This window comes from Chaetodon auriga, chromosome 16, assembly GCF_051107435.1.
Source record: "Chaetodon auriga isolate fChaAug3 chromosome 16, fChaAug3.hap1, whole genome shotgun sequence".
NCBI lineage: Eukaryota > Metazoa > Chordata > Actinopteri > Chaetodontiformes > Chaetodontidae > Chaetodon > Chaetodon auriga.
This window is the reverse complement of record NC_135089.1, coordinates 15590434-15807874: the sequence shown is the minus strand read 5'-3', so window position 1 is coordinate 15807874 and position 217441 is coordinate 15590434. Positions and strand designations below refer to the sequence as shown.

At 43.4% G+C, this 217441-nt stretch overlaps 14 protein-coding genes across 23 annotated transcripts in view; 4 read left to right on the top strand and 10 right to left on the bottom strand.

Moving 5' to 3' along the window:
• Nucleotides 1-5564: 5564 nt before the first annotated feature.
• Nucleotides 5565-13174, bottom strand: znf598 (zinc finger protein 598). Its single transcript, XM_076753349.1, has 12 exons — nt 12892-13174; nt 11738-11850; nt 10985-11114; nt 9847-10058; nt 9496-9713; nt 9302-9398; nt 8701-8888; nt 8521-8590; nt 7541-8424; nt 6877-7042; nt 6613-6760; nt 5565-6466 (listed from the first exon to the last, which is right to left on the bottom strand). Exons 1-12 carry the CDS (start codon nt 13063-13065, stop codon nt 6092-6094), a joined length of 2775 nt encoding a protein of 924 aa, XP_076609464.1. The 5' UTR covers nt 13066-13174; the 3' UTR covers nt 5565-6091.
• Nucleotides 13175-14152: 978 nt separating this feature from the next.
• slc25a17 (solute carrier family 25 member 17) lies at nt 14153-18351 on the bottom strand. Its single transcript, XM_076752746.1, has 9 exons — nt 18138-18351; nt 17642-17702; nt 17479-17545; nt 17022-17173; nt 16829-16945; nt 16540-16688; nt 15516-15611; nt 15292-15377; nt 14153-14702 (listed from the first exon to the last, which is right to left on the bottom strand). The coding sequence occupies exons 1-9, from the start codon at nt 18192-18194 to the stop codon at nt 14549-14551; spliced, it is 939 nt and encodes a 312-aa protein (XP_076608861.1). The 5' UTR covers nt 18195-18351; the 3' UTR covers nt 14153-14548.
• Nucleotides 18352-19541: 1190 nt separating this feature from the next.
• rpusd1 (RNA pseudouridine synthase domain containing 1) lies at nt 19542-23080 on the bottom strand. 2 transcript variants are annotated; one of them, XM_076751503.1, is made up of 7 exons: nt 22994-23052; nt 22246-22323; nt 21802-22025; nt 21596-21719; nt 21371-21473; nt 20860-20961; nt 19542-20641 (listed from the first exon to the last, which is right to left on the bottom strand). In XM_076751503.1, exons 3-7 carry the CDS (start codon nt 21990-21992, stop codon nt 20229-20231), a joined length of 933 nt encoding a protein of 310 aa, XP_076607618.1. In that variant the 5' UTR covers nt 21993-22025; nt 22246-22323; nt 22994-23052; the 3' UTR covers nt 19542-20228. The 2 variants fall into 2 exon arrangements, with proteins under 2 accessions (XP_076607618.1, XP_076607619.1); XM_076751504.1 differs by lacking the exon at nt 22246-22323 and having other exon boundaries at nt 22994-23080.
• Nucleotides 23081-27726: 4646 nt separating this feature from the next.
• Nucleotides 27727-56902, bottom strand: arhgdig (Rho GDP dissociation inhibitor (GDI) gamma). Of its 3 annotated transcripts, none has more exons than XM_076752139.1 (6): nt 56851-56902; nt 40952-41125; nt 40282-40365; nt 33515-33591; nt 31454-31517; nt 27727-30226 (listed from the first exon to the last, which is right to left on the bottom strand). In XM_076752139.1, the coding sequence occupies exons 2-6, from the start codon at nt 41118-41120 to the stop codon at nt 30027-30029; spliced, it is 594 nt and encodes a 197-aa protein (XP_076608254.1). In that variant the 5' UTR covers nt 41121-41125; nt 56851-56902; the 3' UTR covers nt 27727-30026. The 3 variants fall into 3 exon arrangements, with proteins under 3 accessions (XP_076608254.1, XP_076608252.1, XP_076608253.1); XM_076752137.1 differs by lacking the exon at nt 56851-56902 and adding an exon at nt 51089-51773; XM_076752138.1 differs by lacking the exon at nt 56851-56902 and adding an exon at nt 51089-51725 and having other exon boundaries at nt 27727-30223.
• Nucleotides 56903-58929: 2027 nt separating this feature from the next.
• Nucleotides 58930-73134, bottom strand: clcn7 (chloride channel 7). 2 transcript variants are annotated; one of them, XM_076752133.1, is made up of 25 exons: nt 72917-73134; nt 71754-71831; nt 70205-70270; nt 69649-69714; nt 69351-69483; nt 68860-68969; nt 68200-68280; nt 67990-68052; nt 67691-67774; nt 67498-67591; nt 66786-66850; nt 66516-66632; nt 66372-66426; nt 66112-66172; nt 64525-64666; nt 63172-63265; nt 62820-62992; nt 62439-62490; nt 62189-62316; nt 61861-61946; nt 61492-61624; nt 61297-61356; nt 61027-61203; nt 60745-60825; nt 58930-60577 (listed from the first exon to the last, which is right to left on the bottom strand). In XM_076752133.1, exons 1-25 carry the CDS (start codon nt 73028-73030, stop codon nt 60491-60493), a joined length of 2400 nt encoding a protein of 799 aa, XP_076608248.1. In that variant the 5' UTR covers nt 73031-73134; the 3' UTR covers nt 58930-60490. The 2 variants fall into 2 exon arrangements, with proteins under 2 accessions (XP_076608248.1, XP_076608249.1); XM_076752134.1 differs by lacking the exon at nt 71754-71831.
• Nucleotides 73135-73842: 708 nt separating this feature from the next.
• ptx4 (pentraxin 4, long) lies at nt 73843-77325 on the bottom strand. The gene is made up of 5 exons (XM_076753333.1): nt 77169-77325; nt 76449-76627; nt 74951-76014; nt 74375-74567; nt 73843-74287 (listed from the first exon to the last, which is right to left on the bottom strand). Exons 1-5 carry the CDS (start codon nt 77322-77324, stop codon nt 73843-73845), a joined length of 2037 nt encoding a protein of 678 aa, XP_076609448.1. The 5' UTR covers nt 77325.
• A 1045-nt stretch (nt 77326-78370) lies between these two features.
• slc2a6 (solute carrier family 2 member 6) lies at nt 78371-84542 on the top strand. The gene is made up of 8 exons (XM_076751554.1): nt 78371-78582; nt 79693-79964; nt 80528-80624; nt 80781-80880; nt 81189-81382; nt 81631-81806; nt 81890-82167; nt 83142-84542. Exons 1-8 carry the CDS (start codon nt 78529-78531, stop codon nt 83450-83452), a joined length of 1482 nt encoding a protein of 493 aa, XP_076607669.1. The 5' UTR covers nt 78371-78528; the 3' UTR covers nt 83453-84542.
• Nucleotides 84543-90150: 5608 nt separating this feature from the next.
• litafd (LITAF domain containing) lies at nt 90151-98115 on the top strand. The gene is made up of 5 exons (XM_076753116.1): nt 90151-90216; nt 95387-95436; nt 95610-95702; nt 95865-96066; nt 97118-98115. Exons 2-5 carry the CDS (start codon nt 95391-95393, stop codon nt 97233-97235), a joined length of 459 nt encoding a protein of 152 aa, XP_076609231.1. The 5' UTR covers nt 90151-90216; nt 95387-95390; the 3' UTR covers nt 97236-98115.
• Nucleotides 98116-100053: 1938 nt separating this feature from the next.
• On the bottom strand, nt 100054-125371 carry usp7 (ubiquitin specific peptidase 7 (herpes virus-associated)). Of its 4 annotated transcripts, none has more exons than XM_076751874.1 (31): nt 124345-125371; nt 120293-120397; nt 119816-120014; nt 117710-117848; nt 117440-117528; nt 117221-117329; nt 116482-116612; nt 116051-116105; nt 115841-115921; nt 115343-115433; nt 115122-115204; nt 114837-114946; nt 113941-114118; nt 113053-113197; nt 112705-112835; nt 111504-111638; nt 110936-111037; nt 110417-110522; nt 109880-109972; nt 109700-109767; nt 109297-109397; nt 108534-108687; nt 108062-108129; nt 107385-107493; nt 106456-106533; nt 106224-106324; nt 105371-105470; nt 104961-105080; nt 103850-103921; nt 103577-103667; nt 100054-102093 (listed from the first exon to the last, which is right to left on the bottom strand). In XM_076751874.1, exons 1-31 carry the CDS (start codon nt 124433-124435, stop codon nt 101987-101989), a joined length of 3342 nt encoding a protein of 1113 aa, XP_076607989.1. In that variant the 5' UTR covers nt 124436-125371; the 3' UTR covers nt 100054-101986. The 4 variants fall into 4 exon arrangements, with proteins under 4 accessions (XP_076607989.1, XP_076607990.1, XP_076607991.1 ...); XM_076751875.1 differs by having other exon boundaries at nt 107385-107487; XM_076751876.1 differs by having other exon boundaries at nt 113962-114118.
• Nucleotides 125372-127294: 1923 nt separating this feature from the next.
• Nucleotides 127295-134728, top strand: hapstr1a (HUWE1 associated protein modifying stress responses a). The gene is made up of 5 exons (XM_076752006.1): nt 127295-127667; nt 128787-128867; nt 129490-129557; nt 129680-129890; nt 131846-134728. The coding sequence occupies exons 1-5, from the start codon at nt 127472-127474 to the stop codon at nt 132157-132159; spliced, it is 870 nt and encodes a 289-aa protein (XP_076608121.1). The 5' UTR covers nt 127295-127471; the 3' UTR covers nt 132160-134728.
• A 1725-nt stretch (nt 134729-136453) lies between these two features.
• On the bottom strand, nt 136454-140410 carry dctn5 (dynactin 5). Its single transcript, XM_076752005.1, has 6 exons — nt 140027-140410; nt 139774-139842; nt 139564-139682; nt 138194-138305; nt 137517-137619; nt 136454-137426 (listed from the first exon to the last, which is right to left on the bottom strand). Exons 1-6 carry the CDS (start codon nt 140072-140074, stop codon nt 137329-137331), a joined length of 549 nt encoding a protein of 182 aa, XP_076608120.1. The 5' UTR covers nt 140075-140410; the 3' UTR covers nt 136454-137328.
• A 214-nt stretch (nt 140411-140624) lies between these two features.
• LOC143333508 (acyl carrier protein, mitochondrial-like) lies at nt 140625-143452 on the top strand. Its single transcript, XM_076751557.1, has 5 exons — nt 140625-140829; nt 141691-141810; nt 142054-142141; nt 142934-143049; nt 143177-143452. The coding sequence occupies exons 1-4, from the start codon at nt 140659-140661 to the stop codon at nt 143023-143025; spliced, it is 471 nt and encodes a 156-aa protein (XP_076607672.1). The 5' UTR covers nt 140625-140658; the 3' UTR covers nt 143026-143049; nt 143177-143452.
• Nucleotides 143453-148864: 5412 nt separating this feature from the next.
• LOC143334695 (trinucleotide repeat-containing gene 6A protein-like) lies at nt 148865-182133 on the bottom strand. Of its 3 annotated transcripts, XM_076753607.1 has the most exons (27): nt 181937-182077; nt 177928-177979; nt 170583-170681; nt 164580-164925; nt 163679-163726; nt 160437-162482; nt 160125-160314; nt 159462-159934; nt 159102-159233; nt 158813-158974; nt 156119-156322; nt 155760-155926; nt 155499-155576; nt 155137-155304; nt 154121-154276; nt 153722-153841; nt 153237-153374; nt 152969-153064; nt 152687-152861; nt 152391-152534; nt 152094-152264; nt 151863-152003; nt 151668-151775; nt 151315-151545; nt 151150-151220; nt 150498-150637; nt 148865-150306 (listed from the first exon to the last, which is right to left on the bottom strand). In XM_076753607.1, the coding sequence occupies exons 5-27, from the start codon at nt 163722-163724 to the stop codon at nt 149958-149960; spliced, it is 5706 nt and encodes a 1901-aa protein (XP_076609722.1). In that variant the 5' UTR covers nt 163725-163726; nt 164580-164925; nt 170583-170681; nt 177928-177979; nt 181937-182077; the 3' UTR covers nt 148865-149957. The 3 variants fall into 3 exon arrangements, with proteins under 3 accessions (XP_076609722.1, XP_076609723.1, XP_076609725.1); XM_076753608.1 differs by lacking the exon at nt 154121-154276 and having other exon boundaries at nt 181937-182133; XM_076753610.1 differs by lacking the exons at nt 163679-163726; nt 170583-170681; nt 177928-177979; nt 181937-182077 and having other exon boundaries at nt 164580-164697.
• A 22231-nt stretch (nt 182134-204364) lies between these two features.
• LOC143334604 (uncharacterized) overlaps nt 204365-217441 on the bottom strand; it is a 16203-nt gene continuing 3126 nt past the window's right edge. The window contains exons 4-19 of the mRNA XM_076753461.1: nt 214219-214263; nt 213953-214035; nt 213605-213701; nt 213336-213478; nt 212420-212589; nt 211972-212075; nt 211697-211867; nt 211247-211398; nt 210827-210929; nt 210647-210719; nt 210529-210571; nt 210140-210439; nt 209736-209879; nt 207049-209277; nt 206675-206777; nt 204365-206375 (exon numbers count right to left, since the gene is read on the bottom strand). Coding sequence (XP_076609576.1) covers nt 204987-206375; nt 206675-206777; nt 207049-209277; nt 209736-209879; nt 210140-210439; nt 210529-210571; nt 210647-210719; nt 210827-210929; nt 211247-211398; nt 211697-211867; nt 211972-212075; nt 212420-212589; nt 213336-213478; nt 213605-213701; nt 213953-214035; nt 214219-214263 — 5349 coding nt within the window. The 3' untranslated portion in view covers nt 204365-204986. The remainder of the gene's footprint in view (nt 206376-206674; nt 206778-207048; nt 209278-209735; nt 209880-210139; nt 210440-210528; nt 210572-210646; nt 210720-210826; nt 210930-211246; nt 211399-211696; nt 211868-211971; nt 212076-212419; nt 212590-213335; nt 213479-213604; nt 213702-213952; nt 214036-214218; nt 214264-217441) is intronic.

The window sequence follows — 217441 nt, the reverse complement described above, 5'->3', positions numbered from 1 at the left end:
CTGCGATTCTGCGATCGTCGGCTTCATCACAGATGAGGTTGACACAGACCAGAGAGAACTGACCCAGGGGGTTGTGGATTGGTGCCGGTGGAACTGCCTCCAGATCAATGCAGGGAAAACCAAAGAGCTGGCGGTGGACTTCAACAGGTGTAAACACTCTTCCTACCCGAGTGAACATCCAGGGAACAGACACTGAGGTGGATGTATCTGGATGTTAACCTAAAAAATAAACTGGACTAGAATGACAAGACGAATGCATTATATAAGAAAGGTCAGAGCAGACTGTATCTGCTGAGGAGACTCAGGTGGAGTTGGAGTGCAGGGGGCACTCCTGAAGACATTTATTGATTCTGTGGTGGCACCAGCCATCCTCTATGGAGTGGTCTGCTGGGGAAGTGGCATCTGGACTGCTGACAGGAAGAAACTTAACAGACTGGTTAAGAAGGTCTGCTCTGTCCTGAGATGCCCCCTCAACTCAGTGCAGATGGTAGGAGAAAGGAAGATGATGGCTAAAGTATCAGCCTTGATAGAGAATATGACCCAGTCCATGCAGTACAGTCACAACACTGGGCAGCTCCTTCAGCGACAGGCTGCTTCACCCACAGTGTGTGAAGGAGAGATTCCAGGTCCTTCCTGCTCCCAGTACACCACACACACCAAAACTGACACAGTCACTCATGTAACATCAGTGTATCCTAAACCAGGCAATGTCAATATTTGCCTATGTGCAGTAATGTAAATTCAACAACTGTCCATTTTACTTATTATATTGTTTACTTGTTATCATTTCTTGCATTTTTACTTGCTTTTTGTTATTGCATTATCCCCTTTGCTGCTTTAAAACTGCATAAGTCCCCACTGTGGGATTAATAAAGGATTATCTAATCTTAAAAGAGACATAAAATGACTACAAAGACACAGTAAATGACTACAAAGAGACCCAAAATAACTACAAAAGGACACAAAATGACCGCAAAGTGACACAAATCAACCAAAAAGAGACATAAAACAACTACAGGTAGATGCTAAAAAACTACAAAGAGGTTCAAAATGACCATAAAGAGATATAGACATTACTTGCAGTTGTCTGGGGTCTTGCTTCCATCTAGGAGGGGTGGGAGGCCTTTCACATGTCTGTGCCCAGGGCCCCATTGTCCCATAATCCATCCATGGTACCAGGGAATGTATAGAGTGTGTTATTTGAGACAGTGTCCTATGCTGAGTGTATGTTTGTTGTGTGTATAAATCGGGACGACTGGGGATATTCTGGATAAGTCAGGTCTGATTATGTTTACGTTTTAGAAGCTGCCAAACTGCCCTGTGTTCTTATTGCTGTCTTCTGATTACCACGTAACTACCATGTTGTTAATGTCTACAGGATTTTACATAATGACACAGCAGGAGGGCAACAGGTTTTATTCACTGAGGGAGGTCAGGTCACTCGCTGGCTAGTTCACTGATCCTGCAGTCCAACTGAGTGAGTGGGGCCATGGTGACAGGCACAGGTTTGGGTGGATGTGGCTCAGTCAGGGCCCTGATGTAAATAGTAACCATGCCAACCATGTCAGTGTGTAGCAGTGTCTGTGTCGTGGTTCACGTACACTCACCATCAGCGAATCTGTAGTTTTGCTCTGTGTGTGTGTGTGTGTGTGTGTGAGTGTGAGAGCGCACGTGTGTTAGCATGCATGAGAGACGTGTGGGTCTGTTTGTGTGAAAATGTCTGAATGTGTGCAGTTAATTACAGTTTGTGGTGCAGAAAAGTTATTTTCTGGAACATGTGTTTGTCAAAGTTTTAGCGCAGAGGAGGAAATCACAAGTGTGTTCCACCATGGAGTCACGTCCCCAGAACGAAATATATAATCAGTGTCCCCGGGAAGATATTTGAATTACAAAATACGAAACTTTCTTTTCTTTATGAACAGAGCCAAATATAAAACGTCATGTTAGAGCGGTAGAATTGACCTGTAGAACGCCTTGCCTGCTATTCCAACTAATCCTGTGTCAACAGGGCCCCCTGCAGACCAAAGAAGGCACTGCAGCAGCAGGGCCAGGGCTCGCAGTTTTAAAAGTGATCATGATAGTAATGCATGAAACTGTTATATAGAAGTCATTATATATTTAATACTATTTAATTATTCAGTTGACTCCAAGATGTTTAACAAAGTGAGATTCGCCAGCCACCAGTGCAGCTGACAGGATTCCTTGTAGTGTCAATCACAGTTTACTGTCAGGATTGTGAGCATCCACTCAAACAACTCTTTGTTTCTTCACTGCTGTTATTTCAACCTCATGATCTTGTTGGTCACATACACACACACACACACACACACACACACACACACAAGCATGAGTGTGTACATATTTCAAAGCTCCAGGGTGAAAATGTACCACAGTGCTGACTGTAACTCACATTTTCTTTACTGTAGTTAAAATGTGGCCCCAGTGTCGAGGGCCTTGAGTTACACCCGGTGTGGCTGGAAAGAAATAAGCCCTCATTCTGAAGACAGGCTCAAGACAAATGGAAAGCTCCAGCATGAAAAAAGGATAACAATCATTTCAATGTAGTCTTGTAAAACAGAGCCGAGATCGCTCAGTTTAAGATTTATCTGTGAGCTTTTTTTTTTTTTTTTTTTTTTTTTTTTTTTTTTTACATTTACTACCCCACACTGTCTGTCAGTGAGTGCATTAAGTGGCCATGTTGTATATTATAAAATGAGGGATAACACAGTAATATTTCCCTTTCAGGATTTTAGTTCAGGAAAGGGTGCAACACTGCTGGGTGCTGAGTATTACCTTTTGGGGGGGGGGGGCAGTTAAAGGACCATACTTTGTGGTTTTCATGTCGCAGCCTGTAACCTACAAGTTGTCTTGAAGCACTCGATTCATTAATCTGTGAAACATCTATTGGTAGTAGTTCAATCTGCTGTGATATGAATATCAGCTTGCAGAGACGCAGGACATGAATTGGCCTGATGCTTGTTGAGTGTCTTTCAGGTTTGGCTGTCTGACAACATCTTGGTAATGCAATGATTAGTGTGAAGTTCAAAAAGGTTCCTGCTCTGTGCTCACAGACGCACTGACTCTCCACAACAATTAAACTGAATATTAAAGTTAGACTCTTTAAGATTTTCATGTAATCAAGCCCTATTTTTGATAGTATTTATGCTCATTTAGTGTATTTACATTATGCAATTGTCTCTCTATGTAGTCCCTGGCATCGTCGATGGCGGAGTCTGCCATTCACATGCCGAATTCATGTTGGACTCAAACAACTAAAGTTTGTTTTAAGTCCCAATGGAAATCAATTAAAAATCTTACAGCATGTTTTGGAGAATCAAAGAATCTCAGTATGATCAAATATGGTAAAATATGAAAAACTGCCAGTATAGTTCTTTAAATCTTGCGTAGTTGTGGGCTGCTAGTAACTTATTAACTGTGGTGAGGTGAGACCGGGGTATTGATGGTGGTATTAGGTACTGTTGGGGTACCGTTAGGTAGTTTGGGGTCCTGTCCGGTCAGGTTGTATTATTGTTCTCAGTGCTTCAGTCTCTTCTTCAATCAGTGTGGTAGATAAAATAATAATACAATACATTCTCTCTGTTTTGTGCTCTGGCCCATGTACACTGCCGTGGTATTGGTTGATTGTAAAATTCAGTAAGTTATTGAAGTCAATGGAACCTGTGTGTGATTCTGTCTAGGGTCTGGTTTGTCCTGTACTACTGAAAATAAAAAAAAGAATATTAATACTGATTATTTATTAACTAGAATGCACTCTTTGTTGGAAATACTTTGTTTGACCACTCTTAAAGGGGCTGTCAGCACCCAAATCAAACTTATATGTGATCATGCTGTCGTTTTGTTGGACTGAGATAATAAAAGTTGACGATATGGAGTGACGCTGGCGCCATCAGTTGTGTGGTTTTCCAGTATACAACGTTGCATGGATGTTACAATATCTCCCCCCATAATATTGCTATTAAAAATTGAACCCCCATCGACCAACAAACGAGTCGATTGATTGAACAAACACTGATTCTGTAGCGTGCTACCCCTTTAACATGTTTCTTCTGAGCTGTTTCTTCCTGTTCTGAAGGTGTTTGACCTCTTCAGTGTAAAAATGCTGTGTACAGAGATGTGTGTCACTGTCTATTACCTGAATGTCTCTCGACTGCAGTCTGACTGTCACTCCAATAAAAAAGAAAACATGTTTTGGACTGCCTGTTTCTGTCCCTGACTTCAATGTGTAAACATTTGTATTGTCTTAACTGAGCTTATAAGCATATCTTTCAGCTCATTGTTAAGTTGTCCAGCGGCAACTTTACGGTTTTGGTTCACTCTAAACACTCTAATAGTGTGGTTTTTGACCTTTTTCAGTGAAAAAGCCAAATAAGCCCATTGTAGATGGTTACCAACTACCTGGTGAATACAGTAGCGCATTTTACAGCTAAAGAGACAGACACAGTTGGTAGAAACCAAACACAGAGCTAAAAAGAAGACTGAATATTGGACTTACATTCATCAGGAGGTCAGAAGCTCGACTCCAAATGAACCATCACGCTGCTCCGTAGCTGCAAATAAGCAACAGTTTGCTGACAAGTTCACCTTTATCGATGATGATACATCAAAGTTGTCTTCGCAGCTGTTCACAACGCCACAAAAGAAAAAGAAAATTCAGTTATTGCAGGATTAAATTCGATTCAACGACTGGATTTGAGAATATCACTTCAGGCTGAATGCGTTACAGTCACCTGTGTGGAGTCATGATCCCAGCTATCTGCCAAAAATGAGTAAAATATTACTTCTGGATTACTTTTCAGTAGGTAATAGATCAGAAATAAGTGAAAAAGTAACAAGTTCAGCAGATTATTAAAAGTTTGAATGCAAAAAAAAAACAACTAGTGTTTCTACATACACTTCATAATACATGACCTATAGCTTATATACTTTACCAGCAGCTGATTATAAAGACGCACAGTTTGTGTTGTTTTATTTGGAAAGTACATCTCATTATGCAGAAAGTAAAGGACGCTTAAAAGCATCCGACCATCTATAAATGTCGAAGCCCATTACCACTCATTTCTCTCTCACATACCTCTAACAAAGATACAGAAACTTAAAGAGTGCTGACAGAAAACAGCTTTATTGAAGCCAGAAAAAAAAAAAAAAAAGAGTAAGCTGCTGCATGATGTATAGACAAACTCATTCAGACACATACACACACACACAAACACAAGACGGCCGCACACCCGGGTGGGCAGCGGTGCAAGCTGAGGGTCCTGAGAGAGAAGATGAACACACTGTGTAGTGGATGTAACCTGTTTCACATCATGGCACTGATTAACCAATTCATCAATCACCAAATCAACCAAACCTAAGAGTCAGTGATGTTAAAGGAATTAAAAAAACAAAAACAAATGTGACCCAGAATTTGTTCTAACTGCTGAAGCAGCTCTTTCGGTCACTCTGGCAATTCATTCACTCACAACACTGAACCGGCTGCTTCTGCATGAAGCAACAAATAGTTAAAAGTAATGTGTAACTTAAATAAATATGGTGCTGAATAGTTGAACCAAACATGTTGTGTTTATTATATTATTTAACCAAGCAGCCCCACTGGGGAATCATACATATTTCATCAACTGTGATGTTAACAAAATACATTTTGTCATCTTCTGTTAAAGTGAAAACACAAAGCAAAGTAAAAAAAAAAATGCAAATCAATACATTTTTTTGTATTCGGGAGCACTGCATCCAAGCAAAGCCTCAGCTTGTCTCTATTCTTTCATTAAATAAACTGACGGCTGTGGCTAGACGTTGCCGGTGCCAGCTGGAGATGTCCTCAGAGGAGGTCGGTGGAAGTGGAGTTGAAATGTGTGTGTGTGAACTGTGAAACCGTTCGCACACACATAAATCCCGCAGAATGTAAAAACACCATAAACCAACTTCAATTCCAAATCCCTATGAGGTGTCAGCCCCAGACTCCACTGGGACGTGGTCTCACAGGAAACAGGCTGGCTGCTGCAGGACTTTGATGGGGCTGCGGGGGCGACTGAAAATGTGCCCGACGATGGAAACGGAGCAGGAGAAGGGGCTAGGTGATGATGCGGCTAATTGACTGCAAGGAAGGGAACTCCTCGCTCTCCCTGATGTGCAGGGTCTTGTGGGAGTTGAAGTCTTTGGGGGCCAGTACCTGTCTGCAAGTGGGACACACCTGGCAGTCCATCTCAGCTGCTGCATTAACCACTGTGGTTGGCGTCTGCCAGGCGTTCTTCTTGTTCTTGTTTTTCTTTCCTCCTCCAGCGCCTGACTGCTTCTCCATCGCCTTACAGTCTCCGTGGGCAGTCAGGAGCTCCTGCTGCTTGCCAGTGTCCGGCAGAAGCACCAACAGCTCGTTGAAGATGCGGTTAAAATCCTCTCCGAGCAGGTCCTTACAGCTGCGGTGGTACAGGGCTGCTGATATCACACCCTGGGAACGAAGAGAGGGGGTCAGGAGACAGACGAGCAGAGTGAGGCAGCCTTCAAGCCTTCAACACATAACTATTTACTTGTTGATTAATGATGGGAATGCAAAAATTCTCAGGACCACAGCTTTGATTATTATGTGGTGAGTACCTGTCTGAACTGTGCAGAATAGTTTTTGAACTCATTGAACTGTGACTCATCGTTGTGGAGGTACTTTCTAATTGACTGGATCAGCTCTAGGTTCCTCTGGTGGAAGTCGTCTGGCACCAGGTAACCACTGCTTGACACCTTGGGGGGCCTGGGAATTAAAAAAAAAATAGTAATAATAATTTTAAAAAAAACCACTTAGTACCTGATGTGGCCAACATCAATAAATCCAAAGGAGATCATACAAAACAAGGGAAACTGTCTCACAGGTTGACTGCAGAGGGAGCAGGCTCCACCACATTGCTGTTGAGGGGGATCCCGGTAAATCCTGGTGGAGGTTTAGTGGCTGAGAATCCCAGGCCGGGTGGAGGTGTGGGCATAGTGGAGGAAGGAGCAGGAGCGGAGGCCTTCATTGGGAAGGAGCTCTTGAAGCCTAAGAGATAAATACTGTCAGCTGCTACTTCGACTGCGACAGGATGAACCCCAAAAATGGATATGACGTCTCAGGTAAATTAAGACAAAAAGCCAAATTTGGGCAACAAGACAAAACACAGGAGTTAATTTGAGGTGGCAATCAATACAGCTGAGAGTGACAGCTGTAAATTCAGCCAACACAGACCTCTTTAGGCCTTAATATTGACAAAACAATAACTTTGAAAACTGCCACACAGACAGGAAGTGAAATTAGCGATCAAAACCTGTTATGGAAACTGACTTTGCATTTTCAGAGGTACGTTGGAGCATTTCCAATGCACTTCCAGAAAGTCTGCCTGACGTTTTTTTTTGGAGACAGTACCTATCAGCCATTACAGCAGGTGCACAGTCAGCTTCCAAGAACAAGTCATACCCCCCCCGTAAACGTTTAATCACGGTACACACAAGAAAATATAAGTTAGAAGATGCTGAATGATGTCATCGTGGAGTGCTGTACCTGGCGGTGGGTTCTTGGTCATGAGAGCGGGAAACTCTTCCTCCTGCTCAGGTGGGGGGTGTGTGTGGGGATGAGGTGCTACCACGACTGCCTCCTTAATAGTGGGTGGAGATTTCTCAGGGTGGCCATTTGCCAATCCACTGGTCAGTGCCGCTGTCCCAGCACCAGAGAGGGGTTTGTTCCGAGTTTTCTCAGGGACGTTCTCCTTCTGTGCTGCCGTTTCCACCGAGACTGCGCTTACAGTTTGCGTCATCCCCGACACTGAACACACAGATGTAGAGGGAGCGGCCGTGTTCTTCTGCTGCTTTTTCTTCTTGCTGGCTTTTGAGGTGGGAGGATCGGAGCTGGGGGTCGGGTTTGGAGGGTTGGAGGTCACAGCAGGGGGTCTGCTGTTGCCTCCTTTAACAGTGAGCAGAGAGGAGATATCCAACATGGTGGGCACCGAGCGGAACTCCTGCTGTGTCAGTCCTCCGCTCTCATCATCAGAAGACGGAGGGGACCGGGTAAATGTCGCTTTCCCATTCTCTCCCATTTTCTTTCTCCTGCGTGAAGATGAAGAGGTTGACGAGGAGAGGAGCTGAGGACCGGAGGATGAAGATGGGAGCGGAGGGGAAGGTCTGGAGGAAGGAGGGGGATGAGCGTTGGGTTTTGCTACGGCAGTATGGTTGGACCAGGCAGAGCGGCTGCCAGCTGTAGTTTTGAGGGGCCGGATTTTGGACACAAGAGCAGGGAAATCCTCCTCTTGGAAAGAGGAAGTCTTCTTAGGTTGAGCAGAGTAAGCTGGGGTCATAGGCGATGTGACAGCAACCGTTGAAAGGCTGGGGAAGTCGTCTTCCTTTAAAGCCGCGGGGGCTGCTGCTACCGCCACAGGAGCTGGCTTTACACTGCAAAACACACAACAATAACAACATAAATGGAACGTTTCAACACAACAAGGTGTGTGTAGAGGATTTCAGTTTGTACTGTGTGCCAAAGGTTACATGGATGTGGCAGCTGTGGCCCCTAAAGCTGGGAAGTCATCTTCTGGATTAGTGCTCTTCATTGTTCTCACTGTTAAAGAGGAGGCAGGAAATACGTCAGCACAGCAAGTGACTTCTATCAGCTGTTACAGAACATAAGCATGAACTGCTAAGTATATGTTTAACATTTTCCTTCTTCACCTGGAGGTTTGCTTGTTGGTTTGACGTGTCCGGCCCTGTTTCTGGGCTCTTCTGGTTCTGTTCTCTCCGTCCTCTCCTCTCGGCAGTGTTTGGGAGCACTCCTCTCCTGCACCGCTCCTCTCTCCTCCTGTCTACGCATTGCCATGGACGCCCTCATGGCAGCTGCCACCTCCCTGTCCTCTTCCTCTCTGTGTGGACAAGCACACATTCAAATATACTCAAAAAGCAAGAAGAAACCAAACCAACCAAACCAAAAATGCACCAATCTGACTGCAACAGCTACCACATTTTGGATGGTTTGACCACAAAAAGCACTGGAGAAACTGCCAAGTGCTCCATATCAATACAGAAATTACACAGAAAGGAATGTCACTCACTCACACGCACACGCACACACACACACGCACGCAGTGACAGTAGAAGGTTGTGGGATGCTTGACTGTGACGTCATGCATCATTCATTAAATATTTTCCATGCTCACTCCTCTTAAATGACACTGGGTCTGCAGTCCGGTCGTCAGGCTCATGACAACATTCACATCTATCCTCCAAAGTTTCTCCATGTCATCCAATCAACGCCGCACTGCTAATTTAGACTTACCGGGAGTACCTCCAGCTCTTCTGTCCCCCCTGAGGCCTCCCTCCTCTTCCTCCTCGACTGTGACGCACCTCCTCATAGTCCTCCCCTGTCACCATACCTAAGAACACACACAAACGTTTCATTCACATTCACTGCCTTCAAACCACAGTTACCGGTCCCACGCACACACACAGAACAATAACATCCTCACTAACTTTCATTTCTCCTCTGTTGTCTCGGGGCGTAGTTGAACTGTAGGTCGATGTGACGATTCTGGCGAGCCTCTGCCCGGTTCTTGCTGTGTGCTGCGGCCTTGTGGGCCTTGTAGTCGATCTCAGAGCGGAATGCATGGGTGAACTGTTCTGTGGCACAGTGGCCTTCCTCACACAGATAGTGACTCTCTCTGAAGTGCTCGCTCAGGTACTGATAATCGCTGTTGGTAGCAGGGTAAGAAATAAAAAAAAAAAATTAAACCACAAGCTTGACCTACTGAGCCACCACAATCCCCTTTCAAAGGCGGATTAATAGCTATATGTGGTTTCCGCATCTGAAATAGTTCTACGCACCTGTAGTACTCCTGGGAACCGTCTGCATCACAGAAATGGCAGAAGTAATGGTCCCTGCGCAAGTGTTTAAGCAGCTCATCATTATCAAGGTAACGGTCATCGCAGAACTTGCAGAGCGGGTGTCCTCTGTGGCTGGTGTCGTCCGGGTCTCCATGTGCTCGGTGGCGTGCGAGTTCCTTACGGTTGTACCACTTGCGCTCGTGTGAGAAGATCTGGTGGGAGAGAGAGAGAGTGAAGTTTAAAGTGCAGATCTCTGACTGCACTGTGATCTTGGTCTGCTGGAATCTATCCTTTGGACACGTTCCACCTGGTTTACTTCAGTATGTGCGCATTATTGACAATAGTTCAAGATGAAAGTAAGTAATTCCTACTCCTGTTCCATGTATGGAGGGCCAAGACAGTGTTGCAGTTTAATAGGGCATAAATATAAGTGTCCATCAATAAAATACAGAGTGTAGCTCACACTGCAAAGAGAACAATAAATAGCTGCAAAATAGCTGGTGCCGCGAACTATTAGATAGATCCATATTGACTGAAATGTCAACTTAAAAATGTCGACACTTTGCACCAAAGGCGTTTCAGGTGTTCATAGTAAGCGTGACAATGATATGGTTTCTCTTTCAATCAATAACAAGATTGTCAACATTTGTTACGTGCTAATTCATGCTGTGTCTAATTTAACTGAAAATGGCATCATACTGTGCAAGACCTTTTGTGATCAAGTCCAGGTGCAGTTTATGGTCAAGCACCATGGTCAGGGATAATGCTTTGGTGCCCTCGGGTGGTGCAACAAGTAAACTGCATTTTCTGACCATGAGTGCCACAGTGTTTTCAATTTGACATTATAAGAACAATAATTTTTATTTGGGCTAAAGTTAGATCCCCAAAGGTGTTTTAGGGTCCCAGCCATGACATTTCACCACAGCTCTTACTGGCCATCACATGATCTATAACCATATGTGTAATATTGACATTTTCATACTGGCAGAAATCAATTCTGTAGGTCTACCTACTCAAGTATATCCAGTCTGACCAGTATGTTAAAACTGTCCAGACCGCTTGTTCTACAAGTGCGGACTGTGTCTCTGTGACCTATGACTGACAGGTCCCCAGATGGGTTGGTTTGGGGTCAGTGTACCTTGAGATGCTTTGTGCAGAGCTTGCAACAGAAGAGCTCGTGCTGCTTCCTCATGTGGTGCTCCAGCTCCTCAAACTTTGAGAAGACTTTAGGCTCTGAACAGCGGAGACACTCTGGCAACAGCAGACGCCTGATAAAACAGTCACACACAGAAAATTCAATCAGTGTTCAGCAAACACACAATCAGAAACTACGGGCAGGATTAAAACCAAACCAGATGAGATTGCATCTGTAGCTGGCTGTTATACATAAAACATAAACTCACTGATTGCATACTTTGGTTGACACACATTGACTTTACCACTTTGAAAAGTGGGAGACATAAACAGGCATGTATACTTTGCCAGTTAGAAGATTATACTGGTCTCTATTGGCTCTGTAGTGGGGGAAACACAATGTTTTTTCTTTCTGTGTGTAGATATGTAGATTTTAATCATTTAGGTTTAATTATTTTGGACACAAAGATGCCCTGCTCCTGAGTAACGATCTGTAAACAATCTTCTGTCTGCACTGCCATGGCAATACTTCACCTGTCTGAATTTCGCCATGCACATACACATGTCACACGAGTAAGTGCCATGAAATAAGGTTGTTGGTTGTGCTGTTTTTAAACCACAAATGTAGTCATGTCAACCAGGTTTCTCTTAATCCCTTACCCTGATTACAACTACTTAATTGAGGGTCTGGCAGCACAAAATTAACAGAAACAGTTGCACACAATGATAAAGAATAGATAATAGAGCAGGGCGGTACCTGTACTGGGCATAGATCTTCTCGTCACTGAAATAGATATCATGCTTCCTCTCACAGGGGAACTGCTCGTAGGGTAGACACGAGAAGGCCTCCAGTTTTTTCACAAACACCACCTGAGAACAACACGACAGATCAGATCGCAAGAACTGCTGATCACTTCATGCCACACACACAATTAGGGGAAAGTGGAGGGATAAAAGGCTCATCGTTCACAGTTTAAAAGGCTTTACAGGGTTTACAATCTGAGGCAGGAGCCCCTGCTGAAGAGTTTGGTAAAACTGAGCAACGTTTTAAGAGAAGTACAAGGATCTTGTAATGTGAGAGGCACCCTATGGAATTATAGGAATGCATTCACCTTACAAAACACAGACAGTACAGAGGGTTATGTAGTTTTGTCCCCAGCAACAACAATTTGTAATATGTGTTAATAATTAACAGATCACGTTTCACAATATCTATATTCCAGCTGACAGGTAGCGTTACTTTTGAATGAAGTGCTAGGCCTTTATTGCTATCACACTCTGTCTAGCTGAGTTGACAAGCTGGCTGAAGTCCATTTAGCTAGCTAGCTGAGAGGAAAGACTTCCACGAGGAAACGGTGACTGACAGACATGCGAATTACCATGAAAAGGCAGCCAGGAAATAAAAAATAGCAAGCTACCCACCACCGCCGACCCATTTAAACGTACTCACGCTGGTTTGTTTGACCAATGGCAGCTGACATGTTCTGCTAGCTTGAATGCACTGACACTGCACTGAAGCACAGATTCACTGTCACATTAAGTAAAGAGGATCAGGCTTGTTGGACCAGCACACTGTCAACTGCTCACTTGCGGAGGCCAACCTGTTAGCTAACTCTTCCTGACTTGAGGTCCAGCTAACTAGCTAACCTATACTGACAGACTTGCTAATGGTAGCGTGAGCTAACATAGCTAAGCTAATGACAGCGAGAAAAAAAAGTAGTGTGAGCAGCTGGTAGACGCCGCTGGCTGCTCTGCCTTATTTACCAATGTTTTTCATTTACCATGAATCCGGCTAACATTTTCTCGTACAAATATCTGCTGTTTTTTCTCCAGTAACACTACCAGAACGCTGCGGCCTAGCTAGCACCACCAGGCGTCATCCCCGAGCCAGAGTAGCGAAGGAGCGCGCACCTTGTCGAGCTCCTCCCGGCAGACGGCGCAGTACTTCTGGTCGCACAGCACCCTCATTTTGGTGGAGCAGCGGTAACAAACCGGGTGGTCGCATTTTCCTAAGGCGAAGATGTCGACTTCTTGGCAGCACAGGACGCAGTGCTTCTCAGCTTCTTTTGTGATTGACGAATCCATTGTGGCGAAAAGGCACAAATCAACTTTAACACTATTTGTTGTTAAGGGAGAGTCACAGCCGCTGAAGTGCTTACGTAATTCTGAAAGTCTGAGCTGCTGCCGCGTCTCGTAACTGCCGTGCCCCTGATTTGTAAACTATGTGGATGGACGAGCTCCCTCCGGCGAAGGGCTGCTGACACCCATCGCACATGTGTCTATCTGCGCAGGCGATCATGACCAGTCCACGTGTGTCCCATGGTGTCTGTATGTGTGTGCGTGTGTGTGTGACACCGGTCTGAGCCTATGGTCTGAGATGATGCTGATAGGAGGTACTGCACTTTGGCAATATTAACACGTGCCTCAAAGTCCTAGTTTAACGTACACACCAGTATTTTCTCTGTTTTCATGATGGGAGTTGCAATTATACCACGATTGGGAGATGAGGGCACTTAATACGAGATAATATTTTAATGTAAGTCCGCTAATTAGATTACAACATTTAATAATATGTATTTTTCATTAATTTTAGAAATTATTTAAAATATTAATTATTTTAAATTCCTGATACTTGTACTTGAAGTTTCAGCTGAGTCTAACTCAAGATAGACCTGATGACATCATCAGAGTTATCCTGAGGTAATTATTTTAAAGTGTGTGAAGTTTATACTAAACTGGGTTTTAAGCTGTGGGTCGTCATTACCACGAATGCTAACGTGTCCTATGTGGACCAAAGGGTTCCTGTGTGAAGGCCAGACAGCACACTGTGGAAGCTCAGGCTCAGGCAGAATCATTTGGTTTCATTTCAATTCAAATGAAACTCACATTACTTTCTATTATGACTTTCTTGTTTCTGCCCAGAGCCTGGTGACGTCCTGATACCAGTGAATAACTGTGAGCGGACCCTGGAGTCTGTAAACAGACTGTGGCTCTGCTGTTTCAACAGGAAGAAAAACAGGTTTCCTCATACAGATTTGTATAGCGGATCAGCCGCAACTGTCTTCCGTCTGGATCTGCACAGAGGAACTGTTTATCATTAGATCCCCATTTCTGCAACCTGGAGATCACCTGCTCTGGTTAGGCTCTTAGCAAGTTACAACAACACAAGCAGTAAGTGAAAATGAAAACATCCATTTAATCATTTCAGCGGGACATCAGTTCATTCCCTAACAACAACTCTCTGTAGAGCTGAGTCAAACGGCTACATGTTAAAGTGACTTCAGCTGCTTTAGGAGATTTAAGACCATACGAACAGTTGTAATCTGATGTGATGACTGTGAATGTGCGGATTTCCATTTTATCATCATCACGATATTTACAGAAGAACAATGTAGCAAAATCAGTATTATTTTTATCACATTTGCAGGATGAGGGCACCATTAAAGATTCACTGTTTTCAGGAAAGTGACAGATTTCCAGGAAGTCTCCATCATGGAGGCTGTAAGCAGTGATGAATACGGTCAGTCAGTGCTTTAATGAAGTCAATGGTTGTGAAGTGTCTCTCTAGTTAGTGTTTCTTGTAGTGGCTGCTGCTCAGTCCCATGACTCTGAAGGTGCAGCTGGCGATCTTCTCATAGAGAAGGAACATGAGGGCAGCAGTCAGCACCGTCTGCAGCAGCTTGGCCTCCAGGCCTTTGAACAGACCCAACATGCCATACTTCCTATGGAAGGAAACCAGGGTCGAAACGTGGCAGATGAATGTCAAATATGAATATGTGAAAGAGCAGAAGTCCTTGTTAACATTTATTTATGAATGAATCTGGCCCTAAAATATGATACAGAAATGAACTCAGAGAAAATATACAACAAAAATATTCACGAAGCAAAATCCATATTCTATTCACCAAATCATCATCATCATAGTTTGCCAAGTTACTTACAAGTCTTTCAGATTTCATGATTTTATTGACATATTTCTCCACAGCAGCTTAATCTTTAGGTCTTCTGAGTAACTGGGGTGTTTGTTATCACCCAGGTTGCCTGAAAAAAGCAATCTGATGATTTGGGCTGCCAGTCTAAACACTGCCAAAGATGGTTTACCATTTGTTTTCCCAATTTATAACAAAGTCCTCATTATACAACAGCTACAAGTGCTCTAAGTCAATATTCATCACTGCATTATGTGCTGTGTCTAAAGAGGAGGACTTCAACAGAGCCGTAAAACTATTTGAAAACAGTAATATGTAGTCTGTGTGTGTGTGTGTGTGTGTGTGTGTGTGTGTGTGTGTGTGTGTGTTTGTGTATACCCACCTGACTCTATTGACCAGCAGACACTTGACACTCCTTAGACTGGACAGTAGTTTGGACTTGTCTGCTGACTCGCTGAACTGTCCAAACTGCAGTGAAACAGAAACAAACATTTGCTCTTAAAGCTCCGAAGTGAAGAATTCTTCTGTGTAATTACAGCATCTTTTCAAATCTACATTTTACATGTGTAAACCAAAGACTCGCAGACGCAGACACATGCAACCTACCCTGAGAATGGACTGTATCGTCTGCAGTGGGTACGTAACAATGGTGGCCACGGCTTTGGCAACAGCGCCGATGATGAAGACCTCAACAGATGACAGCTTGGGGGAAGAAAGAAGAAACCTTTTCACATTTTTGGGCAATTTCATACTATTAGTGGACGAGTCTGGATGGGCTCAAATGTCCACACTAACCGGTTTGGTGGAGTAACACTTTACCCTCCTTCACCATCAGCATATTATCTTTAACTAATACATTTATCCGCAATTGCTCCACAAATATGTCAAAATGCTCATGTTAGGAAATCAGGCAAACGTGTTCGGCCAAACTGCTTCTCTCACCTCTGCTTAAGCCAGAAATCATGTGAACACAATTACCAAGAGTCTGCATATCGAGTGTCTACTCATCCAGATGATGGGATGACCTGCAGTGGCTTACCTTCTTTACTGCTCCACTGGTTCATTGTAAGAGCATAATGTGTGTTTTTTCATTTATTGTATAAACATGATGTAACTATAATATTACTGATTACTTCTCATTATCATTAAGTATAAGTCAATTTGACACGTTTTCAATATGCATTGTAGGCTGTCAGGCAGATCAGCTTGTTCCAGACTAAACAATTTAGCAAATATGTTCAGTTCCTTGCGTTTACTTTTCACACGCCTGAAGGAGTTTTCACACTCAGCAGCATTTTCAGTTGTCATAGGCTCTTGTGTTCTTGCATAATGGGAAAATGCAGTGTCTCCTCTTTCCAGTTGCACTTTTAATTTCACTTCACTGGAGCTTGAGGTTCAGTTTCTTCGCTATTAGCTGGCCGACCACAAAACTTGCCTGAACAACACCCTCTCTGTCAGAACGCTTGTTGGAAATCCAAACTCTGCAGAGGAGCCTAGCATTAGTTTAGAAGTCCGATATCAGCTAGGTTTTATTCTGTACTTTATTACCCAACATTCCTTTCTCTAAAATGCTGCTCTGATTTTAAGCAATGATCTTTCCCTCCCTCATCTCTCCCCGTCTGTCACTCACCTCCCTGGGAACCCCTCTCCTCAGCTGCCTCTTCAGTCCTTCGTAAACCATGAACTGGATGGCGGGGTTCAGCACCAGCAGCAGGGACGGGAAGGTCCCGTTCCACAGTGCTCCCACGCCCTCGTCACGAATGATTTGCACAAATGCATCTGCAAAAAACAGAAGAGTAAATGAGCCATTACTTTAAAAAAAAGATAGAGGTCATAACCCAAGAGCATCCCATGTATGGCACTAAACATCACCCGCTGTGTGTGGTGAATATAAGCATGATCTGACAACGACCATTTACCCAAAGTCCCAGAGTAGTTGGTGGGCCGTATGTCTGCATTGCGGAACTTGGAACCTTGAAGCTTCAGCCTGGTGTTGACGACCCATAGAGGAGTGGTAACCAGCACGTTTACAACGCCTAGAGACAAGGAGGCAGCTGCAAATGAACACGTTAACCAAAGCAAACACTCCTGTCCTGAGTTTATGAGGTTTACCTGCAGCGATGCCTATGATTAAGTCAGTGCTGTGTGATGACTGCTTTCCCTTCAGCAAGCTAGCCTTGATGCTGTGGAAGCAGTAGAAGTAGACAAAGTTGGAGCAGCACAGGCTGCAGATGACCGGGAACCAACCTCTGTAAGGAGCCAGTCTGTGGGGGGAGGGCAGTAAACACAGGAACACATTAAAGAGCCCATCTACTGCAATACTGTAGTGGACATATGGTGCTTGTGATGTGAGCGTGTGTGGGGGTAAACATTAGGATCATTAAAGACAAACTGTTTGAATTTATTGGCCGGCATGTGTGATACTCAAAATTGCTTTGGGTATACTATGACAGCAGTGCACATGTATGGTAAGCATGTAAACACAGGATGACAACGCTAACGCTTTAACTCAAGAATTTATAGGCAAGTAACTAAATGAAGTCTGGTCAAATGACATTTTTTCACTCACAGTCCTTCCTCTTTGACAATTTCTGCCAGAATGGCTGGAGTTGATCTGGCTTTCCTATTTTCATCCACTGAACACAAACAAAAAGACAGCTTGTTTTGAATGAGTACATTTGATTAATGATTATAATAACAATACAAAAGACTGCATCAGCACTGTTTCTTACCTTGAAGCCTCAGTCTGGCAGTATCAAGAGGGAAGAATACTGTCATCGCAGTCACGCTTCCCTAAGAAAGTGAAGAGAGTCAGCATACAGCTGTACTTTCGTTCTCTTCCATATGGAAGATGCCTTGCACCAAACGCCATTGACAAATCTAACAATTTAAAAGGGCATGAGCACGTACAGCACAAAACGCGAACTAAGACGAAGATACTACATTTTGTGTATGATCATAACACAATATTCAATTCGTCTCGTTCGGTCGGTTATATATAACACCAGATACTGCTGAGTGGAAAGGTTGCTCGTATCATTTCAAGGTTTACAAATGTTGGTTTCTTCTATATGGTATGTGGAGTCATCAGGACTGAAACATTACGTTAACTCTTGGCTGCAGTTTTCTGTGAAGTTCTACAGTGAATGATCACTAACTGTACTGTTATAGCTACTGTAAGTCTACACTTAATTAGCAAAATGAATAGTGGAAGAAAGGCGAACTCACCACTGCTCCGGACACAGCATGAACCAAACTCTCATACGAGAAAACCGCGGAGCTCATTTTGAACTTATTTAGTCCTTCTGACCTTTAGCGCCACTAAAAGAAAACCAGTGACAATAATAAGATAAACCGATGCTTTACCCTCACAGTTATACTACCTACTTTCAGCACAGACGTATGATTGGGGCAGGTCTCGGTGCCTCGCTTCCTTACGACTGACTTGTTCTACGTAGCAGGGCATTATGGGTAACGTAGTTCTCATTACGATAACTAATCTTTCACAGACATAAGGCATTAATATGAATGCTTTAACTTTGTGTTATTGAAGGGTAAGTTTGAATTGTTTGAAACCCAGTGATTGTTTGAAACCCAGTGATTACCTTGTAGCTCTCAAGCACCAGCCAGCTTCTCTGCTCTCTGTTTTCAAATGTGAAAGCATTTGAAGTGAAATTAAAGCTGTGGCAAGTGCAACTGGAAAGAGGAAACTGGGCATTCTCCGGTTCTGCAAGAACAAGAGCCTGCTATGACATCTGAATATGAAAAAGTAGACAATAGAACAGAACATATTTGCTAAACTGTTCATTGTTGAACCATCTAATGTGCCTGACAAGCTAAGAAACAGCACCAGTGGGCTGTTAATGACTGGAAAAAGGCTGTAACCACAGCCCCATGATGGTTGTCTCAGCGTGCAGCAGCAGAATACGAGGACATCAGCCGTTAATGCAGGATTAAAATTGCAGTGTGCCACTGGAATAATTATGAGCTATATGATGTTGCTGCCTTCCATTATATGCAGCAAGCAGTGGCAGGAGCTGTCACATCTGCACCAACCCTTGATGTTTGTCTGCAAAATCAACTATCACCCTGAACCGCTACAGATTCTTTGTTTCATGACTGCAATGATGTGTGGCAGCTGTTATCAGGGCCTAAACTGGTCCAGTGTGGCTGCTAATTTTCTGGTCACGGACTGTTTATTCAAACTGATAATACAATCACTGATGCCACAGACCTTTGGCAGCCTTTCTCCATCTAGCTCTTCGCACAATGTCCTCAAACACTGTCCTTCAGTGTTTGAGGACATGCTGCCGGAGGCAAAGTGACAGCTGTGCCACACTATTATTTCCATTTTGACGTCATTGTACTCCAAAGGATATTCAGTGCCCTGGAAATGTTCCTGTATCCTTTCCCTGATTGGTATCTTATCTTTTCAGTAAATCTCAGACAGATTTTTTGGGAGTGTTCCTTTGTCTTATGGTGTTGATTTTACAAACCAGCAGTTGGACCCTCTGCATGCAGGTGTATTTAACTTAAGATTTCTTGACTACAGACATTTGATCTACATTCAGCTTAAAATGCTCCTCTGGAAACAACTGGCTGCAACAGTAATGCTTTGGAGAGGGGTCAGAATCCTTGTTCAACCATTTATTTAGCTTTTTATATCAGTAGTGAACTACTACTACTAGTAGTAGTAGTAGTAGTGAATTCATATGTAGACATGTATTTTTACATTGGCATAAAAGCTTTTTTTAAATGTTAAACAGTAAAAGAAAAAATCTATGGAGGAGGTTGAATCTTCTTACAGACACTGTATGTCAAAATGCAAATAAAACACAGAGCACAGACATGGGATTCCATGTATATTACAACCATTCAGTGTATGTGACAACACACATGATTATGTCATCTGACCACATGTAGCATAAACTTGTTAAAAAAAATAAATTAAAAAAGTCACCATTTCAATTTTCTTACACTTTTTAAGGAGGAATGTGTTAGAAAAATGATTGGCATCCACCCAACCACTGGCTTACCAACATGAACTGAGAGTGAGGCACTGAACTCTCTGCTGCGGTGGAAGTGCTCAGTGACTCACTGTCAAACACTGGTTATAGTGGACAGCTCTCAGTTGTATGAACTGGTAAAGAGAGCAGCAGCTGACATGCTCACACACATCTTTTCTTACATAATGTTTACAACTGGTTTGAATGTGTGACATTTAAATGCAACGCAGGTGGTGAATGAGATGGAGCATGCAAGCTCAACATGGCCTTCACAAGTAAAGAGCTCAAATAAATAAAACTAAATAAGAACACTTCAGTCTCCAGCCCATTCACTCAGCCATTCCTGACACTGCCTCCTCTGCTCCTCACTCTCCTCCTCAGTCCTCTGTTCCCTGCTTCCTTTCCTCCTCTCCTCCTTCTTTCTTGCCCTCTCTCTCTCCTCCTCTTTGATCTTCCTGTCCTCCTCCGCCCTCTGCTCCAGCAGGGCCTCCACAGTGGCTGCGAGTGTCCGTAATGAGCGCTGTGGGAGCCACTTGGGATCCTCCATGGGGACAAAGGGGTCTCCAGCCGAGACAAGCAGGGGCTGAGGTTCCAAGGGAATGTGGAGTAGGTGGGCGTGCAGCATCATGCGATAGGGAGCATCATCCGCCCCTGAGCTGTAGGTGAAGTCCCCGACGATGGGATGGCCTATTGCGCTGCAGTGGACCCTCAACTGGTGGGTTCGGCCTGATGGGACAAAATGACGGTGAGGAGCAAGAAAAGGAGACTTTTCACATCTGTCGGAGCATTTTCATGAAATACACGTTATCTCAAGGTCAAGATAATCCATCTCTACAGTCCTTTCTCCAAGTATTTACCAGCAATATATAGGAAAAATGCGAGACTGGTATAATTACTGACAGATCATTCACAACAGTATACTAGAGGGAAATGACTGTTGTTACCAGTGAGTGGCTGCAGTAGCACCTTGGTGACAGGATCTCCATCATACAAGCCATACTCCAACACCGTCAGCTCAGTTTGGCAAGGCTTGGGGTTCTCACAGCCTGACAAGGAGGACGGGGGAAGATCAATAAAGGATAGCCTGAAGTTATACTTCTGTTGGACTTTCTGATCAATTCTACACAACCTTCGGAAAAGATTTTTGACTTTGACTTCTGAACGAATGAGTAGGCAGGCAGTGTAAATATTTCACTCATGCCAAGCCTGCGTCATCAAATAGTCAACAATTCATTTCTATCACTATCAATCATCTCAAACTCTCTGTGTTTATTTATTTGTTTTTTAACTCGATGTGCAAGTTTTTACTTGTGTGTTTAACTGTGTGAACTACCTCAAAAACAGAGAAACACACAAGGACACAAACAAAGAAAATTTGGTGTTTCCGATGAGAATTTAACAATTTAAAGCATCTTTGAACACACACACAACACAAGCCAAGCCAGGTCCATGTACCTTCTGTTCCCTCAATACACATCATGTGTGTTTTTCCTTCTGTGGAGTTCTTGCCGATGGAGAACTCCAAAGATTGTGTCTCCTCTTCCACCCAGCCACGAACCTGGGAAGCAAGAAATTCTGAATTCATTTCATTTCCTTGCAGATCTCCTTAATCACCCCACATAGACACATATGATGAGAGCTCTGTTGTGCCCATATGTGTAACTGTGTTTGTGTTACAACCAGGGCGAGGTAGGCCTTGGTGACAGTGCGGTCCTTGAAGCAGCGGTACACTCGGCCAGCAGCGGCCTTGTTGAGGGCGACACAAAGAGCACCACTTGTGGAGAAATCCAGCTGATGGCAGAACCTGTTGGGCAGAGAGGAAATGATTTGAGGCTATGACTCTTGGTGAGCATGATGTATGTGAGGTCATCTGGTGTGAATCTGACCTGAATCCATAGTAGGTGCTCGGGTCTGCCAGCTGAGGGAAGCGTTGCCGAAGCTGTGCCTGCACGGTGTGTTTCTCATACCACATCTTGCTGTCAATGCGGATGTCCCAGTGCTTGTCCACCACGATGTAGTCATCGCTCTGGTACAGCACACGCAGGCTCCCTAGGCTGGCAGGCTCCGTGCTCATCATGCTCAGCCTTTAACTCACACCTCTCAAACAGCCCTGCAGAGACAATGATGTTGTCTTCATATTTTACTGTGTAACTCTCATTTTGAGTCAGGCAGTAGTGCAATAAGCACTACAATCAAAGTATAAATACAACAGTGTAAAAAGACTCCGCTGAAAGTAAAAGTATGATCAGCAAAATTAACTTGCAGAAACGAGAGTAAACTTCCTTGTAATGGAGAATGTCCCCTTTCATACTGTGACATTATCGATTTACTATTATTGATGCCTTCATGTGTCCGCACCATTTCATGTTGTAGCAGGTCTAACCTTGTATACTGTTGGTTGGTTTAACCTGTAACAATACGTCACAGGTTATAAACCAATCATATGTTTTGATTGTAAAATCTCGATATTAAGCACAGTACCAACTTTTAAACAAATGTAGCTGAAAGTGGAGTGAAAACTACAATATTCCTCCCTGGAGGTAAAGTAAAAGTTGTACTTCAGTATACTTGAGTAAATGTGCTGAGCTTCCACCACTGGAATCAGGCAGGTAGACAGTGGTTCAAAAAAGAAAACACTGACCAGAACAAAAAGGACAAAACTGAAAAACAGCCTCATCGACATCAGTGTAAAAGAACGTCTTAACCACATGAACATGAACACAACATTAAACTCAACCAGCCGGTTGTAACCTCTCCTACAACATACGTAGTTTTTTTTCTCTCTAAAAAATAAAGTGTCTTCTGCCATGAGGATAAAGTACAATGCACGAATGCCCTATAGTAACACCACCCGAGCAAACGTTGCTTTACAGAGTCGGGAAGCCAACTTTTTGGTGAAGTGGCAGCAAATATATGCACAAGCTAACATGTTAGCACCGTTGGTTTGCTAACGACTGTATGCTAACAGCTTATGATAACTAGCCATGTGCTGGCGTCATAATACTGCGACTCTCTGGTTAAATATCACCAATAACTAGCCAAGACCAAGTATTTTTGATATACCAAGAGAAAGCGTACATTTACAAAAAGAAAGATGTAAACAAATCCACAAGTGGTACGATACACTGGCTCCTTCTTCTTTGTGTGTTATGGCGGAAACCAACCAATGTGAAAACCGCACAGCGCCATCTACTGTACTAGGATGCGACACTTTCACTCACATTTCATTGCGGTTTATTTGCCAGAAAATCATATCAAAAGCTAATGCAGTCTAATTCAGCAGTTCTGCATTAAATCCTCCTGTCGTAAAGATTATAATGTTCCGTCTTTGTTGAAACTGTTTCAGAGAGCTGTCGATTCAGTTGTATTGCATTATACAGAGAAGTGTTTGTGTTATTTAGCTCACCCTCACTGATATAAATGGTAACACTAAATATGGTTTATGATAGATTACATGTCAGTCAGCAGTGTCAACCACCTCCTGTGTTCTGTATATGTTGCTCAGATGCCTCTTGGCCTTTTTCAACATGTGGCTGCTGTTCCCTTTTCTTGATGATGTTTTCCAGTGTTTAAATAATAATATATGGCTTTCAAAACTGTTCCCTTTGATTTTTTAATAAAGTCAGATTTTATCATTTTTTTTACATGAAGTATTTATACAATAATTTCTTAATTGATTTGAGGGGGTCCAGCGGGGGAGGTCAGTTAGGTGGACGATGTTTTTGAAGCATCCAACCAGATGTTAGGGCTGACCTACACAGGCGTGGTCATTGGAGCCTGTGTGTGTGGCAGCTGCACCTGGACCGTCTACAGGTGACAGGGCTCCATCACACCTGTCTGAGTGCGTGGAGCCTCCGTCACAGGGTCCTGGATGCCTTTCTCTTGTCTCTTTTCCTCTTTTGCCCTGTAAACAAAAACAAACAGACCATCTGGTGTCAGCTGTAATGAAGACTCTTTACAGTGACTGTGTTTCCACCGCTGTGGAAAATGTTAAGAGAAGCACAATAATACAAGATGTGTGTAAATGTAACCTTGTCTGTGCTGTGCTGTGCTGTGCATTAAAGCCATTAACAGACACTGATTCTAATAACATTCATGCAGGTATGTTTGGTAGACAAAGAACATGAAATCAAACAACAGCTGATATGAATTAAATATAAGAAGACTGTGATGAAGAGTCTGGCTTAGTGATGGTGACCACTGCCACAGATCAAGAGCCAGTCAGAAAAAAGAGAAACATCCATTTTGATCCAAACTGTCCAAACTCCTTTGAGTTGGAGGTGATGGGTGGAGCAGCAGCAAAGGCAGATGGAGGGGAAACCTGAGGGAGCTCATACAGCAGCTCTCCATTCCTACACACAGACAGAGAGAGAGACGCATCAGACAGCTGAAAGAGTGTGTGTGACGATGCAAACTGAAGCTCAGTCTCTGTGTTCACTCGTGTGTGTCTTTGTGTTGATGTGTGTGTGTGTGTGTGTGTGTGTGTGTGTGTGTGTTACTTACAGTTGTCCAACACAGCGCAGGTTTTGGGTGAATCCGCCAGGGAGCCTCACCACTGGTACATCGATGTTCTGGAGACACAAACACACACCGAGCAGGTGATTAGACGAGCTGCAATGGTGATTTTTGTCCACCAGGTGTCAGGATTTCCCCTTCCATTCCACTAAACCTTCATTATATTAAAATCAAACCAAAATGCTTAAAACACTGAAACAGATTGACAAAGATTTTCAAACACAGTAAAACAGAGCAGAAGGTAAGACATTTCAGTGAGATTTAATGGGAAACTGACCAAACCATTTAATTATGAGCAAGAAAGTCACAATCTTTATTGAAACATTCCTGAAAAAAACTAAAACATTCTGATTTAATAACTTTAACGAAGATACAGTGGAGTACTATTGAATGTATCATGGACATGAGTTTGTGATCAGAAAGCTTTGTAGTTCATGGTCATATTTGGTTTCAGGTAAATAAAACACTTTGCATATTAATAGAAGAGGTATTCATTTGGTTTCAATCTGCATCGTCCCCATCAGACGCCCCTGCATCCCACACACTGGTCCTTTAAATATGAGTGTAACAAAAAACACCACCCCTGCACTATAATCATCCTCTGTGCTGTGGATCCATATTTTCATCTTGTTCCAAACACTAATAATTTCTCCACAGTAATTCCATCAAGCCATGACCTCCTCGTAGTTCAAAGCTCACAAATTATTAGCAAAGCGCTGATTGTTTGGAACATGCTGTGCTGAAACACGTTGGTCAGAGCCGACTCTGTAACTCTGTAAATAATCCCTGAACACAGCCAGGTAGAAATGTGTTTTCAGCTAAGAAGATCAAGAATCATTATGTAATTGGCATTTCATAATGCAGTCTGCTCCCCCGTGTGTGTGTGTGTGTGTGTGTGTGTGTGTGTGTGTGTGTGTGTGTGTAAATCAGACAGGTGTTACTACAGAACAGGATTCAAATGTGGTGTTGTGTCTCTATTTTTGGATTTATGGTCATTGTTGCATAACTTTTCAAATCATCTTAGAGAGCTGAATGGCAGATTGGCATGTTTACCTGGGCATGCATTATGACAAACACATCACACACACACGCACACACACACACACACATGCACACACACAATGATGCACGTGGCACTACTCAGCTTCAGTGGAAATCACAATCACAATCAATGTTTCAGTCTGATGACAGAGAAGACGGAGAGGACAGAGGCTTCGCTGACAGACATTGGACACATTCATTATGAAGCCTTTCATTAATGAGGATCTCCATGATCCACTACTGGATTTTCTTTTGCTCTCTAAACTATAAAATCTCAACCATTAACGGGAAATATTGTCACATTTAACATTAGCCGCTTGTGAAGAGACTGGAGGACGAGTGGTTCATCTTTTGTTTTGTGCTCTGTGAATGAAAACCCACCTGGATGCTGTATTTCACTGGATTAACTGACTGCACGCTGTCCAACTTGACTTTCTCCATCTTGGATTTTACCTTTTGCTCTCTTAGGACTTGTGAGGAGTTTTAAAACTCTGTGCAGGACTGGAACCAGTCTGATAAATGTGCCTGCAATCCAGCTGTGTCTCCGGTCAAACAGGTGTCGTCTGTTCCCTCCACAGCTGTGAGTATACATGCAGATCATTGAAAGTGTCGGTGCGACATTACAAACAGTGGACATCTGATTCCAGAAGAAGCCCTTCTGGCTTCTGCATGCTTTTTCCTACTCTGAGATTTTTCTCTGTCACCTTGTCACACCATTAGAGTTGTGATCTGCCTGTGCGAGCATGCCGAATAAGTCCTTCTTGCAGGCTCGCTGTGAAGAGCCCATAATGACATCGGACTGGGGCCTCCCGCTGCTGCTGGCGCTGCTGCTGTTGGCGCTGCTCTATGCCTTCCTCTACCTGCCGGCAACAGCCCAGCGAGCCCTGCTGGAGCAGGCGCTCAGGAGCAACAACACGACCACGGCAGTGACCACACCCGGGAAGGAGGACTGGCTCACAGATGAATAGGACAGATGGAAGCACATCAAGAGCTTTATCGATGGATAAATAGACATGAGACAGCAGAGCGATCAAAGACGCTGACCTTGAGTAGCATATTGATGAAAAAACTGATTCAGTGGGCGCTTTGGATTACCTGCACTCCCAAAACCCTCCTCATACGTGACTGCATTTTCAGCCGTTCTTCATGAGCTATAAGTGGTTGAACAGTATCAAAGGATGAACTATGAGAGCAAAACAATGTTAGAAAATCAAATATTAAGTGACAAAGCATTGATATCTTAACATTTTGACAACAGAAGGAAGGATCTATCAGTGGTTTCTGATTGCTGGTAGAGGTTGAGAGATATCACACAAACTATACTCTCTCAAATTCTGTTTCACCAACTTTGCTCATTTCTCTCTGTGTTGGAGAGCAGAAAAACCTCAAGTCAGTGAGAGTGACTTCATATTGGTATTGCTGAGAGTCACAATACCAATCAGCAATCACAGTATTTATATGAGTCAAATATGAGTCAACGGAAGGGACACATATTGATCTGCTAACTGGGTGGACTGGGCTAATGGCTTTGAATTCTAATGAGGATTTGCTTGTTGTTTTTTCTTGTATCAGTTATTTTGCAGTGTGGTGACTTGAGGATATTCTACTGCTGAATTCATCTTTGTGTCACCGAACAAACTGAACTGAAAACAGTGATATGTGTGCTGCACGGCTCTGATTATGACATCTTTTTATACTGAAGAACACAGTGTTTGGAGCAGTGAGGAAGGTGTTGTTTTTGTTACATGCTTTGGCAAAGGATTCACAAAACCATCTCACTGACGTACAAATGAAATGAGATGATGAAACTGTCATCAAGGACATTTCTGTGTAACATTTTACTTATGTGGAGTAGCTGAAGTGTTGTGAATTATGTGATATAATAAAACACCATGAAGACAATTTCTTCTCTATGACTTCCAGCACAACATTCACAGGTGTGTCTGAATGAAAGCTGTGACTCATTATGAATACACAACAAAGTTAAACTACTACCATGATCAAAGACTGCACACTCTTTCCAGTTAATGTGAAGCAGAATCCTGATATCCCAAAGAACAGGGGACATGGATCATTAAACCAGTCACAGCCTGTCTGTGTATTCACATTGCCATCAATAAAATAAACCTGTGCAGTAATCATGATGTCTAATCGAGGTGATGTGCCAACCCTGTCATCTAAGTAGAGCAATTTCCCAAAATGTCAAACTATTGCTGAATGTGCATGCGGGAGAAATATTCCAAAAAAGAGACATCTTACTGGTTGCTTGAATTTCCTTTATTAAAAGATACAGGATAGTAGATTTGACACCAATATTTGAGGATGCAGCACTTGATCATTACAGGCTGGAGCATTAGACACAGACAGATGTTTCCAGCTATCTGTGCCTTTAAAAATATCCCTGTAAATACTGTATCTGCAGTATATGGCAACCATTGACATCTGGATATTGCGTCAGTATCTTTTTTTTTTTAAATCACATTAAATTTTAGAATAAAGTCGTAAAAAAGGAAGAGAGAATCTCGCTAAACCATGCAACACCCAACAAGCCAACATTTACAGTTAGTCTTAGATCACAATGATTTCAAATGGTATTTCTGTGTTCAATATGTTCAGCAACAATGACAATATCATATCCAAAGACTTAACACAATAATGATATTTCTTATTTTTTAAGGAGAATTCATTCATCCCTTTATATACTTCTAAGATAGTACTCCATGTTTCAGCTACCATCTTAAAATGTTTCATTAATATTCAAAGCAGAATTGTAGTCACATTTTGTGTCCTTGGTGTACAAGAGAGGTTTACAAAGGGCTAATTTTATTCTTTTTTACTGAGCGAATAGTATCAAATCCAAGGACACGCATGCATCTCTTTCTACAATATGCACAGTTCGATCACAGTCTTCAGTTGGTCTGCGCTTTCAAAAAGCTCCACAAAGACTGAAAAAAATGATGCTTTGAAAGCAAACTGCATTGTTAAAATACGCCGTGTTTAAGTTTGATAAACACAAGTCAAAGATCTTGTGCACGGGAGAAGAGGTGATTCATCTTTTCGTCCGAGTTTGTTCCCAATCAATACCCTATGACATGGGATAAGAAGATATGCTGTAACTAACAACATACACGACCTACAGTTAGTCCCTAAAACTGTGAAGAAAGATGTAACAGAGAGAAAGAAATGTACGACTTCTTCACATTTCTTTTTGGATTTTATCATTTGCGTCTCTATCTATTATTATTATTCTTTGTCTTACTTCAATTTGAGGGATACGTTTAGGAACTACAGTTCCCATAGTGCTTTGGGTGATGCAAACAGGAACCATAATGTTGCCATGGACTCAGTGAATTGTGTGATGGGCTACAAGGCTACATCTTGAGCCCAGTACACAACATTTTTTTTTTTCGTATATTTGTTTACATTTTGGCAAATTAGCATTGTTAAAAATACACCAAATACCCCAAATTAACAGGTCTTGGATATTCAGACAACTGTCACAGAATTGTTTTGATAGTGAAGAAACTGTAAAACATGATTTTCCCCACGATTTCGAAGCGCATTACAGGGTGTCCACTGACGATAACGATATCCTCGGACAGTTTGCTCCCACCGAATCTTAAAATATGTGTTTCATGTCTGTGCATTCAGACTTGACTGAGTTATGACTAAGATGAATATGAATTTTGATTTGCACAATCTGGCCCTAAGGGTTTTAACGTACCATAATTGCCTCCACAAGCTGTGCGTAACAAACCAGGTTTCTATCCAAAGGTATCATAAATTTGACATGATGTGTAAAAACATCTGTGTGGTAATTCGTGATTTTTTTTCCCAAACTTTTGGCGTTTCCACTCAGGTTTTTTTTCATGTGCGTAAAAACAGGTGGATGGAAACCCACCTCCAACCTCTGCTGTATTGTTGACCCTGTTGGTGAGTGGGCAAAATCAGCTGGACACACTACAATAACTGACCTCCCTTTGTTTTCTCCCGTCGCTTTCATCTCACACAGTGTCTCTGCCTCATGTGGCTCCTCTCTGCGCTCCCATCTCAGCTTAATAAATGTTCTAACATGTGAATCTATAATTCCTGATGAGCATCCAAATGCACTCTGTATTTACATATTTGGTAATTATGCGTTGTGTATATTGGATTTCCCTTTGCACCTCAAACTAGCTTGCTTTCGAAAACCCTCCACTGCTGCTTCATGAAGGCAGGGACTCATGAAAGGATGAGAAGGAGGGGTGCAAAAGGAAGCTGAAAGTATAGATCGGACATAGATGTGGAAGAATCTGGAGAAAGAATATGACTGCAGGGACAGAAGGCAGAGAGGGGGGATTCTCGTCTCGGGTTTCAGGAGACCTGCACTGAACAGACGAGGAAGAAGGTAGAGGAGGAGAATAAGGGGGAAGAGGAGGAGAAGTAGAGCCTCCTGACTCGGGCCTCACAAGGTGAAGCGGAGGAGGGCGAAAGAGGGGAGAGAGAAGAGGGAGGTGAAGGATAGGAGTGAAAGAAGGGAGGAGTAGCATCATCTCTCTCACTCTCTCTCCCTCTGTTAATTCCAGTCCTTGTTGACATCGAGGTTCCACTCCCAGTCCAAGAAGACGTTCTTGTCGTCGTCGATGAAGCGGGAATGGATCTCGTAGCGGCCGCGAGCCATCATGCCTTTGGGCGCATCATTGACCGGGCTGAGAAACGTGTGCGCCTCTGCCTTCGGGCCGTAACTTCCCACCATGTACGATTTCCTGTCCACTGCTGGAAGAAAATGGACACTTAGAAAGCAGAGCCTGATTTTTTCAGAGGGCTAAAAATGAGATTTTGGACTTAAAGGATAAACTCTGTTCATCAAATGTCCCACAACTTAAAAATGCTCTTGAATTTAAGAAAGCTCAAAAGGTAAAGGCTAAATGACTATAGTTAAACAAAAAAAACAAACAAACAAAAAGAAACACATCACTGATCATGATGAATAATGCATTAGCTGAATCTACTATTCAGAACAAGGTAGTTTCAGCATATTATTTGCATATGATCCTAACGTTTGACAGGATACTCCACTACATTTTTTTTTCTTAGATTTTTTTTGCATTCATCAGGGGTGAAAACAGCCTGAACAGTTGGCATTTATTTTGTTTGTAATCACTTTCCGTGCACCATCATTATCTGCACTGAACATACACTTAATTCTCCTTTATAGCAGCAGAATTTCTTTCCTGCTCCACTTCTTTTCTTTGCTCGTTCTGATCATTTCACGTATACAATGTGTGACAAATGCACTGCATTTACTTGATAAGTCTTTAACACAAAATCTTTACAAAGAAAAAATAAATCAGAAATGTTTTGCAGAAAAAAAAACACATCACTGACAAAGTGTAAGGACTCCTCTCTGGACATGTGATCCATCATGTGATCGCTCGAGCGCTGCTTCTGCTGTGCACCTCACTGTGAGTAGGAGCTGCCTGATAAATGTGTCTTATTTTTCTCGCTCAGCAAAGACATTTCTCACACCTCGGTTTGCTGTTTAGTCCACTCTGAAGTGTAATTCTTAGAAGTCTGATCAGATCTTACAAACCGGGTTTAAGTACATGTGTACTTTCATACATGTACACTTCCTTGTAAAAAAAAAAAAAGCCATCTTCCTACTTGGTTGCATGTACACTCGGTTGTATGCAGGATACATTTAAGGTATAAATGTGTTTAGGTCATGAATGGAAACTGTGTGCACGCTTCGCAATGATTGATCTTCTGCTTTCCTCCTGCCACAGCACACGTGATGGATGCGTAGCTGCATGTATAATCATCTGAAGTGTATTCTGTCAAACTGCAAGTCATAAATAACAAACATGAACATTAACTGGTGTTTATGGGCTTTACATCACTTTATGATGAGCATCAAGGAGAAAACTAGCTGGGTACTCATGTACATGGTCTTAACAAGGTACAGTAGGTTTGGCATACGGTATGTGGCTGCATTAGGCTTACCGTTTATTCCTTTTCTGCGGACCACGTGATTGTACCTCAGGCCAGCAACGATTTCTCTGCTCACCTGCAGACACAGTTTCATCAGATGTTAGCATGGACTTTTCTGTCAGTTACTAGCAAAGCTGGTACCCCAAAATTGGCATGAGCCAGAGTGACACGACATGAATTTATAAACTTGTTATGTGGTTCATTATTCCTCCATGAACACAGATACACATCCATCCAGCTCAGCTTCCCTCAGCACACTTTGCATGCATTTGTGCATTTGTCTTTGGGAAGAAAATGGAGCTTTTGAGCCCACACAGACACAGTGAAAACATGCCAACTCCACACAGAAAGAAGGCCCTGGACACTTGGCAGAACATGACGAAAATGTAGTTTCTCTACACATTTGAAATATTCATTTGAAGTACTCCCGTGCACTCCAGTGATTTAGTATTGCACTTCCATTATATACTGAAGCAGTGGAGGCCAAGATATCATGACTTTTGGTTCCAAAACAGTGAACGCTACATTACCCACAATGCAACTTAACAGCTTCCTTTATTGCTTGCCTTCTAAATGCCTTTTAAATCCCCATCTTCAGTTTATTACATGCTGTGAAGTACTTCAAACAGCAAGTAAACCGAACTTTGTAAAATCAAAGCAGTGTCCCATTAATAACTTCATGTGAATACAGTTCCATGCTTTAATGAATGCATGACGCTAATGAGCCTTCATGTTCCATGTGAGGCTGCATTCATAGACGGCAGTGAAGCCGTTTGTCCAGCAGGTGTCCTCACAGCAGAGTGCAGTCCCTCTCTCTCTCAGCTATTTGGTCATTCCCTGCACATCTCCCTCTCCCTTCAGGACCAAGTCCCAGGAGTACTGCCTCTAGTCCATCCCCACACACACACACACACACACACACACCTATTTTCTTTCTATAGCTATTCTCTCTTCATTTCAACAAAAACATGTGTATTCAATTGGCAATTGGCCCCTACATCTACATTTTTATCCATACTAAATAAAGTTCTCACCCTCTCATGTTTTTGTCTTTTCTCTCCTTTTTTTTTTTTTAAATCTTCTTTTGTTTAAATAACATTCATCCAGATCTTAGTGTCCTATCCAGTACAGAAATATTCCCCACAGTCTGAATCACTCTCAGTCAATTCACGGAGGCAAAAGTTGATCTGGTTTTCAGCCTGTTCCTGAGCGTTTTTTAGCAGCATATGATGAACAAACAGTAACAACAGCTACTGAATCAAGCGTAGTTCGGATGAGGACAACTCACCTCTAAACAGCCCTAACCCATTATATAACAGCCAGTAGTGATGTGGCTTGTATTCCTGGGTCGATATTGTTGTTTGTTGGTGCATCTTCCCTATTACTGTGGCTAACTGGGCAAATCTAAAAATAGTTAATAATTATTAGTGTTCTCATTGTCCCATAAACATCCTCTGGCTGCTGGGTACACTCCTTCTCTTGTGAATATCTCTTCTGCATTTCCTTTCAAAAACATGTCTCCATCCCCAGTCTGTATTTATTTATAGTGGACATAGAGGACATGAGCTTGGGAAATAGCTGCTGTGGTGTGTTTACAGTGAGAGGTTTATTTGTATCGGGGCGGGGGAGGAGAGGGAAGAGGACGGAGGTGTGAGAAAGCATGGAGGGTGAAAGGTGAAAGCCCAAACTGACATTGTCATCCATGAAGGTACCTCGCGAGCACGGCTGAAATCAAAGGCGTTTAAAAGTAATGACTTTCTAATTTTAGGAATTGTCAGACTTGAGAAACTAACTTACTGACGAAGTTGCTTATCCAGCACGAATCCTTACTTGCACTATAAAATGAAACGGCACTGCACAGACTCATTAAATATGATAATGGCCTTGTTTGATATCGTGGTTTGACTGTATAGTACATGGTGGCTTACTCAGCACGGTCTCTCTCCTCTTCTATCTCTTACAGCAAATACCTGATCATCTGTTTGTTCGTTCCATCCATACACACACACAATAACTCATCCATGCACAGTTAATCTCTCCATCCACCTTTGTGACTGCCTCTATCCCTCTTACCTTGAACTCTATCTTTATTCTGTACTTCGCTCCTTCCTTCAAGACAAGGGTCTGCTCCTTCATGGCTTTCAGGTCTCCTGCACAAACAACAACAATGAAACATCACTCACTGGTCAACATGACACATATGACATCACCTTTTGGTGATGCTGCTGATTTACACCGAAAACGTTTATCAGCAAATTAGAGTTCTTTAATATTTTCTCAAAAATGGGAGATAAAAGAGTTGTTGAGCTTCAGTTAAAATTCTAAATGGATATAAAACAGGTACAGAGAAAAAAATGAATGGCCAAAGGAACAAAACCAAAACACATGCACAAAAAAGGGATTTTGTCATCAATGAGGAATAAAAAGGTGCACAGTTTGTTAAAATGAGTTAAATTTAAAATACAGACTATAGTATGAAAGATTGTCTCAGAGGCCATTAGCACTTGTTTGTTCAATAGAATTGCGGCTGTGGAATATGCACCAGCGTGTTTGCTTAGTGGTGTACATTATGATGAGCAGGGTGGATAATAAAGTCATTCAAATATACACATACACATACAAATATACACATAAGAGGAATTAAAGGCATGCTTTAAGGTGGGGTTCATGCCCCAGTGCAGTTCTCACATACCAGTTATTAAGTGTTACTGATAAAACCAGAATAGCTTGTTTGTACAACTAAACTGTCTTTGTTGTGTTGTGGAGTTGAATGGGTTCATACTGAAGGGGGAAAAGTATTTTGAGCCATTGTAAAAGTGCACCACAATCAGAAATGCATCCACTGCCTAATCAGTTTATATCTCAATTTAAACCCGACCATCAGTCCTGAGTGCTTCCTAATGGACAGAGAGAAACAGAGGAAGGAGAGGAGATGAAGGAGAGATAGAGGAGTGGGGTGAATGAAAACAGACAGCGGTGATGTGTGGAAGAAGGCCGGCATGCAAAGAAAGGAAGTGACCTACAGATAACGCGCACACAAACAGAGCATATGGTACATGGTTCCCTCAGAGGAGCACAGGGTTAGACGTTTGACTCCCACTGGCCTCACCAATATTAAAAATATATGCACATTTAGCCACTTTAAGTAAAAGCCTCCAAGACACGGCATATCGCTCCCTCCGATTTTCAACTCTGCTTATGTTGACTGTTTTCACTTTGACTGACTCTCCGTGTCCCCCTGAGGTCCAGAGCTTTCTGCCACCATATGAAATACTTTAACTCCCTTTTAGATAAAAACAAAAATGTATGTTATCGAGCCAATAAAGCTGTTCCTCGGTGGCTGACATTGTTCACTGCTCCATCGCTGCCTCAATCTAATTTCATTCAGTCTGCCTCCCTCTATGAACTGCAGTACGTGACCCTCCTCTCCTGTCTCCTCCCTGTGCCTCGTCTTCTCTTCTTCTTTCTCTTGTCTCAGGAGACGAAGCAAGAAAAGAGAAAAGATGCCGGCCTCCCCTGAGAGCGTCTGACTGAGAAAATAGGTCAGTGTGGAGAGCTGTCTACCTGTTCTCTTCATGCACACACACATACACACACACACACACACACAATATGTACTCATGCAAGTATGCATGCAAGAGTGCACATGTGCAGGCAAATGCATGCATTGAACACACAGCTGAAGCTTACACGTGGCAAATAATCTACTGATTGTAGAGAAATTGGCCAGAAAAGGGTAAAATATTGAGGAATAAGTGAACTGAGAAATGCGGGTTTCACCACGTTTGTTTACTTTTTGCAGCTGCATGAGATACCAGTAGACATGCTTTTACTGTAGCCTGCAACGAAACCCTAAATTACCAGTAGTTTACTGTTAAGAATAAAATCTTAATTCCAAATGCATGAGTCAGTTTATGAAATTTTATGCATTCTTGCACATTAAACTACCCACCTGTCTATCAAGTAGATAATAATAGTGCCACCTTGATCAGTGACAACATAACAAGACAGAGAGTTTCCAGCTAGCATGCTAGCAGCTCTATGGGAGCGTACTTTGACACAGCAGTGAGTTGTGCTGAATGCTAATGTCAGCATGCTAACATGCTCACAACTTTATGCTGATGTTTAGCAGATGTTTGCGTCTTTGTTTAGTGTGTTAGCATGTTGAAACTTGCTAATCAGCACTCAAGCCAAAGTTCAGCTGAGGCCAATGCGAATATCATTAGTTTTACAGGTATTTAGCCACAAACCAAAGTCCATGACAAATTTAAATTTGATTGCAGTTCATTCAAAGGGGAATATGATTCTGGATAAAAAGCACTTTAACTTTTACAAATATACATTTTTTTAAAGCAGGATTTGTAATGGGTATTTCTACATCCTGATTTTGCTGCTTGATTAAATAAATAAATCTAATTTCAGCACTCCCTCCACCAGTACTGATAATATCAAACACTGAAGTCAGATGATGAGTCTGATTTCATGTCAGCTGGGAAACTGTTAAGAACCTTTACTGCTGCAGGTTGTCTCTTTAATTAGATATTGTGAAATTAGGCACTAAATATGTTGGATGACAAATGAGCAAAAGGTTTATAGGAGACAACCATCATTAGGTTCGGATAAAGGGAAGATTAGACAGCGGCCTGTGGTTCAAGCCTTCGTCCTTTTCCTCCTCTGCTCTTTGCAAGGCGTTCAGGCTAGCATCCGGTTCTTTTCACTCCCTGCCCACCTCTGAACGAGTCCTCCCATTTTCATATGAATGTCACAAAACCAAATCCCCTTTAAGTGGTCACATATTACTGACATTACAGTCGACCAGCAGCACATAATAAATGTGGAGCAAAGAAAAGCGTCCGCTTGCTCGGTGTGAACGTATGTGAGTGAGTAATGTGCAGCAGCATGCGTGCTCAGCACAACAACCCTGAATGCTGGGAACATGAAAGTTTAACAAAGCCGCTGCTTACATTTAGGCCACCAGAGCACTGAAAAGTCACAGTCAAGGATATTGCTTGGTGTAGTGGAGTCTGGCAGCGGGCCACACAGTACTGAATGTGACACACCATATATCATGGAGCAAAGTGTTGCATTTAGCCTTATAGCATGGACATATGGTTGTGTAGTGTGTTATCAGCTGAGACATAGAATTTAAAAAACATGGCTCAAGGATACAATAAAGTTTGGATGTTGTCTTCATTTCAGAAAGTTGTAACAGTGCTATTGCGGTGAAATAACAACATAGAAATAAAGGTTTACAGCACACTTTATCATAAAATGTTCAATGTTTGTTGTAGAATATAAATCATGACATTCAACTTACACAAACTAGGTCGCAGTATTGTGCTTACAGTGTTACAATGTTTTTTGCATGTGTGGCCCCTCTAGGCAATGAATCCTTATCTCTGGCTTTCGTATTGCTGAATCCACTGAGACACACAAACTCATAAGAAATTGTTTTTGTGCTGTCAGCTCAGCCTAAAAAAAATGTAAAAAAAAAAAAAAAAAAAAAAAAAAAATCATGTTTCTACGCATCAACGTCCTGGCTATTGATCTAAACACGGGCAACAACTAATATGACAAAGAAACTGTAATTTTTTGAGTCATGTCTTCAAGAATAAATCGAAAGTAAAGTCAGAGTCTAGCAGCAGTGATGATTAAGTGGTAGCGATATAGTGAATGAGTTCTGGAGGAAGAACTGAGCGATGAATTCAAAATGAGGATGAGCAAGTGGAGGGGAAGAACGTCAGGCAGGTCGTAAGCAGGATAACTGTTCAGCCAGATCACCTAGAATGTAGAATGGACATTTTGGGTGATCATTTTCTAGTTAACCCATTTTCTCTTTCAAATTATCATTATATTGCGTCTATTTGTTGCCTTCCAAGGTTGTTTTGTTTTAGCTACTGTGTGTTGCTGAGCTCCTGGATCTGAATGATGGACAAAATTACGAGATTTGGGGATATATTCTCATGGAGGATTCAGACTACACAATTTATTTGTCTGTTAAGATTGTCACTATGTTGGATTAGGCAATTATAAGTCATAAATTTTTCCAGAAACAACAATGTAAAGATTTGGAAAAGCATAACAACGATATTGTTCATATGAACAAAACTGCAGAATCAGATAAGGGTGGTATTGAAAGGCTGTTTGACTGTAACCTACTTTATACAATATATCATAAACTCTACTGCAGTGGACCATAAAGCAAAAGCTCTGAGCAGCATCTGTCCTGTTGTTGTCTGTGTTGACTCAGAGGTTCACTGTACACAGAAAGTTCACACCTTCTGGCTGCATGAGGGAGCAGGTGTGAACTTGAGGAGTTAAGGTAGAGACACGCATCCAAACAACCTGCCAGATGTTAAAGGTCTCTGATGAGGACAACAAGCCAAGCGTGCAGACAGTGTCTCACTGGGTATCTTGCAGAACAATCATCTCTACCATGGTGCAATGCATTCACCATGTCCACTCTCTCTAACACGAGCACACGCACACACGTGCAGAGTGGTAAATGCCCGTCACCACTTAGCACACCATGCTGTATTGGTAACAGCCTATAGTGTATAATGAGGCCTCTAATTCATTCAACCTCCAATGGAAAGTCCATTTCGCATCCAGCCTGGTGCCGGCCCGGCTATCTGGCTGCAACATGATACACCAGCAGCACCGATTATTACACCGCTGCTTACTCTGTAGATTAATGATTAAAGATGCTTTTCTCTCACACAGCAGTCTCTCTTTTTCTCTTTAGCTGTGCAACACGAATGCACACATTTATCCAAATTAAACCTAATCTTCATTTGAACAGCTTTCAGGGGAAATGTGGAAAAACGCTAATTTTCAGTATTTTCAGCAAGATTTTCCAGGTACATTGCATTACATTAGAAAAACAGCAATGAATACAGAGTGATTTAGATACAGTGGAATCAAGTCTTTCTAAAAGAGCCCTGAAAGGGCATTTCCTGTATTGGAAATTGTATTTTGTCTGCCTGGAAGGACGAAGAGCAGGCACTGAGATGCAGTAGGTCAGATATGACAGAAGGGACACTCTCAAAGCCTTTAATCTTCACAATATCATCAGCAGGGACCCGTTTCACAAATGGTCATTGATCACAAAAAGCAGATACATTTGCAAGTCCTATGGGGCTCTCGCAAGCTCATGCATTGGTAAGATGTTTGTTTTGATTAGAAAAACACACGATTAATGCAAGAGGAAATGAGGTCATGACTCAAAATTGGTGAAACGGTGCTCAGATTAACTGTGTTAAAGTGCCTCTGTAAAACCACCATAAACAACCGGAGCCTTAATTAAATTCACTTCACAAACGATTTCTGTCATTGATGAAGCTCCTTTGAGAGGAAAAAAAAGCATGTTGAAACATATTTGGTTCAGCAAATGAGTATATGTATACAGTCAGTGTATCCGCAGAGGATGATTTTTATTTATTTGATAAATCTCTGTGATTTAGACCCTCTCTGTCTTGATAATGTCCATGTTTTTTAAACTCCAGCAGGAACTTGTAAGAGACATATTAGAAAAAGAACGGTCAAATGTTTTGCAGCAGAGCCCAAGATGTCCTGACGTTAAGCCTCTCGTATGGGCCAAGATCTAAAACTGCTGCATCCTACATTTCCCATAATTCAAGTGAACGCCATCATTCATTAGACCCTCCCTGCCTGGAAAACACCCACATCTCTTAAACTCCACACCTGCAGTTTGTAATGCTCCTTGTTGAACAAATCTGAATCTCAAATCCCATGTGATAACCCTGATGACATCACTATGACATCACCAGGGTTAATATAGGCTGTTCAGTACTCCTAGTGAGAAGTAAACTGAACTTCATGTCTGTAATCGGCGGAGTGCCCCTTTAAACTCAACGCCCCCAGTTTGTAATACAATCTTTCTGTTTAAAACTTGTAGTGCCCGACTCCAACCCGAGATTACTCAATTGATTTTCCATCCGCCTTTCTCTTCCTCCATCATCTATGATTGAGATCAGATGTGAAAGCATTAGATCTGTCTGGTGTGGGAGAACAGCGTGCTCTTCCCATTTCGTGCAATTCAGCAGATCTTCCATTACACACTGAAACGCGCACATTAAAGGCTGCCAGATACTTTCTATCTGTCCGTGTTTGAATCAGAGGACACTGCATCGTACAAAGTCAGTATCGCCTAGCAACCGGGTGACCTTTCCTATTAGCAGTCTGAGACGGTGTCTTTTTCTGTGTGAATGTACATGTATGTGTAGTGGTGTACGTGACGGGCAGGGAAATCCTCAGGCTAAGGAAAAGTCAGTGAAATCAGGCGCACACGCAAACAGATGAGCACGCACAGCCACAGCAGGTGTTGTCTCGTCTAACAAACACACCCTGACACACAAGCCAATGATAGGTGAACCTACACACACACACACACACACACACACACACACACACACACACAGATTGATCCTTTCCTCAACTTTGTCCCCGGTAGGGAGTGACATAATCTCTTTGCAGCCACCTGATTGCCATGCACGCACACACTGACACACACATAAACCGGCAGCCGCCTCACTCTCCTTCTCTGCATGTCGCTTTCGCCTGCACCCTGGGGAAGATGTCAATACTGCCCACTAAACAAACAGTCTGTCACACATGGACACACCCACTGCAGTCTCTCTGCACATAAACTGCAGCACAGTGGGTTGAGATGCCTTGCTTCAGGGTATATCAGTGATTTGTGACACCGTTTTGGGAGTGAGAGTATAGCAGCGCCACACCACATCCATGACTTAAGGGAGATAAGTGAGGTTGGATGGAGAAGAACAAAAGAGTGAAAAGGTGATGAAAGAAGGGCGCACCTGTCAGGTCCACGGTGATTGGCTCAGGAGCCTCGTCACACAGCAGGGTCATTCTGGTCACCTGGACATTAGGCACAGAGATGTCTGCAGAGGAAAAGCAACGTGGTCAGTGCAGTGTTCATTCGTTCCTTCATTCACTCATTCATCTATTTGTTAAAGGCATTGTTTGACATTTTGGAAAAAATGGAAAATGCAATGCTTGAACAACAAAGCAAGTTAAGATATGACTATAAACGATTCAGCCTGGACAGGTTGAAATATAAATGGCCTCTGTTTGACGATAAAGTCCTCTCCCCTCTGCACCTCTCTGCTTTTCCTTTCTCTCGTTACAGCCTTTACTGCTGGATTCTGTGTTTCCAAGATGTATGTGAGGTGGTGCTGAGATACAGCAGTGGGGGAGTCAGAGCTGTTCTACTGATATCAGCTGTCATGGCCCGGAAGCTGGATTAGAGATGCTGAGGCAAGCAAGTCTTTTCCAGTATGTGTGTGTGTGTGTGTGTGTGTGTGTGTGTGTGTGTGTGTGTGTGTGTTTGATCAGAAGTTGATGACTGCGAGGAACTATGCACCAAGTCGTTATATTGAGTGAGCGGTATTATTAAAGCTGCAGTAACACTGGATGAATAACCAGCTCCTCGATCACTTCAGGTAGACAACAAACACACATACACACCTGCTGTAACTGGCACCGGCCCCAGCAGGGTCTTCTTGTACTTGACCAGACTCTCGTCCTCTTTGTCCATTTCCTGAATCTCCATCAGAGACTTCTGGGCTGGAGGGATGTAGTTTAGTTTTTTCTCATCCTCGTCCTCCTCAATAGCGAAATCATTGTTGTCAGCCATTAGACCTTCCAGAAAGAAGGGACAAGATTGTTAGAGGTAATATTATTTTTATATGTCGCAGTACTTGCAGGTGTTTTTCCAAAGCAGTTCCCAACATTTTCAAGTCTGACATATCCCCACATACCCAAATCTATATTTGTACAATCATTGTTTCACACAATTGAAGTGGTCATTTTTTGGTCATGTCTGCATTTATACTAATTACCACTTGGAGTAGCAGAAGTTGTATGTTTCACCCTTTACCTACTGTTAGCTAGCCAGCAACTAGCTTTCACCATTTATCCACCACTTAAGCTAGCGAATTGAACTACTAGGCTACTTTTAGCTTTTCATTTTTACTTTGGCTAAATAATTCAAACATTTACCCATTAACACCACGTATATTAGTTAACTATTGCAATGTTTTGTACTTTTAACTAGTTCAGGAATTATCCACTAACTGTTTAGCCATTATTTTGCTAGCTGTTTCATTATTTTGCTTACTGGTCCAGCCATTAATTTTAGCAAAAAACTACTGTTTAATAATTCATTATTTACTTACATTATTTTCAGATAACATTTTCAACATTTCAAAACGTTACTTTAGCTAACTGTTTCAATCACGCATCCATTAATTTTAGCTAAAAAAAATAATTTTAGCCACCATAGCCAGTTAGCATTACTTTTAGCAATGGTTTATCCATAATTTAACTACAAGCTAACTGTTTGAGTGGCTTAAAGTATTACTTTTACCGAACTGATTCAATGGTTTATCCATTATTTTTGCCAACAGTTTTAATCAGGGTAGGCTAAATATCAAGATGTTTGTCTGCCAAACTAGCTCAACAGCACCATGCATCCTCCAAAACGATCATAAAATGCATTCATTTTAGCGAGCTATAGTATTTCACGTGTATCCTCTACAAGTGCAAAAACATGGGCACTGGTATGAATGATAGGTTTGTTGTGAGTATAAGCTGAGAAGAAGCTGGTTTTATTTGAACTTGGTGTTATTTAATTTACTTTGTTATACATGGGCATAAAGTCTTCTCAATTTAAAACTGTTTTGTCTCTGTCAGCCAGAGAAGATGGTAGGTAAAAAAAAGGCTGACTTCTGCCTGACAGTCACCTGGAAAATGCAAAGAGGGAAAAGGTGTATAACATTTGCAGCAGAGCTCATCTGCAGTAAATATTTCTGTTATATTTCAGTGGCTGAAAACTCAACCAGCACAGGCAAGATTGCTTTACTGTCTGGGATAAGATGCATATTACTCTATGTAGGGCAGCTCCAGCCATCCGGGGTTTGATTTCATCAGGGAATTTGATTCAATATTGGGTTTTACAGACATTCGATAATGTGTTCTGCAAGCTGAAATTTCATTTTAGCATCTCCACCTCATCCGCACCTCCAGAGAGTGAATGCTTGCAGACTGGAATAGCAAAAATAACCGGAGGGATTTGGGTAGACAAAACCACAGTTGACAGTAGTCATGAAAACACAGAAGTTTTATGTAAACTGGTTGACGAAACAAGTGTTTCTGCAAAACTGTGAACAGTTATCATTTTGAACACATCACAACAAAGGTGAGACTTTTATACCAAGAGGACACGGTACAACACAGGCTGTTATTTACCAAGATGCACCAATGTCCACACTGCAAAAGGTGGTGTGTTATTGGACATTTTCAAGAGACTCAGATCGGAAAGATTTTAAAAATTACGAATTGGTCAGAGTGGGCATAATGTCATAATGTTCATTTCTGTCCAGTTGCAGTGATGTTGTGGGTGAGGATACACTGACTTTTCTCAATAATAAACAAAGTCAAGGACTCCATTTTCAAGTCTTTATGTTCATGCCTGTTCGTGTGGTTGTGCTTGACATTTTTTCAAAAGTTTGCGGAATAATAATAAATGACATGTTTCACCATTTTATGGCTGAGGAGAGGGCCACATATATGTTGTTCTCTCATCGGCTTACAAGGACAACACCCATACACACACACACACACACACACACACACACACACACACACACACACAGATCATTTCCAACAATAGAACATGGTATAGCTGCCAAGACGAATGCACAACGCATACCTCCAGACTCCAATTATCTGGAGAACAGAACATACAGACACGAACTGTGCTATGGATGTCTATTTACTGTGCTGTAACAGGCTTGTGTAATAGCCTCTGGTTCTGTTTTCACTGTTCATAATGAGACAGCTCGGTGTACATCAGCTCTGGGCTGTGTGTAGAGGTAATTGGATGACACAGACAATAGACAAATGCGCACACACAAACTCACACACACACACACACAGTTTAGTCACAAACAAACCCACCAAAAGCATTTAAATGCACAGTGTTACAGGTTCTGTAAACATTAGAGGAAATCAAAAGCGTTAAACAGGGACTTAATAACTCCAATACAAGTGTCAACACACACACATGCAGATGCACACGTGCACCCATGCGCTCCTCTGTGTGTGTAGCGGCACCCCACCCAGTCAGGGCCGAACCCGGCTGCCTTCACACGTCGCCATGACAACCCTCTCAACTCCCTTTACAGTGACATCACCTTTGGTGTGGATATGTTTTATATGACTGGATATTCACAGCGGGGCATTTATTTCCCCTGCAGTAAGAGAGATCCATGGCATATCAGTTTTAATACACACACACACACACACACACACACACACACACACACACACAGTACACAAGTGTTTCCATAAATCTATTTAACAGGATGTTTTCTTCCATGGTTACATGGCCACAGTAAAGTTTTCTGCTTTTTTGGATAAGACAAGTCCATGTCACTTCACAAACTGTGCTCAACTGTTAGCGTGGAGCGCTGCAGCTAATGACCTTCTGGGTTTGACACATGGATGATTTTGGTATCTTTGGTACATCATCATCACTTAAAAGGTGATGAGTGATGATGTTTTGTTGATTTTTCCCCTTTAAATCAGCATAAATTGCGGATGATTTACAGGTTTATCACCCTGTCCCCACACAGATTTGTTAATAAAGCTGCACAGTTGGTAGAAAAGAAAAGTAGATATTTTTTCACACAGTTTGTTCTTGATTTTTTCAGTATGTCAGAAATGTTTATCCTTGATTTGGCAGATGAATTACCATTATCCCACAGGTGTTTACTTTCTACTATAAAAAAAAGTTGTTCAGCAAATGAAGACAAGCTTCTTTAACATTTTTTCTGCAATCGATAGAGTGATAAAAACATGAAATACCATAAATTAGCCAAACATTTTGAAACTAATTCTGTATACATAACAGACAATATTTGTTTCAAGATCTCAGAGAAACATGAGGAAGTACGGCTCCACCGCTGAAAGGAAAAACACAAAGAGCTCCTGTCACACTTCCAGAGTCTCGAGGCGAGGTCACCTGGTTTGAACTGTTCACACTGGTGCTGATTTCTCCTTCTCGCTTCTCCACACACAAACACACACACATCAAACTCTACACTATGTCAGATACAGTATATGACTTCATAAATGATTCACCCAGCTGTATTTACATATCAAACTCTGCAGCCTGCCCCCACACCAGCGTGTGTGTGTGTGCACACGTGAGTACACACACACACAGCATGAAACATGTTCCAGAGCTACTATTAAAACAAGTTTGCTCTCTGACATCTGAGAGCTCCTCTTTGATCTCCAGACTGCTGACCTGTCACAGTAACCGCATCAAATTAACATTTATTTGAAAAGGCAGGCATCGGTCCACAGAGATACGGTCTCTTTTACAACTGAGTGCTTTAATATGGATTTCTTTTAAAGTTGTAGCATGTGGTAGTAGAAACCTGTCAGCCTAAGAAAATATCTAATTTGTTTTAACATCAGTTACACCGAGTCAGCACCAGAGAATCTGATCCAGAGACTGTTTTTTATGCTATTTTTTGAAAAAGATATATTATAGATATATACAAATATTTACAATGTGCAAATTCAGCCTCTTTATGCGGCAACTTGAAATGGTTTCGGCAACATTTTGTGCCTTGAGCACCTTATTAAAGGTATACCATGGAGGATTTACCTAAAAAATAATGGATGGACTTAGAGGACTCCCCTATTTTCTTATTTCCTTATTATTTTGCTGTGCTCGGGACATCTCTGGGTTGCAACCTTTGGGCAGTGGGTGTGTAGCCACCAGCCAATAACAATGCACAGGTGAGGTTGGGACTTTATAGAAAGGTTGCTCTGCGTTTTTCACTATTTAGGCCTAATATATTTTATTAAAGTTATTAAAGGAAGAGAAAACAAGAGTATTTCAAAGCCCAAACATTAAAAAGCAGCTAAATTAAGCCTTAACATGCAGGGCTAAAACCCTCCATATTGTGTGAATCTGGTGTTAGAAACAAGCTAACACTCACGAAAAGCCAGCCGTGTGTGCGCATGTGTGTCTGTTCTGCACGTGTGGAAATATGTGTGTCGTTTTCCAACTGCCTCAGCCCCTCCATCTGTGATGTGATATTAACGGGTGGATTTTCTTTGATGCCCATAAAACCGCCTCATTACCCCAGTAGCTTCTGAAAGCGTACTCTGCATCATTACACACATGCCCGCTGTAAAATATGCGCTACAAGTGTAAATCAGCACTCTGCAAACCATGGATGGTGAGGAACTGAATGTATTTATTCACTTTGTTTTTACATTCAAAAAAGTGAAGGGACGTGTGTCTAAAGATGGAAGCTACAGCACAACACTCTAAAAAAGACTTCATTACTGTTTCATTGAGTGACTATTTCTATTATTTCGGTGGATATGTAGACCACTCTGTGTGCTGCGTGAGGGCCAAAACCTAATAATTAAATAACTCAAGTAACATTGTTTTTACTTCAGCAAATGCGCAATGACTTATCTTCTTGTGTCTATATAAAAGCCACAGTGACTGTTTTGAACTGCCTCAGAGTTTCATCACCCGCTAAGTTCTAACCCCGTCGCCATATGAAACCACATTTCCACTCACAGCCAGTACGAACAACCGTAACACAGATCTGTTGATATGTAGAACTAAACCAACATGCTGAGTGAAAATCAACACAACAATCTGTTCGGAAGGGGAGAGGTGGCTTCAGGGGGAAGAGGGATTCAAAGAGGACTGCTCACATGAGACCTCAAACACACACACACACACACACACACACACACACACACACTGAACATGTTCGTCTGTTAGTTCCTTCACAAATGTCTGTATCCAGAATGTGACTCACTCTATTGTTGAGGGATACACTTCTATGCATCTTTGGTGTACACTTAAAGATCCAGTGACTGGATAATCCACAGACATCACTGTCAGTAGTCTGGCAGAGAGTAATGCCAATTAAGAACAAGGTTTTTGGGAAGCGATGTTGTATTGAGGTGATGAGCTCATGACCCAGGTAGAACGAGGGCTCACACAGGCTTGTTCGTCCAAAATACACAGAAAAAAGGTCCATGTTGGTCCAGTTTTGGTGTGTGGCCAGGCCTTTCATCACACTCATAGCTCTGTCCAAAGGTGACCAAAGTCTCCTTTGTTTAGATCCACTCAGCTCATGCAAAAAACAAGCTGAAAAAAATTCAATTTACAACTTTTTGCATGGAGTTTCAGACCAAAGAGCAAACTACTGTAAATCCCTTTAAGTGTTGAGTTTAAGAGGATTGTTTGTGTGTTTATGTACACAATGGCTCCAAGATGAAAATGGAATAAAGAAAAAGGCCTGCTTTGGCGTGGTTAATTGAAAATACTGTATCGTAAATGGGGCATTATCTCACACACTGAACAGGAAATGTTTAATTTCATCTGAAGTAATCGAAGTTAAACTGTTCTCCTTTTGCCTCAACAGCCTTCCTCCGTTTTAATAATCGCTTTCTGTCTGCCTCCTCCTTCCTTAACCCAGATAACTGTTCACTGTGTCAGGAAAACACTTCTTTCTCACTGTGTGTGTGTGTGTGTGTGTGTCTGCTACGTATGTGTGTGTTTGCGAGTGCGTGCGCCGTAAGCGTTGATTTGCTGTTTTTTTATAGTCCTTTGAGGCCCGCTGTCACTGCTCTGTTCTAATACTATAACGAGACCTCGGGGACACTGAAACACACACAGATACGAAAGGACACACACACCCTGGAAGATAAAAAGGAATCTCTCAGTGCTCTGCAAAGACAATAACAGCTTTTACAATGAAGGAAAAGGCAGTAAAGGAAGAATGGCCAACATAACATCATTACAGCGGGCCATGAAAGCCTCTGTCTCCGAGGCTGCTGTCAGTGCACAGCCCCTCCTGCCACAACACGACCAGAATCGATCCGTCACCCGCAAGATTTCTGCGTGAGGCTGCAGACAGCCCGTCAACGCCGGAGACACTCATAACACTTCATCATGCTAACCAGCAAATCGTTGGAATCTCATTTCCAATGTTTCCGTGCTGATGAAAGGCTGAGATGACAAACAAATGACGGCAGCCGCTGAGATTCGGCCCGCTCATGACTGACACTGCAGCTCCTGTAGAGTACTGAATTCACTGTTGAATGTGCTTTGCTGGTAATGCTACAGTTCTCAGTAGTGATTAGGGTGTGATGCATCTTTGTGATACTGCTGTTTCTCGTTTTTTATCGTGCAACACTGCCACCGATATCTTTGATAAACTAGTGTATCTGTCAGGCTCTACAGCGTATATCCTCTTTGCAGCAGTAATCCAGCTCACATGCATTCTTGCTATGACAAATTTGAACCTCACAGATAAACATTTCAGTGATTTTATCGCAGAGGCAGTTCAAAGTTTGAACTTGTAATTGCAGCATGTGGACAGAGTGGCCACTGTTCTGCAAAGGTATTAAAGTCTTGCTACTGATTGATGACTTTTTTTTTCACTTCACCCAGTTCAGTTTTGCCACTTTCATATTTCTGTGAAGAGTTACTGCTGAAAAGATCTGTGATTGTGCTTCTGCTAACAGCAATCACACTAACACAGAGCAGCTCTAATCACAAAACAACATTTTCATACATGTAATGTGTCACAGTGTAGTGCAGTCTTTGGGAAACGTCAGAACCAGCTGCTGCAGGTTTAGTCATTGGGAATGGGACCAAACTTCCAAACCTCATTCAAAATCCCACTGACATTTGTAACAACTGTGTATAGTTACATAATAGATGCAATAGTTATAGTTACACTGTGCAGTTACAATGCCTGTGCTGCAGGCTTGTAAACTTTCATGAGAGCCATGAAGAGTTTTACCAAGACCAAGAACAGGTTTAGTTCTGTGATGAAAGAAATGCTGAATGAGTTACAGAAGCTTATCTGGACGTGACGTCAGGACTTCAGCTCTCTACAGACACAAAGCAAAACGAAGGTACATCAAACACACACACACACACACACACACACACACACACACACACACACACACACACAGCAATATGTCCTCAGCTGCTCTGTCAGCCTTGTTTAGACAGCAGGTTGTCTAATTGACTGACTTGATTGGTCTCGTATGTGTCTGCTCTCCCGTACAACCTCATTTATCACTACTGGGATGGAAAAAAAGGAGGAGGGATGATGTGAGGAGCAGATACAGTACAGTTTCTTAAACACATCTGACAAGCTGACAGCGTGCGTGTGTGTGAGAGAGAGAGAGAGAGAGAGTGTGAGGTGAGCAGGTACAGAGACAAGACAGGGAATAAGATGAGCTGAAAGTGAGGAGAGAAGGAAGGAGACGAGTAGAGAGTGAAGGATGGAGGATGTTTAATCTGATGGTGGGAGAAAGAGAAGGGATGGAGGGAAGACAAAAGGAGGGAAGTAAAGAAAGTCAGAGGAAGGTAAAAGGTGAGGGAGGATGAGAGAGAGCAGGAATCAGTCCAAAACAAAGACTGAGGGAGGGATGAGAGAGGAAAGGAAGGATGAGCTTCAAAATGTAGAGAAAATGAAGAGAGAGAGAGAGAGAGAGAGAGAGAGAGAGAGAGAGAGAGAGAGAGAGAGAGAAAGGGAGAAAAAAGGATTTCAATTAGCTTGTTTGAACACTTGCTCCTTGCTGCCGGCGCTGGTGTTTGCTGATTGACAGCTCACGAAGAGTGTTCTGCCACATGGGCCTCACCCACTCTCTCCCTCTCTCTCCCTCTCTCTCTCACACACACACACACACATACACACACACACACACACACACACACACACAGACTAAAACACCCTGAGCTGCTCTCCCTTCTTTCCTGGAAGCAGCTGCTGACAGAACATGTCGATCTCAACCGCCAACGTTCCCCTTTGTCTCCTTTCTTTTATGTTTACCCCCTCCTCCTCTTTTTCCTGCTAGCAGAAACCCTCTCCTCCTTTTCCTCCTTCTCATCTTCCACTCACTCTCTTCGAACCGTTTGACCTCATCTCCCTCCTCCTCTCCTTATAACTTCACTCCCTCATCACGTCTCCTCCTCTTCTTTTCCTCTTCTCCAAATCTCTTCACCTCTCCGTTTCTCGCCCTCCTTCCACCTCGCTTCGTCATTTTGCTCCCTGCTCTCGCCATTTATCTTCCACTCAGTCACCTCCCACGTTCCTATCAAAATCTCCCCCTCCTACTCCTTTTTCAAAATTCAATCTCAGCCAAGTGTTTTTTGACAAGATTCGATGTGTCATATCCACCAAAACCTGTACAGACACAGCTAAAATCCCTTCAATTCCCCGTGAACGGTTTGTCCTTGCTTGAAGCTGCAAAAACAGCAATGAACAAATAATTTTTTGAAACGACGCATTTGGAGCGATCAGCTGACGAATGATTCAGAAGTGGCTCTCTGAGATGTTTAAGAGATGAACGGGTGGTGGAGCTTCAGGGAGCCTGGCACTGAAGGAGTAAATCAGCAGCAGAAACAGACTGAAAGCTCTGACATGAGGTTGGTGACTCCCTGCATCCTGACGGGAGCAGAGCGATCGGTTCAAATTGCTGTTTGAAATTCACAGAGTTAATGGAATAGATTATTCACGGCCGCCTCGGATCGTAAATCACATTTCACTTCCAAGAGCTTCACTTGAAGATGATCTCCTCTTTTCTTCTGGTTCCTCTCTTGTCATTGTCAGTCTGGATTTCTGCATCTTTCCTCTCTTTCTCTCTCACTCTGTTTCTCTGTCTCTCTTCTCAAATTACTTGTCTTGTTCTCTTTATCTCATAAAACACACACTCTTAAACACACACCTGTGTGAGGGGAAACCCCAGGACTGTTCCACCATCTGTAACTGCTCAGTGCTACTGCAGTGTGGCGAACACACACACGCATTCACGCACACACGCATTCACGCACACACACATGCATACATACACACACACACACACAGAGGGGTACCTTGCCAAACAAATATAGCACTATTGCAAATACAAAAAAAAAGAAAAAAAAAGAAGAAGTAACAGCAGACAATGGTTAACATCATTTGACTCCTGCATACGCTGTGTCATCACGCACACACACACATTTCCCATGGACACACACCCTTTTGTGTGTGTGTATGTGAGCAGAAACGTAATCACAAAATCCGGCAGCACACATGCACAGATGAGCACGCACACACAGGCGTACACACATGTGCACACACACAGACACACACACAAAAACACACACACACACACACACACACACACACACAGGAGCTAGTGTAGGATGTGATCAATAGTTATTGATCTGCCACCTTTGGCTTGTCTTGGCAGCGCTTCATGTTAGACATAAAAATGTCCACACCCGCCAGGATTGATACAAATGGCACACACACACACACACACACACACACACACACACACACACACACACACACACACGATTTTGAATATATATTCTATGAACCCTTTAAAGTAAACACCATAAAACAGATAATTTAACACAGTGTAATAACTTGGGTCATTGAAGTTATACTAATTAACCAGAGCACACACACACACAAGCACACACACACACACACACACACACACACACACACACACACACACACACAAACTCCTCCATCGCCTCACCTCTGTAGCACACAGTTAGCCACAGCAGCTCCAGCACCTGACCCCCAAACTCACACACGTCCAAACCCAGCATGGTGCCTCTCTACGGGGGCTGCACCCTGTGCGACGGCTGGCAGGAGAAGAACCAGAGAACCACGGAACCTCCACAGGTAGCAACAAAGTAGCAGAGCAGGTACGGATTTAAGAGGAGAGCATCCACAAAAAGTCTTGGATTGGAAAGAATAGAGGGGGGGGGGTCAGGCGAGCATCTCCTCCCCAGAGGAACTGAAAAAAAAAATGTAGTTGGAGGGGTTGAAGGGGGCGAGGAGAAGGGCTGGCGTGAGGGAGATGCAGGCAGAGAGGCAGGGAGGGTATCCTTGGGTGTGGGTGTGGATGTGATGGGGATGTGTGTGAGTGAGAGAGAGAGAGAGAGAGAGAGAGAGAGGATGGAGGGAGGGAGGGAGGGTGGGGGAGAGGCGGCCGGCTTTCTTCACTTCTCCTCTTTAATAAACTAGAGCAAGAAAGAAAGAAATCTTAAGGCTAAAATGCTGTCAGCTTTATTCTTTGTTGTTTGCATGCAGGAGCGAGGATGCTGGAAGCGAACGGAGGCAGGCAGACGCTGGTTCAGCCGGCAGAGCTGTCTGCAGCAGCGTGTGTGTGTGTGTGTGTGTATGTGTGTATGTGTGTGCGTGTGTGGTACTCAGACACTGGCTATCGATTCGCAGACGAGCAGCAAACCCCTCCCCTCCTCCCCCTCCTCCACCTCCTCCTCGTGTCATCAGCCCAGAGACTGCAATGAGCTCATCCTTTACCCCCCTCCCTCTCTCTCTCTCTCACTCTCTCTCTCTCTCCCTCCTCTTCACCCCCCCCCCCCCTTTCCACACCTCATCCCTTCTCACGCACCACCCCCTTCAACTCTTTCTTGCTTTTATTTTCCTCTTCATTTTTCATCACTTTTATGAATTCTCATGTGGTGTCCACTCTCTCCCTCCACCTATTCATCACTGTGTCACGCCATCTCTCTCCGTGTCTCTATTTGTCTTCTCCACTCCCTCTTCTTCTTCTTCTTTATTTCCCTCTGTGTTTCAGTGACCACACCCTGGCAGCAGTATGCTTCAATCATGACTCTTACGCTCTTATTTCCACTCAATCTTTTTCTCCCGTCATCATTTTGTCCTTTTCTCTCCTCGGTCTCTCCCCTCCTCTCTCCTCTGAGATCCCTGGAGCCATGAGAGAGGCTGTGGTACTGTAGAATACAAAGGGACTGGCTTCTCCTCACTTGACAATCAGACACACACCCTTTCACACACGTCTGCACGCACACACCTTGTTAATCTGTCATTCAGTGCTTGTTCAGCTGTCGTGTTATGTGAGACAACTTCTCTCTTTCTCTGTCTCTCACGCTCTCAGACTCCGGCATGTTATTTTGCATCCACATATGTATATTTACTCAAAACACGAGGATATGGCTTGGCAGTAACTGACTGCTGCTGCTGCTCCAGTGAATTTCCCTGAACTGTCCCTCCCAGATATGCGCGCACAGTATTGGACTTAAAGGGCAAATTCCACACATCAGCCGTGAGCTGACCCAGATTTGTTTTGTCACATTGCAATTAATGTTTAAAGTCAAGAAAGTGACTGAGAAAGAGCAGGTTTTTAGCGGTGAAGCGGTCCAGATTGATAAATGAGGGACGTCGAATCGTGCGGTTGGACAGAAAATTAGTGAGGGAGGAAGCGAGCCGAGATTAAAAAAAAAAAAGAAAAAACACTGAGGCAGAGGAGACAGAGCTGAGGCTGTGTCTTGATCCAAACTCAATTTGGTGATAGTTTCCTCTCTGCTTTCTTGCCAGCGAAAAGCAGTGAGTTCTTATTGGAACAGAGGGAGTATAAACATCCTTTGAGCCTATATTTGGGTCAGTATTGGTCTTTCATTGAATAATAGATATCAGTCGTGTTTCACGGCTGATCACATAAATGATTTAGACAGTATTTTTAGATCACTTGAAAAACAGCCTGAAGTTATTAACATGTAGATCAATGGCAGCATGTACTTCCTCAATGTTGAGACATATCAGCTGTGTTTTTACATATTGGGTGTCTTTTAGAAGAAGACATGAAAATTTACAATTCAGAGCATTTAATTTGCGTGCTTCTTTATCTGTGCTTGAAAAACTAACATCCTATTATGTTGTGCATAAACTGGGACATTCCCAGCTGCCTACAGTCTATTTTGTCATCATGGATTTTTCCAAAAACACTGAATATTGAACAACATGCATGCAGTCGGCTAAAAGTTTCTAAAACATAAACCTCACTGTAGGCTATTTCTGAGCCCAAAGGGGTATGAATACGAACACGAATTTCAGGCCAACCTGACATGACCTGCCTGAAAGCTTCAGCCAAAACCACTGCAGGGACTACTGTGAAGCACAGCTGGAGGTCAGCGTAGACGGTGAGGTCACTGTTCTCTCGGCCACAATATGATGAAATCATGACTAACAGAGCTCACGCTAAAGAGACCATTTTATAAACATTCACCATAGTCCATAAAAAAATCCCCTCAAACTGGTAAAAATCTCAAGCCTCGTTGTACAAATCCATCACTTTAAAATGCTTAACGACAGTAAAAACTGATTTAACATCGTTGCCTTGCCCTACCAATCACCCCTGTCAGTGTCAGCAGCACGTCTTCCTCCTGTCTGTCCTAAAGCAAGCAGCGCCATAAACCCATTATATCCATATTGCTTTATGGAAATATAAATCAGCAGCAGCAGCGGTCCCCGGTGGGATGAGTGGCATCTATAAAATGTGTGCTTGAACAAAGTAGTCCTGGATGGTGTCATAAAGAGTGTCTCAGCGTAAGGAGCCCCCCAGGGTTCAGCCATGCAGACCCACATTTTTTACTCCAACAGGAAAACCCTGATAAAATGCTCTGCAGGCACCGGCGAGGACCTGCTGCGCTGAGGTATTATCTTCATAACGTGAAGTCAGCCGTTCAACCCTCAGCTGAAAGAGTGCATCAGTCATCTGTTTAGGCCCGTACAGAGCTAAATATAGCGATATGTATGCTGCATATAAATAAAACTGGGTATGACAATAGTGAAAATAAAGACTAAACAACGTTTCACCATCAGATTAATAATTAAATACAAATGCATGCATTTTGGTCATTTTGGCTGTCTTGCTGAGAGCAGGATGAGCAGATCAACGCCACTCTTATGCTCACTCAGTAAATATGAGGCTACTGCTAGCAGCCGGTTAGCTTAGCTTAGCATAATGACTGGAAATAGGGGGAAACAGCTAGCCTTGCTCTGTCCGAAAGTAACAAGAATCCTCCTATCAGCATGTCTAAAGCTCATTAATGAACACATTATACCCCATTTGTTCAACACAAACGTGCCAAGTAAAACCAACAAGTTGTGGTTTTTGAGATTTGTCGTCACTGAACAGCCAGTCGCAAAAACCACAGCTAGCTGTTAGAAGCTCATTTAAAGCTCCTGTTGTCTAAGCACTGTCCTGGGTTCATTATCTCTTTTGCTGTCAATAAGATCACGGTCAAAAGTTGCTTTATCACCTAGATTAGGTGCAGGGCAACGCTGACAGCTGCAGAAAAACAATAATCACACAAAAACACACCTCAAATTGAATTCATGGACTGATATCGCATGGATTTGCAAGCATAATCTGCACTGATTTGGTAAATTATTCCGTTAAGCTGGGGGTACATGTTCTCTGGTAATTGCTTTCTCTCTCTCTCTCTAACACACACACACACGCACACACACACACACACACACACACACATATACACTTGGGGTGTGTGTATAAGCAGTGTCTAAATGGCTTTCCGACATCACGTTGGGTGGGAGCATTTATCTCTGCTTCATGTGGAAAGAATAGCCCGACTCATTTGGAGTGTATTCAACCATAACCGCCTGATTTAGTCAGAATGAGAATGACTGAATAAGTCAGACGCTAATTCTCTGAGGGAATGAATAATAACTTGATGTAGTAAAGGTAGTCACTGGGAACGACGGATAAGTACAAAGGTGCTTGTCAAGCGGTGATTGGACAAGTGTGGAAGGATTGAGGGTAAGAATCAAGTTTGTCAGGGGATGAAGGAATGTGTAAGAGGCTTTTTTGTACTGGGTGTTCCAGTTTTGAGAGGAGAGGAACTTCACAGGGTATTATTATCAGTAATGGGACACATAACCACAGATTGTACAAAACATCATGATAAACACGCACATTCCGTAACTACACACACAAAATGTCCCACAAAACTAATTCCGATTGCTTCAGCGGTGCTTTGTCTTTAGTGCTAATTAGCAAATGTTAGCATGGTAATATGCTAAACTAACATAATGAACATGGTACACATTATACCTGTCTGCAGAACCAGCACGCTAGCATCGTCACTGTTAGCATGCTGATGTTAGCATTTAGCTCAAAGCACCACTACATTTCATTTTCAGCATTGATTAGATTATCAGTGAAGTTGTAATTTTAATGAATGGCATAAGCAATTATCAGGAACACTCATTACATTTATTTTTCACACTGCTACTGCAATATCTTCAAATACATCAAAAGTATAAAAGACCAAAAACGTAACAGTAAGCCATCATAATACATTCGTCATACATTTCTCAAGCAGTGACCAGCAGATTTCCTTCAGCTGTGCAGGCAGACAGTGGGATGTAGTCATTCAGAGGATCAGGACTGATGACTAGAGGTGCCACAGGTGAGCTGAAAACACCTTGGACGCTCCAAAAAGCCTGCTGTGAATGCTACAACAATAAATGTCGTGTGTCCACCCAAAAGACAGATTTCCAGTATTTTGCATGTCTGGCAGTTCACTTGTGTGCCCGACTGAATGCATATCTTTGTCCCATGTACGTCAACAGCGGAGGTGAGTGATACAGTCTCATCACAAGGGGGTGCAGAGCATTCCTGACCCCAACGTCTAAAACACTCACACACAACACACACCTTCCCAAGTAGGTGTGTCATTTCCAAAGTGCATAAATAATCCTGAAAATAGTCATCACGAACAGTCTTTTAAAAAATAATGCTTTGCTTCAAATCCTATCAATATAAATAAATTTAGACTGCAGCTGGTCTTTCCAGGAACAAAAGACCAGTGGATTTGATAAACAGCAGAGGAAACCTTCGCTAGCTTCCCACACAGAGAGTCACCTGTTGCAGTAGACTAAAGATGTATGAGTCAAAGTGGTTCGACTTGTTATTGTTCGCAAGGCTTTTAGTTACTGGCACAAAGTCAGAGAAAAGGTGTCGGTGTTCTTCTTCTTGAGTCAGTCCACAGTAAATTCTTTCATATGTCGCCACCACAGAATTTGAATGGTTACGATGTTTCTGTCATTTATTGGCACAGACAAAACAATCGTTCTATTCTGTTGCTCCAGTCTACAAACTCCTAATTTTATTTGTTTAATTAATTATCAGCTAACAAAGTTGACTGGACACTGATTTAACCCTGATAATTCTCAGAGTCAAGTCATTGAAAGATTTTGAGTTCAAAATTGCAAAAACCTAAAAAGCTGAGTTTGATATTCAACACATATCACCGTACATTAACTTTAAAAAGAATAAACAAGCTGAGATAACCAAAGAGGAACGTCATTTCTTACAGTGTGGTTACCCCATTTCATCAAAAACATCATCTTATGTACCACAAAACCACCAGTCCCAATTCTGAAACTGATCACTGTGCATTTGGTTTAATAATTTCTAAATCCACTCATATTTGAAATTAAGTTTACCTTTTCGGATGAGGGTGAGAGGGCGTTCACAAAACTTGTGCTTGCAGCAGAAGCGGCGTCTGGTCTCGCAGCTTATTTGTGACACTGACAGATGACTTTAATACCCTAAGAGCTGACAGCAGGTCCAGCCCTCTCTTCCTGTGCGTGTGTTACATTTTTGCACTAACTGGAACATTCCTGTTCATAATAATAGTCTTAGCTTAGTTTCTCTGCACGCTAAAAGTTTAAAGGCAGAGCCCATGGAAGCATTTTCCGCAATCCATTTGAGAGCCCGAAGGGTAAACGCGAGCTGCCCGACAGGTTCAGCAGATTTAGACAGATTTGTGAACAATATTTGAGAGAAATGTTTTTTTGTGTGTGTGTATAGAAAATGTTTTAGATCTTTGAGTTCAGCTCATGAAAAATGGGAGCAAAAACAAAAGTGTTGCCTTTATATTTTCGTTCAGTGTATTTATTTCAAAGCTTTAGTTACTAGTTACTCAGTAAATTTTGAATGTGAGACTTTTGTTTGTGAGAGCATTGCTCGAGAATACCAGCGCTGTGCTTCTTTTAATACTGTGCTGTGAGCTATAATACAATAAAATGATGACTAACAGTGATTATTTTAAAGAGATTCTTCATAGAAAATAGTTTCAGAATAGTCAAGCACGGGTCATTCGGCTCTTTGAATGAAATCACGCAGCACTGAGGTGTTTCTCTCCCCTCAAACTGGCAGAAGAGCCTCTTTGTACAACCTTGTCACTTTAAAATGCTTAACGACAGTAAAAACTGATTTAACATCGTTGCCTTGCCCTACCAGTCAACCCTGTCCCTGTCAGCAGCACGTCTTCCTCCTGTCTGTCCTAAAGCAAGCAGCGCCATAAACCCATTATATCCATATTGCTTTATGGAAATATAAATCAGCAGCAGCAGCGGTCCCCGGTGGGATGAGTGGCATCTACAAAATGTGTGCTTGAACAAAGCAGTCCTGGATGGTGTCATAAAGAGTGTCTCAGCGTAAGGAGCCCCCCAGGGTTCAGCCATGCAGACCCCAACAGGAAAACCGTGATAAAACGCCCAGCAGGCCTCGGCTGACATTTCCAGTACAGGACTTTGACTTGTAATGAAGTGTTTTCACATTGGTGCTCAGATGTCACTCAGATGACTAAAGATTTTTATTCTGAAGAGCACAATCTGCTGAAAAGCTGATTCATTTAACACAAGGACATTTTTGACGTCTCACAGTAAATATAAAAAATAAATGATGGCTGAACTCCATTAAGCTGCTTGAGTTTTGGGGTCCTGGTACTGTGCATGCTGGCTCACTGTCACACTGTCATGACTAATAGAGTCAGGCCTGTATGCAGTTTTTTTTTTTTTTTTTTTTAAAGTGTGTAAAGCTGCTAAAAATAGGTGATTTCAGACTGTACTCATGCTGCTTCCTGCATTGTGTTTGAATACAGTTATTACAGGTTCTCTGAATTAATTTGCATTATGAATTACAGTCTTTTTATATGAATTTATGCCTCTTAAAATTTTTAAGTGAAGCAGACAACATTTAGCTCTTTTTCAAGAGAAGCAGCAGCTGTGTAGAAATTAGTGAAGAAGTGCAAATGATTGACATGAAAATAATTAGACAGTAATCACCTTAATGTAAAGTGGGACATTACTGAGCAACAAAAACTGCTTTAGTGAAGTCTTACACCCACGCCCCCTGCTCTGAATGTGCCCCCCGAGAATTTTGGCTTGCATGTCGGTCATGCTGGTGTGTATGGGCGGAACAAACAGTGTTTTTATCTGTCCTCTTCCTGACATCTAGTGGCCAATGAGAGAAGTGATGTGAGGGGTGGCCAGGTGTGTGTTTGTTGTACTGATGCTGCACAAGTAATCATAATCATTTGTGGTTGCAACACGAAACCAGCTTCAGTGTAGTTGGAACATCATTGCTCAGGGAATTACAGTATCTGTTACAGCCAGGTGTAAAAGTCACAGGTTTGATCCTGGCGAACAAATTCTTTAAGGGAAATAAGGTCTGCAGTCTGAGGTCATCTGGCAAAGCTTGTTTAAATGTTTTCAGATTAAACAGATAAACAAAAAACATTAGATAAATCTCAACTTTATTAATTCACAAAAGGTTCATCCAGTGGTTATAAAATCGAGCATAGTTTATATTTGAACATCTAGAACAGTGCAACAAAACAGAGACCAAAGAAACGAGACAAAAATCAAAGAGCAAAGCCAATGAAGTGCACAAAGAGAAACGAAATAACACTGATCGCTTGAAGAAATGCTTCGAGTTAGAAACTGACAAAATAAAATAATTGGAAAACAGAGTGTGTGCGTTTTGTGTGGTGGCCTGACTGGGCAGGAATAAACTGACTGGTTTAAACAGAGGAGATGCGGTAAACAACAGTTTACATTCATATTGAGCTTCAGGAGGGACACTTGTGGGTATTTCTCAACAAAGAGACTTTTTTTTTCAGTAGTAGGTCGAAGTGCAAACATTTGGAGTGAAAATGATGCTCGTACCTCTGAGAATCAATTCATTTTTCACTGACAGTAGTACAAATATATATATATATATATATGCTCATTAAAGCTGACAGAAAGAAGGAAGGATCTCTTGCTGAAACTGCCTCACACTGCATGTCGTGGCAAAATGAGACAAGACTCTGAAATAATCAGTCGGCCATCGAGTCTCCTCTCCGTTCTGTCTTGAATTATGGGACATGTAGAACCCAGATCACACATTTAAAGTTAAAACAAGCTTTCAGCATCAACAATAAATAACAGCATTCGCTCAGTGCAAAACTACACAAGAATGGAAAACACTAACTCTTCTAACATCGCCAAAGAGGACATTAATCAGTCAGCGAAGTTGACCAAATGTGAACTGACTCTTGAACCTGCGCTCAAAATCAGGCGTTCAAAGCAAACCCACACACTCGAAATGCCTCCTTCAGTTCAACAGCAAGATGTAAAAATCATCCATTTGAATTCTTTAAAAAGGTGATGAATCAATGTTATAACTGAGTAATAATGTACCGCCGCATTATCAGAACACTACTCGATGAGGGAAGTGATGTTGTTCACATGTTGTTGAGGAGGCAGAATAAAACGAAGAGCAGACAGAGATTCATAGGTGCAGATGTTTGCGTGAACAAAACAATTTAGCAGCAAACACACATCGAACTGAGTCTCCCTCTCGCCCAGCAGTCACTCTGACTTTACTTGACAACAACTCAAACAAGGTACCAAAGCCCTGTGCTGCGGTGCCATTTGATGCCTCATACAACTAGAATAAATAATAATAATAATAATAATAATAATAATAATAATAATAATGAAAGTCTGGGGCTGAGAATCCTTCCAAAGTAAATCACCTCACACAGACTGAACAGAGCAAACTTATGAGTCATGTTGTCTTCAAATTTTTACACCAACAACAGTTTTGAGTAACGAGCCAAGTCTGTATATGGGTTTCCTTGTGGCATCAAAGAATGATAGAGACCTCTGGTTGGCCTTTAATGGTCGTCCTTTTAGGCTGCATAGCTGGTGGTGAACAGCTTACGAGGCATCAGGTGGTCATAGTTCATGGATGTGTGTGTGTGTGTGTGTGTGTGTGTGTGTGTGTGTGTGTGTGTGTGTGTGTGTGTGTGTACTATGTCTGGGCCAGCTGAAGTTCCTCCAGTCCGTGTTTTCCCAGGTGATATCTGGCCAAGTCTTTTCTGGTCACCAGTCCAACCACCTGCAGGGGGCGACAAACCAAAAAAATGTGACGTCACAACAGTCGTCATCCTCATCATCATCATCGCGGCCTCCAACTACATGAAAGTGATCGTTAAACGACGTGAAGAGATGTTCTCTTGAAGGCTAAAAACACACAGGGAGATAAAAAAAGACACTCAGGCTTACCCTGTTCTCATCATCCACCACCACCAGGTGTCTGAGTCCCAGCGCTCTGAACAGCTTAAACACACGAGGCAGAGACGTTTCCTGCAAGAAAAACGCCTTTTAACTTCAGTTTCTACAGTGTTTGAAACAAAACATTGACCTTGAAATAAAAGCTCTGAGAGGCTTTAATACAAAAGAAGCTAAGATTTGGTAAATGACACCATAACAGAGCAGTCTGAGAGCAGCACCACAGCATCTGTGTGACGGCTACAAGTTAAAAACTTGGGCTTTTGTGCGTGTCACCTGTGGGACGGTGTAAGGTGTCGCGTTCATGAACTCAGTGAGGTCCATCATACACTCCCTCTCGTCCTGGGAGACGTGGATGCTCTGGATTGGGGGGAAGCGGGGATAGGCGTCCCTGAAGTCCTTCAGCTGAAGCTTCCTCTGGGTCAGCCGGGACCGGGCCAACTCCACGAACATCTGCCGGGACGGAGCAGGGGTTCCATTAAAACCACCACACAGAGGAAGCGTATGCAAACACTGTCAACGTCTTGGTCCTATCGCTGCTGTTACCTTGTGCTTGAGAAGAACGATGAGCTGAGAGCGGAGGATGAGGCCGCAGAGCTTCGCTGGCTGAACGGAAGAGAAGAAAAGGAGGTGAGATTAATGAGGAAAGCTTTCTGTTCCATTCTGTGAGATTGTGGATGTCTTCTTTCCATTTGGCTGAAGACATGCTATCAAAGAAAACACACTCAATGAAAAACACACCTCGTCACTACCAGTCACCTGCACGACCACTGGGAAGCCGTTGTGATTGGTAGAAGTGTTGCTAAGGACATCCACGATGGTTCCCACCTTCTCTATCCTGTTCAAGCAGGTGACCGGAGAACTCATCACCTCTCTGGATGTAAGCAATGAAAGAGCGAGAAAACGCAGACAGTGAGAAAGTGTCAGTCAAAATCTAAAAATCACAGTTCACTCAGTTCTTCACACAAAGGGATATAAGCCTCTGAATAACACTGAACACATACAGTAAACACCAACTCTCTCAGGTCCTTGAATGTTTTGATTATGCTTTAAGAATCATCCAATCAGAATGGTCCTCACTCAGCCATAAACCAACAGACGGGAGCTTACCTGGCGGTCAGCCAGTGCGAGGTGGCAGGAGCCTCCCAGTGCAGGAAGGGAACGCTCTGCAGCTTGATGTGGATATCATACAGACCCTGAAGCAGGAAAAGACAGCTTACTGACAGTGTGCCCCAAATCTATGACAACATGCCAACTGTATACAGTACACACTTCAGACCTGTCTTTGCAGAATACTAAGAAATCAACATACTTTACTGCTTCATACCAACAGGAAACAATACTATACACACACAGTCAGACGTCAAACTGCTGGGAGTTTGTTGGCTCCTTTCTGGATTGAATTGGGACACTGAGGGAGGTGTACCTCTTTACTCACCTCTACAAAGTAGTCTCCTACTATTTTGGCAGTCATGAGGACGAGCATGATGGGAAGGCCATATGTGACGTTTCCTGTAGCCTCCACCATGATGACAGTCAAACTGAGAGTCATCCTCACAATGCCACCTGTGGAGATGGATGGAGTTAACATGAGACCGGTTGTGCATGTGTCACCGTGCTCAGAATATTATGGTGCATTTCTTATTTCTTAAAAAAACAGCAACATGGTGAGGATGAACATGACTCACCTAACTGAGCTGCAGCTCCAATCAGGGCATATTTCCCAGGATCAGCCCAGATCTAACAGGATACACACAGCAGAGTCAAACAGCACGTCACAACACCTGAAATATTAGTTTAGACCTCTACTCAACAACTCTTCTTCAGGAGATCCGAAAAGAAAAGAAAAAAAGGCTGGAATTATGGGAAATGTGGTCTTAAGTTTAAGAAACCACACTGACATGAGACAGAAACTACAAATCGTTTTAGACTTTTCTAAACATAAAATGGTCAGTTTTCAATACAGGAGCTGACAGGTGTTGTCCTCGTGCTACAGAGTGAAGCATACTGCACACACACACACACACACACACACACACACACACACACACACACACACACGCACTAACCGAGCCAGTGGAGGTGATGGAGGCCAGCAGAATTCCAAACAGCCTCCCCCAGGCTGCTCCTATCAGCAGTGATGGGATGAAAACTCCAGCAGACACCGCCAGGCCGTAGGTCCAACAGGCCAGAAAGAAATACGTCAGAGTGAACAAACCCAGCGTCAGCGGATTGTAGGTTCCTTTAAGAAAGAGAGGAAGCAGAGGGCGACGTAAGGAAATGATAAATGAGCACAATAATGTTTCCAGTTTTATTCATTAAGATCCTGTTTCCCGTCACTTGGGCCCATAGAGAAAACAACGGGGAATAAACGCCTGGTGCACGTGTTTGTAGATTGCTTTAGCAAGCAAACAGCTTCACCTGGCTGGTTGTGGAAGAGGCTACGAACACTTCTCTCAGGAGTGTTGAAGAAGGCCGTTGCCATGGAGTTATACTCCCCATCTGCACAGAACAACTGAAAGAGAGAGAGAGAAAATGATAATAGTGAAACAACAAAAGAAAGCAGAGAAGACACAAAGAGCCGTCTTTCCTGTTTTTGTGTCCTTGCTGATGCTTTACATGCTACCAACCAGCTGACACACATTAGAAAAGACAAGGACCAAAGAAGGATTGGCCACATGTTGTATCTTGGATCAGTGGTCCAACGTGCACAGAATCTGATGAATGATGAGACTGAATCTGTTCTTCATCTAAATATAATATTGTGCTGAATATTGAATTTTTTCTAGCATCGCCTCTATTATTTGAACTGAGTCAAGAGTGAGGCAACACTTAGGCAAAAAGGTGCTTTTTAGCTAAATGATAAATAAGCATGCTAATATGCTCACTATGACAATGCTAACATGCTGACGTTAAGCATATATAATGTTTACCATGTTTATCATCTTAGGTTAGCATGTTAGCTAAATAGGGCGAAACATAAAGTAGAGCTGAGGCTGACAGGAATGTCATTAGTGTCAGGTTTGACCTGTTGGTGGCCCTAGATGAAAGGTGGACAAGTCACCAAAGTTACTGCACTTCATCCTGTGGGGAACATGAATGTGTGCATCAAATATCATGCCATTCCATCCGATAATTGCTGAGACACGTCACTCACAAAATGTGAACAGCAGGTTGGTGGATTCATCCTCTGGGGACCACATATGTCAAAAATGTTGTACTTTTCTTAGATGCTTTGGCAATATTGTTCCTCTGACATGAATGTTGCTAAAGCTTATTGAATTGAAACTGTACTTTCTGACAAAAACAGGAAGCACCAAGGCCCAAATCTAATTTTTTTGGCTAAGCAGATTGTATCCAGATTGATTTTAGAAAGTCTGGACAACGAAAAAGGACATGAAATGCTATTTTCGCACATCTTATCTAAGCCACGTTTGGAAGGTTTGACATACATTTTCAAAGTGTCTATTGCATCACTGGCAACACATCTGAAAAAAAACCTGACCTGCTTGAAGTCTCAACAAAGCCCAAGATTCACAGTGAGGAGGATCTGTTCTGAATCTGCACTTGTTCCTGAAATCATGGTCAACGTGTTCATTTTAAAACTGCGCTGACACATGACTCTGACACCATGGGAGTGACTCTCCCAGTCTGAGCTTTACTACACACAATCACCTACAACTAGAAAAGTCGTAAAGAAATTATGTTCAGACTGCTGACATAGGTGACATTTGTTAGAGGCGTGTGTGTGTGTGTGTGTGTGTGTGAGTGTACCTGCAGTGGATACTCTTCAGTGTGCTCTGGCCCCAGAGGCTGACAGTCATTGGAGAAGTAAATCATGGTGAACGACACTGTCGCAGTCACTGCAGCGACCAACATGGCTTCCATCACTTGCAAGCAAGGGCGATGAACATACCTGTACCACACACACACACACACACACACACACACACACACACACACAAAGACACAAAGACACAAAGACAAAATCTTCAAGTGCAACAGATAATGGCTTCAATGAACCAGAAACGTTCTAAACAATGACGTATTGTCAGCCTCAGCCCGAGTGACGAGGCCACTCTGGGTGTAAACAGCTGAGTGGAAAACAAAGCTTCTCTGACAACTCTGCCATTTTGTGTCTTCAGGCAACGTGGCAGCATAAATGTCAAGTGGAATCAATGTCTGCCATGAAGTGTAACACAAATACAGACTTTATCCTTACACTCACTCCCTGTGTGTCAAGCATTAAGGTCAAAGCCTCGGCACATTATCTTGTAAGTATTTGTTCTGGCATCGGCAAATTACGGCTGCAACTACTAAATTACGGTACATTAAAAGGCATATTCATCCTATTCTCAGGCAAAATACACTGAGGTATTTTTCACAAATGAATGGATTACTGTATACGTCATCATGCAGACTCAGTGGATCCATATCCTTGAACCAAAGGTTAGTATCTCCATCATCGTACTACAGACAGAGTCACTTTGAATTCACCACTCTCACACACTATGTAAGGCAAACCAAATACCATGTAGGATATTATCTTTAACCTTAAGAGCACTCCACAGCTTAATAACCATTTTTCCATAATTCACCATATACATTACAACACAATCAGCAGAGTTTAAGTCAATATTTGCTCTCATTCAGTCTGTAGTATGTCCATCAATATAACAATATTTTTTGTTTATTTTATTTTATACTGTCCTTTGTTATACAGTTAACTAGCATGAATTTTCAGAGAATGAATCAATTCTTGAGTAATGGTTAAAAATGTGTTGTGTGACCACCAAATTCTAATCTGCTCATCCTTGAGCCTGATGGGCATTTCTGCCAAACTGGACATTTTTCTGAGATTATTGCGTTCATAAGAATGAGATGGACGTCGAACAGACAACCTGAAAACATGCCACGCTAGCACAGAGGCGTAAAATCTGCACCATAAACTAACTTCTGGATAGTCTTTTTGTGTGTGTGTGTGTTAGAACAGCTTTCCAAATCATCAATCATGAAACTTGTACACATGGACCATCCAGCTGCAAACAAGGAAGCAGGAACTGCAGGTGTCTTCGCAGAAGTCTCCTCCCACAGCAGAGTCTCCCAGTGAGCATACCTGCTCACACTCTCTATTTTTAAACACTTCGATCACAAGATAGCATCTGAAAATTTCCCCGTCTTGCACCTCACCCTGCCTCTGACAGCAAAGCCTTCATGCTTCTGCGCGTTGTTTTTCTTGGAACACTGCACGTACAAAGCAACTCTTCGTGCGTCGTCTGACCTTTTGTTCAAACTCTTTTCTTCAAGTTGATGACAATGTGTTTTGGACTTGACAGCATTTTATCTCTTTCTAAGCCTCACCTGATCCTGAAGATGGTCAGCCAGTAGTTGAGAATATTGAACAGAGCTCCCAGTAATCCACCTGCACAGGAGAGGGACACACACACACACACACACACACACACACACACACACACACACACACACACACACACACACACACAGGCTGTCATGTTTCACACTTGACAAACTGGCTAATGTGGGAATAATCTAATTTCTCCTTAGTCAAACTTCAGTCAAATGCACCCTGTGAAGAATAGAACAGAATAAAATGTTGTTACCTATAGCTCCCATAGCAATGAATAAGGGAATCTCATAGAGGTTGTAGGCCACACTCTGAAAAAGGACAAAATTACATCACATCATCTTTTACACTGACTAACAAACAACATAAAGCTGCAAAAATACACAATATATTTTCTCACATCACTCTCAAAGCGTCCAAAGTTGATGAGACCTGGGTTGGAAAGGTCTCCTGGGTTGTTGTGGTAGATGCTGAGGAAGAAGTTCAGGGTGAAGGTAGAGATCATGGAGGCAAAGAACTGCAGATGAAGATGCAGAAACATGGAGGAAGGTGAGAAATGAAAAGGGAGGAGACACAAAACACAATTAGCCATCTTCATCCTTCAAGCTTGACAACACCACATGACATGAATGAGTATATGAAGGTGTGCACATAGGACAGTGTGACTTACTATCCTCCACGTCAGCATCTGGTTCCAGAAAGAGGCTCCCTCCTCCAGAGAGAACAAGACGCCGCCTGTCCACCAAAGAGACAAAATCAGCCATTTTGAGAAAATGCCAAGTTAGCTGGTAGCATCGCACGGCATCCTCCACAGTGCATGGACGATCAGCAGCTGAGCACTGACTGGGTTCACACGAGTTCAAACACAAGACACACTGAGACACGGTCTGTGAAGCATTTCCAACTACTGCTGAACATTTCTGCAGGAAAAGGCAGCGTTTTCCCTGCAGCTTTACTATCACAACAAGCATTCATCAATAAGCTAGTTCAGGTGAGACAGTTGATGGAAAGGTTTCTGCCGTGTTCACCAAATTCAATTTAAGACTTTTTAATAGCACATACAGTAGAACAAAATTTTATATTAGTAGTGATAAAAGTATCTTAGTATATTAGCAAAAAAATTGCATGAAGAAAAAATGAGCAACATGATATGAGCATTATATATCGGTCAACTCCTAGAGGTGGTATATTGCTCTTCCTATTCACTGGAGAACAAGCGCTTTACAGGGAGTTTCCTCAGAGGTTTCTTTGTCTGCAGTTTAGGCATGCTGCCATGCTGTTGGACTGTTGGCTTTATAGCAGCTGAGCTGCCCACACAACTAAGGCAGATTAAAAACAAAGCACATGTTTCTACTGTTCTGGTAAAGTTGCTGTGTTTTTACCGACTGGTGCTCCAAACGCAGCTGAAACTCCAGCAGCAGCTCCGGCAGACACAAAGTCCCGTTTTTCTGTGTCTCTCCGGAAGTACTCAAAGATCTACAAGCACACACACACACACATTAGGTTTTCATCACTTTTGGGGACATTACATAGGTGAACACACACACACACACACACACACACACACACACACACCTTGAAGTCTCTCTTTAAAGACGTGCTCCTGCCCTGGGACACTCCTGCAGCTACAACAGCACCAGAGTGAATCATGGGCCCTTCCTAAAGGGATTGTGGGTAAACAAGAGGGCAGCAATGAAAGGGAATTAACAGTTATATAGACAAAGGCAATTCATACAATTCAGAATGGAAATGACCTAAAACAATTATATTTGCAACTATGAGGGCACAAAACATTAGTGTAAGGTCTGCACATGAGGAGGTTTGTAAATGTTCTGAATCAGCATTTGGGGCAGTCAGCGAGGGTCAACGTTTACCTTTCCAACAGCAAGACCACCGACCACGGAGCAGATGACACCACACACTTTCACCACCAGTGTCTGCAGATGACAGACACACAACATGTTAAGGATATGACAGCCCTTCCTGTTCAAGAGCAGTGGTTTAATTACATCCATTCCTCTGTGTGTGTGTGTGTGTGTGTGTGTGTGTGTGTGTGTGTGTGTGTGTGTTTTATGTGTCTGTACCTTGAGTCGTACCACCCTGGGAATCTTCACTCCATTCAAGTAACATTTTATCTGAGGAATACCACTTCCTGCTGCGATGGGCTGGAGGAGACACAGGAAGAGGTGAGGAGTAAAGTATTTCTGATTACAGGAGCAATATCTGAAGATGTGAACAGGGAATCGAGGTGTTTGCATATTCAGAATGGAACTAGAAACATTCACTCTCTGGTTATCACATGAAACGGCATTAACAGCCGACACTGCACATTTTGTGGTAATACAAATCCAAATTGAACCACTTCTTCGATCAGTGTGGTTGTAGGAGGACACTTGCTTAAAAACCCTCAGCTGCTCCTGCTGAGCAGCTAATAAACCGTGAATAACCACCGCGGCAGGAATACAGAAGCATTCATCTTGACAAATTTTCAGTATTACGCATCGTTGGAGTCACACTGGTACGGACATGCTATTGCCCAATTACTTTTCACTTCCACATCTGTTCGAATGACTTGTCATTAAGACATGCAACGCTTTTATGACACACTTCTTCTAAATCCGGTATTTCACACTCGAGGAACACACAAAAGTGGAAGACGACTGAAATGAAGACAGGAATTGTGCTTCCAAAGCAGAAGTTGTGATTATTACCGAAAGGTCACATTATTTCTCCTCCAGCCTTACCTCAAAACATGCAACTATGATGGCCCCCACCATGACGAAGACAGAGTTTAAGACAGCCCAGAGGATGAGAGAGATTGACAGGCCGCCCACCTCTGTAAACCTCTCTATGTCTGTGAGGGGCCAGAGGTCAAGGAAAGTTTGGGGGTCCTTATATCTCCCTATAACATGACCACACTCTTATGAACAACACAGAGTGGAGACATTAACACCATTTCAAAGGAAAGTTATGACTGGATGGATGAATAACTATCACCTACGCTGGCACATAATAACAGAGGCTACTCTTTCCTTCCAGACGGGTTAAAGAGAAGTTATTTTAAACCTTATGATGCTAGACGTACTATTTCCTGAGAGTTACACTGAAAAAAGTGCTCATGCAAAAGAGTCACTGCACTGTCTGTACTGTACTGTCCCTGCGCAGTAAAGCCACAGCATCTGGCACTAGCAAGTTGCTCTGAGTTGGGTGGATCTCGTACAAATCTTCAGGATACTCTCTTTGACCACTTGGTATTTAATCCCAGCAAGCTGCTCCACCACAATGTCGATGAAACAGGCGATGAGGCCGGTCAGAAAGCCGATTAGACCACAGACCACCCAGCGACTTATCTCCAGACAGCGAAAACCCTGAAAATACGAGATGAGGAGATACAGGAAAAAGCAGGGACAGATGAAACACAGGTGGAGAGGTGATAGAATGAGAGCAGAGGAGAAGAAGGACAACATGGATTTATACACAGTAAAATACTCAAGTAGTATAACATGTATTCAGATGACTCCCACTCTGCTTACCATGTGACTCATCCTCCTCTCCTCCTCCAGAAACAGCTGGTTCTCAATGTTATCATAGTCCAGACTCTGGAATAACACACACACACACACTCACACACACACATACACACACACACACACACACACACACACACACAGCAAAACGAACAGAATAAATCAGGAAAGACAAATGGCAATAATGTTTAATTTTACTCTTCAATGCTTCATGATAAATACTGACAACCTGACAAAACTGAGCATTTACTTGTGTGCATATACTTTTCAGATCAACATCAGCAACTTGACAGCATACCAAAAATATGGTAATACAAATCTGATTTGATCAACTGTTGCCAGTTCCCAGCCTGCTTAAGAAGATTATTGGCCCCTTTGTTGCGCCAACATGCTCTTTGGGTTTTGTGACCTCAGGTGCGTTTTCTGTACTCTGACTACTGATATTCATTGTGCAATATCAGCCTGTCAAGGCTTTAATCAAAAACAGTGTCATCAAATGTAATCCAGGGTATCAAAGATCACCTGACAATCAGCACTCTGTTTGGCAAGCAGGCTGTTTTACCTCAAATTTGAGTGAGAGCAGCTTCTCATTATGAGGGATCTCTTTAGGCCGCCCCCTCAGAGAGTCCTGGAGGGGAAAACACAGAAAAACAAAGGTCACCACACCAACACTGACCTGTTGGATCATGTGTTGGATCATGTGAGGGACTGCACAGAGCTAGGAACGAAGTTACTGACATCAGAGGAATCACACATTTTGGAAACAACAGCAGTGAGCGCAGCAGCATCTCACAAGCATTTGAAACAACAAAAGAAAGACATTTTTTAATCTCAAAGACAGCAAAGGTTTGACAGACTTTATCTAACTTTAGATTCTGGAGCATGATGGGGTTGGAAAAAAAAAAACAACAGGACAGTGTTTCCTCCAACAGATTTAGCATAAAATTGCCAAAGCTAAGAAGGAGCAAATTCTCATAGGTGTGTTTTTCAATGCTAATGCAAACTACTTGGTGTTGAAGGAAACACTGGTGCATAACAGAGCTTTCTGACACACATAACAAGCCAGCTTCATGCATTTCAGAAGTACTCCATTTCATGTTTACATGCAACGTTAAGTGGGCCTCTGTCACACGGCTATGGCCCATCTGTGCAGCCACATAATCAGCAGCAAATCAAGCAGCTACGTGAGAGAGCTGACATTCCAGTAAACAGGCCAAAGCAATGTGTGGGGAAAAAAAACATCTGCCTACAGCATACAGCAATCACACAAATCACATGCATGGCCTCACATTCCCATCAGCTAGTGAAAACAAAGCTGAATCTGATGGTTTCTGTCATGGAGGGAAACAGATGTGATGTCTTCAGTCCTGTACTGGGTTTTAGTTATGGGAGGTTGTTATTGCCTGGTTGAACTTACTGTAACTGTGCTAACAGCTGTACTAATACACTAGATTAAACCTGACTCTGATGTCTGTGAATTTAAACATATTTACACCTTTCTGGCTTCACCGGAGGCTTTTGATGAGGTCTTGGCTAAACTGCCTGTTGCTCTGTACTTAATCTTTATGTGTTGTCTTTTTTTAGTTTCATCCGTGACCAGAGCGTGGGATCCCTTTCTGAAAATGCTAAATGCTTGAGCAATCGGGGTCCAACACATTATCAAACACAGAGTCTGCATCAGCTGATCATTTGCAATGTATCATAGTGGAAACTGTCAGACAGTTTCCAAACATGTGCCCTTCATGCAGACTGGATGAGTCAACTGTCACTGCATCAGATTTCTCACATTAGGCTTAGGACGTACTCATGCTGCATCTCTTAAATCAGGCCTCAAGGCTCCATGTGTGTACAAACTCATCCTGAGTTTGACTAAAATCACATGATCTTAACTGTTAATGCCCCCGACATGCTGTATGTGTTATTTTAAGACATATCTGATCACTTCTCAATGTTTGGTTGTAGATAGGTGGTGTTTTATTGTTATAGTGGATGAACTAATGACACTTCAGGAGGCTAGAAGAGATGCCACTACGATTCTTGATGGAGTGATGATCGACACGAGCGAGAGACAGAGAGAAAGAGTGCGATGAAGGTTCAAGCCCAGACTTTACCTCATCTGATGTTATCTCCTCCTCCAAATCCACCGTGCTGAGTCTGCCTATCTGAAATATACTGCGTCCTTCAGACAGCTACAGACATCACAGACAGCAACAGAAATATATACGTGGCTGAGTGTGGCAATTTCCAGGCTGATGTTTTACCATCACACAGATGGTGCTCTCCAGTTAAGAGTGACAGAGTTCAAGAAGTATAAGACATTAACACCACATCTATGATACAGCACTCTGCTGCCAAGTCCGACCCAAGCAGAAATACTGCTCATTTAGTCATATTTGACATGTCTAAAAGCCTACTTTTGTTTCCTTCAAATTCAAATGATTTTTTACATAAATAAATTAACAAAAAAGTGTGAATAGTTTACTTCCACCTATGGTCCTGATGGCGTGGGAAGTAACTGACTAGTCCTGGTGGCAGCATTAATGGAAAAAGGAAGTTGGGGGTTTTTTTGCAGTGGTTCTATTTTAGCTGGACAGGTTCATTCAGTCTAAATACAGCAGGTCTAATGTCTCATATCATTATGAGTTTGATATTGACTTTTAATGTTATTCTTCCCTCTAACATTATAAAAGCATCCTTGCACAGGATTAAAATCTTTAACAGGTTACTTGGCTGTGATCCAACCTTATGTGATGCCTTGAGAAGAACAAAGGGCGTTTTACTCCACTTACTTGACAGCTGTCACACTGACACATAATTATCAGGTTAATATGTCCTTAATGAACCCCCATACTGTCCTCTCCAGGTTCAAATAGATAGTGAATAGCCCACGTATCAACTATAGGAAGGACTAGCTCATCAAAACTGTCTAATCTGATTGCTTCACTAAATATTTTCTAGAGAACTGAATTTAATTACGTGCATCATGTAAGTAATTGCATTAACAGTAATTTCATTACTTTTCATGCAATTAAGTTCCGTCCCAAACAAAGCTTGTTGTTGCCTCTAATTGCCAACTGCAAACATATGGTAACACATGAAAACACACCCCAAAACGAACGCTATGTGTGCGGCAGTGCATTAAAATTCATCACAAGCATTCATGACTCGTGCAGCATTTAACGTAAACTTATAGTAGTGCATAAAACATGAGACAGCATCTTCTTCGTGTGCAAATCAGCTGTTAGGCTAACTTAGCCAAACATGCTAGCTGTACCTGTCTGGAGTGTCTGGACTGTTCGGAGCCGTTGAGTAGCGGGGTCCCCTCCCCGGTGGCCCCGGACTCGTCGGCTCGGCTAGACCACGACACTTTCTTCGTAATGTTGGCCATGGTGGCCTCCGGTAGCTTGCCGCCCTAAATGTCGCTAATCTATTTCAGAAATTTCAGGCTAACTACCGTTGTTTTCCATCAGCTCCCCATGATCATTCCTGTAACTCGTGACGTTTTGTATGGCTCGCGTGCAGGGCCAAAAATATCCGTCTTGGCGCGTTGGCTGCTGGGACTTGTAGTTTTACTGTTCCGATTTATTTTTTTTTTTTTTCACAAACGAAGGCCTGAGGCTGGCCCAGAATAAACATAAAATAAATATGACATCAAGAAGTGTTCGATTTTGTACTTAAGTACTGTACTGTATTTACTCAAGGTACTTTACTTAAGTATTTCTATCTATTTTTATTTCTCATGCAACCTACTACTTACTCTACTATGCCTAAGAGGCAAATGTGATTAGCTGGAAAATGCATTGTCACAAAGCTGAAAACAGGGCTGCTTTTCTGACCTCATGAAAAGTATACAATTTAGAGAAATGTGGTTCTCACAGAACAAACATGTGGTGATCCTATAGAATATGATACATCACTATAGATTAAACTACACAACAACACATACATATATTTACTTAAGTAAGACTTTAGGTCTTTTACTTGTAATGGAGCATTTTCACATTGTAGTATAGACACTTGTACTTATGTAAAGGATCTGAATACTTCCACCACTGCTATCTTTAATAAGAATGTACCGGTGTGTGCACATCCAAGGAACATGAAACAAGGAAATACAAAAGAGAAAAAGTCTTTATTCGGCCTTTCAGAGGCAGGTAAGCTAGGGACAATTAACATTCCCTACAGAAATGTTTTGGAAAGTCACACGCAGTGCTCTAAACATTCACATGCCACCTGCTGCACCTCCCCATGTACCTCCTTTATGTCCTCCATGTCAAGCACCACCCCTCTGGGCACACCTCGTCCTTCTGCCACCCCTTCCACCTCCGAAGGACTCAGTACCCGGTTCCACAGCCTGAACCCCGCCATTTGCCCAGAAAACCCCTCTGCAGGGTCAAATCCTCCACCAACCGTGTCCTGTTCCTGGCCCAACACCACTGATCCACCTCCCGGAATCTCCCAGCCCTTCCTGAAGTTGGAGCCTGAGGAGGTGAGGCGCCGGTCACTGTAGTGCCAGAAGCGACCCTGGATGGAGGACCAGACAATGCAGAGGTGGTGCCAGCGAGCATCCAGGAGTGACGACACAGGGAGACGACGATAGACAGGGTCTCCAATGATGAAGTCCAGGGAGGGGGAGGAAGAGGAGACGTAGGAAGGAGGTGAGAATCCAGAAGAGGAGGGGTGGGATAATGATGGAGAAGAAGCAAAGAGAGGTGCAGAGGAAGCAGAAGAGTTGCGACCATATAGAACCAACTGGTTGTCGTTGTCATCTGTGGCGTAGGAGAGCAGCGTGCCAACATGCGAGGACTCCACACGGAGCCACAAACACAGAGAAAGTTCAGGAAGGTTGGGGAGAGTCAGGGAGAAGGTGACGTAGTTCTCTGCTGCGGCCATGGGGAAGAACAGTATGGAGTCCACATTACAGACTGCAGAGGGTGAGAGAAGAGGTATATTCAGTCTAATGCCAAGTCTTATCTCCCTGGTACAAAAAAGACAATATCTCATCCTTTTGAAAGTATTTTGATTTGTGGCGAAGTTAAAGTTTAAGGCTTTGAAAGTCTCCTTATATACTGTTCACACACATATACAAAATGAATTCAAACCTCAGGTCTCTCTACCTTAAAGTAACATTTAATGTAAGGGGGCCTACTTGAGGGGCATATTTGACAGTGGGGTGAGTCTTTCTGGAGAAAAATTGTTGATATTGCTATTTCTCCATCACAATGCCATTACACCTTAGCACACTAGATTTACCGTCCCTCCCTCTCTCTCTCTGCAATCTATTGTAGAAGTACAAACTATTACTTACTGGTTGCATCCTTTTTGGGAACTGGTTGTGCAGGGATCTTTTGCCTCACAGGAAGCTGGAGGAGGTTGTGAATCACTGACAACTCCACTTTTGTGTCATGTTCTTCCTCCTGTCCTCCATCCCACCCACTCACCCTGGGCTGATAAGACTTAGACTGGGGCCAAGGCAGAGCATCTGAAGACTGGGGCTGTGGCTCCTGGCGAGTCCTGCTCTGTCTGTCTTTGGTGGGTTCAGGTTGGGTCTGAGCCTGGGAGAGGGGCTGGGGCCAAGAGGGGCGACTAGGGTTGTGTAAATGATGGTGTCTCTGATGATATAATTGAGGCTGGGATTGTTGTTGGACTTGGGGCTGGATCTGAGCATGAGGATAAGGCACAGTCTGGCGAGACTGTAGCTGCTCCTGCTGGATAGGGTAAGGCCTTATCTGGGCCTGCACCTGCATCTGTGACTGGGGACGGTCAGGGTCAGGCTGGGCTAGGTAGTGTGTGGGTCTCTGGCTCTGGACCTTTGAATGTTTTGGCTGGTTTGGTGTTGCCTGAAATTGAGGTGGCTGTGAGGGGTTTCTGGCCTGAGCTGTGGCCTGTGAATGATTATCAGTCTCAGAGTGGATGGTACCCTCCAGTCTGGGTTGGGTATGTCCATCCAGAATCCTTCCAGGCCTCCCTCCTCTATGTGTCTGGCCTCTCTTGCGTGGTTCATAGTATTTCCTAGGTGTGATGTTGGAGTCGAGGGGCTCTCCTGCCCTCCACAACCCTCTGGTTGTCACCCCTCCATTCCACTGCAAGACCTCCCCAAGCTGGCCCTCCAGCCGGCTCACACGCAGCGCCTGATTTTTTAAGGATTCCTGCAACCCTCTCAGGCCAACCAGCAGCTCATCACGCTGCACCTGAAGAGCGGCCAGCCTTTCCTCTTGGCTCTGGAGCTCCAGGGTGAGGTTGAAGAAGTCCTGACCAGGATCAGGCTTCTGTTTCTGGGTGTGGCGACGGTTCTCCCTCACATTCCTCTCAATTAAAGCCAGACGACCCTCCATCCGCTTACTCTTCTTCTCAAGTTTCCTACCCCACTCTCTGGGATGTAATCAACAGGAGGAAAATAGTGTTTACTTTCTGCATTATTTTTGTTGTCATATATTTTACAAAATCTAAAAAGCATCAATTCATTGAAATCTGAAATGCACTGCATGTGTAATATTTCATATATGTCACAATACTTTGTAAATACAGTTTCAAATGTATGTCAACAGGTTCCATTTTTAATTGTGGACAATGTTAATATTATTACATTTTGCTGCATAAGAAGAAATGGCATCCAAAACCTGTTCTGTTAATCATAACTTCCCAAGCCCACAAAAGAACAGATGTTAGAAGGAAAAGCCGCCCACTCAAAACTTGATCAAATCCAAACGTTTTTTGCATTTACATTCTGTTCTTCTTACAGTAAACAACCAGCAGGGATTTGTCCAACATATAACAGCCTTTAGTATTTGTTCTCAGGCTCTAACCTGAGACTCTCTATTTCCTGCGTCATGCTGTGCTTGAACTGTTCGAGGTCCTGTGACATGTGGTGCCAGTGGTCACTCAGGGCCTGAACACGACTCCCCAGCTCCCCTGTGGAGTTTCTGTTCTGGTTCAAGGCCAGCATGTCCAAACGGGCCTGGGTCAGTGCCTGGAACTGCTGAAACTGACAGAAAAGAAAAGTCTTTTGACAAGCCTTTCTGCAGCTGTCAGGTCAGGTTTGAAGGTCAGGAAAATATTTGAACCTCCAGAAGAAGAAAAAAACTCAGCTACCCCCAACATTTTTGCAAAGTGACTAATTACATACAGTATCTAGATACCCTACAACGGTAGGACAGAGACCATGAAGTTTGAGGTTAAAACTCATTGCTAAAGTGCTTTGGAAGCTAATTAGTAATCATTATCACACACCTTACATACAAGACATTACACAATACGTTTAAACATGTGAATTAAAGCTGTTTTAATCAAATCATGTGTGTGTGTAAACACATACACATGTACAGTAAGTAAACCCAGCAGCTGCAGGGAGTCACGTTTTTGCAGGAGAATCTGAGAATTACTTATGATAGCCTATTTAAGCTGATTAAAGCTGATGTACCACTAACTGCTCAGAAGATTTGAAAGACTTGAAACAAATATCAATATAAAAACATAACGATCCTAAAACGATCCAGCATAACACACGCAGCCTGATTCAAACTGACCTGCTCGTTGAGTCGTCGTAGTTTCTGGGACACAGAATCAACTCCCTGCACCTCAATCAGCTGAATTTGCATGAGAAGGATGTGGACCAGAATCAGGGGCCAGTGGCTGAGCCTGAGGCAGCCCATGGTGCGATGGAGTTGGGATGGATGCAGCATCGGGACTGGGTCCCTGTCTGGATGCCTGGAGGTGAAGGAACAAACAGAAAAGAGACAGGCATAGCTGAAAAGGGCTGGTCTTCATACACACTGTATACACACAATAAACAGGCACGCATGCACAAAATACACAAAGCACACCCACAAGCTGGGACAACTTTCCATTTTCTACAACATCACTGGGGATCTCAGAGGGAATGCAGGAAATGGATTTAACAGGTAGTCAGCTCTTCTGTGCCTTTCTCTCCTCTACACCAACGAACACAAAAACAAGAGATAGAAACTGTTCAAAACAATGCACTGACTGGTCCAGGGTGTTTGTTAGGATGTACAGCAATGCAGAAGACTTCTAAACCCTTAAAAAATGTGCCCTTCATGATTTCTGTTTGTTCCTGTAACTGGATCCTCTGTTATTCATTAAAATCTTTCATTACCTTCCTGCAGGACAAATGATGACTGCTGGATATTATTATTAACGTTTGGTGGTCTTATTAAATATCACACTTCTCCATCAATTTAAGTGCATGCTTCAATTTTTGTGTGCATGCTAATGTAGTTTTGTGTGTGCTGATAATGCAACAGTAAATCCCATGATGTGTGGGCAGGAGGGGAAGCAGCCTGTACTTTCCTCTTCCTCCTGACTCAAGTTGCAGGCAGATCTGGTTCTCTTCTTCTGCTTTCTCTTTGATTGGCCCAATCCAGGAATTGTGCTGTTGGACCCTCCCTTCTGCTTTCTGCTCTTGACCAGGTTTCGGCAGTTTGGCTTTGTTTACACTGGGCTTTAAATATTCTTTATTGAATGCAACAATCTAACAATATGATTTTTGAAAATCAATGTAGATGCGTTTGACTCTGTCAGTATCCAGTATGAGTCAGTGACCGTTTGGGCAGATTTCACTTGTAAAAGTTCGGTGTAAACCCAGTTTTCAGTTTCATTTTCATTATGACCATTTGGAGCTCGCCACAGTCGGTTTCACTCTGTCAGCCTGGAAAACCCTGAACCACATGCAGCCCACAGGAGGATTGAACTTTGTTGGAAGCTTCATTGGGGCATGAAGGACTTTTGCTTTTGCAGTGTTTTTTTAGAGGGCAGAGTTTTCTAACTTCAGTAATATTTCATCCCTTTGTGAGGAGAACAAGCATTCCAGATCCTGAAGCAGATTATATAAATCGGACAGCTTTGATAAAGGCTCCTGCTGCAGACATGGATGAGGAGACTCCGCTGCTGAACAGAAGACCACCATCAACTGAATCCAGGGTTGGAAACATTTCACTTATTTGAATTTATCTTGAGATCTCATGAGGAGTTCATAGATTCACTCTGTGTTTGATAGATTTGAGTGTGTGTTGTATGCATGTGTTGGACAGATGAGTTAGACAGTTTCCAATAAAAAAGATTTTCAGTTTCAAGCCTCCCTATACCTACAGGCTAGCATAGAGCTAAGAGCTATGTTTCCATATAAGAATCAGTGACACACTAAAAGACAAAAAAAGGGGAAAACATAGATCTAATGAGAAGAGAACATTTAAAGAGTGCAGTACCCTGTTTGAAAAACGCAGTAGTGAAACCATTGTCAGTCTTACAGGAAACTACCTGAGTTTGACTGAGCAGAAGTACTGAATTGTGTCACATCATCAAGCCGCAGCACGTCGGCTCTGCTACAGGTCTGCACTGCACTGAGATTTCAGACCGTAAAATGTCCCGTTACTGTTAAATCTTTGTAGAATGCAAGCATTTTCTGCCCGAGTGAAGGCACCTGAGCAGCTTGACTCTTAGTTAGATCTTGTTAGATCAGCCACAGAGAGTCCAGACCAGAGATAGGAGGCGGTCTCAAGAACATCGTCCAAGATTACAAAAAGTGGATTTATTAAGAGGGTGCAATGATGATACACGTGTAAGTCCGAAAAGAAACAAACAACTAAATTGCAAACTTAGCTGAACTGAGGAAAAGCACGACTCATCAGCCTCAGGCATGAGTCACGCTCACGTGCACTCAGCTGCATGGACATCCTTCCCTCCTAAGTGACCAGCAGTAACTCTCTTAAACAGGTCCTACAGTCAGTGCAGGCTGAACCACATTTAATCAGCAGCGTCTCAGTGCTTGTATCAGTTAGCATCGTCAGCACAACCAGGCCTCCAACATTCCACCTTAATTTGCAAGGAAAACTTTGGAATCATTACAAAACAATAGCTAACATCAAGGAACACCACGCATACTGCACACTGGAAAAACTTACTTATGGGTTGTATTAACTGAATCATAAATAGGATTTTTCTCCTTTTTAGTATCAGTTTCAGTGTATTTCAGTGAAGTATCTATGCAGTTTATCCTCGAAGTTTTAACTTGTCCACATCCTTCCACCCCAGATCAACAACTCCAAACTGTACCTGGCCGTCTTCTCGGCTGTCCTGGGGAACTTCAACTTTGGTTACTCCATGGTTTACTCGTCCCCGGTCCTATCAAAGTTCAGGAGTCCCGATACAGATCCCCGGCTCAGGATGGACACGGAGCAGGCTGCCTGGTTTGGCTCAATCTACACACTGGGGGCAGCAGCCGGCGGGCTGGGGGCCATGCTGCTGAACGACATGATTGGACGGAAACTGAGCATCATGATGTCAGGAGTGCCGTCGACTATTGGGTGGGTCTCAGTAACTACAAACAGCCACCAACCTGTAGTGGGATGTAACTGAGTGAAATTCAGTCGAGTACGGCGCTTAAGTACAATTTTGAGATATTTGCATTCAAGTATTCCTATGTGTACTTTATACTTACACTCCACTACATTTCAGAGGGAAATACCACACATATTACTCCACTAGATTTATTTGACAGCTTAATTCACCAGTCGCTGCGCCCACACAGGTGTTTCAAATTACTCTGGCTGACTAGTCGTCTTGTCAGGTGGAGGTGTTCTGTGAATGACATGCCATCAAACTCTTTGAAGTAATAAGACTGATACCAGGGCGTGTCTCCCTAATAGGTACAGTACAAAGAAAACCAAGGTAGGTGAGGTAGATGTCAGTCAAGTGCAGTACACGCCCAGCCACCCTCCCCCCCCCCACCCCATTCATCAATGGCACCTTATTGCATAACTTTACTGAAATCCATACATGCTGTTATATCTATAGATGGGTCACGTTTATGTGAGTCTACGTGGACTGTTTGTTTTAAAAAATTCCCATCTGTATATATGTGTCTTAGATACATGCTGCTTGGAGGGGCTGTGGACCTGTGGATGCTCCACGTGGGCCGTTTCCTCACAGGCTTTGCCGGGGGGATGACCGCAGCATCCATTCCTGTAGGTTACAAAAACTTGTTTTACTTATTTATGCAAGTTTTCCCTTTTTTGTCCCAAAAACGTCCTTATTCTTTGTGGATGTAGAGAGAGTTTGGTGTGACATGCCCATGTTCATGTGACTGAATGGGTGTTTTTTTGTGTGTCTTTATTGCACAGGTTTATATCTCGGAGATCTCACACAAAGAAGTGAGAGGAGGTCTGGGCTCCTGCCCTCAGATCACTGCTGTGTTTGGCGCCCTGACCCTGTACGCTCTGGGTAGGAACAAACCAGTACTGCTGCGTAAACACTAATGAACAACATCGGAAAAATTAGTTAAAGAATGCAATCATTTGTAAATGAACTGTTTCCTAAAACCAGTTTTATGAAGTGTTCTCGACCCCATGTAGTAACATCCTTTATACAATCATGTGTTCACAACGTGGTGAACCTCGCTCCATCCTTGCTTGTGAACGACTAAACCTTTGAGGATGTCCCTTTCCAGAATGCAACGTGGCCACGAGTGGCACTCTGATTTTCCTGCCCTCTCCTGCTTTGCTAATGTCAGTATCATGTGTGATGTGCAGGTCTGGTGGTAGACTGGCGGTGGCTGGCAGTGGCAGGGGAGCTGCCAGCTGTGCTGATGGTTGTGCTGCTGGTATTCATGCCCCGCTCCCCCAGGAGGCTCCTCTCTCTGGGCAGACAGCAGGAGGCTGAGAAGGCCCTCCGCTGGCTGAGGGGCAAACACTACGATACGCACGCCGAGCTGCTTACCATCCAAGTATGAGGCACAAGTGCTCTAATGTGTTTCTAATAACTTAAGCAGGCAGTGACCAGTAGGGTTAAAGAAGTTAGCTAAATAGACACTCTGATGTAAGTTTAAAGGATGAGACAGGTGAGGTTTTAAGGTAACCCCATTGACTTCAGTGGTATACATGTAAGATGCACAGGCCTTTTAGTTTTTGAAATAAATACAAAGTAATACAGACACGCATTTTTACGTGTTTATCTGTGTGTCTCCCAATACAGCACAGCATCAACACACAGGGTAGAGTCACGTGGTCACAGCTGGCTACACCCATCTTCTACCGGCCAATCATCATCTCAGTGGTGATGCGTTTCCTGCAGCAGATGACAGGCATCACGCCCATCCTGGTCTACCTGGAGCCCATCTTTTCCCAAAGCAAAGTCTCCCTGGCGCCCAGGTTGGACCTCTGTTCTATTTATCTATATGTATCATTTGTGTATTTATTGATTTACTGACTTGTCCTGGTTGTGCGTCTGTCAGGTACGATGCTGCTCTTGTGGGTGCGGTCCGCCTCTTTTCTGTTGCCATAGCAGCCCTTTTAATGGACAGGGCAGGACGCAAAGCCCTGCTGTACACATCGAGCATGCTGATGTTCCTGTCCGCCCTGACTCTCACCATGATCTCCCACACCACAGCCTGTCCTCCAGGCCCAGCCCCTCCTAATGTCACTGTGAGTCTGGACTACAGCTCCCATAGTGACACAGGAAACACTGCAGCAGGCATCATTCCTCTCATCAGCACCATGGTGTTTATATTTGGTGAGTGTTGCAAGCAGCTCATTTAACTGAACATGCATTCTTTACCTTTGTTTTTTTTGCCATGCTAGCAGTGCAGCTCTGCAGACAGCAGTGTCAAACAGTCAGTCCACCACTTTGGACCAGGCTGAAATGTAATAACTTTGGTGATTCCCTGAATTTTCATCTAGAGCCACCATCAGGTCAAATTTCAATCAATACTTTGATTTGACCTATAAAATTAATTACATTCCTATCAGCCTCCGCAGTACTTTGTGTTTGGAGCAAATGTTAGCTTATTAACTTACTAGCATAAAGTGAACATGGTAAACATTATACCTGCTGATCAACATTTTAGCTGTGAGCATGTTAGCATACTGACGTGAGCATTTAACTCAATACAGCCTCACAAAATTCTTGTTTATGGTTCATAACAGTTCACACTGCCCGAGAACAACCAAACTACAGTGTACAAACACACACGTACAGTTAGGTTGTTTGTTGGGCAAAGATTTGATAACCTGTCAGGCACTTGTCTTCGTATTTAACAAATGTGCTCATTGCTACAAATTACCTTCTGTCTTGTTCCAACAGGTTAAAGACTGTTATGTCCTCAGGTCATTTTGTTGTACTTGGCTCTCGAAGCATGATCAACCGCTGTTTATTATGTGCCAACGTCAATCTCCTCATGCACATAAAACCCGGCGTTTCGGCTTGTTTAGTTAAATTGGTTTCAGTTGAGTCTATATTCTCACACTTTACTTGATTTGGAAAACTGTGTAGGTGTTACAGTGTGGTTTTATTTTGCTACTTAGATTCAAGGATATCGATAACAAATCATTTTAATGTCTTTCTTATGCGACAGGGTTATTTTCGTTAAGCTAATGTACCAGCGTCTGACAAACTGCAACGTCGTTTTGTGCTTTTATCGTATTGTGATATCATCCTCTTTATTATGAGCTGTTTGCTTTGTAATCGCATTGTTGGTTGTCTCCTAGGATATGCTATGGGATGGGGTCCAATCACGTGGTTGCTGATGTCGGAGGTGTTGCCACTGGTTGCCAGGGGCGTGGCGTCGGGTCTGTGTGTCACCGTCAGCTGGTTGACGGCATTCATGCTCACACACGCCTTCACACACCTGGTGGACAGGTACGGCCTGTATGTGCCCTACCTGTGTTTTACAGTGGTGTGTGTGCTCTGTTTGCTGTTCAACGCCGTGTGCATCCCAGAGACTCGCAACCGCTCACTGGAGGAAATCGAGAACTATTTCAGGACAGGACGCACGTTCACCATCAGCCAGAGTAATTAAAGATGCCTTTTATCTGACAATGAGTTACTCCCGTGATGTGCGTCTAAAACAAGGCTGCTGTAAAGTGATTTTTCAATTTAATTTGTAACAATCAGTACTAAGGGCCAATGAATGGACGCTCTATGTTGAACAGAGTATGAGCCCTCTGAGGGAAGGACTAGGATAATTACTGAGCACAGGTGGACCAACGTAAATCAAAGATCACTAAAGCTGAGTTCAGCAGATAAAACACGAGCTGGGACGCTGTGTGAAACACAAAGAAAACAGAATAACTTGTTCATCTTTTTTGACTACTACTACTAATACTTAATTTAAAACAGCACAAAGACAATATGTTTAATGTTTGACCTCATCAGCCCCTAACCCTAACCCATTGATTTTTGTTAATATATGCTTATGCTGAATTTGATGCAGCAACACGTTTCAAACAGGTTGGGACAGGAGCAGCAAAAAACGTTGTGGGACGCTCCAAAAACACCTGTTTGGAACATTCCACAGGTAAACAGGTTCATTGGTAACAGGTGATAGTATCATGATTGGGTACCAGCTCACAAGCGAGGATGGAGCGAGGTTCTCCACTTTGTGAACACATGATTGGATAAAGGAGATTATTACATAGACTCAGGAACACTTCGTAAAACTGTTGTTGGTAAACACAGTTCATTTACAAAAGACTGCATTCTGTTTTTATTTACAGTTGCACAGCGTCCCAACTTTTTTGGAATTGTGGTTGTATTGTAGTTATACAAAACACACCCTTCCTGAATGGCTCGTAGATTATATATCATATTTCACACACCTCAAACATAGTTTGGGTTGGTTTAAACATCACACATTCAGTGCAGGCATGGGGTTAGCACAATAATACACACTGAAAGCCATATGCACTGTCTACTACACTAAATACTTGACAAACATCCAATTAAGTTTTACTTTTGCTGACAGCAGTTATTACCTACTCTGCTTAGCTGTCTGTCACACTGGCTGTCTACACCCTCCATCCAATATTTCTGCTCATGTTGTATTCATACATTTAACAGACTAAATGTGAACACAACACTGCACAAGCTACTGTTTTTGAACTAAAAACTATCACAGACGGTCTCTCTGCGTGCACACGCCATGATTAGTTCTGTGGAGAATAAAAACAACCGATTAGTTTTTGAGTTTAGAGAAACAAATAAAAGTGTTGTCTGGATAAACTTCATGATCTCTGAGAAGTGCAATGCAGAGAAGTTACATCTGTTAATAATAAGTTTTAAGGGATCAGAAAACTGTCTACTTGAATTTCTTTTAATCACACTGTATATGTTACATTGATTGACAACAGACTCCAAAATATCAACTACATTGTCTAAATATATGTCCAATATATAAAGCGAATAATGAAATATGCTAATAAGGTCAGTCACCATGTGCACAAACGGGTTGCCAGGAGTGTGGGGAAGAAACAATCTTCATCATCTTCTCTGGACATAAAAGAGTGGATGGGAGGTAATGTCACCAGAACACGCTGGTGCCTCAGCAGGTCAGGTCACATGCCGCAGTGTGTTCTCGGTGTCGTAGGTTTGAGTCTGACTCACAGCCAGTAATGCACATGGCTGCCACCTCACCCTCTGAGCCCTCCGGTCACAGCGCAGGACTCATCTGTGTGTAGCTCAATCACAGCAGTTAGCGGGTGTACAGTTGGACTATGGACAGAGACGTATATCCTTTCTATCACAGACCTCTCTTTACCAACGTAGAAAAAAACAAACTAGAAACCCCTTTTATTGAGAATGAAATATTAACTAGAGAGTAGAATATAAAAGACAGTTCCAAGTGTTCTTGGGTAATATAAATATACACCTTCAAAAATGTTAGACCTCTCTGACACAACGTTAAAAAGCTTCCTAAAAGGTAGTTTTGCAAAGAATGGGACTGCATTTCACTGTCAGGTGTTTCTGTCATTCTGTCCAACCTGTCAACAGATGTTACTTCAGAGTGTGAAGGGACATAGCCAATAAGGCAGATTGTGCCAGTGTTGTGCAAGTCAGTACAGTGTGTGATTGACATGCCAAGTTTTATCAGAGAAGGTATGACACAACCTGTGGAGACTCGCTTTCCTTATGGGGATAAAAAAAAAAAAAAAGTCCCCATAAGTCATTCAATTTTAGGTAGAAGACTTCAGTTAATTAGGGTATGGTTAGGTTTAGGTTAAGGTCAGGGTAAGGAGTAAGGGTTAGGCAAGTAGCAGGTATGGATATGGTCTCCAGGAAAGGTCCACGTAATAGACCTTTCCTGTATTTTTATCAGTGGGTTAATGGATTGATCAAACATACATGGCGTTGCCACTGCAGCAGCAATGGTAAGGTTAGTTAGGTAATGCTTCACGAGTCTAAAACCGTCAAATAATTTGTCTCTTGGTCAAGGACTTGGTGTAGTCGGCTGTCCTGTGTCTGGTGCAGTTCTATCGCTGCTTAACTGACATTGTCACATCTGCCATTTTGTCAGCCACTTACAGGCATCTGCTCCGCAAAGGTCAGCTTGCTGCTAACCAAGCTAGCCACAACACTGACAGTCTGGAGATAATGTGTTGCTAAAACAACATTAGTTAAATGGCACTTTAACTGTTGAATTACTGTTGGGATGTATTTTACTCTTTTTACTTTGGCTCTTTCATTTCTTGATCAGTCTGGCCAAAGCTAATGGAAAGACTCTGTCGAACTTGTCCGTCACATCAGGAAAGCATTAATCAGCTCATTAGAGGTGACACATTGCTGGAATAATTGGCCTACTTGAAGTGATATCAGCAGGTGACAGCCATACCACACACACATACCACTGAATGAGACCGGGCTATGGCAGATATGCATCTCGTAAAAGTGATTGTACCTGTATGTGCAGTGGTGCAGGAGGGGTGTTTTCTTCAGGCTGACATCAAATATTAATCAGTTTTGTGCAAGAATTTTCTTACATGTATCCTTTTTTTTTCCTTTTTTTTTTTGCTGACTTCTTTGTTGTTGTTGTTGTTTTAAGAATACAAGATTGTTAATTTCCAGTCACACAAAGAGTTATTAAAAGATCCTCTGGAATGTGGTTTAATTATTTAACCGGTGTACAGGCAAAACGTGCATCCATTCAAACAAAACAGGGGTTGATTGTCATGCATCCATATCAAAGGGTACTGATAGACAGGTAACAGGCGCATTGATTCACAGACAGGTAGATTGAGAGGCAGACAGCAAAGACAGCAGGTAGACTGAGGCGCTCCCATACAGTAGCGTTTAACTTTCATTCACGCAGTTCTTATACCTGCTGAGTCAGAGGCTATTTTTATATTTATGATTATACCCACCTCCTTCTGTCTTTCCCCTCCCTCCGTCCATCACTTCCTCCTATATCACCACCTGCCTGCTGCCTTCAGCGAGCGACTTTTTTGTCATCTCGAAGTGTTTCTCACCACTGTCGAGAAGCACGCATAAAATCATTACATCATATTATTAAATGAGTTGATGTGAGTGTGTCTTTGCACACTGGGGTCAGGTTGGGAACCCTTGGACACATAAGGTGATCACCAACCAACAGAGAGCCGTTCTCCTCCACCATCATAAGATCCTCCACTCCCCACCCAACAAAAACAAAACAATGACAGAGAAGAAAAGTTTTCTCTGCCTCTCAAATAACAAGGTGTGCCGCAGGGCTCAATCCTGGGACCACTTCAACACTTATAAGAAAGCTAAAATCGAAAGCTGAAATTAAAGAGTAGCTTTGAGGCTTCGGTCATCCTTATTCTATCTGCTTAAATAAGTGACACTGTTATCAGCGTCAGGTTATCTAAGCTTAGTAATTGTCCACATGAACAGTCTCTTCTACTTTTCATTTCATTCATTCATTTCATTTTTGACCTATTGTTGGTATTTTTATGTGTACCTCTGGTCTCAAAACTGCCACGTGAATCAAGGTGAATATCATTCCTATTTTTAAGTGGTTCATTTCTGTTAGTAGCGCAAACGGAAATGTGTTTCTGTCGAGTTCCCCATCTCTTCAATAGGAATAATTGGATATGGAAAATGGATGACCTGTTATTCTCAGTATGTGCATTACCATCATCATTAACACTGTGTCAATGCTACTGAGGAGGGAAAGGATCAGCCCTGCTCTGTAATCACTGAAAAATGTCCCAGTTTATACAAGACATTTTAGCACACAGACACACATACATGGCTCAGCCTTTTTACGGAATGTAAAATTGAGATGTTAAGGATTGGTCTACTCTCTGGAATGCTGTTCATCAGGCCCATCGAAACACACACACACACACACACTACCACCTCACCCACTTGACATCATAAGCAGAGGCAACACCACCCCACACTGTGTCTACTGACTATGACTGAGGTGCTTTGGGATGTAGGGACATTTGGAAAAGAAGATGTCTGTTATTTAAAATGTGTGTGCGTATGTGTGTGTATGAGATGCTGAGATATTTTAAGATGAAACTGTAATCTGTCACATTCACCACTAACACACAAAGAGACTCAATTTATTGAGGGTCAGGAATTAAAATATGTTGTAGAAATGGAACGTAATACATCTGGAAACTTTTGGATATTCATTCATTCATTCATCTTCTATACCCGCGCATCCCATTTCGGGGTTGCGGGGGGCTGGAGCCTATCCCAGCTAGCAATGGGCGAGAGGCAGGGTACACCCTGAACCGGTCGCCAGCCGATCGCAGGGCTACATACACAGACAGACAACTCACAGTCACACCTACGGACAATTTAGAGACCAATTAACCTAATGAGCATGTTTTTGGTCTGTGGGAGGAAGCCGGAGTGCCCGGAGAGAACCCACGCATGCACGGGAAGAACATGCAAACTTCACACAGAAAGGCCCTGCCCGACCCAGGGTTCGAACCAGCAACCTTCTTGCTGTGAGGCACGCGCACTACCTGCTGCGCCACCATGCCGCCTTTTGGATATTTATTACAGAAAATGAATAATAAAAACCTCTCATGGTCTTAAATGTGTGCCTGTTTGACATTAGACTGCAATTCTAAAAGGTGAGCAGGGTTGATGCAGTCAGCCTTTAGGAATGGGCTCACCAGGGTCATTGATTCAAATCCCCACACATGATGGAAATTAAACTTATTTTCTTGCCTGCCCCAACATACCTGTAAGGTGTGATTGCTCAAGGCACTCAACTCTGAGCAGTACTCTGTGATCCAGTGACCAACAGTAGAAAAATGTGGTTGAACTGGCCTGCTCCCAGCTGACTGAAAGAAAACGCTGATCTTCCCAGATATCTTTAAGCTGAAATTCAATGACATCAACACAACAAAACAGGTTTGTATATTGCAAATAGAATAAAATGTGCCATGTTCGTACAGGAAAGTGCCATCACTGTGTTGTACTGTAGCCAAAATCACTAGAAGGCTGTTCTCTACCACTGTCAAATGATTGGTAGGATTTTTACACACTGTAAGCCCTTTGTGTGGCCATATGTTAATGATTTACTTCGATAATGTTTGTTTGCAGCACCATAATAAACAAAAGTTCAAAAAGAGCCTCGTGCATCTAGCCAGCCTTTATGGAATAGTTTAACTTACACTGACTCACTTTTTGCTTGAGAGTTAAATGAGAAACCTGATACCACTCCGTCTATCCACTCTGTCTGTCTGGTGTAGCTGCACAGCCCGCAGCTAACATAGATTAACACTAAGAGTGGAAACAGGTGGAAGCCTGGCAGCTGGTCCAAGCCATTAAAAAAATAGCTGAAACTAATTGTTCTTTCAACACGCTGTTTTTTGTACAAATGAAACAAATGACCGGTAACATGTTGATCGGTGAGCTTCAGAGGTGCTGGTAGGTGGATGTTGTTACCTTTGGACAGAGGCAGGCTAGCTGTTTCCCCCTGTTCCCAGTCGTTATGCTAAGCTAAGCTAACGCTAAGCTTTACTAACAAACATATAAGTCTAGTTCTCATCAATTTTTTTGCAAGAAAGCAAATAATTTTCCCAAAATGCTGAACTTTTGTTTTAAACAAGGATTTTTAGCGTCAGGATCCCCGCTCATACTCACACACAACATCTCCAAAGGCTTTGTGGACCAGAATTCTTGGGACAAAATCTTATTCAAACGCGTGTTCGCTCCAATGTGTTTCTGTTCTGGATGCTAGAAATAAGAAATTCTGCCCCAAAATCAGCTCCCAGGACTTCAGCCTTTTCACCTGAAGACAGAAGAGTGTGGACATGTTCAGGGGTAAAACATTCAATGTGTGTTAACTTGTAAACTTATGTCGCTCAAACTTGGTCAACGGCCCTCAGGTCACATTTTGTTACAAAAACTGTGATGACCTCAAGTCTGTGTTAAGTCTTACAGACTGCTGTAGGAAAACAAAGTATCAGGAGGGAAACTGGTTATTCTCACTTAACAGAGTGACACACACACACACACACACACACACACACACACACACACACACACACACACACACTCACACACACACACACACACACACACCCTCAATAATCTCCCAGAAACAAAGCACAAGTTAAAAAGACCAGAACAGCTTTGAAAGATACACCTGAACACACTGAGTGACTCATTCCCTCTGCATATTCATGTCTTTGTTGATGAGGGTGGCGCTGTGGGTGTGTCCAGGGAGAGGCTTGTAGAGGTAGAGGAGAGACAGGTGGACCCGTCAGCTAAAACGTCTGGACTCTACATCAGCAGCAGCTTACACACACCTCTGCGTACTGACTGCAACAGCCGGCGAAGGTAAGGCTGTGTGAATATGAAAATGAGAATTTGGAGTTAATATCTATGTCTGTGAGGGTTTGACCTTTGTGCCACATAGACATATGGCTGAGATAAACGTTTGGCTGTATGAAAAAACAAAAAGAAAGAGAAGTACAGAATAGTCATGTCTTGCTTCAAATCACTGATAGTGACTGTGACCTAAATCTGTTATCGTTTACTGTTGGAACGTGAGCACACACAGCAGGTTTCATGGGCTCCGGCTCAGCCTGAAGGAGCATTTCAGGGTGTAATTTTAATGTTAGTGTTTAGTCATGGTCACGTTTAGGTCTTAGAACATTTGCATCCTCTTTCTTGATGTTTCTGTTTGTTAGTTTTTACCATTGATGGTTTTAGGATTTGAGGTTTTTTTGGACAATACGCACCGGCCGTGGGTGTAGCACAGGGTCCATACAGCTGTCCAGATAGTCCAGCTGTGGTTCAGTGGTTTAGACTCCGGCATGTCGAGGTCTGAAGTCAACTTGTCGTTCAGCTGAACTTCTTGTGTGGGTGCACTCTGATCTGACCTCCAATCAGCCAAAATATACAGAAAAATCCCCAAAACAATGGATCTAATGTTGTATTCTGCAGATGAATAGATATCATTGTAGTGCAATTTAAAGTTTCGATACTTTCCTTTAGCTTGATGCAGGTCAGCTGAGTTGGAGTCTGGGTCTTGATGGTTGCAGTAGCAGCCATAGAGCAGTGGGATCAGTGGAAACTGGGGATGTGACGATGAGAAACACTTTGGATGAAATGTATTTTCCATATACTGCTGGTTAGTTTTTCTGATGCTGTCAGATTTAGAGCTGATTTAGAGCATTTAGCTCTCAAGCTAATCTGATCAGTTGTGATGCTATCAGTTACATAAAAGCAGTGACACATGATTGAGGTGCTGAGATACAATCAGGTCCTCAAGTGCTGATGGGTTTCATGTGAAAAACATAATAAAAAAGTAAATTAATACGAAAATTCTAACAATTACTTAAAAAAAAACAAAAAAAAAAAAACAGAGATTGCAGAGACTCCAGAGAAAGTCAAAATTATACAGGACACAAAAGTACAAACAACATGATATCTGACTCAAAAGGTCTGGTTTATCTTTATAACACAGTCATATACAAAAAAATGAAGAGCTATAGTCATAAGAACAGCGCAGCTTAAAACTTGATTTAATAACTTGAAAGCCTGAATGTGCTTTATGGTTTTAACATCATATAATATGTTATTGTGAAGCTTAAAATGAATTAATAAATGCAGAAAATGTATTATACTAGTAATTATTTTAATTTCCGGGATGTCTGGGTGAGCGACTATCCAGTATTGTGGGCTGAGTCTTCGCTTTTGGGGATTTTTCTGCACGTTTTGACTGACTCGAGGTCAGATCAGATCAAGGTGTTACCGACAATCAGAGCACAGAACTACTGGGAAAAAAATGACGTCAAACTTGCTCTGAATGTGTTCAATATCCTCGTAACAGCAGCTTGATTAACTCTGCGTCCGTCTCTGAAGTGATAAGTGATTAACTGGGTAATTTCCACTTTCAAATTACCCCCTTGCTTTGTCAGCTGATCATTAAAAGTCATCATGAGAGCAGACAGCGAACATTCCTCTCTCTCCCACACACGCAGTCAGGTTTTACCGGCACAGATGCGGCATACAGTGAGGCCACACCTATGGCTGAGATGTGTCTCAGGGTGTCAACAAACAAGTTTCACTGAACTCAACAGATGAGTTTCTCGGCCGTCTTAACCACAGTTTGAAATCACAAGTTTAAAAGCTGATATATCATAAAATGGTAACAACAGGAATTCACCCCAAGTCCAAAGAGGCTGGTTTATATTTTTAACTCATCTTTCATCAGTTTGTCGACAGATTAAGACGGCTGAGAGGTTATAAGTGGTTCAGTAACTGGGCCAGTTTTCTCCATCAGTCGCACCCAATTCTTCCTGTGTGAATCCACTCCCAGGCGCCTGCCTCAGGCAATGAAGCATTAGAGAGAGCAAACTGACCAGAGGTCGTGTGCCCCGGCCCTCCCTCACACAGCACGTGGTGTTTGCTCAGCAGCCTCTATCTTTCCCCCTTTGTGAGATTTTAAGTATCTCTGTAATGTGATAAATACATTTTTCTGGATCTGCACCCTGTTGCTGCCTCCATCAGCAGCCTTATGTCCCCTCTGATGAGAGAAACACCACTAACTGGGATAAAAAGAAAAATACGTCACATAAAATAATAGTCCTCAAGAAAAGGAAAGAACCCTACAGAACTTTACTACTTGACTAACCTGAACCAAACACGCCCCCAAACTTTCTAATTAAAGACGTAGCGGCTGGTTACAGCACAGTGGAACGGAGCCAAAGAGTGACAGAGCAACTCAGCCAGTTATTCTACATCAGCGCTCCCGCCCTGACAGCCAGCTTCTTCTGCAGCTCCTTATCAAAACACACGTGTCTGGTTGCTACAGAGAGTCATACTGGAAGGAATGGACCTTAAAGCTGTGAAGAGACACGGAAGCGCATTTTGGAAATAGATTTCAGTTCACATCTACGCCCTTTTGGGATTTTTCGAGTTTTTGACGCGTTTATCTTATTTCCATTTATATAAGTCCATAAGTCATCACTTTTCAGCTGTCATTCACTCGACATGTCAGATGAGCTCACTGGACAGACTTCAGATCTGTGCAGCAGTTCAGTCTGCAGTGACACACCCTCAGTCTGTGACACAGAGAGAGAAGCATGCAGCTCGGGCGCATTCCTGCATCGACATATGGGTGTATGCAGGCCCTGTGTGTGTGTGTGTGTGTGTGTGTGTGTGTGTGTGAGAGAGAGAGAGAGAGAGAGAGAGAGAGAGAGAAAGACACAATGGCAAAGCAGTCTGTCATCTTCGAGTGGAAACTACGGTGACAAGTGATGAGCTACGGTTTCAACTCAGTGCATGTAATGAATGGCTGGAGCAAAGCACGTGTTAGTGCGATCGTATGGGTGAGAAAGAGAAAGAAACTGAGATTTACAACATATGAACAGAGAGGATGCTACATGATGAAGCCAGTGTGTGTGCTCTGTGTGTGTGGGTGCATTTGTATTTGCGAAATTGTGACCAAGTGTTTTTAACCAGAGTGAGGACATTTTGGGGAGTCCTAAGAACGTCAAAGGGCTGTTTGAAAGGTCAGATTTGAATTTAAGAGTAAGTTCGACTCAGGTTTAGGTTTAGGGTCAGGTATAATAAGAGAAGGCATTATGTCAGGTGTCCTCACCAGAATAGAAGTACGAGGTTGTGTGTGTACGTGAGGGACAAAGGATGCTTAGTCATGCTGAGTTTTTTTTGTTTGTATGTAAAGAGAAACACAATGACAGTAAGGAGACAAAAGAAGTAGACTTTTTTCATTTCCTGTATGAGATCATTATATAAAACTGGTCACATGACTTTTGTGTTTCAATGGGCCTAAAAACCAGGCAGACAACAGCAAGAGAGCAGGCAAGCGGCAGCCAGTGGAGCCAGCTCTGTCAGGGCCTGTGTTAAGGCGTGAAGTTACTGAACAGTTTATGGATCTTTAAGCACGTAAAATGCATCATATTTTACCTACATTCTACGCAGTGCTGCAGTCATGAAATAACAAAGTGAATCCATCGAAATCTCACAAAATGAAGTCCCCGAGACTCAAAACCACAGTTGAGGAAATGTGCTTTGCTACTTTCAAGCTCCATTTACAATAATAATAAAACAGAGGGACAGAAAATTTGTTCCACGCTCTACTGTGACCCATATAGTTGACTAATTATCAAGTTTTAACGAGACAGCTTTTGGTCATTTGTGGGTCGGATTGGTCTCACATGACAAGAGCACTAATTATGTTTTAATGAGGCCGCGTCGCACTCTTTGGCTCATCTCAGTCCTGAGCTGCAGTGTAATAACAGTAATTGCTGTGGATTGACATCACAGACATCCAACCCTGAATTTGACCTTTAATCAAACTTAATTCATGTTTATCTTCGTTCTCTCTCCCATCCGCTGTTTTCGGCTGCATTCTGTGGATGATCGGTCTCATGGCTCACTCGTCCCCTTTAGCTATGTGAGTGGAGCATTGTAGCATACCAGCAGTGTGGTTTAGTCATAGAAATGTAGCATGTTGAAGTTCTACATGCCAGTGTGGGAAGAAGGAAGCAACCAGAGACTGACCACACTGACCTTTGGCATGCGAAGGATTTACAGTGATGCAGTTTATTTGTGTAGTCTGGTACTTTAAACATATGTCGAAAAAAGCGTGATTATTAATGGATGTCTTTGACTTGCTGATCTGTTAAACTGTATTTCTTGACTGATCAAGGAATTAAGATTTTTATGAATCCTTCACAAAAGTCAGCCTTAAAGATGTGACCCTTAAAGCATTCAGTGTATGTAGCTCTCTATATAGTAGATTTCATTGTTGGTGGCGGGGTCCGCCATTCTGCAGGAGATTCACAGGAAACAATGCAGCATGTAAGCCAGTGGGATTGCTTTTTCTAAAATTTTGTCTCAATACCAGCCTCACTGTTTATGTTTATGTTACTATTACTTATGTAATCATATGTGACAGCGTTTATCTGTTTCTTTCTTTCTCTGGAGTTTTGTCACATCATTTAAAGAAAGTTGTACACAAAGTTTACTACTAATATTACGGTCATATTAACAAACAGGTGTGTCTTTTCATGGGCGATGACAGGTGTGTCAGTGGGCTTCAATCTATCAGTGCGAATAGACAAAGAGGCTTAAAAAAAAGTCCTTTGGGTGATCCAACACACTCGAAACATGTCAGCCGTCACACCCCAGACAGAGTCCCACCCAGGCATCTCCCTCCAGGGCTTCTGACAAGAAACATCCACACAATGCAGTATAAATATCCTGAGCTGACAGCTATCTGCTTGATCTAGGAGATGACAGACATCTTTGACAGAGGCTGACAGGCGTTTTTAGCTCCATCAGTCAGGCTTTGGCTCTACCTGGTGGCAGAAAGCAGCATCACATTTGCCTCCTGAAGATGGGAGAGGGGCTGGGAATGTATTTTTATGGCTTTATGCAGGTCTTAGGTCTGTTTCACAGGGTGTTGCTGTCATTTGTCTTGACTGCTAATGACGAGATGCACACTTTGTAACAATCCTGCTCTCTCTCTCTGCAGCACAATGAGTGCAGATGGAAAAAAAGAACCACCTCCTTATGTCATACCAGGTAAACCCAAGCACAGCCACACATACACACACACACACACACACACACACACACACACACACACACACACACACATATCATCATCAACAAGGACAGATTGGCTCATTAACTTAAAATCTTGTCTTTGTCTCACCTCCTGATTTTCCTTTTTCTTTCATCTGTCTCTGGTCCAGTTGAAGGTCAGGGGGGGGATGGAGTGAAGGTTTACCACCTCCACACCCCATTCACACCTCCCACCACACAGGAAAGCACCAGCGTCTCGCCAGGTAAACTCACACCTGATGGAACATCTCAGAGAAAACACGTCCAAAACCTTTGCCTCAGTTTATTCCAGCACATACTTAATTAACTTTCCCATTCCCTTCTTGTCTTCTCCTCCTCTTCATCATTCTGCCTCCCCTGTCTCTCCTCCTCTCTACCTCCATCAGTGTACACCAGCGGAGGAGGCGCCTTTGGTGCAGGTCTGGACTCTGGAGACGGCAAAAGGAAGTTTGTGAGCTACGACACGGCGCTGGGGAGTACGCCCGGCATGACAACCTGTGCTTCCTGCCAGCAGCAGGTCATGACCAACGTCACCTACAAAGCAGGGACGTATGCCTGGCTGATGTGCTTACTCTTCATCTGCTGCGGGTGAGTGTGTGGTAGAGGATGCTAGTTATAGTTGGCATGGCCACACTAACCTGTCTGGTGGCTCCAGGTGTGCGTACAGTGCATATATGCAGACCAGAGACCACCCAGTACAGACCCAACATAAGGCCATTCATTAGTTAATAATGCAGGACCTCTCATGGCTGATATTGTCCTTTCCTAACAAGATGGTGACAGTCACAGTTGCAGTTAATCCAGAGGTTTCTGGGCCTCAGAGGAGTTGGCTGATTGGAACTTGTGTAATGTGTATTTAGTGTAATGGGACTGTGTCTCTAACCTCACCAAAAAGATCAGAAGTGTGCAAGGTGGCACTGTCAAGTAGTGTAAAGAGTCAAATGTGGATGCACCAAGTTGAAACAGACATTGGGACAAGAGTGTGGTTAATAGAATATATAGAAGAGTAAACCTTGTTGCAGCTTTACACCTGCACAGAAAGCATTTTACTGGACCATCAGAGAACACTATGGAAGCTCATATTTAATTAAAATGAAAATGTGAACTTGAAAATGAAAATGTCATTCCACGATAGCAGTGTTATTTTCCACTTGTGTGTGTGTTATTTGGATCAAAATTAAAATAGAAATGCAATAATGCAATTTACATTTTTACTTCGTGCAGTGGATGAAAATGTGGTTAAAGACATTACTTAGGAAAATATTTTTGTGTTGTTATCCTAATTCAAATTAAGGGGTCTAAGGATAGAGGGTGTACCATGTAACTGCAAAGCCCTGGAACAAAGTGATATCTGGCTGTATAAAAGTCAATTTTCTTTCATTGCATTAAACCACAGTGTTTGTTGTTGAGGGACTGCATGAAATTTTTAAGGTCTACTTCATATTTCATTCATCCCTTATGAGATTGATCACAAAAAAGGGCGGTAAGGTGTGTCTGGCCACATGCAGTGGATAACACAGTCCAGAGGAGGGTGCACAGAATATATAAATAACACTTGGGAGGATCTTGCATGGCACTAACTGTGTGTGTGTGTGTGTGTGTGTGTGTGTGTGTGTGTGTGTGTGTGTGTGTATTGCAGGTTAGTGCTGTGCTGCTGCCTGATTCCTTTCTTCATGAAAAACTTCAAGGATGCGTACCACACCTGCCCCCGCTGCAACAGAGTCCTGCACGTCGAGAAGAAAAAATGCTGTAAATGACGAACGTAAAGGCAGAAATGGACCCATAGAAATCTGAAATAACATTCTGTCAGCGTTGTCTGTGTTTGGGATGTAGCTTATTTCTATGGATGAGTCACTGCATTAGCTTAGGCTGAGACAACCATCATATTATTAGCAAACAGACTAGGAGTGATTGTGTTGTCAGAGCTTTCAAAGCTCTGGCAGGCTAAATCAAGCACAGCCCATGCACTTTTTTGGGAGCTGTTTTATTTTTGTCCCATTCCAGCAGAAAAAAAACTTTCTCTATTGCCCTACTCACAAACTTCTGCATATATTATATTGTTATAATGAAGGCTTGTACATAAACTTTGTCAAATACTTTGTCTCGAGGGATTGTTCATTTGAAACTTAAAGAGGCGAGCTGTCCGTTTGAAGGGATTGCCACAGCTTTTGAATAAATTACAGCACTGCAAAACAAGCCAGCACAATAGTGACTTCAACCAGACCAGGAAGAAAGAATTAGAGTATTTGCCCATCTGCATTTGCTGCTCAGTGAACTGGTGTTGGCATTGTTTTGCAACACCCCAGAATGAAATTAGACCAATGTGGCTTCCTTGTGTTATATTTATATGCTGCCGGCCGTGAAATTACTAATATAAATCTTATATGAAGGGATGAAGGGAAATCTGAGAACGCAGTAAGTTCAAAGAAAAGCTTTTAGTATGTACAACAGCAGCAGCAGCTGGCTGGAAATGTAACTTTGATCGTTTGAATCTTTACCTCCAAACAAAAATGAGTCGTGTGAATTCATTATGCTACGCTATGATGTGACGAGGTCACTGGCAGTCAACGCCATCAGCACGCGTTGGTGGAGCCTCATTTCCTCTCACATTGTACCCTGGATGAATGAGTATGCTTGGACTCTGTCATGTACTATTATTAACTATTTTATAACATTGTTTCTCTAATAAAAGTAGACCACATAGTCAATACATGACACCCTGCTGTGTTTGGTTTTTTTTCTTGCCGTCGTCCAGAGCGGCCAGAGGTCAGGGCCAATCAGCTGACCTGGCGGTTTGTTTGTAGAGAACACTGGGTTATAACTACACAGGAGGTGGAGGATCCAGCACACCTGTTAGCAGCAAAAGTTACTAAAAGCATCAAAAGCTTTAATGGATATGTTGCATTTCACTGCTGTGGATGTTTAAGGTTGTGATCATTTTACCCACTTCATACACTGTTGGGCAGTTTAATGCACAGCAATGCATCATATTCTATAAGATCATCATGGTCATGTCTCCTAAATATGATCATAGAAGTATTATAGGGGTCCTGCAGGCAGAGCTGTGTCTGTATCATCCCCTCGCTATTCTGCAGCTACATGTCGTTACTTGTCACTTTGATCATGAAGGTGTCACGACTCAATGAGTGTACAGGCAACACTGAAGCCTTCTTCAGCACCACGGACAGCACCGTGGATTTATCAACACACAGCACAGCTCAGAGCCATGGTGGGAGCCAGACCTGCACAAACCTCAGTCAGATCCAGGATCAGGGGGTCAGTGAAGGCCAGACAACATGTTCAGTCCCACTGCTGCTGCTACCTGGGGATGACTGCATTTTCCAGCAAAGGAGTAGAAGTTTCTCAACCCATAAAGAAGCAGCTATTCCTTCAGTTTACCAGAACATTGCTAATTCAAAATGACCAAGTCTGAAAGTAACTAGTAACAGGAGCTGGTAGACAAATGCAGTGAAGTAAGAATTCCATTTGAGGTGGAGCAGAATAATAAAGATGTATAAAAAGCACAGTACTTGAGTAAATGTACTTAGTTACAGTCCACCACTGCTGGTGTTTCAGGACAATCTCGTCTCAGGATCCATGAAGAGGATATTCTGGAGCTTTTGGCCACGTCACAGAGACTTTTAATCTCAATTCTTAAACCAATGTGGTCGTGAAGTTGTCGGGGCTCTTACAGGACAACTGGGCAAACTGCACATGATCAAAAGCTCCAGAACAGCCACTAAAGGGACCTTGAGTGGATGATAACATTGGCCTGTCCATCAGTTCGTCCACCTTTTTGGTCCAGACTGAAATATGCCAACAACTACTGGATGCCAGTAATTCCTGTTCCTCAGAGTGAAAGGTGACGGTGTCTTGATCTCCTGTCTGCTAGCGCCATCATCAGGTCAACATGTTCATTCACTCATCGCTTTGATTTACGACCACAAAGCCTCCCTGCAAAACTAATGACATTCCAGCCTCAGATGTGCTTTTAGTGCGAATGTTAGCGTGCTAACACACCAGCAGCAAGCATGGTAACGATTACACCTGCCACACTTTAGCAGGTGAGCATGCTGATGTTAGTATTTACCTTAAAGCATCACTGCGGGCTCTTAGTCTGCTTTAAATTGTAACAATCATCTCTTGGGGAGCCATTACTGAGCGAGACACCGCTCTCAGCTCCAGGGTGTGCTGCTCTGTATGTGAACCCGACCTCTGACCTCACTGAGAAGAAACACCCTTTCTGAAAACGTCTTCCACCTTGAAGCATGCTGTGTGATTCTGGAGTTTAGTGCATGTAGGCAAGATTTTGACAAATGATTCTCAGCCAAACAAGGAGTAAGATATCGACAGGTTGGAGGTTGAAGGTTGAAGGCGACTTTAAATCTTGACGGAGTAGTTTGACTTTTTGGGGAAATACGCTTTCTTGCCAAGAGTTAGATGAGAAAACTGACATCGCATCAGTCTTTGTCTGTAATTCTCCACCAAAACAGCAAATAAGAGTACTTCCCAAAAGGTCTAGCTTCTCCTCGAACAGTGTTTCGGGTGGAGCGCCGGTATGGACGAGCAGCAGTGTTTTTGTTTTTATAGAAAATTTTATTCAACATACATTTTCCAGCAAAAAGGCAATATACAGGAATAGTTGTCGTACACTGCTGCTACACTGAGGATTTTAAACTGGAAAAGATCAAATTAAGGTGTGATTCTGCAGGTCATCTTTGTACTGCTTTTTAACAAGACAAAACCAATGCAGTTAGTTTTGAAAAGAAAAAATAAAATCCAAATGTAACAGAAAAAAAAAAAAAAAAATCGTCAATGGTACATCAGGAACGCAAAGAAAAAGAGAAATCCTTACACATAAGAAATATGGACACCTGGCTCCTTCTGTACCCAACAACAAAGGCGTGTGTTTCTCTTAAATTTTACACGTTCATATTTTTAAATATACAATTCTTAAATGTTGTCTTTACAGAGCCAGCTATGCGCTATTAGGGGAGCATTCCATCTGTGCTTTAAAGGAAACAAACAAACAAAAGAATTCATAGGACTTAAAGTGTTTCTTACAATGCTGGTTTTGTCTCTACACAATCCTCAAACCTGTGGGGCTCAAAGCGTCTGAGGCTCCCTACCAAGCATAGCGCAGTTACTGCTCCCAGTCGCCCGGAGGCGACAGTTTCAATCGAGAGAGAGGATGACCAAGCTCGAGTGTGTTTGCGTTCAGAGGAGGAATGACTGAGAGAGACATCAACCCCCCCGCCCCCACCTCTAAAAACAAGAATGGAAGAGAAAGCCAAGGGGTCATGTCCGTGCATGTGTGTGTGTGTGTGTGTTCCTTTAAAGTCACCGAGCAACTCAAAGCCACGACCAAACTGTACATTTGCCCGTCCTGAGAAACCTAAGTGCCAACGTGCAAGATGAAATACAGACAAATCTTCCTCCTTATTTTTCTTCCCCATTTATTTTTAAACAGATGCTGTGAATTTTTATTTTATTATACAAGATCTGCAGAAAGAGACAAAAAAAAAAAAACAAAAACAAAAAAAAATTAATTCACTTTTCCTCCAACCAAACTAAGTGAGAAAGAAGTGCGTGTAAACTTGGAAATACTTGTTTTGTTGCACTAAAGATGGGAGCAGAAAATATAAAGGACAACTAGTGAGCCTCGGGATGGACGCCAGTTCGCAGCCGGGATTTTTTTTTTTTTCCAAGAAAGAGCATCCGCCCTCCCCCTCTTTTTCTGTCAGTTAGTCCTCGCGAGCATCCTTCCATCAAACTCTCCACACAGCAGCATGATGCCTCTTCAAACAACTCTTTATTTAAAAACAACCCCCCCCCCAAAAGAAAAAATGAAGGAAAAATAGCCAGTGAGTGGGTGGGACAAGGGGAAAAAAAACTAAGTCTAGAAGTTCATATATATATATTTATATGTGTGTCTATATAGATACATATATATATATCTACATAGACACATATATATCTATACTGTGTTCCACTTCCTCTTCTCTCTCCTCTTTTTATATTAAAATCCAATTTCATTTCTCCCTCTTCCAGACAGGCAACAAAAAAAAAAAAAAAAAAAAGCAGTCAACAGGTAAAGAAGCTAGAGGGGGGGTGGTGTCGGGGTGGAGACAGCCTCAAACGAAGAGACAGATGATAAAAAAAAAAAAAAACAACAACCATAAAATAAACAACAAAATCAACAGTCAGGAGGTGGTTGGTGCAGTTTATTTTGTGGTTGAGGGATAATCCGTCAGCTGCAGCAAGATCCGTATCGCTGAAGACATAGTGCCGGTGTAGAGCTGTAGAGGTGTCCAGGCGGGGTGTTAAAAGTGATGAACGCGCACACGCACGCACACAAGCACGCTCGCACACACGGACACACACACACACACACACACACACACGGTTGGTTACAGTCTGTGGTTATGGTGTGTTAAAGTAGGGAGGGAGGAAGGCGGAGCAGGAGGAGGAGGAGGATGAGGAGGACAAAGAGGAAGGGCGGGCTGCTTTAGTTGTGGATCTTGATTGCTTTCTCCAGGTAGGTGTAGCGACCTCTCTTTGGAGCTTTGTTGAAATGATCCAACCCTAGCCAGGGGCGCGGGTGGGACATGTTACCTGGAGGGAGACGACAGACAGTGTTCGTGTGGAGCAGCAGTGACAGTAACCGTGGTGGCAGAGCACACTAACAGAGACATCGGTCACTTGTCTGTGATACTGAGGGATATTTAAGCTTTCTGGCTAAAGTAACGCTAATGATGCTTTTAAAGTCTCAGATAAGAGACTTTTCAGTATTTAGAAGTATTATGAACATTCAATAAATACAAGTGTATACACTAGTACTGCTGTTTGAGATCCTCCTCGTGCTAATGACTTCTGGCCTGATGTTAAAGCAAGGGTGCAATAATGGGGTGGGAAGAGGGTACCATGAATGATTCAGGGGACCCCACAAATGCAGGGGCCCTGTAACATGACAGGGGTTACAGACTTGTACTGTGTCAGTTTTAATATTATTACAGTAAAGAGCCATGATGCTAACCATATGAATTGTGCTATGGGTGGATATCCAGTTTGGGCCCGCAGGCCACTAATCACCAACAGCTACACCAGACCATGCACCGTCCAATCAGCACATTGCATCTGGCACACACGTGTTTTGAAGTGCTCTCAGTAGAAGTAAAGCCAGCAGTTACTCTTTGTGATTCTCCTGGACTTTGTCTTTGTTACAGGCCACCATAAGCCAGGTAAGCATCTTAATAAGACTGGAATAATTCAGATTATCAGGACATTTGTGTTCCGGGTGGTTACTAGCGCTGCTCTGGCAGACCACGTTTAGCTGAACTTTGAAGGCCAGTTCTATACTGAAGGAGACTTTCAACCAGCTCAATCCAATCCTGGACACTTGTTGCTGCCTTGGCCCGGAACAGTAAGCGTATTGAAATGAACACAGTTTTGTAACATTTAAAAACTGCCATCACATCAGAGAACAAACTGTTGATTTCAGAGCAGCATCGCCTCATTCAGGGTTAAATACTTGTAAGTCTCCTTTGTTCTTCTGATACAGACAAAACCACTACAACTCCAACCTCAGCGTGTCCCTCTCCAGTGTCTGTCTGTCCCTCTCCACCCTTGGTTTCTCCCTGCCTGCCTCAGCATCATCCACAACCACCTCATCACCCTCAGGAGGATGATCTAAACTGGGAGACACTTTCTACACACCCTGGCAGAAGCTCCCTGAGAATTAGTGCGCCATTTGGAAAGACACAGGAAACCTCATCCACGACTAGGATAAGAGATGGTAAATACTGTGGTTTCTGAAATTATAACGCTGCATAATAACCCAGACAAAGACAAATCTTCGGAGAAGCAGGTATATACGCGATCTTGCATCTCTGCTCTTGCGTGAATTGAACTGGCCGACACAGCATTTAGGATTTGTCCTCCACCTCATTTAAATGACTGATCTCTCAGGACTGTCCTTGTGATGCATCTGCCTGCTCTTGTTGTATTCTCAGAGCTTGGCTATAGCCTGCTGTGTTTGTTCAGTTACAACCATTAGAACAGTAAAGCCAGCAGCTGTGTTAGCAGCAGCAGTAAATACCTGGCTGTGGTTCAAAGTCCTTCAGGTTGACCTCATACTCCTCTTCAGTGATGTACTGATGCCGCCCCATCATCACAATCGCAAACTTGAACTGAGGATGAACACACAAACAAACATGTTATTCGACAGCCTACCAGCGTTTACCCCCAGAAAACTAAATACTCTGACTGGTTATACTGAGTTCTGCCTCACTTCATGTCGACTCTGCTCAGAATCATAATGACGACACTTAATGAACAGTGTGTATTTATTATTTTGGGTGTGATGTTTTACCTTCTCAAATTCTTTCTCCTGAATATCCAGCATGGTCTGGATCCTCCTCATCACCTCCCGAAATGACTCACCCTGTGGGAGGGGGGCCAAGACACTCTTACCAAAAACTAACATTTCAAACATAAAACAGCAAACTTCAACTACTCAGTCCAGCACGGCATGATGGGAAAAGTGGGCCATTGCCCTCTCTGTCTCAAAGCATCACGCTATGCTTTGCCTGGGCTGCAAAATGTGGATAAATATATTTATTCAGCGCTCCGTTATTGGACATCAACCTTGTGTTTACAGGCATACTGTTGAAAAAAATTGACTTGGAGCGTAATTAAACGCTTCAGGTCGCAGTTATACCTGTGAGACGCGGGCCTGCTAGGAGCTGGTGCAGACAGAGCTGCATAGATTAAAAGGAGAGATACGCTAGCAGTCTAGACATGGGGTTAGTGTCAACGAAACTCTTGTATATTATGGGTTTTGCTCAGATGCCAAAGGTGAGCTGAAGGAGATTACACAGCCTGTCTGCAAGCTCTGGATAAGTCTGTGTTTGTGCTACAATATCACTGCATTGGTATCTTTAACATCAGAATTTAAATCATATCTATGACGTTAACTATTCTTACGGAGGGCAGAGCAAAGTTTTGGACAAGGGAGGATGTGGGGTGTCAGATCCATTGAAAGGCTGGTTTGTAATTTTAGGAATTAAAATCCTCATCACTCATGCTCCTTAATGGGGCTCAGTGGGTGGTCATGCCGCTCCACAAGAAACACCTCTAAATGCACAGTGGGATGCATATTCTAGACTTTATTAACATGCCAGTTCTGTTAGTAAGTTAGTGAAAATCGCCTTTGGGAAAAACCAATCGCCGATCATCCCTTCGCCGATATATGATCTGATTGCCAATCAGCACAAGCCTTACTCATGGCACACCGCTTGGGAACCACTGCATTAATGTACACATTTAAATTACAGGCCAATGTACGACGTTCATAACACACGCACACATTTCAGCGGCATCTAAAATCCAATTTTGCCTCTTTTCTGAGTATTTTCTTACTGTCAGACTTGTAAACTTGTCTAAGTTCAAGCTTTCAACGTGAGGGAAATGAGAGCACACACCTGTCTGATCTTGAGCAAGAAGGGGATCCCAAAGGTGCCGAAGACTTCCTTGTGGAAGTGAGCGACGGGGATTAGCATTTCACTGTCCTTGTCCAAGTCCACCTGGTCCAAAGGAATCTCCTGAGTGAGAGAAGAGAATGGGAAAAGTGAGAGAGAAGAGATTTAGTCAGTTTTTAACTGTAGAGCAGGTTATGACATGGATGTATGGTCAAAATGATCTCGCTGCTTTAAACCCTGCAAATGATGGCTGCCAAAGTGGCCGCTTGTGTAGACAAACTGAGCCATCCGTGTGAAAAAGTTTAACTGTCATACTCCTGGCCTGGTTAGGTGGAGGAGTGACTAGAGGAAAAACGACTAAAAATAAACTACAAAGAGAGGAGACAGAGGAGAAGCCTCACATACACACTTACCTCTATTCTGAAGGTGCGGCTGGCAGCCGGAGATAAACATTCTAGCAGCTCGTCCTCCTGGTGAACCCCGATGATTTTATAGCTTACTATCTCTAACAGCCTGCAGGAAGAGAAACAGAGGAGGAGAGACAGAGAGAAGGAGCAGACAGTGGAAGAGAGGATTAGTGCTCTACAGTAACTCATATTTCAGAGCATGTAATCACATTAAAAAAGGGAATAACATTAAAATTAGTCAATAAAAAATACTAATTGGACTCAGATCTGAAAATCCCAGAGTTGTTAGAGACCGCTCCCTTTGAGAAAGTGAGATGAATCCGTGCAGGCTGCGGTATTTGAGTACCTCTGAGGACAGCAAGGAGGCAAAAGCCCGTTTTCACCAGGCCAGGATATGAAGTCCTCAATAAAACCTTTAAATGGAAAGTCTTTCAAACAAGCACCTCCTCAATGTCCTGACCCGAGATACACTGGGCACAAAATCTCAGGCATATGAAGAGGTTTGTGATTTACAGATTAAACTGTGGGCTGAACTTTGTCTCAGGGTGGAGGCAAGTGAGTGACTTACACTCACACACCTTACCAGTCTGCTCTACTGTCTGCTTGCAATGGCTTTCCTCAATCTGCCGGCATGTAAAATCTTATCTTCATGCATATATGTACCATAATACTACAGCTGTGATTAGAAATGTCTTAAGATTGCATAAAAACAGCTGTTATGACTGATACTCGCTTTCATAACATTCACCATCATGTTATGTTAGGTCCACAGGGTAGGACCCCTGCAGCTACAGGAGGCTGTAATACACACTGAAAGGCATGACACTAAAATAATGACACACTCCTGAAGGGTGGATACCTGAGCTTCTCAGAGCCTTTTTCAGAGAGCTCCACTGCCTTTTTACATTCTTCCAAAAGGTCCCGCACACAGCCGTGCTTGTCAGGGTAGAGGGTGATCTCCTGCAACAAACATACGCACAGTTTATGTCTGTTTCCTCAGGGGACTGTGAGTGAGTGAGTGAGACTGACACACATTATGTGGCTGTTAATTTTGTGTGTGTGTGTGTGTGTGTGTGTGTGTGTGTGTTTACCTCCTCTCTGAACTGGCTGTTGAGCCATATGGATTTAAAACTCCTCCTGTTCTCAAAGTCTGTAATCTTCATCTTTAACTGCGGATGCATGAGGAGAGAAGGAAAGAGTCAGAAAGACGCTTTGCTCTGTGCTGCATTCAATACAGCATGTTCAGTTTGCACATAAATAACTTCATTGAACTGCCAGAGAGGCTGGGGGTGCAGCTGTTTATCTGGAAAATAATACACTGATGGAGGATGATGAATGCGTGGCTCATCTTATCTGAAGTTGGTCTTTTTCTGACACAGGGACGTTTACATTAGCTGACCGCTGTAAGCTGGCTAAGATAGCTTTAGCTTTGTCAGCTCGGCTCGGACCATCTAATACAAACTAAGCCGCGTCATAAACAGCAGCTGGCCTAACACTTCCCTGATGGAGTATGCAGTCGGCTCATTGTTTGACATAGATCTGCTTCTCCATCTCAAGTTTACTGTGCAGACATAATTACACTGTTTGTGTGCTAAACTGTCTGGAATGCAAAAAGCATCTTTGATTGGTACGAATATGATAAGAAATGCACAGGGGAAACATTGGCAGTTGAAAGCAGGCCTGCAATCATAAACGACATTTATCAGTGACTTAGCTGCTCATCATTTTCTCAGCTAATCAATGACTCTTTTGGTCTGTAAGACATCAGGAAACAGCAAACAGTCCCTCATGCATTTTTTTCCCTGTGACAAATGTTCATCAGTAATCAGAAGAGCAGCCAAATAAATGTCTGTCAACGAGCTTATTGATTAATCGCTGCAGCTCAGGTTGAAAGACACAGCTGCAATGACAAATATAAACACTGAAAAGAGTGAACAAAGACAACACAAAGGAATGTTAAGACAGACATGGTCTGCATGAAATAAGGAGGATGAGCAGCATGACAAACAGTCTCTCCTACCTGCTGGTAGTACAGTTTCTTTGGCTGCCGCGGTTTGAAGAACTGCAGCAGGTCCCGTAGCGTTCCCTCATAGTTGTGTCTGAGAGGATTCCCTGGACCGTCCCTGTACCTGGCCACCACACCACCAGGCAGGGGGGGAGGACAACGAAGGTGGGGGGGGGGACAGATGACAGGAGAAAAGAAACGGGGGGGTGGAAACAAAAGAAGTAAAGGAGGAGAGAAAAGATGGGAGGGGAGTGGGGTGAACAGGAGGGGAAAGATGAGAAATTTGAGAGATGCAGAGGCAGAACGGAGGAGGAATGGTGAGGGAGAGAGGAGGACAGGAGGGAGGCAGAGTGGGAGGAGTTAGAGGAAAACAACAGAGAAAGGTGGGGGGGGACAGGTTACGCAACATTTCTACTGCAAGTAATCAAAGGCAAACATGACAAGAGCCGCGAGAGTGAGAACACAGTGTATAAATATACTCAACGCACTTCTTCTGTGTCTGTCAAAATGTTGATAATCACTTGAAAATGAAGTCAAATTTCACTCAATATCAACTGAAGAGGTGCACTGTTCTCATCGCCTGAAACAAAACAATTTCTAACTACGTTACAATGGTGTGAAACTCCTGTGTCCTCTGCATCACTGATCGTGTGTGTGTGTGTGTGTGTGTGTGGATGAGACAAGCCTCCTACCCCTGTGACTTGAAGAACTGCAGCAGCATGGGATCTGTGTTCAGCCTCTGCGCTACTGTCTTGGCCACCTGACAAACAGACAGTACACACATTAGAAGAAGGATCAGCGCATGGCTGTCAGGTGGGGGGGGGGGGACATCTAAAAGATATTATTTATAATACACCCAGCTCAGATTTCGGCGGGTTGTAAGCATTTAGAGCATCAAGCATTTGGGCTTTTTGAAAAGATATTTCACTCCGTCTTTGTGTTTTAAGACACAATATCCCATTCGCCAGATGTTCACTTGAGCAATTTTACATATGTGATCAGTTTTCCTTTGACACTTCTATGTTACGGTTTAATGTCAGTATAAAATAACTTTTGAAAAGGCCCAGCTGTGTGTTTTTTTCTTTTTTAATTCAGGAAGCTGATGTACTCCTTTCAACAGAGCTGATGCAAACGTACTGAAATGGCAAACTTCAAACAAAGTACCTGAAAATAGTTCATGCGGTTAGAGAGCGTGACCACGAAGCCGGGGTCGTTGTGGATGGTCTTGTCACAGAAAATGACGTCCACGCGGTGATAGAGATCCCGGAAATAGTCCTTGGCTGTCGGCAGCTCACTGCTGTCATTCTCTGGGTCGTCCCTGCACGATTGGAGGGAGGCAGAAAGACAGATTAATCGAGATACAGAAGGTTTAGTGTTGACAGGAGGAGGCAGAAAGGAGACGGGAAGGAGAAGAGACAGTAGACAAAGACGTGACAGAGGCAGATGAAGAGCAGGTCGCAGGAGGCACGATGAGGGAGGACATTAAGACGAGGCTGCAAAGCAGCACAGAAACCGCAAAATTTGAAAACTAACAATATTTCTAATCAAGATCTTCCTTGCTTTTCTGCATTCCATCAGAGTTCAGCTTTAAGGTGCGCTGTGGAGCTCACATTCACTGCTACTCTCCAAAACACATCCTGGGTATAATTGGGGGTCTAACACACATGTGGAGAGCATTTCCTTCCTCATGACACATTTTTTATTTCAAATGTAGCATTTTTGTTACATCCATGTTTACTTGCTCACAGCCTTCTTCACTGCTTTTGTTGGTGTATTGCTACGTTTGTTGGGGCTTTGCTGCCCCCAGCTGTCACTCAGCGGAAATGAGACCAACGGCGGGATGTCCCCATGCATGGTGCAAACAAAACACTATACTGTGATATAAATGAGGTCACACTGAACGTCCCAAATGCACAAACAGTCTTACTTCTGGAAGACAATGATGTCCCCGTCCATGAGCTCATCCAGGGCCTTGTCCAGAGAGACATCATAGTCCTGTATCCGCTCTGTTAGATTGGGCTTTACTTCCTGCAACACACAGAGGCATCGTGGGAAATGCAGTTAAAGTGAAGCTGTGCGAGCACACAAGAATGTTCTGTTGAGGATAATGTAAACGTGCAAAGCTGCAGAAGGGCAAGTGTGAGAAATAGAGACGGTGCATGCGACAGTGTGAAAGAGTGCATGAGAGAGTTTGCGAGGCAAAGCTTGTGTGTGTCAGATAGAAGAGCAGGAGAGCGTGTGTGTGTGTGAAGGAGCAAGTGAAGAGTGAGAACAAGTGAGAAAAAGGCAGAGGAATGTGCCGGCGAGTGAGCGCTACATAAATAGATCACCTCATAGAGGATAAGGCTAGTTTCCTGCTGAAACCCTGCTCTCTCACACATGACTGGCAGAAGGTCTCCTGGTTACAGAGAGAAAAGAGCAACAGAAACACAATTTAATCAGCGCATTTTTTACTTGAACTATGACTGTGTGCTGAGCTTAAAATAGACCTGCGTGCTGCCACCACTCACTTATTTTGCAGGATATAGGTGTGTAGATATGTCCACAATAATTTAAGCTTCTGGTTTTTGGATCATACATTTTCAGGAACAACATGACATCATCTGAAAAGAAAGAGACAAAGTCACAAACAATACAGTAGCACTTCTGGCGAACCGACCGATGACAACAACGTGGTCTAAACAAAGACGCTGCTAGACAGCAAAGAATAAATGACCACAAGTAGTGTTAGAATTTAAACACGGTAAGATGGTTTTAACTTTGCCATTCAAGCCACCCAAAACTACTCCGAGGACAGTCAGACATTGTGGAGTGTTTCCTACAGTGTTAACAGTAACACCCCAGTGATCTTCACCTCTGAAGCTGCATTTCTCATAGTTCAAGTAGCAGTGTGTCAACTGTGCCAAGTCAGAATACAAAGCCAGTTCAAAACAGATCCACGAAAATTAAATAGAAGAATGACGCAGGGGCCATGCTACACGGTGATAAGATTATAAGACAACAGAAAATGATGAGGGGCCACACTGAGCTGGGTGTGTGGGACTTACGGTCTTTGTCAAACTTGGGTAACGTGGCCCCACTGGCTGCCATCTCTGGATCCACAGTCTCCAGAAATATTGTCCAGGGGTTCTCGTTGTCGCTCAAGTCGATCATCTGAAATGCAAAAGAGCACACATTAAAAAAAACAAAACAAAACAGAGAGAGAGAGGGTGCACTCATGCACAGAGTAGCGTACACATGCATGGGCACCAATGCTCATGTAACATATCACACATGCACTAATGTGGCTCCTGGAATCAGTGACTACTCGATCACATGTGGGCCATTTTCAATCATATTCAATCATCTCTCAGTTGCTTTCTCCTGCTTCCTGTTGGGTAAGCTTAATTAAATTAAACATGTTGCAGAACTACACCTGAACTGGATGTACAGGAACAATACAGCCGAAGCTTCTCACCTGACTGCACGTAAAACTACAGACGAGCATGTTCCACAAACTGTCAGAGGACCAAAAATAGCTCCACAGGTTACACCCACAAATGGCTCTGAGTGACACAAACACTTACCGACTTGTTGCAGTCGGCCTCGTAGTCGAGCATGGCGGGTCGCTTGGTTCCATTGCTCCGGGCCTGCATGGGCCACAGTCTCATCTGGTCCTGTGGGAAACCCTGCAGCAAACCAAACGCTGGGTTTAATTTAAAGATGAATGGAAAAAACAAAAAGGTCATAATGACACAAAAAGATGGAAAGTAGCTACGGGAGGAAAACGAGACGTATGAGGGGTACGGAGTGTTTAGGAGAGGAGGCAAGAAGCGTCATGGCAGGTTTCCAGACTGAAGCCATTTAGCTGCATGGTGTGAGCATTTTCATTTATCTATTTTAATTATGTATTTGTCATCATGGCGTACAAACTTTTGATCAATGTGAGGGAGATTTAAGGTGCACTCGTGTTTTGCTCCACACTGCTGACTAGCTGTCTAGGTCAAGTTAGTCTGGAGGCCTACCCCAACATCCTGCACTGTTCCCCCCCCACCTCTACGCGCACGCGCACACACACACTCACACTCACACTCACACACACACACACACACACACACACACACACACACACACACACACTCCTGAGTCTCTCACCATGGTCTGGGAGAGGTTCTGGACAAACTCTTGCAGCGTAGAGCTCTTCAGGACCTTGAAGACTGTGTACTTCACCTTCTCCTCATCATACATGTCATTGCCCTGATGTCCACAGAATTGGTCCTCTGTCACCATCTGGCCAGAGAAGGAAGAGGACAAGAAGAAAGCAACCTTAGTGAACCTAATGCCCAGGGGAACACAACACAATAGGCACAAATTTGCCCAAACTGCAGTGACATGTCTGTGGGCTGTACAGCCTCACCTAACCAGATCACTGTAGCTGCACCTATTTCAGCACTCCACACATTCATAACGGCAAGAGGAACGTCCATATATTGATGCAGAAAATTTTTCAATCACATATGAGATCAGTTTAAACAAATGTGAAAAAGAGTTTCTTCTACAGAGTTACAGGCTAAATGCAAACTGGATTTATCACTCAACCTGCCAATGACAGGTATTTGTTCCTCCTATCGCCTCTCCAGGAGGAAGTAATAAAGAGAAATTGGCCTTTGGCCTGGCTTTATACCTGACCAAATAGTAAAGGTGGAGCATCTTTGAACAGAATAAACCTTTCGTATCTTTTAACAAGCCGTTTCCTCGTAATCACTCGCTTCTCTTCTCACCCTCTTGACCACACTGTGTTGTCACAACGCAGCGAGAGGACCTACATTCTTGCCTGCTGCTGACAGAGAAAACCATTGCAGACTCTGCTTCACAGACAGTAATCCTCGGCACTTGGAGAGCCCTCTATGTATGTATGCCCAAATAGAAAAGGATGTCACAATAACAACCGCAGGGCACCATCATATTGCCTTAATACAATATACTTCTTGTATTCACCATAATAGGTCTGGTCAGCTTTGACAGCAGTTTTGCATGTTATGTTTGGTCAGATAAGGATACTTGGCTCAGTTTCACATTCGCCTTGTATCGATGGCTAATGTGAAATCTTTTCGGAAAAATACAGAAAGATTATAGATAATCTTGGTATGGTCACATCCACAGCAACAAGACATATTAAGCCCCATCACGATTCTAATGTAATGAGCACCAATTTGCTCACATCACAGCATGTAAGACTAAACCCTGCATGAGCCCAGTATGCTGGTTTGGTCTGTTGACACTGTGCTAGTGCTACACTGCTTTACGGTCCGGACCTAATTAAAAACGGCCATCAAAGTACTTCCTGGTTTCCTACCTGGACCTGCATGTAAAGGTGAGCCTCTTGGCGCTCCTTCCTCTTCTGTGCCTCCACCCTTTTCTCTTCCTGCAGACGTTCCACCAGCTGCTGGGGGATGTCCACGTCAGTCATCGGCTGGAGCACCTCGCCTGGGATACAGAGAGAGATGCAAGTGCACATTGAAAACCAACATTTCTTTATTATAGTCACAGTGGAAGCCCTCTCACGTGCTTCATACTTATGTAGTATATTGTACTTAAGGTCAGATTGGCAGAGCAGTTGAGAGGAATGGCACAGGCTCTCTAGAAACCAGCTTTTGCTGAATATTAGCCAGAGAGGCAGAAGCAGGGGGAGTACATTACTTACTGAGCTTGGACTCACGGATGTAGACCAACATGTATGCATTGGTGCAGTGGCGCACTGAGAGGTCATCATCATGTCCACCGTAGTTGTGCTCAATGGCCTCTTCCTTGGTGCACCGCGACACCACGTCATCATCGAACTTACACCACTGGAGAATGATAGACAAGAGGGGGGAGGTGGAGGGGAGATGAGGAGGACAGAGGAGCAAGAGTGGGGCAGAAAGGATAGAGGAAAAAGAGAAACCAGAGAGCACTTAAGACAACCATTTATGTCAAATCATTCTGACATGCTGTCAGTCAACCCCAATACCAACACGCACAGTCATAATGCTAACATAAGGTGATACCTCATCACCTTATGTTAGCACATCTAGAAATGTCTCATTGTCCTCCTCTTAGAGGGATGGCTAGTACAGGGGTGCTCAACCAGTTGTCACACGATTACAAATACACTGCTCTAACGTGTGAGTGCGAGTAAGGAGTTCAGCAGGTGAGTGGCTCAGGGTGTTGGTTTAGTAGGTGTGTAGGTTTTAGACATACTACTACTACTACTACTTTGAATTTGTAGATTTAACATTGGGTGTGAAAAAACAATACAAGGAGTGAGCTTAAATGATGTCACATGCATTGTTAGCCACAAAAGCTGGACTCTTGAATGGAGCTAATTCAACTCTGTTTAATGTCAGTTCTATAGGAGACCAGCGCAGAACTCCAGCGACTCAAATCAATCAAGACACTCATCAAGACAACAAAGTCGAGCATCCCTGATAATGACAAAAACAGGCAGTAGTCTTAATGCAAGTGTTTCTCAAAACTACAGATACTCGTGCAGAAACCCCAACCATGCCCACAGAATTTTTGGGTGAAAGGTGCATAAAAAAATTGCTCTCACTATTGGTTCCTTGACACTCACTTTGCCGTCTCCTTTTGGGTTAAGATAGACGACGTAGTGACCGCCATGGTTGTCCCCGCTGTGCACCAGCACAGCGTGCAGGATGTAGTTGGCTGGGTCCTTCGAGTCTGGCTTCTGAAGGAACTCGTCCAGGGGCAACTGATCTGGAAACTCAAACCTATAGAGGAAAGAGGAGCAGAGGGGAGAGAAGCAAAGACAGACAGACAGACAAATGATGGGGATGGGGAGAGAGAAGCGATTGAGGGGAAGGGTGAGAAGATGGAGAAATGGAAAATGTAAATCCAGGACAAGAGAGGCGGGGAGGGAGAGATTGGAGAAGATAAGAGATGGCAGGCGAGAAGAAAGGGAGAGAAGGGCACGGATACAAAAAAAATAAAGGAGAGGAAATTGAAGAGAGAAGGGTCAAATATTAGAACAAGGAGCGAGATATTTGTGCAAGAGTTCAATGTTGTGTGAGTACACATATACAAAGCCCACAGGGGGCCAGGTGCTGATGGCGCCGTCACAAGGATGACTCAGAGCCCCTCAGAGAAGCTACAGGGGAAAATTAGCTTGTCTGGATGGCTGCACATGTGTGCGTGTTCTGAAAGTGTCACATTATCCTGGTGGATTGTTAAAACACCATTAGCTGCCACAAAGCTTTACACAGAACGATATGGCCTACAGGGCAAAAAACCCCTCAATGACTCACTTTCTCACTGTCTTCGCGCAGTAGGTCAGGGCACGCTGTTCAGAGAGAGAAGGCTCAAGAGCCAGCTCCAGAAAAATACAGCTCTTCTAACCGATGTTAACATGGACTAAGACCGTCTCTGAAAGCATGTGTGAGCAAAATAAAAAGAATGTACATGTGAGTGTGTGAGTGAGTGTTGTCCTACCTGTCGTTAATCTTGATATTTTGGTCAGTCTGTGGGTCGTACATGAACCTCATCAGCTGCAGATGAAGGATTGGAGGGAAGGTAAGGAACTTCACTCCCTTTTCTGCTTCCTGCAACACAAACATGCCATTGAAGATTGTTCTCTAAGCCTTACTGTCTGCAGTGTCAAGTAACTTAGAAGTATGCTGTTGTTTTCCAGCTTGTTGATCTGATCATTTAGATGCATCTCATGTACTTGCGTAACTGAGATACGGCAAAAATAAATAAAACTACAAGAGGCCTCACCTGCAGGCCATGCTCTCCTGCGTCGTATTTGTTGTCTCCATCTAACTGCTCGGTGGCAACATAGTCTTTGAATGACTCAAATACTGGAAATAAGCACATCAGGAAGGTGAAGTCAGTTTAAACCCACGTAGTGTATTTCAGTAAAAGATTAGCTGATGGCGCAGCACCACTGTTCCATTGTTTGAGAAAAGCCATGAAGTTGCATTGATGTGGCTACTCACTGTTCTTCTTTCCTTTTATACTAAGCTGGATGTCATAGTAGTCCTCTATCCGCTCTGACCGGTAGTCCACATGCTTACACTGGATGTATGACTGCAGAGTAACACACACACGGGTCAGACAGCGTGATACAATTGGCAAGTTAAAAATATTATTTCTAAGAGGGACACTTCTTGATTTAACCTCATTCTATTCTTAAACTGACCTTGTTCCAGGCAACATGCTGTGCCAAGTTAGACTACTTCAAATCATCACTGTGTTAACAAAATCTGCAGCGGTATTTACATAAAGCATGCCAGGCTGACATTACTCGGCAAAGTAAGACTGAAAACCCTCACTTTCGACAAATAAACAGGATAAATCTCACTCAAACATAATTTGTCTTTTTGAAACGCAGCTCAGGGCAGACTGAAGCATTTCATAACGACACAAAATGTGAGCGTAGCCATAAAGACTGGTCAGACAAGACGACGAGGAGAGGACGGAGAGACAAAACATACCACCATCTTTCCTCTGAAGAGCTTGGGGATGGTTCCCTCAACACAAGTGCCTTTCATTTTGTTCTCCACATTGTCTAGGAGCTGGAACACGAACACACACACACACACACACACACACACACACACACACACACACAGTAAAATCAGTGATTATTCAGCATACATACATTTACACACCCACATTCTTTAAGAGACCATGAGAGAACTCACCACTCTGCACAGCTCCTGTACATCATGCTGCATGAAGCTATCTAGTGTTTCCCATCTTCACACAGGAAAAAGAAAAACACAGCAAGGCAGTCAGACATGTTCAAGGATCAGGGAAGATTTGTGGCTGGCAACCATTTTAAATTCTTCTAAAAATAAGATTTAACACAATCATCAAGTGTTTGCACCTACAAACTAGTGTGAAGATCTTTCTGATGTTGTTCTTATTCTTAATTCTGTGCTAGCATCTCACTTTCTCCCCCCATCTTCGATGTTTCCAGCATTTCAATTCCAACGAGAACATTAAGAGGAAATACTAAATGTACACCCCTGAGTGCAAGACAATAAACACTGGTTTGACTTCTCAGCCTCCACCTGTGTCACCTTAAGACAAAGGACAGATGAGCGGCCAATAACAAAAGTGTCTACGCTACCCGAAGGACTTGGTGAGTTTCTTGGTGCCGACGGGTTTGTCGCTGTGTTGCAGCTCGTAGAAAACCCTCTGCAGTGCCAGGGGAACGCTCTTGGACGAGTCATCTCCCTCTGTGGGCATCATGTACACCGCCTGGGAAGAGAGGCAGGAGGATTCACACCAGGATTATGAATTAGGGACATATACATATCAGGAATAGATGTGGCAAGGGACAGTCCCAGCAGATGGCGGCAATGCGACACTTCAGGATGCCAACCGCCATAAAACTCAACAGAAGAAGATGGGGCAGGGCTGGATGTGTGCGTACACGGCGGAAGACTTATCATTGCACAGAACATGGCGGGTGAGGAGCTGTTTTTGTCCGGTGTTCTTGGAATGTTCCCTGAAATATTACCAGGTCTTGAAGGTTGGAGACTGGTGGTAAATATTCCCTTGAATACTGATTCCTGGTAAGGGCTTTAGACTATGGTGAATTAAAGGGCCTCACAACATTAACAAACAAAACAGATGCTGCACACCGCAGATGTTTACACCACACATGCAGGTTTGGAATCTCAGTATACATTTCAGTGTTAAACCTATATTTGTGGTTGGCCTTTAATATTTGTGACACATCATGTGGACAAAAGATAGCAACACTTAAGTGAAACTCTAGTGCACACATATACACATGAAAAATACATCGTCATTGGGTCAGCTTAGGCCAGTGCACTAAGTTAACACGTAAGGTAACACCATACCCGTCGTAGCTGGTTGGTGAAGAAGAGAGTCTGTAGCAGGCTATTCATGTAGCAGGTAGCTCCCTGGTTCTTCAGTCCAACATAGCCTGTGTGTTTCTTAGAGTCCCAGCTGGGTACAGAGGGGAAGCTGATGTTAGGGTCATAATCCAGAAAACCAAAACAGAGAAATTAAACGTGGGAGGACTGGACAAAATGCCAGAGAAAACAAGAGCTACGTACGCCACTCCATGTGGGGCATCCGCCTGGACATAGACTTCAAAGGTGACTTTGTCATCATCGATGAAGCCCCTCTCTGGATCAGTCACATCCTGAAACACCAAAATCAATCAACAAATAAAAGAAATTTGAGTTTTTCCCCCACTGTCTCCAACAGCATGCGTCTATGCCACAAAGCCAATGTTTTTTCTGTGGTGCTTGTCCCACCTAAAAACCTTATCTGTCTATTAATATTAATGCGACATTGATTTCTCTGTCACTTCCTCTACTTACACTCCAGGACATGAAGTTGGAGAAGCCCCAGTCATTCTCTTTGTGGAAGAACAGGTGACTGATCCTGCGGCTGAAGGACTTCTCGTCGTCTTTGTAGTTGATGATCTTCAGCATGGCCTGTGCATGGCATGACCATGACCTGAAACACCAAGAACAGGGTCCAGACATATTTAAAGGGTGCCATAAGATTGTGAGACAAAATTTCTTTATTTTATTTTTTTTTTTTTCAAAATAATTTGACCAGTTTCCACATGATTAACTGCACTTTCTTGAATACATTCTGGCTCATGTATCCCATGATGTGTATTTTGATACAGATGGGATCTATTGCAGATATAACATTCAATTGTTTAGGAATTATGCAGGTATGGTGGTTGAATGAGTGTTATCTAGATTCTGTTGAGGTTCATGAGAAATTAGAAACTTGATTCTGCGTTACAAGAAGCATAATAAATGTGCAAGTAAGATATAATGTTGCTAAAGCAAAAGATCATCTTTGTGACCTTCATTTAGTGCATCCGTAGTGTAGCACAAAACAAACACTGAGCCAAGTAAGGAAGTTAACAGAGTAACACAGGAAGGGGAATTATAAGGTGATCAGGCCTCAACAGCCAATTTCACTTCCTTTCATTTTGTGTCTGACAGAGGCGACTTTCAAGAATGAAAAGCCTCTGAGGTTTACAAAGCACTTCTCCGTGACTAGAAGGTCAGGTCATCAGGATCGCTGCAATGAAACCAAAGAAAATCTTCCAGGGACCAAAGTCTCTACAAATTCATGTCAATTAAAGATAAATTCAAAACACAAAGGTATTCACCTTATTGACTGAAATACAGCTGTCATCACATGAGCAGCATTTTTAAATTGAAATTATAAATTGAATTAAGATCATCTGTGGATAAGAAACGTATGACAAGCGATTTCTGTACATTCAAGGTCCAACAACTCAAACTAAAGTAAATTTGAATGAATATTACTAAGAGTTGAGTAGTGTCAAAAATTAAGAAAAAGGAGAAACTATCAGAGTGTGACCCTCTGAGGGGCAGGGGGCCCTGCCTGTCACATGCCCATTTGTAACCCACTGCTAAGATAACTGCTGCACTAATGCTTCACTGGTTGCAGCAAAGAGAAAGACATCATTGAAAAAACTAACTTGACATCTGGGCTGGTGTTGGCCCAAAGGCATGTGGGAGACTATAACAATTTGGAGGAAGGTTTGATGGTCTGATGAGACCAAAGTTGAGCTTTCTGCCCATCATACTACATGCTATGTTTGACATAATCCAAACACTGCATAGGCGTGCACCATGCCAGCCATGAAGCATGTTGGTGGGATGATTAACAGGCCTTGGCAGGCTTTGACAACTAGAGAGTGAATACAAAAAACAGAAGGGTAATACTGGAGGAATAATGATGAAAATATATGTACATCAATTTATAGAGATCGCTTCAGTGTCAAAGAAAGCAGAATCATTTCAACTGTTACTCCAGCTTATAAAACAATGGAAAATGGGCATGTATGGGAAGGCAGCTATTTATATGGGCACTATAATGTTAATGTCTTACTGTAGTGTATGTCCTCCACTAACGGTAAACTCTAACTTTCAAACTTTAACTGTGTTCAGGCCTTTTTCACAAAGTGTCACTACTGTTAAAATATGTCTGCATTGATTAGAAAACCAGTTGTGTAAAAGGTGCAGGATCTGATATTGGTGTTGTTCCTACAGCATCATAATTATGACGCTGCTGGACCATCATTAAAACGAACATATCATGTTATTGTTGATGTCATAGCTTCGCAACTTGGGAAAAAGACAGCAAAAATACACACGCGGGAGAAGCTAGCTTTTCTAACATGTGGTTAACGTTGAGAAAAAGTCTATTATAACGCAAACGTGTTGTGGGAACACCAACACAGCAATATCAGATAAACTGTAAATGATGGCCTCTCAAATAAGAATTCACTACTATGGAAACTGGTCATTTAAGCAATTATCTAGGCAATAGTGTGTATTGTGTATGGGTACCAAGACTGCAAAATGTTTCAGGTGTGTGCCTGTGTGTCTCTGCAATGCCCCCCAAATCCCTCGTCCCACCAAGACACCTACGTGGAGTCTGATTCTGCATTACACTGCAGGAAGAAGCCCACGCTCTTCTGGTGTGGCCGGTCGGGATAGAAGCGTGGCATCACCATTATCTTCCATGGAAGGTTCCGGACAAAGCAGGACGGGCTGAGCACCGACTCGCTCAGGCGGCTGAAGCGTTCCACCACAAAGCGGAAAGTCGCCTCTGATCGCCAACTGGTGTCTGTGGAAGGACGGAAGAAGAAGGGGGTAGTTTAGATGGTGAGCGGAGAACAGGTTTCCTCCAGCTGTGACCGACAAGACCTGCTGGTCAGCGGATAGAAAACCTTTTCAAATCCTAATGTGAGACTGACAGCCAATTAAACAGAGTCACTGACAGGATGATGTTCAACCTGGATCGTTACTTACAGCAATTTCTTTCACAGCACAAGCTTTAAAACAAGCAAAGGTACTGCAGTGTTTGTAATTGTGTTCACTTGTCTAAGTGCACATCATCCTCACCATCCTCCATGTCCTCCTCTGTGTTGTTGTGTCCATCTGCCATGGCGACGTTACCATTGATCACCGGGTTGGCTGGGATTCTTGGAGGGTCATCTGTGTCCCCAGCTGTACAAAGAGAGAAACAATGTGATACTAGCAGAGATAGCAGGACAGAGACCCTTTTTAGGGGGATAAAAGCTAGCAGAAGCCTCTGTGTTGCTAACTGTTAACTGCTAACTTCAGCAGGTCAGAAACCAGGGGTCAAATATTAGTCTAACAAGATCAAGAAAATCAAGACGAAAAAAGGTCACAGACAAGACTTCATCTCAAATTTGTTGCTTTGAATATACAGTGTGTATCCTTTGAGGAGAAGAAGGAAAGACTACGAATCAGATAATCATAATAAATTAAGACAACATCAACCGAGATTGGACTTTTTTTGTTTTAAAAAACAAAAAAGCAATCTTGCAGCCACAGTCTCCATCTTTGTCTCCTGCATCTCAACACAAAGCGATCATTCCTTTCCCCTTTCATAAAATTCACTGGGAAAACCCTGCTGAGACAGCATGACAAGTCGTCTTTCCCGGTCTGTGTGTCAGAGTGAGGGCAAACGAGAGAGAGAGAGAATGCGAGTGCGAGAGTGTGTGTTTGTGTGTGTGTGCAACAAAGACCATGCAACATTACAGCAGGCTGGGTAATTATGGACACAATGCAGGATTAAGCTGCAAGTCATCGCTCAAACAAAAACACACGCGCGCAGAGGACAATACCCCAACCGAATAATGAGATGGCTCCATGCTCGGTCTCATCTATCAAAACACATTGATGACAGAAACAGATGAGCTTTCAGTCAACTTCAAGGATTGAGTGAAATCCGCCTGTCTCCTGTGATGACGACAATGTTGCCGCAGACGAATTGTGAAGTCTTGAGAGCAACGACAGCATTGATACAAACACTTTAGCGTACGTGTCCAAATGTGTTGTGTCAGTCGGTCTCTTGCACTGTATTTCATGTGTATCTGGTTTTCTCGTCTTTCTCTGAGATAACAGGCACAGCATTGTCAGTTATATGTGAGCGTGTGTGAGTGTGTGTGTCTGTCTTCAGGTAGCCTTACTGACCGACTCCTCCAGGAGACTGACCTCGTTTCCCCAAGTGGATTACACCTTGCTAATGGGGTCTGTCAGTCAACTCCATGACAACTTCTTGTTCCGCCCACTGGGTTGGTCTATCCCAAAACCTCTGAGAAGTACGTGCTCATGGATCAGTCAGTGAAATCTATATGAGCCGGAGCTGGACGTAGGATTTCAAAATGGACAGAATTCTACCAAAGCCTACTGTAGAACTTACCCTTACTTAAACTAATTAACTAACTTACTAACACATCTTTACATTCAAACCCAAAGTGAACACAATGTGATCTGACCTTGACTTATTTTGCAGAGCCACTGAATTTTAGCTACCAAGAAAAATTTTCTCCTATGAGACAACTGTATGCTTGGCAGAAAAAACAACTCCAGATGTGTGTTAAACCTACAGCAGCAACCCGTTACAACAGAACAGTGGATCCTGTAACAATCATGTGGCACCAAGACACTGAAATGCAGGTTGATGCATCAGACTGCACTAAGTTGTGTTTCTCTACTTTGTGATTGTTGAGCGATGCAGTAAAGGTACAAATCACCCCCAAAACAATGATCAAGAAATACCATTAGAGCAGAACATACACTTTAACAAGAGCATTAACTATGATGCTAATCTTAGTCCATACTCTTGCTCTATTAGAGAATTTGGGTTTTATAACAAAGGTATCTTTTGAGAATAGTATTTTGTTTGTCTTCTATTCATTTCCATAATTTCCTACATTGTTGGAGAGCCATACTTGGTACAAACACTGGGCTGATTGTGTGGCAGCAACAGCCTCACACCCTAGTCACATTTGCTGTGGCAAAACAGACAAAATGATTGAAATATGCAGAGCAGATGATGGATTAACCCCAATGCAACTATGTGGAGCCTCGTATCACCGAGGAGTTTATTATTTCAACTTGTTTTCATTGTCCTTGTAAGGCTGTAGTGCACTGAGAGAGAACCCAACAAGGATGAAAGTAAGTGGTGAGGATGACTAGTGGGTGCACCTGCTACTAGTAAGACAAGTATAAAAATGAAGGATTGAAAATGCCACCTGGGGCAGTTTCTACTTGCCTATATAGATATGTGAGATAGTGCCTGCTGCCGAATAGCAAACAACAATGCGTGCAGACAGATAATAAAATCTCTAGGACTAAATGACGCAGTGATGCTGAGGGCTCCCACAAGCCTCCACTCTGTCCAAAGTGGACTTTAGAAAAAACTTAATAAGATGGTGTTATGGCGGGTGGTCTCTGTGTTAAACGTTAGTAAAAGGCAAACAGAGATGGCCCCGACGCCAAACCTGACTAACAAAAACACAGATCATTAAAAATGGCGAGCTCCATGCCGTTTGGTCTTCCATACAATGAAGCAGCAAATCCCCGCGCTGCCCCAGTGCGGGCCTGGCTTACCGCAGCGGCGACAACCGTTACTTGCCAGCCCTGCCAAACGTTTTCCCTAACACACCGTCAAACGCCGGCATATAAACAAACGAGTAACTCAACGCAGAATTTACATTCGTTTTTCCAGACTGTCATCTGCTCTACTTGGATGGCTAAACTTGTTATACCACAGGCAATTTAGCAAATCACGATTGACGCATCTGCGTTAGCTACATAGCTACATAGCAAACACTAGCCACAGATTCGTCTGCAGGCCGTTATTAGCCAACATTAGCTGGAATCAGTAATACCAGCTAACAAGCTGGAATTGGTGCTGGAGAATAAGTAATCACTCATCATACCGTTAGACAGCTATTAGAAACAAGTGAAAAAAATCTATATCAAGTGAAGCAGAGGCCTAACGTTCATGCAAAAGCCAAAACGAACGTTGCAAAATACAAGCCACCATTTTGGAACGCCACACACCCCCTCCGTGAGCGTTAGCTGATGGGCTAACTAGCAAGCTAGCCAGCCGATGAACGCAAAGAAGTGGGCCTTCGTGGCTAATTGACTAGCTTACAATTAGCCGTACCGCTAGCAATGTGCATTACACTTTTTACCAGCTTAATGAACACACAGTGTAATTTAACAGATAACCGGTGCTGTCCAAACCAACCTTATTTACAATCAATATTATCCAGCGAAACGCACTGGCCTCACATTTAAGGGGCCACACTCACTGACTTTACCCTGTGGTTAACCTATATCGTTAATTTGCAGGCCCTCGTCTTATGTACAAGCCATCAGACACGATGCTAACACTATCTTTAAGAGAGGCTAGCGTAACGTTAAATGTCGAAAGGTTATTAGAGGGGTATGTTTTAACGCTCTCGTTAAAAACAGCGAAGTTACGGTTACTTCACTGACGGACTAGCAATCTTTGATGAAAACACAGGTGCCAATAACTGTCAAAATCAACCCAACGACTACGCTTAAGTCAAAGCAGCAAGATTAATTTACCTAGCGATGGTTCCAAGTTAATTGCGAGAGTCACAGCGAGACTGTTTACAAACATTTAGGTTATCAACAATATGTGGGCCCGGAACTCCGTGACTGCGTGCGGAGTCTAAACGGCGATGATTTGGCAAAGTGCATGTGATTCAACTTGTAACAGCAAACGAACGTGAACAAAAAACGAACAGTTTATTTAGTAATACGGTCGCCGATCCCAATGAATGATTTGCGTGGCTCATCTCCCAACAGTGTGGATGGACGGTTCTTTAGGGCTCTCTACAAGCAATAAAATATCGCTGGCACACGGAGAGAAATGCAAGCTCCATTCGCTTATAACGCAAAATGAGGTCAGCTCCACACAAGTATGCTGCAACGGACGCACAATCAGCAAAAATGCAGCCGGCTATCCTAGCTAGCTTCGGCCCTTCGTGTTTACGGTAAAGTTAAGCCCAGCTCACACAAATAAAACTCTGTGCATTTCTCATGCAGCTGCTAAATCCACAACAGAAAAATACTGTCCGTTAACCCTACAAGGGACCATTGCTTACCTTCCATCTCCATGTCCTCTGGCTCGCTGAGCTGCTGCTCGCCGGCTTTCTGTTGCTGCTGCTGCTGCGTGTGGTGATGGTGGTGGTTCATGTTGGCAGCTGTTGTTGTTATGGTTGTGATGCGGGGCTCCCTGCTATCTCTGTTACCCTCGACCTTGTCCAGGGTCGGCTCGGCGGGGAACCGGGTTCTGGACTGCTGGTGAGGTGTGGTAGGATGCGGAGGTGGGGTGGACAGGTCGAGCCTCGGCGGCCGGGCCTGCTCTGTCGCGACCTCGGCCTTGTCCGCTGTCAGCGCCGGGGAGTGAGGAGGGGAGGTCGGCGGGGGAGCGGGTAGAGAAACGCGGACGTATTTGCTCGCTATTCGCCCAATCTCGGCGCCTTTGGTGGGTGCGAGTCGCTTGGTTGACGGCGGGGGGTGGGATGGATGGCCCGGGGCTCCGAAGAGGGAGGCCCGCTGAAATTAGCTAAATCAATCCGGCTTTACCCCGGGAAATGTGGGGTAATAAGACAACGCACAGCACGACCTGCACCTTGAGGAACAAATACCCTGTTTAGAGCTAGCGGGGAGCTACCTGACACTCGGCAGCCAACTGCTGATAAAGGTACAACAACAATGAAAACAAAGGCTCATTTGATATAGACACACATTCAACAACTTTGCCTGCGATATCCCCAGTCCGTGTGCTCCTCCGATTGTCCCTCGTCTGGGGGAGAGCGGAGGAAAAAGCTATCCATTCAAAGCACTTTCCAATACGGAATAGCGCTAATGTTGATTTGGAAGTTGGCGGAGACGAGAGTTGCCACGGGCCGACATAAACCAATACCGCCGAACCGCCCCTAACACGACAAACGACCAAACGCGGCACCTCGTTGCATTTCTAGCTAACCTCTCGTTTCTTAAGAGGAATGTGCCCGGTCATACAACGCTAGCCTGAGCTGTGTGGCTTCCGACCCGCTCCTCCCGTGGTCTGTGATGTGTTGAGTCTGAGGTAAATCTCAAAATGGCGGTCGCGCTCTTCTCTGAAATGTCACATCCGCATGGAGATCCAAACACTGGCCCATCCCCGGCCAGGTTCACATGCATGTTAAACGATAGGGCTCAGGCATGTGCGTCTGATACGAGGGGAATACAATTGAATTACTAAAAACAAATATAGGATGAAGGGAAATTATAGAAAGGACAAAACAGGGCTGGGCACACAGGTGACTGCGTGTTGCACCGGGGCCCAGTCACTGCTTTACAATGACTGAAGTACTGAAATAAGTCAATAAGTTTACTAATTTAATTCCATTTATGGGGCCTCATACTTTACACTCTTAAATTTCCCATTTATTGAACGATTCCGATGCAAGCAAATTAAAAATGTGTACGCAAAACATGGGTACATATGCCTCGTATGAGTAAAATGATTATTACGAGTATTGCAGTATTTTTACATTGTGCTACAGCATTTCAATAAGTTACTCTCCACCTGCACCATGGGCTGCTTTGCGGCATCTATTATAGTTATTTTTAACCGTATTTTTTTCTATTTACTTAATACGTTTATTGCTTTTTACTTGCTGAATTATTTACTAATGTATTTCGTTGATATTATCACATTTCATATAGGTGTGATTACAGCCTGATCCCGTGGTGCTCTTCAGGTTAGTCTGTGTTTACTCAAAAGTTTCCGATGGCATGCTTGCACTAAGTGGTGTTTTTCCCCAGCGGTGTATGCAGGGCCGGTTTTGCTGCATGATACTGCATTACTCAAGGTTTAATTAAAGTGGGGTAATTTACAGAAAAGACGCCAAAATTGGTCTTACAAAATTGTAGGTAGCAATTTACATCCAAAATTCCTGAATTATCCATCCACCAGAAATAGCCTGCAACCACAACAAATTGAACGCACTGTCACTGCACTTGGCGGAAAAGAACACTTTCAACTCTTTTTTCAAGTAAAGTGCCGCATGTATCCTGCACACATAAAAATCTAGTAAAGATTATAATAATTGCGGCAATACAAACTGTGGTGCAAAACTGTAAATCAGTTACAACAACTTGCAAAACGCTACCAACTCAAAATTAATTTTACCATTGTGCAGGACAGCAAACGCCCGATTATGAATTATCCCTCTATCAAGGCAGCGTCCATACTATCACTCAGCTGGTCCATATCTGCAGTGCTGAGAGCAGACCGTTCATGGCTGAAACTAACGAGCATTCAGACCCTGAGTAAATAGCGCCACCTGGTGGACCAATGTACCAGTACTACTGTCGAACTCGGTCTTGGACCGTATACACCGTCCGGGGTTGCAGTTGGGCGTTTTATAATTACAGACACACTCTCGTGTATCTCGTCTTACGTTATGTTTAGTAATGTTAACTATTAAACCATTTGGATTTTTTTCTGTCCAGCCTACCAAGAACTCTTCGGACGGATGGATTATCTCATACGAGTCATATATGAACTTGTACAGTGTTCATGGGCGTCCCCTAATATTATCGGGTAATTTTTCTGTTGTCCAAAGTTAGACGTTTGTATGATACGCACAGTCCCTTTCACGCATGTACATTTTGAATTAATTAGAGGGGTTGATAAATAAGATCTCATACTATTATAATAATGATGATGAACTTCATTTATGAGGCTTTTTTCAAAACATATTAGATTAGACCACATTATGTATACTGTCTTCATTTTCCTTATTCTTGCAGCAATTTTCATGGCAAAACTTGCACTCTCTTGCAAGCTTCAGTAATGGGATATTTTCACTGAGGTTCTTTTGTGTCAATACTATGACGGAAGTGTCGAACAGCCAATGAAATTCTGAGAACATACCTAAAGCCCACCCTGCAGTGCCTGTATCGCCAATTGTTTTCGACATCTGGTGTGATGGGTGGGCTTAAGCGCATAACACGGTTGTCTGCGTTGTATATATGCCGACGTTGGCAACCTGGAAAAATAGTTAGCCAAGCTTATCTTCACAGAGACTAGCAAGAGGGAGCAACGTTATATTGTAGTGCGAAATAGTGAAAAGCTAAGAGTATACATGAATTTGCTCACGTAATCCTTCATACAGTGCCCAGATAATAATCATTTGACACATTGAAGGGAAATTTTCATCGAGTTTGGTGCATTAAATGGAGGAGAAGAAGGAAGACGGAGACTCGGAGATACAGGAACACGGACCCGAGCACTGGTTCTCAAAATGGGAGCGGCAGTGCTTGGCCGAAGCGGAGCAAAGGGAGCCGAGCGAGGAGGAGGCCGACAATGACCAGGATAAACTGTGGCATCTCTTCCAGAACTCCGCCACTGCCGTGGCACAGTTATACAAAGGTTCAAGGCAGCGCTTTCTGTTTGCTTGTTGGTCTAACGATACTTACATTGCCACTACACCTTTGGCTTGGTGATTAGCAACCTGGCTAGTTACCGGGCGTTACTGTGAACTAACGTTAGCGGCAGTATCTGTACAGTGCTAGCTAGCTCGCTAGCAAACTCGCTGCCCACTACTGGGTAACGTTTACAGCTGATTTTGCAATGCTAAATTTAGCTAGCTTGCGTTAGCCAGTGACAAAAATTAGTTATGAACTCAAATCCGATGTTATAACACCTGTTTCGATTGTCAAACAATCGTATCTGGTTTGACAGACGTAATTAAAGTGTCTTACGTTAACATGAATTTCTTTGCCAATAAGAGAGCGTGTTGACGCCAAGTTAGACAGTAGCGGATAGCTAACGTAACGTTAGCCAAGCTAGTTACAAAATGGCGATGGTAACAACAATCGTAGCTACGCGACATTCCCAGATGACAGTCTGTTGTGTGCTGTCAGTGTAACCATCTGTTATGCCAGACGCGATTAGCGTTTGAAATGTGCCGTAAAGATACAAAGTTAACAGCACAGAAGTGTACACTTGCTTTTAAACGCCCGGTTTGCTGCTGAGTGAGTAGTTTGTTTAGCAACGCGTAGCCAGCGTTATAATCACAAAATGGCGAGGATAGTATTGGTTCGCTATGGAAATAATGGTTTGTCTACAATCTGCTATGGCCGTGGTGTTCTCAGACACAACAAATTCCTGTCCACATTGACAGAGCTGGACTTGTGAAGTCTATCCATGTTTGGCATGGACATGTTTGACACGGCTTTGCAACTTTACTGCTGAGAGGGCAGTTAAGTTGGTGTGTCGGTGCTTTCTTGCTTAACAAGCTGCTGCCAAGCTGGCCATCTAGCGCTGGCTGACAGTTATTTTTATGCCAAACCCTGTTCGTTCAAATGTAGATGCAAGACAAAATGGCGAATGAAAACGATCTTCACTTCAGTCCCGTAATCACTCAGCTGTTGTGCCTCTCAGGTGTTTTGTTGTCCTTTGGTCACATTAATCAAGAGAGCTTGCTTTCAAAATGCTGACTATTGTCAAGTGTAGAATCCAAACATATTTCCCTCTTTCCTCCCACAGACAGAGTATGTCATCAGCAGGGCCTCTCACTGTGGGTGCCATTTCAGAACTCTGCCACAGCAGTTACCAACCTCTACAAAGGTATTTAACCACATCCCTCTTCTCTCCATCCATGCGCCTTTGAGTGTGATTTATTGCTCTGCCAACTGCTACATCTACAGTACTTGTGTTTCTTTATCCCATCTGTATAGGCTGTAGTCGACAGTCATTGTGCTTGTAGATGTAAACATGTTTTAATTGACAGGCTCATCCAGCAAGTGGCAAACAGACCTTGTCATTTTCACTCTTATCAGCTCCACATTGATCAGTCTGTCAGAGGGCTTGTAGGTTTTTCTGTGTTGGTGAAAGACACAGTGTTGCAGTGTTCATTGTTGGGTAAACAAAAACAAAATGGACTGCATTTTTGAACTTGTTCACAACAATGTCAAGAATTCACCAGTGAAACAAAGGTGATTTGTTGTAGTAACAACAAGCTCGCACTGGACTTGACTCTTAATTTTAGCAGTCTGCCTCCCAAAAAATGGGCAAACGACGGCAAAGTAGAGAAGCGCTAGCAAGTGATGAGTAGTTGGCAACTTCTGGGAGTAATTTGCTGTTGATTGGCCAGTCATGCGGGTCACTGCTAAAAGTACCATTCACATTTGTTTGGCTTCGGAATAGATGATGATGAACAGTGATTGGTATTTTTATGATATCATCACAGAGAGTGTGGAGGCCCATCAGAGAAGCTTCGATCGGGGCATCCAGATAGGCCACCAACGGCGTAATAAGGTGAGTCTTGTTCCTCCGTTACTTTTTGTGAGGCACCTCCAGTCTCAAGTTGTGATATTACACCTCCCTGAAATCAAACCATGGCAAACTGATGGATGAATCACTCTTGTACTTGACTGCAGGACATGTTGGCCTGGGTGAAAAAGCGCAGGAGAACCATTCGTAGGGAGGATCTTATCAGCTTTCTGTGCGGAAAAGCACCACCACACAGGAGTAGCAGGGCCAACCCCCGGCTGGCCATGGTGGCCCCCAGCCGGGCTAATTCACCAGCTGAGACCGGCTCATCTGTGGAAGCAGACCTCCAGCCCTTCAGAGAGGCCATAGCACTGCATGGTGAGGATACCTATTTGCAAGCCTGGCTCACAGCTTACACACCAGTCGTCATTCTAGCCACCTAATCAGAAACTTGATGTACAGCCTAAGAGGCAGCTGCATCATTAGAGAATCAGTGGTACTGCTGGTCTTAAAGGCTTCTGATGTTGCATATCTGTTTTTGTGTGTGGGCATGCTCACAGACACACAGTGTGGGTGGGACCTACTGATTCCACATATGTAATAGATTTAAGGTTCCTTGGAAACATACTGTAGAGTGGATGCGAGATGAGATATTTTTTATGAATATGAAACAAAATATAACACATACACTTTGTGTGCGTGTGTCTCAGAAAGCATATTTGTCCTTCAGCCACCATACTCTGCCACATGTGGCTTAGAGATAAGGGTATGTTTTGCAAAGTTGTGTAAGTACTGGCCAGTGGTGAAAAGGGCCTCACGTTGTTAGCCCCTCGTGTGTGTGTGTGTGTGTGTGTGTCTGTGAGACAGACAGAGCGGTAACCCCTCACTAAACCAAAAGCCAAGTTTTGTTTTAATTATCTGGATTTTAACTATGCAGCTGCTTCTGTTTGTAATTCATTAAAGTATGTCGGCATTTCTGTCTTGCTGTCAGCACAGTTGAATATTCAGAAGTTTATCTGAAGATTCTCACGTTTTAAAGGGGCCATTTTAGGGTGTAGCTGAGGTTGGGGTGGATGATGTTAGGAATTTCGTGGTTTAGGTTACAGACACACAAGTTTGGTCTGTGGCTGGAGGTTTCAGTGTGTCTCCTGTTGGGACCAAGACAGTATTTTGATTTACACGGACAAATCACATTTCTTTCAACTGTCTCCATGCACCTCTCAGGCAATCAGTATCACAGATTTTTGTTCAGTGTGGCAGCACAAACTTGATGTATTTTAAACTTCACCACTGTGGTGAAGACAAGTGTGAAAGCCTTTTTGTCTGTTGTATTACAAATGAGAAAGTTGCATCAGGAGTCAAGTACATACTGTACTTGTTCATTGAGACAGCTTTTCATTCTTAAAGTTGGGCAATAGAAATGGCTTCTTAATTGTTGTACCACATTGTGGTTTGAAGTGAGACCTGTCACCTAAGGTCACAGGCACTGTTGTGAACAGAAATCTTTGTGCAGCTGTGCATGTTTTTTTTTTAATCGAGTAATTTTCTTCAGTTTTGGTAAAGCTTTGGCATAAAGGGGTGATCTGTGTGTTTGTGAGATTGCTGCTTCCAGTGTTGTTTCATGGCAAACATCCTAATGATACCACTCTGAAGAAGCTTGAACCTGAACCCCGTCCCCTTCTCAAATTCAAAATAGAGGCAGAAACGGACACTGACATACAGCCTGAGCCAGTGACTTTGACAAATGAAGCCCTGTCAAAGAACTGTTTACTTGCTGTGTCCTTCCCCATTACATGTGAATGTCTATGCTAGCCACACATTTTGATAGCCCCTAACTGGTTATGTTTCGTCACAGAGAGAAAAGTGACATGTCTGTAACATCTTTAAATAAGGTCTAAGATGAATACACGCAGGCTTTGATCACTGACATGGAAAAGCATTGCCTGTGCCTGTAAACATTCTCCCTGGAAAGATGCACATACTATCTTTCTGCCCTGGTGTGTCAGCACCACTTTATCAGTTTCATACAAATATGTTGTTGAGTATTGGCTTGATGCATCCCTGATGTGCTTGCTTGTTTGCAATTCACTGTTGTTACACTAAAAAGACAGCATGACTGTACGTGTAGTCAGTAAATAATGGAGACAGGTGGTAGCAGCTGCTCTTAAACTTACTGTTGTATTGCAACGTGCTGTTTTTTTAAAGACATTTTTTTTATTCAGGATGTCAAGCTTTCTGTGAAATCGCTTGTTTATCTGTCTTGTTTCTCCATCCAGTGATGCCACTTGTCTGTTGCCGCTCTCTCCCCTCTGTCCGATCTCCTCCTTCCACAGGTCTGAGCGGAGCCATGGCGAGTATCAGTGTGCGCTCTGGTGCTCCAGGGTCTCCCACACATGTGAGCGGGAGCAGCAGTAACGGAGGTGGTGCTGGTGGAGGTGGTTCTTCCGGCTCGGGGCCGGTGTGTCGCAGCAGGCGTAATGGGCTCCAAGACGTCGACCTGAACACTTTCATCTCAGAGGAGATGGCACTTCATCTGGACTCTACAGGCTCCGCCTCTGGAGGGGGAGGAACCAGGAAACGAAACTCCACCCAGTGTAGTGATGTCATCACAGACTCCCCTACACACAAACGCAACAGGATGATCTGATCTGCTGCCTGCCTATGTGTGTGAGGAGGATGGGGGGAGCCTTCAAAGCCAAGGCTAGGAGAGGGGGATGGATGGGCTTATGTGGGACCGATGTGCAGACGGACAGACAGACGTTCGGATGCCTGGCTGTGCAAAAGAACCCGGGCTGAAACGAAAACAGGGACTGAAGCTCTGAGCTTGGATGATTCAGATGTTGAATGAATTCTGTTCCTTGTCTCCTTTCCTTACATTATTACTACAATTCACCAAACACTTGAGAGAGTGTGTGTGTGTGTGTGTTTGTGTGTGTGTGTGTGTGTGTGTGTGAGTGAGTGAGTGAGTGAGTGAGTGAGAGAGAGAGAGAGTGTGAGTGACTGGGAGGGCTGGGAGGGCTGGGAGACATCTCGCGCTCCTCGGTCATGGCTGCCCTGGAAAGGAGACAGCGAAGGAAGCCACCAACTCATCCTGGGATGCAGACAGTTGTCAAAGTGAGAATGCACTCAGCTGCTTGACAAGTAAAAGCCACTTGATCCTTGACACGTTTGTGCCCTTCCCTCCCTTAACCTCACCCATCCTCACCCACCACCTTAATAAGGAAGTGAGGGCCATGATCAAATCGTCTCACTCAGTGAATCAAGATGCTCGCCAAATGTCGGACCCAACTCTGTGAGAGACTCACCTCTGGGTCAGACAACCACCACCTGCTCTTTCTGTTACGTCATCATCGCAGCTCTCGGTTGATGTTGCCTGTCAGTGGTGGAGCTACGTGGTTCAGTGGGAGTACATCTGTGGCATCATCCTGCCTCACCTGCCGCTTGGAACCAGTTACATTTCTCTGGCTACTAGTTAGACGGCAGTTAACCACCAGTAGCAGGCCATCGATGTTTGGACATTTTGACCTTATTCTCTGCTAACTTCTGTGCTTCAACCGTGGCTTGATTTAGATCAGCCCGTCGCCCTTTTTTGTTTTTAATTCTTCAACCACCAGTGTTAAAATTCTAGGTTTGTTGCCACTGTTTGCAGCAGTGATAGCCAAGTTAATTTTGCATTCTTTCTCCACCTTGTTTATTTTTTTTTTGTTGTTGTTGAGGATAATGGAAAGGAAAACTTTTTATTTTATTTTATTTTTTGTGTATACAGCTTCTCAGACAGCCCGTTTGCCGACTGGGGCGCCCTCTCCCCCTTTACCCTAGTCTTATTATGAAAGCAGCTGCTGTTTTATGTGATCTTGTGATTATTCTGATGAGCTGCAATAAGGATTTTTGCACTTAGCTTTCACCTCTAACTCATGCAAACAAATCGGCTCTTCCATTGTATCCCAGTTGTAGCCTTGTCCAACCTAAACAGGTCCACACATTACTTACTGGTTGGTGCTTAGAAAATACTTTGTATGAGTAGAAATGGAGCTCTCACGCACGCCGCTGGTGTCAACGTCCTTTCAAGAGTGTTGATGAAGCGGTGGAGCGTTTCTGCGCGTGAACTCTGCTTGTATTCAGAGACTCCGAGTCCTTCCCCGTCTGACAATTGATTTAACTTATCGGAAGATAATCGGTGCTGTAAAGAGGGTAACTCACAGAAATGTTCTTTCAAAGGTAGCGTTTCTCAACAGACCCAGCAAGCCTGCCAGCCAGTGCACACGAGGCACGAGATAATTTGGCTAGAGTGTTGGATCGGGTGTTGGGACACTGTCTGCTTTTTGTATTAGGGCTGTGTGCATTAATATGACGTGGCTGGGTTTGATTTTACGTGGTACAGGATGATGCAACTCGGGGCTTGTTTCGTTCTTAATATGGTCGTTGCCTTCCATCCTTCTATAAAGGAGTCAATAGGAGACGCTGATATCACACGAGTCAGAAACTTGGGTATATTTAGCAGTTTGTAATGTAACGTAACTGGTACTGATTTTTGGCTTATTTTTGGGTCGTAATGAAAGATTATTGGAGTTAAATCTAAACTTGTTTGTGGGTGTAATAAACTCAAATTGATGGAATATGCTTGCATTTAGCATAGGAAGCTAACAAAGTGTGAGTGATTAAAAATATTTTGAGTTGTCTAGTTATGAAATCCAGTATTTCCAGTGATGCCCTGCTGTAGTAGTGATACAGTCAGTTGTGAGTGGGTTGGCTGGAGCGTAAGCCCCTCGGCTTCACCCGTCGCACCCGCCATAGCTGACTCGTGGGATGTCAGTGTTTCCTCCTCCTTTTCCACACTTTTGTTGACTTGTTCACTCCCCTTCACCATTATGACCCGAAAAGTGAGTTTTCTTTTGTTGTGTAAATCATGCCAGTTTTTAACTTCTGTTACATTTTGGTCACAGATTTCATTTTTATGTTATAGGTCGGCTTTTTATTCATACGCAATTACTGGCTTGTCAGTGAAAGAAAAGAACCAGGCTGAGATTCATTATAATTCTGTCAAAATGAACCGAGAGTTCCACATTTAGGAGTTTGTTCCTGCATACATGTGAAACCACTGAATTTGATGAAAGCGTAAAACCTTGTATTGGGAAAGGGAGATTTGATTTGCCTATAGAGAGCCTCTGATTACTGTGAAGGGGGGCCGGCAAGTGGTTGAAAAATGTATCTTTTGCAAAAACAAAAACAAAAACAAAAAAAAAGAGAGAAAAAAGAAAAAAAACTGAAAAAAGCAAGCAGTGTCTTGGTCTTGTAAGTTCTGGTTAGCTTCAGCTTTCACAGGGCTGATGAATATGTAACATAGGAAGGATCCGTGTTTCTTGAATAGGAACTTCTCCCTAAACATCGCGCTTGGAGTCCATCACAGTCTCAGCCCCTGCAGAGGGCTCTTGGTGGACCATGGTGTTCGGGTCTGACCTGGCGGCCTGTCCACGGGCTCTTCATTAAGTCAGAGGAATGCATTTAGAATATTTTGGTTGTGTTTCTTTCTCCAGACACTTTCCTCACTGTTTTGTGTCGAGCACTCCACGTTGGCATTAGTAGCATTCATGGCTGAAACCAAATGGCGCATTTAGCTGCAGATGAGTCGTCGTAACCTCCCTGTGTTTCTGTTGCATGACAACATGTCAGTTAAAGGGAAAATGTGAAGTGTCTGCCAACAGGAAAAATGATCTAAAATTCAGACCATCAATGGATAGTTTCCCCCACCCCCACCCCAGAAAAAAATCTGGACTAAAGAGCAGGATTGTGCCGTCTTTCCAATCCAAACCTGCAGCATTGACGCCCATTGATTAGCCTGGTTATGTTAGAGGGGGCTCTTTTTCTTTTCTTTTCTTTTCTTTTCTTCGCCTGAGCCGGTCACTGGCCTTCATCCACGTCGTTTCAAAAGGCTGACTCATGCCACGTGTCTCTGGAGCCAACACTATTATCAGCTGTTTCTTGATACTTATTTGTTTAAAAAGTAATAAATGGCTAATCTATATACTTAACATTAATTGTTGGTATGATATATGTGGTTCACATTGTGAAAGAAATAAAACCATTGAGTTGCAATTGGATTGACTATGTTTCATTAAAAAAATGAATAAAATGGAGAGTTTGGTTTTATTTGATCGCCCCACAGGCCATTGTCTGTTAGCGTGCAGCTCTTGAGCTTTTGGAAAACAAGTAGAGCAGTTCACATTCATCCGAGTGATCAGCTGACAGTAAATGATCAAGTTGGGACGTCCTTGCTGCGTTCGCAAGTGTATATTTTGTGAACTCTAGAACTTGTGCTGCAGGTTTGCCCCGTACCTGCAGGTTCATCTACATCACAGTTGGATCAAAGCAAATACCTGAGATGCGTTTGAAACATGGTGGAACTGGCCCTGAAGCAGGTCTGGCTTTTTCTGAACTCTGCTCTCTGAGTTTTCAGACCATTGATTTCTGCAATGAGCTATTGAAGGCTCAAGGATGACATGGCTGGATGAGGATGGGTATTTGTCTTAGAATGAAGCTCTGCTGTCGGCCACTAGGTGGTGCTAGACAGCAGCATTTGAAAGATATGCCTAAAAAGTGTCTACATGGGGAAATGTGGGGATGTAAACAATGCAAGATTGAAACTTTGAGAAAAAAATGGCTTTGCTTGACTTCAAGAATACAAACCACAATTTATCCACAAGAAAACTCCTCAGGGCACTTTTAAAGGTGCTAGCTACTAGCCTAAATATGCAAGAAGTTATGTTTGCATTCAGTTTTCTGTTTAAACACTGTAGCAGTGATCATACATTATAATCCAAGATAAATCCTCTGGAGCTGTTATTGTAGAGTCAGACAAAAATAAATAAAGCTTGTAAAGTTAGTGGAGGATGAGGTGGGGAACAGTTTTGTAGCGTAGGACAGGACAGAGCTGAGCCCATAGCTGCAGGTGTTCAGTTGTATTTATTGAATTGGTGCATTATTTTAGATGTTGGCTCTGTGCAGAGCACAGAGGGCTGTCCTGCACACAGACACGTTCAACTCAACAACAACATGAATGAAAAATCCAAACAGTATTAAATAAGCTTTAAGACAAATTACATAAGCCAGCAAAGGAGAAAGCAAACATTGTTCAACATCAAAGTACAATGATAGATTAAAACAAGACAACTTCACAAATTGTGACTGATGAGTGTTCTACTGTGGACATGAATGATGAACATGTACAGCCATCATCCTCAAACAACTGTTGTAGCTATTGCCTTGGTCCATGGGTGGTATTTTACAAGCTGTGTTTCCACATTCTTCAAACGCCTCCACCGTTCACCTCCCTCTGATAGCTCCTCCACCTCCTCATCTTCACCTACAGCTGCTGTCAGAGCGAAGCCAGCCGCAACAGAGGTCCTCGAGTTTCTCCACAGCGCACCGACCAGACTACGCCGACATACTACTATGGAAAATCAAAACCCGAAAAATATCTAAAAGTGAGCGCTGCAGATTGAGGATTTTTATCTGTGCCCTTGAAGGCATCTCAGACTGGCTGGGATAGTAAACATAAGTGTGCCTTAGAGGATTTCTGGAATTAAAAGACTTTTCACTGCAACGTGGAGCTTTCTGCAGCTTTAATAGATTTTATTAACTGATTTAGAATCATGTAAGGGCTCCTGATTGGACCAAACGTTTTTCCTTTGGGCAAAGAAACTCTGGGCCTCGGGGAGCAGAAGGTGAGATCTCAGAGTCCATTTCAGTCTGAAGAGGGAGCCCGGCCTGGAGCAGGCTGGGAAGGGTGCGGATCCTGCAGAGGGTTTCGGGGCTGGACTCAGATCTGGCTGAGGGGCAGGAACTTCTGGTAGTAACTCTTGGTTACATCAATCATCAGGTCCTGCGTGCACTCTGGAAGCTCTCCTGAAAACAGACCTGAGAGAAAGAAAGACATGAAGAAGACATGTTAGATGAACAGGAAGTGGAGGAGAGAGTTAAAGGGGGTGTGTTTGTGGTGTTTCTGACCTGGGCATCCAGAGAAGACGGTAAAAGGCGGCACCACAGTCTCAGGAGGGAGCACGGTGTTGTCTAGGATCTTGCAGCAGTCCTTCAGCACACAGCGACGACCCTGAACACAACACACAAAACGAAAGCAAGAGCAAGTTAAACATCTGCTACTGAGTCAAACGCTTCAGCTGACTTCAAGTGTTTTCTTCTCTTTGCTTATCACACAATGATAAACCATGGATGGTGGACAATATCACAGCAAGCATACATATAGAGTAAAGAAGGGTCTTGTGCTGATCAGGGACCTTGTTACAGTTTTGTTATCCATCTGCACAACTTTGAATATATTTCTTGGGATTGTATCAATTGAATGACATCAGTATCAAGAACTACAGTGAAGAACACACACGTGTAGTACAAAATCCCAGAAGATACACGATACTTTGAACAGAATAAACAGCTCAATTGTAACAGAATTTTATCCCTTTTTTAATCACTGAACGTGTTTCATCTCACAGGTCTGTGTCTGTGCTCAAAGCTGGCGCTGTGCTGCTGTGTTCAGTTCATCTCAACATGACTCCCATGTGACTGTTTCACCGCAGGCCAGAGGAGACAGAGCCTCTGTTTATGTCCTCGCTTGCTTGATCAACTTGGTTTTGTGTGTGTGTGTGTGTGTGTGTTTTCATCCCACTCACTATGACACAGTTCTTGCCAATGTGGACATAGGAACCGATCTGTGCTGCGTTGACCACACAGTCCTCCTCAATGAAGACGTGGTCTCCGATGTGTAGCGGGAAGAACGCCACTCTGGAGGAAGACAGTGAGGGTGGAGAGAGAGAGGAAGTTCAGGCGCAGCAACCAGGAAATTAAGGACACAAAGTAAATCTGTAGTTCTGCCTGTTATTCCCTGATGCAAATGCAGCCAGGTGGTCAGAGTATTTGTCGTACAGTACTCGATTGATTGATTGATAAGTCAGCTGACAGACAATCAATCTGCTCTTTTGAAAATCAATTTCAGTCATTTTCTGAGCAGACATGCCAAACTCTTCTGTTTCAGACTGCTGTTTGGGCAAAATATGACATCTGAAAATGTCACTTTTGTCTGAGACGTTGTGAAAAGCAGTTTGCAGTATTTTCTCACACTTTATAGAGAAAATGATTGGCAAAATAATCAGATGAATTGATAATGAAAATGTTAGTTTCAACCTTACAATTGTGTGATGTATTAATACAGTACTGACACTTACACTTAATTATGGGAATATTGTTTTGGTCCCAGAGACTACATCAGTGTTTCACCCAATCAGTGCTTCCAAAAGCCCACAACGACGTCCTGTTACGTTTCCCCTCAAAACAAACTTAATGGCGGTCGCTGGTAGAGGAAACTAACAAAAAAAAACCCAACAAACTCCACTCAACACAAAATGGGCCTCTTGGGGTCTAAAAGGTGATGGGGAATAACTTATCCACACACCCACTAATTCTATCAAAATGATAGAAGAACAAAAGAAACGAGCCCAAAAACAAAAACTGAGAGTCACTAAAAAGGAGGGAGTGAAATTCTGGAAACGAAAGAATCACTACAGTTTAAGACCATTCACACACACATTCATCAATGCCACACGCAAAACCAGGAGAGCCAACTGAAGGTGTTAACTCTCCGGTATCACACACACAACTAGAGCAGAGCCACAAGCCTCCTTTTATAGAGCAGCCCGGCTGATTCGTTCCAGCTGCGCTAATGAGTGCAGGTGCCATCAATAGGTGCACATCATTGAAGGGGTGGAGCTTACTGCCTACCTTCCACCGTAACAGTCCTCAGATGTCTTGTTTTGACCACAACTCAAATATATTCAATTCACTATCATAGAGGAGTAAAGACACTAGAAAATATCCACATTTAAGAAGCTGGAATCAGAGAATTTGAGTTTATTTTCTTTAAAATGTACTGTAATCGAGTGAAAAAAAAAATACAAGCATAATATAAATTTCATTAAAATATTTGGTTTTGTCAGTTTGGGCCAGCTGTAGCTTCAGTGTTAGCCGTAAGAAAAGGATGGTTTACCCTTTGCTGAACTTTTTGAAAGGTGGTCGAATGACGCTCCGGCTCTTCACCACGCAGTGTCTGCCCACCCTGACATTAGCCAGGTCGCCTCTGATGATGCAGTCATTCATGACAATCGTCTGGAGGACAGAACAAAGACACAAACACACACAGTTTAAACCCTGCCAGAAAGCTGTGTAACCCAGTGGCAGGCAGGTGTGTTTTCCTTACTTTGCCATTGAGGACGATGTTTTGACTCCCACACAGCACTGACTGCCTGCTCACTTTGTTGCCAGAAGCCTGAAATCAAACAACAGAAATGGTTAATAACTGTACTGAAGTGTCTTTTGTGCCTTTACTGTCTATCTAGAGTGAGCACAAACGATGATTTTAGTTATCCAACGCCCAACGCCCCGTTCAGCGTCAGTTAGCCAAATAGCAAGCGACTAGCTAGCTAACAGCGGCTCATAATCAAACACATTACCGTCTCAATGTACTCCGCTTTGTTGTACAGTATTTCAGACAACTCCATGGCTGTGAATTTGGTAAAATGCTGAAGACAACGGGTATAATTGGGTAATAATAACTAACGCATCTATCTCTTTCTGCTCTCTACTTTGCTGTCTGCTCGCTCAGCTTCTCCTCCTCTGCCTACTCTGTTGAATGGATTTTCAGACAAAACAAGTTGTGCGTCAAATCATCGATGAGTTTTCTTATGCTAAAAAAAAAGAAACAGTTCCCTGGCATTTGTTATATCCCACTTGCTGCGTTTAATAGTTGGGGTGTGTATAAAGCGTTGGATTTATCTGCTCCTTCAGGTCATTTGGCTTTCTAATTATTAAACTACTCATCACTAATGTTATTCTGTGATTGATTGGTCTTACCTGAGCTGATTCCTTGCTCCTCAACACTTTTACCATTTATTAAAGCAAATGTTAATAATTGTGCATATTTGCATTGTATATTTCGTAAATGACACTGTAGAACGCATAAATAAATCAAAATATTCGAAATAAATACACAGCTTGTGTTGTACGCATGCGTGCCGCACGGAGCCCTTGACTCCGTTTCTTCTTCGCGTTGCACGCTGGGAAGTACCAATCACTTTTCTCCGTCATGGCGGCTCGTGTCCTGCAGCACTGTGTCCGCTCGCTCGCCCGGCCCTCGCTGAGGCTTACCTCCGGCAACCTGGCAGTCAGAGCTGCTGCCGTCCCAGCAGCAGCTATCCACCGACCTCTCTCCTTCGCCGCAGACAGCCGGAGGACGCGGTGGCTCGGTCAGAGCCAGGTGAGTCTCCCGTAACATTGAAGAGCCGTGGCCTAGCGTTCGCTGCTGTGACCTACCGACGCCTTTCAAAACTGTCAGGCAAACCCAGCCTGCTGAAAGTTCATGGTGGCATGCGAGCAATTTATTTTACCGTGAGTGAAAATCTGTTGGGGTGATATCCCGACTGGAATCCCTGAAAGCCTCTAACGTCATATTTTTTAATTACACAACGGCCATGTTTTGCCTGGCTAACTAGCTACCGAGCTAGTTAGCAAGTTTGGTGAGTTCATTTATGTTGTTGCCGCTTTTACACCTGCAGCCTGGAGTCATATGGATGCCTCAACACAACCCAAGCGTCTTCTAACACAATATAGCCAATTCTAGCCAAGCAACAGCTAATGATTTCTGGCCAGATAAGCATGGTATTTGAACTATAAATCACTGCTGCGTCGTGTAAATACTTTTATAACGTGTGATGTTGTTAGCTTAATAACGACTTAGCGACTTATTCAGTGATGGCAAGTTGCCCGCAATAAGGATGATGACAGGCTGTGCTTGTATGTGAAGGGAGATGAAAACATCCTGTTGATTGTCTACATTTACAGGAAAGAGTATGACAGTCGTCTCACCAATTTCTTGTTAATTACTGAATTATTTGTCCATCCTGTATGTATGGGATCCTCCTGTCACTCTTGAGCTACAGCCTTGTACAGTTTGTGTTTCTAATAGTATGACCCACAGATGGGAAGTTCGCCTAAATAGCTTCAAGCTCCGTCATGAGCTGGTGTCTCTTTCTGAAATATCACCACACATTTCCATGACCTCTGTCCACCTCACCGCCCCTGCTCCTGACCCTCTCCACCTCTTTGTCTTCCTCTTCAGATCCCCTCAGTGGGCGTGTTGTGCCGACAGTATGGAGACCTGCCCCCCCTCACCATAGAGAGCATCAAAGATCGTGTCATGTACGTCCTCAAGCTCTACGACAAGATCAACCCTGAGAAGGTGAGAGCGAGCACTGATGAGTAAAGAAACTATCACTGTACAGTGGTCACAACAGGTTGCATGTGACGTTTCCATATGTGGAGAAAATCCTCTGGAATCTTTGAATTTGAGTGTTGCTGCTAATGAGAAACTTAAATTGTATGAATGTTCGTCAGTACTTGTTTGGAATATCCCTGATTCACATTCAGATCATGATAGTGGTAAATTCTATTTGTGACGTTTTTGTTACGTTCTGCTCCACAGCTGCAGACGACCTCCCACTTCATGAAAGACCTGGGTCTGGACAGCCTGGACCAGGTGGAGATCATCATGGCCATGGAGGATGAGTTTGGTGAGTGTCTGTCGGTGTGCCAGCTTGTACTTGTAGCTGCTTGTCTGTCAGGGTGCACAGTATTACACATTTAGAGTTACAAGGGTTGAGAACTGAAAATTCGGTTCCAACTTAGACCAGAGTCCAAAGTGCAAAGAATTTGGTACCGATAAAAATTAGACTTGTGTTTCTGCTCATCATTTCCTAAACATTTTAACCGGTTATTATTGCGAACACAGGCTCTGTATCTGCAAGCACGTGGCTATCTGTCACAACCTATTAATGTCACTCATCAGCACAATGGAGTGTCTGCGAGGGTTAGGGTGAGCGAGCGGCAGAGCTGCTAGGGAAGTGAGTAGGGAAAGGATGAGAAATGTAATAACAAGATTTTATGGTGTAAATTGAGTTTGCAGGTTATAAGGTTTCTGGAGCTAGAGTGTGTTGAGAGTGCAGACCAGTGTATTTCTGTGTGTGTATTTCTGTGTGTGTGCGCACTGTGAACGGCACAGTAACTGTAGACGCTGCAGCTGATAATGTGTTACCAGCCCATTGATATATAATAACAATTATTTTACTTGATCAATTTGAAGGGACATATTCCTGTGATCTCTGTTATGGATAGATTATTTTTAGTATTTTTTTTTTTTTTAATGAGAACACTTAATCGTTAAGTTTATCTGATAAATGAGGAATCACCAATCTGGATACGTGGTGTTCATGGGACCAGGTGAAACAGTGGCGATGACCTCTGTGGTGTGTTTGAGTGTAACTTTCGGCTGATCACGGGATCTTGTACTGTGTGTTTTTGTGCAGGCTTTGAGATCCCTGACGCAGAAGCCGAGAAGCTGATGAGTCCTGACGAGATTGTACAGTATATCGCAGACAAGAAGGACGTTTATGAATAATCTGTTCTACGGCTCACCACACACGTGAGTCTCTGTCCGCCATGCTTTCTTTCCCTCCTTTCTGCCTTATCACCATCTCAATCACATACATAAACACACACACGTGTTCTGTTCTGTGTCATCACTCATTGATATTTTGTGTTTGTTCCAGAGAGGTTGACCCCAGCGTGACCCCACAGGAAGTACTCGTGAAGCAGATGGACACCAAACCATTCTCCACCTCCTCCCTTCAGCTCTTCTGTCCATAGCGGCGTTGTTGGCTGCCGTGTCTTGTGTTTGACTATTTAAGTAAACGTGCTTTGGGAGCTTGGAGATAAAACAAATTATTAAACAAGGTTTCATCACAGGTTTGTCTTCTTCCAGCTCCACCCTGTGGTTCCGATGTATTATTTCTCATGAGTAGTTCAATAAAGACACACAGTGTATATATGTGCGTCTGCTGTGGTGTTCATTTCCATATGACTGGAGAGGCGTGTGCTAAAAAACCTGAGGAGGATCCACTGAGTTCATTATATGTTCAAATTACTGCCAGTTCACAGATCAAATGAAGAGAAGCAGATTCACGATGAGGGAAAACTCAATAATTCAAAGCAGAGGAGTACAGAATTAGATTGGTCTGAAGTGTTAAAATAACCTTATGTGCCGGAATGTTACTATGTACATTTACTAAAGTACTGTACTAGTTTTGAGGCACTTCCTGACAGCTGTCGTTACAAGTTACTTTTCAGGTTAACAACTTGAGATCTCAGGAATTTTTCATCTTTTCTAGAAAACTTGTCAAATGCCTGTCGATGCTCTACACAGTAAAACATGATGATGCTTAATATAAAATAAATTTGTAGCTTTGATGCTACCAAAGGCTTCAACGTGTTAAAAATCAAAGTTGATGAATTGTTCTTTTGCTCAGAGCTAAAAACATGGCAAGTTCAGATGGCAGAGAGTAATGTAAGGAAACTGTACATAAGATTTTTTTAAAATAGAAATTAGAGGATTGAATTATTATTATTGTTTTAAACAATAAACAGATGAGGAGAAAGAAAGACTCCTGGAGGCAACCACTAAGTCACTGTTAGTCTTTTATTGAGGGTTGTACCCAAGTTTTACAGCTTTGTATGACGGCTGCAGGAGCCAGAGGGTTACAAACAGTAATCAGTATACGAGTACAGCCAACAGAAGACCTACTACCTACTACTCTACACCTTAGTACAGATTCTCTTAAGAGCACTAAAATCCAGAAAAATAAGAGGAAAAAAAAATACAGAACAAACCAAGCAACAAAGGAAGGAGAATAAAAAGATTAAATGAAACCAAACGAATAGACAGCATCAGAGGAGACATTCATTTAGAGCACACTGGAGTTGGTTTTCTATACCTTGTAATATCAGGCGACTTCGTTTTTGTGAATTTTTATACCCATACAAATAAAGATTGTCCTTCAAAAAGTGCAGTTTCCCCCAAAAGTTTAAGATAAAATCCTTTGATGACCCAAGGAAGACGTTTGAAAATAAAAAGGTACTTCCTGTTTTGTTTGTCAGAGAGGAAAACTTCCTCTCCTTGATTATAGACACTGTACGTTTATATTCTCATATATATATATATATATATATTATATATAGTTTCAACAGTCTCCCAAAGCAATGTGCATAATAGGTTTACAGGTGATCCAACTACACACTGTGGATTGATAGAATCTCTATAAAAAACATTGTAGTTGTGTAAAATTTGCAGTTTCACCGGCCTCACTCCCCTCGGCGTATCGAGGAGGAGACGAGCTGTGAGAAGAAACAAATGAACGTTGCAAATCTTAAACCTGTCCTCCTCTCCTGCTACAACTGGCCCGACGGTTGCTAGGTAATAAAGGTTTTTTCAGTTTTTATTATTATTATTAGTAGTAGTACGATTCAACGATGGCACGACATGTTTTGAGGAATATTATTGGGAATCCCATCTCAGCTGTGTTTTGAAAAAAGTTTTTGGGATTTTTTTTTTTTTTTGTTTTGTTTTTTAAAGAAAGCAAAAAACCCAAGGTGGACATGGAAGCCTGGGTTCAACACTCCACTGCATAGTCTCTCTGAGCGACACCCCCCCCCCCCCCCCTCCCCCCTATACTGAAGCCCGCCCCCCCACCCCGGTACCCCGCCCGCCCCACCCGCCCACATCTTTGTGCTGGTTAGACTAAAGCTTTTCAGGGTTTGTTTGTGTGTATTCATAGTAAATGTAAAATGACAAAAAAGACAGCAGATTCTCACAGTTTTTGTTTTTTCTTTTGTTTTGTTTTTTTTTTGTTTGGTTTTTTTTTGTTTGTTTTTTGTGTCAAAATAGCCTTAGCTCTTTTGATCGACATTAGGAGCCGTTGGGTGTGTGTTATGATATAATATAGCATTTGCTCACAGGATAGTTAAGTCAAGAGAAAAACAAAGAGTCACATTATTTTTCTTAAACATTAAAAAGTAGTAGAGTATCACCAGCCAGCTTCCCTCCTCTCCTACCCTCTTTCCTTCCTTCCTTCTCTCTTTCCTCCCCTTGTCTGGCCCTGTCGGGAAGCTGCTTGGCAGCCCTGGGGATTGTACGTTGCTCATGGTGGTTTTCACTTACTGAAAAGGTTTTCCTCACATCATCCTTTTGCAAATGACATTTTTTCTTCAAGCATTTAACATTGTCCAGCTTTTAAATACACACACACACACACACACACACACACACACACACACACACACACACACACACACACACACACCGACGACAGGAAAAAAAAAAAAAAAAATCGATCCCTTTCCTTCCCTCTCACCCTCCCTCCTCGATTTGGCATGATAATGTGTTCAAACACACACACACACACAGTACGAGACGGGGTTTTTGCATCTTCCCACGAAACACACACACATGCACACACACGCACACACAAACAGTAGATTGGACAAGACAGAAACAGAGCGCAATTAAGCTGGAAACCAAAACAGTAACATCAATATCAATGAGAGGCGTTTTACAGACGTTGCTTGTCCCTTCCTTCTCTGACAGCAGAGCAACGCTGCCTCCTGAGCTGCTGATCAGGGGTCAGTTCCTGTGCCACTAATGGTTAAGGTAAAGATACTGAGGAGGAAACAAAACCGCCCCCAGATCAGCACTCGGAGAGAAGCATCCACAAAAATCAGAATGAACGAAGAGTAAAATAATTTCAGCAAGAGCGTAAAGGGAATCTAGACTATTGAGAGTCCACCTGCCCCGGACCTCCTGTCAGTTTTGCGTTTCCTCCCCTCTGGTTAAGCTTAGGAGTTGGAGAGGGAGAGCTGATCCTGGATGAGCCAGCAAAGAGGCAAGTGCAACTCTGTGTCCCTGAAAAGCCAGGAAGAACCAGCCAATCAAAGTCACATCCCCTCGCCTGAGTCACTACGGGCCAACAAGAAGCCTCGCCTCGTTTCAGTCAAGCTACAGGCGCGAGCAACTCCGCGCCAACAGCCACCAAAGGGTCACATGACGAGCGGGCGCGGCCACAACAGTAGTTGAATACTTATTTGGATACAAACATGACGAGCAGTGGTTGCTTTACTTGATTTTTTTTTCCGTGCGCTGGGAAGAAGGCAGATCGAGGCTCCGGCCGTCGCTTATACTTTTGAAACCGTTTGCAGCTACATTCTGGCTCAGCGCAGGCGGCGAAGCGACATCGCCGCTCTGACCGGCCGGCCCAGTGAACAGAGAGGTAAACCTGGAGAGGAGGACGGCGACGCCCTCCTCCCTCTTCTGTCGCTCCCTCACTGGGGCCAACAAAGCACCATCTTCTCTAGTCACAGCAAACACACACGACTTCCACTCAGGTTGAGACACACACACACACACACACACACACACACACACACACACACACACACACACACACACACACACACACACACACACACACACACACACACACACAATTTACCCTGTCGCAATACTCTCACAGATAAACCTTCTTCCTCAGACAGAGCTGAAAATCCAAACTACAGCACCGTCATGCCGTCTGTCCGTCCGTCCGTCCGTCCTCTCCTCTAATCCACCCAAGTGCAAAATCCAACGCGCCTCAGTTCAATTTGTCAAATTAAGTTAACTCAGAAACAAATGACAAACATGGTTCAGATATTCCACTCGATAACATTTGTTAAACAAGACAAAAAAAAAAAAAAATACAAATAAGAGATATATATATATAGTTTAAGCAAAGAGATCTGGAATTAAGTAAACTAATCTTTTGAATTATTTGGTAGAGAGCAGTTCAATACTGGCACACACCACTGTCAAGTCTGGCTAATACTCAAGGCTCTGTCACACTACGTATGCTTTGAAGTTGTTAAATATTCACGGCTAAACTTAAAAACACAACTAAAGCCAACACGTCGAGTACTTCTGAAATTAAAACCTATATCGGAGGGGGGAAACACACACACACGCACACACACACACTCAACAGGCTTAACACACAATAATTACACAATGAAGAAAAGAAATTAAGGTCCATGGCTTCGCTAATGCTGACTTCTCGTTCACACTCTCTCTGAAGCTTTTGTTTTTCCCCGGATATTGTGCATCATAGTAACTAAACAATCACTGGTAGGTAGGTGAATCGATTATTCACACGTGTATTTTGTCGACAAACACCATTGGTGGATTTACATTCACGCTGTTCTCACACACGACCGCGACGCCCTCCCTCCCCCTTCCCATGACCCCACATCTTCCCCTCCAGCGGTGGAACTCAAACATCGCCGGTACGGAGCATCCCATCACGCACACACACACACGCAACACACACCATTCATCAGGTCAGGAACTTCAGATGAGTACCCCCGCCCCACCCAAAGGAAAACAAAAACAAACAAACAGTACAACAATACAATCATATTCTATTTGTAAACAGGTAGAAGCCACTTGACTTGTTGTTGCATCTTCGGACACAATTAGGATCAAGGCAATGAAATGTGGACGACTTTTGCACTGTTAAAATAGTATCTTCAACCAAAACAAGATTTTCAAAGTTTTTCTTCTTTCCTTTTTTCAAAACACCATTTGTGGCAATGAGAGTGATTAAAAAAAAAAAAAAAAAAAAAAAAAAAAAAAAAGCAAGTTAATATTTCGCATTTTTGTGTACTTAATGAAACATTTAAAACATTTTGAGACACGGGAAACGAAAGAAACAGAAAAAAAAAAAAAAAAAAAACGCCTCTCGGTAGGCCGTGTGAGAGGCTACAGTATGCATAGATACAGATTCGCCTTTCTCTTGGTTTATAAGTCTGACGAGACAGAACATTTCCCACTGACAGTCACACATCCACACGATACACACTCCCCACTTTTGATTTCTACATCAGTGGAGTGGAGGACTGGAGGAGAGGAGGAAGAGGAGGAGAGAGGGATGTTGGGATTTCTACAGCCCGTCCTCCGCCTCCCCACATTAGGACCCCCCCCCCTCCCTCAAAAGACAGCATATTGAAAGCAGTGTGTTGAGCTTCTCCAGCTTAAAGCAGTTATTTGGCAGAGAAAAAAAAACTTACAGACCTATACATAGTTTCAGTGCTAGAAGTTGGATTTTCCTTTCCTACAAGGAGTAGTAGTTTTTTTTTTAATTCACCTACAAGGGGGGGAAAACTGGCTTGATTTCCTGAGAACCATTGCTGGTTATTTAGCAGACAAAGAGGAATAGTTCAAATAACCAACGCCATGGCCAAAAACACTGATCCGAATTCCCAGAGTTACAAAGCATCGTCTTCATCCTCGATAAGAGTTTAAATTTTTTTTGTTGTTTTTCTATTTGTTTTATACATTTTTTACGTTTTTTTAAAATCTTTTTTTGTTTTTTTTTTTTGAGTATTTTCTATTTTATTCCATCTTCTCTTTAAAATGAAGAATGAACACACGTTCCGCCTCCTAAGTCTTGTAAACAAGAGGTTGCAGTGTGGCACCTCCAAAACATTGAAAGCCTATTCTGAAAGTGCTGTTCCCCCTCCCCAGGCCCACGAGGGGGCCGACGGGAGGGCTTGCTAGATAGACCCCGCGCCCCTACATTAGGGTGGGCGGGGCTTGCTAGTCCCAGCTGCGGCTACAGTCCTTTGCACTGCAGAGCTCAACGTTCTTTAGTTTTCAAACAAAATTGGTGCAATACTTTTTAATGTCACTTTTACTATCACCAGATAATCCTCCTAAGTCAGCTTTTATTCTTCTTTAACTATCTGTTGATCTTGAACTCCACGACAACGCAGTAAGGTAGGCGTGCCAAGGCAGAGAGGAGCGCACACATACTCATTCACACTCGCAATCACACGCACACACACAAAGTACTTGCACACACATGTGCGCGTGCACACGCATACACACATACGGTAAGGACCTCAATGAGTAAACAGCTACACTGGAAAAACTGGCTGCTCCCTCTATATTGCAGATTATATATACTGAGAAAAAACCACATTCAGTGCAAAGTTAAAAAAGCTCATACTCCAACATTGTCAGCAAACAAATGCAAAAAAAAAAAAAAAAAAAAGAAAACAAAAAGAAAACGTTAAAAATGAAAAGAATTGGAATTCAAATAAACATGACGAATGAAACAAAAAATATATATATATAATAATGAGCTCGATTGAAGCTTTTTTCGGTCTGAAAGAGCACTACCTGGAAGCAAATATCCATCCGTTCACATTATAGAATTGGCCTGCATGATTCAAGTATTCCGACTGATATGTTTTTGGGCTAAAACAAAGTGGACATATGTGCAGAGAGAGAAACGTAACTTGTTTTCCACAGGGGAGACCCCGTTTTGTTGAATATCTTGTAAATGAGAAAGAGTCCAACTAGTGCCATTGCGTTTATAACTACTTTTTTTTTTTAACATTTTCTTCTGCTGATTATTATTGATAATTCTCTACTGACCCTTCCCCTGGCCTGTTTGATTGGCAGGTGGTTCACATGGAGTCCCCTCCACCTGTCAAGTGATCCACCGGGAGGAAGGAGCTGATTGGAGACGGGCTGCTGATCCTCCCCGCCTCGGTGCCACTGGGGCTCCCCCACAGGCTACTGGAATAGTTGGGCCCGCCCCAGAGGGAGGAGCTGTGGAGATCGCTGCTGTTCCACTGGTTAGGTTCAGGAGCGCGGCTGGGAAAGGGGTGAGACTGATCCATTCTGCTCTGAGACGAGCCAATGGTCTGCCAGCCAGAGGAGGGAGTGGCCAATGACTGCCCTTGTGCAAAGAAACGGTTGATTTCCTCCTCGCTGGCAAACTCAGCCAGAATAGTAGTGTTCCCCAAAACACACCTGCAGAGGGATGACAGATAAGAGAGTGCGTGTGTAAGAGAGAGAGCGCGCCAAAACATCCACAATCAGAATGTTTATGTGCACTCAAGACACCAGAGACTCAGCAGAGAAATCAGCAAACGTCTCTACATGCCCTGTAGTAATCTGTGTGTGTGTGTGTGTGTGTGTGTGTGTGTGCCAGATGTCCTTACATGTGCAGGCTCTTCTGGGCCTTGGCGGCCTCATCCTTGGAGCTGTAGCATACCACGGCATTACCATGCGGCAGGTTGAGGTGGAATGTGATCAGAGGGCCGTGCTGCATGCACAAAGTCCTCAGGGTAGAGCCGTCAATCTGAGAGACAAACAGACCAAAACACACACAGACAGACAAGGGATAAACATTTGTTAAGCGACTGCTGACAAACGTCATGCACAAACATTTCCTCGAACAGTTCAGTTTGCTAAATATGAACTGACAAAAACACTCAGGAACAGCTATGTCACCTCCCTGACCCTTAAGTTCCAGAAGTACAAATCCCATAAACAGACACTGTTACACAGCTCACATGCCTCTGCGTGCCGAATCATCAGTCTAAAATATTAACAGAACCATGTCACTAAACGTCTGGTTCTTTGAAAAAACAGTCCAAGCTTGTGTACATACTCAAACTTAAAGGCAGAAGTTAGCAAGAAACATCCAATCACAGAGCTTCTTTGATTCCGCTGATTCTGATTCTGTTGGGTGGAGCTATAGATTAAGGTGTTGAGATCAATCTGTAGCTTAAATCAATTCATTTAAAAACTTTAAAACTCTACACAGGATGACAAGAAACACAGATGTTATATTTATGTACATGCAGGTACCTGAGGTGTGAGATTTTTCAGAACAAGCCATTGGGTTCTCCCTGAGCTGCTGCTGTCGCCCCAACTGGAACCTGCCGACGCACACAGCGTTGAGTCACAATCATTTTATCTCAGAATAAAGATAAAAACCTGAACAAATCCCAGTTATTTCCACTCTGCTCTCACCAGGTGTGTATCTGGACTCAGAGGAGCCCCACCCTCCCAGCCTCAGGGCAGAGCTGTCCCAGCCGGAGGAGGCAGAGCTGGGCTTCTGGCTGGTGAGGCCGGGTGGTGGTCTGGAGGGGGCCGCCACAGACAGCGCCTTGGAAGGCAGGGGGACCTTCCACAGCTCATGGGCCAGGGAGGAGTTGGACACAGAACCGCCGCCTGGAGACCACTTTGACTCACTGGGTCTGGCTGCAAGGACAGACAGGACAAAGTGAAATCTTTTTACATCCTCTGGTCAAGATTATTTGGCTTGAGAGACGGAGGGAAGAGGACGAGATGGCCACTGCTGAATTACAAACAGGAGCTCCTACCTGAAGTGCTTTGTGCTGTACTGGTGAGGGAACCGCTGTGGCTGGAGGCACGAATGGATGACCAGGCACTGTTAGAAGGCATCGTGGTGTTCAGTGATGAGGATGGCCCTGGGAAACAAAAACAAGGGTTAGTGTCTGTGAGAGTGTGTTACACAGCATTTTGTGTTTATGTCCAGCCGTGTGTGTGAGACCTACCGTTGTTCCTGTCCCTGAGGTGGTCTGTGTCGCGGACGGTGTTGATGGAGAGGTTGTTGATGACACTGCCGGGGGTCACATAAGGGTCAGTCTCAGGGTCAATGTTGGGGTAACCTTTCCAAGGCTCCCCGGGCCGGAACTCTGCAGACACACACAGATTAGCAGAGCGATTAGCAGCGTTCAATGCAAACATTTTTTTCTGCTTGTTTGTGCGTTTGAAAGCAAGTGTACCTGGGGGCCAGGTGACAGTGTTTCCATGGGGTGGGGGAGAGTTGGCACGGGGCGGCCAGCCATCGCCCACCGAGCCCATTGATTGGCCGGGAGGACTCAGGGGAGATGGGCCAGGAGACAGGAAGTCATAGAAGGGAGAGTCCTCCAGACGCAGCCCAGACGACATAGCACCTGTGGGACGAACGCACACAAACATGAGGACACAATCGTGCAGAGTGAAAGTCACAGATGTGGTAACGCTGCTGTATGCAAGGACCCTACCAGTGGGTTTACACCACAAACAAGACTCTTGCTTACCAGGTTTGCTGTTCTGCTCCAGAGGGTCAGTAGCCCAAAGTTTCTTCAGTTTGGACTGGGGAGGCTCTTTGTAGCTCACAGCTCCGCCACCACTACCACCACCAACCCCCATGTCCAGGGATACATTCAGGTTAGAGTTCAAGCCTGATGGGAGGAACAAAGGAAGAGAGAAAACAGTAGAAAGGGAAACTCAGTCACATTTACATATTCTCATACATATTTATAGGCAATATCTCCTCCTAAATGTACTGTCATTACAATTTGGGAGAATATACTGATTTTATTTTGCAACTTACTTAAAGGGAAGTTGCTGAAGGATCCGAGAGCAGCAGCATCCTTCTGCATCTCAGGGGCATTGTGGGACAAGTAGTTATCCAGGTACGGTTTGAGGGGTGGGGCCTGTTTCAGCAGGGAGGGGTCCAGATGCCGTGGGGGCTGCATCATTGATGGAGACGAACCAATAGGACGTGTCTAAGGACAGGCGGCAGGAGGTTAGAGAAACCAATCAGAGGCAACACCAGAGACCCTAATGTTTCAGCTAATAAAAACTCTTCAACTTTGAGGGCAGACACACACACCTGTTCAGTCTGCCGTCCCACAGGCATGACTCTCTGGCTCTGAGCCTTCTGCTGCTGCTGCTGTTGCTGTTGTTGCTGCTGCTGGAGGAGAAGACGCTGCAAACAGACACAAGAGATTACTCAGCCATGTGTATGTAGCATGTAAACTGACTGCATCACGTTGGCCTTAACAGTGTCACATACACAGTCCAAAACAGCACTGTACATGAACCTAAAACCATGCAGAAAGATTGACGCCTGTGTGCGTTCAAAGTCTCCATCAGTCTACCTGTAACTGGCTGATCTGGTTGAGCTGTGACAGCTGATTGAGCTGGGAGAGTTGGTTGAGCACAGCCACCTGCTGAGGGCCAAACAGAGGGTTCAGACCTCCGTTACCTCCTGGGTACTTCAACAGGGATGGAGGGACCTGAACACAAATGAGATTTTGTTCTCTTCATTTAACATGTCATTCAAGTTTCCCTGTGGTTAAATATGAAACACAAACAATGGATAACAGAATGGGAAGGAAAAAAGGGCTGGCAAAATGTCAAATCATATTATTCAATTTGGTTGATGATGCTACTGAAATCTTAAGCTTAACTGTTATCTAGAAATAGTAGAAAAAAATTGGAATGATCTGTATGTGCTGTCTTGACAATGCTTCGAGTGCATTAAAGCTGCTGAGACATTCAGACCGTTGTTCAGACAAGAGCAGACATTTCAAACGTTGTAGCCTAAAACATGATGAGCTGTAGATGTAACAGAGTGTGCTACCTGAGAGGGCAGGATGGGTGGAGGCACTTGGTTACGAAGGTTAGGTTGGGGGGTGATCTGGGACTGGGGGCCGCCTCGGCCCTGTGCTACGCTGCTGCCACCCATCATAGGGTTTACATTCTGAGCAGGGGAGACACAGACACACACAAAAAAAAGGTCAAACAACTTGTTGCAAACATCATTCAGAATGTAATGTTTTACAAGCACAGAAACAATCAGAAACTTGTTCGTGGGCTTAACATAATTGTTATGGATAACCTGCTAGAATATCATTTGTGTTATATGTGGTTTATTTAAGCGCAATTTCTTCATACAGAGAGACACTTTCTTTTACTTGGTATCTCATTGTCCAAGGCCCAAGACCTCAAGATAACATCCTCTTTCTCTTTCCTCACTCACCTGCCGAGCGCCCCCAGAACTAGAGTGGGCGGGAGACGGCCCAGAGTCGAGACAGGGGATAGGCTGAGCAGAATTGGATGGGGAAAAGGTCATGCTTTGATTGGTGGAGTGCTCATCAGAAGCTTGGCTATCATAAGCAGAGGGGGAAACAGACAGCTGCAGAAGCAAGGCCGGACGCACAGCAGATGGACGGCAAGCACAGAGGGACAGGAAGCACATCAGCAGCCAGAGAAGTACAGAGAGGGAAGGAGAAAAGAAGGAAAAAGAGTTAATTCTGCAGAAAAAGAGAGGGAGGAGGAAAGAGAAAGTAATACGACAGGACAGAGGAAACAATGGGAGAGAAAATGAAGAGTGAAAGAAAGGATGAAAGAGTAAAGGAGTAAAATGTGATGAGAAGAAGAGAAGTAAGTAATGGAGAGAGGAGGGGAGTGCAGTAGAAAAAGAGAAGGTGGCACCAGAGGATGGGAGTCAGGAAGATAAGAGATGAGCAGCATTTAATGCAGAAGGAAAAGCAGCAAAGCCAAACAAACCCACGGCAGCTTTGTACTGAACTATCTAAAGGAACTAACCATTACTGCATTCACAAATCACTCAGTTGTTACAAGGAAGTGTAAGCATGGAAGTGTGTATACTGTATTTGCTTTTGTCGCTCTTAAGCGAAACAGACTAGCTCATCATAACGTCGCCATCATGCAAACAGCAAGCATCAACTGAAACATCCTTTCCCTGCAGTGTGTTAAAACAGCCACTGCGGGGCACTACAGGGCTGAGAGCGTTTCACAGCCAGACATTTGAGGCTGATCACACACAAGAGACTCTCTTCTGTCTCCACACCTCATGATCACCACAATGGCGGAGAGACCGACCAAACCTCTGTCTAGCAATGTTGTTTGTAAACAGCGTACAAAGTGCAGATGCAACACAAGTGCTTTATTTCCATTGCCGTAATTCCAAGATGTGTTTCTGTAGCCATTTCTTTATCCCCACCCATAGAACACACTGACGTGTCTTCATACCTTGTCATAGTAAGGGCTGCGATCCATGGCAGACTCCTTGTGGAGCTGGTGTCGAGACCCAGGGTTCTTCCCCATTACTCCATTGAAGTCTCCCATACCGCCCATGTCCATACGCTTGTCCTGCACCATCCCTGCTCCTGTCTTCATGGCGTCATCAGGAGAGTCTCTCTGCAAGGGCAAAGACAAGAAATTGTGACTGAAGAGCATGATGCATTTGAAAAACTAAAAGTCAAGCAAATGAAGAGAATTTGCATCACTGCCTATGCACAAAGCAACCACAGCTTTAAAATGGTCAAATTTCTGGTGGGAACTACATGGCTGCAAAACAAAACCACAGCAAAACAATACGAAACAGTACTTACAGAGAAGTTCATGCTGTTGAACTGGTTGATGAAGGGTTTCATCCAGGGTTCATCCTGTTTATTGACTGGTTTGTTCATCTGAAACATTGCGGACAAAAAATAATTAACTGGAGACACTTGAAACATGTGCATGGTTGCCTTTTGAACAACTGCTGTTCAAGCGTTTCTGCGCAATCAAAATATTTCTATTCTTTCAAATGTCAGATGTTTGTAAGAGCAGGGATCAGTAATTCCATGTCTGGGATGAAGAAATGTGCAAACCTTGTAGGAGCCTTTATGCTTGTAGTTCCAGGTGTTTTGGTCATGGGATCGGTTGTCCTGTTGGCTGTTGCTCCACATGCCAATCTCCACCTCCTCTTCCTGGTCCCAGCTATTGCTCATGGACACCTCCTCACCACACCACGTCTCCATGGGCTTGGGACCTGGAGCTATGAAGGACGAAGGACAAGGAAGAAACTGAAAACCAGCAAATGATTGTACATGGTTCTGTATTTCATTTCATGCTCGTCCTACAGGGAAATTCTCTCTCCTGCCACTTTAACTGTTACTATAGATTCAACATTATCATACTCTTCAGATGCATCTTTTTGCTGAATATTCATGATCACATCTGCACCTACCAGACTTATGCTGGCTGCCCCATCCAGAGCCAGACTCTCTGCTTCCCCTGCTGGGTTCACCCCTGCTGTGTTCATCCCAGCTGGAGCTGGTGTCCATGGGCTTCCCCCAGGCAGACGTCCCGTTGTCCACTGTCACAGGTGGAGCAGTGGTAGGCTCACCCCATGTCGAGGACTCCTTCTGCTGGGAGTAAGGCTCACCCCAACCTGGAGGAAAAGAAAGAGGTAACCATAAGACTGAGGATATATTTTCTGTGGCGTTGATGTCTAATGTCTAATTGTTGCCAGCAGAGCACGTCTATTCTTTGTTTAGTGTGACAATACAACCTCTGTGTCAAACTACATATTAGCAAGGTTACACATGATACAGTATGTGTCTCAGGAAGAGCAATTAATCAAGAAATTTGTTTGTTTTTATTTCGATATCACAGCTCTCCTCATTCAGAGAAGACAGATCAGGCTTGTTTGGACACTCAGAGTTGGAGAGTGGGTGGATCATGTGGAAATGGTGACATCAATGCCCCGAATTTAAATATGTAAATGAAAACCATCTTTCTTAGACCCGACGAACATTTTAATATTTACAACGATGTTGCAAGTTTTTCCTTTGCTGCAATCAGAGAGCAGGGCTTCAGGAGAGAGCCCTGCTCACATCCCTGGGGAACCCCACATCACCTTGCTTATGTAAGAGTTGTTTACTTTAACTCCTGCGGGTGTGTAGATGTGTGCACGGGCCCCCCTACCCTCTCAAATATGAGACTGTGTGCTCAAGTGAGTGTAAGTATGAGTTCAAAAAGGTCATGTTACAGCTGACTGCCCAGACCTGCTACTTTCTCCCTTCACAGGAGGCATTTGGGGAGATGCCAGGGATATCTCCTGTAAAAATAGGACAGATCATGGGGTGGCCTCAGGCTCCAGTGTCCCTCATGTGACTGGGCATGCTCACACACAAGCACAAGCACTTAACAACAAATGTGACAAAGAAAAAACCCCCAGATCAAAACCGACATGCAGAGGTAGAAGCATATGCACAAACTAACACATACAAGTATTATGGTTGCTGTACATACATGCTACAGACTCACACAAACACACAGGCGTGTGTGAGCATCTGATGCCAAAGCACACAGCAACTGACAAGCTGTAACCCTAGCCTTCATCTATTGCTCTGTTTCACCATCTACGTAGGTGCATCAGCTGACCTGATAAGAGGGGGACGAGAAACACAATACGTGTTTTCATGTGTGTTTGTCAAGTAGCGGAAAAAGTAGATTTTAGTTGCACGTCTAATAGCAGACTGAAAAATCTCTTATTTCTAAGACAGAATCAACATTTGAGTCCATTTTTGCATTTAAAATTGTTAAAATTCAAATGGTTTTTCTCATCATCTACTACATTCAGCTACTTCTTTCACTCATATTTTTTTGTTATCTACCACACTGCTGATTTCTGCACTTTGGTTTTCACAAAAATTAAACCAAAATGAAGAGGAATCAAAACTTATAGCATGATTATTTTCCTCATCACAGTAGCTGCCTTGTTTGCCTCCACCCTTCCTTGCCATCCACTTTGCTGCTCCAGTTAACTGACTAGGCAGCAGCCCTGAATAACCCCAACAGCCCCTCCTCTCTTTTCCCCCTCCTCAGCCCACTTCTGCAGAATAGCTGCCTAACTCTTTTTAGTTTTCCCATCTTACATTGGAACCATCCCTATTACCGAATCACCAGACCTCCTCCTCTACCACTCATGGTCTCTCTCTCTCTCTCTCTTTCACTCAAACCCAACAAAATCCAGTGTTTCAGTAAGCAGAATTGGCGGGTGAGAGAGAAAGGGCGGAGGAAAACAAGCGAATGAGAGGAGAGAAAAATCGATGCTCTTAGCATTCCAAAGGGATGACTCAACCGGCTTTACAAAAAGCGCTCAACATAGACAACACCGTAGGGAGATGGGAGAGAATGGCTGTACATGTTTGTGTTCTGTCTATGCTTCTGTGCAAACTGTGTATGCCTTTGAATACATTTGTGTATGTGTGTGCAGCTACACTTTTTGTGTTTGTACTGTCTGTCCTTTTAAGACCTTATTTCAGCTATCGCATAAAGAGTGTGTGGGTGGGACTTGCGCCTTTTTATTCCTTCATAAGGCTTACAGAGTGCACCAGAAGGCTTGCAACTACATGCGCATACAGTTTTAGATACTGGCTCGTGTCCGAGCATTTTTTTATGTGCCTCAATATGAGGCTCAAAATAAAAAAAGAAAAAAAAAGTTTATCTGCAAGCTAATGCAAGAGTCATTGCATTTGTTGATAAAAGTAGTCCTGCAGGCTAAACAACACTAGAACATGTAAATAATGACAATATCTGTTGTAACCTGGCAGACTATAAAAGGAAGCAACTGTGACTCAGCTTTGTTCGACTCATCTTTATTCACATGTATACACGTGTTGGAGGCGTGTGGCCAAGTGCACAAGTTTCTGTACTCCTGGCTATTGGTGTTTTTGGAGTCAAAGCTATGTGAATGAATGCATGACTGGATAAACTGGCGAGTTAACATTTAGTTAATTTATTGCTTGTTTAGTCTTTGCATAATGTAACATACTGCATCAAAAACAACAGCGTAACAGTGTAAGAACAGGCTTCATGTGCCCTCTGTCTGCTCTGTCTCAAACATACAGCTGCATGCATACATATTCCAACTTACCAGAGCTGCAGCTTTTGTCCTGCGCAATGGGCTGCATGGGCTGGGGAGCATGCTTCGAGCTGTGTGATGGTTGGGACTGGTGCTGAGAGGATGGGCCCATGGCCTCCTGGTCTGATTGGCCAGTCCTGTTCCACATGTTGACAGATCCACCACTGTACTGACCTAAGAAGAAGGTTTAATTACATGTTGAGTCATTAGCCGAAAATGTGAAGCCTGGAATCCCATGTTATTTTGTTCAGGCTTTAGAGCATCTCTTTCTGAAGAAATGTACAGCGGGCTGAGTGTTTACCAGGGTCTCCCCAAGCTGCTGTCCCGTCATCGATCTCCATCCTCCGACGAACGGACTCTGGAGAAGGCTCTTCCCACCCAGTTGCCACTTCCTCCTTCTGACCTACTGTGGGCATGGGGCCTCCCAGCCAGCCTGAGAGAAGAATAAATAAGAATAAAAGTGAGTCATCAATTGTATGTCCTCCCACTCAAACCTTATCTCTATACAGTGTCAAAACAACAATTCAGTTCAGTTTTGGTAGCCCATAGTCTCCCTTACTAAACACTAAAACACAATAAAGCCTTGCTCATACACAAAGGACAAAAAAAATATTGTTCTAGGTTCTGGACAGTGGTTCTGATGGATAATCCTGCTTATTACCTGTGGGCTTGTTAGGGCCTTGACTGCCTCTGGACGTGTTGGATTCAGGGCCCTTTCCCCACTCGCTGGAGGGCTTGGGATTTGGCTCACCCCAGTTCTGGGCTCCGTGGTTGTTCTTCATCGGCTCACCCCAGCCCTGGTTGTTAATCTGAGGACTGGGTTTGTGGACTGAGTCGCCCCAGTTGGAAGTTGGGTTTGGAGTGCTTTGGTCTGGAGTATTTGATCCTCCACTCCCTACCCAGGTGTTGCTGCTGCTGGTGTTGGTTCGGCTAGGCTCGCTCCAACATCCAGACCCTGACCGGTCGCTGTCGCTGTCCCAGCCCACTGAGCCTGCACCTTTTTGGGGCTCCCCCCAATGGCTGTTGGCCCCTGGTCGGGCACCATCTCCACCATTACCCCAGCCTTCACTTCCATTTCCACAATTGGAACCCCACCCCTGTTGCAGTTTGGGTGCATTAGTCCATGTGTTGGACCTAAAGAAAAGCAATGCAGGTGATAAGACAAAGAAGATTAAGCAAAACTTAGAACATGAATAGCAGTAAGGCATAACATTAAAATTACTGAGAAAAAAAATCACATCTCAGTTACATTTACTTTAGCAGTAAATGTAATATTTCTGCATCAGTATAATCAGTATCTTTGCAATGCCCAAACGTACATTACCTGTCATCTTTGTTATTGCTCCAGGTGTTACTGGTGTTGTTGCTCCCCTTGTAGCTGGATCCATCGTCCCAGCCACTCTGCCCTCCCCCTCCACTTGCTGGGCCTTTGCTGTCCCACCCAGAGGTTGTTCGATCTCCCCAGCCAGATCCTCCTGTACCTGGGCCTGAGCTGCCCGGCCCACCCCCCCAACCTACAAGAATCAAAGGAAGATCAAGTATTTTTTACTTTTGTGTTTTGCAAAACAACATTTTGTGCTAAATTTGAATACTTTTGTTTATATTGCTAAAATTTCACACATATTATAGCCCCTACCTCCAGAGGTCTGGGAGGGAGCTGCCGGTGTAGCTGTGCCCCACCCGGAGCCTCCGCCACTATGCTTTCTTTCATCTCCTCTGGTACCCTGGTGCTGATTGTTAGAAGTAGAAGTGACATCCCAGGCGGTGTTCTGCCGTATGGGTGTCTGCCCCCATCCAGTGTTGGACAGAACCCTCGGGTCCAAATCAGCCCGGGTCATTGCTGGCAGTATTGATGAATGGGGGTTAGCTTTTCTGCGGTTTCCCCCTTTTTGGCTGCCTTCTCTGTCTAAGCTGGAACGGCCACCGGAGCTTTCGCCACTTCCTTCGCTTCCTCCAGAGCGACCCCAGCCTCCAGTGACACTACCCAACCCATGGCTTCCACCTCCTCCACCTCCCATGCCCATGGCGTCATCCTCCAAGCTCTTCCAGCCATTGTTGGCAGAGCTTCCTTTATGACTTCCAGCATCTGAATTGTTGTTACCAGGAGTTGTTGATCCCCATTCTCCATTTGACATCTTGTTAGATGTGGAAGAGGATGATGAGGACGAGGAAGAAGAAGATGCGCTGCTCCCCCAGGGGCGAGGTATCCCTGCTGGAGGACCCATTGTAGTCTGGTTGCCATTTCCTGGTGTTTGGCCTGCAGAGCCTGGGATCTGATTTGAGCCAATACCCCAGGACAAGTTAGTCTGGGGCTGGTTTGGGTTATTGGTGGGCCCCTGGTCCCAGCGTGGGGCCCCAGTGTTATTGTGGGTATTATTACTCTTGTAAGCAGCAGTAGAGGAAATTTGGGGGTTCCCAGCCTGCATTAAGGCAGGGTTTTGGGGGTTCACAGTGTCTGCATTTGGGTGGCCCTTGTCTCCAGGGTAGGTAGTGGCGCCCCAAGGCGTACCGAAGGCCCCAGTACTCCCCAGCTCACCTTGGGGGTGCTGGGGGGCTGATGAGGGGTTTCCATTGGCCAGCGGACCCCCATTCCCTCCTCCCATAGAGCCCCAGGAACAATCCCCGCTGAGTTGGGGTGAGGCTGTAGAGTTTGGTGGACTAGAGGTCATTGTGGCATTAGTAGTAGTAGTAGTAGTAGTATTCATCATCATAGTGTTATTTGGTCCATTGGATTCAGTGTTAAGGTTGGTAGGCTGTAGGCCACCATTTCCACTGTTGCTGCTTCCTAACACCTTGCTGCTTGCTGTACCATTATTCACCTCAGTGTCTTCCATCATACTGCTGTTGTTTGGAGCTGCCATGCTACCCCAGCCCAGCATGGGACCCTGTTGGGGAGCTAGACTCAGTTTGGAACTCATCCCCTGAGCCTGTGGAGGACGTTGGCCCTGGGACACTGGGCTTGGGGTTGTATTCTGCGGCCAGGCACCATGGTTGGCATTTGGGTTTAAAGTGTTTGGGTTTAACCCTCCATTGATGCAGGGCGTGCTTCCACCGGTGGTGATCATGTTGCTGCCTGACTGGGTGCCCCATACACCACTGTTATTGATGGGCTTGTTGTTGTGGTTACCCATGTTATTGCTGCCAATACTGTTGGACCCTGCCACGGAGTAGTGGGAGGGCCCAGTGATGTTATTATTTCCATTACTTGCACCGCCAATGGTTCCCATCCCTCCACCAATCACTTGACGACTGTTGCCGTTGCTGTCTCCATTCACTGAAACGCCGACCACCATGGCAGAAGTCACCATAGACGAGGAGGGGGAAGAAGCCGTAGAAGACACAGAGGAGGAAGCATTTGCTGACATCATCATCACTGTTGTCACAGCGGCGAGGTTTTTCTCTGAGCCAATCGAGGAGCTAGAGTCTGCGTCCATGCATTCTGACGCCAACTCAGGGTCTGATCCTGACCCACAGCCAGAAGAGGAAGAAGACGAGGAGCAAGAGAATGAAGAGGAGGAGGGAGGCCAGACGGAAGAGTTAGCTGAAGAAGGGTTGTTGGGTTTGTCGGTGCTTCCGTCCACTAGGACTTTGCCCCAGTTGCTGTTGCTGTCACTGCTGCAGGGAGAGCCAGAGGACCAGGGGGAAGGCTCATACTGCGAGTCCAAGACTGGATGCTCCAAACCTGAGACAGAAGGGTGGACATGGTAGAGGATTCTGTTACATCGGAGCTTCAAGTTTTAGACAAACAGTAACATTACTCAAGCATTTAGCAAAGGTGCTGCTGAATCATTATCAAGAAATTACATAACAGCGAGATGTACTAAATGAAACAAAACAACAGATGTGGTTTAAATTCTCCTCATTCACTGTCGCTTTGATATTTTTCTATTCACTCCAACCTTCAGTTGCCCAACTGTTCTGGATGTGATCAGAGCCAGGCCTGAGCCTGGACACAGCTGCCACCATTTTGTCACTACAGCAGGACTCAAAAGCATGCCATTCATGCATGTTCGGATTCAAGGAGGTGGAGGACGACCATCAACAGAAGGGGAGAGATGGAGGGAATAAGGGAGATGGCAATTGAGTGTGAAAAGAGGTAGGGAGGATGGAGGAAGTGAGGGCAGGTGGTGGCAAATTAGAAGAGATGGTGGCAACAGAAAACATCATTTAAACCTCGCCATTTTCTCCAAATACAATAAAACTGTCTGAGAGCATCTGCATTCTGACCAGGCATGTCCCTAAAATTAGACTCCAGAAACCATTTGTGATCTGATTTTGCTTACATACACTCATTCAGTCACAATACAGAGTACCTGAATTTTTTACTCCTAGAGCAATCCTCTGCGTACAACTGCTGTATTTATCAGCATTTGGTTGCAGTCTGTCACTCAAACAGCACTCTTACAGTGGGGACACTGCGGCTCAGTACTGTTTAATATTGCAAATTCCCACTTAATATTCTTTCACGTGTGACTACATCTACTGATTTCTTCACCGGCCATCTCCTGAGACTCGCTACGAGCCTCTTGACTGCTTGGTTACCCATCTCTGGGTCACTCTCACTTGGAATATCTCTCACTTGCAAAGCCTCTTTCACATGAACTGGTTGCCAGCTCTCCATGGTGCTCATCAGGTTCGTTTGCAGAGTCTCCTCTTGCACCCTCTCACACACGCTTCCTCACTCACACACACATTCATCTCTTTCTCTCTGTCTCTGTCTCTGTGATATGCCATGAATAAAATGCATCATCTGTCAAGGTCAGGTCAGACTGAGTCTACCGAGTCTGTCGATCACAAAGCACATAGCCAAAGTAAAGACAGGGGGAGGAAAAATGAAACGCAGAAGAACTGGGCAGGAAGAAGGCAATGTGTAGTCACCTGTTTGATTAGGGGAGTGGCTGACGGAATCCCGAATGGGAGCCATGCCTGGAAACAGAGAGAGGAAAGACTGTCAACAGACTTAGAGGGAGTTAGAGACAGAGCCAGAAAACAAACTCAGTGGGGAGATGCTAGAAATAGTTAGGGCAGATAGGACATTCAATGAGAATCAAGCAAATAGAAAAGAAACCAAGAGTGTTAAAGAAAGAAGGACTTGCAAGTAGAAGTGGATTAGTGGACAGACCCTGCTAGTTGCTGGATCCAAATTAGTAGTTACAATTGACTATCCAGATCATAATAAATAAAAGAAGCAATAAATTACGTATGTCTTATTCTCAGTGGTTTGTCTGAGCTTAATTTGGTGTTTATCATCAACTTGTTTTTTTCCCTTTTCGCACAAAAGTATGACTGCATACTAACAAATCATCATGGTGTACTTAGTTTGCTGAAAATCACTGTTGTGATCAATTTAGAACAAAACAAATTCATACATATTTCAAAACCTTCAGGAAAACATAAACACTTTTTTGTTGTTGAATTTTGCAATTGTGCAAGTTCAATTCAAAGGCCACAGATTTCATATGAATCATATTCTGAGTACTTTATTGCAGTCTATTGCAAATTGGAAACTGGTTACTTTTTCAGACTGGATGAGTTCATTTGGTATAGAGGTACAAGAAGAAAGTCATCAGAGGCGATGAGACAGAACACACCCACATTTTAACATTTATTGCCATTTAATGTAATTGCAGAATTGTTTTCTTGTTTATAATCAAGACTGTGATCACTGGCAGACAGTGAGCGTGTGTCTTCATATGTGTTTGTGAGGAAACAGACAGATCTAACTGAATGAAATCCAATGCTGTATGTTCATCCTCTTTTCTCTCTTTTCATAGTTTACCTGTGAGTGGGGCTTGTGGATGTGGCTCCTGGCTGGTCAGGAGGGCGCCCCCGGGTTGAGTGGAGAACAGGTGACCTCTGGTTCCCAGGTCGACAAAGGGGACGTCAAAGGTCAAAGCTCAGAGGGCACAGCCTCAAGGGTCTGAGGTGAAGAGGCAGGGCTTGTCAGAGCGGGCAGCAGGCTGATCAGGCCCCCTTGGCATTGCTGAGGACTGTATGTATGAGCTTTTGTGTGTGTTTGTGTGTGTGCGTGCGTGTGTGTGTATGTACGTGTGTAAGTGTGGGGAGGGGGAAGGGGAGGTGTGGTTGAGATTTAGGACTCTGCCTTGACTTGATATGCTCTGGCACTGCAGAGAAAGACAGAAAGAGACAAAGAAGAGAGGAAGACGGTAAGTTCAACATATTGCACGGCTATTATCAACAACTTCATTAAATCATCAGTTTTTCTGAAGCATTTCAGACATTCAGCACTCAGATGTCTCATGGAACATGCTTGATGGTGTCTTCACTGTGAGCAATCTCTACCAGGCCCATCCTACACAGACAGTCACAAATGATGACTGTTCTTACGGTCTGCACGTGCCATCTCCTTAGCCTTGATGCAGTTACATTTTAGTGGAGGTGCAGGCCAGCTCCAGTGGAGGCTACAGTATAGCTATGGATGTCAATTCAATGATGTTATGGATATTAATTAGGAGCCTTTTTGACCCAGTGAACACGGCCTCCCTCTGTTCTCCTTCTCTTTCTACAGCTGAAGGAGACTAATTATTCACATCTTTCCTTGCCCTTGATTATAATACAAGTATGCGAGTCAGCAAGGTTATGAAGAAAGTATGATGGGACGACTGACCACCACACACCTTGTCTTCTTGAGAGGAGGGATGAATGTGTATGGGTTACACTAGATTAGGGTTATACAACAAGCTTAAAGCTGGCAGTACTGCCCTAGGACACCATGACAAGCAAAACCTCTTATCCTAGAGCAGAGAAAGGGACGTAGTAAGGGAACAAAGACAGGAACAGACAGTGAGAGGTAGGAAAAAACAATAAAAAGAGGAGGACAAAGACACAACTCAACAGAGGGGAGGGGGGCATAGACATCCTTCAGTAAAAGTGGACCAGTGCATTTGACAGCAAGAAGTGCAGTGTGCGTCCACATCTGACCTTTTCTTGGTGCAGGTTGGCAAGTGTGTTAGCTCTCTCTGCCTTCTGCAGCAATACACGGGTCTATTTATAAACCCTCAGTTCAAATAGTAACCACTCTGTTCACAAGCCAATATGATAAGAGAGCAAACAAACCCCCGTCTGGACAATAAAGAAGTGTGCAGATGCAATGAAGCATGCATGTGTTGCAAGTTAGAACATGTGTTGTAAGTTTTATTGATTCTAATTCCATGTGGATTGGCATGTTTATTGTAGTAAAAATAGCCTTATTAAAACAAGGCCAAATAATCCAACTACTCCAAGTCATATCAGGGGAAAAGACACATAAGCCAGCGAGCAATGCCATAAAGCCCAGATGCACTTAACAGAGGCCAAACTCCACCTTTGTTAGTCACAGCTCACTAGCTAAAACTGGGCAAACTGCCAGCATCTAAACGTCAAGTCTGCCAACGCTGCTGAGCCGCCCTCTGGAACCGATCAAAAAACAGACAGCACAATGATATCATCATTACAAAATACTCAAGAAAGTGCCCCCAAAGTATTATAAAGAAGAAATACTATTATCCAAAAGAAAAGAAAACTAAGGAACAGAGCAGAAAGGTGGAGCTATTGAATTGACCTGCTCCCTCTGGCAGCCACGGCACTAAAAGGACAAGCCCCTTCCAGCAACCAGAGTTGTTTACTTCCATGGATCTTGACTCAACCATTCTACACGGAAAGACCTCTGTCAACCCTAAAGCATCCCATTCAAAGCGGCTATGCAGGCTGAACCACTTATCCTTTTAAGGCAGTGCAAAGCAAAGTAATGTACAAAGATTTTTAACACTTTACTTGAGCAATTATTGGCTGGTGGTGCACAATTCTCGGGAAAATAATGACTTCCCTTTTCCATAAATGAAACTAGACTGATTAGACTAGACTGCTGCCTATATAGTGTATATATGTGTCTACCTGAGTGGAAATGATCAGTCAAATAATAGATTAGTGTATGAAGAGAAGAATAATTAGAATTTTGATAATCAACTAATCGTTAAAATCACTTTTCCAGCAGAAATGCCTCACACATGCTGATTCTACTTTCTCAAAGTGAGGATTTGTTTGTTTGTTTTTTTCGTTGTGGTATGTAATAGTAAACTTAACGACTTTAGGTTTGGTTAATTTTTCAGACAAAACAAGCAAACTGATGTCATCAATATAACTAAACTAATACTCAAAAGTATCCTGGTTTGTAATCAGAAAGGCTATTTATTTATTTATTTATTTATTTATTTATCTATCTAGTGATAACAAGACTCATATATATTTTAATGAATCACAATTTGAAAACTTCAACATCACTCAGCACTGGTGTGTACAAGCATGTTCTTTGCCGCTGCTCAGTACATAGAGTACAGTTTGTTCCTCTTTCCCCGAGCTTCCATCTGAGAACAGCTTTCATGAGGGCCCCTGGAGTTGGCAGCAGCTCGAGTGCTGCTATCATCTTACAGACAGACAGAGCGGGTTGAGGGGGGAGAGGGAATACAGGGACAAGACACAAACACAGAGAGTGCAGCTGAGAACGAGAAATGTAGCGAAGGGAATGGGGAAAAAACAGATGATACCAAGGTAAGGAGGAGGGAAGAGGGAAGTGGAATGTGAAAAGGGAGGGACAAAGAGACAGAGGCAAAAGGGCCTGTCACTGAGGCTGATGTGAGAGGAATGCAGCTGCAGCTTCTAACATGTATAAAAAGCAAAGAGGTCAACTTCCTGAAGTCAGCGGCACATGAACCCAGTACTATGTGTACTCCGTCTAACAGACACAGCAAGAAGAAACTTAAACGCAGCCAACATGCTGAGACTTAAAATAGTGGAAAACGATCAGTAGAGCTAACGAAGTGTTTGGCCCCGTTTTCTACCTTACCTGTTGCATACACTAATCTGACAAGCAGACCTGAGATGAATCTACATCAAGGTACATCCGAAAGGACATGAAAGGTTGTTTTTGTGCATGTTTGGTCATGAAAGACAGGCGCTGTGATAAATACAAGGATACTTGTACGAACATTAGATGCTATCAGCGTGCTCTGAAAACTTTTGTTACTGCTAAATAGCAGGTGGGTTGATATCAATTCAAAAGGCAGTAAACACACAATCAAAACTGTTATGCAACGAATGAAAATGAGACATTGTGTGTTTTGGGTTCAGAGGTAGCTCAATATACCTGACATTGTTTCAAATCATTTGTTCTAAGTTTAGAAAAAAATACCAAACAATTAGCGGAGACACCCTACAAATGGACAAACAATGCATTTGACAAGCTTTGCACTGTTTGACTTGACTGTCTAAAACACTACATGGAGTGACTGTCAACTGAACACTGCTTTTAGCTAAAGGCACTTTTCACATGTCCTGCTGTTGCTATGCAACTGCAAAGTCTATTTGAAGCATGGTGCTTTGTTGCCAAAAGCTGACATATTCTTAAATGTCATTTGCATACCAGTGAAACACATCAGGGCCTCAGCAGCAAACCTCAACGTTGAATATGAAAATAATGGCTGCACCAAGAGTGGGCGGTATAACGGGCACAAAAAGGATAGACGTGTGACGTGGTATGGATTTGGCTATGCAGTTCGTCCTGGTATAAAATGGATTTCATCTGTCACATCACTTCAATCGCAACACAACCATTAGTGCACTCACTGCACTTCCATCTTTTGTTCAAAAAAGGCACACTTGAATTGTAAGGAAAAGTTCTTTGGTCCTACTTGTGTATCACTGTTCCCGCTCCGGGTCCGACATAAGCACACTGTCAAATGATACAGTTTAATTTAATCTTGGCTGGGGCAAACCAGTCCCAAATCTGTTGTCTGGAGCTGAACTAACCAGGAAAAGGCGGTCTTGTTAGGGAAGCCCCTGTCATGACAACATTCCTCAACACAATCCCCATTTCCCCGGGCTTGTCCAAGCAAGAGGACATCGGTGCATGTCAGTGGCTCTCTGTCAATAATGCAAAGACCTTTATTAATCAATACAAAAGCTGTGAGGAAAGCAAGCAGCCTGCAACTTTCCTCCCTTAACTTCCTGTTTCAGGTGAGATCAACATGAAGGACTGAGGAGTATGAGGAAGTGTTAAGACATTTACTGGAGTGCAGGTGTTACTGCGTTATACATGTCTGCATCCCTTTCAAAGCAGTATGCTGTACATTAGATTGCACATGCAGTGCAAGTGTGTGCAGGAGCAGATAAGCACACTTGTCACACGGTACATCACTATCATGTCAACTTTGGGAGGGATTAGGAGGGGCACGCACACAGAGCTCAAACAAGGGCAATGTGTACAAAAGCACAAGCTTCAATTTTTGCCTATAACTCATTAGCTGGTTTGTCCAGTATTCGGTCATCCATTATCAGCCTGGTAGTGGTTGCCACCAGGCATGCTCAGGAAATGTTATCTAAAATAGAATAAAATAAGTCAATAGGAGTGTTGGTTTGGCCCTCTCTAGTTGCTAGTTTTACCGCGGCAGTGAATGGATTGTTGTGAGTCTTCTGGGAGGTAAGCATGCTTTGTTGTTTTATACTGCGCCAACTCCTATCATGCATCGCCAGGTTCATGTTTCCACACTACACTGCAACACTGAGGGTTGTGATACTGATTTGGCCTATGCAATGTCAGAAAATAGTGGAAAATATCCATTTAAAGTTCTCAGAACCTAAGGCAACGTCTTCAAGAACGCTCGTCATGTCATACAGACAATTCAAAACCCAAATAAGTTTACGATCATATAGGACAAAGACAAGCAGGAAAACTTCACATTTCAAAAGCGGCAATCAGAGACTTTTTTGACCAAAGACGATCGAACTGGTGCATGCTCAAGAGCTGCTGACAACTTAGGGCAAATCAGCCTATAGACTCTCGCTATAGTAAGCTACTGTTAAGTATAGACACTGAGTCTTTCAGAGGAACAATGACTGCACTCTTGTTGTTGTATAACCATTATCTGGGGGGAAGAGCTTCCATGACGATAAATGGCTGTGCCAGTTCACAGTTTGGTACTACAGAGACTTTAACTCTGAACTACTCATCTCTTTGTACTGGGACACATCACCAAATCTAATAATATATTCACAGGGTGAGACGAGAGGAGGTGGAGAGGAGTGAAAACAAAAGCGAGAGACAGAGAGAGCAACTGAAACGTAAAGACACACTCAAGGTCAGTGATAGGCGCTATCAGACTTCCTGCCTACTCTAGCCATGACAGTAGTTTCAGCTGTAATAGTAGTAGGCTCGCACAAGCAGGACCCAGTGGAAACTGTAACAGCAATTCACATGGAAAACGCTACTACGTCACATGGCAAAGTACACCAGCTCTGTCATAGGAGCAAAGCACTGCTGCACTAATGAGACAAACAAACAGAGAATGAACACACACCATGGAAGGAAGAAAAAATGTTGGAAAAATAAACATCTTAATATTTTGAAACTCAAAGGCTTCAGAGACAGTTTAAAGTTAGACAACAGAAGTTGAAGCAGTCCAAGCAGTCTGTGGATTTTATCAAGTCTTCTGGGAGTTTTGCATCCCTTGCCATTTTTTACCGTGCCAATTTCTATCATGTATTGCCAGATTCTTGTCTCGACACAAAACTGCAGAACTTATGGTTGTGAAACTATTTAAAGTGTGTGGTGATTCTTTTTTGCTAACTAGAGGTTTTTGCAGCATATGGCGAATTATATAGTACTACCTCTGTATAAGGTGAACAGAGGTTGGTGTCCAAATTAATGATCAATGAAACTCTGCCCAGAACACAAACACAGCTGTCTCACAGCCCCTGACAAGATGGAAGCCATGACGTCTTCTCTCACCTTTTGACCGGACCTGTATCTTCTTATCCTCCTTCCTTGTCACACTCTCCGTCTCTCTCTCTCTTCCATCCACTGTTCTTCCCTCTATGGGTATGTTCCCTGTGCAAAACAGGAGTAAATACCATTACTTTCATTGTAATTGGTAATGCATTTTATGTCTTATGTGGTTCATTAACAGCAGCGCCCATTGCTTATGCAAGAACCAGTGATTCCCCTAGCTTGACTGCATTTTGTGTGTTTGTGGGTGTGTGTGTGTGTGTGTGTGTGTGTGTGTGTGTGTGTGTGTTCAAGCCGAGCACGGAAACACTTCATAGAAAGCCTCATAAAAGTAAACCCTGTGAATGAATGCTTGAGATGGCAGCCGTATGTTTTTATAGACCAAAACATTCATTGATTAAATATTCAACAAACAAATCTATAATGAAAATAACTGGTTGCAGTCCTCATACAATCCATTTTTAAATGTATATAGTACTGCAGCTTCACATTACCTATTGCTTCTACTGACAGTAATACTGTTAGTATTGAACCTGTTCATATTGCCTTGCGCTTCAATATTTGTCAGTAAACATTTTCACTCGTCTTGTCCGATATTAATATTCCTAACTTTTTGCCTCCAAAAAAGAGATATGCCCCTTCTATTAGTGTCCTATTGGTTCATAATCAGACTGAGGCTTCTCCCTGGGTGAGTGTTAAAGTTAGCTGCACCGGGCCCGGTGGGTGTGCCACTTAGCCTGCAGGAGAAAGCTGCAGGCTGCAGTCTAATCCCATAATGGGATTACAGCACAGCACTTACCTTCGCTATAAACAGACAGACGTACAGAGATGCTGAAACAACTCAGACACCACGGCTGCAACATTTAATGTGCTATCATTTGGCTACATTTGACACATTTGGTTCAATAACTGCACAGTTGCCTATAGAAATATTGAAGTGTTACTGTAACTGTTAATGTATCATTTATTTAAGAACAATTGTAAAAAAAAAAAAAAGAAAAAAAGAAAAAGAAAAAAGAAAAACAAAAGAAAAGCTTTATTATTGATAGGAAGTGATATCCCGTTTAGAATGCATCAACTCATTAACATCAGTTAAATCTATATCATAAGGACAAGGGAAAACCACTGGGGGAAGGGGGGGACACTGAACACTAGTGCATTTACAGCGGTGTTGAACGCACGCATTGTCCCAGTAAAAACAGCACTGGGTTGCCGTGAGTAGCAGTAATAGAGTTGATGCTATAGTGCTATAGCCACAACGTATGGTAATGAGGCATCTTTATAAGAGAAAAATGAATTACGTGCTGTGAAGCAGAGTTTCAGTAGTTTTTCTAGGATGTGTGGAACTACAGCTGTGGACTCTATCAAGTCTGAAGATGACCAGAAAATAGCCTGTGACAGTCATTGCTGTTTGACATGGACATCAAAGGCGCCAAAGTCAAAAAAGTTCAATTCCTACAGATAAGAAGGGTTTATATTTCCCTCAACTATGCTGGTCAATGTGTTTAAATGACAAATAAAAGCCACCATTTGCCTTGAATACAAACAGTTCCATACTTTTTTACCACCAGCTTCAGTCACCACCTTCCTCTTTCTGTTCCCACACTCCCCCCTCTCCTTTCCAACCATCAAGTGCTTCAGCAGATGGTACTGGGTTCAACAACAACAGCAGCAGAGCATGGTGGGAGCCCTCCTGGAGTGCACACATACACACTCCATGGACAGCATCTGTTTGTGAATGGGCCGACAATTGCCCATCCCCCGACAGCTACAGCTGACGGGGGATTGGGGGGGGGCACTGGGAGTCACCAAAAGCAAAAGGGGGGATAAAGAAGAACAAGACAGTGGGGGAGGCAAAGAAGATGACAACAAACTTGAAATTACGAATATGTTTCATGGTTTGTTTTTCCTTTTCTACTGCCAGTTAATACAGGAAGAAAAAATACAGGAAACCAAATTCAATCCAAGACACAACCCTGCATTTAAACAGTGGACAAACTAATGTCTATGAGACTCGTATGAGTTTAACTGTCTGACTTTCTCCTTGAAAGTACTTTCCTTAGTCTACAGAGAAGCAGACTGCAACCTTGTTTTCAGAAAAAGAAAAAGAAAAAAAAAAAAGAATAACGTCTCAAACAATTTCATCGGCTTTGCTAGTTATTTCATTCCTGTGACGGTTGGCTATCTACAAATCAACGCTACCAGTTCACATACCAAGTAAAGTACTTTGTGAAGCACACTGTGTAGCACTGTTATCTCTACCATTGAGAAAATATCTGCAGACTTTCCACAGTTGTAAAATCCTGTCTCATAGTATTATAAAGCACTGTGAAGAGTCCTGGCAAAGTTAACTTATTTCATTTTTCAACGGTGCCTGTGCCAATGCCCACACCAAAGCCCGTTGCGTGTTTTGGATGCAGGGCTGTTCACAGTTTGAACACAGCCCCAGTGGGGACTCACCTTAACCACTGCCTTTAAATGTCATGGCTGTAGGTGAGGAATGCATGTGTGGGTGTGTGTCGGGGCAAGGGTCAGGTTTCAAGAAAATGGACTCACCCAGAAAAAATATTCATCACAGGTGTGCTTTCCCTACTCAGCAGTGGTGAGTATAATAAAGGCAAATAATTAAAACAATTACCTTGGTGTTATCTATTTAATCACCTGAGAAACACATTCCACACATTACATTTTGGCAAATTATGTATTACTACTACTTTGCCATGATTCAGACGCAGTAATTGTGCTAAACCCGATCATCCGTACATCTTCCCTAATCTCGGCAATCTGAGAGATCATAAGTACAAGTGCTGACCATGGTTTCTGTTATTATTCTTTGAGGAGTTCTGTTAATGTACAACCATGATAAATCGGGCCAGTAATATCACTGCGCTTCCCTGTTTGTCTGAGTAACTACAGCAGGGTTCAACATAACACAGGGCCATATGGCCTGGGGCCAGTAAAAAGTTTATGCAGGGCAAGCGGATCAGAGTTCATCAATGAGTGATCATCACAGTCAGAACACCAGAGCCGCGCCACCTTATATGCTCATATGCTAATCATACGAGGTCCCCGTGTCCCCCTCATGTCAAAGGAGGTGTCAATGTTTACAACTTCAGCGTGAGGAGGAAGCGATACTATCTTGAAAGGTCACAAGATGAGAGGAAAAGAACATGGGAATTGTGGGAAAGGCAATCGGGTAAACTTGTGTTATCTCCTTTCAAGGTTTATGTCAGCAAATGACACTAGCGTTAAGTTGAGGTGCTAACTTGCACCTCTCTGTCTGCGTGTGTCTTATTATCTGTCAGCCACGTCCACAGTCACTTTGTGTCACTCTGTGTCTGCTGCTCAGAAAAAATAACCATGTTACGTGTGGACATCTGTTTATGAAAAATGAAACTGCAACCAGACAACATAGGGGTGTGATGGCACTGGTCATCAGCACACACAGATTTAAAACAAGACATTGACGACCTCGTCTCTCAGCCAAGTTTTAGTTACAACTATGGACTAATGCAAGATGAAAAGCGGACTGACTTTAAAACTTAATGCTGGGCAATGTGGAAGCACATTTCTCACTAAATACTCATCGTCAAGTATTCAGGCAAGCCACAGTATGAACAGCCTTTAATATTTGAAAATATGTAAAAGGAAATGTTAAGGAGCCACATTGAATGGACTGATGCAGCTACGCACATTTTTTAAAACATTTCTAAGCAATGAATCGATAGATAGAGAAAACAGTTGGCACATTAACATGGATAATAAAAGACAGCAGTACACTGTCAGCCATAGACAAAATTTCATATTATCCACAAAATACTTATCAAAACTACTTTTATCATGTTGGCTTGTTTTACAAGACCTTGCAGACAGAAAAGTACTGTTATCTTCACTGTAACAGGAGAATCACCACACTAATGGAAAGTAATTGCTTTCCAAAAATATCTCATTTCTAAATGTGGTCTTGTTGTGTTTAAAGTGGATAAACTAACACTCTGCACAGTTGACTCCACTGTTGAGCACATGCTTTTTGGTGTTTCCATCTTGAGGCAAAGGGAGAGCAGAGAGGGATAAAGAGCAGCAGACGGATGAAAGATGAGGACAACAGCTGTAAATAGTCACTTGTGATGTTAAGTCCAACACAATACATAAGTCCAATAAGTACAGTAGATACACATTTCGTGTGGCTACACTGAAGTGAGCAAGACACAATTTCAGTTGTCCATATGTCCTGGTAAGGAGACTTTCTCTGAACCCGTCTCCCATATTTTCTATAAACTTTAAAGGCATCCGCTGCACTCAGTTAAGTTGAAAGCTACTTCTACTCCACCCGTGTGAGATAGCACAGATATCGCTGTCACCCACTTGCCTTTTCTGTGCACCCATTTCTGCCTGCTGTCAAATCAAGCTGAAAGACTTAAAAATAATCAAACTATATTTGGGTTTCTGAGGAGGAAGAGATCAGAAATCTGAGGCTTTAGAGTACCGCATCCTAAGACCCTGTAGGAGTGTTTTTCACTCCCAGAAGTGAGTCATGCAGTGAAACCAGTAAGGACTTTCAAATGTCTAAGAGACAGAGTATTGATTGCATTTGTAGCCTTGTGGAAGGAACCGTTTTCACACAAACACCCCAGACATAGACCCAAACATAAACTGGTAGACATGAGCATCCACAAACAGTACGCCTGCCCCTGAAGAACAAAAACCCGAGGGTGGTCGCGTGGCTAATTTGCATGTACAACACGGCAGCATTTGCATTCATTTGCATTAGCATGTTCTCACAGAGGCTGAACACCGGAGGCTCCATTCAGGAAAGCCATCACTCAATTAGTGAATGACAACGAATATCTCCTCATCACGAACAGCCCAACAGTGAAGGCTTTGTGATTTGCAAGATGTGACATTTCCTGCCAAAATGCATTAAACCTGTCATTCCAACAGTGCAGTAAAAATGAGGCCGGTTCATTTCAGGTCGCGGTAACTTAAGGAAGGCGATCTGATATTTCTGGCTGAAAAAGCTATTCAATTGTGCTGCTGGCAGAGGAGGGTGGGGCAAGTATTTTCTATAGCAAGGCTTTTGCATGACTCTGAAATGCAGACAAACTTTTTTTAATTTATTTATTTTTTTTTTAACAACTGAATTCAAGAACAAAAGAGTGTTTACTTGTGAGTGGGCAGTTTCCAATGGAGGAAAACAGAACATTAACTGTTCGGAAAGTGCAAAACCTGTAACATTTTCTGTCCATTTTTTTTGGCATGGACATGTTGGTTAGGTGGACATGCTGCACAAAGCAACCTGTGGTCACAATGAGTGTTGGAAAAAAGTAATAACAGTACAAGACTTAAACATTTGAATACATTAAAGCTTAAAATGTAGACATCCATGAGACCAAGGATAAAAGTGGATTCGTCAAAGCTGTGTGAAAACACTAATCTGCTTCCCACAGCTCACAATATCAGCCACACTATGTGGATTCAAAGTGCAAACCAAAAACACCATGGCCCATCCCCACCACAGAGAAACAACATGCTCTCCTAAAGATGGCAGTGTGGTTTGCAGCCTGTCTGAGCCTGCACAGGTCCACAGCACAAAATATGTAAAGTCTCATGAACATCACAGGTGTGGCTTTACTGCTTACAGGGGCAAGGGTCAACTACCTGATCCTCAACCAATATAGCAATGTTGCAACGCCTTAGGAGTTTATAACACTGTCATATTAAATTCCAAATACGACAATCTCAAGATGGCCATTTCAGCATGGAGTCAACGCTACGGCTTCAACGCTTCATAAACCCCTTGTGAAAACTCTTGATTTTTTTAGACAAGACTGAAAATGTTTAGAGGACAGTCATTTGGAGAACGGAGGCAGGAAATCAAAAGTGAAAGTAAAGCAAGACGGCAGATAGTTCTACAAGGCAAAGGAAATAACACTCGCCCAGACTAATTTCACATTATTTTTCCATTGTGTTATGATTAAGAATGCAACAGGCCCAAAAGCAAAACACTGGATGTGTCAGTATCTCTGAGCAAGTTGGACGGCAAGTCTGCCTCTAGAAACTGACTCACAGTTTCACTTATGCTGAACCGAAGTGCTTCAGAGTCAGAGTGCTGAACACTGGTACCACAAATGTTATAAATGTATTACATTTATGATGCTGTGGTTTGCCTTTTATAACAACATCCACAAAATGCTATTTGTAAACTTTAGGGCCTCAAACCTAAAAGCAAAACCACTTTCTAAAAGCTATGAATTGAAACCAAAATGACCTCCAACAACACCATCCTTCTGCCAGCATGTTATTTATGGAACAATAGCTAAAAGACTTGTTCTGTGTACATTTATTTCAGCTATCTGAACATAAACAGATCTCACAATTTAACAGTGCACGGTGCTTGCGAAACTCAGACGCAATAAAGCTGTGGTATGTGAAACAAAATTTGCGTTGCTATGCATCTAAGGGTATTTATGCAGCTTCCCTTCAACAGCAGTCAATCCCACATCCATATAGCTGGGAAATATGTCCCAGTAATAAAAAAAAATGTCAAACATTATCAACCGGCTTCAGCAATCCACACTAAACAAACCAGCAAAATATAAATACCTTAAAAAGCCATTAGGTAAATAATATTTAGAAACTGTGAAACACAACAAATAAATTACTGATGATACAACAGAAACGGGACTAAACCAGCATTTAAAAAACAAGGTAGATGGGATGTTTTACATCTCTTGTTTGAACGACATCCTTTGACAACAGACACTTTTGAAGATGAGAAGGAGGTGACTTGACGCACTGGCTCTCTATAATTACTCATAATCAAAACAAAAAAACAATAAAAATCAGGAAATTGAGCACAATAACAAGATTCATAAACTAATTCGGGATCTAAAAACAGAGAAAAGATTAAACGCAGTGCCTGGAGCGGGCCGATGGGCTAGTTACGGTCCACGGCTCTATTGTGTGCCTGCATGTAGGCCAACTGTATGGACACAATGAGCTGCACAAACACCTCTCCACACACAAAACATCAGGACTCTGGCTTCTCATTTAGCGATTTTAAAACAGCAAAGCTTACTCAGCACAATGCGGCCTAGACCAACCCAGACCCTACAATTCAATTCAAACGGAACTGCATGTGCTTGCATAAGCAGCAGCTGCCCATCCCCTGTCCCCCTGACCCACACACACGCACACCCCTTTAGTAACCCACACCCACACACACACACACACACACACACACACACGTCATGTTATCATGTCAAGCGATGTCGACAGAGAGGTGATGTAAACTGGTACACATGTTCCTCAAACAAACGTATGTTTGTATTTATAGTGGCGCGCTCACCTGGTAAGATGCTTCAGCTTCTTTGGTGGCAACAGCTTCCAATTCCAAATCTCTGAAAGACAAAGAAGAGATACGATAAATCTACCAGAAATCATTTCCCTAAGCATCAATTACAAATAAAAGATACCTTGCCTGTGGGTGCTGTACCTATTAGTTTAGAGTTATTATTCTGCAGTGTGTAAAAACTACATGTGAAAGAGTTACAGACAGGTGCTAAACCTTAAAATTGGCCTAGCAGTTCTAGGCCAATTTTACTGAGGTGGGGGTGCAGGCTGGGGCCAGTTGTTTTGTCAGAGGGGTACATTTAACCCACAACAAAGGGGAGAAAGACGGTGTTCAAAGCTTTCACTTTTTTTGTTCCATATATTAAGTAATAATGAAAAAAAAATGAAAAAGGACAAAGACAACGATTGGCATTTGTTTCAGTTACAATTTTATTCAATTTCAATAGCGAAAGCAAAACACATTCCTGTTCGCTTCAGCTCAAGTTACAGCACATTCCTTACTACAACACATCTTTATAAGGCTCAATGAACAGTATGAGCTCTACTATGACAGAGGGTCTCTGCATCCCAGTCTGTATTTTATGATCCCAAAATTGGTTGAACTGTAGTAGTTCATGCCCCATGTCATCAATACCTGAATCATACAATCAAGCTAATGAAAACAGCTGTTTCCCCAGGGACAACTCTGATTGCATCCAAATTTTAAGTTTACTCTTATTTTAGTTTTACTAAATGTAGACAGTGGCCATTGCAATAGATGCAACGAGTATATTTTGCTTGCTCTTTGATTCGAGCCTGGACCCCAGAATGCCAACCACTAATGATGGCCGTCGCACGCTTGGCCTACAAGATTGATTTTGTTTTCTAGACCACGACTTTCCAATATGTGGATTGTCTTCTCAGTAAATCCTGCTGCGTCCAGCCTCTCTGTATATTCATACTGGAGTGCACTCCTTGAAAGTTTCATTGAAATACTATGACAGAAATCCTTTTTTCCAACATCTTTTGTTTCACCTTCACCGTTTTTTACTTCTTCCGTAATTTCAGTGGTCAGCCTTTACCTACCAACTTTGTCAAGGTTAGCAATCATTTCTAGAGTTTCCATGAACGTTCTTCTAATACCTGAAACTGCACACTCACTGTGTCCTCAGAGCCATGTTTTATGCAGCAGTAAGTAGCAGCACTTGCCATACTGTTTTCATGTATTACTGATGTCCTCTAACCTGTTTGTTATGTTCCTTGTTTGGGACATTTGTCAGCATTGGACTGGTTGTTACAGCTCTCTGACAGTCCCTCAACATAATCAATGCTTGTTTGTACTGCTCAGACTTGGCATTGATTGCAAAACCCCCCTCTCACTCTCTGTAGGTTGCTTTCTCCCAGTTTTTGAATCCAGATGGGTGTCAAATAATGCATTTGCGCTATTTGAGGGGGTCAAAATATCTGCAAGGATAGTAATGTGCCGAACGCAATAATTTTGATTACTAAAGGGGGGGGGGGTGCGTCAAGCCCCCATGAAACTATCCTGTCCCCCGACAAGGTCCTTGGACACAATTCGAGTTCAGCTGCACCAGTGGGTCTTCTTTACATTTACTAGTATCTGTGGAGAAACACAAACCAAATATACATGTATATGTACTTTATACCATAGCATTCAAGAAACACAGATGGAATATCTAAATTGATCATAACCATAAGACTACATACTTGGACATACCATTTGAACTGTAATTTCACTGCTTCGCGAGCAGTCAAATTTAATGAAGAGTGCTTGTTGATGCACGTGTATCAGCTGTGTCTCATACTCTGTACGTATGTCACTTTCTCTCATTCTCTGTGGTGCTGTCCACTTCCTACTATTTCCCTTCAGCTCTCTCAACATCTGGATCACCTGGCTCTGTCTCATTGTCTCCCTGGTCATTTTATTTTTGATGGCAAAAAAAGGACACAACGGTCCTTTTTCTCTTCACTTTGATAACTACAGCACAGAAACAATGGAGAGGGACGCACAATACTTCAGCGACCAATAACATTCATGAACTGCGGCTGGCTTGCCTAAAATGATTGTGCTGTAATAACATTTGTGCTTGTATTTCGTAACTATTTTGCAAACTCAATTGAGACAAATGTATAGCATATCATCAACTCAGGCTAACCATTTATGGAGGGAAATTTTCTTCCAAAAGCTACTGCAAGCAACAAGTATTAAAGTATGTGAACTGTTAACTGTTTACGCTGACTGCTTTTAAGTTAACTAGTCAACAACATTTCCTCACCTGAAATCTTATAAACACTGAAAAAATGACACAAATAAAACAATTTTGCTTACCTTCAACTCTTCATGGGACGCTTTGCTTTTGTCAAAGCTGATAGGTGGTTGGTCGCTTACTTTCTTTCCAATTGCACATAAATTTTGTCAGCCAATGACGACACAATGCTCTAAGGAATCCAAGTAGGATAGTGAGGTACATTTGTTCCACCTTTTGACAGGGCCATATCATCGTAAAAATGGCAATCATTTTATTATTCATTTAGACTTTAGGGGTGGGCCACGGGGGATTCAAGATCTGTGTTTTGAGAGGACTGGCCCATGTTCCCCCAAATCCCAAACAAGCCACAGGAAACATGACTCAATTTCACGGTTTTACTGTATCAAATTAATTATTGATGTAGACAGGGTAAAAGACAAGCACCTCACCCACTAAACCCATGCAAGGACAAGCATACACAAACAATCAGTGAGACTCGTCTGTAATTGCTGCATGAAAAGTATGTCAATTAGTCAATGTGGAAATGCAGGTTGAACTGCATAACAGGGCAGTGCACGACCAGGGCCTCGTCAAGCTGGGGCCCAACAAGGTTATTCGAGAATGTGTGTGTGTCTGAGGATGACAGATAAAGACACAGAGAGTGACAGAGTGTGTGTGTAGGTCAGAGTTACAGCTCGGGTCCTGATCGGCCATTATCTCAGCTGTTGCCTGACTTACAGCTTAACCAACATGGCTTCTCTCGAGCCTGGTATTTTTCCAGCGCAAGCCAACACTAACAATGGCCTTAACAGGGCATCTAAATACAGTCGATGCAACTTCATTATTATGCCATAGCTGTGTTTGCAGCGCCGTTGGCCAGTGTGAAAAGTTAAGTGGATTTGACTGCAAAACCAGCATAGCGGAGGTCTAGTGCTCAGCTAACCAGCTGCTCTGTCTTTCTGCCGACAGAGGGTGTTAATCACTCTTACTGAAATACAACTCTGCAGGTTCACAATTTCACCAAAAAAGGTGCACAATTTAACGTATCACCGCCAAATTTTGATTATTTAAGCACATTTCAACAACTGTGTCCCCTCTGCGAGGCACAAAAAGCCGGGCAATCAGTCGAAGTCACCGCCGAGCAACCTACGTCGTCAAATTAGCATGGCTGCTAATGCTAGCTACAGGCTAACGTTACGTAGCGGCTACTTAACTTACCCGGTCTTCTTTCAAATCCAGCGGATTTGGTACTTTAATAAACACGGTGGTACATGAAATCCATAAACAGTGATGTGTTACCAATAAACAAATCCATAAAAACGTTAAATATTTCCAGAAGAAAGAATACTCTCTTTTGACAGATATATACGCACAGCTGGCAAGCTAAGGTTAACCACTGCTCATACTAGTTAGCGTTAGCACAAGGTTAACCTGAGTACAAATTCAAAGGTTTGCCTAACACGCCTGGAAATGTTCAGCCATCTGCAGGCAAACACCATCCCCCGGTTTGTCGGTCGACGCGTTTCCCGCTTACATTCGCAAATTGCAATGCAACCGAGTCGTCTTGCCAAGTGCTAGCTGAACAGGGAGCTAGCTGGCTGGCTAGCCCAGCTCAGGCACGGCTAACTAAACAACAGCGGCTGCTCAACTTATCTCCACCAGTCCCCGGTCCCCCTGCTCTGGGCTCTCTGTGTACATTACCACGACAAAAGCAAAGGGCCATCTAGCAAGAAAACATCGTAAAAATAAGCTTACCTCATTGAAGTATAAAGTGCAACAGAGTGGAAAGGAAAGCCGGCTGTAAGGCTAAAAGAACTTCAACGCATTTGCAGCATCTAAGAGGGGAGGCATCCGTCCTGCATGATCGCCATTTTCTTAACTCGCTGCTGGCTAACCTTCTTTCGCCTGAGCTCTGCTTTCCCCTCCTCTCTCTCTGTGTTCACTTCAGCTATGACTGGCTGCGTGCGTGCGTGCGTACGTGTGTGTGTGCGTGTGTGTGTGTTTGTGCAGAGGGGGGGGGACAGGGCAGGAAACACATTCACCACTTCCTCTGACTGAGAAAACTAAACGCCAGAAGGTAACCTGTATCGAACCAAGAGAAAAGTTCAAGTATGTCAAACCAAGCAAGGGATGAAGAAATCTCAGACAAATTTCAGACCTGAAAACTTAAAAAACACTTTTTTAGATGTAACATTTAAGCATTTCAAAGAGAATTTGTAAAAATGTCAACATTCGCAATAAATTACCACAATACAGGAACAAGCAATGTGAAAATATGAATACCATAATAACCACAAACATCTCCCATGATTGATATATTCATCTGCATGTGGACAGATAATCTAATCTAATCCAGGGCTGCAACCAAAATTTTAGACATCATGAGGACCCCTCATAATATTATGACGAGAAGCCAAAAATTACTCTTTCTTTGTATTATTTTTTATTTCATATCTTAAATTAATTGTTTCATTCCACTTTCCATATATTCTTTTTCCTAACTTGGAGGTCTAAATGCTGTTGCAAAGCTTTCTCCACACTGCCTGGAATAATATGTGAGGTATGAGACTGATCCAACCATGGTTTGTTGGCCTTTGCCAAATTAAAAACATGAAGTCTAAAAACTGTTAAATAAACTCATAAAATGTCCACCATATGTAGGTCTTTAATTGTGAAGCTACAGCCTTCGTCTAGTTGACATTCAATACGAGTCTTGCGAAGTCAAGCTGAAACTGTAATTTTCATTCCCGCGCACCGCTGTTTCAGATATTGTTCTGAGAGGAATCTAACTCAGGAATTTCATTGTAATATTATTTTGGCAATAAAACGTGTGCCACAGTTGACAATTTCTAAAAGCCTTGACAATAACAGTGAAATATAACGTATATTGGCAAATATATGCATGTTTAACAAATGCATGTCAGGAAAGTGATGTTCCCAACACTGGACAGTGAGTGAAACCAGTTAAGTTTGAGCTGTATTCAGGTTGAGGATTGCTTTGTACAAACAGCCAGCTGTTGGTCACTGCTATCTCCTTGTTAATGTCTGTGTTCTAGGTTTTGTTTAATGACTAATAATTTGCCGACGTGACATGAACTTCTATTAATTGTGGAGTAAAAACTGACACTGTGCGTCATTGTCGAAATATTAAGATGAAGCTACAGCCAATAGTCTAAATACTGCATGTTAAAATATGGTGAGGTGATATAAATAGATATATTCAAGGCTTTACCCCTGTTTCTTTTTACGTCCTGGAAAGTATCAGAATAAAAGATTCTCGAGTACAGTTTCTTTTCACACTGGGAGTAAGAAAGGCCTTCTGTCGGAGGAGTCGGTCCTCATGTCAGCAGACACAGCGTCCACCCTGCTGAAGTGTCCTTCTGTCTCAAAGTGTTTCTGACGCCCTGTGGAGGAGGCTTCGAGTGAAATAAGAAAGCCTCTGCCAAATTCTATTATCTCACTATTTAGTGTGCCTGCTGTGCAATGCACAAGGTCACACTGTTTATATGTTTTTCTATATTTTTTGCCACATTTGTCCTCTCTCACACAATGTTTCTCTCTTTGTGCCATGGCTTACAGTTTTTTGTAGAAATCGCTAAGTTAACTGACCCCGTGTGTGTGATTGTGCACCACTGCCATTACATACTGCAACTGCTGAGCACTTAAGTGCAGCAAAGTGGCCAGTTGTGAGGTAATTCCTTTACAGTATGCACAAGGAAAATGCAAATACTCTGCCGCTTTGTGCTGAGTGTACTTCTGAATATATGTAAAATGGGAAATGGAAAATATACATGTCGCACACACACACAGACTTACACACACCAGGAGAATTCCAGCATCTCTGTGCTGTTTTCACAAGCTTGTCTTTGTCACCCATGCGTGGCTCTGGCTGATGTAAGAAAACAACCTTGAAAAGAGTTTTTAAAAAGAGACAGACAGAGATGAGAGAGAGAGAGAGAGAAACAAATACGGCATGGAATCTGCCAACGGCAACGTTTCACCAGCGAGACAAAGGCTGTTGCTGCTTACAGGAGAGACCGGCAATACATGTGTGCATGTGACCATTGACCCACCAATGGCAAAAACAACCCCATCCTTGTCCACAAATTACCTCCCTTATCTGTGTGTATTTGACTGTGGGGGGGGAGAGAGAGACATGTAGAGTTAATCTACTGCCAAGTAATTCTTTTATTTGATCAGGTATCAAAGACAGGGGGATTGGAGTTCACACTATAACAAACAAGTGGCTAACCTCTAAGCTCCAGGGAACTGTTGCAAAATCCTACCCAAATTTGGGTTTTCCAGTAGATTTCTCATACTGACGATGAGTTTGTGACAACTGGGAATTCAGATATAACTGGCCTCCAAATGGGAAAATATGGAATTGTTGAAAAATCTTCCGAACACACTACAGGGTCACAATTTTTAAACAAAATAGGATAGATATCTGGTGAGTAATGCGCGTAAATAGGGGCCTGTAAAGTGTGTGTTACATGGTCTTATCATCATCATATTATTGTATGATGATGTACGAACACACCTCTGAAACTTGTATCATAACTGTTTCAAAGCTCCAACTTGACATTACTGCACATCAGAGAGGATGTTCATGTCTAAGCCTTTAGTTGTGCTTCAGTATTTCCTGTTGCGTTTTGTTGCAGGATATGGGCTCACTCACACATCGCTGTTTGATGTCATGTAGGCCAACAATATTGTGTAAATTATCATGGCTACGTTGACAATGAATGGAAAGACTGGGTGCATTCACAGAGGGTAATGATGCAGGATGTTAGCTGATCCACAGGCCAGAAGCTAAGGCCAAACATGCAGGCTAGAATATCAAACAAAACCAAGAGTCTAAGGCACAGCAGTGTTCTGGGCGAAATGTTCATGTCAGCGTGTTAGCACACTCACAATGACGATGCTAACACGCTGCGTTGCTGCTTTGCACCAAACACAAAGTGCAGCTGAGGAGGGGAACATGAATGTCTGCACACAATTTCATGCCGATGCATCTGACAGCAGATATTGGTGGACCAAGCAACAGAGCAGGATTGCTATCCCCGGAGCCACACCTGCCAGCATGGCTAATAAAAATAAACTACAGGACAAGAAATATATTTTGGATTTTTGCTGCTGTACTCCAACTGTCATTCCTAAGTAATATGATGTTGCCATGAACTAAAAGCTTTCTGCTACTTCAGTCTGAAATCATGGCTTTTGGAGTACTAATTTAGAGCATGCGTGATAGTATATTGGAAATTTTATTTATTTATTTTATGTAACTTGTCTGTCACTGCATATCCTATATTTCAGCTGTACAGGTAGATTGCAAGGAAAGCACGAGATACCAGAGGACGTACTGACATGAGAGCAGACAGTCGGGAAACTTTGACACATGACTGCAAACAAACCCCAGAGCTCACATGCCTGTCAGTTGGCAATAATGTGTTTGGACAGAAGATATAACAGGAGATCTAAAAGTTTGGTGCAGTTAAAAGTCAGGTCAAACTGTAAAGACCTGGGAGATTGTCTGGCTTGTTCAGCGAGTGTCCACTCATGCATCACAGCATACTGAGGCAAACTAGCATTAGATTAGCCTGGTAGACCGTAACAAAACAGAAAAGTCCAGAAACAGCCAGCGTACAAAACCTGAACAAAGCAAGACAGAGAAGAATAGAATAGTAGAGAATAGAGCAAAACAGCTTTGCCCCAGAGTCAGGTCACCAGCACAAGTACAATTGTTCAATTTTACATATGTGGTAACATCAGGAGTACAAAAACTATATTTTAAGCTTCAGCTTTTTTCTTTTGAAATAGCCCAGATACCAATGCCTGATAGTAACTGGGACGTGTGTGTTTGAAAGGGCATAAAACTACTTTTTGGCTGCTTGTCACAATGAATGATAAATGTACAATTTCGAAACCCAGCTGAGTGTGTGTGTGTGTGTGTGTGTGTGTGTGTGTGTGTGTGTGTGTGTGTGTGTGTGTGAATAGGTTTACTGGGAGAGGAGTAGGGCAGTGAAGTGAAAGTTTGGTAATAGTCTTTGACAAGGCAGTCACCTTGACAGGCAGAGCAGAGTATACAGAACAGGCCAAGGTTGAATCATTCACACACACACACACACACACACACACACACACACACACACACACACACACACACACACACAGAGGCGAGTTCAAATACAGGAAATAGGCCCTGGTTACTTGGGCAAACAAATACACAGGTACACATTTACTGACAGTGGTGGCATGTTATAAAGTTATGCAACCCCCCCCCCCCCCCAACACACACACACACACACACACACACACACACACACACACACACACACATATAACAGCCCATGCACACACAAGCACATTTTTTGTTGTTTTAATTTTTTGTGATTTTTTTTTTATCTTTCACTGCAAACATGTACACACACACACACACACACACAGACACTCGTCACAGTGACCATTTGCAGCTGCAGGAGTTAGGGAGCTTGGGGGAAAAAAATGGGAAAAGCATTGTTCTGGAGAGAGAGACAGGGGCATAGAAAATTGGGCTGAAATGTGAATGTACATGAGGAAAAGGGAGCAGGCAGGAGCAGGGAACAGAAAGTTAGCGAGGAGAGAGAGAGATTATGTGGAGGGGGTGAGAATGCGAGAGAGAGAGAGAGAGAGAGAGAGAGAGAGAGAGAGACTGACAGACAGAAGAAGGTCAGAAAAGAGATTTGCATGTCAAGTAGTAATAGGCTTGTCCTGAGTACAGACACGCACATTACTAAGCTGCAGTGTTCATAGTGCTGCAGCATGTGTGTGTGTGTGTGTGTGTGTGTGTGCGCATGCAGTGCATTATGTCTCCTGTGGCCGCCAGCCTAAACTAGCTGCTGCTGCACCTGTCAGAATTACATTTCTGCTGGTGTCCTCACTGTGACTGCTGTGTTTCTGAAGCCTGTAAAACAGCATGTACACAAATATACGTACTGTGTTTGTGCGTGTCTGTGACTTTGATGCCACTGAGCTTCTCCTTCTTCCTCCTCGCTGTTCCTTTGATCGAAATCATTCATCACTCTTTCAAACCGCCTCCCCCATCCAGTCCACACTTATCACCACAACCCCTTCATTTTTCACATTCTCCCTCTCCAACCTCATTATCTTCCCCGTGCCTCCACTCTCCTCCCTCGCTTTCTATCAGCACATACACACAGCAGCAGCCTCATGAGCCGTCTGTTTCGTATTCTCATGTATCCATTTCATTTGTTTTCTTTCAGACTGTCAAGTGACATTCAGCCATTGTTAATTTTTACTCTTTGAAATACTTCAGGACATATGATGGAAACTGCATTTGCTGCCTTATGAATAAGAAAAAGAAGTCCACCAGTATAAAACCCACATTTTCAAAAGGCAGGTCTGGATGGGCCAGTGAGTGCTTGTTCTCACCAATTTATCCATCACATTTTAGATGGGCCCAGTTTGTTCTTTCTGCTCTGAATGCACCAGACAGCCACACAGTGTCCCTGTAAAACACTGCAATTCTGGAAATTCTAGTTTCAAGCAGCTCAGAGCCAGTCATGACATCTCAGTAAGAAGTAAGTTATTAAGACAATAAGGAAAAAGATTTAAGACATTTCATCTTACTGAGACCTTCTGTTTGAAGTAAAATAAAACCTGCAAGATTTTTTTGTCCATTTAATAACTCACCAATCTTACATGGTGGAAATAGTGTTTCGACTTCCAGGCACCACCAGTTCAAATGAGCTACAATCTAAATGGACAACCCTGACATTTAAGGGATTTTTTTTTTTTCTTTTTATGGTGTCTGAAGTTAGAAATGAACAAATTGTTTTTAACATCTGAGTTTCAACAAAAGTATTAAAATGTTGGGGCACTTTGGCGGCTTCAAGCTCTATGACAAAGACATAAACACGAGTCCCAAAAAACTTCCATTATTGCGTTTAAATAAGTTCTAGTTGACTGCACAGACTTTTAAGAAGAAAATGTGCCGAAATCTGATATATTCTTTATCCTACACAGAGCTCTCTGTCCTTCTTCACCTCTCTGCCTCCCTCTCTGTCAGGGGACCAGCTTTGAAATGGATTTCTTGAGGCTAAACTTACACCTGGTCTTCAACCAATTACCTGAACATTCATCCCCCTTCAGCTCTCAGTCCACTCACACACAACAAGCTGAATACCGACCTAATCCATCAACTGTTTTACTTGTGATGGCTTTTTTTTTTTTTTTTTTTTTTTTTTTTTTTTACACACAGACGACTTTCATTCACCCTTGCACACTTTATTTGGCACACACACACACACACACACACACACACAGACACACACACACACACAAATAGTGGTTATTCTGTAATGCAGACAGGTAGCGTTTGGTTATTTCCAGCAGATCTTCACATTTCTGCCCCTGTGATCCATCACCAGGTCTTGAATATTCAGGTGGTCTTGATAAGTGTGCTGGGTAACAGTATAACATATTCAAATATGCCCCTTTATTTAAATCCACGCTCATTTATATTCATATCATGATTCAGTGCCAGGCCTGCTCCTCTATTAACACGGGAACTCATGCAGATCGGTGGTCATAAAGTACAGTGATTGGCTGGTCTTTTTGTCATTCATCTCTGGCTTACTTATTTGTGCAGAGAAAGGCGACACAGGGCCGAAAAACAAACACGCAGCACCACGTTCAAGTCACGCACATGGAGTCACATGCTACTGTAACACTGCAGCCCCAGCACACAGCGCGCTAACGTCAGTGCGTGAAAGCGACAAAAACAGCCCGGGACCCCCCTGTGTCGTTCCTTCAGTGGAGTGCTTGTATCTGCGGGGACGTGGGGGTAGATGAGGTGAAAGAAGACCGTCCTTTCGGCTCAGTCATTTACATTCAAAGGTCACAAAATTTCTCTCTGATGGTTCGTTTTTTTATGGAAAACACTGATTTCTGCTTTCACAGAGAACAGTTCATATCAAAAGAATAGATCGACACACTGGGAAACAAGCTTGTTTGCTTTCTCAGCAAGAGTTTGATGAGAAGATTGATACCGCTCTCACCAAATATGAAGCTGCAGCCAGCTGCTGGTCAGCTTGGCTTAGCACAAAGGCTGGAAACACGAGGGAACCGCAAGCCTGGCTCTGGCTGGGGTTTTATACCAGCATATTTCTTGGCTGGGTGCAGGGATGACACACTTTTCTTATCTCATGACTGTGCCTTCTTTTAGATTGTCAATTTGACTGTCACATCAGCTTGCTACATAACTGTGAATGCAAATCATTGTTGCCTCTGTCAGGTCAGTCCCTCCAAAAGTCCTCCACGCAGGTGCCTTGCTTTACTTGCATGAGTGGAATCACCTGACCTGAAAGCACGATCAAGCAAAGGTGTTGAGAGGACGCACTAATGGTTTTGATGTAACCGCAGAAAGCACCTGGGGCTCTAATTAGACCGAAATTTGCAGGCAGAGTCTGTAAATCACTGAAAATCTGTCTCGTTCCAGATGTGATTTGGCTCCTTTGTCTGCAGAGCTGGCTGCAAAATGTGACTCAACGACTCACATTCACCCTTTCCTTTGGAAAGCAAAAGGTGTGTCTCCAACCTGCCAAGTTTATCTCAGGCATATTTTAAACGGAGCGGAAAAAAATTCACTCAGACAGCCTTGAGACCAAACTCCTGCCTTGCAAAGTAAATATGGCAGAGGAAATACAGAGGAAATGAGTTCACATTTAACCCGAATGGAGTGAAGCCTCATTTGAAGTCACACCACAGCTGAACTTAATCACAGGAGGTTCGCTACTAATATTCAATCTGATATATATTCAGCACGGGAAATTCATGTAAAACAGCGTTATGTGTGCTGTCTATGTTAAGTCTGAGGATCAGTAAAGTAAGTAAATGAAACTCAGTGAAACTATAGACAACAGAAGAGTTTGATTATCAGTATTTTGTATTAAAGAATGAAGCAGATGAGTTGAAGCAGCCATGTTAGCTGTGTGGCTACAGAGAGGAAACACCAGCCTGTCTGTTTATTGGTCCACCACTTTGATCCAGACCGAAATACTTCAACAACTATTAAATGGATCACCATGAAACTTTGTCCTGACACTCGGGCTCCCCGGAGGATTAAACCTGCTGACTTTTCCTGTAGTTCCACCTTTAGATCCAAGCTCCCATATATTTAAGCAAAGGTACATGGTAAACATTGAGTCTGCCTGATGCTGATGTTAGCATTTAGCTCAAAGCACCGCTGTACCTTATTTGCATAATCTAGATAAGCAAGAAGTTTTTTGTTAGTACAGAATCTAAAGAACAGATGCTGGGATGTGCATTTGTTACTTTATTGAGTTTGCCACTAACCAATAACACACATCACTCTGACAAAAACTGCTCATATAACTTTGTGGCATTTGGAGTGTTAAAGTGGGGACATACACATGTTGAGCTGCTGTAGTTTTTATCGCTTTCATTTTCTGAAGTTTGAATTGCTGTAGGTGCTCTGTTTAACCTCCAGTTTATCAGTCAAAAAAAGCAAAAGGTCATCGGTCCAAATGCAATTATAACTTCTAACCCTCGGGTGATTTTTAAAAATGGAACAACTTGGGTTTGTGCAGAGGAAGAAAAGAAAAAGGGACATTTGGAGATGACAAGGATTTGATAATTCAGGCTTGGTCTTTCAAATGTTAAGAGTGGGCAGTGTGCCAGCGAGTAAATATCAAGTTTCTTCGGTCTAGTTTGTAAAATAAAGCACCGCTTAGTTTCTCTGCTGGGCCATGATGCAATGTGTGGCACGCGGCTGACCTAGGAGCCATTGTCATGGACAGAGGCACTGCAGGCCTTTTGTTAATGCCGGACAGGCCAGCAGACCTCTTGTGGAGAGAGAGAGAGAGAGAGAGAGAGAGAGAGAGAGAGAGAGAGAGAGAGAGAGAGTGTAATTGTAGTTCAAAGTGTGAATGACAAAGAGGAGAATGATGTGATGGGAGGGAAAAAGTGGCAGGCTTTGGAGATGAGAGGAGGGGGAGGACAGACAGTGAGGAGAAACGACTGAGGGCTCAACAGTAAAGGGTTCAACACATTAAACGCTGCACATTTAAATCTAACATGTCTCCGTCGTGGAAGTCTAATCAGCCTCTGACTATCCTTTATTCTAATTCCTGTTGTCTATCTCTGTTGCAATGAGGTCAATTAAGTGTAATTACACTGAAGCTAATTCTCCATGTTTTCTTTCTTACATCCAGGGGAATTGAACTTATTTCCTCTTGTCCCTTTCTCTCTGCTTTCCTCCAGCACACACACACGCACTGCCCCAACCCCCATGCCAGTCCGAGCAGTCCACAACCGTGTGTGCGTATGAGTGTGTCTTCTTTGTGTGTGTGTGTGTGTGTGTGTGTGTGTGTGTGTGTGTGTGTGTGTGTGTGCTCAGAATGTTCTGGTGCGTCGGGGGAAGGGGTGTGCGCAGATTGTCCTGGCATGCTGCCAGTCTCTTGGTCTCTTATTACCACTGTGTGTATAAGTCTTAGTGTGTGTGCGTGTGTGTGTGCGTGCGTGCGCGCCAGTGTGTTTGAGTGCGCAACAGGGGCCTGCCAGCATGACGGGCGTCACCAAGGCAACGCCAGAGCAGGTTCCAGATGCAGTGCATCATATTTCTACAAGAAGGTGCACAAGCACGCGCACACATGCATGCATGCACGCACACACATTCACATACACATGCACAAACACAACGACACTCACGTTAAATGGACAGTGGACCTTTGGTTCGTCATGCAGATTAGTTTTATCGTGATGGACGAACTCTCATTTAAATATTCATTCTTTTATCCTCCACTGTTCTGAGATGGATGATTGGCTGCCTGGGTCCCGCATAGATCTTGGACACACACACACACACACACACACACACACACACACACACACACACACGTGTCAGATAGCTTAGCATAGCATAAAGAGTGAAACTGAAACAAGCAGACGTGTTAATTAGAGAGCTTTAGAGGTGCTGGTAGGTGGATTTTGTTACCTTTGGGTTGAGCTACGCTAGCTGTTTTCTCTTTTCTCTGTTGTATGAACAGACTAGCGTATGCCCGAAAACGTTAAACTATTCCTTGAATGTATCTCTTTGGATTGTGTTGATAATATTGACTTTAAGTAGTAGAGCTGTGTGGGCTTATTGGGCTTCCTTCTAACACGTTCTGAATGATTCATCAGTACAAACAATGAGCAACTGCTTTCTAATAGTCGTGATTCATTGAAAAAACACGAAGGCACAACAATGTGTATGGAACAACTTCAGGAGATTATTCAGCTATGAGAGGCATCTAAATGTGACCTCCTGTATTGCTCATAGCGGTCAGATTCAGAGGTTTGGTTTCACTGAAGTTATTCGGCTATACGGTGTGTTTTCTTCTGTTTCCCTTTTTTTAAACTTCACATGTCCTGACCCACTTTTCCACCATTTCACCTCAATACAAATTTGGAACCAGTGTGTTTTTTTTTTATTCTCTATTTTTGCCAGTTTCTCCTACGTAGGTGACACCCTAAAAATACCTTCTTTCCTCTAACTTTTTCCTCCCTGTCTCCATCTCCCTACATTCTTCACCTCCCCTCTCTTCTTTCCCCTTTCGTTCTCACCACAGTTCCAACTTCTTCTCACACATTCCTCACGATTTATCTCTCTGTTTTACACCAATCGTTTCCCTTCTTCCATCCCTACGTCACCGTCCCTCATCGCTCTCTTTCCCTGGATCGCGTCCTGCACAATGACTCACAGCTGCCCTAATAAAGCCTGGTTACTCTCACTTTTAAGCCCAGACAGTGAAGAGGACTCTGTATATGTCTGCGTGACAAAGAGAGGTGTGTATAAAAAAAGGTGTCTGTGTATCCATAGGAATCCTTCTGTGTTTATGCAAGCGTGTGTGTGTGTGTGTGTGTGTGTGTGTGTGTGTGTGTGTGTGTGTGTAGAGTTTCTGTCTGCATGACTTATTCATAACAGCATAAAGTTACAGTCGGCCCAAACACAGACTAACATTTCCACAGCAGAACAAATGTTCTAAACCACACAGGAAGACGTTACCTGAGGAGAACATTTTCAGAAAATCTCCAAGTATCTGTCCATTACTCCAGTCTCTAAGTGTCCCGTGTCATCCTCAGCGCTCTGGCATCTATATAATCAGCGCTGGTTTGACAGTTGAAATGACCTTCATGAGATAGAAGATAATAGATAACAGATGCTACATTGACCAACAAATGTGTGAGTTTAACTTGGAACTGCACCGATTTTACACATCAAAGTGTATTCACAGGTCTTGTAGAGTACTGCAGTACATGGAATAAAAGCCTTTTGCAGCTCTAGAGGGAGCCACATTGTGGGTAATGTAGGCAACAGGTTCTGACAAGGAAGAAGATGGAATAATTTTTCTAATTTCCATTATGAGTCTGACAAAATAACATTTAATTTAAAACGTAAGATACAACAAGCCAACCATTAATAACCTAAAGTAACTTTACTTTAACAGAAGTGTTTCTTTTAACTGGAGTAACTCTACAGTACATTTTCAGAATAAGTATCCCAAGGTAATAACTCTGATCAAGTCATCTGTTTCCCATCTCGTGTCTTTAGGAGCAAAATAAGAAGGCTGAGAAAATGCTTGCAGCCCACTTGCAGTAAAACTAACTAATGCTGATTTTAATGTGGAAAAATGTTTTGGTCCATGCTCTGCTTTCGATTCGGGAACTCACGCAACCTTCCAGAAAACCTTTTGCACTTCTCTTGGTTTTACTCCTATAAACAGCAGTTAGAAAAGCTTCATATTCATCAACACAAATCACCAAGGCTTCGTTTTAATGTAAGGTGTTACTACATTAGGTTATACCATTCTCTGGAGAGTAACCAATAACTAATATGTCCCTGACACATTACAGTCAGAAAAAAAAAAAAATACATGTCCTGCTTCAAACATTTTCTGACTAGTTGCTTAGAAACAGTAGAGGCCTGAACCAGCGAGTTCAACTTCAGTGTGCATCCATTTCTGTGTGTTAAACAATACAGAGGCCTCACAGATGTATGGGCTATGAACAGGTTATGTATGGGTTTCTATTGCTCCCTCAGTCACAGAAGAAAGCCACAACCGTCGCCTGTGGAAATAATAGTGACGCAGGCTGAGAGCAAATGCAAGATATCACAGACAGGAGTCAAGAATTTGACTGATCTGTGTGCTTATTTTTTTTATATAGATAGTGTCCCACCTCCTCATAAAGCCTCAGGAGATAACGACAGGGAGGTAGCACTCATGGGGGAATCAGGAGGGGCAGACTGAGGTCTCCACCTGACTGGAAAGGAAAAAACGCGTAGGAGGTGTTGTGACACTAAAGCTACAGGTCTATCATTCAGAGACCTGCGTTTATTTATACTGCTGGCTCTTTTTTCTCATTATTATCACAGTAAATACGGCTGTGGATCGGGGCTTCAAGAGGGGAGTTAATCATCACATAACGACAGGCCAGGAGCCTCAGTGTGCGTCTAAGTCTGTGTGTGTGCGCGCATGTATGTGTGTGTGTAGTCAACACCAGAAACTACTCTTTGGAGTGAGATAAATAGATCAAAGTGCTTCTCTGATTTTGAATCATTAATGATTTACTTTGAAAAATTAATGAGAATGTGTGTGTGTTGACATGTGGGGACATAAATTGGATTAGTCCCAATTTGAGGACTCCCCTTCCTTATGGGGACAATACGTAAGTCCTCATAATTAGTGTGAAGACTTGGGTTAAGGTTAGGGTTTGGGTCAGGGTAAGTAGTGGTTGGGGTTAGGGTCAGAGTAAATCTACAGGAAATGAATGTAAAGTCTATATAAAGTCCTCAAAAGTGACGGAAACACGACTGTGTGCATGTGTGTCTGAGTGTGTGTCTGTATGCTCCCCTCCCCATCTCTAAATTCTGGCCCGGTGCCAAAGAACAATTGGTTTTCATTCTACCCGAAACAAAAGACCTGCAATGACAGTCAGAGTGAGAGAGAGAGAGAGAGAGAGAGAGAGAGAGAGAATAACTGGGGGAAGGAGCTGTGCAGATTTCACATCTCAGTGAGCACAGAGGACAGAGTGAGAAATGACTGGAGATTAGAAATGGAGAGTGTAAGAGAGAGAGAGAAATAAAGACATGGGGGGGGGGGGGTGAGATGAAGGTGAGTTAAGTTTACAATTAAGCGACTAAATGGCGAGAAGAGGGAGTCATTCATCTCCATTCAGGATCGCGTGCCGCAATGCTAAAAGAGCGACTAAACCCTGAGCTGTTCCTGTTTCCAGGCTGTGTTTAAGACGACCGTGACCCTGTTTACATGCACATTTTAAAATAACATTCAAATTCTCATTCAGGCCCTGTACTCTGTTCATGATCGGCCAATTTCATGTTTCTACGACATGTTTGAAACGAAACACTGAACCTTTCCACGACGAAGAGCTCCTACTGTAGGTGTGAAGAGTCATTACTGCAACAGAGAGGTGAAACCAGCGATGCTGCAGGTTTTCTCCTGAAACACGATTCTGTTTACTTCTGCAGCTCTGCACAGATCAAGCCATCTCTGTGGCTATGCTGTTGGGGACGACGCACACACGTATATAGATTGATAATATAGATATAGATATATGAGAATATGTAGGAACTAAGGTAGTAATCTTTTCAAATAAATAAGCATTTTGTTACTGGGTGTAACAAGCAGCAGCAGCTAAGTCTCCACACTTCGAGGTCCCAGCAGTTTAGTGAACTGTAGTTCAGTGGAGCCTCCACAGCACCACTGCAGAGCTTATTATTCACGTATGTTATGTCATTTTCTTAATGTTTCTGTTGCTACACGACAGCTATTTTGCACTTCGTCTCGATGCTGTAATGCGAACATTTCTGTCCCTCATCTGATACGAGCTTTAGTATAATATGACTTGCTTCACTCTGCTGTAAAGGAGATTGACTGGAGGGTAGGTCTCCATGAAATGCATGTAAGTCTGTAATTTCTCCAAAAGTGATGGAAATGACTCACCCACCCCAGTCCAAAAAGTCTGGACATGCCGCTGAATGAGACGTTTCTGGACAGAATTTAACAGATATTTTATCATCACCTCATGTCAGTAACAGCATGTGACTGGCACCAAAACATTTCCTGGTCATTGTCTTCTTTACACGATCCTCTTTTGCTGCATCCACAGTCTCGTCCTTGCTCAATTTGTGGCTGTTACGTCTGAATTTCAGCACACCGAACCTTAAATTCACCCTTTGTTTAACTGTGCTAAATGTTGGGCTGTGCAGCTGTTTGGGTGACTGAAATGTCCACAGAGTGACAGACTTCTAGCATTTCCTGTTATTCAGTCTCCTACTTTTTATTGCTTTGTTTATTACGTCCCAAGTTGTTGCTGCTGTGATCATTTAATTTAGTTCTGGATAAAATTAACCAGTGTCTTTGATTTTTACAGCACTCTAAACTTTTATGATTCAGGTCTCCTACAGCAGGACACACACACACACACACACACACACACACACACACACACACACACACACACACACACACACACACAGGCCTTTTCTTCCCTCACCATCTCCATATCAATTGCTGCAGGACAATCAACTAGCTGGTTCACACACACACACACACACACACACACACACACACACACACACACACACACACACACTCAACCTCTTTCTCCCTCTGTCCTCAGTCAAACTCCTTCTTTTGTGTGTCTCGCTCACGTATGATGGCATGCAAAAGAAAAAAAAAACCCATCAAACCCACCACTAAGCACATATTCATCTAACAGGTTGAGACGGTCATCCACAGCAGTTTACTATCAAACAGCAAACAACACAAGGGCGTCCAGTAAGGCTGGTGGTACGTTAACAGATGTGGAACCACTGCCCTTTAGACAAACTATCATTTTCTCTACACATTGAAGTTTAAGACACTGCGAGGTAATAAGTATATCAAAACTGTCTTAAAGAGGCTTAAGAATTCAACTTGAAGAGGGCTTCATTAGCCCAGGTGTCACAGAGATTTGTCAGTCAGAGAGAAGCGTGCGGCTGCTGAGCCATCGTTAAAAACATGTTCGTCTGAAATGCAGCCACTCAGACAAAAACAAACATCAGACTCGGTGTCAAAGCGGCTCGGTGCACAACTCGTGCATGTGCGCAGATGCGTGTGTGTCAGAATGTTGATCCTGCTTTATTCTGATGACAAGACAGCACGCCAATCTGCATAATTCCCACAGCCCCCCCCCCCCCCCCTCCCCTCCGCATGTTAATGAGACGTCGCCTTGGACACGCTAATTAAACAGAATGCTACACAGTCATCCAATCAGGAGTGCAGAGGAATGTAGACATATCTCTCTCTCTCTCTCTCTCTCTCTCTCTCTCTCTCTCTCACACACACACACACACACACATACACGTGCACACACACACATAAACACACTAAAATGGACGACAGCAAGCACGAATACTAGAAATGGATCAGTCTGAATCTCTCCCTCATGTGCTGTAGGTTGTGTGTGTGTGTGTGTGTGTGTGTGTGTGTTGCTGAGGGTGGTCACTGTCTTTCACACACACAACCATAAATAAGGTGTCTAGACAGCACAGCCGTCAGTCTGCTCTTGGGTGTGTGTTGAACATACAAATCAACAGAGTGACAAAGAGAGAGAGAGAGAGAGGCTGGGCTTTACTAAATATGCTCGATCTGTGCCCTTCTTGAGGAAAGACTGATTCATCCCAATGCCATGCTGGCACACACACACACACACACACACACACACACACACACACACACACACACACTCACACACACACACACACACACACACACACACACCAGAGGCACGTTTTCACCTGCACACCACAACAGGAACCCTTTAAATCCACCTCGGTCTTTCTGTTGATCTTCCTGTGATTTCGTCTTTCTCCTGCTTGCTCTGTGCACACAGTGTCCCACTGTCTGTTTCTGCTTCCATGGTTTTTCCTCTGTCTCCTTCTCCTCTTTCCAAACATGAGATTGGAAAGCTGTCGGATCACACCTGTGTTTTCCATAAGTTAGCCCGATGAATGCAGTGCGACGCCTGGCTTTTGACATCAACTTTTAAGCCACATTGCTGATAGTGAGCTGAGACGTTGTTGATTGCTCTTCTCTTTTCTGGACAGCCATTGGTTTTATTTCATTTTTGTGTATTATTGATAAATATAGTATGAGATAGCTAATCTATGACAGTTACCTCGAGTCAGTTTGCCTGACATCATCATGGAGTAATGCATTTGTCGGCAGGGGCTGCTGTAAATGATCTTTTTTCTTGGCAAGCTTAAAAGCCAGATGCCTTTGCCGTGTTTGCTTATTGTTTGTGTGCAGGATTAATTTTCTGACATCATAACCCACGGGCGCAGTGCTTTTCTGCAGCATCAATGGATCCAGCCCAGCTAGGACAGGAGATTGGTTACCGCTTGCAAAGGCATTATCGTGAAGAAATAAAGCTGACTAAATGTGTTCAGTGATGAATTATCCCACGCTATCTTCAGGACGTTTCTCTAGATCTCTGCAAGCTGCTTTTCACGGTGCACTGAATTCAAAGGGAAACCAGTGGCTCCCTCAAAGGAAGGGAATTAAAAAGAACTTGCAGCTTTTGGAAATAGTCAGCAGTAATGTGTTGTTAATGAGATAAAACATGCAAGAGGAGGAGAGGAAAGGAGGAGAGGAGAGGAGGAAAGGAGAGGAGAGGAGAGGAGAGGAGAGGAGAGGTGGGATTTAAATCTGTTCCTAAACTCGGTAGGGTAACACTAGCCCTTGGCAGAGACACGCCCACGCACACACACGCACATACACACACAGAGTTGAGTAGCCTGAGATGCTCATTGTTATTCTGCACACAGTTGTGGTCACAGACAGGGCCAGGCAGGAGTGCAGACACACACACACACACACACACACACACACACACAAAGTGAGGCACATGTTGTCATGACACATTACAAATGCTAAATACCATACAAGATTAAGAAATACAAAAGCAGCACTAATTTGCATACACACAATTGCACTCACTGCTACACACACACACACACACACACACACACACACACACACACACCCACATTCCATCACTGCCAGAGCAACATCTGCCACCAATAGACCTCTTTCTTTCGTTCAAAGCAAGCTTTCCTCCTGGCACTTCATGAAACACAGTGAGAGGGATGAAGGAGGCAAACGGCAAAAATACAAAGTATAGAAACATTTCCAATCCAAACTGTGTGTAACAACAGTTTCACCTCACAAGTGAGCAACTGCGTCCGTTCTTATTGGTTTTGTCGCGTAGTTCAACCTGTCGGCACAATAAAAATCCGCTTAAATGCAAGAATGTCACTGAACTGTGAGTTCGGACTGGCGGGTTTTAATTTTGACTTTGGCTTTAATGCAACTGTTGAACCATCTGCAGCCTAACATACCAGAACTTTCCACTAGAGGGCGTTAAACCCAAGACTCTGAGCCTGTTAGCTGCTGACAGAGAAAAAGAATTACTTTTTCAGAAAGCTTGTCAGTCAGGAAGGTCACATAGCAGCTATGAAAGTCCTCTGTAGCGTCTCCTATAGCTCGAGGTGTCCTTGAGCAAGGCACATGATCTTTGACCGCTCAGGAGTGTTAAACTGCATCTGACCTCTGATCTTTTGTTGTGTTTTGTGCTTCTACACAAATAGATGGTGTGACCCCCCCCCCCCCCCAAAAAAAAAAAAAAAACAAGTCGATACATTTACTCATGTACTGTACTTAAGTACAAGTTTGAGGTACTTAAGCTTTATATAATTTCCATTTCATGCTACTTAATACCCATAGTCCACTACATTTATATGACAGTAGCAGTTAGCAGCTACAGATTTTCCATATAAAACATATGATTATTGATAGATTCACTAACCAACAGTAGCTATTACATACTTAAACAGTGCCACTTCAACCAACCATGGCTAAAAATACTGCTTACACATTAATGCATCAGTGATATTAACCCAGTAACATAATATATAATATAACACTCACAGGGGACATTTTTCTGTATTATGAATACTTTTACCTTAAGTACAATTTGCTGATCATACTGATGTACTCACAAGAACTTTTACTTGTAATGGGGTATTTTTAACTGTCTTCCACCACTGACATAATCAACAAATAATGGTTTTGCATGTTTATATCCATCAACTATAATTACTACATTACTGTGGACCACACTGATAAAACACACAATTTACTTACATACAGTTTTTATACTGACTCTGCTTCTGGTTTTCACGTATCTCACTTTGCATTTATCTGACTAAACATCATATTGTGCGATGATGCATTCAAGAGCATGGGCCGTTTTCAAAATTGTTTTTGCTGGCTCATTTGAAGATGCTGCAACATCCGAGCTGCTGGAGATCATCGCACTGACGAACTAAATGACAAAATCAAATCAAGCAGGAAAAAACTGTGAAAATTCTAAATTGAACCAAAACGGTTCATGTTTGTAACTGCAGAATTGTGCACTGTGACGGATTAAATGCCGTACGTATTATTTATCTCATGCTGTTTTTCCTTTTGCTGACTGGACATTGCACGTTTTCTCATTTCTGCAGCTTAATGTTTGCTCCACTTTCTATTTTCTCTTACAAACCACACTTTGAATGTATTGAATTTCTGTTTTCACAACATCAAATCATAAAGTAAGACTTAGTTATCTGCAAGGGCAGACTGGCAGCGGGTCCTTTTCTCCATCACCACATGGATGCAATGCCACAAACAAGTGTTTGCAGCTGCCACCGGCCCCAAACAAGCCAATCTGCATACACCAACACACACACACAAACAAGAGAACACACAGCTTAGTCTTCATCAGGCGGCGTTGGCACAGCGCCCTGAGACGCCGGCACACATCTCGGGCACAAAGGAGAGAAGGAAACCCAGACAGAAAGAAAAAAGAAAGACAAAACAGAAAAAAAAAGACAGAGGCTAAAATAAGCACAGAGGAAGAAACAAAGCGCAGCGGACGGCGGGACGACGGAGAAATAAAGGAGGCTGGAAGACAAATCTGACAAAACGTACCTCGTTTCTGATCCTCACCACACAGGGAGAGCAGGAGGGATGTTGCTCTTGATTGCTACAGGGTCCACCTGTCTGTCTGTCTGTCCTTCTGCCTGGCTGGATCTTTGTCTGTGTGTCTGTGCATCTGTCTGCCATCTGGATCTGTCTGTCTGATGTCTCATATTTTCTAATGTGCCTTTGTGTTACGCAGGGTCAGCGTCCTGGTGCTTTTTTTTTTTCACATCTTAGTCTGCAGTTTACTTTACTGTTCTATCTGTGTGACTACCCGTCTGTCTGTCTGTCTGCCTGTCTGTCTGTCTGTCTGTCTGTATTGGTCTTTACCCGTCTGTCTGTGAGGATGTGTCTCTGTGTTTGTCTGTCTGTGCACATATCTCTGTTTTGTCTCACATTTTCCGCATCTTTTGTCATCCATCAGCCAGTCTTCCATATACAAATACTGTCTGTCTGTCTGCAGTGTTGCACCGCCACACACACACACACACACACACACACACACACAGACACACACTAAAGCGCAGATGGACAGACAACCATGTTAGACTGAACAGCACAAAAGCAGCTTCAGAGCAAGAAAAAGTGCAGAGGAAACAGACGCCGCAGGAAGCAGGGGCGAGGTGGGATGCTGGGAGCCCATGAAGTTTAGTGGCCATCTTGGAGGACACACAGCAGTGCACAACAAACCAATGGAGAAAGCACCGAGATGACTGTCCAAGGTTTGGGCGCCAGCCAAGTCGGGCATCCCACACCCACCAGACTTCCTCTGTTCCATCCCAGCATGCCTTGGCACGACGACGAATGATTGCAGTCACAGCGGCAAAACAGAGAAGAGACCGAAAGAGAGACAGAGAGGCTGGATCTCTGCCATGTGGTCCGTGTAGAGAGTTAATGAAGCAAGAAAAGCTTGGATGCACTTCAAGCATCAACTTTCACACACACACACACATGCACACAGTGAGCACAGCAACCCAAGCCAGAACAGACAGCAGGCATACTGAGCACGCCTTTCAGGTCCGTTTCAACATCTTCCCACCTCCGGCACAAACAAAAACCCCTAACAAGGCAAACAGCCCCCAACCCGTCTGAAAGCCGTCCGTCTTTGTTCATGGAGAAATCAAATGGTGTTTGTTTGATGTCTTGATTCATGTTTTAGTGCTTTTTGAGGGAGAGGACATAATGAAATGCCCCCCCCCCCCAAAAAAAATATGTGTGTTGCATTCAGCGTGGGCGTCCTTACCTGGCATGTAGGCGAGCAGACCAGATGAGTGGAAGGGAGGCGGTGTTGTTGTACTCAGTCTCTGGATGGGAAGCCAGCCGCTGGGCAAAGAGGAGAAGGAGGAAAATGGAGAGATGACGACTAGCAGACAAGCACAGAGATGGTGGTGAAGAGCATGTTACTTCAGGGATCAGCCACTCTGCACTTCATCTTTAAAAGTACGATTTGATTTATGACACACACTCACATTTTCGTGGCCTAAAATGATCCTGCAACAATCAACAACAACAACCAAAAACATTAAATGCATGTAGTTTAGGTGCCAAACAGACCTCGTCGCTCACCTTTTCCCTTGTGTTGCTGCTGTAAATGTAACACAGCCAAGAATCTTCTCTACTGAGGCTGGAGGCTCAGTCAGATTCATCGTTTTCATCTATTTATTTTAGCCCAGTCTTTCAAGTTTTCAGCTCGAGCTTCTCAAGGTGGTTTTAAAGAAGATTCACAGGTTAGGCAGCTCCACTGGCACTTAACCTCCAATAGAACTGCAACTTCCTGTTTTTGTGTTAAGCTAAGCTAGCTGTCGCCCAGCTCTTACTTCATATTTAGAGAACAAATATGAGCGAAAATGGGCAGAATTGCTTCGTTTCAACAGGTTACGCAAAGACAAAACTAGCCCCTGACGAGTGGGCCCGGAGGCTGAGGGACTGTGAGACAGAAGACCAGGCCAAGTACTCAGGTAGATACCTGCGTGCAAATATTTTCTAAGGACGCTATCTCGATTTCACACTTTAATTATGTTGTTATCTCCAAATAACAAAGCTTGTTTTCTCGTTAAGTTATCCAGTTATCTCGAGAAAACAAAGGGCAGATTACATGAGATAACATCACGAGAACACATGAGAAAACAACGTTTGTTTGTCAGCGGGATCACCGAAGTGCACTCCGCTGTGAAGCTGCAGTCAGGCTGCTTTTCTCGTTAAATGATGAGAATTGATTTGATTCATTGTACCATTTTGCAGCTCCTCTATGCTAACGAGTATTCTTTTGGTTGTAGCCCGCTGGATCTCAAGTTAACGGCATTAAAAAAAAACCACTTGCAAGCACGGCGGTTCTTGGCTTCTGCAGGCGGAGGTGCTGAAAGCTCACCTTCAAAGTGCAGAGCAGCACGTTGTCTGTCAGGAGGAAAAGGTTAAGGAGCTCTCCACCAGGCTGGAGACAGAGAGGGATGAGAACAAGTCTCTGTGGAAACACTGTTTAACAAACAAGCTCCAGAAAGAGAGAAGCTGAAGCTCAGTGATGCAGGAGGAAGAGAAGAGTCCGCCATCAGCATCAACTCGAGGCAGGGACGAAGGTGAGTGAGGACCAGGAACTGATCAGAAACCTGTGACACCTCCATCAGAGGATGGAGCAGCAGGAGGTAAGACTGGAGGAGCAGACCTCAAACAACCAGGCAAGAAAGAGTCAGGCCCGCAAGGCACAAACTGCTGAAGGCTATACGTTGAAAGAAGGTGGACATGCAAGCAAGAGAAACAAAGAGGAAAAACCACATTTATAAAGAAAAGTGAGTGCACATACAGTTAGAATATAAACTATGATGGAAATATAAAATTGTGGTTGGAGTTTTGCTTCAACTGAAACTGTCCTGCCGGCTCTGATGGACCACAGAATTCCTGTATACCAAGTGATTTAAGTGGAGCTGGATACTGAAATGACCATTAGATCATTAATGAATCTGGTGGGTGAGAATTGTTCATTTAGGGTGTTAGCGCGCTAACATTTGCTAATTTGAGCCATTTCTTTTCAGAAATCAAACTGTCACTATTGTGCAACAGCAGCAGACGACGTGTCATCCAGACAGTAAAAACACACCAAAACATTTCAGATGTTTCTTTTTAATTCCTTCAAAACAGGAAAAACTCAAATTTCCTCTGACAATTTCTTTATCGAGCCAGCAGATGTTTCTCAATCAAACATTTAAAAAATTAAAAAGAAAAACAAAATACAACACAGAGGTTCAAAATCATAAATATTCACGGAATATGTTTTAAATGAATAACAATCTCTTTTCATTAATCCTCTATAAGCACTCCTGTGCTCCTGAGTGAAGCAAAGTAAATCATACCGACTGATCCGCCGTCAAAATGTAAGATTCATGCACGCTGTGTCATTTTAGGTTCAATACATAAACCATAGTTGGTGGCAGTCCTGAGCAAGTGCATGTTGTGAGCATGTGCACGCTTCTCGGCCTTTATGTAATTCAAGAGGTCAAAGGTTTCACATTTGTTTTCATTCACATTCATTTCATATATAGTATAAAGTGCTTTCCCCTCACAATTTGTTGACTTTGAATTTGGATGATGCATATCTGACATAAGGTGACACAGAAAGTATCCTGGGGAGAAAAAAATGAAGTCAAAAAATAAATTCAGGCACTTTTTTGGACAGAAAAAGGAAAAACATCAGTCAATACATTTCATTTTTTGTCCCAGGCTGTTCAAAATAAGGGAGCGGAGCAGAGCTTAGCGTGGTCTTCTTTCCACTTGTGGTCCTCCTCTTCACCGCTGCTCTCCTCTTCACTTCCATCTCTGCTTTTTCTTGACTTCTTGGCTGTGTGTTTCCTCAGCTCCCCTTCCTCCAGCAGCTCCGGGGCAGGTGGTCTCTTCTCTTTCTTGTGCTTCTTTTGTTTCTGCTTCCACTCTTTTCTCCTCTCGTCGCCGCTGCTCTCTGAGACGCTGTTGCTGCTGGGCCTCTGCCCTTCCTCCAGCTCTCTCCCTCCCTCCCACCTGGTCTGTCCATCCAGTTTATCGGCCCCATCCTCCCATCGACAACCGCCATCTCTCTCAGCCACCACCTCTTGATTTTCTCTCTCCCCTTTGCCCTCTTTTATTGCTTTATCCACCTTGTTTTGCTTCCACTCTCCCTTTTCTACCTTTCTGTCATTCCTACTTCTTCTTAATTCCCAAGTGGGGCTGCTCATTCTGGGCTTGCTGAGCTCTGACCCTCCAGAGGATTCGGAGGGGGGCAGGTCTCTCTCTTTACCCCAGCCTCGGGAGAAGGAAGGTGGTGATTGGTGGGTCCCTAGAGGTCCGTCTTGGTGTCTGTAGTTGCCTGATGGATCTTGGGGGTTGTGGTAGTTGTGGGAATGGTACCTGTCTGCTGATTTCGAATCCAGTAACGTGTCCCCACATGTTTTGTTTGGCAGTTCGGCAGCTCTGTGTATGGAGCTGCTTTCCCAGCTCCTGCCACTGGAGGATTTCCCACCGGGAGAGCAGGAACTCTTGTTGCTGCCCTGGTCGTCCCCTCGCTGCCTGTCTCTCCTCTCTGTGTCATGTGATGTCGAATAAGAGTAGGAGTGAGAGGAGGAGGGGGGATTCCTGTTTTGGACCGAGCCATTGCTGCTGTGTCGCCCCTCTCTGTCCTTTTCTCTCCTCTCCTCTCTGTCTCTTGTTCTCTCTTTTGATCTTTTACTCTCTTTCTGCCTGTCCCTCGGTCTCTCGTTCTCCCTCTCTCTGTCCCTCGGTCTCTCGCTCTCCCTCTCTCTGTCCCTCGGTCTCTCGCTCTCCCTCTCTCTGCCCCTCGGTCTCTCCATCTCCATCCTTCTCTCCCTGTTTCTCTCTGTGGACGAGGTGCTGTCAGGTCTGTCTTTGCCACTAGAGGGAGCCACACTTCTTTGTGAACTGTCCTTTCCCCTCGTCATCGCTCTGGCCCCGTCTCTCTCTATATCTCTCGGCCTCTGCTCTTCATTCCCGGTTGGCGTCTCCGCTGTCACAGACACGGATGATGACGGCAGAAACACTGCGAGAGAATCCGTTTTGACTTTGATCTGTCCTTCATCCTGCTCTTCTTCCTCAAATTCTTCCTTCTCCCATTTGGAGCGAGGGACCTGAGACAGAGAGCGAAGGCGTGACTGAGGTAACATGCACTTTTTGCCTGTGCATGCATGTATGAGCGCTGTAGTTCTTAATCATCTGACTCCTTCAAAAAAGCGTCCTGCAGTTCAACCACTGAATAATTACACAAGCCAAATAAAAATCATACAAAACACAAATGATTGTTAATTTACAGTATACACATGTTTTATTTCCTTTCCCTTGAGTCATGATGTGGTTCCCTCCACACATTTAAAATGCTCCGGTGGCACCCGGCATGATCGGGGTCCACGGGCTGCGCTGACGGACACACCTGTATGAGTATGAGCTCATCCTCTCTGCATGCCGCTCTGCTCCGGCTGTACTCCTCCAGACTTCTCACCACCATCTTCTTCTCCCGATGCCCCTCATAGCTGCTGCATTTAAAAGTAAGCACAGACCTTAAGTCAGCACTTATCTCAACTTCCAAAATGAAAAACATCTCTAGTAATCTTGTCTCCCCCCTCTGGCAGTGAGAATAACTACACAAACACTGTCGACGTGTACATATACAGCCACACTCTGTCATACTAACACGGGCTGGCTTTCGTTGTGAGGCAGTCACAGGAAATGTGTCGTTTATCAAAATCAGTGTTGAGTGTTGGAGGGTGTGATGGAGGAAGAAGAAGCATAAAGAATAAAGCAGACCTGCCATCCTCCCCCGTGGTGTTTGGTTCATCATGGAGGCTCTCGTTTCTGCTTCCCTCTGCCTTGAATCTCACTGTGTCTTCTTCTCTCCTCATCCTCCACTCCATCAGCTCCTCCTCTGGCTTCAACTCCTCCGGCTGGTTTTCTATATTTTCCTTGCATGTGCTTTCTCCCTCTGGCATCTCCTTCTGGGAACCTGCGACTAACTCTCCCATACCTTGTCCTCTGCTATCATTCCTCACTCTCCTCTCTTCTTCCTTTCCTGCTGTCACGCTCCTCCTCTTGTCATTTCTCACCTCTTCTTTGCTGGCCTCCATCCTGTGTCGTTCCTCCCACTGTTTTTTACCATCCTCCTTCTCCTCCTCCACCCCACTGAGGGCGCAATGCCATAAGTCAAAATCCTCCTCTTCTCTTCCCTCTTTCTTCCCTCCTCTTTTCTCCTTCATCTCTCTCTTATCATCTTTGGAGAGAACTTTCTCCCATATGGGTCTTGCCTCTCCTTCACCTGGTTTTATTTTTTCTTCAGACACACCTTTCTGGTCTCTGCTGGGTTTATTCTTTTCATTTCCATCAACCCCTGTGCCTCCTCTGTTTAACTTCTCCTCCTCTCCATTGCCAGCCTGCTCACTTTCTTCCTTTGTTTTTCCCATGATGCTCTCTAAATAAGACAACTCCTGCTTTTTAGTTTTCTCTTCTGTCCATTTTCCATCCAGGTTGATGTTAATGCTTATCTTCTTCTGTGGTTTCACCTTTATCCCTTCCTCCCAGATGTCTATCTCTGTCAGGGGCTTTGTCTTCTTCTCTGTTTTTGCCTTCTTTCTCTCAAATGGACTTGGGGATTCACTCTTGTGGGTTTCAGGGACCTCTGTGAGTTTTGTTTTCAGGCATTTGCTGCTTTGAGCCTTGACAGAACTTCTCTCCACGTCCTCTCCTTTTCTTTTTCTATCCTTCTCTGATCTTGAGTCAGAAGCTTTGCTGCCTCCAGGGCTTCTGTATCTGTCTGTATCCACCCTGCCTGCCCCTTTGCTGGGCTTGTCTTTGTGCCGTCTCTCCGCATCCTGCCTGGAGTCTGAATGTTTGCCTCTTCTCCATCCTCTCTCTTTCTCCAAATTCCTTTGTTCTCCGCTCTTTCTTTTGTTGTCTTTATCCAAATGTTTATCTGGTTTCACGAGTGGTTGGACTGATTCTAAGGCCTCGCTGGCAGTGGTTTTGTCCTTGCAGGCATCTGGTGCAGTGTTGTGCCTCCTCCTGTCCTTTCTGCAGTCATCCGCTGAGTCTGCAGCATCAGGGGATGAAGACTGCTCTTTACCTTCCTCGTGTTTCTTTACGCTCTTTTGCTCATGTTTCAAGGTGCTGGGCCTTTTCGAAGTCTTTGTGATCAGCTGCTTGTCGTCTTGTCTTCTTTCCTGCACTTCTGCTTCCTTACTGGCCTTTGCAAGAGTGATTGGCAGGCGGCTGTTCTTCTCAGCGAGCCTCCGCTGATTTCCCGTCAGCTGAGCTCCGTCTTCGAACTGAGTGCAGCGACCGTCGCTGGACGACTGCGAGGGAGGGGAACGGCTGTCACTGGACGAATGAGACGGAGAGGAGCGACTGTCGCTCGATGACTGAGATGGCGTGGAGCGACTGTCACTTGAAGACTGAGACGGAGGGGAGCGGCTGTCACTGGATGACTGCGATGGAGGGGAGCGCCCGTCCATCCGGGCAGTGCGTCTACCTTGGAGTTGGTTACAAAATTCCGAATTGGCTTTTGAGTGATTTCTGCTGCCCTCTTTGTGCCCCCACTGAGGAAGAGGAGAGGGAGGAAGGCCGAGGAGTGGAGGAGGCAGGTGGTGGAAGTGGCTGACATAGCTGTTGAAATATTTCTCACACCACTCTTTGTACTCCCCTTTCCACTTCAGATAGCGCTCTCTGTCCAGCTCCAGGCTGCTGCTTTCATTTGCATGCTGTGCATACAGGTAACTGTCTGCACTCCCCCCTGAGCCTCCCGCTTCACTCTGGGAGCATCCCTCTCGCTTCTTCGAGCTACAGCTGCTCGAAGTGGATTTCTTATTGCGATGCCGACCGTGATTGCTGTTTTTGCGGCGACCCGATGGTGACTTGGACCTGGAGCGGTAACCCACTCGAGGTGAAGATGACGAGGACGGTGTAGGGGAGCGTTTGTAGCCATAGCTGTAGGAGGAATGAGAGCGGGTGTGGAGGTCTCTGTGGCGGGCGTAAGGTGAGTGGGGCCTGGGAAAAAAGAGAAAATATCAAGACATGTCATTTCATATGCATTTTAAGGCATCACTGCTTTGCTTTGCTTGAGTCATCTCTAGCTCTGTTTCCCATCCCACCACACTGGTTTATTTCTCCTGAAAGTCACAATTGCACAGTTTGTCCACCAGAGAGCGCTGACGAGTTGATTATTCAACTGTAAAATGTCCAGCTCAGTATGGATCTGAAATGATCTGTTGTTTATATTATGTGTTAATGTGAAAATAAATTACTTTGGCCTGATACATAAATATTAGAATCGCCCTCAAAATCCAGTATCGGTGGGGCTATAGTATGTGCACTGCAGGTGAGTACCAGAGAGTGAGGGCAACACAATAACTGTCAGAACAATTTTGTGGCAAAAAAAATAGATCAAATGAACAAACAAACAAACAGAAAACCTTACCAAAACTTTGAAAAAAGCCACAAAATACCTTGATCTGCCTTGGGACCTTGACCGGGAACGGGATCTGGACCTGCTTGATGAACGAGAGTAGGAGCGAGAAGACTTGGACTTTGAAGACTTTGAATTAGATCGAGAGGAGGAGCGTCTGTAGGCTGATCCTCTGTGAGGTGACCTGTGTGGCAGAGAGGGAAGGTAGTAACTGAGCGCAGGTCTATACTTCATATTATTATCAGTACATTGCACTCATCCTAAAATACATCTGCAGCTGTTACAAAGTCTGATGGGGAAGTGCAAATACACAAAGTAATCTTAATTCTGTAATCTGGTTTGTGAGAGAAGTGAAGGAGGGTATTTGTGTAAAAATAAAGAAACCATCCCTCAACACAGGAGGAGGTCTATAACAGCTCAGAGAAAGAAAAGTGTTTCATTTACTTTTCCTTCTTTCTCTGATGCAGGTACCACTCCTTGGGGATAAGGGCGGTGGAGGTAGAGGAGCAGAGGGAAGGGATGGGGGCACTCTGGGGGGGTGGGAATGTCCAGACGGGCGTGGCAGGTGGGTATCCAGGGGGGTAAAAGCTGAGAGGCTGCTGAGCGGAGAGAAATGCGTGGAAATGGGGAGAGGGAAAGAGAGGTGGAGGAGCTGCTGGATATGAGGAGGAAGCAGAGGAGGGAGGAGGCTGCAGGGTGTTGGATTCACTCCAGCCTCCGGTGGGACAACCTGAGGAGGAGGAGCTGTGGGGGAGAGAAGACATTATATCACCGTCTTCAAAAGGTGGATAGAGAAAATACAGACTTTCACCAAAACAAACACACACACTGACCTAGTCCAGCACGTCGATGGCCCAGAGTGTGTTGTAGCTGGACCTGTGGATTCATGGGAAAAATGGTTTTACAGTATAACGAACAGAAAGAAAGAGTCACTGATTCTTAGTCACTCACCTGAGGAGGCCAGCTGTAGATTCTGACTGCTGCTGACTGTCTGGGGCTGCTCTACCGGTGGAGAGTGGTTAACCTGGGCAAACATGACAGATTTCATATAGAGAATGGAGTTAGCATGTCTGTGTGAATGTCTATAGAGACAGATGATCCAAATGATGTCACCACCAGCAGTGTCCTCACCACTGGTATCAGCTGTGGCGCGGCAGCAGCAGGGTCTTTGTGTGAAACCAGCACAGAAGGGGCAGCAGCTGATGAGTGATCTTCAGTCTTCTCTTCAGGCTCTCTGAGTAAACAGCAGATAGACCACAGAACCACATCAGTGTGACTGTTTGCAAGTTCTTCCAAACTCAAATCCATGGCGCCATATTTGATCAGAGATGGCACCAAATGTTCAGCTTCTGTGGGTACTTCAAGGCTGTACCCACAGAGGCAAACTCTCCTTGAGCATCTACTTTGCCAGAAATAAAACAGAAGAGGATTACAGCTTTAAAATGAATAACTTCATGGTACCACGACCATGTCAGCCAGCAGATGCAAATGAGGGAACCAACACCACCAGCACCACCCACACACACACACTGCACCCCGAAGTGACTTTACTTGTCAAACAGCTGCAGGTGGCTTTGCGCAGGCTGGAGGGAAGAGCTCGGCGTGCTGGAAGCAGGGGTGGCGCCCACCGCTGTGAAAGGAGCCCCACACACCTGAGGCGACAACGGCCTGTCTGCAGCCTGTGAGCAGTGCACGAGCGGGTCCTAAAGAAGAGCACAGCAGCGATCAGAATGTGACAGAACAAGCAAGAGAATCAGGACAATTTTAGGGCGAACTTCCAGCCGAGACATGAGTAATTACGAATAACATCCACACAAGGCACATGCACATTTCTTGTCAGTTTATTGTGCTTTCTAACAGTTTTAACAGTTTAACAGTTTTTCGCTCTGAAAGCTGACAAAGATCTGATTGTGAAAAGAAAACAGTAATTATTCTGTTTTTTCCTGAGTCACACAGGCACTGTGCTGTTCTTTCTTTGAAACACATCATTATGAGACTCACCTGCTGGCTGCGGGCTGACTGGTAAGGCTTCGGAGGCTGGCTCTGCACGGTGCGAGGTGGCGGGGCGGGCACAGGGCTCGGCGTCGGGGTGGGATTTTGGGACTGGGAGGTACCGCTCCCTCCTCTCAGACTCTTAGAGTGGCCTCGCTCTTTCTTAAAAGTGTTCACAGCCTGTGTGGGTAGAAACAATAAAAGCGTCTGGTCAAACAAATAATTTCTTTCACTCTCCCATTCCTCTCCGTCCACACATATTTCCCATTCGTTTGTCAATTCACCTGTCTGAGAAATTTATTGGCTATCAGGGTATCAGGGGAGACATCCGATTGGCTACAAGTGGGGCAGACATGTTCCTCTGAATCCAGCAGGGTGGTGCGAATACCTGAGACATAGATGGTTGGAACGTAAATATCAGACTGAAGAACAAACACAGCACCCTTAGAAGTGTAAATGTGCTAATATTAACAATGAAACGGCTTTAGCAGCTATTGTTTGTATTAACCTTTACATATTTTAAATAGTTACACATTTAAATTTTCAGAATCTGCTAATCTCCTAATGCAGTTATGCAGTTTAACAGGTTCTTTTATTTTGGAAGTAAAGCAGAGGCTGACACTGCCTTCTGCACTTCTAATACAGGATCAGAAAGGCTGATTCTTTAAAGCACAGCAAGTGCACATACACTAAGTTTATCTGTGTGTGTGTGTGTGTGTGTCAGACACTCACAGTCGTCACAGTAGCTGTTTCCACAGCAGGGTATGACCACAGCGTCGCTCAGCAGGTCATGACAGATCAGACAGAGGAGTTCGTCGGGAACAGGATCCTCCTTGTCTTCTGACGTGGGCGGCTGCTCCTCAAACGGAGGCTTCTCCTTCTTGCTAATGGCATACGCCTTCCTACAGACAGACAGGAGTTCACACACTGCAAATTCACCTTTGATTTCTATGTGTTTAGCAAATGCCTTTAACCAGAGTGACTTTAAATGAGTAAAGTTGGTGTTTGTAAAGTTTTTTAAAGTTATCCAGGCCACAGAATATCTACAAGGGTGTCGCCTCTGCAGGTCTGCAGCAGTGAATCTAGTTGCTTTTGACTCAGCATATTTAGATGGTTCCTGTTGCTTGGCTTTGCCTTAGATATGATAAATTAAAACTATGAACAGTAATTATTTAGCACAGGATCTTAAAACAAGTGTAATAATTATTTTTCAAGTAACCAAAACATTTCAAAGGGCAGGGGGTATATCTAGGAGCGTGGCAATATTTTTAGTGATTTAAGTACTTTCAGGTGGGAGGTAACAGTGAAATCCTCAGGTTTGTCATGCATTCTTCTCTTCTCAGTCTACATGTTAACTATACTGGCTACTGCCAGCAGCTGGTTAGCTTAGCTTAGCATAAAGACTGGAAACCAGATGTGAATATGTGAGCCTTTGGGGCAGAGTCAGGTTAGCGTATTCCTTTCTTAATGCTAAGCTAACAACCTGTTGGCCATAGCCTTACATTTAATGGACAGATATGAAAGTGGTATTGATCTTCTCATCTACTTCTACTACCTCTCAAATAAAAAAGCTAACAAGTTAAATTCCCAAAAGCCAAATCACTGCTTTAAAACAAAAGACACACAAACATTGACTCTTTTGTCTCACGCATGTATGGCAGGGATGGCGTAATGTCCACAGTTAGTCATCATGACTCCCTTTATGTTGGGATCATCCACCTCCACCATGAAGGAACGAGGGATTCCTGTGCTTTTCTTCAACCTCAGAGGGGCCTCGGAGCTTTTATCTTGCTGTCAAACACACACGCACACGTACAGTCAACACGTAAGTACACGTTGGCACACGCAAATAAGTCTAGTAGCGGATAACAGAAATTCTAGGACAAACAGAAACTGCCTCGCATGTTCTGCTCTTACCCCGCTGGTGGGACAGTTCCTGATGTGGTGTCCAGCAAGTCCGCAGCGATAACAGGTGTAGTTCGCTGGAAGAACAGCACCAGACTTCTTGTTATAACTAGAGAGAGAGGAAAAAAATTTAAAAATTATAGAAAAGCAGGGAGACTGAAAGTGAGTGGAAAATAAATAAAATATGTATGGGTGGGGGTGAAAATGGAGCAAAGTAGTGAAAGTTGAGAGAGGAAAAAGTGAGATCAGAACATGGAGAGACAGAATTTAAGAAAAGGGAAAAAAAACAGGTGGAGAGAGGTGCTGCGAAGACAGAAATGGGGATGAAGGAGATTTGAAAGCATTACAGAAGTGACTCACTTCATGGAGTCAAAGGTGCACTGATTTAAGATGACTTTGAGCTTATCCTCCTCTGGCACATCCGCATCAGCTAGGTTGGCCATCTGCATGTGTGTACACACACACACACACACACACACACACACACACACACACACACACACACACACACACACAAATGTATGTGAGCCACAGAGATGGCAGGTCAGACATGAGCATCAGTGACTCACATGATTCAGGGTAAGTATGTAGAAGCTGGATAAAGAAGAAAAGAAAGGCGAGCATACCTTGGAGAAAAGGCGTGTGGCTCTGGAGGAACTCTGATCATCCATCTGTTGGAGTTAAACATAAAATCAGTTTCACTGATGAAGTGGCGACAGCCTCCAGGCTACATGTCTTGGGAGACGATAGAGAGTTCAGTGTTTATATCTACTGGAAAAGAATCACTTTGAAGTTTGACCACAAGACACACACACACACGTTTTACTCTGAAAAAAGACTGTTTGTCCTGCTTAAGGTAATGCTTTAATCCTGGTACCACTGGTGATTTCCAGGGTAACACAGGAATAACCGCACTATGTCAGATTTCCACTTTCATAACCTTTTGAGCTGAGATAAAATTGACAGCAGCACCCAGCAGTGATTTTCATACAGAGTGGACAACAAATGTCTGTCCTCATCCCAGGATTACTGCCTCAGCACCTCCTGCCAACTCAATTCTCATCCTTCCAAACTTGCTACACTGAAAATGAAGAAGCAAACAACATAAAGCTCCCTGGGAAAATTCACCTGTCAAGGCAGCATTTTGTTGGATAAAAAATGTCTTTCCTCTCACGTCCTAAAGTCTCCCTCAGTGCTTCCTATCGCCTCGGTTCTTTCTTGTCTGTACTGGGTTTGTTCCACTGATGTGAAGGAATAGATAAGGCAGAGGTTATCAAAGTGTGGCCTGCAGGCCAGTGGTGGTGGCCCTCAGAAACCTTTTGTGTGGCCTCCTGAACTTGGAGAAAGCTACTGGATGCATGGCAACTACTGGCATCTCGCGAGTGTCGCAGTTGTTAAGTTTTGTCATCAATGCTAGCGCTGTTAGATAAAGTTAGCAATTTTGGTGGACAATTTGGCAGCTTAATTTGGAAGCCACCTTGATAAAAATGCTGTATGGTTGAGGAGGAGGTTTCAGGAACAATGGATCAGCTCTTACTTTGTTGTACCTCAGGGGGACTTAAGTAATCTGCCTTATTTGAAAACACATGCTCAAGACTTTGAGAACCCCTGGAATAAGAGAACCAAGACTGCAAAATCAACGTGTGACAGATGAGAACTCTGGAGCTAGCAGAGAGCCATGCTAGTAGCATGACTGTGAAAGTTGGTCTGTCTGTTTGTTTGGTCCAGACAGAAACATCTCAACAACTATTGAACAGACTGCCATGAAATCTAGTAGATATTCATGTTTCCTTCCACAGCCTTAGCTGTGTTTAGTGCTATTTACTAAATATTAGCATGCTCCCAAGCTACACTAGCATACTGAACATGGTTAGCATTATACCAGCTTAACATCAGCATGTAAGCATTGTCACTGTTAGCATGCTGACATTAGTATTTAGCTCAAAGCACAGCTGTGCCTGAGTACAGCCTCGTAGACATAAGCAAATGATAACAGCACGTGTTTTCTGATTACTTCCAGTCTGTCAGCTTTGCTATATTTACAGATTTTACTCATTGTGAGCCAGTGAGGATCAAGTATTGTGGCTAGTGATCTTTATATTGACTCATATTTAACAAAATAAGATTCAGAAAAACCTTCTGCAGCCACATATTCACACATGTATTCATACGTAATACATATGATGCATTTTAAAGGTTAAAGTTGCCACTTCAAACCTCAATGTTTTCATTTAAAATTCAATGTGCTGGAGTAATGTGACTGCATCACATTATAGTGTTAATGGCAGTACGCCAGACCTTCATGCCTGGTTTTAATAAAGTTCTGCCACATCCAATTAAAGAGGCTATCAATTGTGGGAAAATGTAGGATTCAGTGTTTCTGGAGCTTGAGCCATACTGGGGACTAAAAGTCAGGATATCTCTGCCTCCGCCGCCTTGATTGTAACCCTTTTTAAGATGTGGATTTTCTGATTCCAGCCCGTGTACCATTATTTTTCAGCTCAAACTGTCTTTGCTGAAAGGGAAAAATGTGGACACGAGATTTGAACCATCGATCAACGTCCAATCATGACAGATACAGATGCCCCCCCCAGAAATGTGTAATCAGAGGTGACATATCAACTGTGGGTGTGTATCAGCGTCTTTCTCTCCAGTGAAGTCAAACACATAATCAATACATAAGACAGCTTCATACAAACGCCTTTATTGATAGAAAAAGACAAAACTGTAGTCCAACAGACTCAAAGCGCTAAGAAGAGTGGCAGACACTTCTCCTACTGAGAAACCAGAGACAAAATCAGGTCAGGTCAGTGCACTCTAATTCAGACTGCAGCAAGTCAAAGCCTTTGAGACGTGTTTGAGTTAGTTTACAGGGTCAAAACAAACCTGCACTACAAGAGTTCAGCATAACGGAACAATGGAGAGGGTTTAAGAGAGGTATTCCTCTTTGTTTTCGTTAAAGATAAGACACTCTAAATGCAGCCTGAAGAATATAATTGATGATGGCTCTTCCTCTGTAGTAAAAGAGGTTCTGGTGACATATTTCTGTGTAGGTTTTATCTCAAATTCTTCGAAGACATTCATTTCTTGACTGAATTGGAAGAGTTTGCTTGGCATTAAGTGCAGAGTTCTCTGTAGATTTAGATTATCCTGGTGCTGAATTATTCATTTTGACACGTTCAACTCTGGATGGTGGACTCCAATCCTCTGTGGGCACTGAATAAGAGCCAGTCCACTAAATTAAAAAAAAAAAAAAAAAAAAAACTGCCTTGAATGTAATTTAAAGTCTTAGATCTGCACAGGCGGCACAGCTATTAAACGAGGCGAACACGCTGCAAAAAGCTAAATCTAAGTAAGATGAAATATCTTAAATCAATGCAATATATGCTCGCTTTTTTGTCTTTTATGTCAGAGCGTTTCACCCGTTACAAGCTTTTTTTTGTACTTAATTATCTGAATACAATATTAGAACCTCTTACTGAGATTTTATTTCTGGTTCTGGGTAACTTAATGCTTGAAACTAGAATTTCTAGAATTGTGAAGCTGTTTCAACGACTCTGACAAGCACAAAATTGCCCTGTTGAAAGCAGAATTTCTTTGTATCCAGACAAATGTACTAGTTTTAGTCTGGCTGCACTTCTCAGATAACTGTGGGCTCTTTGAGACTCGATATTGTTGCTGTAAATATATTTACTACCATTGTTTTTGTTTGTTTTTGCAGGGTAAAACATACGTGTACGTCTCCAAATGCTAAAGATATCTGTGCGAGTGCTGCAGCAGCTCATAGAGAGGAGACTATTGGACAATGATTGCCAGCAGTGCCAGCATCATAAAGCAACAGTTGGGTTT

Excerpts from the sequence above, each read along its gene's own strand:
- znf598 (XM_076753349.1), bottom strand. The coding sequence starts at position 13,065 with ATGGATTCGTCAATCACAAAAGAAGCTGAGAAGCACTGCGTCCTGTGC. Across the intron at positions 11,851-12,891 it reads GCCGGGAGGAGCTCGACAAG|GTGGTGTTTGTGAAAAAACT; the intron begins GTGCGCGCTCCT and ends TGTTGTTCTCAG. Across the intron at positions 9,714-9,846 it reads GGTTCCCAGGAGTACTACAG|CGATTATCAGTACCTGAGCG; the intron begins GTGCGTAGAACT and ends TGCTACCAACAG.
- slc25a17 (XM_076752746.1), bottom strand. The coding sequence starts at position 18,194 with ATGAGCTCCGCGGTTTTCTCGTATGAGAGTTTGGTTCATGCTGTGTCC. Across the intron at positions 16,689-16,828 it reads CAACTACTCTGGGACTTTGG|ATGCATTTGTGCAAATCATT; the intron begins GTAAATGGTCGT and ends TGTTTTTTGCAG. Across the intron at positions 14,703-15,291 it reads CTGCTGGTCAATAGAGTCAG|GAAGTATGGCATGTTGGGTC; the intron begins GTGGGTATACAC and ends TTCCTTCCATAG.
- rpusd1 (XM_076751504.1), bottom strand. The coding sequence starts at position 21,992 with ATGATGAGCACGGAGCCTGCCAGCCTAGGGAGCCTGCGTGTGCTGTAC. Across the intron at positions 21,720-21,801 it reads AGCACCTACTATGGATTCAG|GTTCTGCCATCAGCTGGATT; the intron begins GTCAGATTCACA and ends TCTGCCCAACAG. Across the intron at positions 20,962-21,370 it reads GTGTATTGAGGGAACAGAAG|GCTGTGAGAACCCCAAGCCT; the intron begins GTACATGGACCT and ends CCTCCTTGTCAG.
- arhgdig (XM_076752137.1), bottom strand. The coding sequence starts at position 51,161 with ATGCTGGGTTTGGACGTGTGTGAGTTTGGGGGTCAGGTGCTGGAGCTG. Across the intron at positions 33,592-40,281 it reads AATCACCGTGGACCTGACAG|GAGACCTGAAAGCCATGAAG; the intron begins GTGCGCCCTTCT and ends TTGTTTGTGCAG. Across the intron at positions 30,227-31,453 it reads CCGCAGAAAAGGAATAAACG|CAGTGGACAGGAAATCGTAC; the intron begins GTAAGCCTAATG and ends ATTTTCTTCCAG.
- clcn7 (XM_076752133.1), bottom strand. The coding sequence starts at position 73,030 with ATGGCCAACATTACGAAGAAAGTGTCGTGGTCTAGCCGAGCCGACGAG. Across the intron at positions 62,491-62,819 it reads CCATCACCTCCACTGGCTCG|ATCTGGGCTGATCCTGGGAA; the intron begins GTTAGTGCGTGT and ends GTATCCTGTTAG. Across the intron at positions 60,826-61,026 it reads CACCTTACACCGTCCCACAG|GAAACGTCTCTGCCTCGTGT; the intron begins GTGACACGCACA and ends TTTTTCTTGCAG.
- ptx4 (XM_076753333.1), bottom strand. The coding sequence starts at position 77,324 with ATGCTGCATCCATCCCAACTCCATCGCACCATGGGCTGCCTCAGGCTC. Across the intron at positions 76,628-77,168 it reads TACGACGACTCAACGAGCAG|TTTCAGCAGTTCCAGGCACT; the intron begins GTCAGTTTGAAT and ends CTTTTCTGTCAG. Across the intron at positions 74,288-74,374 it reads TTGGTTCTATATGGTCGCAA|CTCCTCTTCCTCCCCCTCCC; the intron begins CTCTTCTGCTTC and ends TCCTTCCTACGT.
- slc2a6 (XM_076751554.1), top strand. The coding sequence starts at position 78,529 with ATGGATGAGGAGACTCCGCTGCTGAACAGAAGACCACCATCAACTGAA. Across the intron at positions 79,965-80,527 it reads GGAGTGCCGTCGACTATTGG|ATACATGCTGCTTGGAGGGG; the intron begins GTGGGTCTCAGT and ends TATGTGTCTTAG. Across the intron at positions 81,383-81,630 it reads CCGAGCTGCTTACCATCCAA|CACAGCATCAACACACAGGG; the intron begins GTATGAGGCACA and ends CTCCCAATACAG.
- litafd (XM_076753116.1), top strand. The coding sequence starts at position 95,391 with ATGAGTGCAGATGGAAAAAAAGAACCACCTCCTTATGTCATACCAG. Across the intron at positions 95,437-95,609 it reads ACCTCCTTATGTCATACCAG|TTGAAGGTCAGGGGGGGGAT; the intron begins GTAAACCCAAGC and ends TCTCTGGTCCAG. Across the intron at positions 95,703-95,864 it reads AAGCACCAGCGTCTCGCCAG|TGTACACCAGCGGAGGAGGC; the intron begins GTAAACTCACAC and ends TACCTCCATCAG.
- usp7 (XM_076751874.1), bottom strand. The coding sequence starts at position 124,435 with ATGAACCACCACCATCACCACACGCAGCAGCAGCAGCAACAGAAAGCC. Across the intron at positions 111,038-111,503 it reads AGAACCTCTCCCAGACCATG|GGTTTCCCACAGGACCAGAT; the intron begins GTGAGAGACTCA and ends GGTTTGCTGCAG. Across the intron at positions 109,398-109,699 it reads CTAGCCTTATCCTCTATGAG|GAAGTAAAGCCCAATCTAAC; the intron begins GTGATCTATTTA and ends TGTGTGTTGCAG.
- hapstr1a (XM_076752006.1), top strand. The coding sequence starts at position 127,472 with ATGGAGGAGAAGAAGGAAGACGGAGACTCGGAGATACAGGAACACGGA. Across the intron at positions 127,668-128,786 it reads CGTGGCACAGTTATACAAAG|ACAGAGTATGTCATCAGCAG; the intron begins GTTCAAGGCAGC and ends TTCCTCCCACAG. Across the intron at positions 129,558-129,679 it reads GCCACCAACGGCGTAATAAG|GACATGTTGGCCTGGGTGAA; the intron begins GTGAGTCTTGTT and ends ACTTGACTGCAG.
- dctn5 (XM_076752005.1), bottom strand. The coding sequence starts at position 140,074 with ATGGAGTTGTCTGAAATACTGTACAACAAAGCGGAGTACATTGAGACG. Across the intron at positions 137,620-138,193 it reads TTGGCAAGAACTGTGTCATA|GGTCGTCGCTGTGTGCTGAA; the intron begins GTGAGTGGGATG and ends TGTTGTGTTCAG. Across the intron at positions 137,427-137,516 it reads CGTCTTCTCTGGATGCCCAG|GTCTGTTTTCAGGAGAGCTT; the intron begins GTCAGAAACACC and ends TCTTTCTCTCAG.
- LOC143333508 (XM_076751557.1), top strand. The coding sequence starts at position 140,659 with ATGGCGGCTCGTGTCCTGCAGCACTGTGTCCGCTCGCTCGCCCGGCCC. Across the intron at positions 140,830-141,690 it reads GGTGGCTCGGTCAGAGCCAG|ATCCCCTCAGTGGGCGTGTT; the intron begins GTGAGTCTCCCG and ends CTTCCTCTTCAG. Across the intron at positions 141,811-142,053 it reads ACAAGATCAACCCTGAGAAG|CTGCAGACGACCTCCCACTT; the intron begins GTGAGAGCGAGC and ends TCTGCTCCACAG.
- LOC143334695 (XM_076753607.1), bottom strand. The coding sequence starts at position 163,724 with ATGGCTCCCATTCGGGATTCCGTCAGCCACTCCCCTAATCAAACAG. Across the intron at positions 153,842-154,120 it reads GTTCTGGGGGCGCTCGGCAG|AATGTAAACCCTATGATGGG; the intron begins GTGAGTGAGGAA and ends TCCCCTGCTCAG. Across the intron at positions 152,862-152,968 it reads TGGGACGGCAGACTGAACAG|ACACGTCCTATTGGTTCGTC; the intron begins GTGTGTGTGTCT and ends GCCTGTCCTTAG.